General features: G+C 37.7%; 1 protein-coding gene across 2 annotated transcripts; it reads left to right on the top strand.

Moving 5' to 3' along the window:
- The first annotated feature begins 66,998 nt into the window (after positions 1 to 66,998).
- Positions 66,999 to 234,876, top strand: CEP85L (centrosomal protein 85 like). 2 transcript variants are annotated; one of them, XM_046675707.1, is made up of 14 exons: positions 66,999 to 67,121; positions 76,156 to 76,264; positions 96,900 to 97,061; positions 132,714 to 133,501; positions 175,827 to 175,948; positions 183,515 to 183,632; positions 200,205 to 200,384; positions 207,065 to 207,217; positions 209,209 to 209,363; positions 213,981 to 214,098; positions 214,639 to 214,689; positions 225,757 to 225,864; positions 227,827 to 228,058; positions 230,088 to 234,876. In XM_046675707.1, exons 2-14 carry the CDS (start codon positions 76,183 to 76,185, stop codon positions 230,249 to 230,251), a joined length of 2,433 nt encoding a protein of 810 aa, XP_046531663.1. In that variant the 5' UTR covers positions 66,999 to 67,121; positions 76,156 to 76,182; the 3' UTR covers positions 230,252 to 234,876. The 2 variants fall into 2 exon arrangements, with proteins under 2 accessions (XP_046531663.1, XP_046531664.1); XM_046675708.1 differs by lacking the exons at positions 66,999 to 67,121; positions 76,156 to 76,264 and adding an exon at positions 77,346 to 77,802.
- The last annotated feature ends 53,482 nt before the right edge of the window (positions 234,877 to 288,358 follow it).

The raw sequence follows: 288,358 nt of genomic DNA on the forward strand, positions 1-288,358 counted from the left end.
CCTTTTAGCTTTAAAATGCTCTTAATGCCTCCCTTTTCTATCCTGTGATCTTGCTCTTCCATTCCCAGAGCAGGAACATGGAGGGCTGGGTGATGACCCACAGGCTGAAGTGATGAACAGAGGGAACCCCATGGAAATCGACTTTCCATCTTCCACTGCTTCATCTTGAAAGAGAGTGAGTACATTGTTGCTCAATGCTTTTCCCATTGTGTCAATTCTAGATTTCTTTTTTGTTGAAATTGATGGCAAAAATTATTTATGGTTTTACTTTTGAAAAACTCCTAGTGCTTGTAGTATAACCAATGAAAAGTGTTCTTTTGCTTAAAATGCTCACATGGCCAAAAAAAAAATTGTACAGTAACAATAAATGGATTTCTAATTCTTTCAGCTCAGGTTACTCAAAAGCCACTTGGAGAGAACTCGACGGTCTTTTTTTTTTCTTTTAAGTGGAAAATGAATGAATGAATGAATGAGCAAGTGAGTGAGGTAAGCTTGCCAATCCTGCTTTCTTCAAAAGAAATGCATTGCCCGCCACATGGAAAGGAAAGATGGCAGACCACAGTTGCTACAGCTGTAGAAAGATAAAAAATGAATATTAATGATTGATTTCAAATTAGCCAGCTCTCTTTCTTTGGCCTGCAGCTGATGCTGTAAGGGATATTGAGTCTCGAGAGATTATTGGGGTTTAGGTGGCTCTAATTCATCCAATCACCATTCAAAAAAAAAGGCCTTGTTCTGTTCGGTTTCATGAAACTTAATGTTTTTAGCATTCTAATTGTGTTTGTTCGCTCCAGTGATGAAACAGATTTTTTCCCCAGACTGCTTTCCATCTGGTTCTTCTGTAATCATAAACAAACTACATTAGAAGTAGGTTTTTAAAAGCCAAAACTCCCATTTTCTATTCTGTTTTACGTAGGTGAGCACTTGAATGGAATTCTTTTCTGAATTTCTTAGTGCACATTTATTATTGAGGGTGTGTGTGTGTTCTTGAATATATGCATATATCTGTATATATATCTGCGTATACTGGTATACATACACACATTTATGTGGATATATATGTAGGTGTGTGATACATATATACACACATATGTATACTACTTATATGTGTGTATATATGTATAATACCGGTTTATGCAAAAATATACATATATACATGCACACATCTCTAGTTTTTTATTTGCTCTTTAGAGATTTTCTGTTATTGTTTCTGTTATGTTCTTTTAGATCATCACAGTGTGACAACTTGGCCGGCAGCCTCAGGTGTGTGACAAGAAGCTGACATCACCATCCCAGGAATACGGGGTTTGTTTTGCTGATACATCAGGAAGGAAAGAGTTGCGTAAACGTGTCCTGGAGAACTCAGTGAGCCGGGCTGACGCACTGAGATGGTCTGTAGCACACACTGGTGGGTGGGTCCCAGGGAAGCCGGGAAGGGTGGCGCCCTGCAAACCGTCTCTGTTTTGTGGGCCAAGGCAGCGAGGACGTCGGGAATGAGCGGGGCAGCCTGCCATCAGCGGCGACAGTGAAGATAAATTCACCTCGCGCTGGTTCTTTAGAATCAGTTGAGTCTGTTTAGAAAGATGCAGAGGCAAGGAGGTGGAGCGGGCAGGGGAGCTGGGGTGGAGGATGAGCAGCGGCCAGGCTTCTCTCGGTTCCTTATCAATCCGCCCACACTAGCCGAAAGCTCTCCTTCAGGGGAGGATGTCCCGAGGCTGGGCACTGTCCTGTGTTTGTCGGTGAGCAGCCCAGGTCAGGGCTCCACCCTGCCAGTTGGGGAACCCATAAAGATGCCTCTCCTTCTGCTCTAGATGGAGGCCAGGTGCTGCCTTGTCTCTGCCAGCTGCACCCCGGGGCCCTGGAGACTAGCTGCTCCCGGCATTCCCCGGCACTTCTGCTGCCTGGGAAATTCTGCGCTTCAGCGCTCCTAGATAAGTGCCTGGTTAGGTGGACCGTGTGGCAAGCAGGGCTCTGAATGAGCTGGGGAGACCCTTCCGGGTCCTGTTTGTACCCGTATGTTAACCACTAAGATATTACGGAGGCAGGGGGAAAACCAGAGTGGAGAGAACAAAAAGGTGAAGGAGAGAAGAAAAAGCTTCTCTCTTCCCCCATAACACTCTCGGTAAAATCCATGTCCTACCTTTACATTTCTCTGGAATTTAGAACTATGTTAGTGGTCACTAGAAAAAAGAGCAAAGAAAAGTTTGTTCCTAAATGCATACTGAAGCTGTCCTTAGTTTGTAAGGCTCTTTGAGTCTCCCCTTCTGTCTTCTTCAGAACCTGTCTCTATCAAGCATCTTCTCTTCAAATCTTCAACTTCCTCACGTTTCCGGGCTCCTTTTTCCCTAGCCTTAGCCCACGAATACAGGCAAGAATCTCGTAGCCAAAGGAAAGCAAACATTCACTTCAACTTGCGCTACTTCTATCAAGTATTGCTTCTTCCCCATTGCTTCTTCCTTTTTATACAACTCTCAAAATAATGATTTACACCCACTCTCTCTGCTCCTTCACTCGCAATTGCTCAGGGCAGAGCAATCTGTCTTCTGAGCTTATCCAGTTGGACAGGCCCTCACTGTTTATCAAAGCCATTCTAATTTTCCAACCAATGGGCTCTATTCCTCCTTTCTCTAGCTGGACCCCTTTCCTGCACTGACTCCAGAGCGTAAATCATATCCGGGCAGAGATTGTTGCTTGGTTCCCTGCTGTATTCACAGTGTCTGCAGCAGTGCCTGGCATGGAGTAGGTGCTCAACAAATATTAGCTGAATGAATGAACTGATGAGTTTCTTTCTCAAGACTCACTAAGATTCCACTGCTGGGCGTTAGTGACTTGGCACCCTCCTGGTTCTCCTCTCTGACCGTCCATTTTGGCCTCCTTCATGGTCACTTTTACTGTCAACATCCCTGAGTCTTGCTCTTCCCCCGGGTTCCTTCCTCATTGGCATCTCTCCTCATTCTGCACACTCTCTGAGTATTCTCATCAACTTTATGTTTTAACTATGCGTGTATGCTGAGGATTCCTGAATTATATCTTCAGCTGTGACCTCTCCCTTGAATTTCAGGCTCAGATATCCAAATGTCTGCTGGTCATCTTTCCTTTGCATCCTGTAAGTACTTCAAAATCATCATTTCTAACACTGACTCCTCAGTCTCATCCCCAGATCTGCTTCTCCTCTTTGTCTTCATTTGGTAGCACCCCACCTGCCTTGTCACCAAAGCGAGTCTGAACGGGGTCTTTAGTATGAGCCCCTGCTTAAAGTTAAACAGGTCTTGTTTGTATGCGGCCAACTGGAAAGTTGGGTCTGCTTGGGAAACCTGTTTACATAAAGGATTACAAATTCTCTTGGGCAAGGACTCGTCCTAAGGGAGGAGTGGATGGGCAGATCAGGCCGGCTTGGAACTGCTGAGGCAGGGAAACCTGGTGGTCACCTTTGACCCTTTTTCTCCCTTATACAGTCCCTTATCTGTCCTATGCAGGTAAGGAAACTCAGCACCTAATATGGTGTCCTTTAATGTGTCCTGTGCAGTCTTCAACTTATGCCAACTTGCCTCTTAAAAGTTTTAAAAATTTGTCTCCTTGTGCTGATCATTTGCCTGTTTGCGCTCAAATCCATTCCCCACGTCTGTTCTGCTCTACGTTGCAGGGAAGTGCATTTCCCTTTCAGCTGGCTTCCAGGTAGGTTTGGCAGTGAGAGGCACTTTTGGAAGGCTGGGAGGCAGGAGGAGGGGAGAAGCCAGGGTGTTTCTCCCTCTCTTGCGCTGCCTCTGACGGCATCTCCCCCATGACAGCTCTTCCCTGCCTGTCCCAGCGCGCACCAGCAAGCCCCACCATAGCTCTATCTCCCACCAGATGGGCCCAGCTTCTGGCTGTGGTAACTCTACCCCCTCCCTCTGTCCTTCCAGCCTAGGGGCGACAGCGACTTCCTGCTCTGGCTAACCTCCCGATTGCTTTATTGTCCTCTCTTAGGTTTTTTATCAGTTTCATCACTAGATAATTAATTCACTATGTTAGTTTCCCTTTCTTTGAAAGACCCCAGGTAACTTCTATTTTTCTGACTGGGTCCTCCCCTCTTACACTTACCACCAGCCTCCTAACTCCTAATTCACACGCTGGTCATCCTTCTGTATTTCCGTATTGTTGTCTCCTCCATCGTCTTCCTGCCTCCAGTCCTCTCTCCTTTGAGTTACCGTCCTCAAATCTACCATAGTGATGTGTCTGGACCACAAATCTGATCTTGCCACTGCCGTGCTTAAAACCCTTCCATGATTTCACGTACATTCAGGAAAAATTCTAGACCTGTGCTGTCCAATATAGTAGCCACTGGCTATATGTGGCTATTGAGCACTTGAAAGGTGGCCAGTGAAAATTGAGATGTGCTATAAATGTAAAATACTCAGCAAATTTTTAATACTTAGTACAAAAAGAAAGTTTGTAAAATATGTTAATTACTTTTAGTACCGATTACATGTAGAAGTGATAAAACTTTGGATATATTGGGTTTCATAAAATATATGATTAAAATTAATTTTACCTGCCTCTTTTTGCCATTTTTTAATGTGGCCGTGACAAAATTAAAAACTACACATATCTCGTATTCTATTTCTTTTGGGCAGCACTGTTCCAGATGGCTTGAAATGGCCTACAAGGTACCCGGAACTCACCCTTTCCTACCTCTCCAGCCTCACTGCTCACCACACCCTGCTGTTCACTTTAGGTTCTGGAAAATACAGAGTCAGGCGTGTACTAGTCCTGACCCCTCAGGACCCCAGCCCCCAGATCAGTTAGTGTCACACTCTAACCATCAGGGGTCATGATCTCCCCCATCTGCAGCCTAACCCAACCAGGAAGAGGAAAGGAAGGATGAGAAGGGTCCAGGACAGACGACAGGGGTGCTGGGTTGGAGGGTGAAACTTTCCAGGAGAGGCTCAAAAATGTTAGACATTAACAATTCTTGCTCCCTCCTTTCTGAGTCTTTCTGAGTCTTCCCCTGAGGCTTTGATTCTTCCTTTGGATGGTTGTTGATGCTCTTGTCACCCACTCACCCTGGGGCTGGTGCAACATGAGAAGTCGGCTACTCCCTTCTGTTCTCTCCCCTTAAAGCAGGGTTGCAAACCCAAATGCATGGTCCTGCACACTCATCAGTTGCAAACACTACGTAGCAGTCCCTGCTACTAGGAAAGAAGCCTTGCCCAGCGGATGCCCCTATGCCTGTGGCTCCCGCTTAGCAGCCTGCAGTGGAGGTTGACGAAAGATGGGATTCAAGGTTTCAGAGATGTTGATCCTGTCGATACAGAGGCACAGCTAATGCACATCATGCTGTATTTTGGCTCTGGGCTTTTGTTCATATGCTCTCTGTCCCCTCTCTTACTGCTCCCTCTCCCTGCTGACTCCACTTGTTCTAAAAGATGCATTTCAGAAGTTCTTCCAGGAAAGCTTTCTGATCCCTGCATATAACTCCAATGTTGGATTTATCATGGCTCATTTTACTGATCTGTTAATATGTCTCTCCCCCTCATTGGACTGTGAGTGTCTTAATTGCAGCAACTATGTTTTGTTCATCTTTGATTCTAGTGCCTGGCCATACCAGGTAATCAGTTAATATTAAATGAGTAAATGGATTGATGGATGGATGGATGGATGGATGGATGAGTGGGTGGCTGAGTGGATGACAGATGTTTTTCTAAGGTTCCCCACAGTACCTGACACAATGCCTTGCACACATTTTTGGATCAATAAATAATAGCATTTGATTGACTGAAAGTTGGGTTCCAAGATATGCTCATTAAACTAAGCTGTGGAACCAAAATAAAAACCAGATTGGTGGTCTTGCTGCCAGTACTACTGGATGTCAGGAATCTCCTTGGATTTGGATTAAGTATGGGGCCAGCTTAGAGGTAGATCTAGACAAATATGGAAGAGACAGATTGGTAGAGTGAGAAGCTGCCAGGGTTCCAGCAGGACAAACAGCTTACCAGCCAAGAATTCTCTCTATCAGATGTCAGTTTACACATTTCTCAATTAATGATTAAATTCATTACTGTCATTTTAATCTTGAATTTATTACTAGTGTACCTGAAGGTATATTGACTCAAGATTTGGAAAGCCAAGTCATTGTAAATGTCTGACAATTATTTGCCAGGTTTTCTTGAGCAAGTCATTTACTCTCCATGAATCTCTTTGTTCATCTGAAAACTGGGAGAGCTAGTACTCACTCTGCCCATTTCACCAGGTTGTGCTGAGAAGAGCCTTGGAAACTATAAATTGTTAGACAAATGTTGGGTATTACAATTATATCTCTATTATTTCTTAATTCCTTGGGGGATTTAGAAGGAAATAGTGGAGTAAGAACGTAATTTGATGGAAACATTTGCAAATTCAATTATGTCTTATCTCAGGCTACCTGTCCAATAGTTCCTTAACCTTTATTAACCTTAAATGCTATTTTTATTGGATGAAGTTTCAAAATACTTTAGTGATAAACAAATCTCTCTGTACATAGAACCCAAACTTTCCTTTTGTCGTGTGGGCAGTGCCAAGTAAATACTCTATATATTTTAATTCTGTCTCTTTTTTTGTACAAATAAGACTTTGGTACATGGTGAAGCTGAAGATGGAAAAGGAAATACTTTTGCTGACACACAAACTCACATGCATGTGGGTACATGTATGTATGTGTGTGCGTGTGTGTAGACAGGTCATTACTTTATTGAGCAGTTCATTTGTTTACTTCTAGTTCAATATTGTCTTTTTCCATCACTCTTATATTTACTTAATCAAATTTTAAGAATGTTGTTTAAATTATAACTTGTGGTAGGCTGAATAATAGCCCCTAATGATATTACCTCCTGATCCCTGGAACCAGTAAATGTGACTTTATATGGAAAAAGGATTTTTGCAGGTATAATTAAATTAATGATTTTGAGATGGGGAGATTATCTTGGATTTTCCAGGAGGACCCTAAATGCAATCACAAGTGTCCTTATAAAAGAGAGACAGAGGGGAATTTGACATGCAGAAGAGGGGAAGATAATGTGATCATAGCACCAGAGATTGCAGTGGTGTGGCCATAAACCAAGGAATGCTGACAGCCACCAGCAACTGGAAGCGGCAAGAAACAGATTCTCCTCAGAAGCTCCAGAGGGAGTGGCTATGCTGACACTTTGATTTTGGCTCACTGAAACTTATTTTGGATTTCTGGCCTCTAGAACTATGAGAGAATAAGTTTCTATTGTTTGAAGCCACCAAGTTTGTGACAGCAGCCATAGGAAAATAATACTATCTCCTCATGTGATTCAGCTAAAAGGGCACCTAGTTACAAGAACTAGTTATAGATCAGTGATTCCAAGACTCTTCTTCAAGATTTAATAAGAATGTGTTAATTTGGCCCTGTAAGATGACCGGAATGGTGTTAGGTGCAATAAGGAACATTGAAGAAGTAAGAGACACTGCCTCTCCTCCAGAGGGGCTCATCAGCTAATTGAAGAATCAAAACAAATAGACGTAAAACATTTGGCACATAATTCATGACCGTGGCTAATTCGAGGGATAAATTACTCAGGTGGTGTGAACAAAACAAGCAAAGATAAGAGGCAGGAGGACCAAGGTGGGTCATAGGCATGGAGTCTGTCAAACCCTTGGGGTGAAAAGCTCATGATGGCAGAAAGTAGAACTAAGTTCAGTTAGGAAAGGCTCCCTTGAAAAGGGAAAATTAAGCAGCAGAATATCAACTCGATATTAGAGGAAGCAGGGAGCCATTGGCTGTTTGGGGCAGAAGAGTCAAATGATGAAAGCCGAGTCAAAGGAAGCCTCATTTGTTTCTGATGGGGCAAGCTGTACTCTCTAGTTAGCTTTGTCAGTCTCCTTTCTCCTAACAGGTTCAGGATGACATTATATTTTAGAATAATTTTTTCTGAGAAATGATTGGAATAACTGTGATGCTGCAGGGGATAATTAGAAACACTCTGGGATGTCAGAAACAAGAGATACAAATCCTTCTCTCAGATGTACTTCCAATTAGATGTAATTGACATATCCCCAGATCTCACCAGCTAAAAAATAAGGTTCTTCCTTTAATATCCAAATTACAATGAAGCCCCATTTCACGGAGCACAGGAAACCTATTTCCCTGCTGAATTTACCTCTGAAGTGGTATCTGGACACCCTGGAGGAAAGTGTGTAACCTGTTGAATCCTGGCTCTCTGGAGCTCCATGAATCCCCCAGGCCAACCTGCGTCTGGCTTCTCCGGGCTGTTCTGGTTCACCTCTGCCTGTTGCTCTGAGCAAGGACTGTGGTTGCTCCTTTCTGTCCTCACAGCCCAGCAAAGACCAGGCTGTGGTGGAGATAAACAGACACCCAGCATAAAGGATAACAGGCAGTGCTGCTAGAAGGGGTTCCTAAGGGCAATGCATCCAGACCCAGTCTGAGCACGAGTGGTATTAAAGGAAACTTCCATCAGGCTTCAACGTGGAGGAGCGAGATCAACCTCCACCAAAGAGCATGCCCAGGCATCTTCCTTCCTTGGAGTCCAGTCTCAGGAAGAGAAGTTTCTCCCCTCCTCTATCCTGGGCCAACTCATTCCCATACCAGGGTGGCTGACAGTGGGAATATCCATTCCTTTCAGGAAGGCTTAACCCCCACGCATGGATAGGCTTCCTTCAAGGACCAGATGAAGCACTCAAATGGTTGGTTATATGTTTCACAATCGCAAACATCGCTGTGTATAGGACACCAGTTGTCAAGTCTGGAAAGCGCTGGTCCATGCCCGGACCACTCCTTCTCATGGTCTTCCTCAGCTTTCAGCATAAGGTGAAGGGCGGATCAGGCTGCTTCTCTTCCTGCTGTGGCTCAGGTTTGCAGGCTCCTCTTGGTACGTATTTGAATATGAAGACATGCAAGTAACAACAAGAATCTTCAAGGACAGTCAAATCTCAACCCCAAATTTCCCAACACCCTTCTTTAACTCAATAAAGTCAAAGTCTCATGAAATATACATTTAGTTTCTGTTACTATGCAGACATTTAACATCACAAGTTGCAATACCTTCAGTTTAATGATAATTTCACATTTTCCCCAAAACAATGTGTGATGTTTCTGTTCTGTGTGATGGTTAATTTCATGTGTCAGCTTGGCTGGGCTAAGGATGTCCAGATAGCTGGTAAAACATTAGTTGTGGGTGTGTCTGTGAGGGTGTCTCCGGAACAGATCAGCATTTGAATCGGTAGACTGAGTAAAGAAGATTCCTCTCACCAGTGTGGGTGGGCATCACCCAATCTGTTGAGGGCCTGAATGGAATAAAAAGGCAGAGGGAAGGCAAAGTCACTCTCTCTGCTCGAGCAGAGTCAACCATCTTTTGACCTTGGATGCCGGATATCAGCGCTCCCGGCTGTTGGGTTTTCGGACTCAGACCAGGAATTACACCATCGGCCTCTGGATTCCCAGTCCTTTGGATTCAGACTGAATTATACCACCAATTTTCCTGGTTCTTCAGCTTGTGAATGGCAGAAATATAGTGGGACTTCTTGTCTTCTATAACCCTGTGAGCCAACTCTGATAATAAATCTCCTCTTATGTCTATCTATCTATATCCTATTGGTTCTGTTTCTCTGGAGAACCCTGACTAATACACTCCATATTTGTAATAAATAAATGGCCCATTTTACTAATTATTTTCAGTGAAAGGAAATGTGTTACAGAGATAGATAATTGCAAGTAGCTTTAATTAGTGTTCCTCCAGCTTTCAAGAATAAATTAAAACCCTGTCTTCACTGTACTCCATTACATATTTATTGAAATCTAAATGTGATTCAACAGCTGTTCATTCATTCAATAAATATCTTGAAATGCCTGCTCTGTGCCCAGCACTGTTCCAGGTAGCAGTGATCCAGCGGTGAACAGACATCCCTGCTCTCAGGGTGTCTGGTGGTTCTTTCTGGTGAGGGGTAGCAGCGAACAAACAAATAAAACACTTGCTAAAAAGGAATAAAAAGTAGAGTACAGGGATCAAGAGTGACAGTGGGAGTATATTTTCAGAAGGGTAAAAAGGGAAGGTTTTTCTGCTAAGGATGTATTTGAGCAGAGTCGCAAATCAAGGGAAGGGGTATGACAGAGACTGCTAACAACACTCCAGTATCCTTTATCCTCTTGTTGCTTTTAGAACCTTGGAGTTTTCCCTAAACAAATGGATGACATTCGTGCTGACTACATTTCCCAGCTTTCCTTGCAACTATGTGTGCCATGGACTAATTTTGGGCCAATTGGTTGTGAGAAGAAGCGACGTGTACAACTTCTGGGTCATCTCCTTAAAGACGCCTACCTTTCTCCTACCACCTGGGAAATGGTGACAACTGGAGCAAGCTTGGAGACCACATAGTGACATGGCGGAGCTGCCCTGCCATCTCTGTAGTTTTACAAGAGGGAAATACAATTCTATTCTGAATTAAGTAACTATGTTTTGTTACAGTAGCTTATCTTGGAGCTCAGCTAATTCAAAGAACAGGCTGTGTGGATATCTAGGGAAGCACCTTTCTAAGGAGAGAGAATAGTGTCTGCCAAGGCTATAACATAGGAGCTTACTAGGAATGTTCGAGGAACAGCCAAGAGATCAGTGAGGTTGGAGTAGAGTAGTAGGAGATGAGATCAGAAAAGTGTCAGGGGTCAGATCATGTAGTGGCTTGGAACCTTCATTAGGGCCTGGGATTTTATTCCTATGAGCTGTGGACGTACTGTTAGAACAAAGGAATGACATGTAACTTCTGTTTTAAAAAGATCATCCTGGCTATTGTGTTGAGAATAGAAAAGGGAGGCAAGGGTGGAAATGCAGAGAGACCAGCTTGGAGGTTATCACAACAGTCCAGGCAAGATATTATGGTCGCTTGAACTAGAGTACTAATGGTGGAGGCGCTTACAGTGTATTTCTAAAGTACCGATGCTCAGATGTACTGATGGATTGTAAACGAGAGGAAGAGAAAATTAAGGATGACAAGTACAGCAGAAAAGAGTACTGACATGGGAATGAGAACATCATAGATAGAGGTCTGAGGGTGGGGTAGGAAGTGGGACTTATATTTTCTTTGCTCATGAGCTTCATATGACCACCTTGTCTTTGCATAATTGTAATTAATTTTATCTCAGCCTCCACCAATCAGACTCTACAGAATGAACTCCACCCTCTCTCTCTCCTCTATTTGATCTTCCACTAAACATCACTTTGCTCATTCATCCATTTGGGGAGATGTTCAGTGTCAGCAGAAGATAGTGATCTCTGAGTGACATGACTCAATTATCTTCTCTCTCAAAAGCACTTAGGGAAAGATAAAATGAGAACAGGGATATGGAATCAATGTTGAAGATATGCACTGTAACTGGAGAAAGGATGGGCGGTCGAAATACTGATGAAGGTCAGGAGGGAGGAGAAATCCCCAGTCTGGGACTGTGGGAAACAGTGAACGCAGAGCAGTGGCAGACTTTCCGGTATCAATGGCCTCGATGACTGTGAAATGAAACAGAGATGGGGGGCTGGGTGGGGGGGGTGCGTGATGACAGTCCATGCTGGGCAAGAGCAAAGAAGGACTGACCTTGTTTCTCCTTCTTTCTTAAGTGGTACAGTTCTCAGGTGTCCTGTAAATTGCTAGGATTAAGTAATCTTGAGGAAGTAGCCCCAAGAGAATTGTCATACTTTTCAAGATCTGATTATAAATTAGATTTAGGCTTAGTTGTTCTTAAAGGAAAACATGGCATATGTCACCATAATCCTCTGTCCAATGCTGTACAAATGACTTGTAGGAAGCCCTTCTTCACTTCCAGGGGGAAAATGACCCGTGACAGTTTCAAGCCACTTAGGGTCACCCAAAGCCAAACTCCAGGGATAGCTTTGTTTTTTCATTTGCGAAGAGGATGTTTCCAGAATGGGAAGTCATTGAGACTGGAAGAGGATAGCCTTGAAGCCACTCCAGAGACTGCAAAATATCCAGAACCAAATGGGTGTTATAAAGCAAATGAAGAGGGAAATATGTTTTAAAACAGGTGAGTAACAGGTTGAAAGCACTTTTGTGCAAGAAGTACCTTCTTAATCACGATCTCCAATTATGATTTATAGCTAGCAATCAAATTTAACATGAAACTTCATACGAATAGGATCTCAGCATTGTTTACATAGAAGTTTCTATTGGACCAGGCTTCTGGGATACGTAGGAAATATGGTCAAAATGTACATACTTTATAAGTTCAAAAACCATGGCGAACTCTAGTCTGTTACTAACTGGGGTTTTTTTCTAAAAAATAATCAAGGATTCGGAGGCCAAAATGATTGCTTCAAAATATAAGTACACCTGATGTTGACTTCATGTCATTGTCCTCTTCTTCTCCACCACCAACACCATTGTCATCATCATCATCGCCACCACGCACCATCGGTAAACATTTATAAAGTGTCTACAGTGTTTAAAGTACTGAACTGGAAAAAGGGAACTCAAAGAACTACAAAGCAGAGTTATTTCTTTCAAAGAACTTAGGATCCAGTTGGAGAGAGAAGACCCAAATTAACAGATACATACAGAGACAAAGCGTGTACAGGTAAGGAAGAGCTAGGTTATGCTGCAGACACAGATAACTGCCCCATTTTGGGGGATTATAACAACAAAGGTTATTTCTTACTCCTACATAGCCGTCACAGATTGCTCATTGCAGTCACTCAGGAACCCAGGCTAATGAGGGCTCCATACTGATGCTTACTTTTATAGTTATTGAAGCAAGAGAAAGGGAAGGTGATGAACCACTCAATGGTTCTTAGAGCTTCCTCCTAGATGTCACACTTGTCAGTTCTGCTCATGTCATTGTCTAAAGCAAGTATGTGTCCACATCTAACTTCAAGGGGATGAGAAAGCATGATTCTACCATGTGCTAGGAGAGAACTATAAATATTTGGTGGACAACACGAATGTCCATGACAAAATGTACATGTTAAGAGTCAAATAAGTTATATGGACTGAGTCCACATGCTGTAGAAGTTTAGAGGAGGGAGTGAGCAATAAAGTCTAGGATGTTAACTCGTTCATTCATACATTCATTCATCATTTGTTCAATGTGCATTTATAGATCCCTTCCTAGCACCAGATACTCTTCAAAGTAATGATCAATCAGCATTAAACAAAACCAAAACTCTGCCCTCCTGATGATTATCTTCTAGTGGGGGAAGACTTCAGCGAAGCCTTGAAGGATGAGCAGAATTTAGACAATTACATAAAGAAGAGCATCCTAAGCATAGGGAATAGAGTTTGTTTCATATGAAAACGAGAAAAGCATCAGGAATAAAAGAATGGCAAAATCACTTCATGAATACAATTTGTTCAACTTCTATATAATTAAAGACCCTTTGTAAAAACCATGATCACAGAGTTAAAAAAATTAGTTGTTTGGATAACATGGAATTAATGTGGATATTAAAATTAATAATTAAAATTAATTAAGTTTTTTAGTCATTCTATCTTCTTACTAGGTTATGTCATATGTGAAATACAATGACAGATACGTTTCACTGGTAATTTGCTTTTCAACTTGTCTTTATTCCTTGAAATGTCTGATAGTGGGATAATTTGAGTAATGATTATTGAGTATAATTATGACCACTCCCACATTTCTAAGGACCTGGTTATTCCTTCAAGACCCTCAGAAACCTTAAAACTTTTTAGTCTTTTGCATACCTATAAAATATGTCGTCACCTTTGAAAATAAATTTGTTGGGATTCTGAAGGAGGGCAAAGTAAAAGGAACGTATAGCTACTTTCATATAAATAAAACCAGGAAAACAAATAAGATCAAATACTCACATTGAGATCTTTAGTTCATTATTTACCTAACAGCTGTTGATGAGAGCCTCACTAAACTCCAGTCTTAGATAGGTGAAAAACTTAGTTGTTAAAAATATAATCAGGCTACAGATTCGTGATGAAAGATACCATTTAACCTGAACACTATTCATCTATGGGGAGGGGGATGGCAAGATCTTCACTTGTAAATATTTTCAGAGCCTGAAAACTTCCAGATGACTTATGAAACAGACAAAAAGATATCTCAGAGCCATTAAGATGGCTACTATCAAAAAAACAGAAAATAACAAGTGTTGAAGAGGACGTGGATAAATTGGAATTCTTGTGCGCTGTTGGTGGGAATGTAAAATGGTGCAGCCACTATGGAAAATGGTATGTCAGTTTCTCAAAAAATTGAAAATAGAATGACCATGTGATGGAGCAATTTCATTTTGGGGTATATACTCGAAATAATGGAAAACAGAGACTCGAAAGCTATTTGGACGACCATGTTCATGGTAGTATTATTCACAACAGCCAAGTTGTGGAAGCAACCCAAGTGTCCATTGACAGATAAATGGATAAACAAAATGTGGCATATACATACAACAGACTTAAAAAGGAAGGAAATTCTGACACATGCTAAAACATGGATGAACCTAGAGGACATGATGCTAAGTGAAATAAGCCAGTCAAAAAAGATAGATATTGTATAATTCCACTTACAGGAGAAATTAAATTCACAGAGACAGAAAGTAGAAGGGTGGTTGCCAGGGGCTGGAGTGAGGGAAAGAAGAGTTTATTGTTTAATGGGTACAGAGTTTCACTTTTGCAAGATGAAAAGAGTTCTGGAGATGGATGGTGGCAATTTTCACAACACTGTGAATGCACTTGATGCCACTGAACTGTACACTTGAAAATGGTTAAGATGGTAAATTTTATGTCATGTGTATTTTATTGCAATTAAAATTAATTTTAAAAATATACAAAAACAAACAAAAAACAGAAAGAATTTTTAAAACTTCTAGGCTTTGTAAAATCAGTTGCCATTTATTTTTTTCAGTTTGAGGCATCTCATTTTATATTTTGCTTAGAGAGTAATTCCCTAATGTGATGCTTACACATTCCCCACTGTCCAAACCTTGATGGCTCTGCCTGCTGCTACATTCCAAGAGTTCCTGTCCTAATTAACATTTCAGTCTAATAAGATTTTCTGGCTCCTCAAGTGTGATCTATCAATTGTTGACATATCTTGGGATATGGCCAGGCATAACCCAGTTAACTACAGTGGGGCAGGCAGCCTGGGAGGGGCTGGAGAAACAAGCACCAGGGAACAGGTGCCAAGAAAAAATGTAGTCTGCAGAATAGGTAGCAGGGTAGGAATGAATATGGGTGGTCCATCATCCCAAGGTTGTGGGATGTCCCAACACGGAATTCTGGCAGGTGGTGACATTCTGGGATACAAGAAGAACTTAGATAGGCAGAAGATATTGGGGAAGGTTGTTAGTAGTTCATTGTTAGGATTATTCCCACAAGAGAGATTGACAAGAGCATGGCAGCCTTGAGCTTGAAGTGGCTGGAGAATTCTAGCAGGTTGAAATTCTGGCAAGTTGAAAGGCAAAATTCTCAGCACTCAAAATACTGGTTATCAGATCTTGCCACAGAGATAGTCCAGAAATGGCGACTGAGCCTAACTCCTAGATTATGGAGCTAAAGTTTACCCTTGCCTTGTATAAAGTCAGGATTGGCTAGAGGCTGAGCAGAGATTGACTTAGAGTCATGAAGAAGATGGGCTAGCCAACTATGACTATGGGCTAGTCAATGATGACTCATGATAAAGTAAAGTTGAATCATGCGTTCTAAAGACATTGAGCTTTGGGGGTTGTTAGCAGCTTCTCAAATATAAGGAGACTGTTAGTAAAGAGTCTAGCATCCTGAAGATCACAAAGCATGTCAGAATTTATAAACCCACGACTCAAAGAATATTTTTTTTTTTTTTTTTTAAAGATTTTATTTTTTTCCTTTTTCTCCCCAAAGCCCCCCGGTACATAGTTGTGTATTCTTCGTTGTGGGTTCCTCTAGTTGTGGCATGTGGGACGCTGCCTCAGCGTGGTCTGACGAGCAGTGCCATGTCCGCGCCCAGGATTCGAACCGACGAAACACTGGGCCGCCTGCAGCGGAGCGCGCGAACTTAACCACTCGGCCACGGGGCCAGCCCCGACTCAAAGAATATTTTGAGGGAGAAGCACTCTAGACTCTGTGTCTGGGCTGGAAGGAAAAGTCTTGGCAAAACATCCATTCCTAATATTTCTCTGGTGTAATCAACGAACACTATATGACCCTAACTGGCCTCATAGAGAGAAGGATCCTGAGCAGAGAGCAACTATTGACCCTGGTGAGCAGACCCACAATCAGTGAATTTTGTACATTTAATATGTTAATATAATTTTGTAAATACACACATATAACGCATTTCAAGTCCAGATGGGAAGGTACACAAAACCTTGGGCTTCAAAGCAGAGTGAAAGCAGCTATAAACAAGCAAAGGAATCCTCCTGTTGTCCTTCAAGAGCTTTGGTTGAGTGCCTGCTGTGGATGTTGTAGCAGGGTCTCTGAACTTGCTGGTGATGGCATTTTATTGAGGAGGAAACTAAGTCCAGGGAGCGTAAGTTATCTTCTCAAGACCTGTTGTCAAGGAACAGCAGGGCTGAGGTGGAATCTAACCATGAAGAGGATGAAGGAGAATTAGAAGGCCCAGGCCCAGCCCCGTAGGAGCTCACAACAGCACTCACTGCGTGGCAAGAAGCCCTCCTCACCACTATCTGCTCTAGGAAATCTCTGCTCTAGAATTGCATCTGGGGGATCCCCCAGCTCAGCCAGCTCAGAACTTAAGGAGTGACTGCCTTTATTCCTAAAAAAAATCAGGTAACATCACAATGTTAAGGGTGACACAGTTTTGTGATCATTGCTGAGATGGAGGAGGAAGCATCGGCTCTCTAGGGAAGGGGGGCGGTTCTCAGCATCACAGCCACCCAGCCTTAGCCTCTAGCATCCCGCCAGCTACCCTGGCCGCAGTGGCTGGGCAGGTTGGCAGGCGGCATAACTCTTTAAGAGGCCAGACCTCTGCCCGTTCATCCTTTCCCAGACTGAGGATAACGCCAAGTGCCAGGGCCAGCCTTGGAAGAAGAAAGTGGGTATTTAAAATAAACGCTGGACTAAGAAATGCTCTAATTCATGTTGCGCTATAATTGACCAAGAATGCATCAGTATTAATGACTTACTGCTGCTGTAATGCATTACCACAAACTTAGTGCCTTAAAATAACCCATGTTTATTATCTTACAGTTCTGGAGCTTGGAATTCTGAAATGGTTCTTATTTGTGCTAAAATCAAGGTGCCGGCAGGATTGTTTTCCTTTCTGGAGCACCTAGGGGACAATCCATTTTCTTGCTCTTTCCCAGCTTCTAGAGACTGCTGGCATTCCTTGGCTTGTGGCTCCCTTCCACCTTCTAAGCCAGCAGTGGCTGGTGCAGTCTTTCTTGCATGCTGTTTGCTTTATCCTTTAGAGACCTTAGTATGTCAATCAAAGTTTTAAATTCTTGGTCTGATAATTCCAACATCCTTGCCATATCTGGTTCTGGCGATTGCTCTGTCTCCTCAAATTGCGTTTTTTGTCTTTTGGTATGACTGGTCATGTTTTCTTGATAGTTGGATGCGAGGTACCAGGTAAAAGGAACCGCTATGAATGGGCTTTAGCCATGTGGTGACAAGGGGTGGGGGAGGGGAAGCGCTCATGGTCCCATGATTCCATCTCAGTCTTTAGTGAGCCTGTGTCTCTAGACTGTGAATTCGTGAGTGTTTCTCAGGGTTTTTTTTCCTCCCCCTTAGGTGGAACAGGATGGCTAGAATGGTCTGGAGTTGGGTATTTCCCTTCCCCAGGTCAGTTAGGCTCTGGGAATACCCCAGCAGATTAGGCTCTGGTTAACTGGTTTCTCCTGAGGGCAGGCCTTGCTAAGAACAGAATGCTCTGGTGCATTTCAAAATAGTTCCTTTAGGGGCCAGCCCTGTGGCACAGTGGTTAGGTGCGCATGTTCTGCTTTGGTGGCCCAGGGTTCACAGGTTGGCATCCCAGGGTGCGGACATGGCACTGCTTGGCAAGCCATGCTGCGGTAGGCATCCCACATATAAAGTAGAGGAAGATGAGCATGGATGTTAGCTCAGGGCCAGTCTTCCTCAGCAAAAAGAGGAGGATTGGCAGCAGTTAGCTCAGGGCCAATCTTCCTCAAAAGAAAAAAAAACACAAAATAGTTCACCTCTTCCCACACACTGGAAGCATGAGGGGCTCTTTCTCCAATATATAGTGTGAGAACCTGGTGGAGCTCCTGGAGGTCAGTCTCAGAATACTGTGGGAGCCCCCTATGACTGGGTCCCCCTGGAGTTGTTAACTCTCAGCATTGTCTTCTCTGAGCCTCCAGCAACTCGTCAATTACGGTTCAGGTTGTCCTACCTCCTGCACTGGGTCCCATGGCCATTTCCTCTCTTGAGTCTCTGCTTAGGGAGGCCGAGATGCCTTGTATTCACCTGTCTCTCTAATCTTGTGGGCAGTAGCTTGTCCTGTGTCCTCCTCTCTTCTATGGATCCAAGAAGAGTTGTTGATTTTTCAGTCTATTCAGCTATTTCTTGTTGTTAGAACAGAGTGGCAACGTCCAGCTCCCTACAGCAGAACCAGAGACCAGAAGTCATGGAGTCTTTCCTAAATCACATCCCTCTGACTCTGACTCTCCTGCCTCGCTCTTTCACTTACAAGGGCCTTTGTGATTATGTTGGCTCTAACCAGACAATCCAGAATATTCTCCCATTACCAGATCAGCTGACTAGCAACCTTAATTCCTTCTGCAACCTTAATTTCCCCTCGCCACTTAACACAACAAACATATTCACAGGTTCCAGGGACTGGGACACAGACACCTTTGGAGGCCATTACTCTGCCTGCCACAAGATCCTTCCTCAAAACTTTTTTGGGAGGAAGAGGGAGATGGCAGAAAACACTAGGGGATCCTGAGGAGAGGAGCCAGGGAACCTCAAAGCCTCAGAGCAATATCCCCTCTTCCAGAACCCCAAGAGGGCTCCAGAATATACCTTAAAGATCTGTTGTCATTCTTGTCTTTGTCTTTCAGCTCACTCCAGGAGGATTTCAATTTCATCTGTTTGGAGGGGAATGGGTTTCTCATTATATGCAGACAGTATGTGTTTCAGAAAATGGTGGCCCTTTTAGGAAGAGGATCCCTGGGTGTGGTCAAGGTGTTATTAATCTTGTTATGTAGCAGAGGAAAGTGGGTCTCAGAGTGATCCGGGGAATTGCGGTCCATGCCACACAAAATCATGAATATAAATTAGGTGTAGGGCTTTGGACGGGACCCGTACAAATAAATCTTATGCCTCCTTGGCTTTTGGTTAATTCTTCTTTGTATTCAGTACTTCTGAACATTTTTTACCACTTTTTTTGGAGGGAGAGCAGTACCCAAGAGACTATGTTTCAAAAAAAGTTCTTCAGAAACCCTGAGCGAGTCTAACTGTAGAGTCTTCAGGGTCTCTGGCAGCTGGCCTGGCTCTGCCAGGAAGACGTCAGGGCACATGCTACTGTCCAACTTGAGTCCCTTTCTAGCACTGCTTTTCTGATCCACCGAGCAAAGCAGTGTCCCTTGGACTGGTACTTCTCTGACATATAAAGGTAAAGAACGGAAAGTCATTTGCTCTTTGGTGATAGCTTCAGGGGACTTGTTTTTGTTGCTGTTTGTTTAATCCCAGACACTATGCAAAATGCTGAGATCTCCCAGAAGGTGGGTGGAAGCCAATTTCCAGAGAATAAACCAATGCCCTGGGATGCAGCTTGGCCCAAGGGGCAGTAAACTCTGCAGAAACCACTCAGAGGACCATTCATCCATTTTGCTGGCTTTTAAAATGCTGCTTATTTCTGATTCAGGTCACACGAGTCAGAGTGTGACAATTGTCAAGGATGAACTTGGGCTGCGCCTTTAAGCAAACACTGCTAATGTGTTTCTGATTACATTAACAATGCCACGCTCCTGCGTGGGAACTCATCACAGCTGATTATCAAGAGCATATGCTGACATGGAAAGCTCATATGAACACATGTGTATACATTTCTAGCTGTAATTTGGTTCAATACCAGTACGAGTACCATAAAATCTGAATTAGAGGTGAGACGGCTGGCCTAAGACTAGAGCACAGAGGATTTAGATTAGCACTGAAGACTGACTAAGGGGGCAGTTACTGATGCCTGAAATAGCATATTATATTAGGGGAAGTTGTAGCATCTGTTTCCCCAGAGGTTCTTAAAGTAAGACAATGTCTATTCTGTAGAAGAAGGGTCCAGGATCCTGACAGAAAGAAGATGCTTAGTTTGGCTGTCAAGTTCTTCTAAGATCATAGGGAGTCCACTCAGGGTCTTCATTGAAGAGCCTTATCCATAGGTGGCATCTTGATTTCCTTAATGCCTTGCTTGCTAATGCTCTTTCTCTTAGGAGAGTTAGAGATTCCAGAATTTCGGTCAGACTAGCCAGCTTGGAACTTATTACCAACCCCACAGGGCCTTCTTACCACTATGGTGATTATACTTTCAAGGTAAGGCAATTATTTTTATTATTATTGTTGTTACCACTATTATAATTATTATTGTTGCCTACCAGTTTTGAACACTCACTGTATGTTAGGCACTCCGCTAGCTCTTTATTCACATTACCTTATTTCCCCCTCATAACAACATTTGAAGATGAGTATTATTATATCCATTTCACGGATGTTTAAACAGAGCCTTGAAGAGGCGAAGTAGCGTGTTGATCACATAGCAGGATCAGACCCAGGTCTGTCTGACTTTAAGATTCCCCCCAAAATTAAGACTAGAACTACCATGTGATCCAGCTCTGCCACTTCTGGGTACTTATCCAAAGAACGTGAAAATACTAATTTGAAAAGATATTTGCACCCCTCCATTCATTGCAGCATTATTTACAATAGCCAAGACCAGGAAACAACCTAAGTGCCCATCAACAGATGAATGGATAAAGAAGATGTGGCATATGTACACAATGGAATACCACTCAGCCATTAAAAAAGATGAAATCTTGCCATTTGCAACAACGTGGACGGACCTTAAGGGCATTATGCTAAGTGAAAGAAGTCAGATGGAGAAAGTCAAATGCCATGTGATCTCACTCATAAGTGGAGGGTAAAACAACAGCAACAACAAAAACAAACACATAGATATGAAGATTAGATTGGTGGTTACCAGAGGGCATGGGGGCAGGGAGGACAGAGAAAGGCATAAAAGGGCGCATGTGTATAGTGACAGTAATCTGTCTTTGGGTGGTGAACATGCTGTAGTCTACACAGAATTTGAAATATAATGATGTACTTTGAAATTTATATAATGTTATAAACTAGTTACATCAATAAAAAAAGATAGGGGCAAGCCCAGTGGCGCAGCAGTTAAGTTCACACATTCCACTTCATTGGCCCGGGGTTTGCCGGTTCAGATCCCAGGTGCCAACCTACACACTGCTTGTCAAGCCATGCTGTGGCAGGCGTCCCACATAAAATAAAGGAAGATGAGCACGGATGTTAGCTCAGGGCCAGTCTTCCTCAGCAAAAAGAGGAGGATTGGCAGCAGATGTTACCTCAGGGCTAATCTTCCTCAAAATATAAAAAAATAAGAGAAAACAAACTTAAAAAAAATAAAGCCTGCGCTTTTATGTACCACAAGGTGTGGCTAATGTTTTTAAAAGCACATCGGATCACATATAACGTTGGCTCTTGAGTGCAATCTCACTGGGCAGCTATGCTCATCTGTTGGTGCTCAGAGATGCTGGGTTCTCTTTTGGACTTGCCTGCATTTCCACAGACACTTCAGAGATTGACACAGAACAACATATTTTCCATCAACCCCTGAGATTTTAGATGGGATTAGAAAGAGCTTTATGACTGTCAACTGTTTATTTATTTTTAAATTTCTTTTATTTTTTAATTGCAGTAACATTGGATTTTAACATTATATAGCTTTCAGATGTACATCATAATATATTTTGAATTCTGTGTAGATTACATCATGTTCACCACCCAAAAACTAATTATAGTCCATCCCCTCACATGTGAGCCTAATCACCCCTTTTGCCCTCCCCTCCCCTTCCCCTATGGTAACCACCAATCCAATCTCCGTTGCTATGTGTTTGTTTGTCATTGTTTTTATCTTCTGCTCATGAGTGAGATCATACAGTATTGGACTTTCTCCCTCTGACTTATTTCTCTCAGCATAATACCCTCAAGGACCATCCATGTTGTCACAAATGGCCAGATTTTGTCATTTCTTATGGCTGAGTAGTATTCCATTGTGTATATATACCACATCTTCTTTATTCATTTGTCCCTTGATGGGCACCTAGGTTGCTTCCAAGTCTTGACCATTGTGTATAATGCTGCAATGAACGTAGGGGTGCAAGTATCTTTATGCCGTTGTGTTTTCAAGTTCTTTGGATTAATACCCAGCAGTGGCATAGCTGGATCACATGGTAGATCTATTCTTAATTTTCTGAGGATGCTCCCTACTGCTTTCCATAGTGGCTGCACGAGTTTGCACACCCACCAGCAGTATACAAGTGTTCCCTTCTCACCACATCCTCTCCAACACTTACTGTTTCCTGTCTTGTTAATTATAGCCATTCTGACGGAGTCAGGTGATACCTCATTGTAGTTTTGATTTGCATTTCCCTGATAGCTAATGATGTTGAACATCTTTTCATATGCCTGTTGGCCATCTGTATATCTTCTTTGGAGAAATCTCTGTTCAGATCTTTTGCCCATCTTTTAATTGGGTTCTTGAGCTGTATGAGTTCTTTGTATATTTTGGATACTAGCACCTTATCTAATATATGGTTTGCAAATATCTTCTCCCAATTGTTAGGTTGTCTTTTCGTTTTGTTGATGGTTTCCTTTGCTGTGCAGAAGCTTTTTAGTTTGATGGAGTCCCATTTGTTCATTTTGTCTTTTGTTTCCCTTGCCTGGTCAGACATGGGACTTGAAAATATGCTTCTAAGACAGATGTCAAAGAGCATACTGCCTATGTTTTCTTCTAGAAGTTTCATGGTTTCGGGTCTTACATTCAAGTCTTTAATCCATTTTGAGTTGATTTTTGTGCATGGTGTAAGATAATGGTCTACCTTCATTCTTTTGCATGTGGTTGTCCAGTTTTCCCAATAGCATTTATTGAAGAGACTCTCCTTTCCCCCTTGTATGCTCTTGGCTCCCTTGTTGAATATTAGCTGTCCATAGATGTGTGGGTTTACTTCTGGGATCTCGATTCTGTTCCACTGATCTGTGTGTCTGTTTTTGTGCCAGTACCTTGTTGTTTTGGTTACTATGGCTTTGGAGTATATTTTGAAATCAAGGTGTGTGATACCTCCAGCTTTGTTCTTTTTTCTGAGGAATCCTTTGGCTATTCGGGGTCTTTTGTTGTTCCATACAAATTTTAGGATTCTTTGTTCTATTTCTGTGAAAAATGTTATTGGAACTTTGATAGGGATTGCGTTGAATCTATAGATTGCTTTAGGAAGTATGGACATTTTAACGATGTTAATTCTTTCAATCCAAGAGCACAGAATATCTTTCCATTTCTTTGTGTCTTCTTTGATTTCTTTCAACAATGTTTTATAGTTTTTGGTGTACAGATCTTTCACCTCTTTGGTTAAGTTTATTCCTAGGTATTTTATTCTTTTTGTTGCAAGTGTAAATGGGATTGCATTCTTAATTTCTCTTTCTGCTACTTTGTCGTTAGTGTTGACTGTCAACTGTTTAATACTTTGGGGTTCTCATTAGGAAAGTAAAAGTTCTGCTGCTAAAAATGTTTGAAAATATAATACATGCTTTTGAAAATTCTCAAAATTCTTTGAAAATCTATTGAGGATTTGTCTTGAGGGAGGAAAAAAAATGCCTGAAGATTATTCAAAACCAAGCCTGGTGAGGTAGGAGAATAATCAATCCAGTTATAAAGAACAAGGTGTGAATGATAAAATAATGATGTCAACTTTTCTTAGGTGACACTGTGACATATACACAGATTAGGTACACTCTGTATTTCCATCACACCCAACTATGGCTCCCACACTGGTGTTCATCAGAGAGTCTACACCGTGACCTGGCAACATTTTGCCTATTCGATAACTGGTGGCCAAGAAAGGATCAAAATGATGACCTAAAGGAAATGCGTTAATTTACCAGCTGGTGAACTTTGGAGCAAGACAGAGAGTGGAGATGATGACGTTGCATGAAGGGTTTCCCCTCTCGGCAAGATTGCCAAAAATGTGCTCCTCTGCTCTTCTCTCTATTGAGGAGGGTGTGGGAGGAAAGATTCTTTTAATGGTGTCTGTACCAGATACCTCTTCTTTAAATAAGATGTAAGTCAGTGATAAGCATGACCTTCATAAATATTTTTGCGCATATTATAAATGGCAAGAAACATTTAGCCTCATGATGAAAAAAACAGCAAAATATTCTTTTGCTGAGAATTCTGAATTTACTCTACTTAAGGTTTTGATTCTGTGACCAGTAGAGTTTGGGGTTATACGTTGGTTGTTTGCCACCTACAGCTAAATGTAGCCAAAATTGAATTTGTTTCCTGTCCCTATCCTCCTTGCAAATTCTTATCAGATTTGAAGGTTCCCATTGTTGTCAATGTCTCCATTTTTCTGCCAGCCTCCTATGTTCCTAACCATATCAAATCTTTCTCCTCTATCATTTAGTCCAGAAAATCACCAGTTCCACGATTTCTTGCTCTACAGAGCTTCTCAAAGTCACACACTGTCTCCATTCTCATGGGTACAGGCTGGATTGGACCTAAGCATCGTATCTAGACAATGGGAATAACTTCCTCTCCCGCTTTTAGTTCCTTCCTTATGCAAACCACCCAACCAGGCGACAAACATTCTTTTCATCACTTGCCTGACAAAATTAAATCAGGGCTATTCAGCAAGTGTTCTATCAGCTTATTACTTAACTTATTGTCTTGTATGGCCTTACTGTGGCCATCAAACCCTTTACTGTCCCTTCCTTCAGTGGCCTTCCACCTCTGAGGTATCCACAGACTATTTGATCTGGTACATTCTACCAAGTGATGCCATTTCATCTCTTTCCAACACTGTTCAAGATTGTCCTTTGTCATGACATTTTCCTGAGTTTGTTTGGTTTCCATGTTTTCATTCCCACAACTGTCTTCAACATCCTTTTATCCCTTAGGCACAAAATTGTACAATACAACTAAAGGTCAAAATTAAAAACTAATATGCAATTGTGTTTGTATTTCTACCCTCTCCATAAATTGCTCAAGCTTCTTTTGTGCAAGAGTCAGTCTTCATTTTTGATGCCACCCCTAGGCCTTGGGCAGTCCCCACACACAAGACGGGTTTCCATTAGTCCCATTCAGTCCAGGATCATCTTTAAAAATTCCACATTTTCGTTAAAAGCATTGAGGTCAGAAAGTCCTTCCCTGTGCTATGTAACCAAAACTTCTTTGCTGGGTTTAATGTACTCATCGACCAACTTGATCTACTTTGTAAAGACAGTTTTCTCTGTGAAGAAATGGTTGATTCTAAAAGCTGAGTATAAAAATAATTTCTTCTTATTTAAATGTTATTTAAATGTTGTGTAGTTGCAGCACGGTAGACAATGGTGGTAAGGCAGATTCACGGAGAATGGGCCACATTGTTCAGATATTACATTCCCCTATACATTTGGAACTAATTCTGGGCTTTAATTCAATTTCATTTTGTTTCTGTTTATTTATGGGTTAGTATCACATTCTTAGTTATTGAAGCTTTATATTTCAGTATCTGATAGGACTAGCCCCTCTCCCACTACATTTTTCCCCCAGATTTTTCTTCTTGCTTTAGAAGCAGCTTATCCAGCTCAAAACATCATTACAAAGTTTTTTGAGTCTTATGTCAAATTTATAGATTAAATTGGGGAGCGTTGACCTCTTGATAATGTTTTGTGTCTTCGTAATCTAGAGCATAGCAGATTTTTCCATCCAGACTAGTGTTCTTTTTTTGTCTCTTTTGTGTTTCCCCATAGTACTGGTGTCTTTTGTGTTTTTACTAGATCATAATGATAAGTCTTTCTGTCTTTTTTTTTTTTTTTTTTTGGTGAGGAAGATTGGACCTGAGCTAACATTTATTGCCCATCTTCCTCTTTTTGCTTGAGGAAGATTGTCCCTGAGCTAACCTCTGTGCCAGTCTTCCTCTATTTTGCATGTGGGTCACTGCCACAGCAAGGCTTAATGAGTGGTGTAGGTCCTCATCCAGGATCCGAACCCACGAACACTGGACCACAGAAGCAGAGCATGCGAACCCAACTACTATGCCACTGGGCTGGCCCCTTTCTATCACTTTTTTTGTTAAGATTGGCCCTGAGCTAACATTTGTTGCCAATCTTTTTTTTTCTTTTTTCTTCTTATCCTCACAGCCCCCCAGTACATAGTTGTATATTCTAGTTATAGGTCCTTCTGGTTCAGCTATATGAGACACTGCCTCATCATGGCTTGATGAGCAGTGCTAGGTCCATGCCCAGGATCTGAACCAGCAAAGCCCTGGGCTGCTGAGGCAGAGCATACAAACTTAACCACTCTGTTATGGGGCCAGCCCCATATCACTTTTTAAATAATCTCCCACTCAGTTCATTCTCTGTGTTTCAATGTTGCTTTATTTTCCTCTCTCTCTTTTTTGTCTCTCCTTCACAGAGCACACATAGGCACACACACCAACTTCTTCATTCACAGGGTCATCAAGGGCATTTGAAAGAAATTGAACAAAAAGGTCCTGGACCTTCTGCGATGGGTACACAATAAAGTGTCCATTCTCCCTAGAAGAGCATGACAATAGGCTGTCATAGGCTTCATGATGGAGGGACTTTTATCTGTTTTGTTCATTGTGTTTTCAAGTGCCTAGAACAGTACTGGCATATAGTGACTCTCAATAACTAGTTATTGAGTGAATGAACGAAAAACTCAGTGTATGCCTCCCTAAATCCCACTGAAACAACAAGGCCCTAGATTTATGTTTTCTGGCAGGGGAAACTACCTCTGGGTATTTTGTTGTAGAAAATCTGTTTAGAAGAGAAGGAGCATATAGAGAATAATTATCTTCCTGTGTAGGCTATACTGATCTCTTTCTCCACTAGAGTATTAATAATAAATGCCCAAGGCTCTATTGAAAATAAATGACCATATTCCTTTTTGCTTCTTATTAGCCAAAGCCTTCAAATTCACACTTGCACAATGATGGCTGTAAAATGCATCGTGACAGATGGATGCTTCTTGAGCTGTCATAAGGCCCATGGAGAAAATCCAGTCAGCGTGTGGGTTAAGTGGGCAGTGAAGGACGATCATTCTTCGGAACCAAGCTAGAAGGCAAGGCCTCAGCGTTTTCAGGGTTACAGCATTTCCTGGCAGCGTGGGATGCGAAGCGTGTGCAGGAAACACGGTCACACTGTGGTTTTACAGGGAAGCTCAGGTTGCCTCTTATGAATATGCATGACGAGGCTGGATGTGCTCTTGCCACTTGAGTTTTCTTGAGCTCAATTTAACCCCCACAAACCCGCTTCCTGCCTATCATTGAAGACGTTCCTCGAGGAGGTTTGAAAAAGTGAGTTGCTTCTCCAAACTGTGGAGCATTTTCCTTTTTTTCTCTTAAAGATGACAAACGGCACCCTGGATTTATTTTTATTCACCATGAGTCATTTGCTAGTCTTATTTTATAAATAATATTTTCTACATCTTACTCAGAGGCAGATGGGAAAGTTCAAGGAAACACCCTCTGGAAAGAGGAAAAGTACTCCAGTCTGGGTTTGTACGTTGGTGCCATTGCTGGAGTCCCTGATAAGCAGTGCTGCCATGAGGAAATAAACAGATGGCAAATGGTCCTTGCAAAGCAGCAGTTAGAGTAGGTTTTCTTTGTTTTAGAAGTGACTGTTATTCTGCTGTTACTGTGAACTCTATGTACTATACTCCTGAGAATGCAGAAAACAAGCTGGAAACTGTTTCCTAATATTCATAAAACAGGTCACTGGATCTACAGGGTACCGGGCCAGTTGGGAGCTCACACACACGTGGTCGCTCTGCTTATTGCGTGTTGTCTTTGTGAGAGGAAATGGGGGAGGGGAGGGGAGCTGGAGCTCCTCTGAAGCCAAGAGGCAGCGCTCCAGGAACCCACGTGGTGAACAGCGTGTGTTGGGAAATGCTAGCATGTGTCGCTTCTCAACTTGGCATATAGACTCAACTCCTATGTGACATACTTCACGAAGCAGACAGGGACTGTCGGGGTGTTCTCTCTGGACAAACTGTAATGGGTGAGGAAGTGGACAAACGGAGGTTGCTATGCAGTTGTTTTGCTGTTGATATGGGAGCAATGCCAGGCAGCTCTTAGACTCTGGGAACATTTTCATTATTCCAGGGAGGTCCCAGCCTTTCCATACGGGAACCCAGGCTAATGTCTTTTCCTTTAATGACAACAGTTAGGGAGAAAACATACCTTGGTTCTAGATGGGCTGCTCGTTTCTCCACAGTCTGACGATCCCTTCCTGAGATCTGTTACTTACATAATCTCGGTTGTCATAGATGACCAGTTTCTGATGAACTATGTGTTTTCTTTGTTTGTTTTCAATGATAGACATTCTTTTCCTATGTAATATTCATACTTTTAAAATTGCTAAGCACTATTTTGGCATTTAAAATTATGATTGAAGAGCTGATGATTTTGTCTCATTGTTAAATGGTGAAATAATAGGGTCAAAGTGAGGTTAACAGTATTCAGAGTCCCAATTTGACTGGAGTCCTTTCTTCTCCTGAAAAATGGTGGGAGAAAAAGATGGAAGGAAGGAAGTAAGGAATATAGGAGAAAAGAAGAAAGGAAGGAGGGTAAGAGGAAATGTCTATTCAAAGAAAAGTCTTGAATAGGTGAGATTATTGACTAAATCTAGGTTTATATGAGCTAAACCTTTTAATATGCTCTTCCCATGTCTTAGTTTATTGATTCAACAAACACCTTTCAAAAGTGTAGTCTCTAAAAGGCATAGGAACAAAGCAGCATTTTTGGCTACCATTTAATAATAGATTCTTGATTCTATTCCCCAAGAGTAACTCTCTTTTTCACTGTGCACCTCATATTCTGTCCGCACTGCCATTAGAAAAGTTAGAATAGGGGCCGGCCCGGTGGCACAGTGGTTAAGTGTGCATGTTCTGCTTCTCGGTGGCCCAGGGTTTGCCGGTTCGGATCCCAGGTGCAGACGTGGCACCACTTGGCAAAAGCCATGCTGTGGTAGGCGTCCCACGTATAAAGTAGAGGAAGATGGGCACAGATGTTAGCTCAGGGGCAGTCTTCCTCAGCAAAAAAGAGGATTGGCAGCAGATGTTAGCTCAGGGCTAATCTTCCTCAAAAAAAACAAAATTAAAAAAAAAAAAGAAAAGTTAGAGTACCTGTGACTTTCATTAACAGAGTTTTGTTTCATGACAAGTTTATGGGTTCTGCTTTCCCCATGTCCAGGTATCTTTACCCTGTTCAGCTGTCCTGGACCACACAACTTAATCCAAGGCCTTAGACACATCCCGTATTTACAAAGTCATGCGTCTTTGCTTTTCAGTGAAGTCTTTGCAACCGTCCATCCCAGGTCAGGGTTGCTTCGTAGCACCTCCCACATGAACTCCAACTGCTTGTGCACTTACATGTCTCCCCCAAAGGCTGTGAGGAACTTGAGGGCTGGTTCTGAGTCTTATTCATTTTTGAAGTGATGGAACGTAGCACTTATCAAATATTTGTAGAAAGAAATGAAGGCTGTCCAAAACATCTTTGTCTGTGTATTCTGACATTTTGGCCTTTTATTTTTATGGGATTGGATTCTAAGAGTGAGTTTGTTGGTCAAAGTCTCTATATATTTTTAATTTTAATAGATGCTACTAGATTGCTTTCCAAAAAAAGCTAAAGCAACTCTTTCTCCCGTATTTCCACCAGTAACAGATTTTATTGGTCTTTTAAATTTTTGCTGGTTTAATAGCTACAAAGTGATACCCCATTATTTAATTTTTATTTTCATAGTTATTAATCAATTTGAGTATCTTTATATGTGATTGTTGGTTATTTAGATTTGCTGTACTGTGAATTAACTTTTTATATACTTTGTCCGTTTTGACACATAAAAACTTGCAATTATTTCAATATATATAAAACAAAAAGTATAAGTCCTTTTTACCTAAAAATTCCAATCCTAGGGATGCATTCTACAAAAACACTTAGATGTGTAAATGTAAATATGTATAAGCATCCCATTAGAGCATTATTTGTAACAACAAAAAAGGAAGTTTAATGAAAAGAAAGTAGTTTAATAAATTATGGTGTTTTCTTATTATGGAACAGAACGAAGAGTTTAAAAGAATTAGGAAAATCTGCATGTACTGTGTAAAAGGACTTCAGCATATTGTTCAACGAAAGAAGCAAGCTGTAGACTATGTATGCACAGTTCTATCCAAAATTACACATGTATATACGTATATTGTGACTTTCCGTTTCTCATTAACCTTAGGAACTGTCAAAAACTGTTTTTTGACTCATGCTCATCAAGCAGACAGCAATTGTAAAATCTAGGTCAAATTCCAAAAGACGCACTGAATCTTTGTTTTGTTTTATGGAGGTAACATTGGTTTGTAACATTATATAAATTTCAGGCGTACATCACTATATTTTGCCTTCTGTATAGACTACATCACATTCATCACCAAAAGTCTTGTTGCCATTGCACTCAGTTTTTATAATGTGGGAAATATATGACTAGTTCAAGGTGGGAAAGAAAGAAAAAATTCAGTGAGTCAGTTCTTGGGGGTTCAATTAGCTCTGAGGAGACTAACAAGAGGCCCCATTTATTATCTATCAATCCTATATTAGCCATATGTTATGACTTTCTGTATTATTTCAAACATGTTTCATGAACCCTGATACGGATAGCTAAGGAGAGTTCACACTTCAGGGGGTAAGTGTTGTGATTATAGTGAAAATATTTAGTAGAGTCTTTATCTATCTTTACAGATCCTCTCTGTTGTGTTTTCGAACTTACTATGTAATCTGTGCCAAAAGCATGTAACAAAATTTAATTTTACTTGAGATCATCATCTCAACCTGATGAGTCAGCTACTAAGTTCTTCGTTTTGTGCCCTAGATCATTAATATTCTTTCTCATTTAGCTTTCTCATCAGCTTATAGAAAGTAGCCGAAGTTTAGGTCCAAGTGATTATTCATAGGGAATAAAGTTTATTCCTATTTAAAGCAAGGTATGCCTAATTGTTTACATTTTCTTCTCCAAATCACAATTTAACTATGCAGTTTTCACAACTTAGGTGTGTATGCAAATGACCACAAACATCTTTCTGTATGTAAAGCCCTAGAAAGGAGAACTGTATGGACACACATCAAGCTCTTAATAAGACTTATGTGCAGGGACGGAGAATGGGAAAGGGGAAAGGATGCTGGGAGAGTTCGCTTTTATTCTGAGTACTTCTATAATGTTTGAATTTTTTAAAAATCAGACTATTTTCATTTTTTGTACTTTTGCAACATTAAAAAGACAAAGAGAAAATAACTAGTGATTAGCAAAAGATAATATTTCATGCATCTCTTAGAATAATATGCAAAGAAATTACAACTTTTTGGAGTATGAGGATGCCCTTTAATTGTTGAATAATTTTCTGGACAGTTGTATGATAGTAGTTGCACTTTTAGTATCTGTTTAGAAAAGCAATAGTTATCAAAAGGCATTACAAATCCATTAACACTTTTATATCTGAAATATTATCTTGTCCATAGAGTTTCTCTCTAGTATCTCAACTCTCTTGCCCTCATCAGCATGGTAAAACCCCAACTTTGCATGAGTTCATCCTTGTGTTTTCCCTGGCTGCACCCAGGCTATTGAGGCCTCCTGGAGAAATTACAGAATTCTGTTATGGGTGCTAGTCCAACTCTGTGTCATCAAGCACTGGTTCTTCAAGGCTGCACTGCAACCCTCCTGTGTTTCCCAGGAAACTTTTCTCTCACTCACCATGGTAAATATTTCATCCATTCACCATTCTTCTCAAAGACTAGCCTCCAAATAATTCACTTCTCTGGAATTGTTTTGGTTTCAGTTTTCCAGGTTAGACTTTCAGCTTTCGGATGACCAAGAATTTGTCTGTCTTGGTCACAGCTATCTCTCAGGGCCCAGTATGCTGATAGAGGGGACACTCAATAAATATTCAGGAAATGAGTGAATGCGTGTATGAATGAATGAATGATGTTTTATAACAAGTAGATGCGGAGGGATACAACAAGGGTTGCTGTGCAGCCTTGAGGGACCAGTGCTTGATGACATGGAGTTGGAATGGCACCCAACAGAGCTGGTAGAGTCGTGTTATTTCTCCAGGAGACCTCAATAGTGTGGGTGCAGACAGGAAAAACATGAAGATGAACTCATGCAAGGTTGGGGATTTTCCAGACTAATAAGAGGCAAGGGTATTGAGACACTAGAGAGCGTGGTTAAAGGATGGATCATGGGATCTCTGCTGGGTGGGGAAGGAGTGGAGAAACGAGGAGACTAATAGGGAAAGAATAGGATTGGGGTTGTGAAGTGAAAGTCCTGATGGGGTGTGTGAAGAGTAGCTAACTGAGAGCTGGAAGAGGAGGAGATTACGGTTGGAAAGAAAAATTCTTACCTAAAGGTCTCAGAGGTAAAGCAGTCCCAGGTCATGCGGTGGAGGGTGTGGCCGAGGTTGTAGGTGGCTGAATAAACAGAGGGGTCATTAGCTTTGAGAGGTCAAGAAAAGTGACAGGTCTCTAGGGCACTGGATATGTCACCATGTAGATATTCCGGGTGGACAGTAAGTCTGTTTTCTAGGAAGTGTACCACAGTTCTCAGTGACAGGAGTGTGAGACTGTAGACCACACTGATGAAGGGGGATAGAAAGGGATAAAGGAATTAAATGTACGGATTTGTGAAGAAAAGAAGCTAACATGGCATGGTGGTGTTGACTGATGCCTCAAGTTGGGGATAAGAGAATAAAAGAGAAGTGAATCCTGAAGGGTAATGAGAAATTTGTATAATTCTCAGTTGTTTAAAGCAAGAAGTACATAAAACAAAACTTTCAGAAAGTTCAAAGACATGTTTCATTAGTTGAGATAACCGTAAGTTAAAAACTGAAATCATATTAAAATTTTCTGAACCTCTCAGAAAACCTAATGTCTCAAAGGAGTTTGATTCTAGAAGGAAAATGGTAGAAGCCTGCCAATTCCAGTTCTGGTCAGGCATTCTTAGAAGACCTTGGAGTGGGTTTCAGTCTCATAGGGACTCCACTTTCAGAATATCAACAGATCCTGACGAATAAGGCTCTTGAAATATTTCTCTACTGAAATGCGCAGTCTACAGATCAAGATAGTGCTGGAAATACATAAGCTTCACTTCTGGTACTTTGATACCTGGTGAACTCGGACTTTAATACAAAGAAAACTACTATTCCTTCTCCTCTCTAGAAAGTGAAACTAAAAACAACTCCCTTGTCAGAGCATCTGTGTCCTCTGATTAAATTTAAGGCGATGCATCAAGTACGCATTACAGGCAGGACCTGAGTCCTTCCCTTGCAGAGAACAGTTACCTGCAGAGCAGGGACACACACCTAAAGGCTGTGATACTAGAAACAAGGCAGCTCCCGTCGCCCCCCAATTAGCTCCGTGCTGACTGTGGGCAAAGAGCTGAGAGCAGCAGTATGGGGCAGGCTCCTCAGGGAAGGCCTCCCAGGCATTGCATAAATGCACAAGGGGAGAGAAGGAATTCACACAGGGAGGGCAATTATTTATGGCATCGCAAGGGTGAAAGGAGATTTCTCTAAGGTCCAAGTATCTCTGTTACCCTGTGCTGGTATTTGGAGATGTGGAGTCACCATTGCCATTAAACTATTAAAATGCACCAGGGAACTTGGAATCCCTAAGAGCCTGTTGCGAGAAGGGCTGACACAACTCCACTTATGCCTTTGGGACAAGTGTCGTGTCTGATTGATGTCTGGACAAGGACTGAGATTTGGAAAGCTGCGTAATGAGTTCTTGTATTATTTTTGTTCTTTATTTTGTGCAAATCATACTCATCATTCCATTAGTTGCTTTCTCACAACTAAACAAGGTGAAGGTCTGTTAGAGGGACTTGCTAGTTGTCTGGATCCCTAATAGAAACCTTGTAAAACCTCGATTTGTTTCAGAGGTCTACGCAAAGGCCCTTGATGGGTCCATGCTGTGCCTTGTAACTAAACTTTAAACATTTTCTCTTTCATTCTTCTTTTAGCAGAAATTATATCCCTTCCTCCCATCTTTAAATTGCACAAGCGCAAAGGGATGTTCTGTGCCTTTTTAGTGTTATCACACAGCCAGGGGCAAATGATCAGATCAACCGAGAAGGCAAAATCGAATCAGAGGAGGTAGGGTGCTAAAGGTGTGCATCCTCTCCGGATGAAGCAAAGACAGGAGCACCCTTCATTTTCTTTCAGACACAATTTGATCCCATGTGCTTATAAAAGCAGCAGAAAAAATGAGCAAGAGTGGAAAAGGGTGTGTGTGGGTGATGTTGTTACTTAGCAACGGGGAAGCTTCCGGCTGATGTTCTGAATTGAACAAAGGAAAACAGCTAGAACAGCATGGAATAAATGAATGGGGAAAAAATGAAAGGGAGAAGGCAGATGTGATGGTGAGGTGTGATGGCTACAAGGAGAGTGAAAAATCAAACAGTAAAGGAAAAGCATGAAAACGGATGTGGCACCTACTTAAAAACCAGAAGACTGAACAAACATCATTTGGAAGAAAAGCTAACTGAAAGGAAGGTGAAAAGAGCCAGAAGGATGAGAAAACATCTGTAGTGGAAGCTGCCAGGCAAATGGTGGATAAAATGCCTCAGTGTGGAGAGTGCTCGGCTTCAAATGAGGCGCTTTCCCGGTGTTTGATGTCATACCCGGGGGGACTTGAGACAGGGGGAACCCGGAACGAAGTCCAGACCACCCAAGTCTGATCAGACCACTGAGAAGATGAGCCGGGAGGCGGGTTGCTCCAGGGATGTTTGTAAAACATATTATAACAGGCATGAACCCTTAGAAGGACCCGACTATTACATCGGGCCTGACCCCAACGGGAAACCCCAGGAGAACTGGATGTATTTTAGATCAGGCAAGAAAACTTCTGATTCCATCTCTGACTCCTCCAAATAGCTTATTACAGTGCATAGCCCAGAGCAGGTCAATAAATGTTTACTATGGATAGATAGGCCTTGACATTTTCCCAGTGCCTTTGTCATGGCAGTTTCATGACATCTTGTAGGTAAGAGTGTGTTTGTTTATATTACACGACAGGTACACTTCTCTTCTTGGTGGTCTAGTGGTTAAGATTTAGCACTCTCAATGCCGTGGTCCAGGTTCATTCTTGGTCAGGGAACCACATCTGTCTGTCCATTGTCATACTGTGGTTGCTGCATGTTGCTGTGATGCTGAAAGCTATGCCACGGCCACGGGTATTTCAAATACCAGTGGGGTCACCCACAGTGGACAGGTTTCATTTAAGCTTCCAGACTAAGATAGACCAGGAAGAAGAATCTAGCCACCCAATTCTGAAAAAATTGGCCATGAAAACTCTATGAATGGCAGCAGAGCATTGTCTGATATAGCCCCCGAAGATGAGAGGATGGTGCAAAAAGATGGGGCTGGATTCTGTTGTGCTGCACAGAGGGTTGCTAGGAGTCGGAATCAACTCCACGGCACTACCAACAAACACTTCTCTTCTATATTTGTCCCTTAAAAGGGCAACCATGCTTCCTAGCCCATCTACACTTTTTTATCATTTCCTTGTGTAAGTAAAAAAATTTTGAGCACTTCCTCCCAATATATGTACATTTTCAATCATAAACTATATATGTATATTATCTAATGATATGGGGGTCATTAGAATATGATGTACATATTAAGAAAGATGAGATAAAGACAGAGTTAAGTACATATTTTAAATCTGATTTAATTGTTTAAGAATTTTATTTTGTTTATTAATGGAACCATCACCTTCCCATCTTCACCCTTGCCTTCCCCCCAACCCACAGCCTACCTACCCACCACAGGGCATAATACAATAGCATGCGGTAGGAGCTCACTGGGTATTTGCCAGAAAGAGAAGTGGAATGGCAGTTTCTGAGTGCCTGCTCAGGGATGTCACATCACATTTACAGGGATGGATGCGATTACTTATATTATCAACTCCCATACAGGTCTGTATGCTATTTCTGTTTTTCTAATCTAAAATAGGACAGAGTTTTTAAGTTATTACTCTTTAAAAAACACAACTATAACATATAATTTCTTGATTTCTAATTAAGCATGGTTTAGTGACAATAAACTTTTTGGTCCGCTTCTTTCCCAAATCTCACTAAAATGACAGTAAAAGGATAGAACATGAAGAAACAATGGAAATCATGAAAGGCTTGTATCAGTTATCTATTACTGCATAAAAACTACCTCAAATCTTTGTGGCTTCAAATAACATCATTTATTGGTTCACAATTCTAGGATCAGCAATTTGTGCAGGGCTCAGCTGGGACAACTCATCTCTGCTCCACGTGGTGTCAACTAGGCTTACTCCCAGTTGCAATCAATGGGCAGTCAGCTGGGGTTAATGATCAGGGTGTTTCTGTTCTCTGTATCTCTCCAGCAGGCTAGCTCGGGCTTCTGCACATATTGATTCCAAAGAAGGCAAGAGCTGAAGCTGCTAAAGCTTCTTGAGGTCTTGTGAGAAGTCACAGATCATCACTTCTGCAGCATTCTATTGGTCAAAGCAAGGTGCAAGGTGTTCTGGACTGAACTGTGTTCTCCCAAAATTCATACGTTGAAACTCTAATTCCCAATGTGACTGTATTGGAGAGAAGGCCTTTAAGGAAGGAAGTAATTAAGGTTAAATGAGGTCATAAAGGTAGGGCCCTCATCTAATAGGACTAGTGCCTTTATAAGAAGAGGAAGAGACACCAGGGATGCACATGACAGAGAAAGGGCCACAGTGAGAAAGTGGCCGTCTGTAAGCCAAGGAGAGAGGCCTCATCAGAAACCAACTCTGCTAAACCTTGGTCTTGGACTTCCAGCCTCGATGACTGTGAGAAAATAAATTTCTGCCAGTTAAGCCACCCAGTCTATGGTGTTTTGTCATGGCACTCTTAGCAGACTAATATATAAGGCCAGCCCAGATTTAAGGGGTAGAAAATGGACTCCACCTCTTGATGAAAGGAAGTGTAAACAACTTTTGGACCATTTTTAATACACCACACTTGAAAAATGTCAGCTTGTTTTAAAAAGTGAAGGTATATCAAGAGATATACTTGATATCAAAGGCATAGAATTTCCACCAGAAAGTGAAAGCCCTTTTATGTCAAAGCAGAACTATCCATGGAGAGTAAATGTAAAGAAAAATATTAATGCATTTGTTTCCAAGATTAAACATCAGACCTAAATATTGTATTATATTTATTCTTCTCTGACTACTGGATGGAGAAAACATTTCTTATTCTCAATAGATGTTGTACCATGTCAGTGGATGTTATATCATATGGACCTTTCCCCTTCATTCTTCCTAATGGAAATTTCTACTTTATTCAGGTATTCAACCTATCTTCATGTATGGGGTAAACTGATTAGGTTAAGCCACTATGTTAATTCCATACCACTTCCTAGTGATTGGTTCAGGAACCCTATCTTGAAAGGTATTCTGAATGTGCCATTTCCATGGTAACTGTTATTGATGCAGAGATAGCTAACCACTCTGAATGGGGGAACTTGTACTCCATGACTATGAAATGGATTATCTCTCTCCTACCAAACATAAACAATGATGTATCGTGGTCTGGTAGCCACCTTAATAACCATGAGGGGTGCCCACCAGAGGACAAAGCTATCACACAGAGGACAGAACAAGAGAACTGGAAGAAGCAGGGCCAGAGCCTGCATGTACCACTTCTGAAGCTCACCTTTCGTCTAGAAGTCTTATTATGTTATGTGAGAAACATTATGACTCTTCAGGCCAGTTTCTTTCTTTCTTTTTTTTTCTTTTTCACCTGTAGCAATGAAAGAATCCTTCCTGTCTGACGATGCTGTTCTTGTCTAGCCTGAGGGGTCCTTGATGACCTCACATGAGAGAGTCTAGGGAATGATTTTACAAGGCAAGTCAATTCTCCTTACATTCCACTCCCACCATCCTTCAAGATCACCAGACACATAAGCAGATTCAGATCTCCCTATGCCTCAGGAGATCCATTATAAATCCGAATCCAGGACCAGAAGATGTACTTACCAAAGGAAATGAAAGATTGCTAATTTATGTTGGAAAATATGTGTGGAAATGGATTCTGAGGGTACTAGACCAAGGAAGGAAGAACACAATTATAGATCAGACAGAATTTATCAGTAGGGATACAGTTACTGGAGATTCTGGATTCAATGTGCCAGCTCAAACTGTTGGAAGTTGTCTAAATTATCTCTTGACCTACGCTCAACAGTAGCCCATTCCAGATGAACCCGAGGCACTAGAAATTTCTTGTTATGCTATCAGGGCAGAAATCCAAAAGTTTATAGAGTTATGAATATTGGGGTAGATTACACATGTGAACTGCTCACCTATTCCCTGTCTCCTTCCTCTGGAAGGAGTAAGAAATGTCCAGAAAATATTTCCTATACCAGCAACTTGAAAATTGCATAGATGTGGGCAAGACTCAGCTTCTCAAAAAGTGCTTTGTGGTTCTTCTCCATACGCTGGGACAGAAAGAGAATGATCTGTGGGTGAAAAGGGCTCCTGACTTCAATACGGATACTAAGACGGAAGAGGGCAATTAGTGGCACTTAACTGGCAAAGTCAAGGTGTGCATGCTGACCATAATAATAGCAGTAGAGTTGGCATGGCATTCAAAATGATACAACTCTCAAAAATCTTCAGAAGTCTTTTATATACAATGGAGTTATAGAGATCAAAACAGATGACAGCCTACTAGGGATTTAATTCATTGTATAAGGGAAAATACTACAGATTAGTGATTGTAGCTCTGGTGTTGTGTTCTTGAACTCAGTAGTTCTGGAGGTGGCCTTTGACACCTACCCCTCCAGACTTTCCAGTGATTTTGTAAGTGCCTAATTCCCTGTCTTAAAGCTCTTTCTACTTAAAGTATCTAGAGTGGTCCACCACACAGAACACTAACTGATGCATTCCAACAGGACCCTGAATCCTTGCCAGGATTATTTCCCCAGTTTCTGGGTATATTATTGGGATAGATGACCTCAGCAAACGGCAGACTTCCAGCACTGACTCCTGACCTGTTGAGTGGAAGCTAAAAAAGTTACCACGGTAGGAATGGCTTAGTGATAGCTCAGGAGCTCAACTTCCCAGGCAAAATAGTAAATCAAAAAATATTCTCTTATACTTCAATAAAAAAAATTACTGTAATTTGTTTTACTGCATCTCTGGGGAAATCACAGAGATGAGGCTACTGTATTTCCTATCACATCCCCACTTAACTATCCAGTGGCCAGTGCAAAAGACGAATGAGTCTTGCGAACAATAGGGGATTACTGTAGGCTAAGTCAAGTGGTAACTCCAAGTACACATGACCTTCCAAGTGTAGTGACCTTATCACAGCAAACCAACATACACTGTGATGGCATATTAGCTGCAGGTTTCATCTGGAAGCTGTTCCAACAAACAGAGGATGCCAGAAGTAGTTTGATTTCACCAAAAAAGGCAGAAGTATATTTTCAATTCAGGGCTATGTTAACTGTCTATTCTCTGTGCCATAAGTTTGTCTACAATAACTTGATTGTCTCATCATCCTCAGGGATACACTGGAGATAACAGGCTCATGAGCTCTGGAGAGTGGAAGTGGCTGGTATTTTAGATTAAGGCTATGCATGCCAGAAGGTGGGAAATACATCCCATGCTAAGACAGTGAATTTTCTTGGGATCTGTGTTGTATAGCATGTGAATGCATCCTCTTCAATGTCAAGGACAATTTGTTTCCTACCCCTAGAAAAAGGCACTATGATGGATGGTGCTCTGGATTTTAGAAGCAACCTATACCACATTTTGTGTGCCCTCAGCTCTATCCTGAGTGACCTGAAAGGCTGCTGGCTTTGAGTAGGGCTCAGAGGAAGATTCTTCAGCCTGGTCCAGGCTGCAGCTTTTCCACACAGCCTTTTAGGACCCAGTGAGATCAATGGGGCTCAAAAATCAAATAAAGTCTGTGGTGTGGAAAGACTGAATACAAGATTCACAGAAGAAACATCAAGGTTTTAAAACAAAGCTATGCCTTCTTCAATGAGTAACCATCCTTCTTTGGAGGAGTAGTACTTGGCTTGCTGCTGTGCCCTGATAGAAATATGTCATATTTCTGATATGAAATGTAAGCTACCTATCATGACCTGAATGTTATCTGATCTACTCAGCTATAAGGTCAAACATATCCAAGTGGAAATGGTATGTAAATGAGTCCATCTGAGCAGGCCCTGAAAGCTCAAATTTCACATGCTGATGTCTTCCTACTATGGCTAGTCACGCTGCACTGCCACCTCTCCACCGACCAACACTGATGGCTTTACGAATAGCTCTCTATTACCAGTCAACTGAAGAAAAAGATAAACAAAGCATAGTTTACAGATGCCTTTGCATAATAAGCTGGCACCAGCCTCATATGGATTCCTGAGTCCCACTCAGTCCCACCGAAGTGAAAGTGGAGAAGGAAAATTCTCCCAGTAGGTAGAACTTTGAGTGGTATATCATCTTTGCTTTTTCCTGGAAAGAGAGATAAGTTTATGGATAGTAACAAATGGTTTGGTCAGATTGTCATGAACATGAAAAGAATAAGACCAGAGGACTGGTGATAGGCAGCTTTGGGAAGAAGTCTGAGGGTGGGTCTCATAAACTGGGACCATAGTGTGAAGAAATTTGGGATCTATATAAATGTCCACCACATTGGTTGTCAACCCTATGACCATTCTCCTTTCTCGTGAACAAAACTTCAGTTTTGTACAGGTACCCATGCTCCTCCATGTGACTTTATACCCCTACAGATGAATCAATTAACCTAGCCAATCATGGTTATTCTATTCTCCTCATGGGCATTTGGCTTACAAGGGCCATGTGGGCCCATTTTAGCCAATGAGACATTGAAGGATGTGGGGGTAGTTCTGTGCAAGCTTATCTATTAAAAAGAAAATAAGAGGTAGTCCCTTCTTCTGCCTCACTTTGAACTGGGAGCTAGTACTGCAAATGGGGAGAGAGGGTGCAACTTCTGCTTGTGGTGGTTGTAGCAACAACATCTGGTTTCCAAGGACAGCATTGCCAGCCTCATCCATAGTGGGATCCAATGTATGGTGCCAACAGTGTCAACTGTGCAAGCTTTGATATCTGATACTAAGTGGCAGCAGCAGCCGTGTCCTCACAGAATTGGTTTTGTGACATGATTTTTGTTGTATCCCTGGCTGCATGGCTTCTGAGCCTGCTTGCTCTTCTGGACAGTCTTAGAGCTAACCAATATCCTTTCAATAAATCCCTTTTCTGCCCAAACCAGGCAGAGTGTATTTCCATTGTTTGCAGTGAGGCTCCCTGGCTGATAGAGATCTTCCAGTTCAAATTATCTTTGAGATATTGGTCCAAAAGAAAAAATATACATTTTTGCAGCACTAATATTGTTTTCAGAATTGAGTATTTCTTTGTAAGTTTTCGTTTTTGATGTTATTCAAAGTTAGGACAGACAAATGTTCATCCACCTACTAGTAGTATTGTCTGGGTCAACCTCCAGCTGGTACGAATAATTAAGGAGGAAAACATCTCTCTTTGAGAGCATGGAAATTTTTAAAAATGTATTAGTAATGGACTCAATGGAAACTAAATATGAGATTCGGAAATGGAAAGGTTGTGGTGCTAGCCCTCACTTGTTACTGCTCCTGAGGAGCAAATAGGACCAATTTTCACTCTCACAGAGACTTTTAAAATTTATCATCGGACCGTTCTTGTTCATGAACTGAATGTCGTAATTTCAGCTGTTTTTTCCAAGTAACCTCATTAGAGATCTCCGCTTTCCTTCTATCTCAACAGTTGGGGCCACACAATTCTCACCTTCTCAATCTGTGAAGGTATCTGCATTCTCATTTCTTGGGCCCAATTCTAATCAGAGGTAAGAAGAATTTAAAAAGCCTCAGCCTTGCGTTTTGGGCTCCTAGGTGCTGGGCATGCTTTTTGGTACTGAGCATGCCCCAGCATGCCAAAGAGAAAAATTTCAAGCTGCAGTAGAACTTCCTGTCTAATGATTTCTCTCCCTGCCTGCCAGCAAAAATCCCTGATGCCCTCTTCTATCGATATATCTACATTTTGACTCATTTCCTCTGCACTGGCCTAGCTCACTGCCATCTGTGCCCCAAGCCTGGAAGTGTAGTGGGAAGTCTTAATAGATCTGTTAGATTAAAGAAGTTGGGCATTGTTGCTTTTTCTATTTGGGAGATTAATATATTTTTTTTTTTTAAAGATTTTATTTTTTCCTTTTTCTCCCCAAAGCCCCCCGGTACATAGTTGTGTATTCTTTGTTGTGGGTTCTTCTAGTTGTGGCATGTGGGACGCTGCCTCAGCGTGGTCTGATGAGCAGTGCCATGTCCGCGTCCAGGATTCGAACTAACGAAACACTGGGCCGCCTGCAGCGGAGCGCGCGAACTTAACCACTCGGCCACGGGGCCAGCCCCAGGGAGATTAATATTTTTGTTCACTTTAAGTGTATAATTGGTTAATACATTAACGCCTTCCTTAATGAAATAAAACCCAGATGTTTCAAAGCAGTGAGTGAGGGTAAGTCTCTTCTTGGTAGAGGAGCTTGTACTTTATTGTCCCAACTCTCAGCTCTGAACACTCTCCTCAGGAATTATTTTGATGATTGTGAGTATCACTTGCTGGCCTTGGGGGACAAAGCCAGATGCCCTTCTTTCAATGCTCTGTCCCATACATGGGCACATGGCTTTTCCTTGTACACCATTTAGCTCAGCTGAGACAGACTAAATGACCAAATTAAGCTTTACTGAAGGCTAGAATATAACAAAATGGCAATAAGTACTAAGAATACTAAGACCATAAAAGTAAATAATCTAATGTCCATTGCATAACTTTCTCATCTTCGGCTTTTAACCCACCACAGGGCTCTTTCCTTTCCCTCTTGAGCTCTGTTTCTGCAAGTGCATATTTCAAAATATCTGGCCTTATCACCGTTAAGACCCAGAAAGGGATGGGAGTTTCCATCCACCTCAGGCCCATCCCTTGAGCTCTGGGTTTCCAGCTGAGGGCCTCCTTGCTCTCCAGATAACTGATCCTGCTAATAACCACAAGCTTCATGGAGGAAGAAAGGACATCCACAGTGACACAACCTAACCCCACAGCCTGACACTGAGTAGGCATCTCAAGCATTAGTCAGGCCTCTTCCAAGTGCAGGTGACAAAAATTTGTCTTAAACTTGCTTAAGAAAAATATACATTTCTTTGGCTAAGGAGAACCAAAAAGAGAGATCTTGCTTGCTTCCAGGTATGGCTGGATATGGAAGTCCAAATTATGTCATCTGTCTTTTTATCATTCGATAAAGCCTTTTGTTCCTTTCTGTCTCTGTTTCTCTATCTCAGTCTTTCTTTTAAACTGTTCCTCCCTCTTTCCCTTCTTCTTCTTTATTTTCTTTTCTATTGAGTCCATCTTCAAGGAAAATTCCCCACATTTTGGCAAAAATGGCCACTAGCAGCTTGGATTTACTAACTACAGCAATCCCAATGAAAAGAAAAAGATGTAACCTCTTTCTGAATGGTTCCAGTAAAATTTCAAAGATGACTATGATTGGCCTAGTGTGACTCCCTGAACCAATCCTGTAGCTGACAGATGGAGTGCTCTGATTGGCCTGCCTGGATAACGTACCCATTCCTGTGGAAGGGGAGATAGTGCCTTGCGATTGACAGTCCTACGAGGCAGTAGAGAGGTATTTCCTGTAAGGAAAAGCTTCAGAGCATTCAAAAAGTAGCAGATCTGGAAATAATATGGTATTCTCCATATTCATTCTAGAGATATAGGTATACAAGAGCAGGAGATTACTAGAGTTATAGTTAGACATGATAAATTTAATATTGTCTACAAGTCAGACACAGAAGAATTAGAAACCATAAGACTTCTTCAGTCATAAGCAATCTGAGTCATTCCATCACCAAAGATGTAGCAAATGGTCTCAAAAGTATTAGATATGCCTAAATCCTGTATAAGATAAAATGCCAGGGTTGATTCAAGCACACAAGTTGCTTTTAAGTGAACTATATAAATAGGAAGGGAGGGGCCAGGGTGTAAAACTATACCTGGGACAAGAACCACAAATAATTGACTCCATTGAAGGTGGGAAGATAAAGGGTATACCCTTACAAGCAAAACACGGTGTGCATGGACAAGAAGAATGCACCAGTATTGCAGTTAATCTCTTTTTATTACTAAACATTTGAATGAATGAGTTCTATTCATGGTACTTCAAAACCAACACAAATAAAAAAAGATTCTTTTGGTAGTCACATGTTACAATTGTCCTAATCCAGAAACTACAAGGCTGAGTTGGTTTAGTAATGTAGAGACATATTCACAAGCACTGATCACTGTCCATGTTAGTATTATAGCTATTCATTTCTTGGTTTCCCATTCCACAGGAAATCTAGTGAACCAAGACTGCCTTAAAATTTTTTTCTGCCTCATTCTATAATAGAAAGAGCTCCCTATCTCCTCTCATTCCTAATGGAATCACAATTTTGAGACTATTTTCCTCACAGAACAGCTGAGATGACCTATTAACAACTGAAAGGTTGAAGGTTTGAAAACTAGCTAATGTCCATATTGTTAAACTAACTAAGCAAATAGGCCATTAGACTGAGGTGGTTCTAATACCTTAGCAGCCTCCATAAGCAAACCAAAACTCAAGCCTATAAACGCCTCAAGCTTAAGAAATCAAAACCTAAGGAGAACCAATCACAAACAGCCAATTAGGCTTTCCCGAATAAGGCAAACACTTCATCTATAGCCAATCAAGTAATTTCCTTGCTTTGCTCCCTCCTTTTCTCTGTGAAAGTCTTTCCCCAGCTCCTGTTCATGGAGCACCCCTAACTACTTCCACTTCTGGTTTGATGCTGCCCAATTTGAATCAATTTTTTGCTCAAATAAACTCTTAAAATTTGGAGGGGCTGGCCCTGTGGCCAAGTGGTTAAGTTCGCTCTAGTTTTGGGGTTCATCAGTTTGGATCCCTGGCGTGGACATATACACTGCTCATCAAGCCATGCTGTGGTGGCATCCCACATAGAAGAACTAGAAGGACTTACAATTAGCATATACTACGTACTGAGGTTGGAGAGGAAAAAGAAAAAGAGGAAGATTGGCAAGAGATGTTAGCTCAGGGCCAATATCCCTCACCAAAAACAAAACAAACAAACAAACAAAACCTCAAAATTTTTAACAAAATTTTTAACATATTTATCTTTTAACAATATGAACTATAATTTTTCTTGCTAAACAGAACCCTAAAAAGTGTTATACACAAAGCAACATACAGGATACTACCGCATGAAGTTGAAAACCCAGAATTTAACATGAAATATTTTGAGCTTTAAATTTGGACAATTAACTCATAATTTTTTTTAAAAGCTATGTAAGTCATAGACCTAATTTGTCTCCTGAAAACAGAGGCTGAGACAGCAACTTGGCTGCAAGTCATTTGTTAGGGAGTAATTCCAGAAAACAGGAGTAAGGGAGAGAGAGAGTGAGACAAGAAAAGAGAGAAAGTCAATATCCAAGCTTCTGCTGAAGGCACAAGGATTCAGTTTGTCTGGGGCTTCTGGGAAGTGTGAATTTCTTCCAGAATTTTCTATCTGAGGGATGTGAGGATGAAGCATGGCTCCTATGTTGGTTGATGGCTGACATTTGCCCTGGAGACCATTAATATAGCTCACTTCAGGACCCTGTTTATACATATGCCCAATGGCTTCAGGGCTTGGGAGAAGCCCAAGGCAGAAAGGAGAATAATTCTGCACCTGCTTGAGATGGGACCCAGTCAACAGGCAGTGAGCCTGAGCTCTCAGGGAGCTCTCTGCTATGGCTGAAGCTGAAACAGAGATGGGAATAGGGCTCCAAAGTATCTGCTACATCAAACAAACGTATGTGAGGGCAAAAATGGCCTACAGCCTGCCATAGGCCAGATCATTGGTCCATCGGTTTAGAAATTCACAAACTGTGGGGCTGGCCCCGTGGCCCAGTGGTTAACTTTGCACGCTCCACTTCGGGGGCCCAGGGTTTTACGGGTTCAGATCCTGGGTGCAGACATGGCACCACTTGTCAGGACATGCTGAGGCAGCATCCTACATGCCACAACTAGAAAGATCCACAACTAAAATGTGCAAATATGTACTGGGGGGATTTGGGAATTTATAGCATGGTCTAAGTGACTTCTCAGAGATTCTAGGGATAAAGTATAGAATTGTAAAAAGAGTGTCAAATTTTAATTTTTATTTGTGCATTAATTCAACAAATTTAATGAACATTTACCACATGTTAGGAGTTGGAGCTCTATCAACGAAAAAGATAAACAAAGTACTTGCCTCATTATGCTTGCATTCTGATAGGGAGACAGTCAACAAACAATAAGTAAGGTGATTTCAGATCATTCAGTTGTAGGTGCTAGTGGAAAACGAAACACAGTAAGTCTAATAGTGTGAGAAGCATGACTGCTATTTTAGATAGGGTGGCCATGGAAGGCTTCTCTACATGAAGGACCCGTGAGAAGAGACCTGAATGAGAAGCAGTGAGCCAAATGAAGACAGGGAAGGACATCATAGGCAAATGGAATAGCTTATATACGAACCCCGAGGGCAGAACAAACTCTCCTGGTTGGAGAACAACAAGATCAACACAGGTGAAGGCGCCAAGTGAGAGAAGTAGCAAGAGATGAAGTGAAACATGTCGGCAGAGGTCAGGTCAGGCAGGGCCCTGCAGGCTAGGGTAAGGAGGTTAGGCTCCATTCTTAGTGAGACGGGAAGCCACTGGAGAACTGTACTCAGGAGGGATGTGGTCTGATTCTCTGTTTTGGAAGGTCCACTCTGATTGCTGTGTGGAGAGTGCGTACACGCAGTTGTGGAGCTGCGGAACACAACAAAGCCAAGTATTTGTATTTTCCATGAACAAGTGAATCTTTCAGTAATGTTTTGCTTAAAACACATGTCGGTGTCCACGCAAAGACTTACACACGCAAGTGTCCTTATTCGCATTATTCATGACAGTCAAAAAGGGGAAACAACTCTAATGTTCAGTAACTGGTGAGTGGAAAACAAGATGTGTTTATCCTCAGGCATATATCCATACTATGGAAAACTATCTAACAATAAAAAGAACTATTGATACATGCTACAACATGAACATCATGCTGAGTGAAAGAAGCCAGACACAGAGGACCACATACTGAATGATTCTATATATACGAAAGGTCCAGAAAAAGCAGATCTATATATAGAGAAAGCAGATTAGCAATTGCCTGGGGCTGGGAGTGGAGGAGATTAACTGTAAAGGAGCAGGAGGGGTCTTAGTGGAGTGATGGAAATGTTCTAAAGCTCTATGGTGGCGATGCTGCACCACATGGTAAACCTCAAGAAAACCATTGATGGTACACTTAAAACAGGTACATTTTAAGGCATGTAAATTATACCTCAACCAAGTTGTTTCTAATAATATATCGGTATTTCTAAATTTAGAACATGTATCTTCAGAGCGTATAGATCCTCCGTCTCTACAGACCTTGGCCTGGCAGGTTCCCCCACCTTCTCCCTGCTCCCGACAGCACCCAGCTGCCTGGCTTTCCACAGTCATCAGCGGCCCGCTGTGGGAAACGTTGAATGAATGTGTCTTCCTCTCCCAACCTTCTTCCCTCTCTGGAGATCATACACATTCCAAGCTTTCCCCATTCCTCCTATTTCCAGAAATCTCAGGTTGGTTTGTTCCTCTGTAAGAAATCTCTTTATCATCTTCAACCCACTTACTTTTTTCTCTACCTTTTCTAACTTTTGCCAGCTGTCTTAAGAAAACTTCTTTACTACTTTCTTTTATCTTTTTTCTCCTCCCCTCCTCCCTTTTCTACCTTTATTTTCTTCACTGTCACTCATCACTCTTTCTCTATTTGTTCCATTTGTGACCCCTCAAAACAACTATAAAAATCGTGGCCCATAGGTGGGAAAACAGTATTGGGGACACATTAGCATCAAGAGAAAGGAAAGACTAAGTAGTATTTTGCCAAATCAGTCTCTAAACTTGAAAGTACTAAAGAGTCCATCTCAAGAATATCCTCAAAATTTCCTGCTACCTCACTTGTACAGTGAACCTCCTGTCTCTCCACTGCAATCATGGAAAATAAAAATGGTATTAAATCGTATTTTTAAAGTTTTGTATTTTTACATTATTTTTCATTACGAACAAGAATATTTGCAAAAAAGTATTTTATTGACATCAGTGTAAATACTTTTGTGGACTATCTCCGTAAAAGGAGTACTACTTATAATATTATTTCTATAGAAAAAAATGATGTCTGAAGTCCAAGCAATGATTTAGAGTTTATTTTTGGTTTATTAATTGGAGACAGCCATTGCTTAACAGTTTTAAGTACCTGTATATCTTTTTAAGTACTATGTAGTAATTGTTCCACTGGCCAACCTCCTATCTTGTTTTATTACAGTTTTTTTCCTGTTACATTCTTAAAAGCGAAAGGACAGTTAGAGATATAACTAAGCAAAACTAAATTTCCCTGTCAGTAGAATGGAAGACAGATTCTTCATTTTTGGATCTTCCTTTCACATGAAATACATAATGCTGAGAATAATTAACATATGAATAGTCTCTATTGTCAGAGTTCATGTCTTGGTTACGAGGATGTAAAAGAATGAGATTCCAAATTCCTTTAAAATTCAGCTCAACAGAAGCAATCAGGACTGCAGATCATAATGCCCCCTTATGTGAGATGATGAAATCAGGGCTTACTATAATGTCCTGCCTTAAGGGAGATGGATATATACAGACATGCCATGGCAGACTGCATTCAGGGGCGTAAAATAACTGTTCAGCCCTTTTGGAAGATGAGTAGGAAGAAACAATGCTGAGCTTTCATTTCCTGTGCGTTGCTCATAATTTATGAGGTTTCTTTGCAGCTTCAAATATCTTTAAGACTTACATATGCTTATGAAGCCACAATAGTGAAAACTAAGATCACAAACAGCAAAAATTCCATTGAAATGTAGGGTGGAATTTTCTAATGTCGCCTAGAGGGAGAGTATCTCGGCAGAAAGAGTTCTGTTTTATGTTTTGATTTTTAACTGCCAATTTTTAAAAATGCTGCTATAGAAAAGGGTGTGTTTGTTTTAGCTTTGGTCTCCATTTCCTGTGTAAGTGTGTTGGGATGGATGTTAAGTATAGATATGAAATCATTAGGGAAAAACAAGCAAAGAGAAAATATTATTATGAAAAACTAAACAGATTTCCACATAGTTTTTGGAAAGGAAAGTCAGTTTGGCAAGGTGAAAAAGGACTTTATCAAAATAGGTGGCCCTGAGTCCTCTAACTAGCCTCCCTGAAAAAAGGGCCCAGCCTTTTGAAAGATCCTTCCCAAAGATGAGCAGGCCATGGTCCAACAAATGCCTCTCGACCCCACAGGTTGAAGTTGGCAAGAAACAGATGATTAAGTTTAGGGCTTTTACAGAGTTGGCCATGTTTTTGAATCTTGCCCTTTAATTAACTATACACTTTACAAAACTGGGTAGCTGTAGTAGACATAGTTACACCCAGGTGTTAATCACTTATTTCAGTAAGAAGAAACACTGGAATTTATGAAAGGACATTGGTTTGTCACCATATGTTGATGGGAACGTTATGATCTTTGTCAAACCACACTGCAAATGCACCAGGATGCTGCACCGACCTTCCAACATGGCTGCTGGAGTCAGGAAAGGAGATGGAAGATTGGTGGCAGTCTATCGTGGGGAATATTGCTCTCCCTGCCCGCCTGGGCCAAATAACTCCTTGCAATACAGCCAATAAAAGGTTAAAAAGTTAAGTTTTCATATAAATATGTTTACAGTTCATAACCTTCCATATAAACATTTAAAGGGAGAAAAAAAAGCCCTCCAGCTTGGCATGAAAAAGATTATAGATTTCCCCTAAACATTGGTTTGGAAGTCTTCCCAAAAGAAAGCTGTCTGATCAAATTGTTGCAATCTTAAGTGGTAAAAACACAATGCCCTCTATTTAAACGTAGCTGTCAGATTTCCTAACCACAGTATAAGAAGCCTCAGGATCATCTTGTCTGGAATCTTCAGCAAAATACATACCTTTGTGATTTAGGATGGCTCACTCCTTGGAGGCCTCCAGGGAACTCCACAACTTCTCTTAGCCGCAAGCACAGGATTCCAACTGCCTTAATCTTCATGCCTGTACAAACTTGTACTTCTTCAAATTCAGGCCATATCTCCCATTTGGCATTGTTCCAGTTCCCTCGTCCTCACTGTGGTTATTATTACCACTCTGGAAATTTGAGAAAGACATAAACTTCTAGGTCCAAGCTCTAGAAACATTTCCATATTGGAGCTGTGAACTCTAAAAATAACGTTTTAGTACCAAGTACTTGATATGCAAGATCAAAAATTTAGAGCAAGTTGAAAGCACGCGCATCTCTGTGTGTGTGTGTGTGTGTGTGGGGGTGTGTATTTCAGGAGTAGGAGGACTTAACTTTAGGGTATAGAACTATTTGAAGCTGCATTTACCCCTATCTGAAGCACTAACCAACGAAATGTGAACAACTTAGCAAGGGAGGGGACACAGGTTCCTCATGCCATTTGGGTGCCAAATCACTTCTTTTTTCCTTAGTACATGGTGAGGGCACCCCTTCTTTAAAACTTCTTTATGGAATTTAATTGTGGGCTCCTGGAGGGGAAGCCCATGTTTCACACCCAGAAAGCCTGTGTTTCTGAATCCCAGAATCTAGTATAACCCTGGGAGGTAAAGTACTAAAAACATGATTGATGAATAAAACGAATCAACGAATTAGCAACCACGTATTTACAAACTGCTGTGACTATGAAGTGTAAGGCTTTATTTAATAAAGTCGGTTTATCATATTTAGCTTGAATGAACAGCTACTCGGTTTTTGAAACCATCACCCTTTATTTTTCCTTGATTGTTTTGTTTTTCTGAGATTAATAATTTTGAAACGAATATTAATGTAGGTGAAGCACTGTTAACACCATCTAATGATATTTAAGTGCATCACAGGTTTAATTTTAGTAAAATAATAAAATAGATTTGAATTTTAAAGGTACCTATAATAGATTTAATTTTCCTAATCCCGCATCTGAAACATTCTTAGAGTTTTATCCCCTAATATACTGGTGGCATTGCACAAAAATTTCATGGGGGTGTAAATACTATTAAGAGGATAATTGTAAAAATTCATCAGGGAAAAAATAGAACTTCTGATATTTTAAGTTTTCTTGAAGATATTAACATTAGGTCTATTAATTATTAATGATGGACATATTGGGTTTTTTTACTCCAGATCTCTGATAATTAGCATTCAGACTTACCCAGTTCCCTGCTTCCCAATGCTTCTCCCTTTTATGATTCTCAAGAATTCCTGGACACAATAAACTCTAAATTAAAACATAGTATAGTTCCTTGTAAAAGAAAATGTGATTCTGTTTGTTGTAATTGTCTTCCGTCATTTAACTTGTATAAATCCACATCTTTAAATTTTCAAGACTGCATTCAGTGTTTTAAGGTCAAAAACTGCACGTCTCTATTTTGAATTACTGGTAAGTAAGTTTTCCAAGTTGAATTACTTGGCAACCAAGTGAAGGTCCTTTATGGGCTGGACTCAAAAGCTCTTGTTTACTGTCAATCCAGAACTGAGTTCTGAAAGTAAATGTCATACGCACAATAGTCCTGTTGTGGATTCAGAACCAAGTTCCATTTCAGCAGCAGTACCGTGGCGGTAAACTCCTCCTCATCAGGCCCTGTTCTGCTGACATCTGGTTTCAGTAAGGCACTTTAGAGTCACCTCAGAATGTCTTTATTAGCTCGGCTGTAAGCACTTTATTAGTGCTTACAGAAATCCAACTGTTTAGAACTAAATCATTTTCCTGCTCACCTGCTACCCAGCTCTGAGCATGCATGTCAACTTCGCAATTCCACTTGGTATCTGATGCATAAATGCCAGCAGAGGTTGCTCACTGGTGGTATAATTTTGAGAAATTATTTTCTAATTTTTTCTCTATATTTTCCAAAGAGTTGGTGTTATGTTTGTAATAAGAAGAAAATAAACTTTGTTTAGAAAAAAACAAAAGCAGTTCCAAGGGTAGATATCAAGACATTTTGTTTGGAAGGAAAAGATTCTTTTTTTTGGCGGCCGGTGAAACTTCTGATCTAATATTCTGGCACACTGTGAAATTGCTTCAGAAAGAATTTGACATCTTACCAGAAATAAAGAAACATCCTCTTTTTCTACAAGGTTGAAAAGATTGTCCACATCTCTCCCCACTCAGTTCCATTATAGCTCAGAAAATGTTTGATTTGAAAATGTGCAGAGGGGCTGGTAAACCAGCAGCTACAGACCACATCAGGCCCAAATACCTGTTTGGTGATCACATGATCTAAAAATTGAAATGGAATGCCCTTCACATGAATAATTAATTCTCTACAGGCCCACCACATTTTTAAGTAAGCTGCTAGGTACCTGAAGGCATTTGAATTTGACATCCTTGGGCCAGCATTTAGTAAAAAATGGACTGAGAGGTGATGTGGCTGACATATGTTAGGCAAAGCAACAATTGTGCTGGTGTCACCATCTGCTCTTCATTTTGCAAATGGGAAAAACTAATTTTGGAAATAAGAAATTACAGTTAATTCAGTGTCCACAACCACATACTTCTTATAGAACCTTAAAATTTTCTCCCCTGTATCTTCCTCTTTTTTAGTCCATTCTGCACACACTTCCTAGTTAATATTCCTAGAGCCAAATTTTACTCATATATTTATTGTTTATCAATTCATTCTCTCTTTACTGTGTGCCAGGCCCCTTTAGGTGCTAAGGAAACAAAAATGGATATGAAACTCATAGTCTCATATCCCCTGAAGGAGATCAGACCTGTAAATTAAAAGCAACAGGATTATGACAGTTGGTAGGAACTGAGTTCTGTGGAAAGACAGAGAGTGAAGTTTTTTTTTTTTTTTTTTTAAGATTTTATTTTTTCCTTTTTCTCCCCAAAGCCCCCCGGTACATAGTTGTGTATTCTTCGTTGTGGGTTCCTCTAGTTGTAGCATGTGGGACGCTGCCTCAGCGTGGTCTGACGAGCAGTGCCATGTCCGCGCCCAGGATTCGAACCGACGAAACACTGGGCCGCCTGCAGCGGAGCGCGCGAACTTAACCACTCGGCCACGGGGCCAGCCCCCAGAGAGTGAAGATTTTGACTGTGCCCAGGAAAGTTTTCCAAGGGTGACAACTGAGCTATCTCTTGAAAGAGAAGTAGACATTCAGCTGATGATCAAGCCAGAAAAAGGCATTCTAAGCCAAAGGAAAGCAAACCCAAAAGATTCAAAGGAAGGCTTGGGAGATTCAGGGAACGTAATTAGTTTGGTATGACTGGAGCACCAGGGAGTAAAGAATGGGGACAAAGGAAATTTGCATTCTTCATTTATTTTATGATTCATTTGATAAATTGCTTAATGACTTGCTGTGTGCCAAACATTGAGGATACAACAATGATTTATATAGTCACAGCGGTAGTTGCACAGAGATCACAGTCTAATGAGAAATACAGAAAAGTACAGAGGCAATAAAATAGAGTATGGTAAGTGTTCTCATAAAGTCAATAGTGGGGGTCAAGGAAACACTGAAGGATGTGTGGAGGTAGACATGAGGATGGTGGATTCTCTGATGTGCTGCCCAGGTCCCCCTTCGGGAATGACTGTTTTTCCCAGCTTCTGGGAGTGCTTCCAGAAGACAACCCTCAAATTGTAGCATCACTCAAAGTCATATTTCCTTCCAGTGACATCTTGCATCCAATACTTGATCAATGTGTTATATAAAACTTTGGCTCCCTCGCCCGAACTCAGAACCATTCTGAAGCTACAGAACTTCCCATGGGTGGGTTGAGAGGCTTTTGTTTGGGCCTCAGCACAGCTCAACTTCTCCCTCTGCCCAATCCTGCCTCCTTCTGCACCCTTCCATGGGTGTTGACCCACAGGGAACTCTAATAAATGTCCTGAACATGAGTCTCTATTTCAGAGTTTTCTTTCCTGAATGGAATATGAAGTGTCCTTGAACGGCATTCTAAGTAACTTGAATTTTGTGCTGTAATCAGTTGGAGCCAGAGAGGGCTTTTAGCAGGGAAGTAACTTGATCACATGTGTAAGTTGAAAGGGAGCAAAACTGAAGATAGAGAGATTAATTAGAAGGATGTTAAAATAGTCCAAGAAAGAAATGTTTAGAATCTAAATAAAGACCATGACAGCAGAGGGGAGAGAAAGAGGCAGAAGTAAGAGATATTTAAGGGTAATATTGGCAGGATTTGGTGATAAATTATAGGTGGCAGGCAAAGTAAAATCTAGGAGTTGTCCTAGATGTTTGTATTGGGAGGATGAATAAATTTTGGTGCCACTAATCAAGACGGAAATTACAGTGGAAGAAGCAGGATCATTAGTAAATATGACAAGTTCACTTTTGGACTTGTTGAGTTTGAAGTCAGTTCAACGCAGTAAAGTGCAGGTGATGCTCAGCAGATAGTTGAAACGTGTTAGATGAGGAGAGAGGTCAGTGCTGGAGATATAGGTTTGGGGACCATTAGCACATATGTGGTAATTAAATGCATCGATGTATATGAGCTCAGAGTGTCACTGTTCTTTAGAATAGTCAGATCTCCACATTGCTTACCAAAGCAAACCCTAATGCCTCTATCTGGCATTCAGACAAAACAGGGATGGTTCAGCACTGTGGACAGTGGCAGGTTGCCTTGCACATCCCTGCCCCCCTTCTCACCCCACCCCCAATATTGTAGTCCTGTTAGATCAGGACTTGATTATTTTCCCCTGTCTAGCCTTCTTGCTTTACCTCCTTCCATTCTCCTGGGCCATATCATATGCTTAAGGCAACTGTGTTAAAATCTTCTAGTTCGTTTTTATTTTTATCAAATGACAATCTGAGGCCCAAAGAGGCTAAATGATTTGCTCAAAGCCACATTCCTGGTTAGTGACAGAGCCAGGACCCAGATCTCCAGGATCATGGCTTAACGCTCTACTACAATACAACATGGAGTAGAGACTGTACAATTTTCCAAGCAATGTTTCAAGCTGACTAATAATAGTAAAAAACTGCCATAATATTAGCAATAAAATAAAGTAAAAAATAACTCTATTTACCTGATTCTCTGGATCTTAACTTGGCTTAGTCTTCTGCTCAGGGAAATTTTGAAAAATTGGTTTGGTAATTATTTTATCCTTTCTTTTTGAAACCCATTATTGGATGTCCTACATCTGTTCTCAATACATCATCTTTTCTCCCAGCTTGCTCATTCCCTTATCATTTCCCCTGAATTCTGGAAGGTTTTTTGGGTTCATCTTAAAATTCACTGATTTGATTTTCAGCATTTTCCAATTTTGCCCTTTGCTGCTTCCATTGCATTTTTTCCCCAAACTTTCAGCAACCCTATTCTTAACTTCTAAAGCAATCTTTCCTCATCTCAAATTGTTCCCATTTTAAATATGTGATATTTTTTAAAGCAACAGCTTTATTGAGATAAAATTTGCATAGCATAAAATTCACTCTTTTAAAATGTACAATCCAGTGGTTTTTAGCATATTCATAGAGTTGTGCAATCATCACCACTATCTAATTTCAGAACATCTTCATCATCCCCCCAAAACCCTATTTACTTACTAACAATCACTCCTTGTTTCCCTCGCCCTCCATGCCCCTGGCAACCACTAATCTACTGTTTCTATGGATTTTCCTATAGTGGACATTTCATATAAATAGAATCATAAAGTATGTAGTCTTTTGTGTCCGGCTCCTTTCACTTAGCATGTTTTCAATGTTCATCAATGTCATAGCACGGTTCATTACTCCATTCCTTTCTATTGCTGAATAATACTCCAATGTGTGTGTATTATTTCACTTATCCATTCATTGGTTGATGGACATGTGTGTTATTTCCATTTTTTGGCTATTATGAATAACGCTGGTATGCATATATGTGTATAGGGTATTGTGTAAACATATATTTTCATTTCTCTTGGGTATATACCTAAGAGTGGAATTGCTGAGTCACATGGTAACTCTATGATTAACTTTTTGACCAACTGGCAAAATGTTTTCCAAAGTGGCTAGACCATTTCACATTTTCACCCAATGTATAAGCGTTCTAGTTTATCCAAATCCTTATCAATACTCTTTATTTTCTGTTTTTTAAAAATTATAGCCATCCTACTGAGTGTGAAATAGTATCTCATTGTGGTTTTGATTTGCATTTCCCTAATGACTAATAATGCTGAACATCTTTTCATACTCTTATTGGCCATTTGTCTACCTTATTTGGAGAAATATCTATTCAGATCTCTTTAAAATTGGATTGTCTTTTTATTGTTGAGTTTTGAAAGTTCTGGATATAAGTCCCTTATCAGTTACACAATTTACAAATATTTTTTCTCATTCTATGGGCTGTCTCTTCACTTTCTCCCAGTTTCCTTTTAAGTACAAAAGTTTGTAATTTTGATGAAGTCTAATTAATATGTTTTTGCCATTTTTTTGTTTGTGCTTTTGGTGTCATATCTAAGAAACCATTGCCTAATCCCAGGTCATAAATATTTATGCTTATATTTTAAGTGTTATGCTTTTAGCTCTTATAATTAGGTCTACAGTCCACTTTATGTTTATTTTTGCATATGGTGTAATGTTCTTTTGAGTCTTGTTGATAATTCAGTTTCTTTCCAGTACCTGGCATTTAGAGATTTTTCTGAAGTTTTTCTGTTCTGATTTAACTGTTTCATGCATGGGATCATTTAAGTTTATTCCTATGGTTACTCTCTTTTTACAGATTAAAATTGACTCTTTTAATCTAGAAGTTGGTTCATTTGCTTGTTCATTTTTATGATTATGTTCATATCCATGGATAGAGTTCACAGTTTTCAGAATTGCTTGAGAGTCCTGTTCAAATACTAGGTACAGACAATGGAAGAAGGGAAAAGTTAAAATTTACCACAGTTCTACTTTAATAAATTTGATTCCAGGTGTCTCTTGGAATAAGGAAAGAGTTACAGCCAGAGGTGGTAAAGTGAGACTTTACCACTGTACCGCAGAATTCCCTCCTGTTCTTTGGTGGCTCTACTTAGCATGTGAAGTTTAAGCTGGGATGTCATGGGATATTCTGTATGACTTTAGCATTGCACGGACCTCCTACAGATGTTGGTAGGACTGGTATTTGTCCCTCCCTGACTACCCTATACCTCACATTTGTCTCTAGACACAGAAAATTTTAATAGAAATCCCCTAAAGTTTATAGCAAGTACCAATTCATAATTTCTCGATTTTTATATCCCTTTGGATATTCAATAGTAGTTCAAACATGCAAACTCAAATCAATGTCTTACACCAGAACCCTTCTTTCAGCTTCTGATTTGGCTCTGTTTATTACTGATTATTCTTGGCTTCCATCTACTGACCCACATTAGTTTGGCTTCCTATTCTTCTCACCCTTAACGATTATTTTGCTTTTGCTGGTGTTTCCTACGCTTGTACTGCCCCAACCACCTCCACCGCCCCACCCCACCTGAGCTTGGTGACTGATTTCTTGATGCTTAAGAGCACTAGACTAGAATCAGAGACCAGAATGTGCTTCTGCTGGAGGTCTCTAGTATTTCCACATTCCCTCACTTTTCCTGATTCTTACAGTGAACTCCAATTGCACTGAAGGTAACCAAGTCTCTGTAATGTAGAGGTGCCTATCACACACATGCGCCCTCACACACACAGGAACTTCTTAAAGATATTGAAGTACCTTACTCATCTTTATAGTACTCATATTACTTAGCAACATGTATGCATGCAGTAGGTACTCAACAAATAATTAAAGGAAAGAATTCATTCAGTCAAGTAATTAAAAGAATAATATATCAATTTCCTAGTAAGTAAAAAACTTCATTCCTATTTCAAACAGCTTGAAGATAGGTAGTTTTTCACCCATATATTTACTTTGAGGATGGATTTGAAATGGTACAAATGGATATCAGTGCTTTATGCACACCTTCTTAGAGATAATTTAGAGAAATACCATATTCTCAGTAAGTTTTAACAAAAGAGTTGACAGATCAGTGATGAAATTGTATTTTTGTCTTCATTTTACTCATTGAAATTAATATTTTTCTTATAACAGTGTTCTATATATTTTGTTCCAAAAAGGTTTTAAGGTGGCTGACATAAACAATACAACAATACTCAATGTAATAGCAATAGTAAGTTATAGGAAAACAAAAAAAGAAAAAATGAGTGTAGGAAAAAAGATGAAACCAGGAGAGAGTTTTAAGCAAAATGTCTGCTGCAAGTTCACCTGCATGCACTTGCTTGTAGAAGGCCACATATTTGGCTCTGACTTTTCCGAGCAATTTTAAGAAGGCTCATAACCAGTTATTGAGCCAGTGTCTATAGATTCAATAGAATGAATTGCTTGGATGAACACAATTTCTCCAGTTACTGAAACCAGAGAGAAATTTCTCCAAAAGGTTGTCACAGAGACAATACTGTAAGTTATAATGATCACCATCCTTGCAGTCAGCACGGCACAATTTCATTGAAGTCTTTCTTAATGTAGGCTAAGAACACATAGTTCTTTACATGGAAAGTTCAGTGAACTAATTTTAAGTTGTGCAGTGTTCTTAGCACTGACAATAACCCTGCAAATGGTCCTAATGAGAACATTTCCATGGTCAACTTGAAATGCGTAGATGACTCAAATGCAGCTCAACAGCCTTGAAGAAAGTTTCAGATCAGTGGGCATATCGTTGGATAAAGTGCACCAAAAAAGTGAAGAGCCAGAGGTCTTTGGTATCAGTCAGATTTCTTCTGTAATAGTGCTGCATAACAACCAACCACAGATTTTAAAGGCTAAAAACAATAAATGTTTGTTTTTCTTGCTCATGGTTTGGTCAGCTCCACATCTCCTTGTTCTTGAATCATTGGCTAGCCAGTTGATTACAGAAGCAAGGGAAGTAAAGCCAAAGACAAGCATGTTTAAAGGCTCTGCTTGCATCACATTTGCCAACTTCAATTGGCCAAAGCAAGCCATGTGCCCGAGCCCAATCTGAAGTAGGTGGGGAGATGCACTCTGCCTACTCCAGTGGGAGGTCCTGCAAAGCCACTTGACAAATGCTGTGTAATTCTATCTCAGGGTGGGAGTGAAAAACTGGGACCAATCCAACTACCACAAGCAGAATTCTATTTGCTATACCCTTCATGTTTCACTTCCCACTTGGTACCTCTAAGAATCAGACAACTTTGGATTTGGAAGGAAATTTAAAGGTTGTCTAGCAAGGTCCTAAGATCCTTTCATTTTACAGATGACTTACCTGGGGCCCAGAGAAATTATAGGACTTGCCTCTAAGTCAGCTCAAATTCAACTAAGTGTTGTAACTTTAACTTTCCTCGCTCTACTCCACCTTCAAACCCCAGCTCCACATGGAATTATATGAGTTTAGTTCATGAGAGAAATCTATGATTAAGGACCTAAACTTCAATCTCCAGAGGTAAAAGCTTAGGTTGGCTGCAGATATAAAGAGTTTTGGTAGTACACTGAGGAGAGATCTTAAATTCTAGGTTCTGACTTGGAGAAATTAGTTTTTCACTGAGTTTTTCTATCGAAAGTATTCAGACTCTGAGTTGTTATTTAAAAATAGGTAATGTTTCCAGAAGGAAATGTTTAGTTTGTTTCCCAGTTGGTTTCCATTGTCTCCATGTTTCATCTGACAAAGAATCAAATGTAAGGAAGGCAAGGAAGTGGGTAGGTGGACTGAGGATGGAAGATTGCCAGAGATGGAGGAAACATACAAAACAGGGCCTTTTCAAGAAAGGCCTTTGACTTTTGTTTTTCAAGTTTCTCTAATGTCCTCCCTAAGGTAAATCACCAGAGGCTATGTGTTTGGCTTACTCCTCAGAAGCAGAGCTGAGCTGGTAAGCAGACTGAAATGCACTGGCAGAGCGTTTGTTTTGAGAGAAGGGAACAGCTGTTCCTCCCGGAGTCCCCAGCAGACATGAGCCTATCCATTACCTCAGTGTTCCTAGATGGTATTGCTTACAGCCCTTTTTGTGTTCTGTTTACCGTTCCATTTCTGTAGGTCAGTTTGACCGGATATTATGCTTTTTTAGAGACACTTAATAGCCAAGATAGTATTATTAATGTCCTGTCTAAATTTGACTGTTTCTTTAACATTTCATGGTTTTACTTCGGTTTGTTTACTTCTGAGAATCAGCTCTCCTGGCAAGAAACTCGACCCCTGTAGATGATATTATCTTGGAGGAATGTAGGGCTAAGCTCGGGGGTAGTTTTTCTGAGAATCAGTGATCTGACCACACATAATAAACAAAGCCAGATAAGAAGCAGCCATTCAACATGAAAAACAAAGAGTAATGATTTAGCTATACAACTTTAAAATAGAAACACAGGAAAAAATACAAAATGTTTTAAAATAATTATTTCCTACCTTAATATTGCTCTGTTCACTTTATTTTAGTCTCGAACGGAGGGTCCCCAAATTTTCAAGTATGATCCCATTTTTAACATAAAAAATTTCATAGAGCCCCACATAATTGTAATTGTTATTTCAGTAACATGTAATTGAGAAAACACAGAAGGACAAAACACATTGTTATGAATTCAGTAATGCTTTTAATTAAAGTCATATGTATTGAACAAAAGAGCATTTACACTCATTTGAAGAATAGGCATAAATATCAATGCAACCCACCCTACTCAGGATTAGAAAAGCAGACTTAATGGAACTCTCAGTCCCCTTGTAAGAATTTTAAAGCTCGGCAGATGTCCATGGCTCATAGGTTGGAATCTAAATTTTGTCCTCCATCTTTTGTGCCTGTCAGTTTTGGGAGCTGTCCTATTTAATGACATCATTGGTCTCCTGTCTTCACAGGCACAGCATATTCTTATTAGTTGGATCAAACAGGACATAATATAATAAACTGAGCCCTGTTGTTCTAAAAGTCAGAAGACTGGAATTTGCATTTTTTTTTAATCTACTAATGTTTCCTTGAGGAAATCAATATCTTTGAGACTGTTTTACCTTTTGCAAAATTAAGGATGGGAGCTGGGGAGATACTTGCTCTGCCCAACTAACAGATTATTTTAAGGATCAAATTAGATTATGCAGCACTTAGTTAAATAAATAATAAATGGTAGCTGGCCAGTCAGTATTTTAGTAGAATCCTCCCATTTAGAGCCTAATTCTTAGCTTTTGCAGTACTAGAAATGTATAGTTCACGCATAGTGACATTGGCCTGGGTGACTACCATGCTCTCCAGACTCACAGTGGCTTGTGGGACAGGAAGTGGAAGGTCTGTGCAGTGGACTGAGCTGGAAGTGGCGTCCTAGTTTTAAGATTTACCTCTGCGTTTTCAGTGAATCACTTAACTTCTCTGGACCTCAGCTCCTTATGAATAGAGAAATGGACCAAAATCTCAGAGGTGTTCTCTTTTTGCAATGGAGCTCTTTTCTTTCTAAAAATGAAATCTTACTTTGAAACTCCAATTATAAGCCAGATACAAAACAATGCACAGTTTTCACATGCAGTTTAAAATTTTAATTGTTTACAAATGAGGCCCTAGGGGTTCAGCTACTGATTTAGTTCATCCTTAAGATCCAACTCTACACAAAGTTATTTATTAACTTAGAGTGAGAGATGGTCCTGCCCAAAGAATTGCTAGTGGTCATCTTCATGGGATATCTTGCCCGATCGTCTTGTCCACTCAGGAAATTAAACCTTGGATCAGAACTTTGAGCATAAAATAAATCATGCAAGTCCTATATTCTTGAGGAATAGTACCATCAAGCAACAGCGACCCAATTTCATGCCCTTCTTCATGCTAATAATTTTTTTCTCTAAAGAGCCAGGCAGGGAAATCTAGAATCTCCGCACCATCCACCATGGACCAGTGTTGGAAGGAATCATCACCATAATCTTAACCTTTAACTTGTCTTTCATGCCTTCATGTAGATCTCCACACCCCTACTGACGTGACTGTCTTCCTTACATTCAGAACATGGGTCATGGTCTCCACGATGAGAATTTTTCAGGTCATAATATGTTTGAATGCTCTTTACAAAATCCTGGCCAGGTGGTCATCCAGGCTCTACTGTCCACTTCCTATGGTCTTCCTAGCACTGGAGATAGAATGATTTCTCTTTCCTCCAAAGAGTAATTCTTAGACATTTCCTTCATTCATTGACCCAAAATATGACTCTCTATAGTGTCACGTATTGTCAAATGTGTAACTATCTGATGAATGAGTCATATTACAACATGCTCTAGACTACAAGTTCCCCACAAGATTCTGAGCTACTCGAGGACTGAGCCTGGATCTGAAAGATTTGTCTTTGTTTGCTCAGTGACTAACAGTACCTGAGGTACAGAGGACGCTCACCAAATCTTGAATGACTGACTAAATGAATTGAGTGAATGGAGCAAGTCAAGCTAGAAAAGACAGAATTCCATTATTATTTTCAAAAGCAGCAGTTATAAAGTTTATAACTCAGTTTGTCACTGAGCAAATTATACCTTCAGACCCCAACAATACCCCTGCATTCTCATAGCTTCAGAAAGCTTCAGTTTCCAAAACCACACTGGAGTCATTTTCAGGGTGCAGACTGAACTGTCACCCAGTATCTGCCCCTATTTCCAGCCACTGAACCAAGTGAGGGGAGCTGAAGCATGAGGTTGAGAGAGCATGGCAGCTAATGATGGGAACCATAGGGACCAACTACCTGGGTGTTAATCCTGGCCTTTCCATTTGTTAGCTATGTGACTTTGGGCAAGTTACTTACCATCTCTGTATCTATAAAATGCATATTAGCTAAGTGATGATTTAATGAGTTAATGCCCCTAGAGCTCTTAGAACAGAGCCAGACATGCCGTAAACATTCAATAAGTATTGACTCTCATGCATTCATCCTGGTTTGGAGGGAGGAACCTAAGCTCTGAGTTGGGCAAGCCAGGCTTGTAATTCACACTCTGGCCCTTTTTCTTGGGTAATCATTTAATTTCACTAAACTTGTTTCATCTTGTGTAAATGTGGATAATAACATAGCGGTGGGGGAAAAATGCTATTTAAAACCACAGCAGACTACAGGCCTTCTGATTCCTAGGACTCCAAGTTTAGGAAAACACCCTGATAGGCCTGCTTTAGATACGAAGGAGGAAGCCCCAGGCACAGAAATAAATCACTTTGCATGATGAAGAATTTTGAGCATCCAAGAGCCTGAGATGAAAGCACCAACCCCAGGAAGAAAAGAAGTCCAGCAAAATAGCCAAGAGTCTGAGGCTTTATTTGGGGCAATAGTCTTAATATCCAATATTGAGTTGTTTGTCACTTGGCACCACAGTGAATCATTCCTTACCTTTTCACCAGAACATAAATTGATGTTTGTTTTACCAGCAGTCATATGTGGGCAATACTTGGGAGAGTGATGAAATTAAGCTGATGCGTTTATGGTAATGGGTAAGGCAGTCCAGCAGAAGGGAAAGCAAACACAAGAGGGATGTAGAGGATAGATGGAGAATTTGGCCAAGGTAGGAAAACAGAACGTGAGGTGAGGAAGAGAAACCTAGAGATGTGGGGAAGACCAGCAGATTTCTCATCGGTGTGGGAGATGGCAATCAAGTGCTTTTATTTTACCCTGATCTTAAAGAATTTAAAAAACTAGAGTCATTTGAAGAACCTAAGTGTCCTGGTATTTGAGTTATACACTCAGCAGGATTCTTAGGACAGTCAGAGTTAATGGATGTAAACTCCTAGCACAAAGTAATCATTCTATAAATGACAACTATTATCATTAATCCTGTTGTTCATATACCATTCAATGAGTATTTATCTAACCCAAGGAAGCTGGGCGAAGAGCAGCTGGTGTATGAGGGGGGCAGTGGAGCATACAGGTTCATCCAGCTAACCCATGTTGGAGACCTACCTAACATCCCCCCTCCTACCCGCCACATCTCCACCCCTGGCCTCCGTCCCCCTTTCTGGACAAGAAAATACATTCCCTAGAGGAATAACATAGGCTTTCAGGAGAGCCAGGGCTGTGCCCTTTGGGGAGCACAGGCACCTTGTGTGAGCATAAAAGATTTTTCCTAAGTCATGTGCATGCTTAAGAGCATACCTCTAGACCAAAAGTTTTAAAATTATTTCATTAATCTACTTAGTGAAGGTAAGAGTGACAAGCAGTGTTCTAAAAACATGCAGTTATTTTCCCCACGATCCATTTTCCAGTAAGTGACTACCAAGATAGCTGGAGCACAAGAATAGGTAATGGCTTTGTTTTCCCAAGATGCAGTCATTGCGATTATTTTTAGATGAAAGATTTGGAGCCAGAAGCCTAACTCATAATTATGTTGCTAAGATTCTACAACCAGTTGTTTGGTGGAATTAATTCAACCATGACAACTTTAAAGTCACCACATTTTCTGAAAAAATCAGCAGATAAAATTGAAAATAAAATATTTCATGACATGAAGTGCTGTTTCCTGAGATGATCTCACATCTTTCTCCTTTCAAAGCTTGCACGCCCGCTTCCCTTGCGCCCTCTCCTAGTCCCAGCTCTTACCCTGCTCTGCTGATTATTGAAGCCCACAGACAGCGCCTCCTTCAGGAAGCATTCCTAAAGACACCCGCCTGATGATCTCCCCTTCCTCTGAACGCCTGCATTGCTTGTGGACTGTCTACAACCTTCCTTGGAACTTTTCATCCTCTCCCTTGAATTCTAGTTTATTTTTGAATGTATCTCATTATTTCCAAGGCTAGTTGGGTACTATGTAATAATTTTACACTACAAAAACAATATATCAGAGACCAATATTATCAAAAATTTGGGAGAGACAAGAAAGAGAAATATTCACAATCTCATGGTCCTAACACTAATTCCGTACTCATCATTTTATGGTGCTTCCTTCTAAACCTTTTTCTAGCTTATTTTTTCGTTGATTTAATCCTAGTGGATATGCAATTTCGTATTCTGACTGTTTTCAACTAATAATACATCACTAGTATTATGCAAACTGTTATATTGCCTTCATAAATGTTACTTTAAAGGCTGCATAATACAGTACATAATCTACTGTAAAATTTTAGATTGTTTATTGTATTCCACTATCGTACTGCAGTATAAATAATACTGCAGTTGACATTTTTATGCGTATCATTTTTCCAGTGTGTGTATTTATGTGTGTATGTGCACACATATTTTGATTTTTTTTTCTTAGGATGGTGTCCCAAAAGGAAACTTACTGAAACAAAGAGTAAGATTATTTTTATGGTTTTTGACACATATTGCCAAATTGGTTTCCAAAAGAGTTGGGCCAGTTTACATTACCAGAAGTGTGTAAAGATATCAGTTTCTCCAGACTTTCACCAGAATTATTTCCTTAATTATTTAGTCTTCATATCAACCAAATAGGATGACATCAGGTCATAACTTCAGGTGCGCAGAAAAGTACGGAGAAAAATATTAACCTGTGGCCCTGGTTTATCAAATCTTAACACATTTCCATATTTTCATTAGTTTTATAAAAATCAAATATTATATATACAGTTGAAGCCTTTGTGTACCCTCTTCCCAGTTCCACTCCCCTCCCTCATTGCCTCTACAGAGATGACTGAAGTTGGATGTTTATCATTCTTTTGCATTTCATTTCCATATCTTTTATTTGTTAAATCATTGATTACTAATAAAGTAATAGCTAATATTAAAGTGCTCATAGTATAGCTAATATTAAAGTAGTACTCAGGTTCTAGAGTCAGGCAGAACTGGCTTTGTATTCCTGTTCTGCCACTTGTTAACCATGTCTCCTTGGATCTCTCTGTGCCTCAGTTTTCTCATCTATAAGATGGAAATAATAATGGTTCCTACTATTCTTTATTATGTTGTTATTAAGATTAAATGGGACAGTGCAGGTAAAATTCTTAGCACAGTGCTGGGCACTCAATAGGACACATTAATAAATATCAGTTTTGTTTATGCAAATCTTAAACTACAAGAAAATTTTAAGATGACATTTTATGGTAATCATATTTTTCTCAGTTTAGCAATACTCATTCTTTTCTGTGAATATTCTGACATCTCTCACAATAAGTGACATACTCTTTATCATATTTAAGGAAACCAGATTCAGAGAACCCAAGACAGGTGAGAGTTAATGAGGTGGTTATAGACAACATTACAAAGCCCTGGGGCACGGTGGAGCAAGGGACCCTTAATGGCAACTGGAGGAGCAGAGAGCATCACAGGACCCAGGAAAACTGTAAGTTAGGGACACAAGATCATGCAAGGGCTATTTGCTGAAATAAATACTGAAGTATTTTGAAAAGACCAATATAGATCCCACAAACCTAAATCCAGTGTTTATCTTGGTTTTATTCCAATAGCAGAATAATCTGGTTCTTTTTTCTCCCAGAAACCACAGGGTTCAGGTAAGTGCAGTACGGATTACTAGGAGTCTATAAAAACCATCACTTTATAAATGACAGTCTGCCCCTCACCTGGCCGCCTGCCAATTCACCCAGCTACTCCCTGGAGGAACACTCTGAGTCTGGCCTTCTGCCAGTATCTGAAAAGGGATCGAGGCATCTGAGCTTCCCGGTGGCTCTCATTCGAGGTCTCCCTCAGCAGACACCCTCTCCAGGAGGCCGGCAGTCCTCAGCAGAAAGCCACCTTGCAGCCTACAAACTTTACCTCCTAACAGAGGCTGTACCAGTAGGAGATTGCCCACACGTACCAAAACAGTTTAAGGAAATCCATCATAAGCCCCCGGATTAAAAGGCAACAGAAAAACTACACTGCCTGCCCCTGGCTTCTCTTGTAGCAGGTAAGTCCTTACAAGGTGATAGCTACCCGGGCCCTAGGAACACGGGTGTACACCCTCTCATCTGCTAACTGTGCCTCATTTCCTCTAAGAAACTTTAAGCAATCTGTTCTAAAAGATGGCATGTGGAAAGATGAAAATTCTTGAAAAAATTAATATGGTAAAACCGAAACTCAAAGCTGGAGCAAAAGTGGCATTGCTCTTCTATGCTTCGAGTTTCTAGCAACAGCTTCAGGCAGCAGGCTCAGGAGCTGGATGAATTCAGGGGCCATTTTAGAGCAAGCCGGAGTGGGATTAGATGTTCCAGGCTGCACTGTTCTCCTAAGCCTGCCAGGATCTGAAACTTAGCTCTTGGGCCTGGGCCAGAACCAGGCTGACGTTCAAGGGTAAGCTAAGAAGGCAGCCCGGATCAGGTGGGCGACTGCTGTGCAGAATTCTCTGGATAATGCCTCTTTGCTTTGCTCTCCCCCAGCACTGATCAAATGTCCTCACTCCACCCCCAACTTAGTGTCGCTATAGGTCCCTCCTACTGAAATTATATACCTTTTTAAGATTATGAAAATAAATGTTAACTGCTATCTCTGTCTTTAGGTTTCAGTTGAAAACAGTTATCCTTCAGCGATCTTTCACAGTAGAAATAACTTGTCCAATTTTACTAAGGCTAAAGTTTGCTCCATAACTTCATTAGGAAATTATCTGTAATGGAAAAAAAAGCACCTGATTAATTAATATAAATATTTACATAATATCACAATTAGGAAAATGTCATATGAATTCAGGTTTATCATATATATATCTCTTGTAATTTATTATGTCATCATTCATAGTATATGTATGAAGATGTGAATTTAATTTTAGACACTTTGTTCGTTGTTAGTTCATCTCATATTCTCTGTGAGCACTTATGATAATGAATGTATTTGATATTCAGGTGGCTTTTCTCGGCTTTCATTTTGCAGTTCAGTAATTGGTGATTCAAGGTGCATAGAACAGCAAAACATAAATAAATCTCAATTACAAATTCGTTATTTTAGTTTTTTTAAAACTTTTACGTCTTACTGGGTTGTAAGAAAAGTCTTTAAGACATTATTCCTTCCGAATTCAGTTTAAAGTAGTAAGTTAAAAACAGAGTCCCCAAACATAACATTACAAAATATTAGAAATGTTTAAAAATTACCTTGTCTATTATGGCTCAAAGTGGAGAAACAAGTAGATAAACTTTAATTAATTAATTTTAATCAATTTAGTCTAGATATTTCCGAATATAAGGTGATCTCGTTTTTTTTTCAGACATTTTCAAAATGTGTTTGGGACAACTTGATATGTTAAAATTTTGAGACAGAAATCAAATGGTTAAATGTCACACAGCATTTATTAGTTTACTTCTATTTATTAAATTTACTAATTCAGATATGTTGCTTTTCCCCATTCCATATATAACATATTTATAATCACTACAATGTATTATACTACCTTTTAAAGTGACATCTTAAATTTGTCTTTTTTTAAAATACAAATTCCAGATTTTACAGATTGAATTTACGTCAGGCTAAATGATTTCTTCAATTGGTATGTTCTTGATTAAAATAATTAAGAGAGTGACCCATAATATGACAGACTTGTAAGGACTGGAATACAAAGTGACTCCATCTTTTCTGAGAAATAATTTGGGTTAAAACCCAAACAACCCTCACCTTAAGGATAAATAAGTATGTTTGCATAACAGGAAATTCAAAACCTATAAAGGGTTACAGTGAAGCAAGCCAGTCTGTGACACCTGTCCCTAGTTTTTCCTGTCCAACTTAGATGATCAATGAATATTTACTAAATGAATAAGTAATAAATATTTTAATACTATCTTCTATCTGTTTTTTCATATGTATTATTTTACAATCAGAAAAAAAAAACAAAGATAAGAAATTAGTTCCCTGGTAAACCTGAAAACTGCAGCTAGACTTGCATTTCATTTTCTGAATATATTATAATACTTGTTAAAATTCCATTGACATTTTAGTAAGGACAGTCCACTCCTTAAATTAGCCCAGCTCACTCTGGGGATTGTTTTGCTGATACTAACTCTATTTACAGTTACAGAGATTCCTACATTCTTCTGTGGTATAAGCAATATGGGGAAAATCCTTCGGAATAAAACTCACCAAAGTTAGCAGAGTTATTGAATTGAATTCTCTTCTCTTCCCTAGAAGTAAGGAAGCTACTATGAAAACTGCCTTCATGTTTTAAAATTATTTGAGTGGTGAAGTTATAACCAATTATTTGCTCTTAATTAAGTAATTAAAATCCTGTTGACCTCAAGAAACTCAATAAGTTTCACGGTTTGTAGTTCAATCCTGGAAATACTTTGGATAGTGGAAGTTTTCTAACTGGGGCAGCAGCTGCCAGGCCCAGCCCTGTCGCGACTACTGAGGACTTTCTCCCATGAGTTTCACGTGTGCCCAAGTGGTATTCTGAGTACACTTAAACCTGTAGTCCACTCAAACTTGCCTTCTTCTACCGCTCAAGATGCAAGGCACTTATTTATCTACACTAGCGTATGGTTTCAGCCCATATTGCTATGTGTAACCCATCCTTGGTTTACTGTCCTCAGAAACATGTTCATCATGCTCTACAGAACCCCCACTTTACTATTTAAAACAAACAAATAGATGAAAACTCAACTCCTTTATATCTCTCTCTTCACAGATTGTCTCAGTCGGGTTCTCTAGGAAGCAGATGCTAGGAATCAATGAGTCCAAGGGATTTATTGGAAGATAACATCTGTGAAAGATAAAAGGGGCATGGAACAGGATTAAAGAGGACCTGATGAGGTCTTGGTCAACCCAGTTGAGAGCTAGAGAAGAAAAGTTGATGATTAGAAGAGTTCTATGTTGGGAAGAAAGGCAGGCCCCAGTACCTCCGTGCTCAGTCAGTCATTGGCTGTGGCTATCCAGGAACAGTGGGGCCTCCACTCCAAAGCTGAGGCAGAGCCCACAGGTGCTAATGGCTGGAGGCTGTTAGCCAACTGCACTCCTTGCAAGTGAACATCAGGGTCTTTCTTGAACAGAGATCAGAGAGATGCAATTCCAATGCTGCCTCATAGATTAATTCCTCTACTGCCCCACTTCCCACACCCCATGTGTCTAATGTTTACTCCCTGACTCTCTTTATGACTGCTCTTGATTCCATGTGAAACTTCCACTCCCTTATCTCTTCAACCTTCTCCCAACATTTCAGCCCTCTCATGACCACTGTTTTCTCCAGAGAGGCTGGACCCAGTTCCCTACCACTTCATCCATTCCGCAGCCGATATTCTTAAATTCCTTGCCCTTTTTCCCTAAGTGTCTACACTGCAAAACCCTGTTTATCTGTCTACCTTCTTTATTCCTATACTCAAACTGCTGGCTGCAGCTAAAGAAAATCATCCAACACCACAGAATAATGTCATATGGTTTCCAAGCTTAGCTGAACCTTAAACACCATACAGAAATCCTATATTTAGGTACTTCCTTCTCCCATGGCATCTGAAGAAAAATCTTATAATTTTTGTTTTGCAACGTGTTAAAGAGCATGGTGGGAAAAGCATGGGCTTTGGGGTCATATAGCTCAGATTTGAATTCTAGCTCTTTACTGCCTATATGTCTTTAGTTAACTTCTCTGGGTTCTTTTTCTCAATTTTAAAATGGAGCTAAAACTAACTGTTGATGACAGATTGTTTTGAGGATTACAAAAAATACGTAATTGATTTAGTGAGAAGTCTCAAGTCACTGAAAGTATATACACTAAGGTTTTTTCCCCACTAACTGCTACCAACTGTACTCTGTTGAAAACTCCCCTCTCCCCTGAATACATCTCAATCTAATTCCATAACATTTTGGATATTTTAAGTTATTAAAACAATTCTCTTCTCCACTAGTGCAGGTTAGATAGGAGGCCGTGTGTGTGTGTGTGTGTGTGTGTTTGTGAAGATGTGATCTGCTTTCTTGAACTCCACACTTCCCTCCTTCCACTTACCCCTCTGGTGTCTGAAAAGGAAGACAAACATGTCTATACATTGTCAATGTTGCTGTCCCCTTTCATTGTAAATGACCTTGCATCTTTTCTATAGATTGAGTATGACCTGATGGTGATCACAATATGTTCCATTGACAAAGATGTAAGTCCTAAGCAGGTCCAGTAATTATTGATGGTCCCTTGGAAGACTTAATTTTATATTTTGGCTAAATTCAATTCCTCCCACCTTCACCTCCCACCCAAAGGACTGCTCCATGACTCAGTAGTTCATATCTTACCTATTTTCTCATTGGCCATTGCAGCCCAACTCTGGAGACAAATGTACAAGTAGGATTCATTTTCTGTATCTCCCAGGAATCAGGGACTTGAGATAAGGTGTCCTTGCCCTCTTGGCGCGGCCACACCACCTAGCCACCTCTCCCGAATCTTCTTTCCTCTATTTTGATAGTACTGGGTAGGATAGGAAACCCAGTAGCTAAGCAGACATCCACATGGGGAATTCAGGGAATCATAGCCTAGATGAAGGCTTCTATAAACATGGCCCCAAAGAATTTGGTAAATATTTCTCAAGAGTATACTATTTCACCATAATTCCTGGACTAACTAGTAACCTCAAAGGGTCAGGAAAGGAAATCAATCAGTACTTTACTCCATTCTGATAGATGTATACAAAGCATCATCTGTAACTGACCTGGATATACCAATGAATGATATTTTTCCTTGGTGAGGTATAACAGAGCTCCATTTCTAGATCGTATGTTTGTCTTTATCACCAGTATATGGTGCACACATGCATTGTTCTAAGCACTTTACAATTATTAACTCATTTAATCCCCACAACAATCCTATGGGGTAGTTACTATTACAATCCCCAAATGACAAATGAGGAAATTGAGCCACAGACAGCCTAAGTAACCTACATGTTGTCTATAAACCTTTGACTGTATCTGCTAGGAATCCAATTAAGATTTTCAAATCCATCCTCAAAAGAAAGAGTCTCTTAGTTTTCTTTTTTTTTCATTATTATAAATGATATTTGAGATTACAACAACCCATAATAAATTGGGTAACTTGTCATTTTTGTGATCTGGAAGATGTTACATATCATGGTCCTTGTTACACTCTTGATACACCGAAATTATCTGTTCCTTGGAATTTTTTAGACTTCATTCACAAATCTGTTTCTATCAAGTGGTACTTGTTGTTTAGGAACTATTTCAATTGCTATTGGTTGGTTTACTTTTTCTACATTTTGTTGGTTTTGATATTTTATATTTTTGCAAACATTAACCTGTCTTGAGGTTTCCTCATATTCTCAAGATTTTCTTCTAGTTTTAAAATATCACTTTTATCCATTGTTATATCACTCTCCAGTTCTCTGGTTGTTGTTTGCCCAATCTGATAAATTTATATAAGAAAAATACCCATAAGATAGTTCAACTTAATCAGTTCAGATTCATATCCAAAGAATTTAAGATTTATGGATGCAATATTTATGTTTAATTTTTAAATAATGCCTTTTTTTGAAAGCAACATTTTATTTTTAAGTAATTTTTTGAGGTAACATTGGTTTATAGCTTTATATAAATTTCATGTGTACCTCATTATATTTCAGTTTGTGTAGACTATACAGTGTTCATCACCTAAAGTCTAATTGCTATCGTCACCATACACATGTGCCCATTTATTCCTTTTGCTGCCCTCTGTAACCACCAATCTATTCTCCTTATCTATGTGTTTGTTTGTTTATTTCCACACATGAGTGAAATTACATGGTATTTGGCTTTGCCCGTCTGATTCATTTTGCTAAGCATAATGCCCTTAAGGTTCATCCTTGTTGCAAATGGCAAGATTTCATCTTTTTTTATGGCTGAGTAGTATTCCAGTGTATATTTATACCACTTCTTCTTTAACCACTCATCTGTTGATGGGCACTTAGGTTGTTTCCAAGTCTTGTCTATTGTGAATAATGCTGCAATGAATGCAGGGGTGCATATATCTTTTCAAATTAGTGTTTTCGTGTTCTTTGGATAAACACCCAGAAGTTGAATAGCTGGATCATATGGTAGTCCTATTATTGATTTTTTGAGAAATCTCCATACTGTTTTCCATAGTGGCTGCACCAGTTTGCATTCCCACCAGCAATGTATGAGGGTTTCCTTTTCTCTACATCCTCTCCAACACTTGTAATTTCTTGACTTTTTAATAACAGCCATTCTGATGGGTGTGAGGTGATATCTTATTGTAGTTTTGATTTGCATTTCCCTAATAATTAGTGATGTTGAACACCTTTTCATGTGCCTGTTTGCCGTTGTATATCTTCTTTGGAAAAATGTCTGTTCAGATCCTCTGTCCATTTTTTAATTGGGTTGTTTGTTTTTTTGTTGTTGAGTTGTACAAGCTCTTTATATATTTTGGATATTAACCCCTTATCAGATATATTATTTGCAAATATCTTCTCCCAATTTTTAAGTTGTCTTTTCATTTTGTTCATGTTTTCCTTTGCTGTGCAGAAGCTTTATAGTCTGATCATTTTTTCTTTTGTTTCCCTTGCCTGAGGAGACATGATATTCAAAAAGATACTGCTAAGACTGATGTGGAAGAGCATGCTACCTATGCTTTCTTCTAGGAGTTTTATGCTTTCAGGTCTTACATTCAAGTCTTTAATCTATTTTGAGTTAATTTTTGTGTATGGTGTAAGATATAATGGTCTACTTTCATTCTTTTGCATGTGGCTGTTCAGTTTTCCTGACACCGTTTATTGAAGAGATTTTCCTTTCTCCATTGTATGGTCTTGGCTCCTTTGTCAAAAATTAACTGTCCAAAAAAAAAAAAAAATTAGCTGTCCATAGATGTGTGGGTTTATTTCTGTGTGCTTGATTCTGTTTCATTGATATGTGTGTGTGTTTTTGTGCCAGTACCATGTTGTCTTGATTACTACAGTTTTGTAGTATATTTTGAAATCAGGGAGTGTGATACCTGCAGCTTTGTTCTTTTTTCTCAGGATTGCTTTGGCTATTTGGGGCCTGTTGTTGTTCCATATAAATTTTTGGATTCTTTGTTCTATTTCCATGAAAAATGTCATTAGGATTTTGTTAGGGATTACACTGAATCTATAGATTGCTTTAGGAAGTATAGACATTTTAACTATGTTAATTCTTCCAATCCATGAGTATGGAATATCTTTCCATTTCCTTGTGTCTTCTTTGATTTCTTTCAACAATATTTTATAGTTTTCAGTGTATAGGTCTTTCACCTCTTTGGTTAAACTTATTCCTAGGTATCTTTTTGTTGTTTTTGCTGGAATTATAAATGGGATTGTATTCTTGATTTCTCTTTCTGCTAGTTCATTGTTGGTGTATAGAAACGGAACTGATTTTTGTGTGTCGATTTTGTACCCTGCTACCTAACTGTATTCATCTATTATTTCTAATAGTTTTTTTAGGGTTTTCTATATATGAAATCATGTCATCTCCAAATAATGACAGTTTGACTTCTTCCTTTCCAATTTGGCTTACTTTGATTTCTTTTTCTTGCCTAATTGCTCCAGCTAGGACTCTCAATACTATATTAATAAGAGTGGTGAAAGTGGGCATCCTTGTTTTGTTCCTGTTCATAGAGGGATAGCTTTCAGTTTTTCACTGTTAAGTATGATGTTAGCTGAGGGTTTGTCATATATGGCCTTTATTATGCTGAGCTACTTTCCTTCTATACCCATTTTATTCAGAGTTTTTACCATAAACGGATGCCATATCTTTTTGAATGCTTTCTCTGCATCTGTTGAGATGATCATGTGATTTTTATTCTTCATTTTGTTAATGTGGTGTATCATGTTGATTGATTTGTATATGTTGAACCATCCCTGCATCCCTGGAATAAATCCCACTTGGTCATGGTGAATGATCCTTTTAACATTGTTGTATTTGGGAATGCAACATTTTAAAGGAATAGTTTAATACAGTTTGGTATTAAATACGGCATTTTTAGTACTATTTCTCTGTTCTGTGATCTAGTTTATATTTTTTATGCCCCCTCCCAAAGCATTAAGTATCTAAATTTCCCCTAAGCAACCATATTTATACACACACACACAAACATACACAGTCACTATTTTCATTACTTACTTGTGTTATCTCTGCTTATAAAAACAATGACCAAAATACTGAAGTTCAACAATAAATGTCTTTGCTTGTAGGATTCTCCTTATGGTCTTTACATACTTTTACAAGAAAAGAAAAATGCCAATTTACAACATCAGGCTTAGTAATGGTTAGACAGTCCTGAGGGTTTTGATCATGTGCTATGATAAACTTAATCATTCGGAGAACCACGGATACTGGGTGTATCATGGATGGGGTGGAGGGAATCTCAGTTCAGTACATACTTAGAAGCCGAATGATTTTAAAAATGGATGGTTACGGTTTACTTCATACACATAATACTCCCACTTAGTATTTCAATTATTTTAATTGCATTAGATCTCTATCCTCCCAAGTTTAATTAGTAGGAACACAAAAATGTTTATCTTTGGTGCCAACAGCCAAAACAGCAAGATGCTTTTGCTGTTTGCTTTCATTCTGTAATAGGTATTGAAATATTGTACATAGTCTCAGCTTCACATGTACTTTTTGTGTGTGTGTAGTGACATGCCCTTCACATTCACAAAAACATGTAGAAAACCAGAGTGAAGGATTTTTAAAAAACTGTTTAGAATTAAGTGAAAATTGGCAGAGTTTTGGAATAACAAGAGTATGTTTTAAGCTCACAAAGGACCAAGATGTATCTGTAATAGTTCATACATTTCTTAGAACTGTATAAAAAAGATTTATTTCATAAATGCTGTACCTATGAGACTACGGTAACTGTAAATCATGAAAAAAAGGGATACTTTGTTATAGTCCTATAGCTTCTGATAATTCTTTTTGGAATTTATTCTGTCAAGTTTCTTTTTGAACCTATACTATTGAAGTGTAAATCAGAAAAAGGAACCACATTCTTCTTTCATGTTTCTGTCACTTTCTATCTTCAGAAACAGGCGACCTTTGGCCAATTGCTCATGATTTGGAGAAATAAGTGGAGCTGTACGGGAGGGAGACTGAGCAGAACACCGCAATCAGATAAATTACAGCACAGATGTGGTAAGTGATAGACTATACACAAAAATGTAATTTAACCTCTAAAAGTTTTAGGCAGTATTTCCCAACTACAGGATGTTTAAATACAGATGTGAGGCCTTTGTTAACAAACTTCCAAAACAGGAGAAAGCGTCACTGGACTCAAAGCCAGTTGAGGGTAGAGACTTGCTTTTTGGTTTACCTCTGCCTAGAGCAGAGCCCGCCTCCTTCTACAGTGCTCGACCAATATTTACTAAATAAACTATTTGTATCTAAATGTTGGAAGGATTATAATATTGCCAAAGAGAAGTAAGATTTAAAGAGGATGCTGCAGTCTTCGGTCCTTCCTCAGGATACTTGCTCCTGCATTCGGCGTTCCAGGTGAAGAGTGGAAACTGACCAGGCAGAGGAGAAACGTGAAGGTGTAGTTGGTAAAGACACTTACACTCCCAATACATACTTTGGTGCCAATTTGACTCCTTTCTGGCTGCTTATCTGAAACACTGGGCTACTAGATTAAAATTCACGGGCCCTCCATGAATCCTCTGGTACTAATTATCCTTGGGTCTTCTTTGCCGTCTCTGCTTTTTCCTGCGTGCGCACATGCCTGTGTCATAGATACTTTGGTATCTGTCTCCTCCCTTACTGAATTGGAACGACCTCTTTTCTATCCTGCACAGTGATCTATAAACGATGTTGGTGGAATGCACGACGACGACTTTAATCTCAATCCCAAATGAGACTAGGAGTCCTACCCCTCCCGGGTTATACTCTTTATCTCAAACAGTTGTGCTGCGAAGGCAGGTCTTCCACGCCTCCTTCAGAGAGGAGCCCTGGAGGGTTGAAGGATTACCCAGGGTAGCGGGGTACGAAAGATAGGGCCCCGGGCTAAATTATCACCCTCTTCTCACCTCGCCGGGCGCGAGGTTGGAGAAGGAAGGAAGCGGCTGGTTGGCCCAGCCGCCCCAGTCGATACCGGCGAACCGAAACGGCGCAGAGCCCACCAAGGGCAGCCACAGTCCCCGCCCCGTGCCGCGCACGCCTTATATAGGCGCCCAAAGCCCCGCCCCCGGCAGGCCCCGCCCCGGCAGGCCCCGCCCCGCTCCTGCTCCGGCTCCGGCTCGGGCTCGGGCTCAGCGGGCGGAGGGGGCGGAGAGAAGCCGCAGCTGCAACTTCGCCCGGAGCCGCGGAGCCTGGGCTCAGCCAGGGACCGAGCTCCGTCACCGCGGAGCCGCCGCCTCCCCGGCCGGGGCCTCAGCCCAGCCGGCTCAGCCATGGCAGCCGCCGCCGCCGCGGCGAATCTGGCCCCTGCGCTCCCCGCCCGTCGCTGAGCAGCCGTTACCCAGCTCGCCCTCCCGCCCTCCCGCCGGGGCCGCCGCGGCCCAGGCGCCGCACAAGTTTCCGCCGCCGAAGAAGCGGGAGGCGAAGGCGGGGGCGGACGGACGTGGGGAGTCGGGCGCCCCCGGCCTAGCCGGCCCTCCTGCCCGCGATGTGGGGGCGCTTCCTGGCCCCGGAGGCCGGCGGCCGGGACAGCCCCGGCGGAGCCCGAAGCTTCCCGGCTGGTAAGTAACGGGACGGTCCGAGGCTGGGGCGGGGGTCGCGGCCGTCCGCGGCGCCTCGGGCCCCCTCCCGCCGTAGGCCTGGCTTCCCCTGCCCGCCGCCCCGACGCCGCCGCGCGCGCCCGCCCTCCCCGCTTCCTCCCGCTGCCGACACCCGGCCCCCGGGCTGACATCTGGCGGCCGCGTCCCGGGCCCTGGGCGCCCCGGCCCCGCGCCCCGCCTGAAAGCTCCCTGGGCCTCCTCGGCTTGGGCTTTGTTGTCTGTCCTCCTCCCTTCCCCTCGTGGGGTGAGCGACCCCGTGGATAACGGGGTTCCCGGGGACCGGGCGGGAAGGTCGCTGCGGCCGTGCTGCGGCGGCGGCGCGGGGAGGGCGGGCCGTGCTGCGCCCACGCCCGCGGCCGCTCTGGGGCGCGTTCGGCGGCGGCAGGAGGCTGCTGGGGATGCCGTGCCCCCCGGGGGAACCTCAGCCCCTCGCCGCAGCCCGGGGCGCGCCCCCCAGCCCTCTCTGGCACGAGGGAGGACACGTCCTGCAAGAGCCAGTCGACCTTTGAGCAGTCGGGGAGTCGGTCCGTTTGCATCTCCTTGGCCCCTTTCAGGAAAATTTGGGGTTTACCGCGTTGGGTGTGTGAAGGGAGCTGTTTGTATCGGACAGCCATTTCATGCCTGCATCGCTCAGAAGTTGTGTCAGAGCCACCAAATTAGGATAAATCCTCCCCTCATTTGGGATAAAAAATAAGGCTTGGGTTGCCTGTGACAAGTTATCTGACATTGACGATTCCTCCAGACTCTTGAACCTGATTGAACTTTGAACCCCTTTGAGAAGTTGAAAGTGATAGGGACCTTTTATCCAGAACAAATGCCGTATGTACACACACACAATTTTTCCTCCAATTTTAGGTGGTTCTAGGACTCCTATGAAGTAACCCTGTTCCACAAAATCTTTGAGCTCGACTTCTGTAACTGACGTTTTTGTATACATTTACAAAGCCGTTTGCAAAACAAAAAAGCAGAAGCAGCATTTGGACCTGGTTGTGCGCTGGTAGTGTATTCTGCTGTTAAAAAAATATCAGGCACAAACTCAGATTGCTGTTAAAATTTCAAACAATGCAATTCTGTGATAGTTTAGAAATTTGTGATGCGGCTCTTCTTTAGACATGTAATTCAGTTTTGTTGGGGATATAATTGACAAATAGAAATTGTATATATGTTAAAGGTGTACATCTTAATGTTTTGATATATGTATACATTTATGAAATGGTCTCTACAAACTAGTTAACAAATCCATCACTTCACAATTACCATTTTTTCATGTGTGTGATGAGAACACTTAAGATCTTTTTAGCAAATTTCAAGCATACAATACAGTGTTGTTAACTATAGTCACCATACTATACATTAAATCTAGACATACATAAATTTTAAAATCCAGAGTTAGATTCGAAATCATTCTCTTAAATTGGGTCCTGCAGTACTTTTAGAAGTGATAGAGTTTAGTAAAAACCAACATAAGGAGGGAATTACGTTCTCTAAAATGTATAGTATTTGTCCTAAGAAGAGAAGACTGCAGTTGAGAGGTTTCTGATGCTTACTGAGTATCTACAAATCCTGCAATCAAAGTAACTCAGTGAGAAGACGCTTCATTGTCCCTAGTGGCTGGAGGGAGTGGTTTCAGTGATCTGTACTTGTCAAAAGCCATCTGTAATGTCTTTGTAACTGAACCTCTTAAAATTTATTTGTAATAATAACATGTTTGGAGGTATAATATCAGCCAAGCATTGTATCCATTTTTCCATTATTTTCTCTGAGGAAGAAAGCATCATAGTGCTTAGCAGTTGTTAAGTAACTGAAGGAAGCACGTTGAGGTTTTATTGCAGCCTCTAAGCCTTTGCTGTGAGGAAGAATATAGTGGAAGAAGATACTTTATAAATACTACCCAAGTTTAAGGAATTTGGATGGTATATCTTTACAAAGCATATATTTTATCTCAGCTTTGACAGTGATAAACCGTTGGTAAGTCAGGACATGCCTTTCTAATAAAATTTTTTTTCAGCTATGTGCTAAGAGTAGATTACTTTTACAGTAATAGTGATGTAATTATTTGTTATGTTAGTTTATTCTTGAGCAAACAAATATTTAAAATTATTTTTTAGTTAGTTTAAAAAAGTTGTCCTGTAGGTTAGTTTCTTTAGCAAATGAGGAGATGTTGAAGGTCAGCATAATGACCTCTGAGTTGATTCATGTAGGGATTTTTTCCCTTTTTTGAGAGTTTGAAGAAAATTTATATTTTTGAAATATTGTCCTATATATCTTTTGACTAACTTGAATGATTTTAGAGCTTTCCTGAAGACAAAGGGAACCAGTGTTCTGATTGAATTTACCAGCAGTCATTTTGGTCCTGAGGACCAGTGTGAAGGCAGGGACAAGTAAATAATTTCTGGTATTTAAATGAGTTTATCTCAATATGTGGGTTAATTCTAGGTGTCCTAAAACTGGTTTGGTTATACAAATATGTAACTAGACTAAAGGGAAAACCAAAGGTAATATAGAACCAGTGTTCAGAAAAATGGCAGGAAACTTTCTTTTTAAGGTAACAGCAGTAAAAATAAATAGGAACAGTATCAAGTGTGGTTTGGAAAATCCTGAACTTTTGACATTTGCTTTAGTGTTTAATTTTTCTTTTTTGCCCACAGTTTTTCAGCTTTGTAGAGTAACTTTGTTGTAAATGAAAATAAGATGAATGTTTTCTTATATTTCCATACAAAGATCAAAGAGAAGCCCCCCTTTGTTTTTTATTGGTAAGTATGGTTAGAAAGCTAGTTTTAAATAGGACAAGAGTATGTCTTTTGTGCATTTGATGATACCCTATTATTAAAAATGTGTAATAGTTTCAGAGTTGATGAAGGGTAGATGTATTTCCCTTAGGCTTTAAGCATCTAATATGATATAGTGATATTTTGAGTATTTATACCTAGTTATACTGAATTTGTTCCTTTTTATAAATCATACTTTAGAAATATTAATACATTCAACCGTTAAAACATGTGGAGGTAGGATATGACAGTTTTAAAGTGTGCCCAAAAGAAAATGTTATAGAAAACACTTACATGATCTGAAGAAAGGTCTTTGTTCAGTGCCTTGAGCTTTAAATCTGCCTTTTCCTAGTTGATGCATTGACATAAGGTGTTTAGTGACATCATAATGATAGTGGTAGAAACTGGTGTGATTACATCAAGTACTAAGGTTTTCTGCTGCGGCTCTGAATTAGATGGACCTAAAAGTACTATGGTAACAATGAAACATAACTCTTTGGCCTAAACTCAGTTGGACATGTTCTTTTATAATAGGCGTTGGGGAGTGAGAGTGAATGACTACTTTAGTGATGACTTTTGTGAAATGAACTTGATTAGTATTTGGAATTCAGTCATTTCATGGCTTGAATGAAGCTGGTAAATTAATCTGAGGCCAGGCAATAAATGGTGAGTTGACAACCTCTATTGTCATGTTGTGAATATTCCTGTATGTTGAGAACAGAAAGGTTTTACAGAGTCATGATTTTTCTGACTAGATGAAATGTATGTGTTCTCTGAGAAAATGATGAATTCCTGAAGTTTCCTAGATAGTGTTTTACTGAGTGGTAGCTTAATTAGTTCCCTCAAATTGTGCGTTAAAAAAATGAAGAATGTAACCATCTAGGTAACTTCTAAAGCTACAATGAGATACTAATTATTATGACTACTTTAAGGATCTTCATATTTTGCACTGGCTAAATAATATTCTAAAAAGTGGAATTTGTTGTATAAAGGCATTCAAAAGTGGGAATGATCAACATAGAAAGAACATCAAATTACTCTTCATACTAATGTTTTACTTCCGCTTTCTATTTTTCTTTACTTAAAAAAATCCGTTGTTGTTACTTAGCATAGTGCTTGGCACATAATAAGTACTTGGTAAGTGTTTGTGAGTCATTCTTTGAATAAATATTGTGTGGTAGGCATTGCACTAGGCCCCAGGGATACATCACTGAACAAGAAAGATAAGGTCCCAGCTCTAAGGGAGCTTACGTTCTAGTGGAGAGGAACAGTCTGTAAGTAAACTAACAACAAGATAATTCAGCTAGTGTTAAGTACTATGACGAAAAGGAAACTAGGTGAGATGGCAGAGGATGGGCAGAGCTGCTTTGGGTAGGCTGGTTAAGGGAGTTCTCTCTGTTGAGGTAACATTGTGCTGAGACCTGGACGATGAGAAAGAAGGAGCGAGACATGAGTGGAGGTATGCTCAGGCAAAGGGTACAGCAAGAGCTCCAAGGTGAAAGTGAGTTTGGGAAGTTTGAGGAGTTTCAAAAGCCAGTGAGTCTAGAGCATAGCGAGCAGGGATGTGAGGTAAGGGAGGCCTGGTGAAGTAAGGCATTGTGAGAAGTTGGAATTCTGTGCTGCAGGAGGAGAAGGTAGCTATGAAAGGGTAGGGGAGACGATTCTTCATTCTTTGACTCAGCACGCTGAGCGCCTGTGAGGCAGACATTGTTCTGTGTACTGGAGAAACGAAGCAGACTTTCATATCCTTGGTGTTTACAGATCACTGCTGGCTGTTTGGTGGGGGAAGAAATTGTGGAGGGGGAGGAGAAAGAATAGCAGTAGGGAAATGTTAATAGGTCATTGCAGTAATTAGGTGAGAGAGAATGGCTTGGATTACAGTGGTAAGATTGGATTTGGAGAAGAAAAGAGAATGGATTTGGAATATATTTGAGAAATCTGACGGGATTTACTGATGGTTTGAAGGTAGCACATGAGAGAAAGAGGAATCAAAGGTGATAGCGTGGTTTTGGCTTCAGTAATTATAATGGATGGTGGTGCCATTTCCTGAGATGGGTAAGAGTGTGAGGAAGATAAGTGGAATCAAAAGTTCTGTTTTGGACTACCTGGATCATATCCAGAGAACATGAAATCAATAATTCAAAAAGATATATGCACTCCTGTGTTCGTCACAGCATTAGTCATGATAGCCAAGAAGTGGAACCAATCCAAGTGCCCATCAATGGATGAATGGATACAGAAGATGTGGTATATATCTCCAGTGGAATACTACTCAGCCATAAAAAAGGACACAATTGGTGCCATTTGTGACAACATGGATGGACTTTGAGGGTATTATGCTAAGCTAAATAGACAGAGAAAGACAAACACCGTATGATTTAATTTATATGTGGAAGATAAACAAACACATGGATAAGGAGAACAGATGAGTGGTTGCCAGAGGGGAAGAGGAGCTGGGGGGAGGGGAAAGGGATAAAGGGGCACGTATGTATGGTGACAGATAAAAACTGGCTGTTAGTAGTAAACACGATTTAGTCCATACAGAAAAAAATATAGTGATGTACACCTGACATTTACACAATGTTGTAAGCCAATATGACCTCCATAAAATAATTTTTTTAAAAAGTTCTATTTTGGCAGTGTGAAGTTTGAGATGCTGTTTAGTTGTTCAGGTGAGATGTTGGGTATACAAATCTGGAGCTTAGTAGGGAGATGGGGGAGATGGAGATAGGAGTTTGAGAGTTACCTGTGTATAAATGGTGTTTAAGGGTGATCACATGGAGAGTATAGAGAAGCCAGCAGAGATTTAAAATAAGACAGCAGAGGGCCAAGCTTGGGGACATTTAATGTTTTCTGGGCAGTTAGAGGAAGAGGAGCCATCCAGAGAGACTGAGGAGGAGGAGCCATTGAGGTAGGAGTGAAACCAGGAGAGTGCTGTATCCCAGAAGAGAGGAGACTGAAGAAAGGCGTGATCACCGCAGTCTGCTTCCAAGAGGCCTTGAAAGAGGAGCCAGAAGACAGTGGTCAGTGCTGCTGGCCAGTTTCAGTGAGAGACTCTAATCCAGTCAGTTCACTTCATTGCATAGAGAGTGATACAGAAGTGCTCAATCACTGTTTGAAGTGTTTTCTCCTTACCGCTTCTCAAGCTAAGGTTACCAACTGTGTGGGTCTGCGTGGGACTTTCAGCTTTAAAATTAGGGGAAGCATCTCCTGGGATGCCTTCAGTTGAACAGTGGCTGAGCCTTGCCTGGAGGACTCTGCCCAGGGCATCTGAACTGTATAAGTGTTCCTTCCCATCAGAATAGAAGGTTTTCTCAATTAGAGGACCTGACCTTCGTATTTAGTTTTGTTTCATGCTCTGGTCTGAGAATCTGCCTCGAAGTAGTAACTTGACCTTTATTTTTGTTTCTTTTCTCCTGTGATAAATTGTTCTAAGACTTCATTAGGTAGTGCTAAATTAGTTCAAGTTGTTGATGAGATTTTAAATTACTTCTAAAGAGAGTGAGTAAGATCAGGAACTTTGTTTTTATACCCTCTTTACATAGTAAGTATCAAGTAAATAAACTTGAAACTTTATTGATGCTACTTTTCAGTATAGCATCAGAGTTCTGAAATGAACTGTAGTTTTTAGTTATCCTTCTGGAAAAGAATGAGGTCAAAGATTTGGACTCAATTTCATGTAAAGTTTAAAGGTTTCTACAAGGGGGTTATATTACTCTTGTAGCGGCAGAGATTGTGTGTTTATCGACCATAAGAAATATATATTGCCTTGCCATGACATTACTGAAGCTTTTTCATTAATGCCGAGGCATTTCTCTCATTTTAGGAATAGTGTGCTAAAAAGTTTGATTAGAAATTAAGTTCTTTAATTTGGGGGAGATATTTATAAATTTTCTCAAAACTTTATTTTGGAATGTTTTAAACTAACCTCACCCTGACCCAACCTCATTTAAAGCTTTTACTTGTTATACTAGAAGGGAAAGTAAGGAAATTCAGAATCACATCTGAAAAAGAGTTTTATACCTTTTCGTGGTAATGTTTTCAAAGTTATTTACAGTAGTTAATGAATGAACTTCCAGATTTCTTTTTTTTTCCTCCCCAAAGCCCCCCGGTACATAGTTGTATATTGTAGTTGTAGGTTCTTCTAGTTCCTTTATATGGGACGCCGCCTCAATATGGCTTGATGAGTGGTGCCAGGTCTGCACCCAGGATCCGAACCAGCAAAACCGTGGGGTTTTCACACGCTGAAGTGGGGCATGTGAACTTAACCACTCAGCCATGGGGCTGGCCCCTAGGTTTCCTTTTTTTGTATTTAGAAAGCAAAGAATACTAGCTGTTGTTTACTTAAAATTCAGATTAAATTCTTAAATGCAAGAAAGCCAGTTAACTTAGATTGAGCTGGATTTTTTCCCCCAGTTTGATTGAGATATAGTTGATATATAACATTATATTAGTTTTTTATATTATATTTACAGTATACAGTATAATGATTTGATATATGTATATATTGGGAAATGATTACCACAATAAGTTTAGTTAACATCCATCACTGCACAGTTATAGTTTTTTTCTTGTAATGAGAACTTTTAAGATTTACTCTCTTAGCAACTTTCAAAAAATACAATATAGTGTTGTTAACTATAGTCACTATGCTGTCCATTACATCCCCGGAACTTATTTATCTAGTAACTGGAAGTTTGTGCTCTGTGACTACCTTCATCCATTTCCCCCACCCTACTCCTGCCCTTGGAACCACCAGTCTGTTCTCTGTTCCTTCTAGTTAGGTTTTGTTAGATTCCACATATAAGGGAGAGTACAGTATTTGCCTTTCTCTGTCTGGCCTATTTCACTTAGCATAATGCTTTCAAGGCCCATCCGTCTTGTCACAAATGGCAGGATTTCCTTTTTTATGGATGAATGGTATTCTGTTGTATTTAAACACCACGTTTTCTTTATCCATTCATCTGTTGATGGAAAATTAGGTTGTTTCCATGTCTTGGCTATTGTAAATAATGCAGCAGTGAACATGGGGGTGCACATGTCTCTTTGAGACAGTGATTTCATTTTCTTTGGATATATACCCAGAAGTGGAATTGCTGGATCATATGGTAGTTCTATTTTTAGTTTCTTGAGAAATCTTCATACTGTTTGCCATAGTGACTGCACCAATCTACATTCCCACCAACAGTGCACAAGGGTTCCCTTTTTCCCACATTCTCGACAGCATTTGTTATTTCATGTCTTTTTGATGACAGCCATTCTAATAGGTGTGAGGTGATATCTCATTGTGGTTTTGATTTGAATTTCCCTAATGGTTAGTGATGTTGAGCACCTTTTCATGTACTGGTTGGCCAGTTGTACGTTTTCTTTGGAAAAATATCTGTTCAGTTTCTCTGCCCATTTTTTAGTCAGATTGTTTTTTTGCTATTGAGTTGTGTGAGTTCTTTATGTATATTGGATATTAACTCCTTATCTGATACATGGTTTGCAAAGATTTCTCCCGCTTGGTAGGTTGCCTTTTCATTTTGTTGATGATTTCCTTTGCTCTGCAGAAGCTCTTTACTTTGATATAGTCTTGCTTGTTTATTTTTGCTTTGTTGCCTTTGCTTTTGGTGTCAAATCCAAAAAGTCTTTGCCAAGACCAATGTCAAGGAGCTTACTCCTCGTGTTTTCTTCTAGGAATTTTATGATTTCAGGTCTTGTGTTCCAGTTTTTAACCCATTTTGAGTTGATTTTTGTGCATGGTATAAGGTAGGGGTCCAGTTTCATTCTTTTGCATGTGGCTGTCTAGTTTTCCCCACACCATTTATTGAAGAGACTGTCCTTTCCCCACTGTATATTTTTGGCTCCTTTGTAGTAAATTAATTGACCATATATGTATGATTTTGTTTGTAGGCCCTTATTCTGTTCCGTTGGTCTATGTGTCTGTTTTTATGCCTGGCACTTTTTTTATATCTTTACATGTTAATTCATTCAATTATCATGACAATTGTATAAGATAGGTACCATATTTTTTTTCTCCTTTACATATGAAGAGACTGGGACACAGATTGGCGAAGTGAGTTACTCAAGGTCTACTTCTAAGAAGAGGTGGTACAGAACTTGAATTCAGGCAGCCTGGTTTCACAGTCCACATTCTTTTCCACTAAGCTATACTATTAATTTTGTAATAAAAGAAAAAAACTAAAACTATTAGTCATTTACCCTGGAGATAAACAGTGCTAAAATGGAGCGGAGCACATAACGTAAGTGGGATAAGGAACATAAATATTGCTATATTAAGTTTCTTCCATATTAGGTAGTTATTTACCAGTGTAGTATAGTATTTTCTGGGTTTTTTCCTGCTTACTATTAATTTGAATATTTTTTGTGTGTTTCAATGTTTCATGTAATTTTTTGTGACTTTTTTGCATTTTTTACCCTATTGGAGATTGTTTCCCCATGTTTATTAGGAATTTTGGCCATCAGCCCCTCAAACCATTTATAACTATTAATAATATTTTTAGCTGCTTTGGAAAATATTTACTGACCTTTAAATAGATACTTAAATGCAAGCTGGCTCAAGGGATGGTTTAAAATCTCCTGGATTTTAAAACAGGCAACAACCACCAAAAAAACTCTTTTAATCCTTCTTCTAAAGGGAAGAATATTTTTTAGATCTAATTATAAGACTTCCAAAATTTTAATTTTGTACCATGAACCTTTATTGGGTACCTACTGATAATAGTGACTACATTTATTGAGAGGCTGCCTAACTGTGCAGTTCTGTGTTAGAGACTAAAAAAACCCAAAAGCCTTTAACCGTTACCAGTTTGGTGAGGGAGAAGAAAGTCAGATACATACAGGTTAATATAATTTAGTAAATATTGTTATGGAATTTTGACTGTGATATTTTGGAAGAGCACAAAGTAGTAGTTATTTAGTACCACCTGGAGAAATCAGAGAAAACATTTAGAGCCAGTTAATTCTGACCTGGGACTCTTAAAGGAGATAGGGAAGGGAATTGCTTGGAGTCATGAAAGAACCTGACTGGTTTAGAGGCCGTGACTAGGTATGTGTGTCTAGGGTGTTTGTAAGGGGACCTGGGAGAGGGGGCAGGGGCAGCAAAGTATTAGAAAATGAGGTTGCCACTGGGTGAGGAACTTTGGCAAACTTTAGGAGTTTGAGTTTTATTTGATATGCAGTAAGGACCCCACAGACCTATGTAAGCAGGAGAATGGCAAATATATTTGATTTTAAGATGGTGATTCTGACAGGGTAGAGGCTGGCTTGGGTGAAGTTAGTCCAGCAGGAGGTCCTTGCAGCAGTCCAGCCAAAATGTATGATCTGTGACAGTGGGCATGGTGAAGCGAGATCTAATTGAGCTAATACTTCTGAAGTGGACTGAAGGGTTTCAGAAACTGATTAGATGTATGGGTTAAGGAAAAGAGATTGTTGTTGTTGTATTCCCTGGATTTGTTCCTTTTTAGCTTTGTTGTACATTGATTTCTATTGACAGTAGAATTGGGGCAGTTGAAGGCCACTCTTCTGAACTTTGTGCGAAAGTACTTTGTACTTATTAACATTGCAGAGATGTTAAAATGTGAGATATGTGCATCTCATGTCATATAAGGGCAAACGAGCTTTGATATTTTCTGTTCTGTTCTATTTTATTTTAAAAGATTGGTCTCAGTCCACTGAATGGGAGATAACCTGCATTTTTAAAAACACTGCAGTGTTTATTCATGATTTGTAGTATATATTCAGCTTTTTATGTAAAAGTCTAAGTCTGCTTTGTCAGTGGTGTTATTTTTATTTTCTTCTGGCTTAGAGGTGTCATTTAAAAAATTCAGTAAGATTACTTGTTCTTCTAAGTGCAGTTACAGATATATTAACATACTGTGGAAGACTTGATGTATGCATTTTTGCTTTCAGTTGAAAAAAAAGCTTCAGAAAGAAAGTAAAATATGATAGGTTACTTCTTCATTTGCTGTTGATCTTTCTATATTTCCAGTATGAGAAAGAAATTTTTAATGTTATCCCTGGGGATTCACTATTCTATTTAAAAGAACTGAAATTGGTATTAAAAAATGAAACAGTCTGTCTTCCAAAGAGAAATTCCAATATGTGGTGTCTTGGGATCTTTGCTACTTTTTGTTCTTGAGAGCAATGATTTTATACATTCAGTTGCTTTAACGTGAAAGGACTTAGGTAAGACTTTATTGTTATTGATCACTGAGCCTTATTTTAAGTTTTTTTTTTTTTTTTAAAGTGCGTAGCACTTCTCTGGAATTGAGTGGCTTCCATTTCAGCAGCATGGTCTAACTATTGTGTGAGAGAATTTTCCTTAGTATATCACCTAGTGAGTATATTTCACATCTGGTTCTTACTGCTGTGTGATTCTGGATTGACTTGTTAGAGGCAAGACATGTCATTCTTCTCAGACTGAATTTATTCAATCTAAAAGATCAGAATGTCTTTTATTCATGACATTTGTTGATTATCTTCAGCGTTCTAAGCACATAAAATACTTTGGATATTTTAAAAAAGGAAGTATTTATATTTAAAGGTTAAGACAAATGGGAGTTCAGGATGGAGGAGATCAACTTGGATAGATAAGTCTATCATTTTATTATGTTTCTGTCATTTTGGGAAACCTGAATGAATTGCTTTGCTTTTTTTAAAAGGAAAGTTTAGCAAAAATAAGATCACTGTGGTACCTTCATAAGCAAATTAAAATATCTTACTGATTTAAAAGAATAACATACTATTCTGAGTAGAACATGTTTCTCCATTGATTGATCCAGTGATTTGTTATGTGATTGGACTTGATATCTGCTTCCTTCCTTTAGAGCTCTTTTGATGAGGATACTTTCGTAGAAAAAGGACCCTGCTGGTCTTTTGTCAACTTATATGAGTTGTATGTTTCCCCAGTAGAATGTCCCACAGCTTTAAAGAGCTTTGTAATTTTTTTCATCTAATGACAAAGTTAATTGTGGTATTATTGAAATGGACTTGTAGCTGTCAACCAAAACAAAGAGCCAGTCTGTCTAAGTTTTTTATTTTGAATTTGAAGAATTTTTTTTCCTTCAAGTTTATAGATCTAATTCATTTTGTGTACATTAACAGCCAGTTTTGTACTTTTGAACATTTAAAAAGTTATGGCAGTTTGATTTATATGTTAGATTGTATCCATTTTGTTCCAAATTAGGCCAAATAAGTTTATGTACTCATTCCAGGAAAAAATATCTCTGAAGACTTTCATTTTTAGTTATTTAGCACCGGTATAGGATAATTAAGAGGTGCTTAAATGATAAGTACATTATGGGGTAGTGGTAGGAGCTAAGCATTTAAAAAAATAAACTTTTTTTCCTAATTATTAAAATAAACTATAATAATTACAAGAAAAATAAAAGCATAAAGGTCAAAGAAATGTTCAATAATCCTGCCATCCAGAGAAAACTACTAGTAGTGTTTTGTTGCATTCCTTTGCAATTGCTCTGTGCATTCTTTCTGTGTATATTTGAATCTTTACTGTATGCTGGTTGCAGCACTGAGTAAGATTTGGAACACATGGTCTTTGCCCCCGATGAGCATTTCTACAGTCTAGGAGGAGGACAAATACCTGGACAGGTAACTTCAGATTTATGTGGTGGGTGCTAAGCTAGAGATGGGCAAAAAAGAGTTTAGAGAATTCCTAGACAACTTGAAATCTGAGGTTATTTGTGAATTTCTCATTTATTAAATTTTGTCTTGTTAGATTGACAATATAAGCATTTTATACTTTTAGATCTTTTTCTTTATTTTAATGGCTAAGATTCTGTTCCCTTCTCCCTTTTGGGTTTATTTATAGTTGTTCCTTATTAGAAATAATGCGTAAGGAACATTCTATAACTCCACTCCCCTAAATTTTGGATTATTTCTTTTTTTTTCTTTAGCTTTATGGAGGTATAATTGACAAATGAGATTGTAATGCATTAAAGTATAGACATGATGATTTTATATACATATACATTGTGAAACGATTCTCACCAGAGTTAGTTAACACATCTATCACCTTACATATTTACTTTTTTTTTTAAGGTGAGAATACTTAAGTTCTACTGTCAGCAAATTTCAAGTATACAAAACAGTGTTAACTATAGTCGTCTTATTCTACATTAGATTCTCAGACTCACTGATCTTATAAGTGAAAGTTTGTGCCCTAGCAGCTTCTCCCTATTTCCCCTACTCCCCAGACCCTGGCAACCACTATTCTTCTCCCTTTGAGTTCATCTTTTGTTTTTTAATTCCATATATGTTATATATACATTACAGTATTTGTCTTTGTCTTTGTCTTATTTCACTTAACATAATGCCCTTCAGGTTCATCTGTGTTGTTGCAAATGGCAGGATTTCCTTTTTTTATGGCTGAATAATATTCTGATTTATGTATATATCATATCTTCTTTATCCATCCATTGATGAATACTTAGGTTGTTTCTATACTTTGGCTGTTGTAAATAATGCTTCAGTGAACGTGGAAGTACAGATATTCTCTTCGAGATAGTTATTTTGTTTCTTTTGGATATATACCCAGAAGGTGAATTGCTGGATCGTATTGTAGTTCTATTTTTAGTTTCTTGAGGAACCTCCATACTGTTTTCCACAGTGACTGTACCAGTTTACATTCCCACCAGCAGTGCACAAGTGTTCCCTTTCTCCTCACTAGCATTTGTTATTGGTTATCTTTTTGATAACAGCTATCCTAACAGGTGTGAGGTGATATCTCATTGTGGTTTTGATTTGAATTATCATGATATTAGTGCTGTTGAGCACCTTTTATGTACCTCATGGCCATTTGTATGTCTTCCTTGGAAAAATGTCTGTTCAGGTCCTTTGCCCGTTTTTTAATTAAAATTTTTTTTTTAAGTTGAGTTGTATGAATTTCTTATATTTGGGATGTTAACTCCTTATCAGATATATGATTTGCCATTTCATAGTCTTTTCATTTTTTTGATGGTTTCTTTTGCTGTGCAGAAGCTTTTTAGTTTGAGGTAGCTTTTTCTTTTGTTGTCTTTGTTTTTGGTGTCAAATCCAAAAAAATCATTGCCAAGACCAATATCAAAGAGCTTACCCGCTTCATTTTCTTCTAGGAGTTTTATGGTTTGAGGTCTTATGTTCAAGTCTTTGATCCATTTTGAGTTGATTTTCATGTATAGTGTAAGATGGGGGTCCAGTTTCATTCTTTTGCATGTGGTTGTATAGTTTTCCCAACACCATTGAGACTGTCCTTTCTCCATTGTATATTCTTGGCTCTTTTGTAGTAAATCAGTCGACCATATATGCATGGGTTTATTTCTGGGCCCCTATTCTGTTCCATTGATCTATGTCTCTGTTTTTATACCAATCCTATATTGTTTTGATTACTATAACTTTATAGTATAGTTTGAAGTCAGGAAGTTTGATGCCTCTAGCTTTGTTCTTTCTCAGGTTTGCTTTGGCTCTTTGGGATCTTTTGTGGTTCTGTATAAAGTTTAGGATTTTTTTTTCTGTTTCTGTGAAAAATGTCATTTGAATTTTGGCAGGGATTACATTGAATCTGTAGATTCTTTTGTCTAATATGGCTATTTTAGCAATATTAATTCTTCCAGTCATTGAGCATGGAATATCTTTCCATTTATTTTTGTCGTCTTCCGTTTCTTTCATCAGTGCATTACAGTTTTTGATGTACACATCTTTTACCTCCTTGTTTTAATTTATTCCTAAGTATTTTAGTTCTTTTTGATGCAATTGTAAGTGGGATTATTTTCTTAACCTCTCTTTCCAATAGTTTGTTGTTGGTGTATAGAAGCACAACTGATTTTTTTTTTTTTTTTAAGGAAGATCGACACTGAGCTAACATCTATGCCCATCTTACTCTATTTTATATGCGGGATGCCTGCCACAGCATGGCTTGATAAGCAGTGCATAGGTCTGTGCCCAGGATCTGAACTGGCAAACCCTGGGCCACCAAAGTGGAGTGCGTGAACCCAACCACTATACCACTGGGCCAGCACCAAAACACAACTGATTTTTGTATGTTGCTTTTGTATCCAGCTTTGCTGAATTTGTTGATTAGTTCTAATGGGGTTTTGGTAGAGTCTTTAGGGTTTTCTATATGTATCATGTCATCTGCGAATAGAAACAGTTTTACTTCTTCCTTTCCAATTTGGATGCCTTTTATTTATTTTTCTTACCTAATTGCTCTGGCTAGGACTTCAAGTACTATGTTAAGTAAAAGTGGTACGAGTAGGCATCTTTCTCTTGTATCTGACCTTAGAGTAAAAGCTTTCAATTTTTCACTGCTGAGTATGATACTAACTGTGGGCTTGTCGTATATGGCCTTTATTGTGTTGAGGTATGTTCCCTCTGTACCCAGTTTGTTGACAGTTCTTGTCTTGAAAGGATGTTGAATTTTGTCAGATAATTTTTTGGCATCTGTTGAGATGCTCATATAATTTTTATCCTTTATTCTGTTAATGATTTTATTTGTATATGTTGAACCATTCTTGCATCCCTAGAATAAATCCCACTTGATTGTAGTGTATGATTCTTTTATCGTGCTATTGAATTTGGTTTGTTAGTATTTTGTTAAGGATTTCTGCATCTGTCTTTATCAGGGATATTGACTTGTAGTTTTCTTGTCTTGTAGTGTGCTTATCTGGCTTTGATATCAAGGTAATGATGGCCTCTTAAAAGGAGTTTGGAAGTGTTCTCTCCTCTACTATTTTTGAAGTAGTTTGAGAAGGATTGAAATTAATTCTTTTTTAAGTGTTTGGTAGAATTCTCCAGTGAAGCCATCTAGTCCTGAACATTTCTTTTTTGGGAGATTTTTGGTTATTGATTCAATGTCCTTGCTAGTGATTGGCTTGCTTAGATTTTCCATATCTTCATGATTCAGTCTTGGTAGGTTGTATGTTTCTAGGAATTTATCTTTTTCTTCTAAGTTGTCCAATTTGTTGACGTACAGTTGTTCATAAAAGTTTCTTATGATCCTTTGTATTTCTCTGTGATCAGTTGGAATGTCTCCTTTTTCATTTATGATTTTACTTACTTGAAATTTCTCTCCCTTTTTTTTTAATTGTCAGGCATGTCAATTTTGTTTATCTTTTCAAAACACCAGTTCTTTGTTTTGTTGATCTTTTCTATTTCCTTTCAGTATTTCTTTCATTTATTTCCACCCTGATCCTTTTTATTTCCTTTCTTCTAACTTTGGGCTTAGTTTGTTCTTCTTTTTATAGTTTCTTAAGGTGTAAAGTTAGATGGTTTATTTGAGCTCTTTCTTTTTCTTTTTCTTAATGTTAGCGTTTACCACTATAAACTTGCATCTTAGAACTGCTTTCACATCCTTTAAGTTTTGGTATTTTGTGTTTTCATTGTCATTTGTCTCAAGATATTTTTTGATTTCCCTTTTGATTTCTTCTTTGATCCACTGGTTGTTTAGGAGCATGTTGTTTAATTTCCATGTTTGTGAATTTTCCAGTTTTCTTCTTGTAATTGATTTCTAGTTTCATACCATTGTGGTATGAATTGAGTTTACATATCTTGACTACAGCTGGTTCCTAATCTCAGAATCAAATGTTAATGTAATCTGCAAATCAATATAAATAATTTCCAGTGTTTTTCCCTATAAGATGATAGTATATAATAATAATATCATCATCATCATCACTAGTGATAGAGTAAATGGTCCTGTAATGTATTTGTTCTTTTAGTAAAACATTATAGTCAATGTTAACCTTTAAGGATAGAGCTCCCTGAAAGCTCCTTTTCTGGATATGTAAATGTACAACCTCTTCTCCAACCATGGAATCATACTATATATGCAGCTATGTAAAATGCTTCTCTCCCACACATACTTAATTTTTTGGATGCCATTACATGTTAAAAAAATAGGTTAGTAAAAAATTATTCTTAGCACTTAAATATTAACTAATTTACAGATATCTATTTTGTTTCTAGGCATTTATTTATTTTAAGCAGTGCTGTCAAGAATGTCCTTGTGTTTATATATTTTTATACTTCTCTGATTACTTTTTTAGGATAAATTCCTAGTAGGTCTCATCTATGTTAAATTTAGGTACCTGTTCCCAGATGCCCTAATTTAGAAAGTTTGTGTCAGTTTATTTGCCCACAAAACTAGATGAATATTCCCTGCACTTTGACATCAATTTTTCAAATATTTGCCAATAATATTTAATATGATGTAATTTAAGAAGTCTGAAAACTTTGTTTTTTTCATTTCTTTCATTATTACTGAGATTGGATGTCTTTTCATATCTTTATCATTTACATGTACTCCCAGCCTATTTATGCTATTTTCTGGGTATTGCTAAAAAAATATTTCTCCAACTGATAGGTTTGTACTTGGGAGAGAAAGTAGCGGGCCTGTTTCCCTTTTTGATAACAGTTTAGACAAGACTTTGAGTTCATTTAGGTGGAATGTTAAGCTGATTGAAGAAAACATTTTGGTGTAGACTATAGATGGATCAGAGTTAGAGCAGGCCTGGTGATGGAGTACCTTAACTGGGTGCTTTAATATAATGCGTCTTTAATCAGATAAATTAAGATAAATCTCATTCTGAGAGAGGTCTAGAATCTACAGAGATTTAAGTGGTTGTTGTGGACCAGAGAAGACAAAAGTGTCCCTTTGGCTAATTTTTTAAAATCTTGAGTTAATTTAAATGTATATGGACTTTAAGGCTACTTATATACTTCATATATTTATAAAACCCAAAGAAATTTAACTTATAAAGTATATGTAAATAAAACCTCAAAATAATATTAATGTGGCATAATATTTTATTAAAACTAAATCTTTAATGTTGGGATTAATATGGTAGAAAATAGCTTCAGGTCTGGTTTTATTAATGTTTTTGTATTTTGTTTTAGTATTAATACAGAGAATGATTATTCTTAAAAGTGTGGTAAAAATCATGTAATTAATTTTACGGACATGTTTGTCATTTGCTGATCCTTAGTTTAAACTACTAGAAGGCACTCCTCGCATGCCAATTTCAGTAGTGTGTCACATGATAATGCTATAAAAATGTCTTGTTTCACATCATGATGTTTAGTGCCCAATATGTCATTTGCCCTTTACTTAAAGGTAGCTGCAATTACAAACATAAAACACAAATGGGGGCATTGAAATTATATGAGGATAAATCTGTTTTAAGGTAGCTATACAGACAGACACAGTGGCATTCAAATTAGGTGGAAATAATCTGCTTTAAGGTAGCTATTCAGATAATCTCTAACGCGCTTACTAATTTTTTAAGGATGTCATTGAAATGAAGGCCCAAAATGCTTGTAGAGAACTTCTGCAGGCTCCAATTTGAGAATGACTGTGTTAGCCATAAAAAAGATATGTGCTTCTATTGGTTTTATATAAAATTCAGTAGATTTAAAATTGCTCTTTCAAATTTCTGTAAAGATTTCTAAATGCTTATTCTTTTTTTCTGCACCTAACTTTCATGAACTAGTAATAAATAGTTCACAGACCAACACTGGTCCACTTTGAGTGGCATTGTAATAGATAATAAGAGAATGAAGTGAGCAAAAAAGGTAAAATGCTGGATAAATCAGAAAAAGACAAAAATTAAGTCAAAATGGACAAGATAAATGAAAATAAAGATTGAGAGACTGTTGAAAAGTAATAAACTAGCTAAAAAATAAGGATTTAATATAACTCAAAAGGGAAAATTGAGCAAAGAGCCAGGAAGATGCTGTGGTGTTAGACTTTTATCAAAAGATAACTGAAGAAATAAAATCAATTAAAATAATGCAAAATAATTTTGAATTTTAAGTGATAAAGGTATAGTAGAAAAAAATAGAATTTTTTCATCCTCCATAAGCACATTCTTCTTATATTACCATGCAATATGATACAATTAGACTTTCCTGAGCCCCACTTCCAAGCTAATGCCTGTGTATGGGATCTCAGATGCCTACCCATCAAATATTCCAGAGCAGGGTGCTGACATTTCCAGATAGGTAGATGATAGATTTGACATTTTAAATAGGACGGCAGTACATGTTTAAAGTTCAGTACTCAAAGTAGAAAACAGAATCTTTCAGCCAGAGGAAGCTGCTAAATCAGCATCGAATTGATATGTGAGCAATAGATGTTTATTTGTTGAATCTTAGATATCATTGATCTGTTATAATTTTTTTTGTGTAGAAAACTTTTTATGCTTTATACGTATTTTTCACAAGGGCGAAAAAGGATATCTTCTGCCTACTCATAGACATTATAATGTGTTAACTTTTGCATATTTTCCTTTGTAGGCCCAGATTATTCTTCATCAGCATGGTTACCTGGTAATGAACCCTTGTGGCAGGCCACAAGTGTTCCATCTAACCATCGAAATAACCATATCAGGAGACATAGTATAGCTTCTGACAGTGGCGACACCGGCATTGGAACTTCCTGTTCTGACAGCGTGGAAGGTGAGCTAAGATTCTTAATGTTTAGACATGACTCTTTGGAGAGTGGTTGTGATTGTGAACATTCAAGGGATGTGTTTTATTGTTCCAAACTAAGAAACTATAAAGTAATATTTAAATATTTGATAATGTTCTGTGTTGTTGTATATCAAAGGAAATTGTCCTAGGGTCATATTAGTTTTTCCTTCATTCACTTTAACTAAACTTTTTATTTTGAGATAGTTGTAGATCATCATGCAATTTTAAGAAATAGTCCAGAGATTTTACATACCCTTTATTCAGTCTTTCCCCACCCCACCACATGATAGTATCTTGGAACACTATAGTTGGGTATCATGACGAGGGTATTGGCATTGATAGAGTCAAAATACAGAACATTTCTGCCATTATAATATACCTCATGTTGCCTACAGCGTCTTCCCTCCAAACTCTGGGAAACCACTAATCTATTCTCCGTTTCTATAATTTTGTCATTTCAGGGAAGCTATATATAAATGGATTCATATGATATGTAACCCTTTGGAACTGTTTTCTTTCCTCTGGAGAGTCATCCAGGTTGTTGTATGTATCAATAGTTCATTCCTTTTTATTGCTGAGTAGTATTCAGCAATTTAGTGTTAGACCATATTTGCTTAACTATTCACCCATTGAAAGACATCTGGGTTGTTTCTGGTTTTTGACTATGAGGAGTAAAGCTGTTATAAACATTTGTGTACAGATTTTGGTGTGAACATAATGTCTTCATTTCTCTGCAGTAAATGCTCAGGAGCACAACTGCTGGTTGTAGGGTAGTTTCTTATTTAGTTTTTAAAGATACTGTAACACTGTTTTCCAGAGTGGCTATTCCATTTCCATCAGCATTGGAAATGGATTGGTATGAGGGATCCACTTTTCTCTTCATCTCTGCCAGAATTTTGGTGGTTCTAAAATTTTAGCCTTTCTGATAGGAATGTAGTGATAGCTCATTGTGGTTTTATTTTTCATCTCCTTACATAATAATGTTAAACATTTTTTCACGTTATTTGCCATCTGTCTGTTCTCTTCAGTGAAATGTCTCTTCATGTTTTTTGCCCATGTTTTAATTGAATTATTTCCTTTCTTGCTGTTGAGTTTTGAGAGTTCTTTATATATTTTAGATACTATTCCTTTGTTGGCCATGTGGTTTGCAAATATTTTCTTCCACTCTGTAGCTTGTCTTTTCATCCTCTAACAGTGTCTTTTGCAGAGGAAGTTTTAACATTTGATAAGGTCCAGTGTATCAGTTTTTCTCTACATGGATTCTGCTTTTGAGGTCAAGTCTAAGAACTCTTTGCCTGGTCCCAGATCTTCAAGATTTTCCCTCATTTTTTTTCTAGAATTTTTATCATTTTATGTTTACATTGAAGTCCATGATCTATTTTGAGTTAATTTTTTATAAAGCATCTGTGTTTGGGTGTCCTCAAGATCATTGTTAGGCTCAATGATTTGCTAGAAGGAATCATGGAACTCAGAAAAGCTATTATTCTAATGGTTATGGTTTGTTACAGCCAAAGGTTACAGATTTAAATCAGCAATAGAAAAAGCAGCAAAGGACAGGGTCCGGGAGACACCAGGCCCGAACTTCCAGTTGTCCTCTCCCAGTGGAGTTGTGTGAACAGTGCTTAACTCCCAGCAATGATGTGTGACAGCACATTTGAAGTATTGCTAGGCAGACTAGGTACCCATGCCTTGGTGTCCAGGATTTTTATTGTGGGTTGGTTACGTTGGCATGCTTGACTGCCTCCGTGGATGACCTTAGTCTCCAGCCTTTGATAGGTCAAGGTGATAACACGTGGTTCAAGGCCCACCGTAAGTCATGTTATTGACATAGACTACCTGGAGTGACCCAGGGTCCCCAGGTAAACAAACTCTCATTAGGCAGGATTTTCCAGGATGTAGAGGGTACTTCCTACATGCTCTAGGGGAAAACCTTTCTTTAAATATGCAGGAGGTGAAATACCCAGACATGCTGAGTTAATCCTTTCTGCACAGTGTGAGACATAGATTGAGGTTAATTTTTTTTTTTTTGCTTAATAAATCTTGAAATCAGGTAAGGTAATTATTCTCACTTTATCCTTTTTTTTCAAAATTGTTTCGGCTATTCTAGTTCCTTTGCTTTTCTATATGTTTTAGAATAATTTTGTCTATATCTACAAAAAATCTTGCTGGGAATTTAATAGCAATTGTGTTGTCTGTGTATCAGTTTGGGGAGAATTGACGTCTTTTTTCTGTTGAGTCTTCCAATTCTTTAACGTGGTATGTTTCTCCATCTCCATTTATTTAGGTTTTAATTTCATTCTCCACTGTTGTGTGGTTTTCAGCATACATGCCCTGTATATGTTTTGTTAGATTTATAACTATTTCTTTTTTTTTGGAGTGGCTGTAAATGGTATTATATTTCCAGTTTTGTTGTCAGTGTGTTAACTGTTGTTATGTAGAAATATAATTGATTTTTGTATATTTATCTTGTATCTTGGTACATTGCTAAACTCACTTTTTAGTTCTAGGAGGTTTTTTTGGGTACATTTCATGGGATTTTTTGTGGAGACAATCATGTCATCTGTAAATAGGGATGGTTTTCCTTTCTGATCTGTATGACTTTTGTTTCCTTTGCTTTATTTATTGCAGTGGCTAGAACATCCAACACACTGTTGATTATGAGTAGTAAGCATGGCCATCTTTGCCTTTTTCCTGATCTTATAAATAAAGCATTCATTCAGTATTCACGGTTAAATAGCTGTATAACAGCTATTAGCTGTAGGTTTTTTCTAGATGCCTTTTATCAGTTTGAGGAAGTTCCCCTCTATTCCTGGTTTGCTGAGAGTTTTTTTAATAATGAATAAGTGTTGGATTTTGCAAATGCTTTTTCTTCATCAGTTGATGTATGATATTCTTCTTTAGTTTGTTGATATGGTGTTAAAGTCCATTGCTTGATCTTAAAATACTGAACTAGCTTTCCATCCATAGAATAAAATTTACTTGGTTATGGTGTATAATTCTTTTTATATATTGCTGAATTCTATTTACTATTTTATTAAGGAAACTTTTTTGTGTATTCATAAGGGATATTGGTCTATAGTTTTTTTTTTGTTTGTTTCAATATCAGGATAATACTCTTGTTTCAATATCAGGATGATACTCTTTTTATAAAATGAGTTGGGAAGTGTCCCCTCCTATTTGCTGGAAGAGATTACGTAGAATGGTGTTAATTCTTCTTTAAATGTTTGGTAAAATTCTTCAGTGAAACCATGTGGGCCTAGAGATTTGTTTTTTCATTGTTTTAAAATCATGAATTCAATTTTCTTAATAGTTATAGGGCTAGTCTAATGATCTCTTTCAAACTGATTGAGTTGTGATAGTTTGTTTCTTTGGGGAAGCGGTCCATGTTGTCTAGTTTATGTGTATAGAATTGTTCATAGAGTTCTCTTATTATCCCTTTGATATCTGCAATCTCTATAGTGATATCCGCTGTTCCATTTCTGGTGTCGGTAATTGGTGGTGTCTTCCTTTTTTATTTTTTAGTTTTGGTACTAGTTTGTCAATTTTATTGATCTTTTCAAAGAATCAGCTCTTTGTTTCATTAATTTTTTCTTTTATTTTCTGTTTTCAATTTTAGTGATTTGTTCTTTATTATTTCCTTCTTTTTTTTTAAAAAAAGATTTTATTTTTCCTTTTTCTCCCCAAAGCCCCCAAGTACATAGTTGTGTATTGTCAGTTGTGGGTCCTTCTAGTTGTGGCATGTGGGACACCGCCTCAGCATGGCTTGATGAGCAGTGCCATGTCTGCGTCCAGGATTCAAACTGGCAAAACCCTGGGCTGCCAAAGCAGAGCATGTGAACTTACCCATTCTGCCATTATTATTTCCTTCTTTCTGCTTTGGGTTTATTTTGCTCTTTTTGTAAGTTCTTAAGGTGGGAGATTAGGTTATTGATTTGCAACTTTTCCTCTTTTAAGACATATGCATTTAGTGCTATAAATTTCCCTCAGCACCACTTTAGCTGTGTCTCACAGATTTTGGTATTTTGTGTTTCCATTTTCATTCAGTTCAGTGTGTTTTCTTAATTTACCTTGAGACTTCCTCTTTGACTCCAGGATTATTTAGAGTGTGTTCTTAGTTTCAAAGCGTTTGGATATTTTCTTGCTTTCTGCTTTTAATTTCTAGTTTGATGCCATTGTGGTCAGAAACATGCTCTATGATTTCAGTTCTTTTAAATTTTTTGATTTGTTTTGGGTCCTGACATATGGTCTGTTTGGTTCTCTGGATACTTAAAAAGGTCATGTATTTTGCTATTGTTGAGTCAGGTGTTCTGTAAATGTTAATTCGATCCTGTTGGTTGATGATGTTGTTGAGTTTTTCTGTATCTTTGATGATTTTCTTCTAGTTATTCAATCAGTTGTTGAGAAAGGAGTTCCAAAAAGTCTCAACTATAATTGTGTATTTCTGTATTTCTTTTTTTTCTATAAATTTCTCTTTCATATATTACAACTCTCTTGTTTGGTGCATACACATTTAGGATTGCTATGTATTCTTGGTGGATTGGCCCTTTTATCATTATATAGTGTCCCTCTCTATTGCTGGTAATTTTCTTTGTTCTGAAGTCTACTTTATCTGACATTAACACAGCCATCCTGTTTTCCTTTGATTAATGTTTAAATGGTATATGTTTTCTATTCTTTTACTTTCAACCTATCAGTATCATTATATTTGAAGTAAGTTACTTGTAATTGCATATAATTGGGTCATGGTTTTTAATCCACTCTGCCAGTTTCTTTTAATTGGTATATGTAGGTCATTTACGTTTAATGTAATTCATGTTGTATCAATACTTAATTTTTCTGTTCTCTTTGTTTCTGTTTTCATTTTCCTGCCTTCCTGTGGGATAAACGTTTTTAAAATTCCATTTGGATTATCTATAGTATTTTTAAGTATATCTGTTTGTTTAGCTCTTCCAGTAGTTGCTCTAGGTGTTACATTACATATGTCATGTATATATGTAATATACATGCCATATATAACATTTTAACAGTTTGAGTGGAGTATACAAACCTTACCTCCCTTATTTGTAATAAAATTGTTTCAGAAAATATCTAACATTTTAACAGTTTGAGTGGAGTATACAAACCTTACCTCCCTTATTTGTAATAAAATTGTTTCAGATATTTTCTCTACATATATTTATAACCACATCAGACAGTGTCATAATTTTTACTTTAACTGTCAAACATAATTTAGAAAACTCAAGTGGAGACAGAAAACCTGTTGTATGTTACTCATATTTTTGCTTCCTGCATTCGTTCTTTTCTTTCTTCCTTCATTGTGTTACAAGGTTCCTTATATTGTTGTTTCCTTTTGGTTTAGAGCACTTTAGCTATTCTTTTAGGATACATATGCTAGTGACAAATTAGTTTTCTTTCAACTTAGATTTCCCCTTGATTCCTGAAGGATAATTTCATTTGGTATACAATTCTAGTTTGACAGTTCTTTTCTTTCAGTACTTCGAAAGTATTGTGCCACTTTTTTCTTGCCTCCCTGGTTTCTGAAAACAAATCTGCTGTCATTTTTCTCTGGCTACTTTCAAGAGTTTTTTCTTTGTCTTCATTTTCAGAAATTGAATATCACCTGTCTGTGAGTGTGTTTTTTTGGGTTTGTACAGACTCTTGAATCTGTAAATGGAAGTTTTTAGCCATTATTTTCTTTGAGTACTTTTTCAGCCTCTTTTTCCTACTAGGACTCTGATGGCATAAATTCTAAAACCTGTTGTTCTACAGGTCTCTCGTGCTCTCTTCCTTTTGTTTTTTTTTCCGCCTATTTTTTGTTTGTTGTTCAGATTGGGTAATGTTTATTGTTCTGTCTTCCATTTCACTGATATTTTTCTTTGGTCTGCTCCATTCTCCTGTTGAGCCTATCCACTGAGCTTTTTAATTCTATTATTGTATTTTTCAGTTCCAAATTTTTGTTTTGGTTTTTCTTTATATTTTCTGTTTCTTTGCTGAGACTTTTTATTATTTTTTGCTGATGCTTTTCTGTTTTGTCATTGGTTCCAGGCATGTCTTTAATTGTTCAGCAAAGTAATTTTATGATGATTTTTAAAAAGTCTTTGTCAGAGAATTCTAACGTTTCTGTTATCTTGGTGGTGACATCTTTGTCTTTTTTTCATTCAGTTTGAGAACTTACTGGTTCTTTGTATGGCAGATGATTTTCATTTGAAACTTGGATAATTTTGTATTGTGAGATTCTGGATTTATTTATTAAGTAATAAATGTTTACTTATACTTATAAATTACAATTTTATAAATATAAGCTATAGCATTTATTTACATATAAGTAAACATAATATAAAATTATTATAAATATTTGTTTGTTTATGTACTTAAACCTTTTCTGTTAGCTGGCTTTTTTAGATACCACTCTGGCATGTGAGGGGGAAGGGACACTCTCTTCTTACTGCCAGGTGGAGTCAGAAGTCCAGCTTCCCTCTCTGACCTCTGTTGATAGCAGAGGAGTTTGGTGGGAGGGGAGTGCCTTGTTATTGCTGGTCATGGATGGAAGTCCAGGTTTTCCATGTGATCACCACTGATGCCACTGTGGCCTCGTTATTGCTGGGTGATGGTGAATGTCCTAACTCTGTATAGGCTCTTCTGTTATAACGTAAGTGTGTGTGTATGGAGGAGGTAGGGCTCTATACTGCTGGACAGGGATGAAAATCCTGTCTCCCTACTTGGCCTTCTTTGATCCTACCCTGATGGGGATATTAGAGTACTTTGTTGTAGCTTGGCAAAGTTGGAAGTCTAGGTTTCCCACTTGGCTTTGTTGATGTGGGTGGAGGTAGGGCCACAGTTTTTTTTGTGGTGTTTGGCTGGAGAAGAGTGGTTACTGTCTAAAAACTTTCTGTCTTGTTGGCTTCCTCTTTCCTGGAAGAACAGGTGTTTTGGGGGAGTTTTTGGGGCCCACTGGTTCTTTTGGGTTTCTGGCTTTTTCACCTTCGAGTCTGGGAGATACGAGGCAAAAAGAAAACATAGAATATTCAGTTGCATAGAATATTGATTTTATTATGGTCTTATATCCGACAGCAGTTGACTCTCTAAAACATATAACTCAAGGAAAGGTAGGAAATATATACAAGGTGAAGTGGCAGACGAACAGGAATGTGTATTACAAAAAAAAAATCTATTTGTAAGATATTCTTTTGTTAAATTAAAAGATGAAAATAACTTAAATATATAGTTCTTATGTTTCTTTAGCTTTCTTTTTTACTTTCTCTAAATTTTATATCCTGTTTTCACAGCCTTATTTAGTTTGTGAATGAATATTCTTCGAGCTATTGATTTTATTGTAAATTTGGTTAAATGTTCTCATTCATATTTGGCCCCTTGGAATAAAGTTGACAGAGTATGTTGACAGTTGTAACGGTGAGTTTTCTACTTGATTGATCTGAAATAACATCTTAGTATATTATTCTATGTGCCTTACTATTGAAATTAATTTCAGAGTCCCTCAAGAATAAGTTGATACACAAAAGAAAAAAGTTGAGTTCAGGAAGGAAATAAAAGTCAAACAAACTAAATTTTGTCTAAATGTAAAAATTTGTTATATTTTTTTAAAAACTGCTTTTAAAGGCATTACTTTCAGTGGGAAGCTGGTGATATTCCAGAAATATTAAATAAAATGTCCCATTATAGACTTTTTTTTTCAAGCTTTCAGGCATTCTAATGGAATATTTTCTTAAGCTATAGATAATAAATAGGGTTATTTTCTTTGGTAACAATTAGTCATAGTGTTAGAATTGGGTGGGACTTTAGAGGCAATTAATCAGACCATTATATAAATGAGTAAACTAGTTCCCAAAAGGTGAAACTACTACTCTTACTAATATGGTAGTTAAGAGCTTAAAGCTTTGTTTAAACCTGTTATCATTTAATTATCTGTACAACCTTGAATAATTTCTCACTTCTTTGAGCCTGAGTTTTTTCATCTCTAAATCGGAGATAACTTTGTTATATACTATGAGGATTTAATTATATGATTTTTAAATTGTTTAGTGCAGTTCTTTGCATTATCATCATTGTTTAAAAAATGATTTCTGTTCTTCTTCCTTGCTTTCTTACTTTTTTCGTGTGTCTCTTTCCTCAAATTCCCCCTCCCTAGGACGGTTCCCCAGCCGACTTACGTAAAACAATGATACTTCTACTTCCACCCTCACAGTTTTATACCTCCTGTTTTGTTTTGGGTTTGTTTATAATTCGTATCGTAGAATAGGGTTAGCCTGCTTTTGTACCTGATATTTCCAAGATTAGAGCCTCTTTAATGTTCCCCAGACAGATGAACTCTCTGTGCTACATTCCCAAGACTGGTATTTTATGCCGTCTCGTGTCCTAATTCAATAATTAACACTCCTCATTTTCCAGCTTCTGGAATTTTGTTGTAATTTCTTTTGCTGATGGTCCTGTATTGTTCATTGCTGTGAGTTTCTACCTTGTTACTTTTGTGTCATTTCATTGAGTCTTGGAAGGGAGAAAATATAACTTTGTGCGTTCAGGCAATGATCTTGAACCAGAAATTCTGTAATGTAGACATAAATGAAAAAAAATGAAGAGAAGAAAAAAATGATCGTAAAACTTTTCCTTAATGTCAACTACTAATATGTATTTATTTACTCTTTTCCCCCCGGATTTTAAAAAGTAGTAAGTAAATGCACATTTAAAAAAGCATAATGATGAACATAATTTTAAGAGTAAATTGATATTTCAGACATTATTAAATTTATGGTCTTTGAAAAATTTGAACCTGTATAGAATGAAATAGAGCAAAAAAGTGAAGTCTTTTATTTCTTCTTCTCCAGTCTTCACTTTTTGAGGTCAAAAATGTTATTATTATGTTGCATGTTCTTTTAGACCTTTTGCTGTGCATTTATTCACATACACACAGGCTTTTAAAAAACTAGGTCATCGCATATGTGTTTTGTGATTTGCTTTCCCTTTTTTTTTTACTTATCTATATTAGATTTCTTTAAAAAATAATTTTCATTTTGAAATAATTCACAGGACCTAATCCACATCACCTGAGTCTCCTAGAATTATTCTATTCTCCAAGGAGATTTAAGCATTGAGATAAGCATGGGACTGGGTTTGACCTCCATGGGCATTTAAGAGTAAAGCAGGCTTCCATGGGGACCTATTTTTTCCTGTATTGGAAGAAACACAGAGAATGAATAAAATTCCTCCTAACATGATGAGCCAAACGATAAATCAGAGACTAAAACTAAAGCCTACAATTTCTATTCCACCAATTGGCCAAAAAAAATCATATATATATATAGCATTTCTATAGCAAACATATCAACATAAGTACTTTTTTAAAACACATGCATATTTGGAAATTTGATGCATAATAGGAAGACAGCATTTCAAAACAGTAATGAAAGATTAGGCCCCAAAAAAGTGATATTAGATCCTGATCTCAAACTGTAAGAAAGTTAAATTTGAAGTGAATTAAAGAGCTAATGGTTTCTTTAAGAAATCATAGGGACCGGCCCTGTGGCTAAGTGGTTAAGTTCGCGTGCTCCGCTTCAGCAGCCCGAAGGTTCACTAGTTCGGATCCTGGGCGAGGACATGGCACATGCTGAGGTGGCATCCCACATGGCACAGCCAGAGGGACCTACAACTAGAATATGCAGCTATGTACTGGGGGGCTTTGGGGAGAAGAAGAGGAAAGAAAGAAAAATCGTAAAAGTGCTAGGAGATAGATTAATTTTATATTCTCACGTTAGAAATATTCTTCTTAGGCCACAAAACACAGATTTGATTTAATAAACAAAAATTTTTGAATGCTGATGAAAGATACTAGATAAGAAAAGGGACATGTTAGGAATAAATATTTGTAGTAAAACTAATAAGGAAATAATATTCATTTTATTTAAAGAGCTCCTACAAATAAGGGAAATTCCCAAAAACAGGTATTTATCTGTAAAATTTAGAATATTTCACAATTTAGAAAATTTTATAGATAAAAGATATAAACAATTTGTGCAAAAAGTGAAAATTGCCAGTAAGCATCTGAAAGATAATCAAATTCAGTCATAGTGAAATGAAAATCTAGATGATGAGATGCTGCTTTTCACCAATGAGATTGCCCCCTTTCTCCAAAAAATAGACTGTAATATCCAGAATCTGAGCAAAGATGGCAAAAGTTGTACTCTGAAAACCAGTGCACATATTCACCTTTGATAGAGGGCAGTTTGGCCGTGATAACTAACAACTGGATAGCTTAGTTATTATGTTCTAGGCACGTTACACGTGTTAACTCATTTAATCCTCATAAGCATGCTCTGATGGGGAAAGTGAGACACCAAGAGGTCAAATTACTTACCTCTCAATAACTTATGTAAGGTATATATATCCTTGATTCAGCACACACGCTGTTGAACAAAGATAAAATGTATAAGAATATTCGCTGTAATACTGAAAAATTAGAAACAACTTTGTGTCTATCAATAGAGAAATGGTTAAATATTTCACTGTGTATCCAGTTAAAATAATTAGATAGCAATATATGTTCCAACCTAGAAAGAAATTCAAGTAAATTTCAAGGTTAAGACAACAAATTGAACACTCTCTTCTAATTTTGTTCCTTTCTGAGATCTCACTAACTCAGGGAAAAAAATTAAAAAAGAAAAACAACCTATGATGACAAGAACAAAAGGAAAAAAAGAGTATACTTTTGGGAGCTGTAAGTCAGAAGAGTAAGTAAGAAATTTTCTTAGCAGGTCCCCAAGAGCTGAATCCTAAACCAGCAACAGAGGAATTCAGGAACAAGCTGTCAATTTATATTATTAAACATTCTCAAAAAGGCTCCAGAACTGGTAGGCCCAGGCTTGCCAGGTTTCTCCATGGTATAGTAACTGCTTTTCTCCTTTCTGTATTCTATTCTTTGGATGCAAGTCAGCTGGGGAGGATTAAACTCCTGGAAGAGGAAGTATCTGAATTTAAAATTTGGAATTTTTCTTTAAGATATATTTGTCCCTTCTCTCCCATTTATTTTTTCAATCACTTATTTATATCACTATGGGCTCATGTATATACATACTTACTTTTTAAATTAAACTTCAGACTTTATATTAGAACTTCACCAGTTTTTCCATAATGTTCTCCTTCTGTTCCTAGTTCCTATTTAGGATACCACGTTACATTTAGTTGTAATGTCTTCTTAATCTTCTCTGATCTGTCACAGTTTCTCTCTCTTTTCTTGTTTTTCATAACCTTAACAGTTTCTTTTTTTGTGTGTGAGAAGTATTGACCCTGAGCTAACATTTGTTGCCAATCTTCCTCTTTTTTGCTTGAGGAAGATTGTCCCTGAGCTAACATCCACGCCAGTCTTCCTCTGTTTTGTATGTGGGATGCTGCCACAGCATGGCTTGAGGAGCAAGTGGTGTATAGGTCTGTGCCCAGGATCTGAAACTGAGAACCCCGGGCCATCAAAGCAGAGGGTGTGAACCTAACCACTACACCACTGGGCCAGCCCCCACCTTAACAGTTTTGAGGAGGACTGATTAGGCGTTTTATAGAATGTCTCTCAAATTGGATTTATCTGATGTTTTCTTGTGATTAGATGGAGGCTATACTTTCTGCAAAGAATACTACGGAGGTGAAAGTGCTCTTATTGTATCAGGATACATGATAGTCAGAAGACATCACTGGTGACATTAACCTTGACCCCTTGTTGAGATATGTTTGCCAGGTTTCTCCACTAAAAGACTATTATTTCCCTCCCATATTCTGTTTTTTGGAAGCAAGTCACTTAAGTCCAGTCTAAACTCACAATGGGGCTGGAGGTACTGAGTTCAACATCCTGGAGGGAAAATACCTACATATATTATTTGTAATTCTTTTATAAGAAAGACTCATCTCCCTCATTTATTTAATCACTTATTTATATCATTATGGACTTTGTATATTTATTTTATCTTTTAGGTTTTGGTCCAATAATAATTTATTGCTCTGGTTATTCCAGTTTTGGCCATTGGAAACTCTTTCAGGTTGCCTGTGACACTTTGTGCCCCCTACCACATCCTTTTATTTTTTGAGCACTTCCTTACTTTTGGATACTAAGATATTCCATGCTTATCTTATATTTTCCCTACCTTAGCCCTAGAATCAGCCATTTCTCCAAAGAACTCTGGTTCCTTTTATTGAATAAGGGTATTTAGAAATCAAGATCTGGGTGCTAGGAATGCTTATTAGTGCTGGGATGTCATTGCTCCTAGACCCTCTCAGAGGACAGAGCTAGGTTATGTAGGTATGTATAATATCCTGTGTATACATACCTATAGTTTTGTCTGTGTCTATTCATCAGTATCTGTATTAAGCTAAACAGGAGTTCATACTGATGTTTCCAACTCTAATCCAGTACAGCAGAGTTCATTTTAGCCTTTTTACCTTGCATATCTTTCCTTCTTTCTCCAAAGGTGAGATACGTCCCACCATCTACTGTCCGTTGACTTATTGGTTCAGCTCCCGGTAGACAAGTAAAGCAGGTTCAGGACTGTTAACTCCTACTCCCCTGTATTAGTGTCCTAGGGATGCCATAGCAAATTACCGCAAACTGGGTGGCTTAAAACAATAGAACTATATTTTCTCACAGGTCTGGAGAGTGCAAGTCCAAAATCAAGGTGTCAACAGGGTCATGCTCCCTTTAAAGTCTCTAGGGAAGAACTTTTCTTCTTTGCCTCCTTTAGCTTCTGGTGGTTACCGGAAGTCCCTGGCATTCCTTGGTTTATGATGTCATAGTTCTCATCTTTGCCTCCTTCCCTTGGCTGCCTTCGCTGGGTTTCCGCTGTATCTTCAGGTCTCTCTCTCACCTTATAATATCACTGGTCCTTGGTTTTAGGGCCCACCCTAATCCAGAATGACCTCATCTTAACTTGATTACATCTGCAAAGACCCTAATTCCAAATAAGATCACATTCATAGGTACCAGGAGTTAAGATTTTCATGTGTCTTTATGGGGGACAGAATTCAATCCACAACACTGCGATAGACTATGGAGTTAAACAGAAAGGCATAAAATAATTGCTGGAGAGCAATTTGAACTAAGTTGAGTTGGAAATAAAGCAGGAGAACTGCTTTGTTGTTTTTTTTCATAAATGTATTATTAGCTATTTGGTCTCATCAGTGAACTTTAAAAATTTTTTTGAGGAGAGAATGATGTGGGAAGATAACAAATCTGAGGATTTAAAAGTTGCAGAGTGTTTGTTCTGGGATTTTCTGCTCAAAAGTTTACGTGAGATCCAGAGACAAATTCTTTAGCTTTTCAGAGCTTTGGCTTAAAAACACAGTGATCTTTTTATATGCAGTTACTTCAACCTGCATAGCGTATTATGGTATTAATCTGGGTGCAGCTGGGGATTTTCCGTCCTTATTTTGGCCAAAGAGAGCTTTAACCTCCCATACCCCCCCGCCCCCGCCCCCAAACCAGGCCCTACAATGTCAGGGCTGGGGTGCTGCCTTTTCGTGATGACTGGCTGAAGAACTGAAAATATCTCATTGAGAATATGGCTGTAAGAGTATCTTTTTTTCATAATCTCCAGAAACTCTTTGATACAGCTGTGTATTATTATATAGTTACTTATCTTTTCTATTTAGAACACTGCCTTTTCTCTTTATTCTTTGAATTAATTTAAAACTAATTTATTTGTGTTAATAGTTGCAAATATCACTGCTTTTCTCACTGAATAATTCATCAGGTATTAAATACAAGTTTCTATAATCTTTTGGGGTGAAGAACATGATTTCCACTTGAATTGGGCTGATGTGAAGATGTTAAATTTTTTGGCTTTCCATTAGTTCTTGCCATTGCCACCAAGTTGAACTCTGACAGTTTTTTATTAATACATGAAACAGTGAGTGATTTTACACTATAGAAAATATTCTGATGGACAAAGAATCCATTGAGTTTAATGCATAATCATAGTAGATTGTGTTATTTAGAGGCTATTCTATACGGATAAAACAGTATCACAGTTTGAAGATTAATGGGCGCATAGGACAAGTGTTCTAGGAAAGGATAAGGAGTAGAAGGAATGGTGGATGAAAATAAAATGAAGGAGTAGGCCTCGGGAAGACTGACAACCAATAACAGAAACTTGGAACTTCTGTGGAAAATGCATCAGAATGGTGGTTTGAGTTGACTGGTGGTGGTAATGAATGATCTTGTTTGCATTTATTATTGAATAGAGAGGTGAAGAGTACTCCTGTTAAAAAAAAGTGGTTATTTAAAAATTTTATCTGAGGGGGCTGGCCCCGTGGCTGAGTGGTTAAGTTCGCGTGCTCCGCTGCAAGTGGCCCAGGGTTTTGTAGGTTCGAATCCTGGGCACGGACATGGCACTGTTCATCGAGCCATGCTGAGGTGGCATCCCACATGCCACAACTAGAAGGACCCACAACTAAGAATATACAACTGTGTGCCTGGGAGCTTTGGGGAGAAAAAGGAAAAAAAAATCTTTAAAAAAAAAAAAGTTAAAAAAAATTTTTATCTGAATATAGGAAATAGTTTAGCAGGCATATTAAAGACTATTTATTTAGAAGGAAAGCTTGATGTGTTGGCTGATGTAATACTTGATTCCAAGTAGTGCGTATTTTCCTTCCTGAAGTCTTCATGATTTCCTCTTTGTGGGAGTTGTTCATTTGTTCTTTACCTTCTCTGCTCTTTGGTAAGTGTCCTGAGTCTTCTAATTTATAATCTTTGTTTTTCATTGTGGGATTTGCTTCATGGCATATTTGTTTAATGTAAAAGGCTCAGAGAAATAACCATTGTGGAGGATTACTAAATATTGAAAATAGCCTTCATTAGAACATAAATGTTTGATATTTATAACAATGTCAGCTTTCAAACATGTTCTATATTAGATTATTTCATATCAGTGTCACATAGCTGTGTCTTACATACTTTGGTCTTTGATTATATAAATCTTTTTGTCATCCAATAACCATAGGTCTATACAATGTTTATTTTTCTCATTTATAAAATTAAACAAATCTATCTTTACTAAATTCCAAACATTATAGAATAACTTAAAAAGTGTTCATCTCCTTTGTACTACAACCCCTAGCTGAGAATTACCATGGCATGTAATTTTATTAATTTCTAAATAATATTCGTGAAATTTGGACCAGTGTTACTAAATGTGGTTTGAGTTCGTTTTAGAGTATTTATCTACAGAATAATTTACTTAGCTGCCTTTATTACTGTTGCTGTTTGTCTTGCAGCTGGGTATTACTTCTTGATTTACAAGGCTGCGGCATGAAGTGCTGCGTTATTCTGGTTTGTTGTGATAGTTTTTAGGTGAATCCACGTGTAAATGAATGTGCGAGGGCATTTGAATTCTTAAAAAACTGATTCTTGTGAAAACCTCAAGGTGCATATTAAATAACTACATGATTTACTTAGTACAAGAGGTTGACTATTTAAAAAACTCCTGATTTAACTCTCCTTACAAGTCACTTACTGTACTTGGTACAATGTACATACTTAGATCTGTAAATTACTGTCAATTCCTTTCTGGAGATATTTGAGGTAGTTCGTGGAAAACAATAGCATAGAGCTGTGTGGTCCAGTATGGTAGCCACCAGCAACATGTGGCTATTCAGTGCTTGAACTGTGCCTCGTCCGATGGAGATGTAGAATGCACACTGGATTTCGAATACTTTGTATGAAAAAAGAAATGTAAAATATCAGTACTTTTTAATATTTATTACATGATAATATCTTGCATATAGTGGGTTAAATAAAAGTCATTATTAAATGAATTTTATCTTTTCATTTTTACTTTTGATGTAGTTACTACATACCTTAAAATTAAAAACGTAACTTGCATTATATTTCTCTTGGACATACTGGTATTGATACTGTATAATTTGTAAAGGGTTTACTTTCAGAGATTTTATGAGTATGTGTGTGTTCTTATATATTTCCCAGTGGAAACAATATTGGCTTCTCAAAATAGCTCCTGTCAGCCCACTTAATATTTAATGTAATAGAAATTTATATCAATAGCATTATGTATATGATAAATTATATTCTGCTGTCAGTCTGGGGATGTCAAGAGCACAGCCCTTTCATCATTTTAACAGTGCTAAGAGCTTCCAGTGGGATTGCCTTGGTTCCCCTGGCAAAGAGAAAGTTAAGGTGGATATGGTAGGACATTAAGGTGTGGGGAGATTTTAGATTGGAGAATTCCTGAAATTCCCAAGAGTTCTGGTGCTCAGTTGGGGAATGGCCCTCAGTAGTTAGGAGGGAAGGGGGAACATTCCTCCAAAGTCTCAGAGCGTAGTTTGCTGCTAGGCCAGTAGGTACCCACGTGAAGGCGAAAAGTGGAAGAGTATGATTGCACCAGTCTTTCATATGTGAAGTTTGGCTGGGAATTGAGTGTTTAAGGGGAAAGCGCCTTTCTTGCTACAAGCTCTTAAAGTTTGGTCACTCTTTGCAAATGATAACATTGCTTATGTTATATAACTCAGATATTTAACTGTAATAGTAAATTTTAAGTTCTTATTTACCTTGGTGATTATTTCTCTTTGTTTACAAGACAATTATGGTTGAATAGGTGTACCTCTATATACTAAACGTAAATTTAATTTTGGGTGTATAGATCAAAGTACATGGAATAGTTTTTATTTAAATTGCATGATACCTTACTTTAAGTAAACAGTACATCTGTGAAGTAAGTTGTCAGACCTAAAACAAACTGGATGGTACCATCTAGTCAGACCCCACAACACCCCCCCCCCACCCCCCTACAGCCAGCCCTTTCACCCTTTAGTATTGTTTGGTTATAACTGATGTTCCAAGTGATGCTCATTGGCTACTGCTAAATACCCTAAAGTATCCTGTGAATCATCTGAAAAGTAACTTGCATTCTTCTGTATTTTACTGTTGTGTTTTAATTCTCTAAAAACTTAAAATCCACACAAGAATATAGAGTTACTGAGTACAGAATATAATATATATGAATTACAAATATCCAGTTTTATAAATGACTATTTCATATATATAGAGAGAGAGGTACCTTCCCTTTGTTCATTCATTTATTTGCTTACTAAATATTTATTGGATATTTACTGTGTTTCAAGAACTGCAGAATTACAGAGATCAAAGTGGAAGTGAGGGCTGCATCAGAGTCTCAGCAGGGAAGGGACGCTGACACAGAAGAATATGCTCAAATTACCATTGAATGATTTGCTTTTAGCTATGGTATTTTGAGGTTTCAAATAATGCTAACTAAGGGTGTGAGATTTTTATATTTAACAAGAAGTTGAGACACTAATTTAAGATTAGCGGCCCTACTTTTTAGCTGTGGTAATTTGTTCATGGGGTGTCAAATTCCAGTTTGGTAAGAAATAGATCTATGACATGAGGATAGATGCATCGGAAGACTACTAAATTGTAACATAAGCCACACCAGCAGATCACTAGCTTCTTCCTAGGTTTTCTTTGCTGAGACCTGGAGGCCATGTGAATAGCTGCCATTGCCCCAAAAGTGAGTCTGAGAGGGCGTTGTTTCTGAAGCATGCAGCTCTCACTGTGTCGTGCATGACCTATATGTGGTACCAGCGTTGAGTGATTAAGGGAGAAGCAAGGGGAAGCTGGGAGTATAGGACCCCAGGCAAGAAAGAACTTAATTGTTGCTTAGGCGTGGCTCTGACGCAGTGCAGTCTTCCTCTCCCAGATCATGTGGCACATGAGAGGCAGGCTCAAAGGCCGTTATTTTATCTTTTTAAATCTGAATTCTTAAATGTAGCTTCTAACAGTCCATTTGGGGCTAATTTTCAAGCATATTTATATATTTTACTAAAAAAAGGTAGAGATAGAGTTAAATAATTTTCTTATTTGATAATTCCCATCTGCTAATTTATATTGGAGATATTTTTCTTATCTAATTAACCTCATTTATTTCAAATAGGAGGGACCGATAAAAATGGACTTCAGTTTAATCATATTTTCATTAGTTAGTTGTTTTTACTAAGAAATCATTGGGCTGTTGAATAATGTAAATTTTGAGGTCATCCTGTGAATATATAAGAAAGGAAGAAAAATTAGAAGAGTTACGTAACCTTTTGGTGCATTGTCTTTATCTCATGAAGACCCTGAGGACTTGTAAGGTCAGGACTTGCTCAATCATTTATTTATTAATGTTTATTGAGTGTCTGCTAAGTGTCAGGTACTGTACCAGAGGTTAGAATTAAATATTTCCCTGTTCATTGAATACATAAAGTCTGGTGGCGAAGACATACAGGAATAGTTATCATAAAATATGATGAGCAGTGTGATAGCCGAAGTACACAGGGTAGAGGACATCCCCAGATCCACTGGGTTAGGGGAAGGACCCCCTAAAAAGTGATGTGTCAGCTGAGGCCCAAAAAGGTGAGTAGGAACCAGCAGGGCAAAAGCAAGGAGGAGAGTAGTCTAGTCTGAGAGAACAGCACGGTCAAAGCCTGGGCAGTGAAAGAACGCTCTGAGGGTGGCTCAGAGGAGAGCAAAACTGGAGGCCAGGTGACCATTTGCGTTGCAGGTAGGAGCCCATGGTGGCTTGTTCATAAAAAGAGACAGTGGGAAAGGAGAAAATAAGATGATTCAGAAGATATTTAGGAGATGAAAACCATACATTCTTTCTTTTTAAACAGCTTTATTGAAATGTAATTCGCATACCTTACAGTTTACCCATTTAAAGTATACAGTGCAGTGGATTTTAGTATACATATTCAGAGTTGTATATCTCTTGCCAGTATCAATTTTAGGACATTTTCATTACCCCAAAAAGAAACCCCACTCCCCTTAGCCATCATCCCCTAACACCCCTACTCCCCCAGTCCTAGGCAACCGCTAGTTTTGGAGGACATATAAAAATGTCCCAGGGCTTTCTTTTCTTTGCTCGTGTGTTTTATTACAGTGATTAGGTTTTATTGGTTTGCTTTGCCAAATGGTTTCTTTAAAACACCTCATTTTAATGTAAAATATTCTCTTGTTCTTACTTAGTTTTTTCTTTTTTTCCCCCTTTTTTAACAGAAAATTTCAAACATACCAAAGTAGAAAGAAGGTGAAAGGGTGAGCCCCCATATACACAACTCAAATTTATACAATTATAAATGATAACAGATGGCAGTCTTATTTAGCTATTACTTCTCTGCTCACCTCTACACCCTTGGTAATATTTTTAAGCTAATTGAGAGCTCCCTCTTAACCTTTAATTATAATAATAATTATTGAGCATTTACTGTGTACAAGGCATCATGATAAAAGGCTTACATGATTGTTTCAGTTAATTCAAAAATTACGTTAGGTACAATTATATATTCATTTTATAGATGAAGTAAATGGTATTTAGACCATTCTCTAACTTGTTATCCTTTTTAAATTTTTTTGGCAGTCAGTTCATTGGGTGCATAGTGCTGTGTTTTTTGCAACTTCATACCTTTGGAACTTTCAGGACTCTGATAATGGATGCTCCAATAACAGGACTTCCAGATGTTACAGCCGATTAGTCTTGGTCAGTTAGTTGGTCAGTTAGTCTTAACGTTAATAAAAATATCTACCATAAATTTTTGCATTATGAGGTTTTATACTTTATACATGATTTTTTTAAAAAAGTTTCATTATAGAATCCTTCTGAGGTAAAATAAAATTACCTTCTTTTTACTGATGAAAAAATAAGGCTTGGAGGACATTAGTAAAAGCATATCCAGGGTTATTCAAGGGGTGGAGCTGAGATTCTTTCAGTCTGACTCCGGAGCCCTGCTCTAAACCCCACTGTGTTAGGCGCGTGTACTTGGGAGGACCTGAGGGGGGAGAGGTCCAAGCTATGTAGTGCGGGGCAGTATAGGTAACACTACACTGAGAAACAGGAGACCCGGACTCTGTTTTGAGATCTGTACTCGGTCAAGTAATTTAACCCTTATGGACTTTAGTTCTTCATTTGCATATGGCAGTAGGTTAAAGGTTATGCACTGAATACTTTTGATTTGTGGAATCAAATAATTTCAAGGCAGTATTCAAAACAATTATGGTTCACATTCTTCTGCAAACCAAATAACCCTTTCCTTTGTCACCCCATTTCTACTTAATTTTGTTAATCTACATTATTGCTTAAAATGAAACATTTGAATTTTAAAATCTTAAACATGGGGTATGATAGCATTACAGCTCTAGTAAGTTTGTAGAAATTAAAATTGTTTGTCAGAGGTATATTTTATATCTTTATGGACCTCATTTTTACTTTCAGTGTTGTTTATTCATGCATCCATCCATCCATCCATTCATCGATCTATCCATTCATTCATCCATCCCCTCAGTTTTTTCCTATCAGTTTGCTGCTTGGCCTAGTACAATGTGAATGCCCGAACCTGACCAGGCTGAGCAGAGTTTAGTCCATTTTAGAAACATATGATGAACCTGTGTACTTCTGACCTAGGAGGCTCTTCAGTCACACAGCCATGGGTTTAGGGAAGAGATTAATGACTCCATATCTCTCCAGACTTGCAGATGGATAGAGGACCAAATAATAATTTCTTGTCTGTTCTGTCATAAAGTAATAGCTTTGTTTCTGAGAAAATTTACATTTTCAAAAGTCACATCCCGTAATTTAAGAGATTGAGTTATAATTTGATTTGCAAAAATTTTTACAGGAGAGAAATAACACTTATAGCTCTTTGCAAGTAAACTGCCTGATGAGACTTAATGGTAAATTGAAACTATTCGGAGATATCCAGAAAATGGTACAGTTGAATGAAATTTTAAAAGACGTTCCAGAAAAAATCGTATTTAAGTTTTTGTGTAAATAAAAAAAGGAGCTATTTTTACTGACCGACTTTTACAATAAGTTTGCTTTCAATTGTTGATCTCTTTAAGGTGTACCTTGGATTACCCTTTAATTAAGTTGCCAGTAATCTGGTTTGCCGTCAGAAATGCCCTTTTTTTTTTAAACGAGCTTTTCGTTGTGTTTTATATAAGCTTATAGAAAGAAGTTTCTTAGTTTGTTGTGAATGTTTGCTAAGCCACAATGTACAAAAAGGGCTCAAGAGCTAATTTGTCAACGATAGACTTCTGTGATTATTTTAAACTAATAATTTTATAACTTTTCACTCATTTTCTGTCTTAATAGGATTTGAAGTAGCCTCACAAAATATAATTTAGAAAAAATATATAATAAGAAAACAAAGTGGTGGTAATGATTAGGCAGTAACAAAATGAGAACTAAGATTTGCGCAGAATTGCATGCTATTGGTATCATGTACAATTGCTAAAACAATAGCCACGTTTGGCTATAGGGACACAGAAATTTCTCACTATTCTTAAGATATAAGAATAAAAGCAAGCAGTTCAAGAAAGCATGCTTTTCATGATACTGTTATCATGACATACAGTTCTCCTAATATTCTTGACAGTTATTTTTGTATAATTCTGTTTTGTAGTCCTTCTCGAACTCTGTGCAGATACCATAATGCTAAAATAAGATTTAATATTTTAGGTATATTGTCTGTAAACATTTAGCTGGATTAAAAAAATTATTTAGACATTTATTGTCTTTTGAGTGGATTTTCACTTACTGCGATGGTTATATTTTGATGCATTTTTAAATCATGTCGTATACTTTCTATTTTGCTTTTCTCAAGTTTTTTTCTGTCTTTCTTGCCTTGTTTTGATGACTTTTTTCTTCATGCCATTTTCTTTCTAGTCTCTTAGAAGTTATACATTACCTGTCTTTTTTAAAAATAGTTTTATTTGAGATATAATTTTTACATTCCATATAATTCGCCCATTTAAAGTATATAACAATGCTTTTTAAATATTCTCAGAATTGTGCAACTGTTACCACAATCTAATTTTAGAACCTTTTTAGCCTTCCTAAATGAAATCCATTAGCTGTCACTCCCCATCTTCCTTCCCAGCGTTAAGCAACCTCTAATCTTTCTATGTCTGTAGATTTCTTTGGTCTGGCCTTTTCATATACATGGAATCATCTAATATGTGGTCCTTTTTGACTGACTGAGTTCCACTTAACAAGTTTTCAAGATTCATGTTGTATCATGTATCAGTACTTCATTTCTTTTTATTGCCATATAACATTCTGTATGGATAATACCACGTCTTATTTATCTGTTCGTCAGTTGCTGGACATTTGGGTTGTTTTCAACCTTTTCGCTATTAAGAACAATGCCTCTATAGTGGGCTGGCCCCATGGCCAAGTGGTTAAGTTCACACACTCTGCTTCAGTGGCCCAGAGTTTTGCTGGTTCGGATCCTCGGTGTGGACTTAGCACCTCATCAAGCCATGGTGAGGCAGTGTCCCACATAGCAGGACCAGAAGGACCTACAATTAGAATATACAGCTATGTACTGGGGGACTTTAGGGAGCAGAAGGAAAAAAAAAAAAGAAGATTGGCAACAGATGTTACCTCAGGTGCCAATCTTCATAAAAAAAGATGAATGCCTTATGAATATGTCTTCATTTCTCTTAGGTACATACCTAGGAGTGGAATTGTTGGGTTGTATGGTAACTTAATGTCTCACCTTTTGAGGAACTGCCAAACTGTTTCCTAAGTAGTGGTACCATTTTACATTCCCACCATCATTAGATAAAGTTCCAATTTCTTCACATCTTTGCCAACGCTTACTGTCGTTTTGATGATAGCCATCCTAGTGGGTTTGAAGTGGTATCTCATTATGGTTTTAATTTGCATTTCCTTGATGAGTAAGTAATGTCCATCATCTTTGCATATGCTTTAAAGAGGCCATTTGTATATCTTCTTTGGAGAAACATATATTGAGATTTTGCATCCGTTTTTAAATTGGATCATTTGTGTTTTTATTGTTGAGTTGTAAGTGTTCTTTATATAATCTAGATATGAGTCCCTATCAGATACATGTTTTGCAAAAATGTTCTCCCATTCTGTGGGTAATCTTTTTACCTTCTTTTTTTTAAATTGAAGTATAGTTGACATGCAATTATGTTAGTTTCAGATCTATGACATAGTGATTGGACATGTATATACATTACTAAATAATCACCATGGCAAGTCTAGTAACCATCTGTCACCATACAAAGTTATTACGGTATTATTGACTATATTCTCTTTGCTGTACATGACTTCCCTGTGGCTTATTTATTTTATGGCTAGAAGTCTGTACCTCTTAATTCCCTTCACCTATTTCTCCCATCTCCCCACCCCCTTACTGCCCTTCCTTCTGGTGACCACCATTTTGTTCTTTGTATCTATGAGTTTGTTTCTGTTTTGTTTTGTTTGTTTGTTTTGTTTTTTAGATACCACATGTAAGTGAAGTCACATGGTATTTGTCTTTCTCTGTGTTATCATAATTCCTTCTAGGTCCATCCATGTTATTGCAAATGGCAAGATTTCATTCTTTTTTATGACAGTAATATTTCATTGTGTATATACCATATCTTTATCCATTTGTCTATTGATGGACACTTAGATTGCTTGCATATCTTGGCTATTGAAAACAATGCTGCAGTGAACATAGGGGTGCATATATCTTTTCAAATTAGTGTTTTCCTTGTATAAATACCCAGAAGTGGAATTGCTGGATTGTATGGTAGTTCTATTTTTAATTATTTGAGGAACCTCCATACTATTTTCCATAGTGGCTGTACCAGTTTACATTCCCACCAACAGTGTGCGAGGGTTCCCTTTTCTCCACATCCTCACCAAAACTTGTTACTTCCTATCTTTTTGATAATAGCCATTTGACAGATGTGAGGTGGTATCTCATGGTTTTGATTTGTGTTTCTCTGATGATTAGTGATGTTGACCATCTTTGCATGTATCATTGGCCATTTGCATATCTTTGAAAAAATATCTGTTCAGATCCTCTGCCCCTTTTTTAAGTGGATTGTTTTTTGATAGTGAGTTATGTGAGTTCTTTATATATTCTGGATATTAACCCCTTATCGGATATATCATTTGCAAATATCTTCTTCCATTCATTAGGTTGCCGTTTCATTTGTTAATGTTTCCTTTGCTGTGCAAAAACTTTTTGGTTTGAAGTAGTCTCATTTGTTTATTTTTGCTATTGTTGCCTTTACCTGAGGAGACAGATCCAAAATAATATGGCTGAGACTGATATCAAAGAGCTGATTACGTATGTTTTCTTTTAGGCGTTTTATCATTTCAGGTATTATGTTCAAATCTTTGACCTATTTTGAATTGATTTTTATATATGGTGTAAGAAAGTGGTTTCATTCTTTTATATGTAGCTGTCCAGTTTTCCCAGTAGCATTTATTGAAGAGACTGTCTTTTCCCCATTGTATATTCTTGCTTCTTTTGCCATAGATTAATTTACTATATAAATGTGGGCTTATTTTTGGTCTCTCTGTTCTGTTCTATTGATCTTTGTGTCTGTTTTTGTGCCAGTAGCACACAGTTTTGATTACTGTAGCTTTGTAGTATAGTTTGAAATCAGGAAGTTTGATGCCTCTAGCTTTGTTGTTCTTTCTCAGGTTTGCTTTGGGTATTTGCGATCTTTTGTGTTTCTATACAAAATTACAAACTTTAGGATTTTTTTTTTCTATTTCTGTGAAAAATGCCATTTGCGTTTTGATAGGGATTGTACTGAATCTTAGATTGCTTTGGGTATGGACATTTTAACAATATTAATTCTTCCAATCCATGAGTATAGTATATCTTTCCATTTATTTGCATATCTTCAGTTTCTTAATCAACGTCTTATAGTGTTCAGAGTATAGGTCTTTCACCTCCTTGGTTAAATTTATTCCTAGATATTTAATTCTTTTTGAACCAATTGTAAGTGGAATTGTTTTCTTAGTTTCTCTTTTTTATTGTTCATTATCAGTGTATAGAAACACATCAGGTTTCTGTATATTGATTTTGTATCCTGCAACTTTACTGAATTTGCTGACTAGTTCTAATATTTTTTTGATGAAATCTTCAGGTTTTATATATATGATATCTTGTCACCTTCAAATAGTGACAGTTTTACTTATTCCTTTCCAATTAAGATGCCTTTTATTTCTTTTTCTGGTCTGATTGCTGTGGCTAATACTTCCAATACTTTGTTGAATAAAAGTGACAAGGCTGAGCATCCTTGTCTTGTTCCTGATCTTAGAGGAAATGCTTTCAGCTTTTCGCTGTTGAGTATGTTGTTAGCTGTAGGTTTGTCACATGTGGCCTTTATTATTTTCCCTCGGTATCCACTTTGTTGAGAGTTTTTATCATAAATGGATGTTGAATTTTGTCAAATACTTTTTCTGCATCTTTTGAGATGATCATATGATTTTTATCCTTCATTTTTGTTAATGTGGTGTATTGTAGCATGTTGTTTGATTTGCAGGTACTGAACCATCTGTGCATCCCTGGGATAAATCCCACTTGATTGTGATATATGATCTTTTTAACACATTGTTGAATTCAGTTTGCTGATACTTTGTTGAGGATTTTTGTGTCTATATTCTTCAGGGATATTGGCCTGTAAATTTTTTTGTAGTGTCTTTGTCTGGTTTTGGTATCAAGGTAATGGTGGCCTTGTAGAATGGGTTTGGAAGCATTTCTTCCTCTTCAGTTTTTTCTAATAGTTTGAGATGCATAGGTATTAACTCTTCTTTAAATGTTTGGCAGAATTCACCTGTGAAGCGTTTTGGCCCTGGACATTTGTTTGTTGGGAGTTTTTTGATTACTGGTTCAATTTTATTACTAGTAATTGGTCTGTTCAGATTTTTATGTTATCTTGATTCAGTCTTGGAAGATTGTATGTTTCTAGGAATTTATCCATTTCTTTTAGGTTGTTCAATTTGTTGGTATATAGTTGTTTGTAGTAATATTTTAATGATTCTGTGTATTTCTGTGGTGTCAGTTGTAACATCTCTTTCATTTCTGATTTTATTTGAGCCTTTTTTTCTTTATGAATCTGGCTAAAGGTTTATTAATTTTGTTTATCTTTTCAAAGAATCAGCTCTTAGTTTCATTGATCTTTTCTATTTTTTTCTTTTAGTCTCTATTTCATTTATTTTCACTCTGATCTTTATTCTTTCTTTCCTTCTGCTCACTTTGGGCTTTGTTTGTTCTTCTTTTTCTAGTTCCTTTAGGTGTAAGGTTAGATTATTTATTTGAGATTTTTATTGTTTCTGGAGGTAGGCCTGTATTGCTATAAACATAGAACTCTTAGAACTGCTCTGAGAACTCTTAGAACCCTCTTAGAACTGCTTTTTCTGTGTCCCATAAATTTTGGAACATTGTGTTTCCATTTTCATTTGTCTCAAGGTATTTTTTGATTTTATCTTTGATTTCTTCATTGACCCATTGGTTGTTTAGTAGCATGTTGTTTAGCTTCCATGTGTTTGTTTTTTCCAGTTTGCTTCTTGTAATTGATTTCTAGTTCCATACCATTGTTGTTGGAAAAGATTCTTAATATGATTTCAGCCTTTTAAATTTATCGATACTTGTTTTGTGACCTAATGTGATCTCTCCTGGAGAATGTTCCATGTGCACTTGAAATGAGTGTGTTTTGTGCTGTTTTTTGGATGGAATGGCCTGTTTATCTCTCTTAAGTCCATCTGGTCTAATGTGTCATTTAAGACCAACATTTCCTTGTTTATTTTCTGTCTGGATGCTTTATATCCATTGATCTAAGTGGTGTGTTAAAGTCTGCTACTATTACTTTTTCTCCCTTTATGTCAGTTAATATTTGTTTAATGTATTTAGGTGCTTCTGGGTTGAGCTCATAGAAATTTACAAATGTTACATTCTCTTGTTGGATTGACCCTTTTATTATTATGTAATGCCCTTCTTTGTCTCTTGTTACAGTCTTTGTTTTAAAGTCTTTTTTTCTGTCTGGTTTAAGTATTGCTATCCCAGATTTCTTTTTGTTTCCATTTGCATGGAGTATGTTTTTCCATGCTTTCACTTTCAGTCTTTGTTTGTCTTTAGATCTGAAGTGAGTCTCTTGTAGGCAGCATATCTATGAGTCTTGTTTTTATAATCCATTTAGCAACCCTGTCTTTTGATTGGGGCATTTAGTCCATTTACGTTTAAAGTAATTATTGATAGGTATGTGCTTATTGCCATTTTGTTAATCATTTTCTTGTTTTTGTAGTTCTTCTCTTTTCCTTTCTTCTTCTCTTGCTCTCTTCCCTTGTGATTTGATGACTTTCTTTAATGTTATGTTTGTATTTGTTTCCATGTTTTTTGTGTGTGTATCTATCATAGGTTTTTGGTTTTTGGTTACGATGAAGTTCATATGTAACAACCTACGTGGAGAGCAGTCTATTTTAAGTTGATGGTCTCTTAAGTTCGAGCATGTTCTAAAAGCAGTACATTTTTACTTATCCCTCCCACATTTTATGTTTTTGGTATCATATTTTACATCTTTTTATTTTGTGTATCCCTTAAGTAATTGTTGTAGATATAGATGATTTTACCACTTTTGTCTTTTAACCTTCAAACTAACTGTATAGATGATTGATCCTCTACCTTTGCTATATATTTGCCATTACCAGTGAGATTTTTTCCTTCATAATTTTCTTATTTTTAGTTATGATATTTTCTGTTTAAAGAAGTCCCTGTAGCATTTCTTGTAAGGGTGATTTAATGGTGATAAACTCCTTTAGCTTTTGCTTGTCTGGGAAGCTCTTTAGCCCTCCTTCAATTCTGAATGATAACCTTTCTAGGTAGAGTATTCTTGGTTGTAAGTTTTTTCCTTTCAACACTTTGAATATATCATGCCACTCCCTTCTGGCCTGTAAAGTTTCTGCTGAAAAATTAACTTGTAGTGTTATGGGAGTTCCCTTGTATGTAACTAGTTTTTCTTTTGCTTTGTTTAGGGTTCCCTCTTTATCTTTGACTTTTGACATTTTAATTATAGTATGTCTTGGTATGAGTCTCTTTGGGTTCATCTTATTTGGGACTCTCTGTGCTTCCTGGACTTGAATGTCTGTTTCCTTTACCAGGTTGGGGAAATTTTCAGTCATTATTTCTTCAAGTAGGTTTTCTGCCCCTTTCTCTCTCTCTCTTCTTTCTGGGACCCCATAATGCAAATATTAGTAAGCTCACTGTTGTCCTAGAGGTCCCTTAAGCTATCCTCATTTTTTTTTATCCTTTTTCTTTTTGCTGTTCTGGTTGGGTGATTTTCACTACCCTGTCTTTCAGGTTGTGGATGTGTTCTTCTGCATTATCTGATTTGCTGTTGATATCCTTTAGTGTATTTTTCATTTCAGTTATTATATTCTTCAGCTCTGGTTCTTCTTTATATTTTCTGTCTCTTTGTTGAAGTTCTCACTGTATTCATTCATTCCTCTCCCAAGTTCAGTGAGCATCTTTATGATCATTACTTTGAGCTCTTTAGTGAGGTCAGTCTACTGATAGTAGATTGCTTATCTCTGTTTTGTTTAGTTCTTTTTCTCAGATTTTGTCTTCTTTTGTTTAGAACATGTTCTTTTGTCTCCTCACTTTACCTAAGTCTCTGTGTTTCTTTCTGTGTATTAGGTAGATCAGCTGTGTCTCCTGGTCTTTTGAGAAGGGGTCCTATGGAGCTTAGGAGCACAATTTTCCCTAGTCACCAGAGCTAGGTACTTCAAGTGTGTCCCCTTTATAGGCTGTGTTCACTCTCCGGTTGTGCCTCGGCCATGATTGCTACAGGTGCACTGGTGTGTAGGGCTGGCCACATGGGTTGGGAGCTGCTTTGGAGGGGCTCTGGTGCTGACTGGGGCTGCCTGCCGAGGTAGAGCTGGGTGACAGCCACCTTGGAGGGGTGTTGGCCAGGGCAGGTCTGCAGAGGAGCACAAAGGTGGGGCAAGTGGTGCTTGCAAGTTAGATGGAGAGTGTTAGAAATGGCATCTGTCAAGGCCAGGCCAACTAAGTAGGAGCATTAAAAAGAAATGGCACCCATCAGCACCTCTGTCCCCAGAGACAGTTCCAACAGATCCCTGCTCCTCCAGCATATACCCTAAAATTAGTGAGTAAATCTTCTTCACATACAACCCAGGCACTTTTCACACTGCTGCCTCTGTGCTCGGACTCAGAGCAAGTTTGTGTGTGCGCCCTTTAAGAAGGGAGTCTCAGTTTCCTGTAGCTCTCCAGCTCTCCCATATGTAGGCCCTGCTGGTTTTAAAAATCAGTCTTTATGGAGGTTCCTCTTGCCAATGTGGAGCTCAGGCCCCTTGCTTATCTGGGAGGACCTCCATGGTTGTGATATCCCTTCTGCTTGTGGGTATCCGCGCTGCCCCTCCTACATGTCTTGGTGTGGCTCTTTGTTTATGTTCTTGGTTGTGGAAAATCTGTTCTGCTAGTCTTCAGGTCATTCTCAGCGATCATTGTTTTCTATGTAGTAGTTTTGGTGTGTTGGTGGGAGGAAGTGAGCTAAGGATCTTCTTACTCCACCATCTTGATCCAACTGGCATCTTTTGCTTTCTTGATGGTACCGTTTTCAGCAAAAATTTTTAGAATTTTAATGAATTCCAACTTATCTTTATTTTTTTTATTGTTGTTGCTTTGGCTCTTGGTGTTATATCTAAGAAACCACTTCCTGAGTTCAGATCATGAAGATTCACACCTATGGTTTCTTCTAAGAGCTTTATAGTTTAGCTGTTACATTTAGGCCTGTGATTCATTCTGAGTTAATACTGTGGATGGTATAAACTAAGGCTCTTACTTTCTTCTTTGGCCTGTGGCTGTCCAGTTGTACCAGCTCTACCGATTCTTTTACTGTTAATGTAGAAATTGTGACATGCATTCCTAACGTGACTAGCTACAGTAGTAATTAGAATCTTTTTCCTCCTCTCACAAATGTAAGGACCTTAAAGCACTGGAATGCTCATTCACCCCTGTTTTGAGTTATATGTTCTAGTTGCCAATATTTTGGTGCTCTGTCTCTTATTTAACCCACAAGTATTGTTTTAGGCAATCATTGTTGTTCATTTGTCTGATTTAATAGAAGTTTACTTAAAAAAAAAGACAATTCATTTGTTTTTACAACTCAGGACTCATTTTTCTTCTTCCTGAAAGAAATAAAAAGAATTTTAGTAGTTCTTTTAGTGAGTCTGTTGATGGTAAGCTCTGTTTTTGCTTAGCTGAAAATATATTTTGCTCTCAAACTTGAAAGATAGCTTACCTTTCCAAACAAGTCTTAGGTACCAGTCTTAACTCTTTGAAGATATTATTTCGCTGTGTTCTGGTTTTCATTATTACTGTTGAGAAATTGGCTGTCATGCTGAGAGTTCTTTTATGAATAGTCTGCCTTTTCTCTCTGGCTCACTTCCTCATTATCTGATGTTTTGTAGTTTCCTTATGATAAACTTTAGTCCTGCTCTGCAGCTATGTGTGTAATGGTGAAGTTGTAAACCCTGAGAGGAAGGGCTATATTTATATTTTTATTGCAAATAATATATTTGCGTTGTCTTTTCTACTTAGCACAGTGCCTTGTATATAATACATTCCTAGCAGATTCTTTGATTGAATTATTGTTGGCTTTCTTTACATAGCTCCTTTCCTATCAAAGTGTAGTTTAGAATATTTTTAAAAATTTACCTAAAAATAATAGGGAATACTTAGAAATGTTCATTTGTAAACAGAAAAAAAAAAAGAGATGGGTTACATGTGGCATAAAAATGTTTTCTTTTCCCCTCAGATGCTATGATCATGGCATTAGCAGGAAAGGAAAAAAGTATCATGGTGTTGTATAAAAACTTGATCATTGCCTTTGAGCTAGGGTTAACATTTTTATATAAAATATTTGTTATAATATTTCATGTTGATTGATACATGTGTTAAGTTGTTACCATTTAAATCAGAAAATTTGATACAGGGTTATATAATTTCCTGATTACTTTTTTCTTACCATAAAGACTCATGATTTATTTTTATAATATAGATCTAGAAGGCGTGGTCTTTTTTTCTTTTTTTTAAGGATTGGCACCTGGGCTAACAACTGATGCCAATCTTTCTTTTTTTTTTTCCTGCTTTAATCTCCCCAAGCCCACCCTGTACACAGTTGTATATCTTAGTTGCAGGTCAATCTTTTTTTAATTTAATTCCTTTTTACTATCAGAAAGATAGAGCAGAGAGAGAGACTATCCCTATATATATAACAGAAGATAGGATAGATGTGTTCATCTATTGCCAGATAAGAATAACATGACAGTGAAACAGAAGGTTGGGATTATGTTCAGAATTCAGATGTGTTATCTTAAATATAAGTGACTTGCATTATCAGGTTACAATAATGTCCTCCTCTTATATTTTTCCCTTACAAGCTGAAATCTGTCCGAAGCCGTTTGCTCTTCTCTGCTCTCTGTGAATGTTATAAATCCTGTCCTCTGGTTTTTATAGAGACTACCTTGTGCTGGTTTCGCATTTCACTGTTGTAGCTTAAATATGGGCTAGATGTCATCGTAATGACTTCCTTTGGGATTTGTGGCTACAATTAGGTAGTGTAATAAAGCACATTAGGATTGCATTGCGTCTACCTCTAATTGTGTCTCATTAGCACAAAATAATATTTTTAAAGTGTTAAAATTGTTAAAATTAATATTTCCTGTACTCATCTCTTAAGAGATAATAGTGCCTTTTTTCAAATATTCATACCATCAGATATTTAACTTCTTATTTATTGGTGTTGTGTTTGCTTTTGTATGTATGTCTACATGTGTGCGACTAGCCTAAGCTTTATTCCTTAGTCTTGACAGTAATGCTTTCTGAGTGTCATAGTAAATCAATTTTTACACTAGAACTTAGATGTTGGTGCTGGTTGAAGTTGGGATATTTAAGCTTGAAGGCTTCAGAACTGGAATCAGACTCAGGTGGAATGATGTCGTAGTGAAGAGAATAGCAGAATTACTTATTAAAAAGTGGTATTTCCTGGACACCTCTCTGCTTATCTGATTCAGAATCTCTTGGAGTAGGGCTTCAGATCCCAGGTAGCTTGTATCCTATGCTAAAGTTTGAGAACTTTGGCTAAGTGATACGTAGGAGTAAATTGTCTTGTTGGTGTGATGTTCAGTGAACAGCATATGTCAGTTGCTTTCAGATTTGTAGGAGTAGATACCATTCTGATGTGGAATTGTCTTTCATCACCAATTGTTGATTTTTCTTGTACCTGGGAAGTAGTGAGCTAGCGAAGGTAGCCAGGAAAGTAGCACATTATCAGATGTAAGGAGCAGCAGGACTGGTGATCTCTGGTCTCAGAGGTTCCAACTGTGACATGGAAAGTGAGACAGTCACTTGATGTTTTATTCATACTGTAGTAACTGTTCTTTGAGATATTTCAGACTCTTTGAGGTCACAAAACAAAACACCTTTGCAGAAGCTTGACAAAATAGTTAAGTTATGCTCCTTGAAGAGAAATTAAAATAAGATGTTGTGTAATGTAAAAAATGAAAGCATCTTTCTCCTTTTCTCCTCTTTCCACTATGCAGGGGTTACCTTTGTTTATTAAGTTTTGGATATATTCTTCTCATGAATATATATGTATGTACATGCACATTTGTACATGTTTACATATATTCACTTGTATGTTTGCATATTTTAAATATTGATATATACAGGTTGCCCCTCTTCTTCCAAAGGCTGTAACAATTTATGTGCCCATCATTGTAGGATATTAGCAACGTTTAATAGTTTTATGAATATAATAAGGAATGCATTTTTACTGTTGGTGAGTTTGAGCATCTGTTTTTTTTACATGTATTTTTTATTTGTGTTTCTGTTTGGTGATTTACTTACTGATTTTCTTTGCCTATTTTAAAATTGGATTGTTAGTTTTTTTATTTGTTGGAGTTCTTTGTATAGTATGGATATTTAGCCTTTTGTCTGCTATACTGAAAATAACATTTACTTTTAGCTTTTTAATGGTTGAATAATAATTAACATTTTGCTTTGTGCTAGGAATTCTTCTGAGTACTTTATGTGTATTATTTCATTTAATCCTGAGTGTTGTCATCTCCATTTATGAACGAGATGATTGTGATGCAAGGAGATTGAATAACTTGTTTGAGCACACATGACTACTAAGTGGTAGAGCCAGGAGTTGAATCTAAAAAGGCTGATTTCAGGGGCTGGCCCCGTGGCTGAGTAGTTAAGCTCACGCACTCCGCTGTAGGCGGCCCAGTGCTTCGTCGGTTCGAGTCCTGGGCATGGACATGGCACTGCTCATCAAACCACGCTGAGGCAGCGTCCCACATGCCACAACTAGAAGGACCCACAACAAAGAATATACAACTATGTACCGGGGGGCTTTGGGGAGAAAAAGGAAAAAAAATAAGATCTTAAAAAGGCTGATTTCAAAACCATTACACATAACCTTAACATTATATCTTTACTTACAAATTTTTTTAAATTTAAAAAACCGAAAATTTCAAATTTTATGTAAAACTCATTTTTTGTCTTAAAAAATATATTTGTAAGAGGCTATGATGATTTTAATGCAAATATTCCTTTAGGAATAATAACACAAACCTATATATATATATATGTATATATATATGTAAAAATAGACACAATAGTATGTTAATACAAATATTCCATAGACTTTTGGGGAACATTTGTTGTATTTCTATTTAGAACTGACCTTCAGTAGCATATTCCCCTCTATTTCCTTCTTCTGCTGATTACCATCATAGTCAGTCTTTCTGCTGCCCATCAGTTTGCTTTAATCCATCCTCATTACTGCTGTTGGAGTCACCATCTTAAGTACAGTGTTGATCACGTCACTCACGCCTTTGTTTGGAAGCTTTCAGTGATATCATATCTCTTGCTGAGTGGAGGCCAGGCTCTCTCCTTAGCAGGGGATTTGAAGACTCGTACAGCTCTGGTTCACCTTTACCTGTCAAGAATTATCTTGAGCAACTTTTCTTGATCCTTATTCCATACTGTGGATAAACGAGATAATTTGTTTTTCTTCTTTTGGAGCCACATTCTCCTGGCTTCACACTTGGATCAGTTAGTGTTCTTAATCAGCAGAAGCAGCTGACTGGCTGACTGAGCAGATGAGGAATTTAAGGGTGTTTGGTACCTCACAGAAGTTTTAGGGAGGGCTGGAGAACCAGGCGCCCAGGCAGTCAGTATGCCTCAAAACACCCCTGAGAACTGTCATTCTCCTGCCCCACCCAACAGTGGGGGAAACCACCAGTGCTGCCCAGCTGCTGCCCTCCTGGGCCAGAACTTGCTTTGGCTGCCTCTGCTGCTGCCATCTGGGGAGGCTGATGCCCCTGCTGTTGCCCATACCAGCCAAAGATGGTGGTTCCACACGGAACCCATTTTCTCACGTGACTCACTTCCAAACTGAGATCTCGTGCAGGTGTTTCTGAATGTCTGCATCATAGTTGCAGGGCATGTTGGGAATTTGAGGCCTAAAATTTATTTTGGGAGGTTAGGTTTGATACTTTTCCTGCATACAGAAAGGTTCTGCAGAAGCCGATAGAAAGCTTGAATGTGATGAATGTCCGCTGTAATACTTTTGCTCAAATTCCTCCATCTGTAATGTTTTTCCCTGTTCATCTCCAGGTAAATAAATTTTGTGCAAAGACCTACTGGAATTTCATTTTTTAAATTAGTTTGCCTGGATCTTCCCATCTGAATTTTCTTATGACTTTCTCAACATTTCTTCTCCCATTGTTTTATTTCTTTAAAACAATACAAAGCTCAAAAGTAATATTTAAATGAGTCAAACAGTATGCACAGATATAGAATAAACTGTGAAAGTTGCTTTTCATCACTTACCTTCTCTCCCCCCACACTTCAAATTGCTGTCCTCTTTCTAGATAACCTCTGATAAAAATTATAATCTTTGATTTTAATTTGGCACATTTGATGATAATTTGGCACTTGATGGTAAGTTCATTGAGTATAGAGGCCCTTATTTATCCATTGAGCTTTCCTAGAGCCTACTAAAACTGTTCCTGTGTGTAGAATAATATTATGTGAAGTCCTGACCTGAGGCAATAGCTATGTAATCTTTTGGAAATAAAAATTTATAACTTGGGGATTTAATGAATATGCAGAGAAAGATAGGAATCAAAATAGACTCCAGGAGTTCTAGCTTGGGGAATACATCATTGGTGATGCCATTAAGGAGACCAGGAATGTGGGAACTACTCTGTATCCACAAATATATTGCTAGAATCCTGTCTGATTGTTTTCCATTATTACAGGAGCTCCTTTACCCATATTTCTGATTTGAGTTAGAGTTTGGGGAGATGCTAAAATGTTCAGATTTGGCATAGATTTCCACAATTTAGGAAAGACACTGAAAAATACCAGTTTCTGATAAAGTTGTGTTTCAGGCTTCAATGCTAAATTATGAGTAAGACCTTTCAGTAGGGAGATGGATTTTTCTTTTAAAGGCACAATACTTACATTGAATATAAACCTGTTTCCAGTCATTTTTCATTTGTAAGTAGGTGGTAAATGGACATGTACTTTATGTATCCATTTTTAGAAAATAATGTTTGAAAGTATGTTTGATTTGTTTCAGATAAAGGAATACTTATAATAATAATAAGTCCGTTATTTTGAAAAACTTGTCCTGGGAACCCACATTCAGATTTTTGTTTTGGCTTTTTTGTGTTTTGCCTCATTTTTTCCCCTATTAATTTCAACTAATTTAGCACTCTTTTTTCTTTCCAGATCATTCAACTTCAAGTGGCACATTATCTTTTAAGCCTAGTCGATCGTTAGTTACTCTTCCTACTGCCCATGTCATGCCGTCTAACTCCAGTGCTTCGGTTTCCAAACATAGAGAATCATTGACATCAGATGGCTCAAAATGGAGTACAAGCCTCATGCAAACCTTGGGGAACCACAGTAGAGGAGAGCAGGACTCTTCACTAGACATGAAGGACTTCCGGCCCCTCCGGAAATGGTCATCTTTATCCAAACTCACTGCCCCGGATAACTACAGCCAGAGTGGTGGTGTAAACACTGAAGAGTCAAGGAGTGGTTTGGAAAAGACAGGGAGAGGCAAGGCTTTAACATCACAACTAAGGACAATTGGGCCTAGCTGCTTACATGATAGTATGGAGATGCTTAAGCTAGAGGACAAGGAAATAAGTAAAAAACGATCTTCAACTCTGGACTGCAAATATAAATTTGAGAGCTGTAACAAAGAGGACTTTAGAGCTGCTTCCTCCACTCTTCGGAGACAGACCTTAGACATGACTTATAGTGCCTTACCTGAAAGCAAGCCTATTATGACAAGCTCAGAGACTTTTGAACCTCCAAAATACTTAATGCTTGGTCAGCAGGCAGTAGGGGGAGTTCCCATTCAGCCTTCTGTGAGGACACAGATGTGGCTTACAGAGCAGTTGAGGACGAATCCTTTGGAAGGTAGAACTACAGAGGACTCTTATAGCTTAGCTCCTTGGCAACAGCAGCATATCGAAGAGTTTCGACCAGAAAGTGAATCACCAATGCAGGTAAGGCTCAAAATCTCGTGTTTGCTTCCCTCCAGTGGATGTTGTGAGTATGACAACACACTTGCAGTGCACATGACAGCGTGTCCACAGTCACAGATTGTTTTGCTTTTCCTTTCTCTTGCAAATTAGTAAGCATAAATATTGTAAACTTGGAAAGTGTTGCATCAATAAACAAAACTTAAAAAGCGTTTGAGACTGATTAGAATGAAAAGCTTAAAATCTTGTATCTAACTTGGTATTTACTTTCCTTCTCATTTGTTAAATGGGCATAAAAAGAAACAAGGGAAAACATTTTCTCTAAGGAAACTTAAAGCAGAAACAAAGGAGCTGGCGTGGTGTAACAGCAAGAGCATGGCCTGGGAGGGTGGGGCCTTGGATTTTGTTTCTGGTTCTATCAGATTCAGAAGCTGGATGCTTCTCTACCTATTACTTAGTATTTAAGATCTCTGGGCCTCAGTTTCTTCATCTATAAAATGAAAAGGCAGAGCGAAAGAGGCATCTATGAAGTTTTGGTCATAGTTGATACATATTTAGGTTTATAAAACAGGTGTGCTTAGTTTTTAAAAAGTTAAATCAGGTGTCAAGCTTTACTTATCAGTTTAAGGAAAGCACTTTATGATTATGAGTAAACATTTTACGTTACTATTCATTACTACTACTAATAAAAATAAGAAAAATTAAAGAAATATATTCTATGAAAGGTTAAGGAGATCGCTTACCTAGGACCCTCACAAATCTGAGGACAGCCCCAAAACACACACACAGCCCAATGTGCTACATTCACAGGAGAGCCCTCAACACATCCATGTGCCTTCTTTACTCTTGTTATGGATATAGTTCTTATAATCTTGGTTATGTATATTTAAGCCACGTAACCAAACAGAAGCCTCATGACTAGTCTGAATTATAAATCAGAAAAGAGCAAATTAACCAGATTTATTTGTGATTTATTGATTCAAGTCTTTAAAAGATAGGAAACCTGATTTTTCAAATACTATCATATTTTAGTTCTCAAATGCTTATGGTTATAGGAGAACAGGGATCAGGCAGTTGTTTCTCCAGCTGGTGTCTTTACTCAGAGTTAGAGTTGTCCAGAGGGGCCAAGTATTCTACGCCAACCTGAAGTAGGTGTGATAGAAAGATACGTAACTGAGAAAATTGGGTGAGTTTAAAGGAGCAAGTACTGGTTCACTCCTGCTTTCATTCTCCCTGGAGGAACCCCTGCTGTAAACAAAGTTTTCCCCAGCTTGAGGCAATGCGGGGAGGGTAGGGAGCTTGGAGATGCAGCGTGCAGCACAGCTTCTCTTTAAGTCGTCTTCCCAGTGCCTGGTAGAGGAAGGCTACAAGGGACAAAGTTTGCATGTACCCTGGAAAGCTCTACTTTTCCATTAACCTTATTTGGGATGGTCTCTTTATAGTTCTTTTAAGTTTTCGAGTAGAAAGATGAAACCCGATAAAGAAAACTTAGACACTTCAACTACAATATGTAAATGACTGCTTCCCTTCTGATTCTCTTCTTGGACTACTACAGAAAAAAATTCTTAAATACATTCTCCTTGGCACCTCCAAGTACTATCTTTATTTTTAAAGCTCTCATCTTAGTTGTTTTTTTAAAGCTTTTTTAAACATTGACTTCCTTTTAGTCTAATTTTTGCATAAAAGGAAGAGCTTTAATAAGGACCAGCCCATCTGATAAATTGTGATTTTCAAGCACAACTGCTAAACTCTTGCCATGAAAAAAATGACTCTTTACAGCTAGGAAAAGGAATTGGCTGAGAGTCACGGTCTAACACCACCCTAGATTTATACAACTTTGTAGCTCTCAGAGTGTTTGATCTCAGTCGAGCCTCACAGCGTCCTTACCCCACTTTTCTCCCTGAAGAGGTTAATATTGTAACATGGAAGTTTTGCCCTTCTTAGGACTCGGTCCGGAATAATGATTGAGCCAGCCTCACAGTCTCATGTGCATGGTGTTCTTGATTCCCGTGGTTTCCTAAGTCAGTTGAGTGCAGAGAGAACTGGAGGCCTTTTCCTTTGTGAGTGGAGAAGCCATCTGTGCCCTCAGTTGGTTAGGATACAGGCCTCCATGTGCAGTGTCCACCACTGTCCTTGGTTCTTTCCTCTGTATTCCCTCACCCCTCTCTGCCCACCCTCCCCTCATACTGTCTGACCCCACAAGGACTATGACAGAAGGTAAAAACCAACAGCACAGTCACGTCATCTCTTTGGAAAGAATGGATCCCTTTCCAGATCCCTCTTAGATTTCTTTTTTGGGAGCAGGGGGAGCGGTGGGGAGGGCCTCGAGGGTGTGTGCTTCTACACACAGCAGTGCCCACTGGGTTCCTAGAGCTCACAGGGTCTCCCAGACGGTAGTGAGGACGTGGTCTCTTTACCGACGAAGTGGTGGTTCCTCTTTTCTCGTATATTCCCTAGGATGTTTCTAAGTTCTGGGTTGCACTCATTAAAGAGGAAGATAAAATTGTGTGCCTTTTTAAATCATGGAAGGGCCTGATCAGTCAAGATATTGGCACCTAATGATTTCGACATATTTTACTGGAGAATTTCTCTTAGATAAATCAAAAATATAAATAAAAAATTTGATAAAAATGACTTAAAGTTAAATGACTTGGTGTTTGTCTAAAATAAGAATGAAAAAAATTTAACGTTAGAGCATTTTACGTGTTCGTTTACATCCTCTGGAAAGAAAGTTTTCTTATTTTTAGTCTTATTTTTGCACCTCATTTTGTCTTTAATTTCTTTGTTTAAAATAATATAACTGTGCAGTGAAAGATGTGGACATTGTTAACACTCTCCATAGAAAGGATATGACATTATGGCACATTCACTAGGTAGCTAAAAAGCATATAATTTATTTTTGTATACGTGCTTTAATAAGCAAAATTAGTAATATGTTTGACTTCTTTTCATCTGTCAACTTTTCTATATAGTATAGGCAGATAATTTTTAGACATTTAAAGTGTGCTGTTATTTAGCAGAAGATTGAAACCTTTTTGAAATTTTATCGATTTCCTGTGTTGCCAGAGACTCAAAAATAATCAAAAGATAAGTAATTTTTAAGTAGTGGGAAGTTCATTATTTTATGTAGGTCTGCCCTCTTGTGTCTGTATAGGAAATCTTGATCTTATTTTGTTTGGGGTAAGTCATCAAAAGCAACCTACAAAATCAACCTACAAAACTACTTATAATTACACTTTTTATGGTCGTATCAATCATGAGTGTATTATAGAGTGATTTCACTGAGTTCAAGAAAGTTCATTTTACTAGAGGTGATTTGCATTCAGTAAACATTTTGAACCAACTAAAATATAAAAGACAGCATTAAACGTTTAAAAATTAGTTTGTTTTTAGTACCCTATAAATTAAGATGGGAATTTATTCTGCAGTTGAAAGTATTTGAGCATTTGGTAAAATTTTTTAAATACATTGTTTTATTACATCTTGCTCTTTACACAACATGATAAACAGAATAAATAAATTCCATTTAAAGAATAGGTTTTTGTTTTACATTATAATCTGTTACAGTATTCTGTAATCCTCAAGTATAAGCTTTTAATTTCTATTAAAGGCAGAATTAAAAACAAAAAATTCTTTATTCTGTTTTACTTAGGAAAAACCCCATACTTCACAGTTTATAGTTTAAGTTGATGTTGTAATGAACAATGTAATAAAAGGAATAGAACTTATCATTTTAAGTTTTCCACTTATTTTTAAGATCAGTGCAGCTAATTATAGAACTTGGTTACTTTTTGCATGGATAATTACTGACATCAGTGAGGTGAATGTATCGCTGTTATTTATAAGCTTTCTAGTTGATATTAGGGATCTCCAACCCGTGGATGAGTCTTCCTTCAAGACATCCCCTGACAGTGCGAGACCCCTTGTTCCTCTATTCTTCAGATATCAGTGAACTAACACTGTCTCCCTCCTCATCTCCATCACCTTTCAGGATTCAGAAAAATTTAACAGCAATGTCTCCTTCACCTTTCCATTAGCAGCATTTGTGTTACAAACCAAGGTCTATATTGACTTCTCAAATTCTTTTAGTAGCCATATTTTAGCAAATCATGTGGTAAATTACACATTCTCTACTCCTTTAAGAATTGCTGGGGCCGGCCCCGTGGCCGAGTGGTTAAGTTGGCGCAGTCTGCTGCAGGCGGCCCAGTGTTTCGTTGGTTCGAATCCTGGGCGCGGACATGGCACTGCTCATCAAACCACGCGGAGGCAGGATCCCACATGCCGCAACTAGAAGGACCCACAACGAAGAATATACAACTATGTACTGGGGGGCTTTGAGGAGAAAAAGGAAAAAAATAAAATCTTTAAAAAAAAAGAATTGCTATATTAGTAATATGTTGTGAACTGAAGTTAAAATTACTGGATTATGCAGTACAGATATAAACCATTTTAGAATTAATTTTAAACTGGGTCAATTTAAATTACCAAATATTCTTGAGTGTATTTTCCAACACCAATTTTTACTTCTATTGTTTTCTGAGTTGTTGGAAGATATTTTTAAATGAAGTTGAAAATGTATTCAGCAGGAACATTATTATAGGTTAGCATTGCTGGGTCTATAGTGGAGTGGCCTACCAAGTAGCTGTTTACCATCTGGTTGATAAATTAAGGAAAATAGTTTTATTGTAGCATTAACCATAGTGGGACAAAAAGTTCATTTCAAAGTGTAATCAAAGAATTAATTAATTTTGGAGAGAGAATTAAAAATTTTATTTTTTAATGCTTGAAATAATATATTTTTTATTCTTTATTCTTTTCCTTGCCTACATTGAATATGAGATTAGAAGACAACCTATAAAATCATTCTAAAATCTTAAGATTTCGTGATTCCAAAGATATGGTATGGCGAGATATGTACTCTAACTCAGATAATCAACTACTGCACTTTAAATGAACGTTAGACTCTATTCTACCTGTGTATTAGTAATTATGGCTAATCACACTGTCAGATGTTAAATTAACCAACAGTTCTTATCTATAGGTCATAGTGTACTAGCGAGAACAGATTTATGGTTTACCTACATGTGCTAGAATTCTGTAATTCTTTGAAAATATTAGTTCAGAGAAATTTTATTTATGTAAGAGTATAGCCTTACTTTTTTCTACTTGATTATCATAAACTTTAAAAAATGGTAGTGTCGGGGCCGGCCCGGTGGCGCAGCGGTTAAGTTCGCACGTTCTGATTTGGCGGCCTGGGGTTCGCCGGTTCAGATCCCAGGTGCGGACATGGCACTGCTTGGCAAGCCATGCTGTGGTAGGCGTCCCACATATAAAGTAGAGGAAGATGGGCATGGATGTTAGCTCAGGGCCAGTCTTCCTCAGTGAAAAGAGGAGGATTGGCAGCAGATGTTAGCTCAGGGCTAATCTTCCTCAAAAAAAAAAAAGTGTCATATATATAGAAAAAATACAATTTCTATTTTAGAATGTAGGTTCTGATAGAGTTACTACAAAGACTTTTCTATGATAGTAATAAAGATAACAAATGTGAGCAGTCAGTGGACTATTTCAAATGATGACACTTCATTTGAATGATTATTTTGGTACTTGGTGAAGACCTGAAAAATACTTAATAAACATCAAAGAGGCTTTTACAGTACAATATAAATTATATTTAGCCCAAAGGGTGAAGCTAATGCTTTCTATATGAAGTGAACTTGTTAGCAGTGCAGTTTCAAAACTAAACCTCTAGTTCATCCTCAGAAAAGATTTGGGATAGAAACTTACAAGCTCTGTTGAGGAAATCAACAGTTACATTATGCATACTTAGAGTCATTTTAAAGTTAACTTTTGAAAATAAGGCCCTTTTCATGTTTACAAGATCTGGCAGATGAATACATTTGCTAAGAATTTGTTTTGTTCTGAATCTTGACCTTTTCACAAAGAAATTCTTCTACTTAGGAAGTGGTCTGTTATATGGTATTGTTTTCCCCTCTTCATGGGATGACAGATTTGAAGCTGATGGTGATAAGTTGCAGCACTGGACATTGCAGCTGAACATCAGAGAAGCATCACGATTATGCAGATCAGCAAGAGACAGATTAAGATGAGACAGAAATTGATAAATAGGTTCTGGAGATTTTGACGTGCTTGTTGAGGCATTTCAATGGTTGAAGCTCTTCTTATAGCAGAGCGAGTGAGGTATTGGACTTTCTCCATGATGCCAGGAAGGCAGGAAGTCTAAGTCTTAAATGGCAAAGGAAAGATAAAAAGCTGACAGCCAAATGTGCGATCACTGTCTTCTTTTAGGTAGCCTGGAATGTAAAATAGTAAAGGGATTAGGATCATATGTGTAACCTATTTTCTGAACACGTAAAACACAAGCTTGTATTAATTTATCTTCCTCAACATTATTGTATTTATGACAGCAAACGTCTCTCTAGCCTGTGTGTGTACACGCGCACACACGTTTCTCTGTCTCTCTGAGTGTCTGTCTTTTTTGGTTGGTCACAATGATGTCTCATTTGTCTTGTATTTGGAGTGTAGTAACTTCAATCTTTGCCTCCTCCTCTTAAAATGACTAGAAGTATAATTTGGTTTAGGGTGCACCTTGTTTTGGGCTGTTTCCTTGGGCAAAAATTCTTACGTATAGTTTCATTAAGACTGTTTCTCTGTGAGTGTAACTGTGGTGAATGTTAGTGTATTAATAGCTCCAGAGCAAATCTCATAAAAAGAAACACATGCGATAATTTTTTGTCTGGATATTAACTTTAGTCGAAAATAAAATAGTTAAAGGGAAGTGTTTTAGCAGAACAATGGATTCAGATCATTCCTTTTTATGATTTTATAGCTTTGTAGAATATGCTATTTTAAGTAATGTTTTAACAAGACAATATTAAGTACCGAAGACTGTCGGGCTCAGAGGCATAGTAATAGAATGATCATTATCTCGCTGTTTACCACGGACAGTTCCTGTTCACAAATGTCCTGTACTTAAGAGCAGTGGTTTCCATTTGCTTTCTTTCTGAGCTCCCACAGGCTATTCTACCTAAGTAATTAATTAGTTACTCCCTAATTAATTATTGTGCTAATTAATAAAACAAAATAATACTTGAAACAACACATTATTCTAGAAAAACTAGGTATAGATTAAAAAGTAACTGTAAATTAACTGTTGAGATAGCTGTAATAGCTGTTGAGACAGTTGTAATAGCTGTTAACTTTTGGGAATATTTTGTTGTCAATCAGGATACATCTACATACATTTTGAAATAAGAAAAATGAGAAATGGAATTTAAAAAATAACTGCCATTGTCCAGAGATAATGGCTGTTAACATTTGTTGATATATCATTGTTAATCAGAATATTACTACATTACTCCAGTGGCCAGATTTCATTTTCTCCCTCGTGTCTATACATTGCCTGAAAATCCATGTCAACCTGACAGCTCCATTTCTGAGAGCAACTAGTGCTGAAGAGAGCAGAGGGGAGAACTGAAAAAATGGGAAAGAGGAAGATACTATATACCAGGCATGAGCAGTTAGAACTTTTCATTTATTGTTACAAAGAAACCGTGTGATATATGGTGGTTAGATTCTGTACTGTCAGTAATTCAACTTGGCTCTGTTATGTTTTGAATTAAATGCTAGACTGGTCTTTCATTTGGCTGGAGACTCTGGCCTCCTCCATAGTGTTTGTCTGTAGTGAGGAGATCCAAACAGCCAGCTTACATCACACTTCACTCTCTTAAAGAATTGGTAACAACCTGTGTTTCTCCAGTGTATATTCTTTAGCATAGATGTATCTCTAGCATATATTCTTCATTGTCCAACACAAGTGGCTGTTACTTAATTTATCTATAACACACCCTCCTTAGAAAATGGCAGCTTAAACTTGGTGAGTATTTAATTACTTTTGTTTCAATTCCTTCAATAAAATGCTATAGAAATACAGGGGTTATCTTTGTTAAGAAAATGCATTCTTTAAGTTGTTTCTGCTTATACTTGCTTATCGTAGATACAGTGAATTTGTACTATTGGGTAATTGTGGGGAAGATTTCCTTTATTACTTTATATATCTAACTAGTTGCTTTATATAAGGATATGTAACAGTTAAGAAAGGAATAAGAATTAGTATTGGTAATTCCTCTTTGAACTTACGTTTTTGTGAAGTTTTAGGACTTTATATGGTCTAAAAGGTCTGAATTTAAAAATGATTTTGAGATAAAACATGGAGAAGGAGGAAGCTGGCCAGTTGTTCATCATGAAGCATATACAAGAGTCGTTCCCTACCCTGATACTGATGAGTGGTACTTCAGTCACATGAAACATGTCACCTTTCCATAAATACTTAATTCCCTTTTATGATTCTGTCTTTTGCACATGTTGTTCTGGCTCTGCCTAGGATGTCTCCCTTCCACCCCCCTCTACTGTTGATTCTTTGCCAGGCAAACTTCAGTTGATCGTTAAGGCCCAGTTTGAGTAACGCTTCCTAATGAAACCTTCCACAAGTAACACAATGAGTAACATCGAGGCAGAATTGGTTATCACCTCCGCTGGTTTTCAGTAGATCTTTAGTATTACCTATATCAGGATAGCTTTGCTATAATTTTGATTTATGTGTCTTTGCCCCCAAGTCGACTTCTAGTTCGTGAGTATGGGGAACCACATGTTTATTTTATATTCTAGTACTTAGTACACAATTTGTACCATTTGAATAAATCGGTAAGTTGAATAAGGGATTTCTATGATTTACTTTAATATTTTTAATAAAATTATTAATGATTAAAGATAGTGCCTTAACAGATTAACCAGTTAGAATAACAGAATTTGATATTGAACACATAATCTCCAATATTCTTCTCAAGTGTCTTCTTATTATGGATGAGGATAATGAGGTTCAGAGGATTTACCTTAGAGGATTACAGCTTAAATTGTTGTTAATGATTAACAACATTAACCTGAACTAGGCTTTGTACAAATGAGTATTTGGTATTTGTGAAATGCGAAGATATATACCCAAAAGAGAGGAGCTCTCTCCTGATGGAAGCGTAATGAGTGTACTTTAAAGATGATCTCATACTACTTCAACAGCCAACTATTATTGAAAAAGGATAGTTTGTTCCTGGAAACAGGTTGAGTATAAAGGAGACAACCAAAGATAGTGTCTTGTTTCTTGTCAAACTTAGAAATACGTTATAATTATAAAGTGATTTTTAGTCTCTTTATAATCTTGTGCTAAAACCAAAACCAAGTCTGCTTTACATGCTGAAATGTTAGCTACATGCATTCAAGTTTTTGGGACCAATTTATTTTACAGTAGTACAATCTGAAATGTGTTGAGTCCTAATGCTGCTGAATTTCCAAAATCTGCATGACAATTAAGCCAGAATTCATCCATACAAGATGGGGCTTCCTCTCATATGTTGAGAATTGAAAAACTGTGTGTAGGAACAGCACAGTGCTATTTTTGGAGTTGTCTGTGACCTTCACTGCATCAGAATTTATGGCATGGTCGTCAGGTGTTTATCATTCTTTTCTTTGCACTCACAACCATCTGATGAGTTTAGAATGCCTGCAGTCTTTTCCCCGCCTTTCTTAGAGCCAAGCTGTAAATAAAGTAGTATTTGGTGGAGAGCATAGAAAAATTTCACTTTATTTTCATTTTATCTGATCTTTTTAGAGCATTCTTTTAGTATAATCAGAAATAGATTATGTTGGGATGTTCTGAACTTGAATCTGGCCAAAACAGCTATAAAGATGGAAATTAGCCCTGCTTTCCTTTTTTTAAAGGATGACAATATGCGTAAATTAGGTGTTTGGGACAGGAGGAGTAAGGACACTTGAAGAATTAACTCATCATCGAGCCTTAGAATCAGAATATTGAAAATATGAACGATTCTTTGATAGGAGTTTGGTTGTAGAAATGCCCGATCCCCCTCTCCTGAGTTACATTAAGAGGCAGAAATGTCTCCACGGGGTATTTTGTATGTCTGTGGGACCTATGACTATTCTCATTTTTGGAGGAATGGGAAGACTATTTACTATTCTTTGTAGGGATTATAAAGCCTTTGGTTGTCCAATTTTCCTTTTTTGCTCAAAAGGGTGAAATTGGAAAGTAAATATAGTCAAGTTCAAGATAGTATTCTGTTTTTTGAAGTGGAAGGAGGAGAGAGACAGTGCAGGCAACTCTAATCCTTCAACAAATATCATGTGCCATGTTGAGCAAGGTTTGGGTGAAAGGCACGGTATCGGCTTCTGCAGGAATCCTGTCGGCAGTGAGTCTGTTTCTTAACGTAATGTCAGATGCATTCTTGTGCAAAAGGAACTTCAGTAGACTTTTGAAAACTTTTGGAGATCTGCTTTATGATTTGCTAGTCAGTTGTTACCTTAATGATATATATAATGAGCAGTATTTTCTGCCTATATTTTAAACACGTTTAGTGCTTTGCAGAACTTTCTGAATTTCAGGTTTTTTTGGGTACTCCCTCTGCTGAAATCATGAATTCCTGAGATTCTTGATCTATAGCTGTGGAATTCAGAATTTTGCTTTCCTTTCATTTTTGTCTACTTATTTATTCTTTTAGTAAAACATGGGCATATTTTGCTAGTAAATTTAAATAATACACATCCAAGATTATAGGCTGACATAACTTTTAGAATTTTTGTTCCATTTAATTGGTTCAGAAGGTTGGAATTCTCTATAGATCTGAGTTTACAGGACTTGTCTGTATTAGGGTTACTTTGAGGTTTTATTTTTTCCTACTGTTTGCTATTCTTTGCACAGATAATCCAGAAGTGATTGTGTATGCACTCTTTTTGACTTGTTGAATTAAATCAGGACAATTCATCACTAGATTTATCATCAATCTGTTGGCATGCAAAACTTCACTTTGGTGGAATCATTTTCCTTTTGAAATTGCCTAATGCTTCAGTTGGAAGTTCTGTTTGAAGTTATTCTGCGGCAGCAACACTCCAGTGCATTGTTGGTCTGCAATGGCTATTTGAAAGAATCTTCAAGCTGCTTCTGCTTGGTTATGAAAAGAGTTGTCTAAACATAAGAATCAATATTCTAAACCCCCAAATTGACCCATAATGAAATGTTTCCCTTGTTTTAAAGCTCTGCCTGGAGGAAAATGCATTAAACAACAGCATAGAGAGGTTTTTCTCTTTGAAATCGGCAGGTTGCTGTTGCTGTTTTGTCTGTAGGCTTATCTTCATTATCTGTTTATGTTAAAATTAACTTATTTGCAATTAAAATATTCCTTTAACTCTGTAGCAGTTGAGACTTCAGATTCTTCTTTTGGGAAACGAGCATGTGGGGAAGGAGTGTAGGGGAAGTTTTAAGGACAAATGAATGCCAATTAAATATACCCCCATGAATGTGAGTGAATTGGTCTTTTTTTTTGAAAGGCCTGAAGGTGGAGTTCGTTTTAAAAACACTAGAGGTCCTCAGTGAACTACAAGTATACTGGGGTGGCGCTGTTTGCAGCCAAGCCTCATTTTCATGTGTCTATTTGATGATATATGCTTCAGAGTTCTGGAGGGTAAGAACAATGATATACTATTTCTGGAAGTGGTCAAAGAGACTACGGATGATCTCATTGAGGTCACTGTAAGAAGAATTACTTTCTTGATTTCTTAACCGTTAGGTTTACTCCTTTGCTGGTATGATCAGCACTATGTTAATTCGCAATGTAGATGAAAGTTAGTGATTTTCATAGCACAAATAACAAAGCAAGTTTCCTGTTTTCAGGCACCTCAGAACAAATGGGGTTGAATATTTTAAACGGTAGAACGTGAGGAGGTCAGAAATGAAATTGAGGAAAGCTAAGGATTTAGTATGGAACTGGAATGAAGTATGAAAGTGGTTTTTGTGAAAAGTTTTGAGGAGAAATTAACCTGGATTTTTGGTATCAAGGCTAAATAGAGAAAAGGCATGAATATTTTAGCAATGAAACAAATTAAATAAAAGGAAACTTTAATTTGATTGATTGTGGCGTGTTACTGTTTCTAAAGTCTGTGCAGTTATTTTGAGTTTTGCCTTCCAGGATTTATTGCTTAGTAACTACAGGCATCTATAACTTTCTTATATCCCTGGCTTTGAAATGATCAGGAGAACATTATAAAGGCTATTAAGAACGTGATGCCTCATACGTAAAGTAACTTTAAATGAAATGGTGTGATTTTAAAAGAGTTCGCATCTTCTAACTTTGCCTTTTAGCATACCATTAAGAGTATTTGAGGACTTTCCATTTATTTTGCTTTGCCAATGTCATGATTTATTTTTAAGCCATGTTGATCAGTGGATGGGATGTGCATATGTGGAGTCATAAAACCTCAGCTCCTGCCAAGCCTCCACCATTTCCTAGCTCTGTGACCTTGGGCCATTCCCCTTTTCCCATCTGTTTCCTCAGGTGTAAAATAGAGATGTGGTGTTAAACATATAGGAGTTAAAAGCATCAAATGAAATATTTGTATACACCGGTGCATTTAGAAAATTGTTTAAGAATAAAGGAGGAAGTTTTAATTAACCATCTTTATTTCTAGGATTGGTAATAAACATTAACTAATTTAAAGAGGTAATCTAGTCTTTACATTGAATTTTTACTTAAAATTTTAATATATTATGTAGTTTGGTACATTACATAATATATTACATGTTACATTTAATACATTAAAATTTTTCTCTTTTTGAACTATTTTGTTTCTACAGATATTCTCCTATCTCCAATTAATTAGTGAGATTAAGAAACAATATGTATAAATATATAGCCAAATGTAATTTTTTTCTGGAATATTATTTTCCTTTATGTCCACTAAAATACTTTTAAATGATTTTGATATTTCAGTTTTAGGAAATGATTATGTCGTGCCTCCTCCTAGTAAAGCAAAGTACTCTAGCACTTTCATATGTTTTTAAAAGGTAATCAATTTTCATAATTAAAACATCTTTCACATTTCTTCCATTTTATTTCATCTGACACTTTTTTTTAACACTTAACTTTAAACCACGTCTTTATAAACAAAGACTACTTAAATTTTACCATATGATAAAGATGAACTTGTTGGGACATAGTGTCTGACATTAGTGCATTATGTTTGAAATTCGAACAGCACTCACTATAACTATGTAATTTCTATTAACCTAGACACGCTCTTTATCTAAGGATAACTTCGATAGTGGAATTTCTGCTCTTTCTAGAAATTATCATCTTTTTGGAGCAATTTGTGATGTGCTGAAATTTTGGTACTGTAAAAGAACTCATGAACATCCCATTTGAATTGTGAGAATGTAATTTGGTAGGTATTTTAGTAAAAATGCACAAATATCCATATAAAACACTCACACTGACTTTTGTGTAATATCAAAGGAAAAACATTTTATGAATATAAAGATATTGAGAGGCAGTTAGGGTGCCTCAGTGGTAGAGAAAAATTAGAAATGTTTTCACATCCCTTAAGGAAAGCTGCTTATGGAATTACAAAGTTCTTATCCATAAAAAGCAGCAGGGTTAACATTTGTCATAGGACCTTAGGGTTCTAGAGGTAAATTTTATTTTAACATATAGATATGAAGATAAAAATAATGAAATAAAATCAATGTGATATTCTTTATGCCCTGATTGAGATTTAAGAATAAAGACACATTTCATATATTAAAATTGAGGATTGTAATAACATCAAAGAGTAGAGTAGAATTCAAACAGAAGTTATAAAATTTGTTGTGGCATCTCCATTCCTGGGCTTTTTTTTTTTCTTTTTTTCTTTTCCCCCTCTTCTAAATGCAAGAGAAGAAACTGAAGAACAGTGGAGGATAGTAACTTGATAAAAGTATATTCATGAATAGGCAGAGTAAACATTCATTTTGTCAAATTTACTCAAATCAGATATTTAGGAATGTGTATGCTGCCAAAATAATGTCTCTATTTTTAAAGTGCTGAATTACTGTTTTGTAACTTTAGAATTTTACATGTGTTTTTGACAAGCGTTTTAAAATTTCTGAACTTATTATTTATGATATAGTGTTCAATTTAATATAAGTAAATAATTTTATTAAAAGCTTGGTTTTTTATTTTTTACAAGTGTTTGGTGAAAGTTGACTGGACTTTATAAATAGAGAGGGGAAAAAAGTCTTCAAAAGCATTTTAAAAGTAGCTTGTGTTATATATTCTTAAACTCTTAATATTCACTGTAAGGAATCATAACAGTAATATCCGAATAGTCATGCCAATAATGTACATGCTGTACAATCACACAACTGTTCATAGTATTGCAGATGTAAATAGCTCAGTCCTCATTTCTCAGCAGAGTAACAAATAACACAAATGCAGCTACTGTTTTTGCATGGAGCAATCAAATCACCACTACCACCAAATATGTAAAATAGTTGAGATATTTTAATTGGCAGAAATTCACTTTTGAAAAGCAAAATAAAAGTGAAATTTAAATTAAAATGACAAGCCAATAACAAGGACCAAAGATGAATGCAACTCTTTTTTCAAAGTTGTCTTATTCTTACTGTCACTGACCGGATAAGCATTTATTTAGAAATTAAGTTTTTTGTCATATCAGACACTTGTCTAACTTCGAACTGAACTTTACAAAGTATGATTAACTCTTTTTAAAAGGTACAGTAATTTTGAATTGTAGAAAGTAAGAATTACTAAAATCAGTGAAATGTATTTCTTACCTTGGCTGTTGTGCTGATCACAATCTAGAGTACTGTCCGTTGTGTGAAGTCTTATCTGCGTTTAGCTGGGAAGTTTTCGGACTCTGTTACCAGATCTGTGGGAACAATTGAAGTAGGTGGAGGAGAAAAAGTGTTCTGGGGAGGTCTTGTGATGTCACACAGGAATTCTGAAGTTAGGATTGGTTAGCCCTGCTCTTATCACAACCAAACTTTTTAAAATGTCGTTTATCTTAATTTAGGTATGGAAAGGTCATTAACACTTTGTGCTTCATTTTTTGTTTTTAATTTTAAAAAGTATATGCAAGATAAATGAAAAGAACTAAGTAAATTTGGGGTGGTAGAAAGCTCTTTTTAAAGATTCATGCATCTTCATGCTTAGAAGTACTTGTATAGTATACTGGCGGCAATAATGCTGAAGAAGCAAAGCTGTTAGAGGAATTTTAACAGAGTGAGAATAATAATACTGGCTTAAGCCAAACAACTTTCCTTGAGTTGTTATTACTGCTGTTACTTTAATATGCAGCTTCATAAAGTTAGCTTCTAGCAAGACAATAATTAAACATTTTCACAGAATCAAATTTTGTACCTTTTTCTATCTTCTTTTGTTTTCTCTCCTCATGTCTTTGTGTATATGGGGGAGGGAGTGTGTGAGATGACCAGGCTAATAGCTGATTTTGGATTTAAAAAATTTGCTTTATCTTACGAAGTAAGAACTAATAAATACTTAATTCACTTGTATTTTCTTTAATTAGGGCTTTGACAATATGTTTATGAACAGCAATTCTCGTATTTAAACTGATACATGGCACTCTGAGAAAAGTTTCAATTTACAAATTTAAGTATTTAGGATTTTTTTTAACAGCTGCATTGAATTACCGTAAAATCTTACTAAAATTTTTATAAGCTGACACAGTATCAAGAGTAACTTGCTAGCAACAAAGAAATAATCAGATTCCTCATCAGTGGCATCCTAGTTAATGATACTTTATTGACAATAGGTGTGCGTGTTGGAAATTTATGTTTTGTAATATTTCTAGAAGGATTGTACCTCACTTAATGCAGCAGCTGTTTTCCTGAAAATTACTATATAAATTAAATTTTAGTAAACGGAATGATATTTTTGAATTTCCTAGAACAGTTTATTTTATAGTAGAACTGGGAAGAGAATTCTTTTGAAAAGCCAGGCATCATTTTCCTGTTTTTTTCTAATTTTTTGTTAATATATTAGATTTACTTAAATCACCACACCTGCAAATTCTAATTCTTAAATCTCTTTTGTAATTCTGGAGGGAACTGTTGGTTAATTTTTTCATGTTTTTATACTTATCGCAGCGTGAACTCAGCCTGCTTCGCTTTCTCATGGGTAACTGAAATGTGCTGCAGCAGCTGCTTATGTGTCCTTAAATGGAGATGATTTTGGCTTCTTCCAAAGAAAGATAAAATCCTTCTCTAGAGCAAATCTCTTGTTATTTAATGAATCAGCTAAAACTAACAGAAAAATAATATTTCAGCAAACACCCTCTGTGAACATTGCTAAGGGAAAATTTACAACTTAAAAGTAAAACGCCAAGTTAAAGAAATTGCGTGAATAATGTTTGATATTTTGCTCAGTACTCTACAAACATTATTTCTTTCAATCCTTATGTAATAAGGATCTCTTATTATTATCATCAATTGCCGTTGATGGCTGCAGTACAAAACCTAGGTTTGAAATACGAGCCTAAAGTGGTTTATAGTAATTTGTGAAAGATGACACAGTTGCTAAAGGACAGACTGGGGGTTCAAATCCGCATCTGTTTAGTTACAATTGCTGATAGATTGGCGTGTTGTGGGAGAAAAAAAAAATCATAATTTGGATATAGATTTCATAGGATAGCATACATCAACTAAGAAATTTTGAGATGGAGATAGATGAATTACTGAAAACTTACTATTTTTAGAGTCTGCTTTAAATTTGTCTGCCAGTTAGACATTGATTTGAAAATGAAGTTTAGCGATTAGATCATTGTAATGTGAGCACCTCTAGTTCTAAGAAAATAGAATTAGTAATTCTTAGTTGGATAAACTAAGAAACTGCCATAACCTGAAGAAAATATGCCCTAGATATCTCACATGTTGGCACATTTGCTTTAAAAGCATACATAGGCTCCACACACACACGCACCCTTAGAAGGATCTAACGAACCGTATCAGAGTTGGAAAGTAGAGACAACATTCAGCCTTTTCAGATTCATACAAGATTGGGAGCTTCTGTGTTTACACTTTTCCTTTTTGTTAGCTGCTGCTACTGCTTTTTATTATTATTAGTCCAAATGAGCTCTAGGAAGTGTTATGTTGTAGCTTTAGCCTGATTGTCCAAACTGAAAGTTGTTTAATAGGAGCACTGGTGAACTACAGTATCATCAGTAGAATGTTCCTCAAGAATTCCACGACGGGGCTGGAAGATGTCTTAAAGGGGCTTTGCCAGAATCTTCATTTGAAGTCAGACTATAGGTTGAATCTATTTTTGGTCACGTGACCCTACACAAACAACTTCCGAAAGCTGCCTCCGCTCTGGAATGGGTTTGTTGTGAGGGTTTAGTGGGATGAAGGATGTGCAGTGACCGTTAGAGATCCTGCAACACAGTGTCCATTTCGTGTTAGTATTTATTTTTTCTTTTCCTTTAGAAGATGATTCTTAACCTGCAGTCCATGGGTAGCGTTCAGTAGTCTTTGAACTTGGGTAGGAAAAAAATTACATCTTTATTGTTACTAAACTCTGAATGAGATTTAGCATTTTTTCAGTTTTTTATTTTTATTTTTTTTATCTTTTTCCTTTTTCTCCCCAAAGTCCCCTGGTACATAGTTGTATATTCTTCGCTGTGGGTCTTTCTAGTTGTGGCATGTGGGACGCTGCCTCAGCATGGTTTGATGAGTAGTGCCATGTCCGCGCCCAGGATTCGAACCAACGAAACACTGGGCCACCTGCAGCAGAGCACGCGAACTTAACCACTCGGTCACGGGGCCAGCCCCCTCCCCAATGGTTTTGACTGTAGACCGAAGACTGAAGAAGTGTCAGCAGTGCATTTGACTGTCACGGTAGCAATCTCAGATCAGTTCATGTACTATTGTTGTTGCACGTGGCTTGAAATACTGGTTACAGTCATTAATACTTTGAAATTACCATAATTACACCTGCTTGTAAATATTATTTAATGCATTAATAAAGAAGCACAGATACTATATCACAAATTTGTAGTAATTATTTCAGTATAGTTCATTTCCTTTCTAATTCTATGCATCTTATTTATTTTGTTTGAAAAGTCTTATTTTAGAATAGTTCTAAATTTACAGGATTATTGCAAATATAGTACAGAGAGTTCCTGTATACCCCACACCTGGTCTCCCCTTTTGTTAACATCCTACATTAGTATGATGTGCCTATTTGTCACAACAATTGCACCACTGTTGGTACATTTTTTTAAACCCCATCCTTTGTTTATATTATTTTATATTTATATATAAATAGATACTTATATATTTGTATTATATCATATTGTATTATATAAAGTCCATCCTTTATTCAGATTTCCTCAGTTTTCCCTGGTTTCCTTTTTCTGTTCCAGGACCCTATCCAGGATCCCAGAATGTATTTAGTAGTCATGTCTCCTTTGGTCCCCTTGCTTGTGACAGTTTCTCAGACATTCCTTCTTCTGATTACCCTGACCATTTTAAAGAGTGCTGGTCAGATGTTTTGTAGAGTGTTCCCCAGTTGGGTTCTATCTGATGTTTTCCTCATGGTTAAACTGGTTAATATGTTTTTGAGAGGAAGACCAGAGAGGTAAAGTGCCGTTTTCATCACATACCAAGGGAACGTACTGTCAACGTGCCTTATCACTGTTGTTGTTGACCTTGGTCACCTGGCTGAAGTGATGTTCATCACGTTTCTCCACTGTGAGTTACTCTTTTTCCCCCCTTCCTTACTTTACTCACCATAAAAAAGTCACTATGCACAGCCCACGCTTACTCTTCATTACCTTAATAGTGGAGTGTCTCCAAAAATTATTTGGAATCCTGTGTATTTTATGCACAGGAAAATATTCTGAGAGCAGAGCTGTAGGTTTATGGCACTCTGCCAAAAAAGTCCACAGCACAAAAAAGTTAAGAATTCCTGTGGATGTTTAGTGGATGTTTCTGTAGTGGTATGGGGCAGGCCTTGATTGAAAGAGGAAGACTGAGTTCTCCAACTGTTTCTAAAATCCACACCTCTTGTTTGCTTTTTTAGGCCCTGTCTTTCTAGCTTAGCCTCTTATCACCTTCCTTTGTATCCTGTGCTCTGGCAGTGTTCAGCTGCCAGTGGCCCTCTGAACAGGCTATTGTTCTATTTTAAGCCTGCCTTCTTTTTGTAGGAATGTCCTCCTTACCAACCTTTATTCCCAGCAAAGTACTGTTTCATTTTACATCTTCTGTTCAGCCCTCCTTGCCTTATGTGAAACAATTCTGCATATACCTCTATTATTATGTTTGTATTGTGTTCATTAGAATATCTGTCTAGACTAGACTGCAGCTCCTTGAGAGATCCAATAACGCATATTTATACCACTATTTATTCTGTATAGCACTATTATCTAGTAGAGAACCTGGCTCGTAGTAATTCTTAAATACTGATTGAATGAACAGTTGGATGAGGGAATAAAGTGGGGATTGGGGAAGACTGCAGGGTTGTAGTGAATGAGTGATCTTGCAGAATTAGGAACAATTAAAAAATCCTCAATTTTAAAACTCATTGTGGGGGAGGAGGAGAAGGATATGAATGATTTGGAGATTTGGGATAAGAGTAGAATAACTGAGAAAGTAATTTTCTTTCCTGTCTTTTAAAATGTCATAAATATATTTGGAGGGTAAGAGTCAAGGAAGGTCATACTATCTATATAAGACCGCACTTCCTAAATTGAGCCTTAAAAAAATTTTTTTTTAAATTTCGTTTTCTTTCCTCATTGGAGTAATAATAATCCATGGTACTTTATATACTCTTAACATTGCACAGCCTGCTTTTATGTAGTTACTTAGTTTTTATTTTGTTTTAATTGTAGTTATTTTTTTAGATTTTTAGTAATAAGCACCTCTATGATTACCACCTAAAACAAAAGCCAGGGTGTTAGTAATAATTTATATCTAACCACATGGTCTTGCCATGTTCTTCTATACTCCCCACCCAAGCAAATGATTATTCTGAATCCTGGGTTCATTTCTTTGCATTTTTTATAGTTTTGTGGCATTTTAATGTATTCCTTAAAAGTATTTCTTATTTCACTTAACTTTGTGTAAAGAAAATCATGATGTATGTTATCTTTTACACTGAATATTTAAACTCCAGTTTGTAGTGGTGTGTTGGAGGCAAAAGAAGTTTCAACATAGACCAGTTTCTGGAAACCTTTGACAAAAAGTTAAAGTGGTGATGAAATTAAAACGTTTTAATATTCAAATACACAATACAGTAAAATGCAAGCTTTGAATAAGTTTTTGTGATACACACAGTATTTTGAAGATGGTGTGCTTTTTCAGATTAGACCCCCCCCAACTCCCAGGAGGAAGACTCTACCTAACTCTTGAGGGTACTTTTCTATTAGAAGTTTGAGAATTACTGCCTTAAATGTTAAAGCTACCTAAGGAAGGATTAATTGAAAAAACTCTGGAGCAAAAATGAGAATGAGAATAGTCTGAGACTGAAGGGATGGAGAAGTGCCTAAGGCGATAGAGAAGAGAGAATAGGAGTTATTTATCAATTGGGGGAAAAAAAGACCAATACTACCGTGACCTACAAGTCTTAAGGCTTTTTGGGGGAGGGACATTCACTTTTAGAATTGAGTTGCCACGTATTTGAAGGCCCAGACATCTTATTTTTTCGTAAATGTCTGAGCTCTGGACAGACTCTCTTTTCCTTGTTAAGTATCCTAAGTAGCAATGGGGAAGAGTTTGACATCAGGAGAGGCCAGTTTAAAGTAAGGGCTCAGGTAGGTTGGCACAATATTTACAAAACTTATGAAATACACTCTGAGCGATAGAAATACTATAGCATGTTCTGTGGCTTCAAGGAACTTGTCTGTCAGTACACATGTAACATGCAAGTGAAATATTTATCATTTGGAAGTTAACCCACTGTGCAAGATAACACCAGGAGGACAAGGAAATTCAGGATTGAGAGTCAAATTAGCATATACAGTAGGAAGCAATATGATTTTTAAGAGAACTGCATATTTGATACAAAGGAAGCTGACAGAACCAAAGCCAAAGTGAGAAATGGAAACACACGTACCACAAAACAAATTTAACAACAAAACACAGCCCTCAGGTCTCCAGATACTTGCTTCAGAACTCTGTAGACTATGGTGCTACTCCATTGTTAAGAAGATTTTAATTCAGTTCAGTGAGTTTGTAGTTTTCCCCACACGTTAAATTCATTATCTTTGTGTTTGGCACCATAGCACCTGAGCCCCTTGCATGCCCAATCTTTAGGGTGGCACCATCATTTATTTGTCATCCAAAATGGAAATTTGAGGCTCATCCTTGTTTCTGTCTTCTACCAGACTCCTCATTCACTAAGAAATCAAGTGCAGATTACTAAATATAAATCTGCGTTCCCATAGCCTTATCAGCGCTCCTCTGAACATTTTTAGAAGCCTATTAACTGGTCTTTCTGTCTTCTGTCTTGACCCTCTCCTATTCAGTCTTTACCCTGATATCCATGTTTCTTTCTCAAGTACAAATTTGACTGTCACTCACATAGTGAGAACTTTGCCTTGTATCATCATTTCCCTCAAGGTTAAAAACCCACACTTTACAGCATTACATACAAAGGTCCTTCTTGATCTGGCATCGATTCCCACCATAACGGCTTTCACAACTCTGCCGTTGTATGTGCTATTTCTTCTATCTGGAAGCTATTTGTTAACTTTCTTGTTCCTCTGGAATGCCTTCATAGTTCAAAAATAGGTCGGGAGGAGCCTGTTTGTTCTTAATTTTTAATTGCATAAGTATCTCTTATAATTCAGGTAAGTCAGGTAAATCAGAAGTTGAAAGGGGACTTTATATATTTTATAGGTATATTTGTTTTCTTTACCATAAACTTCATGAATAGAAGTTGATTTATTTTTCTATACTCTTCACACTGCTTACCTCTTGGAAGTTAAAGTATATTTAGAATATTAGTTTGTTGTTACGACTAAGCTCTTAAAAGGATAAGTTGAAGGAAGGGGTAAGTGAAGATAAAGACCCTCTGAGGTTTTAGGCGAACTGATTTCTTTGTCCCTAATAATTGCTTCTGAAAATTTGCGATTTTACTTGCTTTTAATTTTTTTAACTTTTCACACTTTGACGTATGTGTGTAACATACTGATTTGTGGAGTGGTTGTGTGTTGGTCATGGCTATTAATGAGGAGTTGAAGAATTTGAACTGTCGTTCTAGTCTTTTTCTCTTACTACTTTTATGTATGATTTTCAGAAATTGAATCTTTCTATACTCGTTTTCTCACAGATAAAGTTGGGCATATTGAATTAATTTCTAGTGTGTCTTTGAAGCTCAGATGTTCTATGATTAAACTAGCTTCGAAACTGTGGTTATTTTTAAAAGCAGCCATTGATCTTAGTTAGCTCTGTTAAAATAATTAAACATGTAAATTTCACATCAGTTCCTAATTCATTCATTTAGTCATACTACTGGTTTACTGGTTACCACACACTGTAATAGTTAAGACATACAGTAAAAAACATCTTTGTTTTTATGCATCTTACATTTTTAAAAACTCTTTAAAAAACCCCACGAAATCAATACATGTTCATTGGAGAATAATTTTTACTTATTAATATGTTTGGGTATTTTTATGTGTTTATATATTAAAATATATATTATAAATTTTAATGACTTATTTTTAACATATAAGTGCACCATAATTTATTGGATTAGTCTCTTATTGAATATTAGGTGATTTTTAATTTTTGCCATTATAAACCATAAACAAATAATGCTGGTGAACATCTGTATAAATAAATCTGATATCCTCCTTTATCTTTTTCAGTCTCTTTCTCTGTGAACTTGTTGTAACTAAACGTTAGTTTATTCAAGGATGATCAAGCTCTTAAATGAATTTCATTTGTGTTTGAAACCAATTTAATAATTTTGAAGGTTAGGTAGTTGACAGCATTTCCTTTTAATTAGACAAACTTCTTTGAGAAGATGATCTAAGGATAGAATTTTTTGGTGAGGATTAGACTCTAGAACTGGTAAACATTCAGAATGATGTGACTGGACCAACCTAGCAACTAAAGGAGTCACACTTGTAGTTTGGTTCAGGTGACCCCTTGACTTGCACTGCTGCACTAAGGATGGGAGAGATAAGCAGAGCTTAATTTAGGTCTGAGCTTTTATAGAAAGACTCTGATAATATCAGCATTTAAGATAAGTCCTTGGTTGCCTCAGGTGAGAACCTCTGAAACTGAAGCTTCTGTCCTTCAGTTACTTAGCCCTCTTTAAGTTCATAGGATATAAATGCAGTTGACCCTTATTTTTCAGCATAGATCATTCTTGAAAAGGTTATGTAAAATGGATTTTGATATGTGGAATTCATGTTTATAAAGCAAGAGATGTAAAGTGTCCCAGTAGAAAAGATTAATAATCCCAATTTCCTAATACATACATAGCAATTTAATGTACTGAGAGTTGTATATCATTTTGATATATCTCAGTGTATCTGTACTTCCTCCTTAACCCATCTTCAAATTGAAAGCTTATACAGCATAGCAAAAGGACATGAACATCTGCTGTTTTCATTTGCCCTTTAGTTAACTGGTCAAAGGTGGTGAGTGGGTGCCAGGACCAGCCCCAGCATTAGGATCAAGAAGATTCTTTTGGCCTAGTTGTTTATTGGGCTGCCCTGATAATGTTTATTCATTTTTATAGGTTTATTGCTTAGTTGGGGCCATGGGTATCTGAAGAGTTGATTGTTGACTTAAGCATTAATATCTTGATTTTTTAATCTAACTTGAAAATATCTAAAATTCAATATTTAGATAATTATGAATCTGTGTAATGAATGTTAGAGAATGCAGGAGCGCTCTTGAGACTTGACACCTCCAAAATGGAATGCAATGGCCACTGAAGACTATTTTTCAAATTTATCTCTAAAATGCAAACTAAAGTTAAATTAGTTATGTAGATTACTGAGAGATTCTCGGAGTCTGCAAGAAGTAAGGCTAGACCTCAAGGACCAGAAAGCATGATTTTTATTTGAATGTAAGTTTGTGGACTGATCTTTAAACTATAATTTTTAAGGTATATACATTTCTTTCCATTATGTGTATTACTGCTATGAAAATCATAATAGAGATTTTAAGTAATGATAGTTTGGGAGATGGTAGCGTTTTGTAGATTGTAAATTTTTACATTGCTCAATATTTAGCAAAGATTGTCAGGTTCTGTGCTGAGTAGCAGGGATTATAAAGGAATAAAGTCCTGTTTATCATGATACAGACTAAACTGGGAAAGAAGCCACTCATAATTCAATCATAATACTCTAATTGCAATATCTGTGCTGTTGGAAAAACTGTTGGAATTTTCTGAAGGCTGAGAAATATACTTTAAAGCTTGTGGTGACTTGTGCTCTTTTTGCTGATTGTGTGCTGTGGGCTAGGTGTGAACTAGGCTCAGGATTAGAAAATCTCTTAATATTTCTCGTTCTTATACTTTTTAAGAAAAATATATGAAGGGGTGTTGGAATTGAACACAATGAATTTGCTCCTGTTTCATGTTCTAAGATGTAGAGGGCTCTCTAAACTCTTCTCAACAGTTTTACCCTGGGAAGATTTTTCCATTGTTGACTCTTGAAACAATTTTTTTTAAATGGTATTTTTAACATAGAGAAGAAGAAAACCTTTAATGGCCCATAACTGCACTGTCAGTAAAGAAAAAAGTATATGGATGTAAAGAAAATCAAATAATCCCAACTGGTGGAAAGTAAGAGAGCCTCCTCCTTCCCCCACAAGATCACCTTTTATATCCTTTTAGGAAAATCCCTTTATACAGCTTTAAATAATGTGGGCAGTACTTTGGTCTCAAAACACATATATTATTATATATTTTTCTTTCATCTCTTGATAGTAAAATATGATAAAAGAGTTGATAAAACATATTTTGGTAATCTGCTTTTAAAAATGAATGAAATGTGTCAGCACTTGTGCTATAGTTCTGTTTCAGTAGATTCTGCTTCTATAGTCTGGTCCATCTGTTATCCATACCCTTCGGCAGGATTCCAGATAGACCCATATTATATTAAATATTTCATTTTGATAAACTTCTCTCCATTTCCATTTCATACCTATCCCTTTCATGAGTTGTTAATCATACCCTTATATTTTTGTTTTTCCAGTTTGGTTGCCAGTAGAAGCCTTCAGGTTTGTTAATTACAATTAACAAATTAAATTCGTTAAATTCTACTGTTAATATATTTCATCTTAAGTTTAAAAGAAGTAAATTATAACAACAAAGGGTTTGGAAACGGTTAAATTCTGTTTTATAAGTAAAATTCATGATTAAATTTGAAGACTCAAGCTTCATTTTTTTTTTTTTTTTTTTACTTAATCTTCTAATTGATTTGCTCCTCAATCTTGGATATACCGTTACCCCCCTTCACTTTTGCATTATTACTGTAATGAGTCTTGTTTCACAGATGGATCATTCCTTTGTTGGCATTTTTTAAAAACACAGTAATGCTGATACAGATTGGACATAAACCAGATTGATTTTTGAGAGGAAAAATGTCCCTTCCTCCAAAATAAAAGAGTTAAATTAATAGTAATTTAGTTGTTTAGCAGGGTGGAAATCAGTAATACTTTTAGGATTCTCTTTATTTTCATGACATGTACTTTTAGATATAAAATATAGGTATATAGTCCTCTCATTAGTTTCTTTTTATTATTTTTTCCAGGGGCTTTTCTTTTTAAAGTAACTTGATGTGTTTGCATTGTTATTTCAGTAGAGCGTATTGGCATGGCAGGGATGGCATTATACAGTCAGTGGTGCACACAAACTGAAGAAATAGTGAGAGCATTGTAAACACAGCTCCTTCTATAACGTAAATGTCAAGAGTCAACATGTACACTTCAGTTCATAATTGGTCTCTCAGAGGAAGAAGTTACGTGTAGAATATTTTTATATGATTTTTTAATTTTAATGTTGTTAGAGAAAATATGTAGTGATACACTCCATAAATAATTACATGGGCTTAGTTAAGATATAAATTTTTTAATTTTAATTCTCAATTCTCTTAGTAATAATACAGTATGTAAGTTATAGATTTTATTTTAATGCACAGTTCTTTTGGTAAACATGTAATCCATGCTTTTCCTTCTCTTGGTGAATAAAAAAAAGCTCTTTAAATTCTACGTAATTTGTAGTTAATTTTCATCTTCATTATTGAGCTTTGTCAATTTACTTTTGGGTTAGGAATCATGATTCTTTTACCAAAAAGTACTTGTAGAGTATCTCTTCAGATAGACTGTTCCAGGAAACAGAGGAAGATTTGCTGTGTTGCTTGACATGTTGTGAGTGGTGAATGAGCGAAGGAACAAAGGCAAATGAAGGAGAGATAACAGACTTGAAGAACTGCCGAGGCTGTGTTCCAGTTAAGTGCACTAGCTCTAGATTATCTAAATTTAACAGTATTTGTCTAGGCTGAGGCCAAAGAATTTTGAGCTATTTTCAGCTGCAGTAGAGTAAGCTTATTTTAGAAGTGTGTTTGACCATTAAGTGACATATTTTGGCAAGTTTTCACAGCATCTGGGTCTCATCTAAGTAGCATGTATTTGGGATTGTAGATGCCTGTAATCCCCATCCAGTTATGAGAGTGGAGTTTGCTCTTTACAGTAAGAGGTGCTTGTATGTGTGTTCTGGGTCTATAAATCTGGGTGGTTGGGGTCTAGACACAGAAGAGTTAGGATTCGTCTTTGGCTAGTAAAACGCTGTTTTCATCTCGAAACCACCATTGCAACAATGTATCTGATGCATTTTTAAGTAAAACATCTAAATGAGGAAGCCGCTTCCCTCCCTGAGTTTAACTACCAAAAATGTATGAAAAATATTTACTTGTAAATTACAAGTGTCCTTGTTTCACCTGTACAGATTTTGAAATGTTTGTTGCTTTAATGACATCCTTTCTGCTCCATACTTCACATTAACTCACACAGTTACATGCCTTTATACTTATCTTGTAGATTTCATGTTCATGTCTAGTTAAAGTTGTATTATTATTCATAAGCTATATATGTAAATTATATATTATAAGTTTAAGTTATCATGTTCTCCTTGATTATTTATACTGGCTACAGTCAAGTAGAAACATGACCAACTACTTGAAATTCTAAGTAGAACAGCATAACAACAGTAATTTTCTATTTTATTAATATGTGAATTTTGATGCATTTTTTTCCTAGAAATATTCAAAGATCTCTTCAGTGTGTCTTATTTAGCTTCTGTCAAAACAGTACCTGTGTTTTCTGGAATATGGTCAACATGTTTATTTACTATCAATATATAATTGCCACAAAATGGTATGCCTCTCATGGCCAGTTATGATTTTATTGACTAGAAACTTAATTGTTTTCTAACTACTTGGGATAAAAATGGGTTACTAATGGGTTGTATTATGAAGCAGGATTGTCCTCTGTCTTAACAGAAGCCTTCTTTGTTCTCTTGAAGTATTGACAGCTCTTAAGGTTGTTGTAGGGGAGGAAAAATAATGTTTCCTCTACCCTTCTGAGCTCTTGGCTGAGACCCCTGTAATAAAAGACAGATTAGCAAGAGAAACACAGAAGCTTATTAACGTGTATACTTCATGTATACATGGCAGATGGATACCCAGAGCAAAATGAGGAACTCAAAGAGGTGGCTTTAGAATTCAGGATTAAATTCCATTTTAATAGGGAAAGGGGAAGGAGGATGTAGACCTCTAAGGGGAAAGTGAATGGTTTTTAGGACAGATGAATGGGCCCCTAGAATAATAGATGGGAGATATGATAGTCTGTGAGAAAGTTTGCCTGGGTGCTGCATCTGCTGCTAGCCCCTCTTCTGTGTTAACAGTCAGTCCTTTCTGGTTGATGAAACTCCAAGTGAGGGAATTTATGACAGTTGAGTTACTTTTGGAGAATCTGTCTTTAGGCAAATGAATAGAGTTGAGAAACCCTCTTCCTGCATTTGCTGTTTTTCAAGTGCTTACAGCTCAAAATAATCAATATGTCAAAGTGGCGTATTTTGGGGTGATGTGTTCTGCTACTTTTGATTATCAACTCTGTTCTTGCGTTCTTGGTATACAGTGTTTACTTCTTCTGGTCTTTTATCTCTTGATTATTTTCAGTTGTAGAATAGCACCGAAGTGGTGAAGAGACAGGAAGTTATACCCAGGATAGTGCATTATATCATCTACAGTGCACCTTTGAGTACTTAAGTATTCTCCCCTCACAGACAAGGCCTACTTTTCCCTTCAGTCCTACTTTAAAATAGAGAGAGAAATAAAGTGTAGGTATTCCCTGTGCTTATTATGTATTTTGTTTTTGTTGAAGTCTATAATATATACAATAAAGTGCATAACTGTGTTAGTCTTGAGTGTAATAATAGCTCCATTCTCTTTAATAATGTGTGTATTCTTAGAACCACCACTCAGGTCAAGATATTAAAAAGTTTCCAATGCCCAATAAATTTAATTTGTGCCTCGTCACTGTCTATATGGCAACACCCCACCCCCCACCCATTTCCACTGTTCTGACTTTTATTATCGTTGAATATGTGTGTTTCTGTATCTGGATTCTTTTGCTTAGCATAATGTCTCTGAATTTCATCTATGTTGTTGAGTATAATAATAGCTCTGTTTTTTTGCTGTTTAGTATTCTGTTGTACATATACCACAATTATCCATTCCTTTGTTGATTCACATCTGGGTTGTTTTAAATTTATGATGACAAGTTGTTTCTGCTTCTAGTGTTGTTGGATGGGATATATGTAAATACTTACCTGTAATTACTTTTAGAAAAATACATTTTATTGAGATATTATTTACAAACAAAATACACCCATCTTTTTTTAAATAGGCACAATTATTGTGGTACATCTTATTTACAGTGAAATTCAACCTTTGAAAATGTACCATTTGAGTTCTGAAAAATGTATGTAGAGATGTATACCACAGCAGTCACGTTGTATAAGATTTTTATCACTCCCAAAAGTTTCCTTTTTCTCTTTGGTAGTCAACCTGTTACCCTAGCCCTGGCAACCGCTGATCTGATTCCTGTCTCTATAGTTTTGCTCTTTCCAGATGTCGTATAAATAGAATCAGACATTATGTAACCTTTTTGAGTATAGCTTCTTGCACTTAGCATGCTTTGGAGATTCACCCATGTTGTATGTATCAATTGTTGGTTTTTTTGCTGAGTAGCATTGCATTTTATGGATGTAGTGTGGTTTATCCATTTATCAGTTAATGGACATATGGATTTTTTCCCGTTTTCGCTGATTATGAATAAACATTTGCCTACAGGTCTTTGTACACGTGTATTTTCACTTCCTTTGATTAAATACCAAATTCAGTTCCCCGTTTAATTAGTTTTGCCCCCTTTTTTGAAAATTGGTTGATCAAGTGAAATAAGTCAGAGAAAGACAAATACAGTATGATGTCCTTTCATGTGGAACCTAAAAAAGCCAAACTCATAGAAAGAGACTAGAGTGGTGGTTACCAGAGGCTGGGGGTGAGGAGATGGGGAGATGTTGGTCAAAGTGTACAAACTTGAAGTTATAAGGTGATTAAATTCTGGGAATCTAACGTGCAGCATGGTGATTATAGTTAACAATACCGTATTATATACTTGAAAGTTGCTAGAGAGTAGATCTTAAATGTTCTCACCACACACACACGCACACACACAAAGATGACTGATTGTGGCATGATGATGTTAGCTAACTCTACTGTGGTAATCATTTTGCAGTACGTAAGTGTATCAGATCAACTCATTGTATATCTTAAACTTATACAGTGTTATGTATCAATTATATCTCTATAAAGTTGGGGAAAAAAGGACAGTGAGGGGAATTTTTGTGGTGATGGACATGTTTCATATTTTGACTCTATCCATGTCAGTATCCTGGTGGTGATATCATAATACAGTTTTGCGAGACTTTACTCTTAGAGAAGCTAGCCAGAATATACACAAGATCTCACTGCATTATTTCTTACAACTGCCTGTGAATCTACAATGATGTCAAAATAAAATGTTTAATTTAAAAAAAAGATCAGTTGACTATATATGTGTGGGTCTATTTGTGGATCTTTATTCTGTTCCATTGGTCTATCTTTATGTCAACACCACAGTCTCACGAATACTGTAATGACTTGTTAGTTTTTAAAGTTAATCTATTAATGTGGTGAGTTGCATTGATTTTCCAATGTTAAACTCAACTTGCCTTCCTGGGGTAAACCTCAGGCCATATTATCCTATACATATCTTTCTGTCTAAATTTGATTTTATTTGATTTTGTTAAGGATTTTTATATCTGTGTTCATGAGGGATTATGGTCTGCAGTTTTCATTTTCCTACTGTTTTGTCTCGGTTTGGTATCAGAGTAATGCTGACTTCATAAAGTGAGTTGGGAAATGTTCCCTTTTCTGAGTTTATGGAACATTGGTGTTAACTCTTTAGACATTTGGTGGAGTTCTACAGTGAAACTATTTGGGCCTAGAGATTTCTTTTCCAGGAGTTTTTGTTTAAACTACAAATTCAATTACTCTAATACTTATAGGGCTATTCAAATAATCTGTTTCATGTTGGATGAATTTTGGTAGTGTATACTTTTGAGACATTGTTTCATTTCATCTAGAGAGTTCAATTTCTTCTTTTCTAATATAACTATTTAGTGCTATAAATTTCCCTGTCATTACTACTTTAGCTGCATCCCACACATTTTGATATATTTTCGGTTTCATTCAGTCAACCCATGTATTATTTAGAAGTATATTATTTAATTTCAGTGATATCAAAAGTGGTGGTATTGTTTTAATTTGAATTTCTGCATCTGCTCCAAAGTGTATTATTGTTTTAAATACTGTTGATTTCTAATATGCTTTATTATTATTCAAGCCCTGCTTTATTACCTTTTGCAAAAATTTTTTCTTTCACTGTTTTGTCTTGTCTTTAAATTTAAATAGAAACTACTTATGAAATCAGTACCTCATTTAAAGAGAAGGCTTATTTTTTCCAGTCTCTCCTATGATTATTCAGATATTCTATTTCAAGAGTTAATTTTGGTAATTGTTATTTTTTTAGAAAGTTGTCCATTTTATCTAAAATTTTGGATTTATTGATATGCTGTATATGGTAATACAATTTTAAAGTGTTCTTTGCATAACTTTTTAAATATATATAGTTTCACATATATACATACACCTATATGTATGTATATATAGGTAACTATATATGTATGTATATATAGGTATGTGTGTATATATGGAGAGAGAATGTCTCTTTTGCACCTACTTAACTTTGATGTTGGGAAAGCAGCCATGGACAGTATATAAAAGAATGTACTTGGCTGTATTGCAATGAAACTTTACTTATGGACCCTGATTTTTAAATTTCATGTATCATAAAATAGTTTTCTTTGGATTATTTTCAACCATTTAAAGATATAAAATCCATTTTTAGTTTGCAGGCCATACAAAAATAGAACTGGATTTGCCAACCCCTGTTCTACCTGATTTTTCTATTTCAGAAAGACATACTAAAGTCTTCACTCTGATTGTGGATTCATTTGTTTCTCCATTTACTTTTAATAGTTTTTCATCATATGAAGTATATTATTAAATGTATAAACATTTGTGACTATTTTATCTTCTTGGTGAATTTCACCTTTTACAACATAAAACTTTCCTATTTTCATTTAATGCTTTTTCTTTTGGCCTGAATTTTATGATATCCAAGAATGATACTGCCGCTCCTACTTCTCTTTTGTTCATTAGCCAACATTGTGCAAGAGCATAGTTTGCAAAGCACATTAACTCGTAATCCACAATAAAACAAAAGAAAACATTAACTTTTATATTGGGCTTGATTTTCGGTAACTTTTAGTGTGATGGTTTTAAGGCAATCGCACTTGGCTACTTTCCTTTTTCCACATACATTAATGTTCCGAAGCTAAGCTAGTGCTGTCTAGAGCTGTAAAGTGTGCATTTATGTATACTCAAGGTTCCTATTGTGTTATCAGAGGGAAAAGGCTCCCCCCAAAACCCCCCATCCCCCAGCTGCTTTTGGGTACACTGCTGGAACCTAATAGATAATTGATGCTAGTAAGATTTTGTAAGTTCTCTTCAGCCTATCAAGTGTGTGGTTAGGAGAAGACAATTTTTGTTTGATAAGTAAAGGGGAGGAAATCTTTAACATTTGCTGACACATTAAATTGACAGTTTTTGAAGAATAACCACTGAGAATGAAATGTGGAAATGTGAGGAAGAACCAGTTTGAACATAGTCTATTTCCCTTTTCACTCTTCAACCTTTGTGTTAGAATTTACAAAAGATAAATAGTTTCAGGGTAGATAACTGATTTTTCCCACATGTAGTACAAAACAATCCTATGCTGTTTCTGTCAGATTCTCTTTTAGCTTTGTCAAGACTGAAGCCTGAACTGCTATAAATTATAATAATAATAAATTTTCATCAGTTGTTCCTTTTGTATGTATCTTTAGTAGTGTAGCATTGTTTATGTTGTTGGTAAAATCATAAAGGTTTGATGGCTGTCTTGCTATTTGAGATTTTATAGTATGATTTAAAATAAAATCTTGACAGTTACTTCAAATTACATTCTGTAAATATTTAATATAGCATACACTGTGGCCTCATTATAAAGGCCTTGGAAGGTAAAATGACTCATAATTGTCATTTGTAGTGATAGGAAGAGTTAAACAGGTTTTAAAAGTTGTTTTTAAGTCCTCCTGCAGCATTTGGTTGTATGTCAGGTTTCGTTGTCCTTTTTAAACCACTTTTATGAATCAGATTTGAAGTTTAGTAAGGAAGCGATCATGCTACTGATGTGGTAAGTCATTGTATGTTGCATCTTAATTACAGAGAAAGGCTTCCTTTTCCCGTATTCCTGTTTGCTCAGTTTCATAGTTGAATTTTTATTTATTTTGTTTTCTAAAGGGTTTAGATCAAGGAGGCTACAGATCAGGAGAATAAATCTCATATTTTGTTTTACATATATTCATGAAAGTGTCTGACAGGCGCTTTAGTGTCCGGATGGCCAATGGTTCACATGCTGTAGACCAAGTGCTATTGTCATTTGCTTTTCTCTTACAGACGTACTTTTCCTGTGTTTATTCCTTCTGTTTCTTGATGTCAAGATGTGTTAGAAAAAGAAGAAAAGGCTTTTCCCTAGGAACTTGTCAGCCATGGGAAATATTTTAGTAGATGACTTATAAAAAGTAGAATAGTTAATGTCTTCTTGAAGAGATTGTCGTCTCTTGCCTAGGCACTTGTCTTATTGAAGTAGGCACAAGATGTTTAACACATGGCTTCAGATATTGTGGTGTAGGTCATTGCTGATGGTGGGAATCAGAAATGGAGGAACCTTTTTTGGATTTCTGGAGGAGGGCACCAAGGATCCTTAAGCTACCTCAGAAGTTTTTTGTTAGGCATGATAACAATATACAAAAACCACTATTTAAAATATCCATCAACTGGTATCAGGATATAATTAATATATAACACAGTATACAAATAAAATATATATTCACTTTTAGTCTCTAAATAAATGAAATATTTAGTATTATAAATCATAGCAAAAATCATTCACCAGATCATTCTGATAATTTCCAAATCTTATGTTGAGTTTTGGAATTGTTGATAATGGTCTTTTGTTTTGCTCAACTTTTACTAGTTTTAATGAATTCCTGTTTGAGCTCAGTTTGACAAAATAAATTTCATTAGTTGACTTACCCATTAAATTGATAGTTGTTAAGTAATGTGGAGTTGCAATAAGTAGAGACTGTCTCTTAATATCAACAGTTTTGTTTATGGTGCTGAGTCATCTGTTAGCTTCTAAGAGCAATTACTGTGAAGAATTTTTCCTAGCCCTTGTGATGAAAGGAAATTTGGAATACCTTCTTAGTTAATTATAAGGTCATAGTAGAAGCAGTATCAACGTGGTGCTTAAGAACACGTTCTCTTTTCTTGGGCTGCCTACGTTTGAATCCTAGCTCTTCCAGCTAAATATGAGCTGGTAGATTGTGTTAAGATGAGAGAATTTTGGGGGGCTGACTAGTGTGGGAACAGCCAATCAGAAAGGATGCCATTTGTGGATGGAGCAGGGTCTTGAAGACCCCTTTTCAGCTAGGAAGTAACTATTTGTTGGATGATAGTGAGTTCTGAGGAGTTGCCTGGGTAGTAAAGAGAACATTCATGGGTTTTGGGCAGCAGCTAGTTACCAATTACAGTGAAAGTACTTCGGTACTATAATAACTAATGTATTTGTCCTGGTGCGTACTGGCTGAATAACATTTCAGGCAAGAGAAGGAATGAAATTCAGAGACAAGATCTGACTCAGCTGCCCCTGTAACACCATGTGTCACTTCTGCTCCACACATCTGTCCATCTGATGAAGTTTTTATTCTTCTTAGTCTGTTCATCTTATTGTCTTTCTCCTCCCTGAAACATCCTGTCCTGGTATTGACAGTCAATTTAAAGGGTTAATCTAGGACTAGTTAATAGCACACAATTAGTGGTTTATTCTGAAGTAGGTCTTGTCAGTGACATTTTGGAAAACAAAGGATAAAAATGTCGCTGCACATGTGAATTCTCCTAAAGTTGCTTTGTGGTGTTTATATAGCATCATTTAGCTTGCCAAGGAATTTATCTTCTTATTTGATTTACCAATTATGTTAGTTTCCTAGAGCTGCTGTAACAAAGGACACAAACCAGGTAGCTTAAACAACAGAAATTTATTGTTTCACAGTTCTGGAGGTTAGAAGTCCAAAATAAAGCTGTTGGCAGAGCTAGTTCCTTCTGAGGGCTGTGAAGGAGAATCTGTTCCGGGCTGAGTTTCTGGAGGTTTGCTGGCAATCTTTTGTGTTCCTTGGCTTGTAGATGCGTCACTTCAATCTCTGCTTTCACGTTCACATGGTGTTGTCTCTCTCTGTCTTCACATAGTCTGCCCTCTGTGTGTGTCTCTGTCCACATTTCCCCTTTATGTAGGACACCAGTCATATTGGATTAGGGCCCATTAATGACTTCATCTTAACTCGACTATATCTGTAAAGGCCCTATTTCCAAATAAGGTTAGATTCTGAGGTACTGGGGGGTTAGGACTTCAACATATCTTTTTTTTTTTTTTTTAAATAATTGAGGTCATAATGGTTTATAACATTATGAAATTTCAAGTGTACATTATTATTTATCAGTTTCTGTATTGACTGCATTGTGCTCACCACCAATAGTCTAATTTTTATCTGTCATGTGTGCCCCTTCACCCCTTTTGCCCACCCCCCAACTACCTTCTCCTCTTGGTAACCCCTAAACTGATCTTTGTCTGTGTATTTGTTTATCTTCCACATATGAGTGAGATCACGTGGTCTTTGTCTTTCTTGGTGGCTTATTTCACTTAACATCATACCCTCAAGGTCCATCCATGTCATTGCAAATAGGACGATTTTGTCTTTTTTTTTTTTATGGCTGAGTAGTATTTCATTGTGTATTTATACCACATCTTCTTTATCCATTTATCGGTTGATGGGCACTTGGGTTCCTTCCACGTCTTGGCTTGCTGCACTGAACATAGGGCTGTATAAATCTCTTTGGATTCTTGATTTCAAATTCTTTGTGTTATACCCAGAAGTGGGACAGCTGGGTTGTATGGTATTTCTATTTTTAATTTTTCAAGAACTCTCCATACTGTTTTCCGTAGTGGCTGCAGCAGTTTGCGTTCCCACCAGCAGTGTATGTGTGTTCCCTTTTCTCCACATCCTCTCCAACATTTATTATTTTTTGTCTTGGTAATTACAGCCATTCTGACTGGTGTAAGGTGATATCTCATGGTAGTTTTGATTTGCATTTCCCTAGTAACTAGTGATGTTGAAGATCTTTTCCTGTGCCTGTTGGCCATCTGTATATCTTCTTTGGAAAAAGTGTCAGTTCATATCCTCTGCCCATTTTTTGATTGGGTTGTTTTTCTGTTGTTGAGTTGTATGAATTCTTTATGTATTTTAGATATTAACCCCTTGCTGGATATATGATTTGCAAATATTCTTTCCCAGTTGATGGGGTATCTTTTCATTTTGTTCATGGTTTTCTTTGCCTTGCAAAAGCTTTTTAGTCTGATATAGTCCCACTTGTTAAGTTTTTCTTTTTGTTTCCCTTGCCTGAGTAGACATGGTATTTGAAAAACTGCTGCTATGACTAATGTCAAAGAATGTAGTGCCTATATTTTCTTCTAGGATTTTTATGGTTTCAGGTCTTACATTCAAGTCTTTAATCCATTTTGAGTTAATTTTTGTGTATGGTTCAAGATAATGGTCTACTTTCATCCTTTTGCGTGTGGCTGTCCAGTTTCCCCAATACCATTTATTGAAGAGACTTTCCTTTCTCCGTTGTATCTTCTTAGCTCCTTTGTTGAAGGTTAACTGTCCATAGATGTGTGGTTTTATTTCTGGGCCTTTGATTCTGTTCCGTTGATCTGTGTGTCTGTGCCAGTACAATGCTGTTTTGATTACTATAGCTTTGTAGTACATTTTGAAGTTAAGTATTATGAAGCCTCCAGCTTTGTTCTTTTTCCTCAGGATTACTTTAGCTGTTCAGGGTCTTTTGTTGTCTCATGTGAATTTTAAGATTCTTTATTCTGTTTCCATGAAGAGTGTCACTGGGATTCTGATTGGGATTGCATTGAATCTGTAGATTGCTTTAGGTAATATGGATGTTTTAACTATGTTTACTCTCCCAATCCATGAGCATGGAGTATCTTTCCGTTCCTCTATATCTTCAATTTGTTTCAGTAAGGTCTTATAGTTTTCAGCATACAGGTCTTTTATCTCTTTGGTTAAATTGATTCCTGGATATTTAGTTCTTTTTGTTGCAATATTAAATGAGATTGTATTCTTGAGTTCTCTTTCTGCTAGTTCATTATTAGAGTATAGGAATGTGACTGATTTTTTTAAGTTGATTTTGTACCCTGCAACTTTGCTCTAGTTGTTGATTATTTCTAATAGTTTTCTGATGGGTTCTTTAGGGTTTTCTATATATAGAATCATGTCATCTGCACACAGGGAAAGTTTCCCTTCTTCCTTTCCAAATGGATTCTTTTTATTTCTTTTTCTTGCCTAATTGCTCTGGCCAAAACCTCCAATACTATGTTGGATAGGAGTGACGAGAGTGCACACCCTTATCTTGTTCCTGTTCTTAGAGGGATGACTTTTAGATTTTCACCATTAAGTATGATGTTGGCTGTGGGTTCATCATATGTGGCCTTTATTATGTTGAGGTGTTTTCCTTCTATATCTATTTTATTGAGAGTTTTTAGCATTAATAGATGTTGCATCTTGTCAAATACTTTGCATCTATTGAGATGATCATATGATTTTTATTCCTCATTCTGTTAATGTGGTGTATCACATTGATTGATTTGCAGATGTTGCACCATCCCTGCATCCCTGGGATAAGTTCTACTTGATCTTGGTGTATGATCCTTGTAATGTATGGCTGTATTAGGTTTGCCAGTATTCTGTTGAGGATTTTTGCATCAGTGTTCATCAGCAGTATTGGCCTGTAATTTTCCTTCTTTGGTTATCCTTTTCTGGTTTTCATATCAGGCTAATGTTGGCCTGATAGAATGAGTTAGGAAGTGTTCCATCTTCTTCAATTTTTTGAAATAGTTTGAGAAAGATAGATATTAAATCTTCTTTGAATGTTTGGTAGAATTCTCCAGAGAAGCCATCTGGTCCTAGACTTTTGTTTTTTGGGAGGTTTTTGATTACTGTTTCAATCTCTTTATTTGTGATTGGTCTATTCAGATTCTCTATTTCTTCTTGATTCAGTTTTAGGAGGTTGTATGAGTCTAAGAATTTATCCATTTTTTCTAGGTTATCCAATTGTGGACATATAGTTTTTCATAGTGTTCTCTTAATAATCCTTTGTATTTATGTGGTATCTGTTGTAATTTCTCCTCTTTCCTTTCTAATTTTATTTGTTTGAACCTTCTCTCTTTTTTTCTTGGTGAGTCTGGCAAAGGGTTTATCAATTTTATCTTCTCAAAGAACCAGCTCTTCGTTTCATTGATCCTTTCTACCGTTTTTTTTTCAGTCTCTCTTTCGTTTATTTCTGCTCTAATTTTTATTATTTTCCTCCTGCTGACTTGGGGCTTTATTTTTCTTTTTCTAGTTCTGTTAGATGTAGATTAAGATTACTTATTTGAGATTTTTCTTGTTTGTTAAGATGGGCCTGTATTGCTACAAATTTCCCTCTTATAACTGCTTGTTCTGCGTCCCCTAAGAGTTGGTATGTTTGTTGTATTTTTGTTTTCATTTACCTCCAGGTATTTTTTAATTTCTCCTTTGAATTCTTCATTCATTCAATGTGGTTGTTCAGTGCATGTTGTTTAGTCTCCACAACTTTGCCCGTTTTTTTCTTGTAGTTGATTTCTAGTTTCATAGCATTGTGGTTGGAAAAGATGCTTGATATGATTTCAGTCTTCTTAAATTTATTGAGGCTTGCCTTTGTTCCCAACATATATATGGTCTCTCTTTGAGAATATTCCATGTGTACTTTAGAAGAACATTTATTCTGCTGTTTTTGGATGGAATGCTCTCTATATGTCTATTAAGTCCACCTGATCAAATGTATCATTTAAATCCACTATTTCCTTGTGCGCTTTCTGTCTGGATGATCTATCTGTTGATGTAAGTGGGGTGTTGAGGTCCCCTACTGTTATTGTGTTGCTGTTAATTTCTCCCTTTAGGTCTGTTATTAGTTGCTTTATATACTCCTGTGTTAGGTGCATATATATTCATAAGTGTTATGTCCTCTTGGTGGAAAGTCCATTTTATCATTATATACTGCCCCTTTTTGTCTTTTACTGTCTTTTTTTATCTTGAAGTCTGTTTTGTCTGATACAAGGATAGCAACACCTGCTTTCTTTTGTTTGCCATTTGCTTGGAGTATCGTCTTCTATCCCTTCACTCTGAGCCCATTGGTCTTTAGAGCTGAGATGTGTGTTGCCTGGAGGCAGCATATTGTTGGGTCTTGTTTTTTAATCCATCCAGCCACTCTGTGTCTTTTGATGGGAGAACTCAATCCATTTACATTTAGAGTGATTATTGATATATGAGGGCTTAATACTGCCATTTTATCTCTAGTTTTCTGGTTGTTCTATGTTTCTGTTGTTTCTCTTCCTTTGTATTTCTGACTGCCATTTCATTTTAGAAATTTTCTGTGGTGAGTTTCTCGGTTTTCTCTTTTTTTTTTAAGTGCAGCTCTGCTCTGATTTTTTTGTTTAGTGGTTACCTTAAGGTTGTATAAAAGATCTCATAGATGAGAGAGTCAGTTTTCTGATAGCCTCTTATCTCCATTAGCCTAAGCAGCTTCCGTCCCTTTCCTCTTCCCCTTCTGAATTATTATTGTTAAAAATTATTCTGTTCTGTGTTGTGAGTTTGTGACTAAGTTGAAGTGTTTATGGTTACTTTTGATTCTTTCCTTCCCTTTATCTTTCAAGTTATAGTTAAGTATTTGCTTCTTTGTTATGAAAGAGAGTGGCAGTTTTCTGATTTTGTCTATTTATCTCCTTGCTCAAAGCTTTGTAGACCTTTGCCTTTTTATGCCAGCTGTGAGGGCATCCTTGATCATTTCTTATAGGGGAGGTCTAGTGGCAATGAATTCTCTGAACTTTGGTTTATCTGGGAAAGCTTTCATTTCTTCATTGTATGTGAATGATAGTTTTGCTGGGTAGCATATTCTTGGCTGAAAGTTTTTGTCTTTCAGTATTTTCAGTATATCATTCCATTCTCTCCTAGCATGTAAGGTTTCTGCTGAGAAATCTGCTGAAAGCCTGATAGGGTTTACTTTGTAGTTTATTTTCTTCTGCCTTGCTGCTCTTAATATTTTTTCTTTGTTGTTGACTTTTGCCAGTTTACTATTATATGCCTTGCAGAAGGTCTTTCAGCATTGATATAATTAGGAGTTCTGTTGGCTTCATGTATCTGTAAGTTCCACAGGTTTGGGAATTTCTCAGGTATTATTTCTTGAAACAAGCTCTTTGCTCCTTTCTTCCTTCCTTCTCCCTCTGGAATACCTATAATGCTATGTTGCCATTCCTAATTGAGTTGGATATTTCTCAAAGAAGTCCTTCATTTTTTAAAAATCTTAGTTCTTTCTCCTCCTATGCTTGAAGCGATTCTATATTTCTATCCTCTAAATCACTAATTCTTTCCTCCATAACATCAGCTTTATTTTTAAAAGATTCTACAATATGTTTTTATTTCATTAATCATGTTCTTCATATCCAGGATTTCTGCTCTTTTTTTTTGTTTATAGTTTCAATCTCTTTGGTGAAGTATTCCTTCTTCTCATTAATTTTATTCCAGAGCTCCTTGAACTGTCTTTCTGAGTTTTCTTGTAACTTGTTGAGTTTCTTTATGACAGCCATTTTGAATTCTCTGGCATTTAGAGTATAAATTTCTGTGACTTCAGGGTTGGTTTCTGGAGAATTGTAACTTTCCTTCTACTCTGAATTGTTGCTGTAGTTTCTCATGGTATTTTATGAACTAATCCTTTCCCTGGGCATTTATGGTAGTATCAGGTCGCAGATTCCACTTGCTACTGCTGAGGGGAAGCAGGAGCTGTGTTTTTGATCCTACCTTGTCTGCTGGGAGTTGTGGGGTATTATGAACACTTACATCAGCGAGGGAGGTGTTCACCTGGGCACATAGATCTGCTGTTGCCTCTTCTTAAGGTTGCGCTAGTGGGTCTTCCTCATGGGGTCTGAGCCTGGGCCACTCCTTGGGACCACAGCAGCACTGTGGGCTCTCCCACCAGACGGGAAAGTGATCACGTGGGGCTCAGGGCTGCTGGGGCGTGTTCCCACCTTTGGGGCCACAGTGGTAGTATGGGCATTCACACCAGCCGGGAAATCATTCACCTGGGCACTAGATCTGCCACCACCTCTTCTTACGGTAACACCAGCCGCTGTGCTTGGTGGGCAGGGCTTCCCCATGAGGTCCAAGCCTGGGCCACTCCTTGGGACCACAGCAGCACTGTGGGCTCTCCCACCAGAAAGGAAAGTGATCACATGGGCTTAGGGCTGCTCCTCCCTGATCCCACAGTTACACCCAGATGCACTCCTACCTTTGGGGCCACAGCGGTACTATGGGGATTCATGCCAGCTGGGAAATCATTTGCCTGGGCACACAGATCCACCACCACCTCTTCCTACAGTCATACTGGCTGCTATGTTTGGTAAGCGAGGCCTCCCAATGGGGTCCTAGCCTGGGCCACTCCCTGGGACTGCCACGGCACTGTGGGCACTCCCACTGGACAGGAAGGTGATCACACGGGCTCAGGGCAGCCATCACGTGTTCACACAGTTGTGACAAGGCGAGCTCCCAACCTCAGGGCTGCAGTGGTATTATGGGCACTCATGCCAGCTGGGAGAGCAGTTGCGCACATGCACAGGGCTGCTGGAGAGTGCTCACCTATCTCTACCACCTCCCCAAGGGTAGTCCATCCACCTTCAGATGTATAGCTGCATGGATCTCCAGGCATCCTGTTGTGCTGTGTGGGTATCCTCCATTGATCAATCAATGTCCATTTAGTTGTAGTTTGAAGAGGGAGAGAGAAAGGGAACAGCTCACTCTGCCATATTGCTGACATTACTCTCAATATATATTTTTGAGGGGAATGTAATTCAACCCACAACACCAGTATTAAATATTAAATTTTTGTTTCAATGATAGAAATTTGAGGATATCTGCCATATTGGTTTTTATTGTTGTTGATTTGTTTTAAGTATCTAAGATTTGTCTTAAATTCTAAGCAGATTTTTTTCTAAATGGCATCATTTACATTGGAGACCAGTAATCGTCCAGATTATCTGCTTAATAGTCATGTTTTCAATGGATATAGTTACTACTTTAAAAATATTTTTGCTTTTGAAATTTTAGTGGAATTAAATGATGATTCAATGAATGACAATTTGAAGTCTGAATGCTGCAGATACTGTTTTTATTTCCTTGTGGCAACTCTTCTGGTGATGTTTGTCTAGACTAGCCATGGTACATTTTTTTATTGTATGCCTTCCTTAGGCAGTGATGAATCTCTTATTTTCAGAAAACTTCCACAAGATAATGAGAACAAGATATAATATATAGTATTATAATAAGTCAGATTAAATATTCTCTTGTCACCAATTCTTCATTAGACTTGTACATTTACTTTGTAACTTCTTGAAATTCTTCAACTTTTGTTGTATTCACAAGTGTGATTTCACATAATCTTAAAAATATCAAATGGAAAGTTCTCTATTTTTTCATGAAAATCATTGGAAAATATTAGATAGCATATAAATATTCCCTTTAGACACTTTTAGTATACTAATAGTGTAAACATGTTTGTGCAGGTTTTGACTGGATCATCTCGTCAGAGTTACTCACCTTCTGGCTATCAGGATTTCAGTAAGTGGGAATCAGTGCTGAAAATAAAAGAAGGACTACTGAGGCAGAAAGAAATTGTAATTGATCGGTGAGTCTGTTTTTTTTAAATTACTAAATATGTCAGGTATACAGAAATGTAAATTGATAAAACCAAATACTTTTGTGTTTGCTACTTTAGAGTTTAAGAAATAGAACCTTACAGATATGTTGATATCTCTTGTCTCTTGCTCCCTGATCCCAGTCCCTTTAAGAACCACCATCAGAGCCAGCCCTGATGGCCTAGTGATTAAAGTTCAGTGCTCTCACTGCCTCTGTGGCCCAGGTTCATTTCCAGGTTGCAGAACCACACCACCCGTCTGTCAATTGCCATGCTGTGGTGGCAGCTTATATAGAAGAACTAAAGGACTTACAACTAGGATATACAGCCATCCCCTGGGGCTTTGGGGAGAAAAAAAAAAAAGAGGAAGATCTGCAACAGATGTTAGGTCAGGGCAAATCTTTCTCTGCCAAAAAAAAATTAAAGAAGCACTGTCAAAACTGAGGGTTGGTCTGTGGTCTGTCTGTCTATATATCTGTCTGTCTGTCTGTCTGTCTGTTTTCTACCATCCTCCCATTCACATTAATGTTACTCATTATTTGGAAACTCCTCTCCATCTTCTTTGTATGTGTAGCAAGTTTGCTGCAATGCTAATGAACTATTAAAGCTAAAGATAGTGTCTTTGTGTTTTACACTTGGGTACTATCAAACTGAAAGCTACTTTTAAAGCAGTAATTTCCTTAACTAATATATGTTAGATCTGAAGGCACAGGAACTATGAAACTCATGGATGTTTAAAATTCAATGACTTGGAGATAATAATTGTGGAAATTTTTGAGGACATTCCAAAAATTTTGCATGTTTGAGTACCAAAGCTTTGAAAAAAATTCTTTTTTTTTTATTCAGGTTATGAAAGTTAACATCCTTGTGAAATTACAGTTTTACAGTTGTACATCATTATTAGTCATGTTGTAGGTACACCACTTCATCCCTAGTGCCCTCCCCCCACCCCCCTTTCCCCTGGCAACCACCGATCAGTTATCTTTGCCCATATGTTAACTACCGCCTATGAGTGGAGTCATACAGAGTTCGTCTTTCTCTGTCTGGCTTATTTCATTCAACATAATACCCTCAAGGTCTATCCATATTGTGAATGGGACAACTTTGTCCTTTTTTATGGCTGAGTAGTATTCCATTGTATATATATATATATACCACATCTTCTTTATCCAATCCTCAGTTGCTGGGCACTTAGGTTGGTTCCATGACTTGGCTATTGTGAATAATGCTGTGATGAACATAGGGGTGCATGGAACTTTGGGAATTGCTGATTTTGAAAAAAATTCTTTTGGAATTGATGATTTTGAAAAAAATTCTTTTATACTTAAATCTCCTGATTATTCTCAGAAATAAACCTTAATATTACTTAATTATATTATCTATGATGAGTATTCATAGTACACATTTATGTCTACTTTTGTGATAATTAAACGTGTATCGTGGTAATTGGGAAATCATTTGGGGAGGGGTTTTTTTCTTAATCAATGCTAGTTACTGCTTATTTTCATGTCCTTAAATGGGATAAAGTATTAGACATTTTATCCTTAAAATTAAATTCTAATTCAAACCTTTAAGTGTATTTAATAATTGAAATTTCTAAAGATTTTGCTTAGAAATTTGCCAGTATCATGCAAGATCTACTCGAGTGTAAAATGGAGCATAGATTTCTGCACTTTGTTCTTCTCCACTGTGTTCCCAGCATCTTGAACAGAGCCTGGCACATAGTATATGCTTGATGCTTGATACTTCCATGCTTAATAAATGAATGAAGATTGCAGAAGATAGTTTTAATTGATTTTGGGGGAAAAAAACCTCCTTAAATATATTAGATATTTCTAGTGCAAGTGAATTTTGTATATGAATAATTACAGACCCAGCTGGATAGGTATTTTGAAGACTTGTAATTTAATTCATTGTACATACTTGAAATTAATACTTTTTAAAAACAGACTAAAATTCAGACTTTAATTAATATGGATATGCTTTCCTTCAATCAGAATCAATTGGTTTTTATTACTTTTTGAACATCATTATAATTACCATTCCACTGAGTGTAAGTTAATAGGTGTCTTAGTCCATTTGGGTTGCTATAACAAAATGCCACAGACTGAGTGGCTTAGAAACAACAGGAAGTCCAATGTCAAGACACCAGCAGATTCAGTGTCTGGTGAGAGCCAGCTTTCTGGTTCCTAGATGGCCGTCTTCTTGCTGTAACCTCACATGGTGTAAGGGGCAAGGGAGCTCCCTGGGGCCTCTTTTATAAGGACACTAATCCCTCTCATGACCTAATCACCTCCCAAAAGCCCCCAGCTCCTTATACTATCACATTCAGCATTAGGATTTAATATGTCAATTTTGAGGGGATACAAACATTCAGTCTGTGGCAGTAAAAAATGCAGATAATTATTGACATAATCTGTTAAAAATATTTTTCTCAATTTTGTATATTGTAGAAGGATACTAAGGAAATAATCCAAAATAATTCAAGTTGCTCAGCTGGCCAGTTCTTCATCTAGTCTCATTCGTGTGTTTGTGGTAGCTGCATTGTCAGGTAGGAGTTGACTGGCCTAAGATAGCCTCAGTGGGATGGCTTATCTTTGCTGCATGTGCTCTCTTGTCCTCCGGGAGGCTAGGCTGAGTTTGTCCATATGATGGCTGGGGGGAGTTTGAAGAGAAGATGAAGCATATAAGGTTTCTTGAGGCTTAGGCTCAGAACTGGCACAACATCACTTCCACTACATCCTTATGGTCATAAGGCCGGTAGACTTCACCTCTGGACACTAGGAACAGCAAAATCACGTTGAAAAGGAGCATAAATAGAGGGAGGGGAATAATTGTGGGTAGTTTGTAAACAATCCACCACACCTAGTGTCTTAAATAATCTTTGGGCTTTTTTTTAACTAGTTTATTATAAAATTTTTGATAATGCATTTGATATTGTATAAAACAGAGGAAGAAAAAGTAGCAACTTTTATTTCTAAAGCAACATAATCGGCATTTAAAAGTAAAAATGTTCGTATATAAAACTCTCTATAAAAGATATAGTGCTAAAAATTAGAACCAACTATACAGCATATCTTTTTTCCAGGTACTCAATTAAACTAATGGTCTTTAAAATGGTGATAACACATGCAGAGGCTATTTCAGAGAGAGGATTGATGGGATTTACGTCCAGCTGGATGCAACTGAGAGTAAAGATGCTGAACTTTCTCCTTTGGAGTAATACCTGGATATTATTTTTGAAAATACCAAGTTACCCACAATTGCAAGAGAAAAATGTGTTTTCTCACAATGCGTATAACTTTTGTAGTAGATGACTCTGGATAATTAGGTCAAAGCAGGTCAAATGTTAGGGAAAAATAACTGCTGTATTAACTGTTCCTGAGTGTGCTCCATCTCATGAGAAAAAGCATATAGATGAGTTTCCAGAACAACTCAGGAAAAAAGCAGGAAACCTGGTTTCTAATTCTTTATGTTTGGCACTGACCGTTTAGGTGATTCTGAGTAAGATGCTTGACCACATTAATCTACTCACCTGCCTAGGTACAAGAGTTTCACCACTGAAACAAAAATGGACTTTTTTGAAGATCACTGTTCTGGGCTACTTCCCTCCCCCTTCCACCTAGTTTTATAGCGTGATGATTAAATGGATGAATGTATGTAAAAAGCCCTAATACTGCGTGATGCATAGTAGCCATCAGCAAATAGTAGCCACGTATGTTATATATTATATATATACATGTTTTGTATAATGTATTTGTGTGCTTCTTCCATGGAAGAGACTGTTTCTTGCACGTTATATTACTTATAGTGGTATTCACCAAATACTCATTCAGAGGAAATAGCCTTATTTTAGTAGAAAAGAGGTTAAGGTTGCTGGTTAACCTGTGTTGTTGCTAATACTAACCGTTCTTACAATGTTTTGCACTTTGAAGTTGCTCAGTTGTTTTGTCACTGAATTGATCAGATAAGTCAGTGCTTTTGAGACTGGTCCAGAGAGGAAACCTTTATACCTTCGGAAGTGACACCTGAGTTAATGCTGCAGTGTAGAGAATTCTCATGTTGTCATTACTCGCAATTTACAGTATATATGTATCCCATTGAACTACATATGGAAGTAAAATCACGTTATGTTTGTGCTAGGTAAGCTTTTTAAAATCAGTGGTGAATTCTTTGGTATAGTGTGGGTACTTTTTTATTGAATTCATAATGTCCTTCTAATTCATCTGCTTTATAAGCTAGGGTTTGTGATTAGATTTCTTAAAGCAAGGCCTACCTGTAGATATCATGGTTATTATAAGTTATTAAAACTTCACTTCCACACATTTGATAACTAATGTGAGATTTTGTTCATAGCAATTTCTAGCACGTCTTTTACTTTGAGGTAGACCCCATAACGCAAGAGTCATGGTTATTTTCCATTACTAGTGTTGAAGTGAGATTTGATTATATTTATCAGCTGCTCTGAGCATTTAAATACAGAATAATAGTTCATTTCTAAGCTATTATGGTTGTTTATACCTTGGTATCTAGTATTATAGAAGCAATTTCTAAATCTAGTATTCTCTTTCAATCCCAACTACTGTATTGCAATTTAATTTTGAAAGTAAATAATAAAAATAAGAGCAGAAATTGAATATATAGTTCTACTAATCAGGAAAAAAGAAAGGCTCAAATTAAAATATTAGGAATAAAAGTTATATTATAGGTGGATATTTTAAATCATTGTTATAAACATGTCAATAAATCTGAAAGCATGGAAGCAAATGAATAATTTTTACGGAATGTCAAAATTAGCTCAAAGAGAAATGGAAAAGTTGCATAAACTATTAACATTAAAGAAATATAATCAGATATTAACTAGACTCATTGTGGTCATTATTTCCCAGTATGTACAAATGTTGAATCATTATGTTGTACACTTGAAACTAAGACATTATATATTGATTATATCTCAATTTTTAAAAAAACCAAAATATAATCAGCAATCATGTCTTCTAGACCAAAATGGTTTTAGAAATGAGATTTGCCAAACTATGTTATTATACTTAGAGTGGTTTTCCTGTAGGTTGCATATAGTTGGGTCTACTCCATCCATTCTAACAATGTCTACCTTTTAATTTGGGCCATTTACATTTTGTGATCATTGATATGGTTGCATTTAAATCTGCCATCTTTGTTTTCTAATTGTACCATCTGTTCTTTGTTCCTCTTTGCCTTCTCTTAAATTAGTGGAATATTTTTTATAATTCGCTTTATCTCCTTTGTTGGCTTATTAGCTCTTATTAACTCTTTGTTGTTATTAGAGTTTATACCATACATCCTCAAAGTGTAGCTAACAGTCTACCTTCCAGCAATACTATACTGCTATACTGCTTCATGTATAAGAATCTTCCAAAAATAGGCTTCCGTTTTTCCTTTCCCAGCCTATAAGCTGTTTTGTCATATATTTTTCTACTACAAAGATCATAAACCCCACAATACATAAATTTTTTTTTTTTTGCTTTACGCGGTCTATTATCTTTTAAAGAGATTTAAATAATAACAATATTTTAAGTATTTGCCTATTTGGTTATCATTTCTGATGCTCTTCCTTTGTGTAGATCCAGGTTTTCATTTGGTATCATTTTTATTTTACTAGAAGATACTCCTTTATCGTTTCTTGTAGTTCAAGTCTGTTGGTGATGAATTCTTTCACCTTTTAAGTTTCTGAAAAAGTTTATTTCACCTCTGTCTTTGATATTTTCCTTGGATAAAGTATTCTAGGTTGATAGTTTTTGTTTTGTTTTTAATTTACCTTTGGTAGAAAATTCTAGTTTGATAGCTCTCAAGTTTTAATACTTTTAGAGTAATACTTTAAAGTGCTTCACTGTCTTGTTTGCGTTAATTCAGGCGAGAAATCTGCTATCCTCTTTACTTTTGTCTCCCTGGATGAATTTATCTTTTTTCTTCTGACTACTTGTAAGATTTTCTCTTTATCACTGATTTTTAAGCCATTTGATTAAGATGTTTCTTAGTTTAGTTTTCTTCACATGACTTATGCTTGGGGTTCTCTGGTCCTCTTGGATCTGTGGGTGTATAGTTCTCATCAAATTTGGAAGAATTTTGGCCAGTTTTCTGGAAACGTTTTTTCTGCCCCAGCTTCCACTTTCCTCCCTCTCCTTTAGGGATTCTAATCACACTTATATTTGGCCTCTTAAAGAAATCCCACAACTCACTGATGCTCTGAGCTTTTGTTCATTAGTACTTTTTCTCCTGTTTCTTTCCCCAGATAGTTTCTATTGCTTTGTCTTCAAATTCACTAATCTTTTTTCCTGCAAATTCTAGTCTGCCGTTAATCCCATTTAGAGTAATGTCTGTGTCTTCTGTGTCTCTGTTCAACATATTCTGTCTTTTTTGTAGGGTTTTTTTTGTTTTTTGGTGAGAAAGATTGTCCCTGAGCTAATATCTGTTGACAATCCTCCTCTTTTTGCTCAAGGAAGACTAGCCCTGAGCTAACATCTGTGTCAATCTTCCTCTATTTTGTATGTAGGACACCACTACAGCATGGCTTGACGAGCGACATGTAGGTCTGCGCCTGGGATCTGAACCCGCAAACCTCAGGCCACTGAAGTGGAACTACGCCGCCAGGCTGGCCCCTCTAGTTGTTTTTTAACATATGAAAACAGTTATAATAACTGATTTAGTGTCCTTGCCTATTAATTCTATCATCTGTGTCAATTCTGGCTCTCTTTCAGTGGATTGGTTTTTATTATCATTCCTAAAAGCTCTCTCTCCATCATGACCTTAATATGAGACTTGTTATTAAATTTTTAAAGATCATTGATAATACATATAAAGCTCTTAGCATGATGCCTAGCACATAACAGTTTTCAAATATGTAAGGATACGTATTCACAAAAGTTAAGTAAGTTGAGTAAAGTAAGCTATGAGCTGCTGAGGAAGGAATTGAACTTCAGTGTGTCTGGTTCCAACATGAGGTTATACTAAAACGAAATGTCAGTGCTATCCAAAGATGCAGATCTGTGACCAGGTGAGTCCTGGATCATTGGTGGTGTTTGTGTAGACTGTGCAACCTGGGATGTTGTAGAGAAGATGCAAGCGCAGAACAGCCGTTGGGCTAGATGATATTTATAAAAATACCTTTCACCCCAGACAATGAGATTCTCAAAAGCTTCAGTAGCTAGCAAGTGTTGAACAAAATTTGGATGAATGAAAATAATGATTTTAAGGTAAAAGCATTCCTGACTGAGGATGTAACATTTATTATGTTAGGTAACAAGAAGAAAGAAAGCAAAGCGTGACTTTGTTAGAATCTAAGAAGAGTGTTCAAGAAGGTTGTATTCTATAAATTGCCAGAAGTACTCTACAGTATAAATAAATCAGTTGTCTTCCACATACCTCATGGTACTGTGGTTTAAAAAATTCCCTATTCTGAATTTTAAAATTGATAATAATTTTATGTCAAATTATTAGAATCCTGAAAGTTCTGCTTTTAACTATCCCTTAGAAGAGTATGTATTTTTTTGTAATGTGACCTCAATTTATGTTTTGCAGACAGAAGCAACAAATTACCCACCTACATGAGAGGATAAGGGATAATGAGTTACGGGCGCAACACGCCATGTTAGGACATTATGTGAGTTGTGAGGATTCCTACGTGGCTAGTTTGCAGGTAAGATTACAGAGAATTTTGTAATTGTCGTTTTATTAGTAAAGCATGTGTTAATTTTATACGTGGCTTGTAAAATTAGGACTTCTTTTGAATTAATGATTCATTCACATGGATATGTGTAAAAGATCTATCAAGTACTGTCTACCATATGTCCAGTTCACACCCCCTCGGCACACACATACAGGAACTATTATCAGTTTCTAGTGTATCCTTCCAGAGTTGATGTATACCACTAGCACATATGAATGTCTTTTATCCCCCAACCTTCGCAAAAAATATCAAAATATATACACTATCCAGCACCTTGCTTTTTTCCCTTATATTGTATAAAATACAGTGATTTTTTTCCATATCATTACATAGACAGCATCCCTTTCCTTTGCTTTTATAGCTGCTTGATTTTCCATTTTATGGACAAAGTATAATTTATTCAACCTGTCCCTACTCATCAAAATTTGGATTGTTTCTAGTCTGGACTATTATAAATTATGTTGTGAAGAATAACCTTTTATCAAACATTGTTTTGCTCATTTGTAAGTTGAGTCCTCAGAAATGAAATTTCTAGGTGTTGTATGAGTTGGTAATTTTTACTGATACTGTCAAATTGCTATCCAGGAGAGCTTGTTGCAGTCTTTAGCTCCTGTCAGCAGTGTATACGACTCTCCCCTCTCCCACCTCCCCACTCCTAGCCATGTTAACAGTATGTTTTGAAACTTTGAGATTTTTGTCCTTCTAGTAGGCTTGTATAAAGGATGAGGTGGGGGAGTTATCTCCATATTGTTTTTCCAAAGATTTTTTTATATTAAAATACATATAACATAAAATTTAGCTTCTTAACCATTTTTAACTGTATAAGTCAGGGGTAGTAAATACTTTCATAATATTGTGTAACCATCACCACCATTCATCTTAGAACTCTTTTCATCATATAAAACTGAAATTCTATACCCATTGAACAATAACTCCCCATTCTCCTTCTCTGGCAACCACCATTCCACTTTCTATCTCTATGATTTTCATTACTCTGTCTCCTGTTAAGTGGAATCATACAGGATTTGTCTTTTTATGACTGGCTCATTTCACTTAGTTTAGTGTCCTGAAGATTCATCTATGCTGTAGCATGTGTCAGAATTTCCTTCCTTTTCAAGGCTGAAGAATATTCCATTGTATGTATATCACATTTTGCTTATTCATTCACCTGTTGCTGGACACTTGGGTTGCTTCCGTATTTTATCTATAACGAATAATGTGGCTGTGAACATTTTTTATATTATTTATTTCAACATGGGCGTACAAATATCTCTTCAAGACCCTGCTTTCAGTTCTTTTGAGTAGATACCCAGAAGTAGAATTGCTGGATTATACAGTAATTCTGTTTTTAGTGTTTTGAGGAACTGCCCTACTGTTTTCCACAGTGGCTGTACCATTTTACGTTCCCACCAACAGTGTACAAGGGTTCCATTTTTTCCACATAGTTGCCAACACTTCTTATTTTCTGTGTTTTGATGGTAGCCATCCTAATGGATGTGAGGTGGTATCTCATTGTAGTTTTGATTTGCATTTCCCTAATGATTAGTGAGGTTGAGCATCTTTTCATATGCTTATTGGCCATTTATATATCTTCTTTGGAGAAGTGTCCATACAGGTCTTCTGCCCATTTTTGAATCAGGTTTTTTTTTGTTATTGAGTTGTTGAAGTTATCTATATATTCTGGATATTAATCCTTTATCAGATATGTGATTTGCATATAATTTTTCCCATTCTGTGACAATGCCCAGTTGATAGTATCTTTTCGTACACGAAATTTTTAAATTTTCATAAAGTCCAGTTTGTCTATTTTTTCTTTTGTCGCTTGTGCCTTTGGTGTCGTATCCAAGAAATCATTGCCAAATCCAGTGTCATGAAAGTTTATTCTGTGTTTTCTTCTAAGAGTTTTATAGTTTTAAGCTCTTATGTTTAGAGTCTTTGATCCATTTTGAATTAATTTTTGTATATGGTGTTAGGTAAAGGTCCAACTTCATTATTTTGCATGTGGATAATCCAGTTTTCCCAGCACCATTTATTGAAAAGACTGTCTTTTCTTCATTGAATGGTTGGTACCTTGTCCAGAATCATTTGACTCTATCCACAAGGGTTTATTTCTTTGTTCTATTCCATTGGTCTATATATGTCTCTCTTTATGCCAGTATCACATTGTTTTGATTACTGTAGCTTTTTAGTAAGTGTTGAAATCAGGAAGTATAAGTCCTCCAGCTTTGTTCTTCTTTTTCAAAATTGTTTTGGCTATTAGAGATCCCTTGAGATTCCATGTGAGTTTTAGGATGAGTTTTTCTAATTCTGCAAAAAATGTCATTGGGATTTTGATAGGGATTGCATTGAATCTGTAGATCGGTTTGGGTAGTATTGACATTAACAATATTAGATTTTCCAGTCCATGAACATGGGATGTGTTTTCATTTATTCGTCGTCTTTAATTTCTTTCAGCAATGCTTTGTAGTTTTCATTGTGCAAGTCTTTCACCTCCATGGTTAAGTTAATTCCTAAGTATTTTCTTCTTTTTGAGACTGTTACAAATGGAATTGTTTTCATAATTTTCTTTTTTAGACTGTTCAGTGTTAGCGTATAGAAATACAACTAATTTTTGTGTGTTGTATCCTGATAACTTTGCTGAATTCATTCATTAGCTCTAACAGTTTTTTTTTTTTTGCGGTATCTTTAGGGTTTTCTATATGTAGGATTGTATGATCTGTGAACAGAGATAATTTTACTTCTTTTCCAATTTGGATGCCTTTTATTTCTTTTTCTTGCCTAATTGCTCTGGCTGGGACTTCCAATACTCTGTTGAATAGAAATGGTGAAAGTAGAAATCCTTTTCTTGTTCCTGATCTTAGAGGAAAAGCTTTTTAGTCTTTCACCATTGAGTATGATGTATGCTGTGGGTTTTTTCTATATAGCTTTCATTATATTGAGATAGTTTCCTTGTATTCATAGTTTTTTGACTGTTTTTATCATAAAGAGTGTTAAATTTTGTCATAATGCTTTTTCAGCATCAGTTGAGATTATTGTATTTTTTCTGTCCTCCCCCCCTTCATTCTGTTAATGTGGTGTATTACATTGATTGATTTTTGTATGTTAAACCATCCTTGCACTCCAGGAGTAAATCCCACTTGGTCATGGAGTATAATCTTTTTACTATACTGCTGAATTCAGTTTGCTGATATTTTGTTTAGGATTTTTACATCAGTGTTCTTAAGGGATTATTGGTCTGTAGTTTTCTTGTAGTGTCTTGTCTGGCTTTAGTATCAGAATAATGCTGGCCTCATAGGATGTGTTCCTTCCTTTTCCAGTTTTTGAAACATTTCAAAAGGGTTAGTATTAGGTCTTCTTTAAATGTTCAGTAGAATTCACCAGTGATGCCATCAGGTTCAGGGCTATGGTTTTTCTTTCTTGGGAGATTTTTTGATTATTGATTAAATCTCTTTACTAGTTATAGGTCTACTCAGATTTTCTGTTTTTTCCTGTTTCAGTCTTAGTGGGTTTTGTGTTTCTAGGAATGTGTGCATTTCATCTAGTTTATCCAATTTGTTGCTGTACAGTTAATTGTTCATAGTACTCTTTCTATAATCTTTTTTATTTTTGTAGAATTGATAGTTAATGTCCCCATTTTCATTTCTGGTTTTAGTAATTTGAATCTTTTTTTCTTAGTCTATCTGGCTAAAAGGTTTGTCAATTTTGTTATCTTTTCAAAGAACCAATTTTTGGTTCATTTATTTTTCTCTGGTTTTTCTGTTTGCCATTTCATTTATCTCTGCTCTAATCTTTATTATTTCCTTCCTTCCAACAGCTTTGGATTTAGTTTGTTCTTCATTTTCTAATTCTTTGAGTTGTGAAGTTAGGTTGTTGATTTAAGATCTTTCTTGTTTTCACCATATGGTTTTAATATGTATTTCTTCTAAGAGTGATGTTGAACTTCTTTTCATGTATTTGAGACCCATTCATATTGCTTTTTCTGTTAATTGTCTTTTATTATCCTTTGGTTATCTTTTTCTGTTATGGTTTGGTTTTTTGCTTACTGATTTTACAAATCCTTTATGTATAAGAGACCCATTCATATTGCTTTTTCTGTTAATTGTCTTTTATTATCCTTTGGTTATCTTTTTCTGTTATGGTTTGGTTTTTTGCTTACTGATTTTACAAATCCTTTATGTATAAAAAGAAGTCAGCTTTTTTGTCTGTAATTTGATTTGAAACTACGTTTTCTGAATTTGTCATAATGTTTTCTTTATATTTATATCATTCTATTTCTTTTTCTTCTTTTTCTACCATGAGGATTCCCTAATTGTAATGAGTATTTTATAAATAAGTCCCATTTTTACAAATGAACGCATTTAACAAAACAATTATTAAACGTCCACTGTGCTAAATTCTGAGGTCACAAAATGGAAAAATAGTTCCTGCGTTCATGGATCTTAAACTATAGAGGGAGAGACCACATGAGTAAACATGTTTATCCATTCCTTCAAAATTTGTTTGTGTTTACTATGGGTAAGGCAGTGTCTAGGCACTAGGAATAGAAATGTAAATGAGGCTGGTTTTGCCCTTGAGGGTACAGTCTAAGGGCAACACAGACATAGGGTCTTTGAGGTCTTATAATAAAATTTATATGGCTGGAATGGCTACTTTTCCCAATTATTACTCTTCTTTTAAAGAATTTTTCTTAAAACTTTTTTGTATATTTTCTCTGTAAACTTTATAATTGGCTTATTTCCAAAAGAAAAAAATACTATTGGCATTTTTATTAGAATCAAAAGTGAGGACTAATAACTTTATGGTGGTGTATACTTCTATTTCTGAAAATTTATTTTGTCATCTACATTATTCCTAGAATTTTTAAAAATTATTTTAAGTGGAATTTTTTCCTCCATTATATTTTCAAACTTGTTTATAAATATTAAAGGTATTGGTATAATACATCAAGAAATACTGAAAAACAGGTAACAATCAGATTTGCTTGAGGCAGAGGCATTTAACATAGAAATTCCATCTTGCTTTTCATACTTTAGTTACTAATACATCAAAATACCTCATTATTCTGTAGTCTCATCTGTGAGTTCTGTCACATGATAACAAGGCTCCATGATACTGAGATTAATAGTGTCCAGTTATTTGAAAATGGTATTTCTAGGCTATATAAGTAGTATAATTTACTTTGATAACAGTATTTTGATAGAACCATGCAGTTTATCCTTGTAACTTTGTTATTCTGAGTAAAGATTTACTTGAATGATGCAATTACTATTATATTACCAAAAGCGTTTAAAACTTAATGTATATCTGCAAGCTGAAGAAAATGTCTTTTGACACAGTGTCAGGCCAGTAGAGGGCTCTCCAAGTCAGGCTGCAAGAACAGGTAAAAATATTTGGAAGGATATGGGCAAGGGGGCTACTAAAAATATTGAAAGATTTTGAATTATGTGGAGAATTAAAATGTTGTTAAGAAATTCAACTTTAAGAGATAAGGGAAATTAATAAAAGAGACTACAAGGAAAACTCTAAGTACTAAATGGATATGATAAATATATGATAAACTTTTTTCCAGTGGATAGATATAGAGAGCTGGTAAAATGGCAAAAGTTAGAAGAAACAACAAATATGATAATAAAATGTTTCTTTAGCAAAAGAATTTTTACCTTGGATCTATGAACAACATTATTTTTTATGCACAACATTTTATATATGCACATTTTTGGGTCTATAGCTTGTTTATCCTAATTCAATGGTATATTAAACAAAGGAAATTATACTTTTCATAGTTTATATCCTAGGTTAATAAACTTTCGATGTAAAAACAACATTCCTTTATGAATTTATAGATGAAAAACATATTCATGAGTAGTAGCTTGTTTGCCTGTTAAAAACTTTGAGGGGGCCGGCCCGGTGGCGCAGTGGTTAAGTTCGCACGTTCTGCTTCTCGGCGGCCTGGGGTTCGCCGGTTTAGATCTCGGGTGCGGACACGGCACCGCTTGGCACGCCATGCTGTGGTAGGCATCCCACGTATAAAGTAGAGGAAGATGGGCACGATGTTAGCTCAGGGCCAGGCTTCCTCAGCAAAAAAGGAGGACTGGCAGTAGTTAGCTCCAGGTTAATCTTTCTTTAAAAAAAAATAAAAGCTTTGAATAACCTTATAGTCAAAATGACCTGAAAACTAGACATCATTAAGTCTTATAGGTAGAAAAGGAGAACCAGGTCTTCATCCTAAAATGCAAACTTCCTAGATTGTTTCAGTGGTAGAAGTGATAGAAGCAAAGAGTGATCTGTACTTACAATGCCTTATACAGTGATGCACCACATAACAATGTTTCACTCGACAATAGACCACATAACAACAGTGGTCCCATAAGATTAGTACCTTACAGCCTAGGTGTGTAGTAGGCTCTACCATCTAGGTTTGTGTAAGTGCCCTCTCTGATGTTCGCACAGTGACTAACTACCTAATGACACATTTCTTGGAATGTATCTCCATGATTAAGCCTTGCATGACTGTACCAAAATTTCAACCTGTGGACAAAACAAATGTGAAGGACTGTATTTCCTTTTGTTAAAAACTGAAGGGGCCAGCTTGGTGGCGCAGCGGTTAAGTGTGCACGTTCCACTTTGACAGCTCGGGGTTCGCTGGTTCAGATCCTGGGTGCAGACATGGCACCGCTTGGCAAGCTATGCTGTGGCAGGCATCCCACATAAAAAGTAGAGGAAGATGGGCATGGATGTTAACTCAGGGCCAGTCTTCCTCAGCAAAAAGAGGAGGATTGGCAGCAGATGGTAGCTCTGGGCTAATCTTCCTCAGAAAAAAAAAAAAGAAAAAAAAGCTGAAGAAGAAAGAGGTCTCTTCTTTCCAAATACATCTATACCTTGGAAAGACCAACTGAATAATAATGCTTATTCTTATTAAGCATCATTGACGCATCATTCCTTGTTTCCATTTTATTTTTTTTTGTTAGTGTCATTTTTTTCTATTTATTTTTTCTTCAGCTGTATTTTGTACTACCAAGTCCTTTGATTCTAATGAGTATTTTATAAATGAGTCTCACCTTTACAAATGAGTTCATTCAACAGAACATAAACATCTAATATGTTTTAACACATTTGGGGCCACAAAAGTGAAGAACACTTTCTGTCTTCACAGATCTCAAAGCCCACAGAGGGATAATATTAAAAAAAAATGTGTTTATCCATATCTTCAACAATTATTTATGTTTACTATGTGTAAGGCACTGTTTAGGCTCTAGTAATGTAAATGTGAATGAAATTGCTTTTTCCTTCAAGGAGGGGACAATATAATGAGGAACACAGATAAACAACAGACAGTTGCAGTTATATTGGAGGTACCCAAAAGGAATATGTATGAAGTGCCGTGGGAACCCCTACTAAGAGCATAGAAACTAGTCTTCCAAAGGTGGGGTCATGCTTCCCATAGGAAAGGATATCTAATCTGAGAACCTGATGAACTAAAAGAATTTAGTTCATGAAGGAGGTGGAGGAATAATATTTGAGGCATAGTATACTGACACGAAGAGGCCCGAAATCAAGAGAGGAGATGCTGCATTTGGAAAACTACAGATTATTCTGTATGAATGAAGTGTAAAATGAGAGAAGGGTAATGGTAAGAGATGTGGTTGAAGAGGTAAGCAGAGGTCAAGTTGTGTCAAAGGCTTGAGAAGTAAGGGGTCGACGTGTCTCAGGTTTAGGGACAGTTCTGGTCAATGCCTGTTGTACTAGCCTAATTATTAATAACACCCTCTTTCACTCTCCAAGGTATCCTAGTTTAGTTACTACAGTGGCGTAATAGAGACTGGATTTAAGATGGATAGTATTGGAAGCAGGGAAACCAGTCAGAAGGCAGTTCTCACTAGTCTAAAAGTTACGTGAACACCGGAATTTTGAAACAATGTTGGTCAGGACAAGAGGAAAAGTATGTAGCAAACATCTGTGCAACCAAGCGAGGGCTAGATTTGGTGTCTTGAATGTGGTGAGAGAGAATGATTGCCTAGTTTCAGATGGGGAAATTGATTTGTTTATGTTGTTGGTGGCCAGACTAGAGACTACTACAGCAGGAATAGGTTTAGAGGGGAAAAATAACGAGTCCAGCTTATGTATTGTAGATTTAGGACTGAGATGAGGAATGAGGCTGATATGCGTGGATACAGGTCTGAGGGAGGGATTAGAGATTTATGAATTGTCGTCTAGCTGGGTGGTTGTTGAAGCCTCAGGCATGATCGGATGTGCAGCGAGTGAAGACAGTGGAATCCAGAAGTGAAGACAGGGAACGGCAGTACTTTAGAAGGGAATAGAAGAACACAACTTGCGAAGAGGCATGAGGGGTGGGTATTGTCAGAGAAATGAAGGCAAGAAAGGCTTTCTCCACAGAGTGAGTGGTTGTGTGACACTCAGAGAAAGTAGATAAAGGCTGAAAAGACCTAATTAAATGTAGAAATTAAAGCATTCCAGCTTCAGACTTTCCTTTTTGTGTCTTCATAATTTCATCTAGAGGTTCAACTACATTCTGTCGTGCTACAAAACACATTTCTGTAGTGCAAATGCACTTATACACAGATGGCAGATAGGAGAATGATGTCAGTAGAGTTTTCAAGTGTCATTGATTTGTGTGTGTGTGTGCGTGTGCATGCGTTTCCCCAGGCAAGGAGAGTTAGAATAGTGAGAGTAAAATTAGAATCTCTGGCAGGCTGCAAAAAGACCTAGGCTCGCCTACTGCATTGGCAGCAGACCCTATTTAAGCTTCATTTCACGAAAATTACAAGAGTCCTCCTACTTTCTTGAGAGATGCCTGCCCTCTTTTAGTGGTTTCCAGTTCATGGCAGGTTGTGTTGCCTCCTGCCCACCTGAATGGTAGTCCCTGTATTGCAGAGTTCTACCTCCATTGTCTCAACACCCATCAGACCTGCTCTAATTGAAGTGACACCAGCATTTTGACTGTAGGTATGGATGTGGTCTTTAATATCCGCTGTGGCTGCCTACCCAGAATGTTCAACTTACCTCACCAGTCACTGTTTTCGTTAGTGTTCTGGTTTGAAGTTGCATAGGTTTTAAGTAGACTATTCTTATTCTTAACCTTTCCCATAAGCATTTTTATTTTTAGTGCATGATTTGCTAGGAATGTGTATATTTCATTGTAATAGAAACACCTATATGAATTTTTTTGTAAAATTAATAACTTTTATTTATCAGAGCAGTTTTAGGTTCACAGCAAAATTGAGAAGAAAGTACAGAGAGTTCCCGTATATCCTATGTCCCCACACACCCACAACCTCCTCCATCTGACTTATTTTACTTAACACAATCCCCTCAAGGTCCTTCCATGTTGTTGTAAATGGCATGATTTCATCTCTTTTTTTCCTTTCTTTCTTTTTTTTTTTTTGCTGAGGAATATTCACCTGAGCTACCATTGTTGCCAATCTTCCTCTTTTTGTATGTGAGCCACTGCCACAGAATGGCCACTGATGAGTGGTGTAGGTCCACACCCAGGAACGGAACCTGCACCACCCAAGTGGTGCAGGCCAAACTCAACCACTAGGCCACCAGGGCTGGCCCAAGATTTCATCTTTTTCATGGCTAAGTCGCGTTCTGTTATGAATATATACCACATCGTCTTTATCCATTTGTCCGTTGATGGGCACCTAGGTTGCTTCCAAGTCTTGGCTATTGTGAATAATGCTGTGATAAACGTAGGGATGCATATATCTTTTTGAATTAGTGTTTTTGTGTTGTTTGGATAAATACCCAGAAGTGGTATACCTGGATCGTATGGTACTACTTACTATTCTTAATTTTTTGAGAAGTCTCCATACTGTTTTCCATAGTAGCTGCACCAGTTTGCACTCCTGCCAGCAGTGTATGAGAGTTCCTTTTTCTCCACATCCTCTCCAACACTTGTTATTTTTTGTCTTTTTAATAGCCATTTGATGGGCATGAGGTGATATCTTGTTGTAGTTTTGACTTGCTTTTCCCTAATAATTAGTGATGTTGAACATGTTCATGTGCCTGTTGGCCATCTTATATCTTCTTTGGAAAAATGTTCAGATCTTCTGCCCTTTTCCTTTTTGGCTGGGGAAGATTCGCCCTGAGCTAATATCTGTTGCCAAGCTTCCTCTTTTTGCTTCAGGAAGATTCGCCCTGAGCTGATATCTGTGCCAGTCTTCCTCTATGTTATTTGTGGGTTGCCACCACAGCATGGCTGCCAACAAGTGGTGTGGGTGTGCGCTTGGGAACCAGACTGTGGCTGCAGAAACAGAGTGTGCTAAACTTAACCACTAGGCAATTGGGCCAGCCTCTCTGCCTATTTTTTAATTGGGTTGTTTGGTTTTTTGTGTTTGACTTATATGAGTTCTTTATGTATTTTGGATATTAAACCCTTATCAGATATATGATTTACAAATATCTTCTCCAAATTTTTAGTCTTTTCTTTTTGTTGATGGTTTCCTTTGCCTTGCAGAAACTTTTAGTCTGATGTAGTCCCATTTGTTTATTTTTTTCTTTGTTTCCCTTGCCTGATGAGACATGATATTCAAAAAGATACTGCTAAGGCCAGTGTTAAAGCGCATACTGCCTATGTTTTCTTCTAGAAGTTTTATGGTTTCAGGTTTTACATTCAAGTTTTGATCCATTTAGAGTTAATTTTTCTGTATGGTATAAGATAAGGGTCTACTTTAATTCTTTTGCATGTGACTGTCCAGTTTTCCCAACCCCATTTGTTGAAGGGACCTTCCTTTCTCCATTGTGTGTTCTTGGCTCCATTGTCAAAAATTAGCTCTCTGTAGATGTGTGAGTTTATTTCTGGGCTCTTGATTCTGATCCACTGATCTGTGTGTCTGTTTTTGTGCTAGAACCGTGCTGTTTTGATTACTATAGCTTTATAGTGTAGTTTGAGTTCAAGGAGTGTGATACCTCCAGCTTTGTTCTTTTTTCACAATTCCTTTAGCTATTTGTGGTCTATTGTTCCACATAAATTTTAGGATTCTTTGTTCTATTTCTGTGAAAAATGTCATTGGGACTGTTATAGGGATTGCATTGACTCTGTAGATAGCTCTAGGAAATATGGACATTTTAACTGTTAATTCTTCCAATTCATAAGCACAGAATATCTTCCCATTTCTTTGTGTCTTCTTCAGTTTCTTTCAACAATGTTTTATAGTTTTTACCTCTTTGGTTAAATTTCTTCCTAGGTGTTGTATTCTTTTTGTTGCAGTTGTAAATGGGATTGTATTCTTGATTTCTTTCTGCTAATTTGTTGTTAATGTGTAGAAACACTGTTGATTTTCATGTGTTCATTTTGTGCTCTGCAACTTTACTGTATTTGTTTATTATTTCTAATAGTTTTTTTTGGTGGGTTCTTTAGGGTTTTACATGATTGATTTTAGCTCTTTCATCTTGTCTACTATATGCACTCAATGATGTAAATTTTCCTCTAAACACTGCTTTCACTACATCCCACAAATTTTGATAACATGTATTTTCATTTAGTTCAAAATTTTTTAAAATTTCTCTTGAGATTTCTTTTTTGACCTATATATTACTTAGAAATATAGTGTTTATTCTCTAAGCATTTTGGGGTTTTCCAGCTACTTTTCTCTTGATATCTAGTTTAATTCCATTATGGTCTGAAAGTATGCATTGTGTGATATCTCTTCTTTTAAATGTGTTAAGTTGTGTTTTATGGCCTAGATGTGGTCTGTCTTGGTGAATGTTCCATATGAGCTTGAGAAGAATGTGCAATCTGCTGTTGTTGGATGAAGTAGTCTTATAGATACCAGTTATATCCAGTTGATTGATGGTGCTTTTGAACTCAGCTTTGTCTTTACTGATTTTCTGCTTGATGGATCTGTCCATTTCTGATAGAGGGTTGTTAAAGACTCCAACTATTATAGTGGTTTCATCTGTTTCTCCTTGCAGTTCCATCAGTTTTTGCCTCACATATTTTGATGCTCTGTTGTTGGCACATACACATTAATGTCTCTTGGAGTAATGACCCTATTATCATTATGTAATGCTCCTCTTGATCCCTGATAACTTTACTTGCTCTAAAGTCTGGTTTGTCTGAAATTAATATAGCTACTCTAGCTTTCTTTTCATTAATGTTAGCATGATGTATCTTTTTCCATCATCCCTTTTACTTTTCATGTATATGTGTCTTTATATTTAGAGTGAGTTTCTTGTAAACAACATATAGTTGGATCTTGTTTTTGGATTCACTCTGACAATCTGTGTCTTTTGTTTAGTGTATTTAGACCATTCACATTTGAAGTGAATATTGATATAGTTGGATTGATATCTACCATGTTTGCTACTGTTTGGTTGCCCTTGTTCTTTGTTCCTATTTGTCTTCCACACTTCCTCTGCCTTTTGCAGTTTTAATTGAGTATTTTATATGATTCCATTTTCTTTCCTTTCTTAGCATCTATACTTTTTGCTGCTTTTAGTGATTGCCCTAGAGTTTACAATGTACATTTACAACCAATCCAAGTCTACTTGCAGATAACACTGTACTTTTCATGAGTAGTGCAAGTACCTTATGATAACTAAGTATTCCTAAATCTTCCGTCCTCTGCCTTGTGTCGTTGTCATTCATTTCACTTGTGCATAAGCAAACACACATAAACATACTTGAATACGTTGTTGCCCCTATTTTTTTACCCAACTGTTATCTGTTAGATCGATTAAGAAAATGAAAGCTTTCATTTTACCTTCACTTATGCCGTCTCTGATGCTCTTCCTTTCTGTGCTTAGATCCAAGTTTCTGACCTTTATCCTTTCCTTTCTCTCTGAAGAACTTCTTTTAACATTTCTTGCAAGCCAAGTCTCTTGCCGACCAATTCCCTCAATTTTTATTTGTCTGAGAAAGTATTTCTTTTTCACTTTTGAAGGATAGTTTCACTGGGTACATACTTCTAGGTTGGTGGATTTTTTTCTCTTAACTTTAAATATTGCTTGCATGGTTTCTGAGAAGTCAGATATAACTTTTATCTTTGCCTGTCTTTTTATAGGTAAGATGTTTTTTCCCTCTTGTTTCTTTCAAGATTTTTTTAATCTTTGATTTTTAGAAATTTAAATATGATACAACTATGTGTAGTTTTTTGGCATTTATTCTGCTTGATTTTCTCTGAGCTTCCTGAATCTGAGGTGTGGGGTCTGACAATTTGGGGAAATTCTCAATCATTTTTTCAAATATTGCTTCTGTTCCTTTCTCTCTTTCTTTTCTTTGTGTTGTTCCCATTATATGTATGTTACTTTTTGTAGTTATTTCACAGTTCTTGGATATTTTGTTCTATTTTTCTCCAGACTGTTTTCTCTTTGCTCTTCAGTTTTGGAAGTTTCTGATGTCATATCCTCAAGCTCAGAGATTGTTTCTGAGCTGTGTCCAGTCTACTGGTGAGCTCACCAGACGTTCTTCATTTCTGTTACAGTGTTTTTGATCTCTAGAGTTTCTTTTTACTTCCTTTTTAGAATTTCCGTCTCTGTGCGTACGTTTTTTATCTGTTCTTATGTCTTGTCTACTTTACCATTAAGCCCTTAGTGTGTAAATCATAATTTTCAAAACTTTCTTGTCTGATAATTCCAACATTCCTGATGTATCTGACTCTGGTTCTGATGCTTGTTTGGTCTCTCTAGACTATGTTTTTGCCTTTTAGTATGCCTTGTAACTTTTGTTTGAAAGGTGGATCTGAGTAGTGGGAAATGTGGTAAATAGACCTTTAGTAATGTAGTGGCAAGGTGTGGGGGGAGGAACAACGTTCTGTAGTCCTCTGATTAGATGTTAGTCTTTTAGTGAGCCTGTGCTCTTGGCCTGTGAACTTCACTAGTGCTTCTCAGTATTATCTTTCCCACTCTTCGGTGAGAGACAATGGCTAAAGGTAACTGGAATTGGGTATTGCTCGTCCCCCTTGTGGCAGGCTAGAGGTAGCTGGAGTTAGGTATTTCTTTCCTAGGTAGGTTAGTTCCCTTCTAGGTAGGTTAGTTTCTGGCAAAATAGTTTCTCCTGAGGGCAGGTCTTATTAAGAAGAACAGATTGTTCTGGCATACATCAAAATGGTTTCTTTTCTCCTCCCGCTGTTGGAAGTAAGAGGGGATTTTTTTTCTCTGACACTGAAGATGTTAGACTCCTGAAGGAAACCCCCCCCAAAAAATCTGAGGGTCCCCTATGACTGGGTCCTGCTGGAGTTTTTGACACTCAGACTTATGCACTCTGAACCCCCAGCAGTTCATCAGTTGCCCCTCTAGTTTTCCTGCTCCAGCACTGGTTCCCATAGAGGATTCTGTTCCAGTGTTATTCTCTCTATTTGCCTGTTTCTCTGATTCAGGGGGCAGCAGTTTGCCTGTGACCTCACTTCTCTGACAGATCTGAGAAGAGCTGTGGATTTTTCAGTGTGTTCAGCTTTTTACTTGTTAGTAAAATAGACAGAGTGGCAATTTCTGAGCTTATTACATGCCAGACTGGAAACCATAAGTCTGTACTAACTTTTTACAGTTTCCTAATCTAGCCTAGCCATTTTCCTCAGTTCTAGACCCACCTCTCTAACTGCCTGATGTTCTTCTCTGCTTGTATTTCAACTGGCATCTTAATGTCAATAGGCTCTAGTTGTAATTAAGTACATCTGCTTGGACTTGTTCTCCTATAGGATCTCCTTACCTCTGCTCACAGTATACTCTTCCCTGTTACTTAGACGCGAAATCTTAAACCTTCATTATCTTTAACATTTCTTGTCCATTCACATCTTGAAATACAATTCTCTCTAAATCCTCTCAATTCTGTTTCCAGAAGTTTCTTCATTCTGTTCTGAGTGCTCTAAATAGGTTAGAATAATTTCTTAAAGTGATATATTCATATCCATTTTCAATATCCTTTAACTTATCCCCTCCATTGCTTCCAGTTGTTATAGCGCTCTTGTCCTTTTTTCCTCTTTTCTCTTTAATCAGAAGTTATTGAGAGTGTGCACTGGGCCAAATGCCAGGGAATACAGAGATTTACAGAACAGTGCACAGTCTCTTAAGTCACGGTACTTTCTTGTGAAGCTGTCGCTGGCTTCCCATTTCCTATGAATGAAGGTTGTACTCTGAACTTGTGATTCTACGGTAGAAACCCTCTTAGATTTTTCAAGTTTTCCATTATATTCCCCAGTCTTGATACTTATACTTTAAACAAACATGGGTATTCTCTGCATATATCCCATCTCTTATGTTTTTAAAATATTCTTTCTGGAATGCTTTTCTTCCTTTCTCTGTTCCTGCCAGAATTCTCCTTATTTTCAAAATCTGTCTCAAAAGCCACCTTCTCCATAAAACCTTTTTCGTCAGTCTCCCAATGCCGTCTTCATTTATCCTCCCACCTCCCAACACTTTGTACTTAAGATAGCTTTTCTTTGGATACCATATTGTGTCCTGTACATAATTATCTAAGGGTTTCTCTTATGCCTCTGGTTAGTTTCTAAAGAGCAGTGCCTGTGTCTGTCTTCTTTGAAATACCCTGCACATGATAAGTGCTATTAATATAATTTTTGAATTGCATCTCTGCCTTTTGAGAAAGTATGAGTTCTTCAAGGCCTACTTCAAGTTCACTTCTATAAAGCCTTCCCATTGCTACTACGTATACAGCCATCTTAGCACATAGACAGTTTCTGTTGTCTTTTTGTGTGTGACACTTCATTAAACTGGTGGGGCCTTGTGTCATTAACTGTTGAATCCACAGTACACAATGTCTAGCATATTTGTTGAATAAATGGAAAAATAATCTGTTTTTTGCTTTCACATTACTTTGTTGGTATCTCTTGTAGCATTTATCACATTCTAATTTGTTTGAGGAAACATTTGTGTTTCCTGTCTTCTTTTTCTAGGTTGTTACGCTGCAAGGGGAAGGGGAGGGGAAAAATTCTTTCTAAATTTCCTACAAAGCCTTGCTCATAGAAACCATAATACATTTACTCATTCAGCAATTATATTTTGAAAAGCATTTGTTTTGTGCCAGTCACTGTTCTAGGAAATAGGGATGTGAGAGCAACTAAGATGGACAAAAATCCCTGATTTCATAGACCTCACTTTCTAGTTGGGGAAACACTCCGTTAATATTCATTGAATTTAATATTAGCTGGAAATGGTCACCTGTGAGGAAATTTTTCTCTAATTTTTATTTATCTCCCTAGAACTTTCACTTCTATATAAGGTACTCTTTATATCTCTAATTATACTTTTTAACCAAATAACTGCCTTTTATTAAGCTTCTGCTGTGTACTAAGAACTTTACACACTTCACTCTTCAAAGAAACACTGCAGGGTAGACTTTATTCTTTCTGTTTTATAGAGGAGAAGCTGAGGCTGGGTGACGGTAAGTAATTTGAGGTAGTCGTGGCGCGTAGCTGGGAGTCAGGAGAGCTGGGATGCATGCCAGGTGTGTCTGCTGCTAATGCCTGTGTGCACTCTTGGACTGTGCCTCATTTCCAGTTTCTTTCCATTTGTTCAAGACAAGGAAACTTGTAAGTTCCTACTTGTTTTTTTTTTCTTTCCCAATAGCCACAATATGAGAACACTTCACTGCAGAGTTCATTTTCAGATCAGTCAGTGTCCCCTTCCCAGCAAGAGGAACTTGAGCAAAAGCTTGCATCTACTGAGAAAGAGGTTTTACAGCTCAATCAGTTTCTCAAACAAAGAATAAGCCAGTTTAGTGAAGAGAAGAAGAAACTGGAGGAAAAGGTAGGTATTTTTAATAAAGTTGAATCGGGTCAACAACATTCCTTCAACATATAATTGTTTGTCTGTCATCCACTCTCTGCCCGGTGTCATACAGGTTATACATTTATATTGAAGTGATTAGTTTTGTAGCAACTTTTGAGAAACCCTGTGCTGTCTACAAAAATCCAGGGATTTTCTTGAAGGACAAAAACAGCACTGTAGGGGCCAGCCTGGTGGTGCAGTGGTTAAGTTCGCACGTTCTGCTTCGGCTGCCTGGGGTTCATGGGTTCGGATCCTGGGTACGGATATGGCACCGCTTGGCAAGCCATGCTGTGGTAGGCATCCCACATATAAAGTAGAGGAAGATGGGCACGGATGTTAGCTCAGGGCCAGTCTTCCTCAGCAAAAAGAGGAGGATTGGCAGCAGATACTAGCTCAGGGCTAATCTTCCTCAAAAAAAAAAAGATACCGCTATATATTATATCTTTCTAACTAATAGTGAAACCTTTTTTAAGTTGGTGTCTATACTGAGATGTGACACCAATAACTGTTCTCCTTTTCCTTCTTGGTTCCTTTCTCTTTGTCATGTTGAGCATGAAGGATTGGAAAGTGAAATAAGAGTGATCTGTCTTTCATAAGCATGTGACTTCAAGTTATTTAAGCTGAAGCCCCTGATTTAGAATAAGTAGCTAAAAGCCAATTGCTTACATACACAATGTATCTGTACATTTATTTGACCTTTCTGCCTCTATTACAGTATTTTCACCTCATTCCATTATAGTATCATTAAAGATCAAGTAGGATGCATGCAAGCCCTAATATACTGAAGAGGCACAGATCCTTAAGCTGCTACTTAGTGGCAGAACTGATTTTAGATTTCTCTCTGGATATATCCAACTTATCATTCTATTAACTGAACCTTCCATTCAAGTGATCTGGAGCAGGTCACCATGATTTCTTCAGGGAGGTTTTGCAGCTATATAGAGAACTCAATTGACATTTTTGTTTGAGGGGAGGGGGTGTGTGTGTGTATATATATATATACACACATGTGAGTTTTCCACTTCCAAAAGTGGAAGTGAGTTGTCACTTCCAAGAAGTGACAAAAATTTCTCTTGGTTTCTCTTTCTCAGCTGTATGATTTATTTTGTCTTGGCTAACTTGGAAGTATCTTAAGTACCTGTTTCTTGTTTCTTTTATGTATTTTTAGGGCTTTATACAATACCGAAATCTGGAGAGAGCTAAGGAAATATTCATTGGTCATACACATGTGAGAGGGATTCAAATATTTTTTCACCTGAGACTTGTTAACTAAAAGATTGTGTGAAAGTTATGATGATACAGTGGATACAATTTTTAAAATATATTTTTGTTTTATCTAAATTTTTCCTCATCTTTTATTACTTTCAGTGTGCAGTGCTTAATAAAATCGGTTTATACACTACCTACCTATTTGATGGCTCCTACTTGGATGTCTTATAACTATTTGAAACTTTTCATGTCTAAAACACAGTTCTTAATTTGCCTTACGACTGTCCTGTTCTTCTCAAATGAAACAAAATTTTCTTCAGTGTTCATTACTATATATTCAGTTACTTAGGCTAGAAAATTTACTAAGTCTAATGAAGCTTGTCTCCTAAATATATATAGAATCTGTCCAGCACTACCAGCTGGGTCCAAGTTATCATGTCTTGGCAAAGCTTTTGTAATAGCTGCTTCACTGGTGTCTCTGAATTTGTTCTTGCCCTGCTTATCTGCTCACCCTTGCCCTCTGCTTCTTTGTTATTGTTGTAATTCTGTGTTTTATTTATTATATTTTTTAAATTAAAGAATAGTTTATATACGGTCAGATGTACAGATCTTGAGTATTCAGTTTTATGAGTATTGCTGGTAATATATACACATAGAACCACTGTCTAAAATGAGACACAAAACATTTCAGTCACCCAAGAAGTTCCCTTGTGCTTCTTTCTAGTCAGGCTCCTTCGCCTCCATGACATACTTTCTTATCGCTATAGTTTTGAGTCTTCTTAGACATCACATAAATGGAGTCATAGAGTATATATACTTTTGTGTCTGTTTCTTTCACTCAGTGTCTTTGAGATTTATTTATACTGTTGGCTGTATTGGTAGTTTGTCCCTATCTATTGCTGAGCTGCATTCTATTATATAGATATACCACTGTGTATCTAGTCTCCTGTTCAGGGACATTTGGATTATTTTCAGTTTGGGGAAATTATGAATAAAGCTACTGTGAACATTATTGTACCAGACTTTTTGTATGCATGTGTTTTTATTTCTCTTGGGTAGATTTCTAAGAGTGGAGTTTCTGGGTCATGTACTTCGTTGGGTAGGTATTTAACTTGGAAGAAACTACTCAAGTTCTCCCAAGTATTTGTACTATTTAATCTTCCACTACCACGTATGAGAGTTCCAGTTGCTCCACAGCCTCTCAGATCCATTCTTGATAATGTGGAGGACTGAACGTTTTAAAATGAAGATCCAGTCATTTCACTGACTTGGTTAAAACCCGTTAATGCCATCTCATCTTTAAAATAAGAATCAAATTCTTCCCGTGACCTGAAAGACCCTGCCTCTTTATACAGCTTAAGCTGTAGCAGTCACCGGTACACTGTCTCTTGGGACCGTGTCTTACAGTTGCTTAAATAGGTCAGGCTTTGTTGCTGATATCAGGATCTTTACACAAAGTCTCCCCTTTGCCTGGTGAATACTTAGCTCTCTTCTCCCACTCCCTGGTCACCTATTTGTTTCGTCAAGCCTCAGCTTAGATGTCTTTCCCCTCCAATGTCTCCTGTTATGTCTAGAGCATTTTGTTCTTCTTTTTTCCAGTACTTAACACAATTTTGAATAATCGTTCTTTTTTTGAGGAAACTTGGCCCTGAGCTAACATCTGTAGCCAATCTTCCTCTTTTTGCTTGAGGAAGAGTCCCTGAGCTAACACCTGTGCCAGTCCTCCTCTATTTTGTATGTGGGATGCCGCCACAGCATGGCTTGATGAGTGGTGTGTAGGTCCACACCTGGGATCGAAACCTGCAAAACCTGGGCTGCCGAAGTGGAGCGCAAGAACTTAACCACTACACCACCGGGCCGGCTCCCCTGAATAATCATTATTTTTTAATATTTCTCTGTAAGCTCCATGAAGGCAGGGACATATCTTAATGTGTCACTGTAACATATGTAGCACCAGCCTTGGTGCCTGGCATATTGAATGAATGAATGCTTTCAAGTGATTTTTGCCAAGAGGGAAGAACAGGGAGTGAGGTAACCCCAACAAAGGACTGGGGAAAGAATGATGAGAGAGAGAGATCAAAGATAGAGTGGGTGTGTGATGGAGCAAGTTCATAAGAGGAATAGAGAAAGGTTGATAGGAGACACCAAGATGGAAGAGTTCGTCTTGGAAGAGAAGAGGAATAGCCTCTCTGTGGCGTGAGGCAGTTAGGAATGGAAATGTCTGTATCAGGGGCACTTGAGGAGGGGGCTGAATGTGGAGGGTAGAGTTTGTGGTGGATGACTTGAGTTCTTGAGGGGAGTGTAGAAGCTAGAAAACAGACTCACTGATGATGCATCAACTCACCCGCACTCTGGGCCCACCTGAGGTTGGATTGTGTTGTTTCCTTCTGCATTTACTCCCTGTGGCCCTGATCAAGACTAATTCGATGACAGAAAAACATTTAATGTGATCATAATAATAAAAGTTACTCTTTGATGAACTTTTTCTTATGTGCGCCAGACAGCGTGTTATTGTGCATTAAATGCCTTTTCTCATTTAATCCTAATCTTCACAAAAACCCTATGAGGTCTATACTTTACCCTGATTTTTAAAAATGGGATAACTGAAGCTTTGAGAAAATTTGAGTAATCTGTCCAGTTGCATGTAGATAGAAATTGTTGAAAAGCTAGGAGTAGAATTCAAGACAGTTTAACTCTACAGCTGATGCTTTGGGCTAATAATAATGATTTATAAAAAATTTTAGAGGAAAAAAATTTCCTCAATAATCTATTTTGTTCAAACAATGATATTTAAAATAAAAATAAATTTGTTTGTAAACCTCTTCTAAAACAGGTCCTCCTATTGCCTTCTAGGAATGATCTCAATATTGCATAATATCTCCTTGAAAGGAAAAATTTAACCTTTTATAAACAGAACAGGGAAAATTTATTAGTGATGCCTCATTCACGTGGAGCTCATGACTGCAGTTCAGACCTCAGTAACCTCTGTTAATCCGAGACCACAGAGAACATTGAAGTTAAAAAAAATGAAAAAAACAAAAACAAAATACGATGAGCTTTCATCAGTGAGCAGGGCTGAAAAAACCCAGGATCCAGTGATTATGTGCGATCAACTTGTGGTCAACAAATAGCAGAGATGGTATCCAATAGGAGAGTGTTGGCAGAGATTTGTGATAAGGGCAGCAAGCCTGAAATAATAGCAAAGACAACAGTTGACCAACCAAAGAAAAAGAAGAAAAGTAGGGCATCTTTGCTAGTAGAAGACTGCATGACTGCACTGTTCCAATGGCTGCTTTTTGAGAATATCATTGTGTCGCATTTAAGACACTTATACAGTTAAGTGTAAATTAGGGAGTGTTTAGTAAAAATAGGCTATATATGTTTACTTCTGTAACTTACAGGGTCATTTGCTAAGGCAAGAGTAGGCTTTGTTGATGGAGCATCTGTTGATGTGGAATCTATTTGCTAGAGAATTTGTGGGAATCTGATTATGAGTATTGTGGAAGAGTTGAAAGAACACTGGCTTTCAGTCACACAGTGTGTGTTTAAATCCCAACTCTCTCTGTGTTACTGGTAGTTGAGCCACTTAAGATCTCTGGACCTCATATTAGAAAAGGGAATTTTATTATGTGGTCTTTCAGGCCACCACCAATGCCAACATTCTGTGAGTTCTGGTAAATCACACATTAAATTGTCACACCAGCAACTTGCCTTTAATCCTGAGAAAGCCCAATAAATAATAGGATTTGTCTGTTTTCCTGTGTTGCTCCTTTCCCAAGGTAATAAATGGATCCTAATGTTATTGATGAAATGAATAGATGAAATGAGATGTGATTTTTTTTTCAAATTGAAGTCGTTTTAATAAAAGTTGTTATACATTGGACCTGAAAGAAAATAGATAAGGCATAAAAGAAACTAGATTGTGGGCGTTAGCTTTAATAAAATTTGAAAGAGTAATCCATTATACTACTAATTACTGGCACTTATTTCCCTGGTGAATATGGGAATAAGCTGTAAAAATATATTAGAACCCTGTAAGTTTCTAGAAGAAGGTTAAATATTTGGAGACTGGTAGTTTAACCTAAATATGAGTCTAGAGTTTACTTTTTTTTTAGATTGGCACCTGAGCTAACAACTGTTGCCAATCTTTTTTTTTTTTTCCTGCTTTTTTCTCCCCAAATCCCCCCAGTACATAGTTGTATATTTTAGTTGTGGGTCCTTCTAGTTGTGGCATGTGGGATGCCTCCTCACCGTGGCCCAACGAGTGGTACCACGTCTGTGCCCAGGATCCAAACCAGTGAAACCCTGGGCCCCTGAAGCGGAGCACATGAACCCAACCACTTGGCCACGGGGCCGGCCCCTGGAGTTTACTTTTTAGACAACTGCTTGTATACAGAGATTGTTTTTAATTGATTTTAAGTATGAAAGAGCTTCGAATGTAAGATATGAAATTTAAAGATAGTATATTTCCAGTGGAAAGGTGAAAAAAATTAGTACATAAAAATATGAGCTTCAGCCTATGCAAATTAGGATTTACTAGGATCATGTATGGTGTGTGTCCTATAGTAGGTGCTCAACTAACATATTTCATCAATACTAAGATCACATTAGTGCTAAGGGACACCTTTATTTTATGTAACTTTTAGAGAGAAAATATGCTTCAAGTCCACTTAGGACACAATGCCTTAACAGTAGTCTTTCCTGAGGTATAGATTGGTCTCACTAGTCCTTTTCAGGTCCTAAGTATTTGGTAATTTTGCTAAGTTCCACTGGCTTTGATTGAGTTACTTTAGTACATGATAAGTAATTCCTTTGCAAGTCTGGTAGTAACAAAACAGCTTTAATTGCTTGTAGGTTATCTTCCTTTCTTTATTGACATGAAACATTTCGATATAAATTTGAAAAAAATAAGAAATTAGAGTCATTCCTTCAGAGATGAATACTTGCTTCACTGATTTCAAAATTATACTCCACAGCTCTGTTTCTGTGTCTTTCTAGGTACCCAGTAACTTTTTTAATGCCTAATTATAACGGAACATTTTTAAAGGTATTTTAAGCATCATTTAAACTCAATACATAGTTTCAACATATTCATGACACTATTGAAATACCAAAGATATGAATGGGCTTAACCAACTTTGCACATGTGCAGGCAATAAAAACTACATCATTACTGCTACCTGGCTGACTGCAATTTATAGAATGCTATCACTTGTAAAAGCAAACAAAGTTCAAAAACTCTTGATTTCAGTAATGTAAAAATTTGAAAAAAATATGAATCTTGGAATTGATGAAATCGGGTAAATCTTACGTGAGTTGGTGGTGGTCTTAACTATAACCTGGAACTGTTATTGCCTAAGAATTACCTAAGATTAGGATGCTCAAGATTAGAGTGTTGGTTTCGATTATTAATGACAAAACCACTGAAGAGTCATAATCTTTTTCTTTAGCTTAAAACCAGAGATAGATACATCAGTAGCCTGAAAAAAAAATGCCAGAAGGAATCTGAACAAAACAAAGAAAAGCAGAGAAGAATTGAGACCTTGGAAAAGTATCTGGCTGATCTTCCAACTCTAGATGATGTACAAAGTCAGAGTCTACAGGTAACATTAAATAAAATGCTCATTTTTAAATGACGTGAAAACATTTATTTTTAAGTTGACATTTTAGAAGTTTTGTAATTTTTATAATGTAAAATTTTAGTTATATATTTGGCTAATTATAAGTTAAATCCATTAAAATTGCTGTTTTTAAGATTAATTAGAAACTTTGTTCATCTAAGCATGAATAGGTCTTTCTTATTGTTAATTAATATGTGGTTACCTTCCTATTGGACTTGTACCTTAACTCTCTCATTTAGTGTTCTACTCCAAAAGGCAGTTTCTAAGCCGGTCTGACACCCGCCCCATACACACACATGCATGCACCACAGTTCTGACTTTTCCCCATATTTTCTGGGATCCACCAAGAGTAAACAAGACCATTTTTGACTATCTTTCCAGATATCTGATTTGTTTTCTTTATTCTCTTAATCTCTCCATAAATTCTTTCTTATACTTTAATCCGTGACTTCCATTTACTCCTCTGACTTCTCTTCTGACCATTTTCCTTTCTTAACGATACCTTGTCCAAAGTCTTTCTACTGACTCTGTCCTCTTGAAACCTTACTTATAAATCTGTTAAACCCACTCTTAAGTCTTTTTTCAAAGTGTTTCTAATCATGGAATTTTTCAGCCTCAGCACTATTGACATTTGAGGGTGGATAATTTTTTGTTGTGAGATTCTTTCCTGCGGATAGAAAGATGCTTAACGGCATTCTCTGGCTTCTGTCTACTGGATGCCAAGAGCATTGCTCTGTCACTTTCCCCCCAAACCAAAAATGTCTATAGACATTTCCAAATGTCCCCTGGGCAGGGGCAGATTGCTGCCTGTTGAGAATCATCAGTCTAATCTGTACAGTGTCATTATTCTGCAGACTCTAGAACTGTAATGCATTCTCTGTTTATATTAATTTATACATTGTAAAACTAAGAAAGGGTAATGTCAGGAACAAACTAAAGAAGGAACGCAGGAGTTTGCATGAGCAGGAACAGAAAGGATTATAGATTAAAAACGTGCTTTCATAACACCTTACACTCATTAGGATGGCTAATGTCAAAAAAAACAAAGGAACGAGCATTGGTGACAATGTGGAGAAATTAGAATCCTTGTGCATTGTTGGTGGGAATGTAAAATGGTGAAGCCACTATGGAAAACCATATGATGGTTCCTCAAAAAATTAAAAATATAATTACTCTATGATCTGTCCGTTCCACTTCTGGGTATATACCCGAAATAATTGAAAGCAGGGTCTCAAACAGACGTTTTGTACATGGCACATGGTCGTAACGGCATTATTTGCAGTAACCAAAAGGAGAAGGCAACCCAGGTGCATCAGTGGATGAATGGATAAACAAAATGTGGCATATACATACAATTCAGCCTTAAAAAGGAAGGAAATTCTGACACATGCTACAATACAGCATGGATGAATCTAAGCTCATTTTGTTAAATGAAATAAGCCATTCACAAAAGAGTAAATACTGTATAAGGTACCTAGAGTAATCAATTTATGGAGACAGAAAGTCAAAGAGTGGTTGCCAGGGGCTGAGGGGAGAGACAGTTGGGAATTGCTAATGGGTATAGGGATTGTTTTGCAAGATAAACGAATGCTGGTGATTAGTTGTACAACAGTGTGAATGTTCTTAACACTACTGAACTGTATACTTAAAAATGATTGAGAGTAAATTTTATGTTATGTGTACTTTACCACAATTAAAAATAAAATTTAAAAAATACCCCCAGATCGAGATCATTCACCTTTCTTTCTCTGTCTTCTGGAAATTTCTGACCCCATTCTCCTCTTCTCCGTAATCCCGTTCTCCCAAATTTCCTTTACACAAAGGAGGAGATAAAGTGTTAAGTACTCTAGATGAAATGAAGATAGTGTGATTTTAAGCATGAATCTGTTAATCCTTGAGAACACAGTAACAGTTTCTAGTAGAAACACATTTAATATTCCACGTGTTATGAACTTTGAAAAATTTCTCCTTAGCTGCAGATTCTAGAGGAAAAAAATAAGAATTTGCAAGAGGCTTTGATAGATACAGAAAAAAAGCTTGAAGAGACCAAAAAGCAATATCAAGAGAAAGAGGCACAGTTAATATGCCAGAAGAAGAAAGAGAAGGAGTTGGTAACTACAGTTCAGAGGTAAGAAAACCTTCAGTAATTCAGTTATTTTTAAGTTATTTATGTTTTTATAAGGCATTTTACTTAAAATATGTTAATTTATAATTATTACTCTATTCTTCTCAAAGATGTACTGTTAAGAACCAAAAGTACTATGTCACTGAAACAGATTGTCTCAGTTGTGATTTAACATTGACATCTTGCCAGAGGTTTTAGATGATAATAGTAAAAAAAAAAAAATGCGAACACCAATTGAAAACTAAAAGCATTAACACAAACTCTTTGTCTGATAACTTTGTCAAAAAGTAAGTAAAAATTCTAAATAACAAAAAGAGAGGCCACCAAATACTCAGATGGCACTCCTTAATGAGGTGTGTCTAAGTGAAGTTACTGGCGCCCATGTGACCCCACCGCAGAGAAACACAGGGCTGTTTTGCCGTGTACCCTCCAAGTTTCCGCACGTATCTTGCCTCATAGACTCTTTTCTTTTAAATTAGTTTAGAAAAAACAGTTAGAATTACAGTGAATGTCATTTGTTAGTATATTTAGCTAATGTATTTAAGCTGGGAAATTAATATTGGATTCTTGAAAAACCTAGAGAACTATGTTATATATGCATCTACATGTACTCAGTTTTATAAAACTTAAACTTTAATAGATTATCAACCATAAATAGATAAAACTAGAATAAGACAACAAAGCAGCAAAAAAAGCTAAATTTAAGAAATACACTCTTAATGCTTATATATATCAATTATATGTGTCAGTGTATTCTCAGCTTTTTAATCAAAATCTATCTGATAATTCCATGTTAATATTGCTGTAGTACCACTTTGAGTCTTAAATATGCCTAGTCTACTTTTTTTCTTGGATTTCAGCGTGGAAAAACTCTGATTTCTGGGACAATTCATTCTTCAGTGTTTCTGATCTCAGCTCCAAAAACTTCATATACTTTTGACTTTGCCTTTATTTTTCTCCTGTTTTCTTGCTCTTTAATTTCCCTTTTTATGTCTCCATATCTTATATCCTATTCTCTAGTCTCAAAACAGCTTCCTGACCTCCATATTCAACCATATAGCTTTTTCTGTCATCTTAGTGGTAAAATGAAAAGAGGTAATGTATCTGTTCTGTTTTATAGGGCATTATGATCATAAACTCAAGCTGTGTTGTTTTATAAATAGAATTAGGAACACCTGAAAATAATTCGAACGTTTGTTTTGGTCCCCTGTGTGCTTTTATATATTTAATATGATTTTATACTTTCACTTTTATTTAGATTTTCTCTTTTATTAGGTTTTTGGAGAACATTGAGCTTAGTATTCTTTTTTTCTTCTTGTTTTAAGTAATTTTTTTTGGCTTATAATGGTTTATAACATTGTGTAATTTGGGGTGTGCATTATTGTTTATCAGTTTCTGAATACACTTCATCGTGCTCACTCCCGGTAGTCTAATCTTTATCTATCACCATACGTATGTGCACCTTTGTCCCTTTCGCCCAACCTCCAATCCCCTTTCCCTCTGCTAACCACTAATCTGTTCTCTTTATCCATGTATTTGTTACCTTCCGTATATGAGTGAAATCATGCAATATTTGTCTTTCTCTGTCTGGCTTATTTCACTTAACATCATACCCTCAAGGTCCATCCATGTTGTTGCAAGTGTGATAACTTTGTCTTTTTTATGGCTGAGTAGTATTACATTGTATATATATACCACATCTTTTTTATCCATTCATCTGTAGAAGGGCACTTGGGTTGCTTCCACATCTTGGCTATTGTGATTAATGCTGCAGTGAACATAGAGGTGCATAAATCTCTTTGGATCATTGCATAAATTATAGAAAAGTTCTTTTGATTAATACCTGGTAGTGGGATAACTGGATCATATGGTAGTTCTATTTTTAATTTTTTGAGAAATCTCCCTGTTTTCCATAGTGGCTGCACAAATTTGCGTTCCCACCAGCAGCGTATGAGCATTCTCTTTTCTCCACATCCCCTCCAACATTTGTTGTTGTTTGTCTTGGTGATTATAACCATTCTGAGTGGTGTAAGGTGATATCTCATTGTAGTTTCGATTTGCATTTCCCTAATAATTAGTGATGTTGAGCATCGTTTATGTGTCTGTTGGCCATCTGTATATCTTCCTTGGAAAAATGTCTGTTCATGTCCTCTGCCCATTTTTTGATTGGGTGGTTGGTTTTTTGTTGTTGTTGAGTTGTATGAGTTCTCTATATATTTTGGAAATCAATCCCTTGTCTGATAAGTGATTTGCGAATATTTTCTCCAGTTGGTGAATTGTCTGTTTTGTTCATGGTTTTCTTTGCTTTGAAACTTTTTAGTCTGATGTAGTCCCATTTGTTAAGTTTTTCTTTTGTTTCCCTTGCCCGAGTAGATATGGTATTCAAAAAGATATTGCTAAAACCAGTGTCAAAGACTGTACTGCCTATATTTTCTTCTAGGAGTTTTGTGGTTTCAAGTCTTATATTCAATTGTTTAATCCATTTTGAGTTAATTTTTGTGTATGGTGCAAGATAATGGTCTACTTTCATTCTTTTGCATGTGGCTGTCCAGTTTTCCCAACACTATTTATTGAAGAGACTTTCTTTTCTCCGTTGTACGTTCTTGGCTCCTTGGTCAAAGATTAACTGTCCATAGATGCGTGGTTTTATTTCTGAGCTTTCAGTTCTGATCCATTAATCTGTTTGTCTCTTTTGGGGCCAGTACCACATTGTTTTGATTACTATAGCTTTGTAGTATGTTTTGAAGTCAGGAATTGTGATGCCTCCAGCTTTGTTCTTTTTTCTGAGTGTTGCTTTGGCTATTCAGGGTCTTTTGTTGTTCCATATAAATTTTTGGGTTCTTTGCTCTATTTCCGTGAAGAATGTCATGGGAATTCTGATTAGGATTGCATTGAATCTATGGATTGCTTTGAGTTGTATGGACATTTTAACTATGTTTATTCTTCCGATCCATGAACATGGAATATCTTTCCATTTCTTTATGTCGTCTTCAATTTCTTTCAATGATATCATATAGTTTTCAGTGTACAGGTCTCTCACCTCATTGGTTAAATTTATTCCTCAATATTTTATTCTTTTTGTTGCGGTTATAAATGGATTGTCTTCTTGAAAAGAGTAGTTTTCCATTAGAAATGAAGATGTAAATAAAATATGTAGGTGGATCCCTATTAATGTCATCCTTGGCACCTTTGCTATTTCAGAGATTTATTACTTTTCTAAGTGAGCATGCTTCGAATGAAGCATCTCAATTCTCATAAATTGAGGATGTATACATGAAATAAGACCTTATTTGGTGTTTTTCCATGACGGTATATTTTTCCTTCCTCATAGTTGGCTCATTTTCTTTGTTTTTTTTTTAATATGAAAGACTTTAATAATTTTAATGTAATTTATTTCTCTTGGAATGTTATTGAATACACAAGGAGTAGTGTCTTTGACACTGATTTGGGAAGGAACTTATTCTGAGATAGAAATAATGTATTTTCCCCTTTTAGACTGAAAAAATAAATACTTTCATGACAAGTAACCATATATTTCGAAGCAGTGGACTACATTCATAATACATAAAAACTTCTCTGGTGCCATTATTTATTAACAATCTGAAGCCCTCATTGTACTTTAGGACTGTCAATTCTTTGTCCATAATCTACATATGGCATTTCTTCTTTTTTTTGGAAGAGAGAGAAAGCACAGGATACTCCTAATACTTGGAAGAAGAAAAATAATTATTTATATAATGTTATAAACCGATGTTACTGTAATAAAAAAAATATTTTCACTAATAAAGAAAAATAATTTTAAAATAATGAAAATGTCAAAACTCAGATTATAAGAAGTCTATTTCTTTTAGTACTCTGCAACTCTTGAGTATAATTACAAGCTGAAGTTGAATTCTTCCTAGTGTCTTGCCGTTAGGTTTTGGTTTTGGTCATGATTGTTAATAGTATAAGTTTCTTTAACCCAAACATGACTCTTCTTCCTTTCTCAAGGCTAAGACCGTCTTTCTCCTTTATCCTCTTATTCTTAATGTATCGGAGTGGCTTTCTTTCCTGATTTCCTCTTCTAAAATACTGCTCTCTGCCGGGGCTAGCCTAAGAAACTGTTAGGTTAAGTAATAAATATGTTAGATTGCTGCTCTTATTAATGAAGGAGCAATGTAATTCTGCTGGTTTAGGCAACAACGGTTTTTACAAACTTTTGCTGAGCTCAGAATGAAGGACAAAGACCTCCATCTGTGTTCTTAGGTTCCCTACCGCAATCATTCTAATCAGGGAACTGTGCTTTTGGGGTGAGGGAAAGAACAGGGCTTGGCTTGCCGAGCTCAGATGAGGGTCATGAGAGACTTCACTAGGGCCTAAGGATGTCACATACTAAGCAACTCTTGACTCTAGTCTCATACTTGCCATTTCTGAAAAGACAATCAGCCTCCATTTTATTTCTTACTCGTATGAAATGTAAGTACTCAGACTTATTCATATACTGTCTGTAGGTCTTGATTATTGCTTGATTAAAAAATACTATAGACCCTAAAAAGGAACTTCATTTATATTGAAGTCGTCTACCAAAATTAGCACACAGAACTTATTTTCTTCATATAATTGTCTTCCTAAAACAAACAGTTTGCAGCAAAAAGTAGAAAGATGCCTTGAAGATGGAATCCGCCTTCCCATGTTAGATGCAAAACAGCTTCAGAATGAGAATGATAACTTGCGAGAGCAAAATGAGAATGCTAGTAAGGTCAGTCCATATCTTTGTTTATAAACATGAAGTCTATACTATGTGGATATGTGTATATAGATATATAATTTATAGTTCTTTTATTCAATTTATATTTTTGCTGGTATTTAATAGCTTATGGAATTTTTAGTTTGAATGTTTTTATTTGGAAGTAGCCATTTAAGTAAATTTAAATAATTTAAATTTAAATAAAAGCCAAACTCAGGAAATTATATTACTTGTTAGCAAAAACAAAAGGATATTTTTTTCCTTCCTAACTTATTCAAAGGCTGTCTCACAGTTATTTTTATAAATTGCATAAATTATAGAAAAGTTTTATCGAGAACTGGTGAAGTACTTTTGCAGTTTTATATATGTGTGATCCAAATCATAGGCTATTTAAAGGATACTTGGTATGGATACATTTGTGAAAAATAAAATCACACCCTGATTTTTTTAATAATAAATTAATAATTTCCTGTGCTTTGCTTTTTATTCTTGAAATATTGGTACTTTTAAAAAAACAATTTGATTCAAACCGGTCTATTTCCTGTGTTTTAGATCATAGACAGCCAACAAGATGAGATTGACAGAATGATTTTAGAAATTCAGGTAAGGAATGTTTTGTGCTGATTTTAATTTAGCTGTATGCTGATTTATATGCTTAATGGTTACATAACCTAAAAAATAGTAAAGCGTATATATATTTTTTTGTATGAAAAGATTAATAGCACTTGAAATGAAGTTGCAAATTTTTTAATATTAATCTTTCAGTTTTTTAGAACGAAAATGCTATTTGGTAAATCAACTCTTAAAAAAGTTGTGAAAGTTGTTCTCTATTCGTCACCGTTCCTCTTTTTAATGGGCTGTAGTCTATCTCTACTACTGAGATCACATTTGGTTAAGGCCATCAGTGATCTACTAATTAAAGACAATGCACTGTTCCTAGTCCATTGTGACTGGGCATGGAGCCCTCTCCCTCCTAATAATTCCAAATATCTGGGCCCAGACAAAATACTCATTAATTCTGTTGTCTTATCCTTTGAAGCAGTAACTGTCTTTTTGGGGGCAGGAGGTGGGTTCTTAGCCGTTCTGGCCATCTAGGTCCATAGGTTTAGTATATAATTTGCTCACAGAGACAGACAGCAAGTGTTGATAACTGGCCAACTTGGCTATACATATCAAGATATTATTTTAATAGAAAATTATAGATGAAAACAAATATACCTCAGATAATGAGAAAATTTTTTGCTTAACATTACTTGTTTAAATAAACTTGTTATTTTTTTGTCCCTCACAGTTGAAGAAGCTAAGTGTTTTGTTTATTTGTTGTTTGGTGGTTTGTGTATACTCTGTAAAAACCTGAAAATATTGCCTGTTCTGAAAAAATGAATGTGAATTATTTCTCTAGCATTGGAAACCACAGAGAGAATCCTAAAGAGAAGACTTTGGGTTGAAAAAGTATTCTCATTCCTTTGTACTACAGTTGATGGGCATGTTATCAAGTTGATACACATAATATAGCAGTTCCCTTCAATCACTAGTTCTTTAAAGCTGCCTAGTTTCTCCCAACTGCTTGCATAAAGAATGGCCAACCTTACTCCTGTGTAGAGTATGATGGCCTTCCCATATGCTATAGCTCTGTTTTTTTAATTTCTTCAAGTTCTTTTGCATAGACAAAATAACACAAAATATAATTAATGATGGCAGAGAGCTTCCCAACCTTTTTAAAACATGAGTTATGCGTTTAAGCTATCAGTATAATAGTTATTGTAAGATTTCACTGCCATTATAGTTTGAGTGTTTTGTTCCTCCATAGTTCCGGGAAGTAGTTCCATTTTAGAGTGTTTAGTAGACAAAGAAAACTCAGTATTATTAGAATTTCATGTTTCACTGCTTCTTCTATGTCCCTGCAAACTGTTGAGAAGACCAAATTTGTTAAAAGTTCATTAGGCTGGTTTGAAATATTGCATTGCCTTGGGTACAAGCAGGTTATTCTTACAGTTTAAATTTTATGACAAAAGAGAAAAATAAAATCTTTTGCTGTGTTCATTTTATGTCCAATTTACAGGAGATAAAGATAAGGCAGCATTACAGAGAGAAAATGCTATATTTAAAGTACCGCTGTAGCTTACCACCTTGCAGTAGAAGTCGTGTACTAACTGGTTTAGGTCAGTGGCAGGTTTATTGCTTCACAACGATGGAAGTTGAGGAGAAATCAGTCTTCTACTCATTATATTGTATTTGTTGAATATAGAAAAAGTAGTAATTCATATAAAACTGTATGCTGATTTTCATATTGAGTTCAGTGCTATAGAAATACAGATTTATCTACTGTTTTGTTCAGTTGTCAAGATGATATTGTTAACTGGCGTGAATACCTTGTGTATTCATTAATCATTTAGAAATATTGCCTTTCTTTATATCCATGAAACCAGTATAGCTGAACTGGCTGCTTCTCCTACAGGTTTTTCTTCTGTCGATATACAATATAGAAAGATGTTTCGCAGTACAGTGTTCCCCATCATTTCTATAAACATGGCTGCAGTCAGAATGTGCATGAGTTCTTCATTGGGCATTACCCTCCTTCCTACCTATTCCTCAAAAGCGCATTTCACTTACGTAAGCGTGTTTCCAGTGAGCTGTTATCACTGTAATCTTTTGGTGGAAGAGATACAGATTAAAAAGTTTGTTATGTTTACTTGTTTTCTCTAACATTAAAATGTTTCCTCAGGGAAAGATCTTATGGATTTAAGTGGTCTTTCTGAATTGACAGCTGTCTATGAATTGTCATAGTCTCGCAAAAGACAGAATGATGCTTTAAAGGTCATTAAGACTGTTCACTCTTAAAGGCATGTTTGGAACCACCAATCTCAAAACTGTGACAGTCTGTCCTATTTAGAACACTTCAAGAATAAACGTTCCCACAGCGTCAGAAGGTCTTATTCCAGTTTTGAGCAAATCTCTCTTTAAGCCTTCATCCAGCAGGTTTTCTCAGTGGAAATGGTGGGAAAATGGGTCATAGCCAGTAAAATGTTTCATAGGTAGAATATAACTTTTCTTTAACCTTAATAAATATTGATTGATATAATGTTCCCCATTATTATTGTGATGTTTATCTCCTGTTTTTGTGTTATCCTAGTTTTGTGATGTGTCCTCACGTGAAGTTCTTTCTTCCTAAAGTTTTTAAATTTTTACGGAGTTTTACCTATGTGAAGTTGCTTTATAATGCATGAAAAACTAAAAATATTCTTATCAGGAATTAATACTAATTTTTGAAAAACCTACAGCCAAAAAAGTCTCCTATCAAATGAAAAGTAGCTTTTTAAAAAGTACGCTTTCTGTGCAGAGTTTGTACTTAGAATGAGAACAGTCTTTAAGGTACCTATAGGCCTGTTGTATGCACATTATAGTTGTTGCTTATTTAAAATGTTAGAAAAAATATGTAAAAGGTGGATTTAACTTTTGAAAAATCAGTTCTTTGAGATTTGAGGTGGGGGCGTTGCAGGAAAGGAGTCACTTACTTGAATCATGAAAGAATGTTCTTGAGCCTATATGTGCTATTGAGTGGTCACCAAACCTATATGAATATTCAGATTATTTGGAATGGGCTTTTTAAAATACAGGTTTCTGGGGCCCATTGTGAACCTAATGAATCAGTATCTCTGAGGTGAAGCTTGAAATATGTATTATTAACAAGTTCCCCAGGCAATTATTACTGAGAGCCTGGCAATGGTCCTAGTCCTAGAGTCATGAGGAAATGTAACAATCCTCAGCATGCTCATTGGACCAGAAATGGAATCCACTGGGAAGACTGAGGTTTAAGTGAAAAAAAGAAAAATGTGTAGTTCCAAGATACCTGGGTGTTCTTCCACATTTGAACTGTTTTGGTAGCTCTTGCATATAAGCCTGAGAGCAGATCAGGAGCTGGAAGAAAAGGAACCCAGGCAGGTTGTTTTTTCTTTATGTCATGCTGATTTTTTAATAACAGCTTTATTGAGATATAACTCACATGGCCTACAATTTACCCATTTTAAGTGTACAATTCGGTAATTTTTAGTATGCTCACAGGTATATGAAACCAAGATCACAGTCAATTTTAGAACATTTTTATTGCCTCAAAAAGAAACCCCTTGCCCTTGAGCTATCACTCCCTTAAACCCCATCCCCTCCCCTGCCAGGAAGCAATAACTAATCTACTTCCTGTCTTTATAGATTTGCCTTTTCTAGACATTTCATATGAACGTAACATGTGGTCTTTTGTTTTTCTTTTCATGCCCACACCAATGTTAAGCTCCATTAATTGCCAGCTGATCACTCCGTTTTCAGCAATGCTGTGTGGCATAAATTGCTTCACAGGCTGACCCATTCTGGCTCCTTCAAAGGAGATTTGTTCTCTTCCCAAGAGTGCTCTTCCCCGTTGTCACCTTCACTGTTTCTCTCTGGGAATGTAGCTACCTGTTCTTTAGCCTATGCCTTCAATGAATGTAACGGTATCCTCCCAGCTGCCTCTCACCACAACCTCCACTCTTTTTGAAGTGCCCTTAGGCTTGAACTTTTGCAACACTGTTGCAAATGAATTCAGTTCCTTTAGGGAGACATTTGGAGCGCTCTGTTCTGTGGCTGGCTTCTCCCCAGGCAGAATCTCTGAGCCAGGTCAGTGCGGACCAGAGCAATGTCAAGCTTCTCTCTAAGTGAGTGTCTAGGATGTGAGCAGAAGCTCTAGATCTTGGCTTGCCTCTCGCAGTGTGGAACCCCTGCCCCAGAAGCCAGGGCACGGGCAGTCAGGGCCCCAGTATTTCAGTGGTGCTGCACCCAAGGTAAAGCTTCATCTTAGGAGGGAGCGTGAGCAGAAGAAGGGAGCCCCCACCTTTTGGGTGTATTTACCTGGAACTTAGCTTCAGCTACAGGTAGCTGAGGGCAGAGTGAGAAATGCTGATGTCCTGCCCTTCCTAGGAAGATAGCTCTCCGAGTGGGAGCTGAGGGGAGAGGGGTCCTGTGTTACGGGCTGTGCCAGTCTGGAGTAGAATTCCCATCTCGCTGAGCTGTGAGTGTGTAGGGATGGAGTGGATTTTCTTTCAAATACCACAGATTTTTGCTGTTCTTACTAAGTTTTAGTAGATTTTCTTGAATTTATGTTTCTTCATTTGCTATATGCCCTCAGGACCATTTCCAGAAACTGTAAATGTGTTCTTTTATAATTTGCACTGGGGCGCGAGCCTGAGGAGCTCCTCATGCTGTCATGCTGGGAGTGGAACTCTCAAGCAGATTGTTTTTAAAGTTATATCAGGGAGCAGGATGATAGTTAGCTTAAGGAATTTGAGTTGTACACTGTCTTTGATTCTTAGAAACCTAAAAAATGGCAATTTTTATGGTTTTTGCAATTCCTTATTTATTTCTCTTAGTTTTTATAAATATTTTGAAAATTCTCCCTTTTATCAGTATGGAGGAGTGAGGAACAGGGATTTAATATTTGTTCACACTTAGGCCAAAGTGAGAAATGGGGCCTCTATTGCCACATGCAGAGGTATCAGTGATGTGATGATGCTGATGCTAATGTTACATGTTAGGGGAAGTGTGCTTTCTGGTCTATATTTATCTCTAAACCTTAATAGTAATCTTAAAAGGTAAGAAAGAGTGTCTTCCTTTTGTACATGAAGTTGCTGAGATTTAAAAAGGTGTGCCCAGGGTCTCTGCTGAGATTCTAGTTCATGTCTGACTGACCTCAGAGTTTGTGCTCTTGCCATTACTCCTAGCTGCCTCAAAGTGAAAATCCCAAAAGAAAGACCAAATGCACAAGAAAAGTGTTGGTCTCATCTCTGTCTTGTATAAGCCTTAGGAGAGGGATTTGTCTTAAGGGTCTTTTCCTGGAATGAAAGATACTTAAACTGGAGCACAGTGGAAAACTAGCTTTCTGTGGGAAGCACCTGTGTTCAGTTGCCTAGAAGTAGAATTTGGAAATTTTGCTTTTAAGGTGAAATTTTTTAGTAGATTACACTCTACAATATGGTGGTGTTGTTAGCTCCTTGAGATCAAAGAAAATGCCCGGTTTTGTTTTCTGCTACATTTATTCCGAGAGCTTTATAATGGATGCTCTAGAGTCTGAACAATCCTTATCTAATTCAGGTCTTAGCACAGTGCCATGTGCATAAAAGACAGTCCCAAACTATTTTTGAATGAGTGAACATAACCTTTTTCTTAAATAAAAACTAAATGAGGTATTGAGTGGTTAGTTTTTCATTTATTTGTTAGTTTAGCTCATTCAGTAACTGTTAACTGAGTTTCTGCCACAGGCCAGGCACTTTTCTAGGGGATAGCTGGTGAACAAAACAAAAAACCTTTGCCCACAAGAAAATTCATCCACGTTGCTGAATTTGGAATGGGCCAATTTTTTTTTCAGCTTTATTGAGGTATAACTGACAAAATTGTAAGATATTTAATAAAGTTTATATCATGGTGATTTGATAAAAGAAATGGGCTCTTTTTGATATTTAGTGTAAGAAGAAAGGAATTAGTGTTTGTTGCATAAATATTTTGCACCAGGTAGAGGTCATTTAGGCTTTTGGATTGTAAGCAACAGAACCAATGCAATTTAGCCTAAGCAAAAAAGCCGTAGCATCTACTGTATTTTAAGAATGCAGAGATATCTATGGAAGCCATAGAAGGGAATGAAGCTCGGCTTCAGGAAGGAAAAGGCATTGTTCCTTCTCTCATTGCAGTGGGTTTCATTATTTTCTCTCTCTCCAGACTGACTTCCTTTCCTTTCTCAGCCAATATGGCAGAATATGGCTGCCCCACAGCTCCTAAATTCTCTAGTGCATTTCCAGCCACCTGCAGAGACTAACGCATAGACTCTAGGTCTTAGTTCCTCAGGTTTGGTCAAGTGTTCAGTCAGCCTGTACCAGTGAGCTATGACCTGAGAGTACAGATGTCCAGTACAAGTATGACTACTTATGATTCATGGAATTTGTGAATAGGCAGACACCCAAAAATGTGGTCTACATACACACTGTGTAATTTTCCTAATACCTTACAAGGTAGGAAATTCTTTCTAATGAATTTGGAGCCTAGAAAGATTAAATAACTTACCCATGATTGCACAGCACGTAAGCTGTGGACCCAGAACTTAATTATCTCTGACTCTAAAATCTTCTGCTGTTACCATTAACTCTCTACTTTCTTTTTTTAAAACTTATTTATTTTTATTTAGATATAATTGACATATAACACTAGTTTCAGGTGTACAACATAATGATTTGATATTTTTATATATTGTAAAATGATCACCATAATAAGTATAGTTTACATCCAACACCACATGGCTTATAAATTCTTTTTTAATTGTGATGAGAACTTTTAAGATCTACTGTCTTAGTAACTTGCAAATATACAATGCAGTATTATTAACTGTAGTCACCATGCTGTACATTACATCTCCAGGACTTAACTTGATAACTGGAAGTTTATACCTCTTCACCTCCTTCACCCATTTTGTTCCCCAACCCCCACCCGCTTGCCTCTGGCAACCACCAATCTGTTCTGTGTTATCTATGAGTTCAGTTTTCTGTTTGTTTAGATTTCACATATAGGTGAGATCATATGGTATTGTCTTTCTCTGTCTGACTTATCTCACTTAGCAGAATACCCTCAAGCTCTATCCATGTTGTCGCAAATGGCTAGAGCTCTTTCTTTTTTTGTGGCTGAGTAATACTCTACTGTATAAATCACATTTTCTTTATCCTTTCATCCATCTCTGGACACTTACGTTGTTTCCATGTCTTGGCTATTGTGAATAATGCTACAATGAACGTGGGGGTGCAGATATCTTTTTGAGTTAGTGTTTTGGTTTTCTTTGGATAAATAACCAGAAATGGAATTGCTGGATCATATGGTGGTGCTATTTTTAATTTTCTGAGGAACCTCCATACTGTTTTCCATAGTGGCTGCACCAATTTACAATTCCACCAACAGTGCACAAGGGTTCCCTTTTCTCCACATCCTTACCAACACTTATTATCTCTTGTCTTTTTTATCATAGCCATTCTAATGGGTGTGAGGTGATATCTCATTGTGATTTTGATTTGCATTTTCATGATGATCAGTGATGTTCCCATCTGTATATTTTCTTTGAAAAATATGTATTCAGAACCTCTGCCCATTTTTTAACAGGATGGATTTTTTTGTTTGTTTTTGCTAAGAATTGTATGAGTTCTCTATTTTGGATACTAACCATTTATCAGATATATGATTTGCAAATATTTTTTCCCATTTGGTGGGTTGCCTTTTCATTTTGTTGATAGTTTTCTTTGCTGTGCAGAAGCTTTTTAGTTTGATGTAGTTGCCCTACTTTTTATATTTTTAATGCCATAATTTTTCTTTTTTTATCTTGTGTATCTACTAACAAAGTGTTGTAGTCATTTATAAGTGATTAACCCACCACCTTTATAACATTATTCTGAGTTTTGCTATATTTTTACCTTTACCAGTGAGATTTATAATACTTTCATGTTTTCCTGTTACTAATTAGTGCCCTTTCTATTCAACTTAAAGAAGTGCCTTTAACATTTCTTGTAAGGCTACCTATCTAGTGGTGATGAACTCCATCAGCTTTTGCTTGTCTGGGAAACTATTTGTTCTTCAATTCTGAAGGACAGCTTTGCCAGGTAGAGCAAACCTGGTTGGCAGTTCTTTTGTTTCATCACTTTGAATATATCATGCCACACTCTTCTGGTCTGCAAAGTTTCTACTCCAGAATCTGCTGATAATCTTATGGGAGTTCTCTTGTATGTAATAAGTTGTTTTTGTCTTGCTGCTTTTAAGATTTTCTCCTTGTCTTTAACTTTTGACAATTTAATTATAATGTGTCTTGGTATGGGTCTCTTTGGGTTCGTCTTATTTGTAATTCTCTTGGTTTCCTGGATCTGGATGTCTGTTTCCATCCCCAAGTTTGGGAATTTTTCAGCCATTATTGCTTCAAGTTAAGTTTTATGTCATTTTCTCTCTCTTATCCTTCTGGGACCCCTATAATGAGAATATTGTTCCATGTGATGTTGTCCCTTAAGGTATGTTCACTCTTTTTCATTCTGTTTTCTCTTTGCTGCTCTGATTGGATTAATTCCACTGCGCTGTCTTCAAGTTCGCCGATCCTTTCTTCCACTTCATCTGCTCTGATATTGAACCCCTCAAATATATATTTTCAGTTCAGTTATTGTATTCTTCAGCTCTGTGACTTCTGATTGGCACTTTCTTATATTTTCTCTCTCTTTGTTAAAATTCTCACATTGTTCATGCATTGTTCTCCTGATCCAGGAGAACATCTTTCTGACTGTTATTTTCAACTCTTTATTAGGTAAATCACTTATCTCTGTTTCATTAAGTTCTTTTGCTGAGATTTTATCTTGTTCTTTCACTTGGAACATATTCTTTTATTTCTTCGTTTTCCTTGACTCTCTGTGTTAATTTCTATGCATTAGATAAAACAGCCACCTCTCCCAGTCTTGAAGGAATGACCTTGTGTAGGAGATAAACTTTCTTTTAGCTAGTTGTTTTTTTTTTTGAGGAGGAGGAGGATTAGCCCTGAACTAACTACTGCCAGTCCTCCTCTTTCTTTTGCTGAGGAAGCCTGGCCCTGAGCTAACATCCATGCCCATCTTCCTCCACTTTGTATGTGGGACACCCACCGCAGCATGGCATGCCAAGCAGTGCCATGTCCACACCCGGGATCCAAACCAGCGAACCCCAGGCCACTGAGAAGCGGAACGTGTGCACTTAACCACTGCACCACCGGGTTGGCCCCTTAACTAGTTTTTTAAAAGGTATTGAGAGAAAATGTCAAATTTCATTCAGAGAGTGCATTTCCCTTATTAATGCTTCCTAGATGCCATTATTATCTTAGCTTGTTAAGTATCCTAGGAATTGTACAGCATTTGGTCCTTTTAGGGTAAGCATTTCTGTGAACTCTTTCCCTTATTAAAAGGCTACTTGATAAGTGCCCTTGAACCAAACCAACATAACACATTAAGCTTGCTCTATTTCCCAAGTGCAATTTTCCTTCTTATGACAAAGAGCACTAACTGCCAAACATTTCCAGTTTATTCTGATGGAGAAGATTGTTTCTTCACCGATTTAGTCTTACGTAGGAATATATTAGATTTACTAGCTAATTATTAGTCACATTCAACATGACTCTGAATTGGTAAAAATATAAAACACTATGATCTTCTAAAGAGTTATAGCATTATGAAAATGCTTCTCTTGAGTTCAGTTTTCATTGTTAAAAAGTGAAATTTAGAGTAGTTTATGGTGCCTTTCTTCTACAAGTCTTATAAAATAAATAGACACAATTCTTAAGAAAATTTAGAGTGAATTCTGGATTCCAGCAAAATAATCCTGTCATGCCAGTAAGCATCGATCTTCAGCTAGCTAAATAAATCCCCATATATCATTCAGTCATATAAGTTTTTAGTCAGTCAAATGCAGTTACAAAGAAATTTCAGTATCCAAAAATACACATACTCCGCCCATGTGACATTGTGCTGTGGGAGTCATTTTTGTGGAATATAAAACGAGTTTTCCCTGGAAGGAAATGTGCTTGTTATAGAGCATAATTCACTTGTATCCAACTTTTAAGTTCTTAAATGTAATATTTTTTTCAGAGTTTAGCAGACAAATGAAAGTAAAAAGCATCAAGGTTGAATATCTGAGACTGAGAAAACTGCTTTATATTTGCAAGAGTCTCATGTCACCCCCCCTTAGCTGTCACCCATGGTGACAGCTCCCCTGTCTTACTCCGTCCAGAGACAATGTGAGGAAACTCTTCATAGTGAAGCGTGCTGTTTAGATGGTCAGTGTTCTGAAGTGTTTTCAGAGTTGAGACTAAATACAGTCCTGAGGAAAAAATGAAATCTTTTCTCTGGGCATGTGTTTATTGATCTTGTGGTTTAACAGAAGGAAAATGTTGACAGAAACACCTGGAAATCACTGATAACCACAAGGTTTATGACAAATTTTTCTTTGGTCTATAGCTAAAAATTAGGCTTAAAGGCCAAAGTGACCCGAGTACTCTGAAAATATCCTATACTGCTTTGGTGTACTCAGGATTTTCTTAGAATAGTATCATGCCTGGCCAATTTGTGATTTCATAATGGGAGTTAACAAAGAGATTGGGTTATCGAGTCCCATAATAGACCTTTGGCCTGAACTCAACATTGTATTCACAGCTTGGAATACTGTGCCCTGAGAGAAGGTTGTTTAGCTGTGTTTCAAATCACAGAAATAGGGATAGTCTTATGATCTTGTGTCTTATTAATCATAAGAAAAATGTCAAAAAAAAAGTGTATAGGTTTGCTAATAGACTCCCAATTTATAAACAAAGGTCAATTAATAAAATCAGAACTGTTTGTAATATAGCATTAAGCAGCAATTTTAGATTTAACATATTTTATCCAGATTAAAAACTTTCTTGGTAAAGGTGGTATTATTATTATTATTATTTTCCTTTACTGTCATCCACTCTAGAATTAATTTGGATTGATTTAAAGTGAAGACTTCAGCCCCTTCCAAGGGACTGGGGAGGATGGAGGATCTAAAGTGTTTAGAGCCAGTGTTCCTGGTTACCTGCCTGGCTGCATTTTGCTTTAAGCATTAACATGGTTTGCTTTCCAATTTTCTTTGTTCTAGTCTATGCAAGGCAAACTGTCTAAAGAAAAATTGACCACTCAAAAGATGATGGAAGAACTGGAAAAGAAAGAAAGAAACCTACAGAGATTAACAAAAACATTGCTTGATGTGAGTAGAAGATATTAAAATTGCTTTGAAAGGATGATTCCATACCTATTTAAACTAAAGCAAATCTTATTTTGGGCATATTCATAGAACATTAATTGACGACTTGATTTTGCTGTGCTGGTTAATTAAATACATTAGATTAGGCTAACTAAACTTATAATCGAAAAGACAAACTTTTATTTTCTTATATCTTAGAATACAGTTTTGCAGACTTAACTACAGCAAACTCAAATGTCCTAGAGAGATTAGGTCCTGAAGGCTTTGAATAAGGCATAAATTGAATAGAAAGAAAATTATCCTTGTAAATCCTTAGGGAAGGTGCAATTTTGATACTTCATCATTGGAACAGATCACACTTTCTTCATTTAATTATGAGATGAAATACTTGGCTTGCATTTAAGGACATGTTATTAAAAAAATACTTATTTTCGTTTTTTAACTGTCATCATGACATTTTGCCCCTCAATACTTAAGAATGCATCTCCAAAAATTGGGGACATTTTCCTGTATAACCATACCACCATTGTCAATGTGCAATAAAAATAATATTCCTTGATACTCGATAATACCTACTCTCCAGTAAAATTTCCCCACTTCTTCCCCAAATGTTTTTTATAGTGACTGTTGAAATCAGTATTCGATCAAGGACCATGAGTTGCATTTCATTTTGTCATATAAATCTGAGGTCCCTTTGTTCTCCCATGTTAGAGACTTTTTGACGAAACTGGGCCTGTTGTCTTACAGACTTATAGATTGTCAGACCATTTAAATTTGTCTAATTGCTTCTTTGTGGTGTCATTTATCTTGTTCTCTACCCCATCTGTTTCTTGTAAACTAGAAGTTAGAGCTAAAGTTATCATTACGCTCAGATCAAACATTTTTTGGCACGAATGCTTGGTGTTATTGACATCATCAAATTATATATGTTTGGTTATCCCACTGTAAGTGACACAAATATTGATCTCACTGGGTTTAAGACGGTGACACACTGATTCTTTCATTGTTACGTTATAGCCTCTGCAAACAGCAAGTCATCTGAGCGGTGATATGTAGGCGACTGTGTGAATATGCAGTTTGCCAGCACCCTTTACCTTGATGGGTTTAGTATCCACTGATGATCACTGTCTGAATCATTAGAGGATTAAACAAATGGGGTTTTTTTCCTGATTACATAATTTCATTTACATTTATTAGCTGCTATTCATCTATAAAAAAGATCTTTTCCTCAGCAATGTGCAGGCCATTTTGTTATTCTGAAATACAGTCCCAACTGGAAAGCTAATTAAACTTACCTTTAATTAGCAATTTCAGGATGAGGGGGAGAAGGTGACAATTTTGGGGATGAGGTGAAGGTATCTCTTTCTGAGGGTAATAAATAATGAGTTCATATTGATACTTCCAATTCAAATTTAATAATTCAGAGTTGTTTTTTCTTCTTTGATTTTATACTTGTATTTCTTTTTCTCTTACACTGAAAATTTTGGTTTCAAAATTAACATAATAACATATATACTTTTTTTCCCAATAGACAAAAAATGCTTTCAAAGTAACAATCACTCTTGCTACTAACAATAAAACTACAGGATGAGGTTTAAAGTTTCTTCATAGTTCTTTTTGTTCTTGGGATAAATATCATTATTGAAAAATATGTACACAGCCAAGATGCTCATGATGTGAGGGCGTGAGACTCCTAGAAACTAAGACAGTTTGGGTTTATGTTTCCTCTCAGGTTTACCCTAGGGCATCACATGGCGTGGAGGAACCATTTCCACTACTTAAATTATTTCTCTCTCTTTTTTTTCCTACTGTGTCTATGCAGTTAAATTTGGTTAATGTGAAAATGATACGACTCCACTGTGTTGTGTATAGACTTGAGGCAAAATGTTAATGTGTTAACGTTAACTTTTGAGTACCACTCCTCTGTTCTGACCCCCTGATTTTTGTTTTCTTTATCCACTGCAGAACCAAAGACAAACAGAAGAGTCGTGCTGTTTATTGGATCAGGGCCAGGAAGCCGACCAGTCCAGGCAGCAGGCACTTCTTTCCAAATGGCCACTCTTTGATTTGAGTGTGATTGATCAGCTGTTCAAGGAAATGTCCTATTGTCTGTTTGACTTAAAGGCGTTGTGTAGTATTCTTAATCAGCGTGCTCAGGGCAAGGAGCCTAATCTTTCATTATTACTGGGAATCAGATGTAAGTGGCTGATGGCTTGTCCTTATTGTGTTGCTTAATAATTAGGAACCTGTCTCCATGAATCAGGGACTTCTGATTGCCTTTTCCCCGTTTGTTTTTAATCCCCTTTCCTACTTAGATTTATAAATCTCTGCTTGAGTCTGTGGGTCTCTGAATACCTGTTATTACTTCATTATTAGAACTTAATTATACTTGCAGAAGTGAGCAGGGTCATAGCTGATGGACTGCCTCCGGCTGTGCCTGCGTGGATGAGCTGTGCTGAATCTGTGAATATGTGACTAGAGTGTAGTTAGGTGTGATTTCCTGATTGCTCTTCTAGAAGTAATGGTTCTCTTGGCTTTCATGTGGTAATTGTATAAATTAATGACCCAGCCACCTGTCCACTGGTAAAATATTTGAGAAAAAATACTCACTTGCTTTCCTGTGCAGTGTTTGTTCTATGGCAATTGCTTAATGTAACTGCCAATGCTGTCACATGAGCCAGTTTTCATGGCCCATAGATCTGTTGCCCTTGTCATACGTGCCTGCTGGCTTTGTCCTTCTGAGTATCAACCCACCGATTCTGCCTCAGTTCTGCTTCTTCCACACACAGTTGTGAGAGCTGCCACAGGAATGTCCTAATTTCCCTTCCCTCAGCTACTTTTGTAGGAATACTCATCTCTGCACATGGATCTGAATTGTAATATTGACATGTTGGTCTCTTTTTACTACAGAAGAAATGGACTTTAGTCAGGAGATATGCAGTAAGACCACAAGGTTTATGCACCAACATGTTCTATTGGGTAATTGTCTAATAATATGGTTAATATGTGACTAGAGTGAGGACTAGTTTTGTTTCCAGTTTCATCAAAAAGATTCCACCATCTTGCATCATAATAGTTATTTTAGCAAACCAAATACTACTCTTGATCAAACTCTATCACTTGTTAAGTGAAACATGTAACTGTGCTCGGAGATGTCAGGAGAATTTCCCTTTCCACTTCATAGCTGTGTGTACACATATATGAGTGTGGACATGTAACAAATATTTCAAAGTTTAAGTATATTCACTCACTTAGGAAATATTTATTTCCTGGCCTTCGATAGTCCAGGCACTAAGGTGCTGATAATGCAGATAAATTGAACACAGCCTTTGCCTGCACATTAACCAAATTGTTTGAGCATTGCAATAAGTACTGTAATGGAGATGTGGAAAGAAGACAGCAGGAACACAAGGGAAACACCACCCAAATCTACCTAGGAAGGGCTGTGAGGCTCCATGGAGGAACTGGGCTTGGGCTTGAATCCTAGAGGAGGAGGAGAAGTGTGCCAGGTGAACATGGGTGGTTTAGTTAGCAGTGACCTCTTGGATCAAGAAGCAAAAGCTCACACACAAAAACTCATTTTCTCCGCCATTTTAGAGCTGGTCACCCATTCAGTTATTTTGTAACCTTCTGCATTTGCCCTATCCTATATAGTATTTGTTAACTTTTTCAGTAAGAGGAGAAGAGAGCTATTTGAATATGAATAAAAGGAAGATTCACGACCCTTTCCACATTCACCTCCCAACGTATGCTCCTTCCAGTCTTTAAAGTCTAACCCCAGAATGCTTACCTTATAGTTGGACATTGTGAAAACTTGACCACCCAGCTAATTTGTCAAAAACCAGTAGTTCTTTGAATCCTTATCTCATCACTTCATCAATTTTCTGTTGATACGGGTCACCCTACCCTTCTTAAAACTCTCTGCTACCATGGTTTCCATGCTGACACTCTCTAGGTTCTGCTTCTACCTTTGTGACTGCTCAGTCTCAATCTTCTGTGAAATTCTCTGCCAGTTAAATATTGATGTCTCTCAGAAGCCTTAGCAAAATTTTAAGAGGACCAGGTAGATAAAATCTATTTAATATTATATGATTCATGCTTTAAACCTGACCCTGACTGGTATTCAGTGTACAGCGTTGTATTTCCACTGATAATTAAGTTGAAAATCCTAAAATGCCTTTGTTCAAAAAAAGGTGAGACATTCTCTCCATATTTTATTTCCACAGCAATGAACTGTTCAGTTGAAGAGACTGAGAATGACCACAGCCCAGAAACACTCACTAAAAAACTGTCAGATGTATGCCAGTTACGGAGGGACATTGATGAATTAAGGACTACAATATCAGACCGCTATGCTCAGGACATGGGAGACAGCTGCGTTACCCAATGATGGAGTGTTGATCCCGCAGCAATAATGACCCGTTGCTAAATGCTGCTGTGTTATAGTTCTTCCTGTTTCTTTTTAGGAGCCACGATGGAAAGTTGCTAGTGACGTATGACTTGCACATGGGATTTTTTTTTCTGTACATTTGTTTTGTTAGGGGAGAAAGGGAATGGGATATTTCAAAGGGGCTTGTCTAATTAGGCCAAAAAATTGAATTACCATTTGAAACGTGATAGAGTGTATAAGAAAAAAAAAATTCAGTATTCTCAAACTACTGACTGTAGGACCAAGCTGTGAAGAATCCCCTTCAGATAAAGGGGTAGGATTTCTTTTTATCCTGTAGTTTGTGTGTGTGTGCGTGTGTTTATTCACAAAATTATAAGGATTTCTAGGATCAAAGCACAGCTTCTGAGAAAGGCACACGCTGTTTATTCTTGTATTTCTTTGCTTTCATGTAGAAGCTTGTGTTGTACTTGGGGTTTTCAAGGGCTGGCTGAAGAAGAGTTCCAACAGCAGGCAGGTGTGCTAATAGAGGTACAGCAGGCAAGACCATTTGTGTTTTGAAGAACCACTGTGCTGAGATGATGAGGTGTGGGATTGGGCTGATTTTAGGACTGTGGATAGGGCAGCTGTTTCTCCAGAGTGATTGTGAATTGCCTTAGAGGTGTGGAGTTTGGATGTGATGATGTCTTTTATATATTATAAAACAATTTAACACAATTTGAACTAATTTTAACGTGTCCCTTACTATTTACAACTTTTTGCTTATATATATCAATGTAAACAAAGCCATGTGTAATTCATGCAAACCTTCTAAGGTCTCCAGTCATTGTTGTAAAAGAAAAATTGACAAAGTGACTCTGGAACAATAGCTTATTTATCCAGATCTCAAACGTTTACGTGTTAACAGTTTTGTGTTTGTTTTAAAGTTGAAACTACTTTAAGAAAAGTATTCTTAAATCTGTATTCTTTATATCTGAATTATCACTAGCATAAAACAAAATCTAAGCCAGGTGATATTTTGATTCCTTTTATTAGGTGAAGTACACTACAAACAGGGTTTTTTATAGAATACAAGCTTGGCCAGGGTAGTTCTCCTGGAGTACAGAGTATCACTACGAAATGCAACTGATTCTTAAGTAGACGTACAATCGTTTCAACTTCAAATGAGTATTTCCTTGTTTTAGTTGGTATTTTGGAAGGACTTATATTTTTATTGCCTCAGGAGCATTCATTACATTCTTTTGAGTGTACTTAGTTATGGTAATCATTGTCCTTTACAGATTGGTTTGTTTTCTTGATGCAACCAAGTCTCATTTAGGTCAAGATTGAATAAGAGGTAGAAGGAATAGGGAGTGTGAATCAAGCAGGATATTATTGTTTTGGGCAAGAGAAGATCACATGTCTGTTTTCTTGCCAGGCTTATATACTGGTATAAAGGCTGCTCTTAGAAAAGATTTTTCTTAAAGATTTTCCACAGTGAAAACATGTGGGATAAGGCCTTCAAGGAAACTACCCAGGAAGACATTCACTTCAGAACTGGGCTTGTGTACAGCACTTGCTAAGTTATTCCGTAGTTCTCTTTCAGCAGTCGGTTAGAATACATCGTAAGGACATGAAACTTTGCTTCTGCTCAGTGCCTGAGTCCTCCCTGCTCCTCCTACTTCTGAGGATCTGGGCACTAAGAAATCAGTGCATTGTAGTGATTCCGCATCTCAAGGGCCCTCACCTCATCAGGAGGGACTTGATCACTGGTAGGAATTTGGCTTTCTAATGAGTTCATTTGTTTTTTAATGTCGATGGTTTGAAGACAATCAAGGAGCAGTAAATTTGTACCAAAAATCTGATGCAAAGAATTCTGCCTTGTAAAAATTAATTATCTGTAAAAATGGCCCTTTACAGTGAAGTAGATAATAGCATCTAAAAGAGATAAGCCATAAGGGCAACGCACATTTTTACATTCTCTTTGAATAGACTCTCCTCCCCAAATGCCAACCTCCCCAATTTTGGAAATAAAGGCACCCTAAAATGATGGTACTAATGGGCAAATAATCACTGATTTGGATCACTACGTTCTTACTTAAATGTCTCCTAGGTTGTTAGTATATGTTTTGGGGTTTTATGGTTATTATTGTTGCTTTAAAGAAACTTTTGGTCATTTGTTTTAATCAACTGTAAGTACAGTTTTGTTTTCTGAGTTAGTTGGGATAAAATTTGATTTTTTAATGTTAGTTTTCAAAAACTTACAGAATTTGACCTAATTCAAGTATCTTGAGGTAAAAATTTTTTAACTTAGGAAATTAACAAACTACTGCTCATGTATTTCAGTTGCTGCAATGTATACTCCCATAAAAAAGAGAATTAAGGTGTGATAGTTTAAGTATAACCGTGAATTACAAAATGTGATCTCTTGGAGTCTGGAGTTTGTGAAAGGACCTAGCCTTGGAGGGTTGTCCATTTCTAGGGGAAATGAAACTAGTAGTATTCTAATTTGTCAGTATTGAATTTTGATTTTTCAGAAAATGCCCCCTCCCAAGACAACCTCTTGTGTTAGGACATAATAATGTTGGTATCTCATTGAAAACAAAGATTTTACTGCTAGGCCAAATAAGATGGGCAAATATAGACACTGTAGTGTGTTGTCCTAGTTTGAACTAGTTTGTTCTTGAAAGTTATTACAGTGATATATGTCCAAGATGAAAATTAACTGAAATTTTAAAATAAATCTATTTGAAAATTTCCTTAGAGATGAAAACTCTTTGATTATGCTTTTGTGAATAAAATCCTTGTCTTCTTAGGAAGTACCTCATGCAGCATTAGCGTTGATTAGTGGTCTTCTGGGTTTTGAAGTTGAGCTTATTTGGCCTCAGTCACATTCAAGCAGGGATAAAGTAACAGTTGTCTCAATGAAAGACCCAAATCACCTGTGCAGATAAAATTAACTGAATCAGAGGCACAATAGTGGTCTTTTCATGTGATGTTAGAAAACAATGATGACTTTTATTAAACTGTTAGTAAATTTTCAGTGGCCTCTAATTTTCAAAAGCTTAAGTATTGACTGGGTAAGTCATGCCTGAATTTTGTTTTCCATTTTTTAAAATAAGTGTGGCCCCTTTTTCTGTTTGAAATAGGATTCAACATTTAATGTTAACAGTATTTTATTTTAGTGAAGTTTATTTTGGTCATGACAATTTATTAGACTTCTTTCAGTAGCTTGTTAGAGACAATCTCGAGGGCTGGAAAGTGTTGCTAATATAGATATTGTACATTTCTGACTTAGTGATGAGCTTATAAGTTAATTTTGTCATAGTTCAAGACTTACCAATAGGAATCTGTTAAAGGGTATTTTTAAAGGAACTTCTTTATTGTGAAAATGTTCTTTCAATGCCAGTAATAGTTCGTTGAATATCATAGCAGCTGAGAACTTGGACTGTATTTTTGTATAGCATAGTTCAGCTCAAGCGTATCTTTAGTTTGGATTATCAGCATTCTCTTATGTAGACTTCTATCATTGTAGATATGTAATTACAGTAATAAGCAATTCTCATAACCATGCTCACTCAGACTGTGTCATTTGAAACTGCCAGTAGCTATAGCTCTTAGAGACAAAGTTAATTCATTTCATTTCCATTTTTGACAGTTCTTTTCAGTGTTCACAAAACAAGAAAAGCTATTTCCTATTTGGTATAAAGAATATAATTTCCAGCTTCACCCGAGAATGCCATGGTGGTATATTGCTGTATGACAGTGTTATGCATTTAATCATGAGGGGGGAAAGATTTTGGATTTTTGGATTTTTTCTTATTTAAAAGAAGTATTGAGTATATTAAGAATGTAGTTTCAAATCAATAAGTCATTAACAACACTGTTTGAGCTGCACACAGAGAGAACCTTCTGTGCCTTTTTGCCTGCAGTAAGCGTTCATTTCTATTTTACAGGAGCTGTAAGAATGTTGATGATTATTATTGCACCTTGTTCTTCTGTATATAGACTTGATTAAGTATTGTTTTTTTTAAGCAAGGAGCAGTTCTTCATTACTGGGTAGAGACCCTAGTAAACATGAGAGGAGCTATCATATGTCCTTGGAGCCCAGCCTCTTGCCCAGAGAGTGAGCGGGGCACTCCTCTGGAATGTCGTCATTTGTGTGTATGTGTGTACATATGTGTATAAATAGTTATTTAAATACGTAAATATAAAATCCGGCATCACATTGGTGTGATGACAAGAAGTAGTCAGGTGCTAGGTGGTTACATTAAAAGCACAGCAGAGAGTATAATCAGTCACCACGACTGGTGGTTTTGTAAACTAGGTTCAGTTTTTGAACCACCCAGAATACCTCATGTGTAAATACAGCGGTCATGACTCAATTGAAATACCGTTATTGTGAAAAGAATGTGAAGCCACTGGTTGGCTTATGCCTTCTGATCTATCATTCTTGCCTCTTTTTTTGTAAAGGGGTTGGTTTTTTGGTTTTGTTTTTTAATAGGATTTACAGCTAGAATTTTGAATGCCAAAGTTCTATTTATTAAATAAAAAGTTTTCAGTGTTAATGGCTAAGTATTTTTCCACTGGACTATTGTTTGTTGATGTTGGAATTTGTATTTACAGAGAAATAAATTTTTTATAAAAAAGATTTATGTCTTCCAAGTGCCTCACGTTAATATAAGAATGTATTTTAAATTTCAGACTCTCGTGAATTCTCAGTGATGAGAATATGCTGACTTGATACTTAGGTAAAAGCTTTCTATAAATACACAAGAGAATCTTTGACTACAACATGGAGACTTCTGCTTTAAGTCTGACTTAGAATGTCTTTCGAGTTACTGAAAAGCTTTTTCTCCGGGTCTTCTCATGAAGGGCACTGAGATTTTCCTTTGGCAGGTGCTGTAAATGCAAAGCATGCCTGTATCCATTTCAGCTAATAGAGTTCTGTCCACCTTTAGAATTTCTAAAATCCCCATTTAAATCAAGAGTCTTCTTTCTACTTTTCCAACAGACAAAATCCGATTTCAGTTTTCCATAATGCTGAAAGATTGGGCTGGCAAGTCAAATCTTTTTCATTTTGCACCTTCTAATTGAAGATTGAAACCTTATTGAAACAAATACAATACAGCATTGTTAAAAGGTTGCTTATGCAGAGGCCTTGACATCTCAGCTTTGATGGTTTGCCAGCCTGGGCCCAGAGATGCCCTGGGGATGGCACCCTGGGTCCTGTTCCAACCCAAATAGGCTATAGCCTCAAGGTCTCCAGGAAGTTGGTTAAATATTTGGATTACCGGTATCTGTTTCCAGTCCAGCTAACTTGGCATTGCTCTTTCAAGAGTCTTTAATGAGGCACCTAATTCAGTTAACAGAAAGACCACTTTGAAAATCATGCATCACAGACAGCTTAGCTTTGCAAGCATATGTCTGAGAGATACAGCAGAATGGGTAAAATCCTAGAAATTTCTAAGGTGATTAGTGAAGAGATTTCTCCTTCAAAATGAAAGATATGGTTATTTTTGATCTGGTTAACAAACTTGATGGGAGAGTGAATAAAGAGCTTTCGATAGGGTCCATCCCAGGGATTTGGCCAAAGTTTGAGCTGATTTTTATGCCAACTTCCCCGACAAAGCAGAATCGTTCTGTGTAGAAATGCAGATTCAGTTAGACAGAGGTGTGAGACGTTAGTAACGGCACACAGTGGCAGCGTGTGGGTCCAGTTGAGCGAACACTTAATGAATAGCACTCTAGTATGTCAGTGAAGACATCCTCCTTGATTTAGAGGATATTCCAGTTTGAGGACTCAAATTATGATACAGTGTTTCTAAAATATTTGAATAAAACTGCCGTCCCTGACAAAACTTTGGTGTGATCACAAAAAGAAAAATCCTTCCATTTTAGCCAACTTGTTTTTACTTAAACACACTCTCACTTCGCAGTCTCTATTGACTCCCTCATAACAGAAATTTTAGGTTAAACAGATACCTACCCTGTAACCCAGAAATTTCACAGTAGATGTTTGAGATAAATATAAACCTACACCTAGCAAGAGTCTTGTAGGTGAGTGTTCATAGCAGTTTTATTCATAGTAACCCCAAGCTGGAAATGGTCCAGGGATCTGTCAGTCAGAGTTCTCTCCCCAGAGTTGAACAGCAGCATTCTTTTACAGTCTTGGGTTCTAATTGATTGTCACTTAATATTCCGTATACTTTTGGAAAATGGAGTAAAGTTTAATAAACAACAAGGCAGTGGAGAGTCAGAGTTGGAACGCAGACCTCCTGTTGACTTTTGTTTATACTTCTCTCTGGAGTATTGTCCTTTGTCATGCTGCCACATATATTCCGTGAGTGTCCACAATTCATGTGAAGTACTTGGTCTCACCCTTCCTTTGTGCCACTGCTTGTGTTTGGGGACTGGTCTCCCACCAGACTTTGAGCTCTTTTAAAACAGGCTACTTGTCTTATTAAACTTTGTGTTTAGTGAGCAGCTAGGTGATAATACCCTCCAGAGATGTGCACATATCTGTCCTTAGCCCCAGGAAGGAAGAACTCCATTTCCAAGGAGAAAATGTGGTCTTTAAAGCATAGGTCACCCTATCAGGGTGTGGAGCTCTTAATGGAAGGGGGATAAGGTGGTAATAAATCCTACTTAGGCAGGTTCCATTTTCCCCCATCTCTTAGATCTCTTGTTAATCTCTCCTGTGACTACTCTTTCTGCTCTTCTGTGGGTCCAGGCCACAGGATTGGACGCAGGTCTTTCCCAGCCTCGGTGCTCCTGGAGCATAGCAGTCTCATGAGGCTTCAGGCCAGCTGTGTAGGTTTTGTAAGGGCAAATCCAAGGTTTAGCTTAAAACAGCCACAAATTATCAACTGAAAAAATGAATGCAGTTGCATCTAACTTTAAGTTTGAGAATACATATATATACACCAATCTGGAGAATAATAATTTAAACAGAAATAGTACAGCTGGCATCCTTCTAAACAAGGAAGCAAGGTAATTTAATTTACATTTTTTATTCCTATACTGATCATTTAGTCGTAAAACAAGTGCTTAAAGTTGTTTAGCAGTCCACGATGACTAAAAAAACTGCACAGGAGGTGTGTCTTCTGAATGTATCATCATCATCAACCAACGTTTGAGCACATGCCAACCACACACAAGGACCTTGCATAGATTCTCCCATTTATTCCCCTATATAGTACTCTACGAAATAGGTGCTGTTGCTATCCCTACGTCAGACAAAGAGGTTGAGGCACAGAGAAGTTTAATGTCTTACCCAAGTTGGAACAGCTTATAAGAGGCAGTGCTACAATAAGAGCCAGGCCTCTGACTCCAAAGCCTGACTGAACCGCTCACCAGCCCTCCTCCTACCGCAGTTTTGTGGTCGAAATTAAACAACTCCTCCTCCTTAAATCTGCTTCCTCATTGGGCTTCTCCATTCCATAAGTTTCACCTTCATTCCAAGAATCCTTTCTGGTAGTTTCTTGCCCACAATTCACATTCATATTCCTGTTGCTTCTGTCACCAATTACCACAAACTTGTTAGTTTATAACAACACAATTATCTGACAATTCTGGAGGTCAGAAATCCAAAGGGGGTCTCACTGGGCTAAAATTGAGGTGTTGCCAGGTCTGTGTTCCTTCCTGGAGGCTCTATGGGAGAATGTCTTTCTTTGCTTTTTCCAGCTTCTACAGGTTATTACATCCCTTGGTCCCATTATTCTCTCTTCAAAACCACCAATGCCAGGCCGAGTCGCTCATACATTGTCTTTGGTTCTCTTCTGCCTCCCTCTTTCACTTTTAAGAACCCCTATGATTACGCTGGGCCTACCAAGATAATCCAGGAAAATCTCCGTATTCTAAGGCCAGCTGATTAGCCATCTTAGCTCTATCTGCAACCTTAATTCCTCTTTGCTATGTAATCTAACATATTCATAGGTTCCAGGGATTATGTCATAGACATCTTTGGGGCCATTATTCTACCTTCCACACCAGCTCCTAAACAAATTAGATGTCAAATCTTGAAGATTTTACCTTCCCTGGTTCTTTCACATTTGTCTTAGGTAGTTCATTTCCATTTCCCTTGTTGCATCTGATTGGGCCCAAACGGCTGTAAAACAGATGTCAGATACTTGAGCTTAAAAGAAATTAAATTGGAGCCTCCAAAGTCACCTTTTATGCAATATCATTACCGATTCAGGTATTTGTTTCACTCAAGAAAAGACGTGTAAGACTCCTGACTTGACTTCTTTAAAAAAAAAAAAGCAGCATTGTCTTTTCAGAGAATTTCTGAATTCTTATAGCATTGATGTTTGTCAATGTCTTATGGAATGTGCCACAATCCAGGTTATTTGACTCTTTTCTCATAATTAGACTCAGGTTAAACATTTTTGGCAAAAATGCTACAAGGGTGATGAGTATTTCTCCTTCATCACATTTGGAAGTTCATAACAGTGTGTACCATTATTGGTGATGCTAATTTAGATCATGTGGTTGTGCTAAATGATTACCTTCAATTTAAACATACAAATGGAGGGCAGTTGAAAAGGCCTGGGTCCGTATAAGGTGGGGAGTTGGAACAAAGACGTTTACCTAAAGCCAGGATCCCCAAAAGATCATATATTAAATTAAAGGAAGAAATGGGAGGAATATCTGCCCTCTAGTGAAAGGAAATTGGTTTTCAAGCACTCAGCTCCAGGCAGGGGGATAAAAAAATGTCCCCTTAAGAATTTGCAACCATAACCCTACATTCATGTAGAGTGAGGTTTGAATTTATGCTACATGTATGGACCAAGAAATCCTATCACCAGAAGTTGACTTAGAGTTCTGGCTTAGTGGCTCCCTGGAATCCTAGATGAAAGAAAATAAATCTTCTCTGGAGGGAAGCATTTTGAATTGAGTCCTCACAGAATTCCCATGGATTTGTCCCTCTGAACATGAGCTCAAAATCCAAAATTTTTAAACATGAGGAAAAAATAAAGTCAGCAGAACCAATAAATAGCAGAGTTAGCCCATAAATGTTTCAGATAATGGAATTATATACTAAAATAGAAATTACTGTATGATTTAAATGTATATAAAGTTTAAAACCTTGCAACACTCATCTCTAAGATAGTGACTAGAGGAGGCACAAAGGAGCTTCTGGGTTTTAGGAGATGTTCTGTTTTTTGATCTTGGTGATGTTTACACAAACGTGCTCACTTTGTGAAAATTCATCAAGCTGTGTCCTTATAATTTGTGTATTTTTCTATATGTATGTATAATTCAATTAAAAACTTATTCTAAAAAGTGAACCCAGAACTTTGGGGGGGAAATCAAATAGAATTTTTATAAATGAAAAATATAACTTAAAAATAGAACAATTAAATAGCATATTAGATACAAACAAAGAGAGACTTAATGAACTGGAATGTAGTCAAGAAGAAATCGCCCAGAAAAGGAGATTTAGAAACCTGAAGGATATAATGAGATGGTCTAATAAAAAATTTAATTAGAGTTTTCAAAAGGAGAGAATTGAGAAATGGAGAATACAAAATATTTAAAGAGACCATATTTATTTTCCAGGATTAGGAAGTTTTCAAGACAAAGAAAAACATAAATTTGGAAAGTCATGAAGTTCAGTGAAACTTAAGCCAGAAGAATGGAAAAAAAAATTCTGCCTGGACACATTCTAGTAAAACTCAGAATCTTAAAGGTAAAAAGAAGGTTTTAAAGGAGGTAGAGAATAAAAGATAGAATAAATTCAAAGAAACAATTAGAGCAGCAGAATTCTCATAAACAATAACAAAAGAGAGAAGACAGTAGAATGATATATTCCGAAGGCTGAAACAAAGTAACTGTCAACATAGAATCATATAAATTATCATTCACAATTGAGAGTTAAGTAAAGACATTTTTTCATAGAAACAAAACTTGGAAAGAGTTTAACATCAATGGCTCTCAATAAAAGAATTCCAAAAGGGTAAATTTCAGGAAGAAACATGAAATTCAGAAAGGAAGATCAAGAAACAAGAAGGAACAGTGAACAAAAATGTTGGTATACAAACACTGTATGAAACAATAGAAGAAATATGTACTTTTTGGCCTTTATTAGGTTGATGCAGTTTCATCTATTAGTTTGTTGAATGTTTTTATCTTGAAAGGGAGTTGAATTTTGTCTAACTTTGTCGAATTTTTTCTGCATTGGTTGGGATGATCATGTGGGGTTTTTCCTTTGATCTGTTAACATGGTGTATGACATGGATGGATTTTTGTATGTTGGATCATCCTTACCTTCCAGGAACAAATCCCGCTTGGTCCTGGTGTATAATCCTTTTAATATGCCATTGAATTAGGCTTATGAGTATTTTGTTGAGGTCCCTTCTTTGTTTTTTACTAGTTTTACTATAATGCACCTAGGAATGGTTTTGTTTATATTTTTCCTGCATAGGTTTGAAAGGCTCTTTGAATCTGTAGGTTGATGTCTTTCATTACTTTTTGGGAAATTCTCAGCTGTTATTCCTATACATATTGTTTCTGACCCACTTTCTCTCTTCCTTCCATCTGTCACTCCAGTAGCGTGTGTCTTATCTTTTCGCTCCTATATTTCTTATGTTCTTTATTACTCTTTTGTTCCTCTTTTCTTCCTTCTGAATATTCTCTTCTGATATATCCTCCAATTCACTATTTTTATTTTTAGCTATATTATCTGTGAAATCCATCCATTGCATTCTCAATATCAAGTATTGTTGTATCTTTTTTTTAGGATTATGATCTTTTATATTTTTATCTTTTGCTGAAGATATCAAGAGCATCATATCCTCATGATTATTTTGTACATTTTCTTAAAAAGGTGGTAATTCTAAAAGTACTGTTATGTAGTAGCCAAGAAATTGTTAATAATTACATTGCATTCAGATTTCTCAGGAACCCAAGCAGAGACCCTCTGCCTGAGTGTTAACCTCACATGTTTTCTTGGACATTTCAGAGCTGTGGTTGCACATCTGTCTGTTGACATCAACATTATGACAACCATGCATTTATACAACAGGATGCTAGCCTTTGTCCACAATTTTTTGTTGTTGTTGTTCAATTTCATAAGCATTTTTTGTATTTTTTTTTCTGTTTTTTGGTGAGGAAGATTGTCCCTGAGCTAAGATCAGTGTCAATCTTCCTCTATTTTGTATGTGGAACGCTGCCACATCATGGTTTGATGAGTGTTGTGTAGGTCCATGCCTGGTATCTGAACCTGTGAACCCTGGGCTGCCAAAGCAGAGTGTGCGAACTTAACTACGCTACACCACCAGGCTGGTCCCTATTTTTTTCTCTAAAAAAATTATTTTTATTGTGGTAACCTTGGTTTATAACATTATCTAAATTTGAGGTGTACATCATTATATTTCAGTTTCTATGTAGATTACATGATTTTCACCAGCCAAAGACTTACTAGCATCCATCACCATACACATGTGCCTGGTCACCCCTTTCACCCTTTTTCCTCCCCACTCCACTCTGGTAACCACCAATCTAATCTCTGTATCTACCAGCTTGTTTTTTTGTTGTTTTTATCTTCTGTTTATGAGTGAGATCATACAGTATTTGACTTTGTCTGTATGACTTATTTCACTTAGCATAATAGCCTCAAGGTCCATCCATATCATCACAAATGGCAAGATTTTGTCTTTTTTATAGTTTAGTATTCCATTGTGTATATATACCACATCTTCATCCATAGATCCTTTGATGGGCACTCAGGTTGTTTCCAAGTCTTGGCTATTGCAAATAATGAACATAGAAGTGCATATATCTTTATGCGTTCATGTTTTCATGTTCTTTGTATAAATGCCCAGCAGTAGAATAGTGGGATGATATGGTAGTTCTTAGTTTTTTGAGGAATCTCCATACTGTTTTCCATGGTTGCACCAGTTTGCATTTCCACCAGCAGAGTATGAGAATTCCCCTTTCTTCACATCCTCTCCAACACATTTCTTGTCTTGTTAATTATAGTTGTTCTGACAGGCATGAGGTGATATCTCACTCATGTTTTGATTTGCATTTCCCTAATAGTGATGTTGAACATCTTTTCATGTGCCTGTTGGCCATCTGTATATCTTCTTTGGAAAAATGTTTGTTCAGATCTTTTGCCCATTTTTCAACTGGGTTGTGTTTTCTTCATGAGACATATCAGTTCTTTATATATTTTAGATATTAACCTCTTATCAGATATATGGTTTGCAAATTTCTTCTCCTAATTGTTAGGTTGTCTTTTCATTTTGTTGTTGATTTCTTTGGCTGTACAGAAGCTTTTTTGTTTGATGTAGTACAATTTGTTTATTTTTTCTATTGTTTCCCTTGCCTGGTCAGACATGGTATTTGAAAATATGGTGCTAAGACCAACGTCAAAGAGCATACTGCCTATATTCTCTTCTAGAGGTTTCATGGTTTCAGGTCCCATATTCAAGTCTTTAATTCATTTTGAGTTAATTTTTGTGTATGGTGTAAGATAATGGTCTATTTTCATTCTTTTGCATGTGGCTGCCCAGTTTTCCCAGTACCACTTGTTGAAGAGACTCTCCTTTCCCCATTGTATGTTCTTGGCTCCCTTGTCAAATGTTAGCTGTCCATAGATGTGTAGGTTTATTTCTTGGCTCTTGGTTCTGTCCCATTTATCTGTGTGTCTGTTTTTATGCCAGTACCATGCTGTTTTGGTTACTATAGCTTTGTAGTATATTTTGAAACCAGAGAGTGTGATACCTCCAGCTTTGTTCTTTTTTCTCAGGATTGCTTTGGCTATTCAGGGTCTTTTCTTGTTCCATGTAAATTTCAGGAGACTTTGTTCTACTTCTGTGAAAAATGTCATTTCAACTTTGATAGGGAATGTATCAAATCTGTAGATTGCTTTAGGAAGTATGGACATTTTTGTATGTTAATTCTTCCAATCCAAGACCATGGAATAACTTTGCACTTCTTTGTGTCTTCTTCAATTTCTTTCAACAATGTTTTATAGTTTTCAGTATAAGGATCTTTCACTTTCTTGGTTGAGTTTATTCCTAGGTATTTTATTCTTTTTCTGCAATTGTAAGTGGGATTGTATTCTTAATTTCTCTTTCTGCTACTTTGTTGTTAGTGTATAGAAACACAACTGATTTTTCTTCATTGATTTTGTATCCTGCAACTTTATCATACTCATTTATTATTTCTAAAATATTTTGGTGGATTCTTTAGGGTTTTCTATATATAAAATCATGTCATCTGCAAATAGTGACAGTTTCACTTCTTCCTTTCTAATTTGGATGCCTTTTATTTCCTTTTCTTGCTTGATTACTCTGGCCAGGACTTCCAATACTATATTAAATAAGAGTGGTGAAAGGGGGCATCCTTGTCTGGTTCCTGTTCTTAAAGGGATAGCTTTCAGTTTTTCTCCTTTGAGAATTATATCAGCTGTGGATTTGTCATATATGGCCTTTATTATGTTGATCTACTTTCTTCTATACCTCTTTTATTCAGAGTTTTTATCATAAAGGGATATTGTATCTTGTCAAATGCCTTCTCTGCATTTATTGAGATGATCATGTGATTTTTATTCTTCATTCTGTTAATGTGGTGTATCACGTTGATTGATTTGTGGATGTTCAATAATCCCTGCATCCCTGGAATAAATCCCACTTTATCATGGTGTATGAGCTTTTTGATGTATTGTTGTATTTGATTTGCTAGTATTTTGTTGAGGATTTTTCCATCAATGTTCATCAGTGATATTGGCCTATAATTTTCTTTTTTGTGTTTTCCTTGTCTGGTTTTGATATCAGGGTAATGTTGGCCTCATAGAATGAGTTAAGAATCTTCCCCTCCTCCTCAATTTTTTGAAAGAATTTGAGAAGAATAAGGATTAAGCCTTCATTGAATTATTGGTAGAAATCAACAAGGATGCCATCTGGTCCTGGACTTTTGTTTTTTGGGAGGTTTTTGATTACTGTTTCAATCTTACTGGTAGTTGATCTGTTCAAATTCTCTATTTCTTCTTGATTCATTTTTGCAAGGTTGCATGATTCCAAGAATTTATGCATTTCTTCTAGATTATCTAATTTGTTGGTGTATAGCTTTTTGTAGTATTTTCTTACAATCTTTTGTATTTCTGAGCTGTCCATTGTAATTTCTCCTCTTATTTCTGATTTTATTTGTTTGAGCCTTCTCTATTTTTTTTCTGGTGAGACTAGCTAAAGGTTTATCAATTATTTTTTATTTTTTCAAAGAACCAGCTCTTTGTTTCATTGATTTTTTTCAGTCTCTGTTTCAGTTTTTCCACTCTGATTTTTATTATATCCTTCTTTCTACTGATTTGGGGCTTTGTTTGTTCTTCTTTTTCTAGTTACTTTAGGTGCACTGTTAGATTGTTGTGTGTGTCTGTTTGTAAAGATTGGCACTGAGCTAATATCTATTGCCAATCTCATTTTTTTTGTCTTCCCCCCAAAGCACCCCAGTATGTAGTTGTATATTCTAGTTGTAGGTCCTTCTGTGTCTGCTATGTGGGATGCCACCTCAGCATAGCTTGATGAGCAGTGCTAGGTCCAGACCCAGGACCTGAACCTGCCAAACCCTGGGCCGCTGAAGCAGAGCACGTGAACTTAACCACTAGGCCATGGGGCCAAGTTTGTATTGCTATAAACGTCCCTCTTAGAACTGCTTTGGCTGTATCCCATAAATTTGGCATGTTATATTTTCAAATTCATTTGTCTCCAGGTAGTTTTTTGATTTCTCCTTTGATTTCTTTGTTAACCCAATAGTCATTCAGTGGCATTTTGTTTAATCTCCACATTCTTGTGGCTTTTCCAGTTTTCTTCCTGTAGTTGATATCTAGTTTCATACCGCCATGGTCAGAAAAGATGCTTAGTATTATTTCAGTTTTCTTAAATTTGTGGAGACTTGTTTTTCGGCCTAATATGTGATCTATCCTGGAGAATGTTTCATGTGCATTTGAAAAGAATGTGTGTTCTCTGGTTTTTGCATGGAATGTTCTATATATATCTACTAAGTCCATCTGATCTAACATGTCAGTTAAGGCCAGTGTTTCCTTATTGATCTTCTGTTTATATGATCTATCCATTGGTCTAAGTGGAGTGTTAAAGTCCCGCACTATTATTGTGTTACTCTCTGTTTCTCCTTTTATGTTTGTTAATAGTTGCTTTATATATTTAGGTGCTCCTATGTTGGGTGCATAGATATTTACAAGTGTTATATCCTCTTGTTGGGTTGTTCCCTTTACCATTATGTAGTGCCCTTCTTTGTCTTTTGTTACAGTTTTTGTTTTAAAGTCTATTTCATCTGCTCTAAGTATTGCTACCCCAGCTTTCTTTTCATTGCCATTTGCATGCCGTATCTTTCTTTATGCCTTCACTTTCAGTTTGTGAGTTTCTTTAGGTCTGAAGTGTGTCTCTTGTGTGCCATATATATATTGGTCTTTTTTTTAATCCAATCAACCAGCCTGTGTCTTTTGATTGGAGCATTTAGTCCATTGACATTTAAAGCAGCTATTGATTAGTATGTACTTATTGTCATTTTGTTACTTTTTCTCTGAGTGTTTCAGTAGTTCCTCTCTGTTTCTTTCTTCTTCTCTTGCTCTCTTCCCTTGTGGTTTGATGCCTTTCTTTAGTATTGTGTTTAAGTTCTTTTCTCTTAATTTTTGTGTGTTTATTATAGGTTTCTGGTTTCTGATTACCATGAGGTTCATATACAATAACCTATGTATATAGCAATCTATATTAAGTTGAAGTTCTCTTAGGTTTGACATCTTGCTAGAAACTCTACTCTTTTACTCCCCTCCTCCCATATTTTACGTTTTTGATATTATATTTAACCTCTTTTTTTATGTATGTTTATCTGTTAACCTCTTATCATGGAAATAGATAAGTTTAGTACTTTTGTCTTTTGTCCTTCATGTTAGTTTCATAGGTGGTTGATCTACTACCTTTACTGTATATATATTTACCTTTACCAGTGATTTTATTATTTTTTTGGTAATTTTCTTATTCCTACTTGTGGTCTTTTCTTTTCCACTTAAATAAGTCCCTTTATCATTTCTTGTAAGGCTGGTTTTTTGGCGATAAACTCTTTTAGTGTTTGCTTGTCTGGAAAACTCTTTATTTCTCCTTCCATGCTGAATGATAATCTTGCTGGGTAGAGTATTCTTAGCTGTAGCTTTTTCCTTTCAACACTTTAAATATATCATGCCACTCCATTCTAGCCTCTAAGGTTTCTGCTGAGAAGTCAGCTGATAGGCTTATGGGGCTTCCTTTGTATATAACCTGTTGCCTTTCTCTTGTGGCTTTTAGGATTCTCTCTTTGTCTTTAACTCTTGACATCTTAATTATAATGTGTCTTTGTGTGAGCCTCTTTGGGTTCACCTTGTTTGGTGCTCTCTGTGCTTCTTGTACCTGGATGTGTTTCCCCCCTTAGGTTAGGAAAGTTTTCAGCTATTATTTCTTCAAATAGATTCTCTGCTCCTTTGTCTCTCTCTTCTCCTTCTGGGACACCTATAATATGGATGTTAGTGTGCTTGATGTTGTCCCAGAGTTCCCTTAGACTGTCCTTGTTCTTTTTCATTCTTTTTTCTTTTATCTCTTCAGCTTGGGTGATTCCCTCTAGTCTTTTGTCCAGCTTGCTGATCTCTTCTTCTGTATCATCTACTCTGCTACTGAGTCCCTCTAGTGAATTTTTCATTTCCATTATTGTATTCTTCATTTCTGATTGGTTCTTTTTTACATTTTCTAATTCTTTGTTGAAGTTCTCACTGTAGTCATGTGTTCTCCCTAGATCAGTGAGTGTCCTTATGACTATTAGTTTGTACTCTTTATCAGGTAGATTGTTTATCTCTGTTTCATTTAGTTATTTTTCTGAGAATTTGTCCTGTTCCCTTGTCTGGAACATATTTCTTTGTCTCCTCATTTTTGCCTATTTCTATGTGCTTATATCTATGTATGTATTAGGTTGGTCAGCTCTTTCTCCCAATCTTAGAGAAGTGGCCTTATAGAAGAGATTGTTTATGAGGCACAGTAATGTGCTCCCTCTTGTCACCAGTTGCAAATGTTCCGGGAGTGTCTTCTGTGTGGTCTACATGTGTCCTGTTATGGTGGGGTTGCTTTTGCTGCAGGGGCCTGGAGAGGCTAAGCTGTGCCCCTGGCCAGCTGGTTGTAATGCTCAGCTGTGTGTGCCTGCTACAGCCCCTTCAGTCACTTTATTGGTTGGGGGGAGCCCTGGCACAGTTGGCTGCAAGGTCCAATAGCACATCCCTGTTGAGTTTTTCTGTTAGTATGTAGGCCCCTAACAGAGGCTCGCAATTGCTGTACACACAATCAGGGGCTCACAATTGCTGTAGGCCTCAGCCTGCAAGGCTGTTGTCGTCTCTGTTAGTGCAGCTGGGTGGGGCTAGCCCCAGGTGTAGCAATACACAATTGTTTCAGGCATTGGAAGTTGGGGCTTATCCCCTATGTGGTGGTTTGAGAAACACAAGTCTGCTGCAGCTGGCAAACCCCACTGCCCATAGGCCCACACACACCATCAATGCAGTCCTGCCCCATGAACACACCCTGCCCCACTGAAATGAACCCACTCATCCTACTGCAGCGGCCCCACAGATCCCACATATGTAGGCCCACAGTTTCCCAAGGTCTTGCTGATGGATGGGGCCAGTCCCTAGGGTGAACTGCCTGCCCTGGCTGAGCTGGATTAAATTGGTGTCCCAGTGAGTATGTACCCAATGAGGGGTAAAGCCCTGCGCTAACAGGCCAGGGGAAGAACTCCAATGACATTTGCCAGTGTCTGTGTCAGCATACTTGTACTATGTCAGAATAATGGCTGCTGCTAATGTTTCAGTCCCTGAGGTGGTAGTCCCAACCACCTCCTGCCTCCCTGAGATGCACCTAGAGCCTATCAAGTGAGTCTCTTTTCACCAAAGAACTGTGCACCTTTCTTTCTGGTGATTTTGTGTTGCTTTCCAAAATGGGCGAATTTGTGTGGGGCTCATTTAAGAGCAGGCTTTTCTTTTCCTTATGTTTGATAGCTTTCCTGGGGGTATTCCCCATTGTTGTTAATAGCTAGCAAAGCCAGATATTATGACACTTGTCTCAGTTTTGCTGAGTTCAAAAGCTGCTTATTGTGGCAAAACTCTCCTGGTCAGATCCCCTGCTCTTCCAGGGAAGGTTTCATACCTTAAGATTGCTCCTGGCCATGAAGCACCACAGCTGGAATGTGGCTTTTTCCTCCCCAGGAAGATATTTCTGCCTCTTCCACTTTGGTCAGTGTCGACCCTTGTTGTGGGAGTCTTTTAGCCAGTTTCCAGGTCTCTCTCGGGGGTAATGTTCCAAGGGTAGTTGTAAATTTTTTGTGTCCATGGGAAGAGGTTAGTTCAGAGTGCTTCTATGTCACCATCTTTCCGTAAATCCCCTCAAGTATTGTATTTTTGGTTCTAGAATTTTCATTTGGTTCTCCTTTAGAATTTTCAGCTCTCTGCTAACTATCTCAATTTTGTCTTTTATTTCTTGAACATATTAGGCATAAATATTTTAAAGCCCATTATCTGTATCCCCAGTTAGTCTGTGTCTACTGTTCTGTTGTCTCTCTTCATTTTTTATGTCTTATTTCCACGTATGCCTGGTCATTGTTTAACTTTGAGCTAAATATTGCATGTGAAAATATTATATACATAATTTGAGGCTCTTGATAATGTTATATTACTCCAGACAGGATTTAAATTTGCTTCTGGTAGGGCTAGGGACACTAATCACCTTAATCATGTCAGGGATTCAGATAATTTAGAGCAAGAATTTGAACCCTTGGGGGAGCCACTCTACATCTGGCTCCACTAGCAGAGTCCCAACCCAAAGCCAACGGCACTTACCAGGGGCTCCATTCCTAAGAGGGCTATAGGATTAGTGCTATGACCCACAGGCCAAATCTAGCCCACCACCTGGTTTTGTAAATAAAGTTTTATTGGAACACACTCATGCTCATTTATTTACTGGTTGCCTGAGGCTACTTTTGTGCTACAATGGCAGAACTGAGGAGTTGTTAGAGACTATATGACCCTCCAAGCCAAAATTATTTCTTATTTGGTCTTTTATAGGAAAATTTTACTGACCCATGTCCTAGGTCCGTAAGTGTGAGGAAAGCTCTGTCCAGCTTCTCAGCCTCTGAGCTATCTTTTCTAGAAGTGGCAGATCACCCTAAAGGAAAAATAGCCCCAAAGTCCAGAGTAACCTCTTTTAGTTCTTTTCTTCTACTGGATCTTGGACCTGTAATTATATTATTGCATCATTAGCTGTTGATGTCTTCAAGTAGACTTTTCCCAGCATTTACTAGTTGTTGTCTCTGGAAGAGTTGATCTGAATTTCCTAGTTTGACGTTACTGGAAGCAGAAATCTTATGTTTTTTATAAGACATTTTTACAACCAGTTTTTAAATAAATTCAGCCTGACAGTGGGTACTCCACCACTCCCTTTTGTTTGTTAAAGATATTGTTTGCCAGGGATATTGTCCTTTGTTACCTTTGTTCTTCTCTAGTTATTTGCTACAGTGATGTAGGATGCAGTTATTCTAGAGTTGGCTTTTGTACATATAAGAACTATCACCACACAAAAATGACTTTTTTCCTAGACTATTTCAATAATACATTTGCTTCACTAAGTTCCTTCCCCTTCTAATCTATTCTTTATATTTGCTTCTGAATATTCTTCACAATGGCTAATCAGGCTCTCAAAAACCTTCAATGATTCCCCATTGTCCACTAAAGAAATCCTTAACCTGGCATTCCAAGTCCTCTTTTTTATTCTTATCCTATTTTTTAAGTTTTCTCCCTCACTATTCTGATACACATACATTGGTGAAAGTGGACACTCAGTTCTGCTCAAAAAATACCAACTTATTTCCAGCCAACTTAATACTTCTTTCTCCTTTAGAATAAACTTCCTCACATTCTACTTTTCAAAATTCAACTGAGATGAGATTTGTTTATATTTCCCTGTTTAGGTTTGATAAGGCTCTTTGAATGTGTGGGTTGATGTCTTTCATTACTTTTGGAAAATTCTCAGCCATTATTCCTTTACATGTTGTTTCTGCCCTGCCTTCTCTCTTCCCCTCATCTGTGACTCCAGTTGTGTGTATCTTCTTTTTTATCCCCTAGGTTTCTTATGTTCTTTACTACTCTTTTGTTCCTCTTTTCTTCATTCTGAATATTCTCTTCTGATGTACCTTCCAATTCACTCTTTCTCTTTTTAGCTATATTAAATTATCTGTGAAATCCATCCATTGACTTCTTATCCTTGTATGTCTCACAGTGATTTGCACCTAGTGCACATTCAATAAACGTATGTTTTTCACTGGACATTAATTTAGTTATAAAATATTTGCTTTGAGTAATTTCTCTTTCTCAATACTTCTGTTAGAGAAACAAAGATAAACTTTGTGTTTGTGTTTGTTCCTCTTTTTGCTTGAGGAAGATTGTCCCTGATCTAACATCTGAGCCAATCTTCCTCTGTTTTGAGTGGGATGCTGCCACAGTGTGGCTTGACAAGCAGTGCTAAATCCACACCTGGGATCTGAACCTGAGAACCCCAGGCCGCCGAAGCAGAGCATGCAAACTTAACCACTATGCCACCAGGCCAGCCCCATAAACTTTTTTTTATTGGAGTATTGTCAGTCTTTTATTATTTCTTCCACAAGTGCTTGAATCATTAATGAAGTAATTGCTAAAATTAATGGAATTATTTCTAACATTGGAGTGGCTAGAGAATAGTCATTAAATAAAGGCTACCTTCAGATATGGTATTGACAGATTTCTTATAACTGTTATAGACTGTTGATAACAGTTGAATAATTTGAATCCACTAATTTCTATTTTAATTCAAGTAGCAAGATAAACCATATGATCAGTATCTAAAATCTTAATATTTTAAACATTTAGACCCCTTATTAATTCTAATCTCAAGTCTCTGGGTAATTTTATGAAAGAATCTTCAAGAATACACACAAGTTAGTTAATTTAGGAGTCCAGAGGAAGACGTCTCCTTGAAAGGATATGGGTTTTAAAACTTTCTGAGGTAAACTGAAATGTCCAATTTTCTTATGTGTGTAATGTGGGGTAATTATCTTATTGATCCTTCCCATTAATATAACCTTTGTGTAGTATTGAATCTGTGATAAAAAATAAATTCTATTTGTATCTTTGAACAGTTGCCCTCAATAGTTAAGTTATGTTGGCAAGTGGTGGGCAGTATAGAAAGCAATAACTAAAAGGTCAGATACTCCTGGGGTAGAGCTAGAAAAAGTGCCCAGATTAAATATTGTAGTGGAGAATGAAGAGTGGTATAATGGAATGCTGACTATCATGAGGACACCAAGGATTGGTGAGTCTTCCTATTGGGATAGGAAGTGTTTTTATCTGGCTTTTGAGTTCAGAATGAACGGGATAATAGCTTTTATGTGCAAGCAACAAAGGATGCAGCAAAATGTATAAGGATTTAAGACTCAATGCTAATATTTGCCCATCAATGAGTCTAGGGCAGGAGGGGACGAAAAGAATGGATCTGGAGAAGAAAGAATGAAAAATTTCTCTATAGTACTCAGGAAGGCTACGTTATTAATAGAAGGAATGCTTATTTCCATTTGATATGAATAAAGAGATATTTGGGGAATTGCTTATTCCAAACATCTACCAACGTTCTGCAACTTTTGTGTTAAACATTTTATTCACCCTGCAATTCTCTTTTAATAGATTTTATTTTTAAAGCACTTTTAGGTTTACAGAAAAATTGCACAGGAAACTTATCCGCTCTCTCTCCACCTCTGCTTGCAGTTTCCCCTATTATTAACATCTTGCATTAGTGTAGTACGTTTGCTATAATTGATGAACTAATATTGATGCATCATTATTAACTAAAGTCCATAGTTTATATTAGGGTTCACTTTTGTTATAACAGCTCCATGGTTTTGACAATACTTGTGTCATGTATCCACCATTGCAGTATTACACAGACTAGTTTGACTGCCCTAAATTCTTTGTGCTCCACCTATTCCTCCTCTTAAACCCCTGCAAACCACTGACCTTTTTACTGTCTCTATAGTATTGCCTTTTCCAAAATATTATATAGTTGGAATCATAGAGTATGTAACATTTTCAGATTGGCTTCCGGTACTTAGCAATATGCATGTAAGATTCCTCCATATCTTTCCATGGCTTAATAGCTTATTTCTTCTTATACATTGACCATTCCATTGTATGGATATATCACAGTTTATCCATTCCCTTATTGAAGGACATTTGGTAGTTTCTCGGTTTTGGCAATTATGAATAAAGCTGCTATAAACCTTCGTGTGCAGGTTTTTGTGTGGACATAAGTTTTCAACTCCTTTGGGAAACACCTAGGAGCACAATTCTGGGTGACATGGTAAGACCATGTTTAGCTTTATAAAACACCACCAAACTGTCTTCCAAAATGACTTATCATTTTGCATTTCAACCAGCAGTGAATGAGACTTCCTACTGCTCCACATTCTTGTCAGCTTTTGGTGTTGTCAGTGTTTTGGATTTTAACCATTCTGATAGGTGTGGAGTAGCATCTCATTATTGTTTTAGTTTGCATTTCCCTAATGATATATGCTGTTGAGCGTCTTTTCATGCACTTATTTGCCATCTGTATATCTTCTTTGCACGTTTTTAAATTGGGTTGTTTGATTTCTTATTGTTGAGTTTAAGAATTCTTTGTATATTTTGGATACAAGTCCTTTATCAGATATGTGTTTTGCAAATATTTTCTCCCAGTCTATGGCTTATCTTTGCATTCTCTCATCAGTGTCTTTCTCAAAACAGAAATTTAATTATAATGAAGTCCATGTTTCCATTTTTTCTTTGGTGGGTTATGCTTTTGATGGGTTATCTAAAAAGTCATCATCAAAACCAAGATTGTATAGATTTTCTCCTATATTATCTTCTAGAAGCTTTATAGTTTTGCATTTTACATTTAGGTCTATGATCCATTTTGAGTTAATTTTTGTGAAAGCTTTAAGGTCTGCATTCATTTTTTTGCATGTGAATGTCGTGCTGTTCGAGCACCATTTGTGGAAAGGACTATCCTTTCTCCATTAAATTGCCTTTTCTCTTTGTCAAAGATCAGTTGACTATATATGTGTGGTTTGCAATTCTCTTTTAAAATAAAGCTCCTGCTGGCAAACATAACATGTTGAAAGTTATTAATATTTTAGTGTGAAAGAATTATTCAAAATCTTCTATTGACAGCAGAGACTGGGTTAGAGAATACTGGCTGTTGAGGTAGTCATAATAGGTTGGCAGAAATCGACAGCTAAAATACACCAAAGACATATTGTCGAATGTATTCTTAATTTTGCCTGGGGCCTGAGTGTGTGTGGGTGAAGGGGTCACCTGCAGCCAGAACTTTGGTCTAGGTGGGTCCTCATCCACTATGTAAAGGATTGGACTGGAGGGTCCGTTCCCTTTCCTGCTCCTTCAGTTACTCTGTGACACGTAAATTGTGAAATTATTATTCAAATATTGCATTGTCATCAATGATTAATTATTTTTAGAATTACCATGCTGTCAGTCTCAGCTTTGATGTGGTAATTCACAAGGGAAGCCAAATGAATTCACATTTTCTATGGCTATAGCCCAGTTTTTCCTTAGCTCTGGAGCAGAGCTGGTCTGAAAACTTTCCAAGAAGAAGTTATCAGAAATGAGGACACTATAGAAAAACAGTGCATTTGATGACCCTGAACTGTCCTTCCTTCTATGCAGGGATTAATGCTTTCATACAAGAGTGCTATTCCAGGAATATATAAATTCACTTAAATTTAATCTAATGGCTAGATTCAATTTTCAGTAAAAATTGAAGCCTTCTTTTCAACTTGAACATGGTGGAGTATTTTGTTTCATAAATCTGTTAAAGGGTAATTTTCAAAAGCACTAACATGACTCATATGAATATAAAATGAACGTGTCGCAGATTTTGTTTTACTCACTAATTAAATGAGGGAACTGGAAAAGCTATTACAAATGATTCAAAAGAGAATCCAAAGAACAAACACAGTTATAAATCAGGAATATTGAAATGAATTTGTAAGTGGTTGCAAAATGCATTTCCATCCTGGGGAAAGGAAGTCAATTGAACCTCCAGTAGTCAGAATTTATTGCATACTGACAGACAAGAATTGTCGATAGACAATTATTTTGCCTTATTATCAGTTATCTACAACTTATAAGAGTTGTAAAATAGCTTCAAGGCAATAGCAGGCTTAAATAAGATAACCTGGAAGAATGTGCTCGAAACAATGCATAGTTTTCTATTGATGATAGTAACCATTTTTGCTTATCTCAAATTTCCTTACAAATTTTTCTGTGCTTCTATTTTTCTTAGATTATGGGCCATTTGTATCATTTCAGAGATTGAGGCTTATGGGTATAGGTGACTTTTATAAATTCTCCCCCAATCCAGTCCAGACAATGTGATGTTTCCTCTCTAGGCTGCCTTAGAGAAAGCAACAAAGGCCTGAAGGAGACAGGGATGGATTTGTAAAGTACAGCCACAAATATGCTGTATTAAAATATGTTTATTTAGAAAATATATCTTTACTTCACTTGGCTTTCATTTTCTATTTTTTGGAAGCACACTTCCTCTATTTTTCTCTCCTTATTATTGACTAAATAATTTTGTAGCTTATGACCCACTTTTTTGAGCTTGTATATCTGAAACTTAGACAATGAGTGTGTTGGAGTTCTCTACACTTTGACGAGGTAATGCTTTCTATTATCAATATATTAATTAGTATTTGTTGTTTCCTCTAGATTCTTTCTTCACACAGATCTAAATATTTAGAGAGAGTATTCCTAAAGAAGCCCACAGAAAGGGGTCAGCAATAATTTTGAATAAATTTGCTCCTTTTAATTTCCCAGAGTCCCAGAGGGTATTGTCCGCAAGAAGGAGGTTGCTGGTGGGGATGGGAGACAGATTCAAATCATGATATTCTAGAGGGAACTTGCTGAAAGGAACACCCAAAGGTGGATTTGTAGGGGAGAGCTGTTTATAACTACTTTCCTGCCTATGCCAGGAATGTTGGCAACAGCTGGTCTGAAGCTCATACAAGATCTGTCAGTGGATTCCAACCCCACGCAAGGTAATCTTTGACCTTGAATGACCCCATCTAGTGAAAAGGCATCTTTTTAAAATAAATCAAAAATCTCCTGTCTGCTGTCTACCAACCCATGGTGCAAGAAATCCTCTTTTTGCCTTGATAATTTTTCATATCTAGAATATTGGGAGTAGAAAATAGAGCCCAGAGAGGTATAGCCCCTGTACCGTATTGAATAGTGTCCCCCACACTCATGTCCACCCAGAACCTCAGACCTTATTTGGAAGTAGGGTCTTTCAGATGTAATTAGTTAAGAAAAGATCATACTAGACTATGGTGGAAACTGATCCAATGCCTGATGGACTCTTTCTTATTAAGAGAGAAGACAGAGACACAGACACAGACACAGAAACAGAGGGGAAAACATCATGTAAGTCAGGGACAGAGATTGAAATGATGCATCTCCAAGCCAAGGAGCACAAAAGATTGCTGATGACCACCCGGAGCCAGGAAGAGGCAAGCAAGGATTCTTCCCAGAAACCTTCAGAGAGAGCGTGGCCCTGTCAACACTTGGTTTTGGACTTCAAACCTCTAGAACTGGAGAGAGTACATTTCTGTTGTTTCCAGCTACCCTGTTGGGGGGCTTGGTATGGTAGCCCTGGGAAACCAATGCAGCCGCCTTCAGCAAAATGGAGGTGGAGGCGTAATTCGGCTTCTTTGTCCCTGATACCTCCCCTCTCCCTCTTGCTCACATACTCTTTAATGGGTTTTCATTCCAATGCTTTAAATGGCACCCTGGGAGACGTGTTTCCAAGGAATGAAGGCCTATGGTGTCTTGTCAGACACTGCAGCACCTGGCCTGGGAAAAGCTGAAGGGCACGTGGAATCTTCCCAGAGCTTTAGAAGAACAGCCTTTCTCTCTAGAGTAAGGGCTTTTGTATGAGCAGACACCACAGTTCCCCTCTTCCCTCCAAGCAAGCCCCAGGGAGCAGACGGCCGCACTGTTGCACAGACAGCCCTCATGCACAGGGCTTGCCTAGGCCTGTCCTCCTCTCAGATCGGAGGCTCCATGACACTCAGAGACACCCTGACATTTGCTCATTTGCCACATTCTTTTGTTGTCACTCACTCTGCTGCCCATGGATTTTTTACGTATATTTCCCAGGTCACAGGCTGTGCAGACTCACAGCTGTAAGGTACAGTGCAATCAACACACAGACGAACTTGCTGCTGAAGTTTTATTCGGTACATTATCAACCAACATCCAGGCTCCGAATCTTTGCATAGAATGGGGTTGACGAATATTGCCTCCTCACCTTGCCTTCAGGGAGCACAAGGAAAAGTGCAACTCAGCTCATCTCACCAGCTTAGGGTACAAATATGGTTATATTTTCCCTAGGAATGGCTAAATTTTAGCAGAGCATAGCATCTTTCTTTTGAGCTCTCCTCCTCCTTTGGATTGATCTAGAAATATGTGAGAAGTTCTGCCTTTGTATCAAGCAGGACGCTGGCAGGTTGGTCAGGTGTGGAGGGGTTTGCAGCTACAGGCACATGCTCTGCCAGACTCTTGCTCCCTCACACCCCCACGGGCCCTGTGTAGAGATGAGCCACAGGCCATTGGCCCTGCTACTGCAGGTGAATCCCCCTTTGGGGGTCTGTGGTCTCCTTTCTGACCAGCGCACTTTGGTCTGAGCCATTCTGGTCCACTCCATCTGTTAGAAAATACCCTGGGATGTTAGGAGAGGGGTGTGGAACAAGGCTTTCCCTTCCAGAAAGGTACAAATTAACATGACACTTCCCAGAGCTCCAAGGGCAGAGGGGACTTTTTCTAAGTCACAGAAAGTAAAAAGGTCCAGTTTTCCCTGTTCTCAGGGTAACGGGTACTTACTCAATTTCTGAAATAAAGATGATTTACTGTTTCCTCTTTTAACTAAAAAAGAAGGAAACATTTTTAAAAATCTCACCTCACTTCATTTCATAACAAAGAGTGACCATACTTATTCGATTGCCCTCAACAAATCTTTTATTTTATTTAAAACACACTTTTAAATTTATGAAAATAGTATGTGCTTATTGTAGAATATTTGAAAATAGAGCATTTATTTGCAAAGTGAAAAAGCCAGGTGATACTTAGTCTGACTTCCAAACTACTATCAGGACAGCATCTCTCACTTTTCTGTTTGGGCTGAGCCCAAAGAGGGGAAAACATCCCAAATCTTAAAATGTTCAAACTTGGAAAGAAACCCTGCTCTCGTCTGCAAGGAGAAAATTAACCCATAATAGCTCTCCTGATGGTAAGAGAGAGAGTAGAGAAGCAGAAACTCAGGAGGCATGTGGCTCGTGCAATCACCAACCAAAGAGAAAAGTCATAAGACTTGCATAGAATAATAATTGTAAAACTCCAGGTGGTGGAGATCTTTGATTATGGCAGCACCCTCATCAATTTCAACCTCCAAATGATTCTTCTCGATAAGGATTCAGTGACCATGCAGAATTATTACCCATTTACCTCATCCATTTCTTCCTTTTTGTGGAAAAAGGACTTGGCGATCACAGTTAAATGTCACTGAACAAGCAGAATTTGACAAGAGAATAGGCAAATCTGCTTTAGGATTATTGCTGACGCTGCTCGTGGAAATGTATGATCTACTCCATGCTTTTATGAACAGCTTTTTTTAAGTCCAATTGAGGGACAGGTCCGTCATCTGTAACTTTTTGTCACATTGCTGCAAGTCACCAGTTCATCAGTTCTAGTTATGCTAAGCCGATACCTGGCATTGGGATGTGGATGATTCATAATTGAATCTCAAAATGCCTGCGTGTCTGAGAGTCTAGCTAATGGGAATGTGGAGGCCTAAAATACCACTGGTGCAAACATATGTAACCATCCACCATTGGGTTCACAAGGCAGGCTACAATTAAATTGATAATTACAGCTAAACTAATATCAATTTACAATTAAAAGGCAAGAATAGTGACATTGAAAACAACAATAAGCAGCTTAAGAAAACACTGACATACGATAAAAAGTATTTTCCTAGAAGTGTAGGAATTCAAACTATGTGTGTGTCTTGTTCATTATATCTTCTCTTATTACAATGTAGCCTCCTTGAGAGCACGGAGTTTTCACCTGTTTACTTGTTTTGCTCAGATGTACCCCGGGTGCCTTGATCGGTGCCTGGTGCGCAGACAATGCTCACTAGTAGTTAATGAGCGAATGAATGAATGTGATTTACACAATCACCAATCACTCTGAGAAGGCCAGATCTCCCAGGAGGAACTCCCACCACTCAGCATCACTTATTAGAATATAAAAATTTAAGTCTATAGAATTATACTTTATCTCCCTACAAAGTTAACTCTCAGCCCATGAGGACTCTCCCTACCGGTGTGCGACTGTGAGCCCTGCTTTGGAAATCGCAGATCCAGACTACACAGCCTACTGCTGTGCTTAAGTCCTTGCTACTCAAAGTCGGGCCAGGAACCACCTATATCCATATTACAGGGAGCATGTTAGAAACGCAGAATCTCAGGTACCTCTCAGACCCTCTAAACCAGAATCTACATTTAAGATTCCCCAGGTGATCCATATGCGTATTTGAGAAGCTCTGCTTTAAGTTTTGCGTCAGTACAGCATGGTGACTATAGTTAAAAATACCGTATTGTATACTTGGAAGTTGCTAAGAGAGTAGATCTTAAATGTTCTCATCACACACACACAAAAGTAACTACGTGAGGTGATGGATGTGTTAACTAACCTTATTGTGGCAATCATTTTGCAATGTATGCATATGTCAAAGTATTGTGAGTGTCTTAAACTTACACAGTGTTCTGTCAATTATATCTCAGTAAAGCTGGGGGGAAAATACTGCAGTCACCGCCATAACAACAGTCAGCTCCGAGCCCTGGGCGCTGCACCCAACCAACTCCAAACGGAGGCGAATGTAGACAACTAAGTGATCAGAGTGGGTCTGGAGGTTGGTCCATCAGTCAAGAAGCATTTATTGGGCAGCTCCTACTACTGGTCACTCTAGGTGCCAGACCATTAGTCCTCTATGTCTCCCTGCATTACTACACAAAATTCTCACTACTAGTCACTCAGAGTGTTCGAGTTGTTAGGCACCTTAGAGAAGACACAGTCCAAACTCGTTATTTGGCCGATGAGAAAAGTAAGATTGTGTGAAGCCAAAGGACACACAGAACAAACTAAAATCCAAGTTTCTGTTTACATCACACTTTATTCTTCCTCCATATATAAAAGCCAGGAGAGAGATCGTTAGATTTGATCCCTGTACATATGAGCTGACACCTGAGGTGGGGAGAGCTTGTCTCCAGAAGGCCCCAGGGGAAGTGACATGGGTCACTTGGGAATGACCTTCTTACGTTCACTTTCTGTTGTGGATGAGATAGCATTTGAAGAGAGAGTTGAAAGACAGGTCAGATTTTGACAGGAGGAAATGGGTGGAAGGGAGACTATTCCAGTCATCAAGATTTTCTCGGAGATGAGCAACAGAGTCATGTGTGAAGACAGCTCATGGTTCAGTTTGGCAGGAGGGGAAGAGGTTAGAGTGTGGAGTTCAGGTCACATCTTGGAGAATGTTAACTCTAAGCTAGGGATAGGAAATCACTGCGTTTGTAAATAATCTTTAAATCCCTCCCAAATTGTTTTTCCCAAAGCCAAACTTTGTCTTACATCTTTGGCTCACAGATTGACAAGGAGAATTGCTTTTTTCTTGTATGTGTAATTGGTTTCTCTCTTCCAATTACTCTTCCACACGTCTACCAGCCGTTTTTAAACTCCACTTGGTTATGCTGCCTTCTGCTCAAAACATTTTGAGAACCTAAAATAGAGGACAAAGGTAAAACTGCTTAGCTTGGCGTTTAGTGCTGTCTGCAGTCTGACTCTGACTTTCCTCTCCAGTTTTATTCCCTATGACCTGCTCTAGATCTTTCTGCTCTAGCCAAGCTGGAGAATTCACCGCTTTGCAATAAGTTGAGTGCATGTCTTCCTTACGGCCGTGACCCCAGCTGGACCATCATTTCCCTTCTCTCTAGGTCCATGAATCTCTTCTTTCTTCTGCGTCCAACCCCTCCCGTATTTCCCTGACTCAGCCCACTGTGACCATCAGCTCTCTCTCTCTTTCCAAAATTCTTTGCAATTTTCTCTACCATTCAAATAGCAACTTACTCATTCTTTCATTCATCTGGAATGTTTTGGATGCCTGCTATGTGTTAGGTCCCAGGAAGACAAATGTCTCAGTCTCAGCCCTGACAGAGCTGACAATCTAGTGGGGAAATAGACAGTCACAGCCATAACCGAATGTGATAGACGAAACCACAGCAGTAAGAGTGAGTACTGTGAAAGCACCTAGCACAAATTGGTAGGGGGAAGGGAAGGAGTGAGGGAAAGAGAAAGGGAGGAAGGAAGGGGAGGGAGAAGGGAGAGAGAGAGAATGTGAAGGCCTTTTGGTAGTAGTGATTTCTCAGTTTAGCTTTGAAGGATGAGTAGTAGTAACAGAGGGAGGATGGGAAAGAGGAAGGATCGGTACCTGACAAGCCTTGGAGGAGAGAGAGCAGCAAATTTGAAGAAGCGCGTGAGCTAACTTAGTGGGTACTTGTTGCTGACAATGCTCATGGAAATGTATGATTTGCTCCATGCTTTTGTGAACAATTTTTCTTTAATCCAGTTGAGGGGCTGGTGCATTCTCTGTGACTTTTTTGTCACATTACTGCAGGTCACCAGTTAATAAGTTCTAGTTACACTAAGCTGGAAATTGGAAGAATATTTCAAAAATCAGCAAATATTAAAATTCTTCCATGAAACAAGCTCTTTTATTTATTTTATTTTATTTTGTGTGTGTGAGAGGAAGATTGGCCCTGAGCTAACATCTGTTGTCAATCCTCCTCTGTTTTGGATGTGGGACACTGCCTCCACATGGCTTGATGAGCAGTGCATAGGTCTGCACCCAGGATCTGAACCCATGAACCCCAGGCTGCGTGAACTTAACCACTATGCCACAGGGCTGGCCCCAAAACAAGCTTTTTTAAGACATAGGCTGTCTCTTTTCTTCACTAAACTGCAGATGATTATGATGATGAATTACTGCTGCCTTTTTGCTCCTCTTCAATCAGTAACTGAATCTATTATAATAAAACTACATTCTTTGGCAAATATTTATAGAGTAGCTCTATCAGATTCCTCTTAACGTGCCACTTCCGATCCTCTCTTCCTTACCTGTCTGTGCATGAGCTCTTCTAACTTTCCCCCGTATGCAACTAGCCCACAGAGCTCACTGCTTTTCTGTTGCCAATGAGATGTGGGACTCTGGGGGTCCCTGTGCAGCCCCTATGCATGCTCATCTCAGAAACGCAAGGGAGACCAGTGGGAGATGGGGGCTGTGGAGGAATTCTCTCTTCTTCCCCCGGAGGATTATTCTGAGATGCAGTTTCTATGCTTACCAGAGGATGGATGATCTCATGAGATCGAGCAAACATTTGCCCTCAGAACTCCTCACCCTCACCTTTGCTTTGCTGGAATATTCTTCAACAGCAAAGTAATTGAACTTGAAACCTTTGTCTGAGGCTCTGCTTTCTGGGAACTCCAGATTAAGATAAGCACTTACTGTGTGCCAGGCACCCTCGGGATGCAGGGAACAAAGACTACTGAAGTTCATCACCCAAAGGCTGTTTTCGTGATCTTCATGAGGAATGTCAAAACACAAATTGTGTCTACACAGACATTTTATTTTTAAAAATATTTCTTTCCAGTGGTTTCTGATGGAAGAAAAAAATTTTAAAAAGTACTAGAACAGGACATTAGATAAACTATATGATGTCTAATTAGGGGTTTTGGACCTCTGTAATAAAGGAGAAATAGAAAACAAAGACAGTGGCTTCATAGAAGAATCCTAGGTATTATGTCCATAAGTTTTTCCAGAATGTATTTTATTTCTCATTTTTTCTTTCAGGTACAGATATTTCTTTATGGATTCCCATCCCAAACCTCAACTCTTTGTTCCTTAATAATCAATGATTTCTTCTCTTAAAATGCCTATGTTTAAACAACACGTGTGTGTTCCCATCAAGGTGTAACCTGCACAGAGGTACGACCAGCACATGAAGATGTCTGATGATTAGGGCATGCTTTAGGAAGACTGAGCACCCCTTCAAAGTTAACTCTCAAAACTAAATGTCATTTTTACATTAAAATGCTTGGTGGCTTAGATTTTGCAATTCCCATGCTAATGGCATATTTATTTTCCTTTAAGCATGGGAAATTGACAAAGAAGCAACCGTTCTCATTACTGAAGGCTTGGAAAATATGTCAAAGGGAAGATGGTTAACTTTCATTTTATTAGTCATTTTAAAGTATTCCACAACGAAGAGTAGATGCCATTGCTTTGAGTATTCCCGAAGGATCTTCCAAGCCAACATATTTTGATCTCTAGAATGTTTTAAAAATGCATCTCACTCCCCCTGCCCCCACCTCCACCACCCCCAAGTTTCTCCCCTTATGCAAGAACTTTTTCCACATCCTCCTTGGCAAGTCTCTTCCTGAAAACGGCCAGGCTCTTCCTGAACATGGCCAGTCACATGGAGCTCAATGTCAGTGCCTCATTTTCCTAGGGATTTCATCAACCTGGGGTCCATTTGTCACCATGAAAAAGAACACCATGGAAATGCTGCTTGACTTAACTGGGCTACTTTTGGTGGAGCAGCCCCTGGTGACATTGCAAATAATTGCCACCACCATCTACTCATGCGCTTACAGAGGCAGGTGAAAAGTCCAAAGATAAGAGGTGTTTATGCAATCAGATTTCCTTAATTGTTTCTCAGGCAAATGTGGCATTGATCTACTAAAAAATTTGATTGGCTCTTCTTTAGATAAAATAACCAGTGTTAATTTTTTCTCCCTAGCTTCAGATTGGCTGTTTTTTGGTTTTTTCCTGAGGAAGATTTGCCCTGAGCTGACGTCTGTGCCAATCCTCCTCTATTTTTTAGTATATGGGCCGCCAGCACAGCATGGCCTCTAACAGAGCAGTGTAGGTCCATGCTCGGGAACCCACTCAGGCCGCCAAAGTGGAATGTGCAGAATTTAACCACTAGACTTCAGGGGCTGGCCCCAGATTGACTGGCTTTTGCTGTGTGGGGACTGGAATTGGCCACCCCAAAATATGTCTCTTTGGCATGATGATTCTTTGAGGCTAGTTACTTTGCAGACAGGAAAGCAACTGAAAAGTAGACTTTACGTACCCTTTGTAAAAGACATTTACATTGTAAAGGAACTTTACATCCGTAAAGATATCTCCCTCTCTGTACCAAGAAGAGGAGATGACCTTCTCTCTAGAAACTCGTAATCAATGCCAAAGGCAAGGAGTTAAATCTGCATTTTGTTTGCTGTACTTGCGTGGTAATCTCCCATGATCGACTCCCCTCCACCCCCAACATCCTCCTTTGTCTTTAGATATTTAAGTGGTGGTTTCGGCCATTTTGGTGAGTTGCTCAGCTTGCCTGACCTCTCCCATGTATACATGTTATAAAGCTCTGTTTAATTTTCTCTTGCTATTCTGTCTCGTGTGAATTTAATTCGTTCTCCAGCCAGACGAACCCGCATTAGGTAGAGGAAAAGTCTTCCTTCCTACAGCTGCCAGCTTTAAATTCTGACTTTTGTCAAAAAACTCGATCATCCTTCAAACAGATGTGCTTCCACCTCTCAGAAAATAGCAAGAGGCTCTAGTTATAAAGGGAAGGATTTGAAAAGACTAAATCATGGTTACTACCTTACAGTAGGATTTAGCATTTAATACACTAATTTTTGGCAAGAGTTTGGCTGGTTTCTTTCCTTCCCAGAACTGTTATTCGCTGTGCCTGCTTTATTCTTAGCTGCCTTTTCAAAGCAGAGGCCCCACTGGGTTTTGCATCAGTTGGAAGGCAGGGGTCCTATTCTTTCCGCTTCTTGAACTGAACTGGAATTTGTGGTTGGTACCAGGAAATGTGTCTTCTGCCTTTTTTTTCCTTTCTGGGAAGTATAGCAATGAATGGCAAATTAAAGTCTTGGGTGCTTTTAATACCACATGAACAGTTCCTGCAGAAGCACTATAGCTTTGTAGAAAATTATTGGAGATTCATTGTCCCTAAATGGCATATTTTTACACAACACCAACTTCAAGACAAACTTGCCTAAAGGGCCTCATTTTTAGGTGGTTGGGATGATTGGGGAACAGCTGTCTCATTTTTACCTAATAAGGATTGGAGGCCCTTTAGGAAATTTCTGCTTATGGACCGGGGATTGCTTTTGAAATTACTTCTGTTGCCCCGAGAACTATAAGTTCTAGGATGACCCCATGTATCATTTGAACCTTCCTTTTCCTAAAGACCTCCACATTTGCACACTTTGTATCACAAGTCAACCTTTGAGACCTAACCGTCACCTAGTTCCCTCCAGGGACGGGAGCTCTAGTAAAGGGCAGGACACTTGGCAGGACCAGGACCTGCCCAGATTGCCACCCTTTCCTGCCTTTGTGCTCTTGACACCTGTTTCTCCTGTGGTAAACACTTGAACCCTGTCTTTCAACTAATGCAAATCCTATTCTTTCATCAAGACTCTTAGTAGGAGTCTTGTTTCCACATAGGAAGAGATTTGTCTCCTCTTCTCACCAGGGTAAGCATTAGGATTGGAAATTTTGCCTCCTTGCATCTTATTCTCTCCTTCCTCAAGGGAGAATGAGGGGACAGTCTGGCCAGAACTTGACATCTATTGAGTCTGAGCCAGGTCTGCTGGTGGGAGAGTAACTGGGCCCCAGAAGCAAGATTCGGGCTTCACCTATTTGTCTTCTTTCACTCCCACTTTTCAGGTGCAAGGAGTCTCTCCTCTCCCCTTTACTTCTGGATCCAAGCACAGGGGTTTTCCTCTGCTTTCTGTCCTCACACAGTAAGCACACTCAGATGGGGCCAAGGTCCATGGCAATGGTCCTTCTTTTTGTAGTGATTGGGATAACAGCATTCAAAATCTGCTCTTCAAATGCACTTAATTGCCAGAGACAAGGTGGACATGGTTACTAAGATGGACAGCTGGGCTGAAGTAGTCATCAGAATGATCTGACCTACAGAAATCTTTGGCATTAGCAATTGATTGAGGAGTCCTTAGAATGGAAGTAGATGGGCATCCTACTAAAGTCTTATTTGATTGAAGTAGAAAAGCTGTCGGTCTGGTAAACAGAAGTCTGACTTGACTCACCATAGTAGAGAGTCACATTCTCTCAACCAATTCCCAGACTCGATCCTCTTGACGGATGCAGAGCCCTTTGAATGAAGGATCTCCTGAAGGAAAGATCCTTGAATGCTGAATTCCCTAGAGGGAAAACCCTGCTGCACAGGCAAAGTTTATACTATAATATTCCTCCTAGCCTTCCCCAAAGGGCCCTGTGGGCATTTCCCAGGGTGACTGTGCACTGGGGAAAGGAGAATGATCAGATATTGTGACTCTGGCTCTGAATTGACACTATTTTCTGGAGACACAAAATGCTACTGTGGTCCACCAGTGAGAATAGGGTTAAATGATGTCAAGTGATAAATGAAATTTTGGCTCATGTCAATCTGGCAGCATAACCAGTAAGTTCCTGAACCCACCTGTGACTAATTCCCCAATTCTAGGTTGCTTTGTTGGAATAGACTTACTCAGCAACTGGCAGAAGATCCGAATTTGTTCTGTGACCTGTGAAGTGAGAGCTGTTATGGTAGGAGAGGGTAAATGGATGCCACTAAAACTACCTCTACCTACCAAATTAGTAAACCAACAGTAACTCTGCATTCTTACAGGGACTGCAGAGATTAGTGCCACCATCAAGGATCTAGAAGGTTTAGATGGTGATTCTACCAAATCTCCATTTGCGATTTAGCTGATGAAGAAGACAGATGGATCATGGAGAATGATGGTTGACTATCATAAACTTAATCTGATGGTGACTCAAATTATAGTTGCTGTTCCAGATGTGGCTTCATTGCTAGAGCAAATCAACATATCCCCTGGCACCTGGTATGCAGCTATTGATCTGGTGAATGTTTCTCCCTCTATACCTATATTAGTAAAGACCATCAGAATAGTTCGCCTTCAACTGGCAGGGCTGGCAGTATACTTTCGCTATCTTACCTCCAGGCATATCAACACTCAAGCCTGAAGCCAAAATCTGCTCCACAGGGACCTTGATCACTGCTACTTTCTATAGGACATCATGCTAGTCCATTACGTTAATGATATTATGCTGATAGGACTTGGTGAGCAGGCTGCAGCAACTGCTTTAAACACCTTGGTTAGGTATATATGTGACAAAGGGTAGGAAATAAATCCCACAGAATTCAAGAGTGCTGCATGATCTGGCGGATCTGATGGTGTTGGAAGTGCCTGTAGCAGACAGGGATGTTTTAGGAGTTTTGGGAGGCCCTTATGGGTGAATTAACAGTGCAGACCTTTACGATTTGGAGCAAAGTTATGACATGCTCTGCAGATAACTATTTTTATCTTGAGAAACAGTTCTTGGCTTGCCTATGGGCACTAGAAGAGACTGGCTACTTGACCACCAAATTACTATGAGACCTGAGTTGCCTATCATGAACTGAACTTTTTCCAACCCACCAAGCCATAAAGTTTGACATGGATAGCAGCACTCCATCATCAGATGAAAGTGTTATATACGAGACTGGGCTCAGGCAGGTCCTGACAATTAATTTGCATGATCAACTAACCCGGTGGTCCATGGTCTCTACTCCTGCTACGTAGCTGTCTCAATCTCAACCTTCAACCATGGCCTCTTAGGGAGTTCCCTATGACCAAAAAGACTGAGAAAGAAAAAAATCTGTGCTTGGTGTCCACATGTTTCTGCATGATATTGTGGCTATATTCAAAGTCATGGCTGTAGCACTACAGACCCACTATGGGATGGTAATAGAAAATCATCTTGGTGACCAGAATTGTGAACAGTGTACCTGGTTCTTCATTTTGGCTAGAAGGAGAGATAGCCAGAATTTCAGTCCTACACTGATTCACCTTGGTGGCTACTGATTGTCTAGATTTTCAGGGAATTGCAAGCAGCAGTATTGCAAGATGGGTAACAAGGAGGTCTGTGGAAGAGGGATGTGGATAGACCTCTGTAAATGGGCAGAGGATGTGAAGATACTTGCAATCTCCCTAATCTAGTATCAACTAAAATTTCCTTCTGTTTCCTGGTTCTACCTTTAGAAGCACCTAGTAAAGCTTTACCTCTTTTTTCCTATCCTATCTTGATAGCCTGGCCTCTGAGACTTCAACTTTTCACCTAAGGAAATTGTAATTGTTTTTCTTATTTTTCTCTTTGATTCTGTTTAAGATCCAACCTGCTTTTTACATTGGTCTTCTTTCTCTTTGAGTCTGAACAAAATCACTTCCTAGGGACAGAGCTGTGTAGCACATGCTTTCAAAACATCCTCTTTGGACTTTGAGATGTAATGGCACCACTGGGCTTTTTCACTACCTCAGCTCAAACAGTTGGTTGTACCCTCTGTCATAAAGGGCCCATTCTTCCTTATCCATGTTTTGATCAAATATACCTTTCCTGACCGCAGGAATTTTACAATCATGTTTAGGGCTTACCTGGTTAATTCAGAGCCAAATTGAAGCAACATGGTAGAGATAATTCTAGATGCCTGTGGTCAAGCAATTTCAGCCTACTCCCTTAAACTTTCGTCTTCCTCCCTGGTTATAGTTCAAAGTAAAGTGAAGTGGGACAGAATTTGGTTCTGACATTGGAATGCAAAAGTCTCCAGTAGCAGTCCCAACAACTATAACACCACTACTTTGATCCTCTCTTGCCCATATAGGTATCAGCTCTTTTATAACTGTACTCATGATTGACAAATGAATTTTAAAAAGAATTTTATGAAGAGTTATTCTTTCTATTTATGCCTATCTTCAGAGGTTCTGATGGCCCTGAGACAAGCCTTAGCAAGATCCAGTGGGGGCTTTGTCCTCTGAGGTCCCTAAAGAAGTGAAGCCACCACTCTGGTCTAAGCTCCCAGAAAGACCCTCTCTCAAATGCAGAAGTAAATCTCTCTCCATACGCAAAAACTTCTCACCCTGTTTTAGGTTCTAGAAAACATATTTTGATCCCAAAATGAATCCTTTTCTTTCTAAACACAAACTTGGCCCTGTGCCTTAGGTTATCAGGCAAAGCTGTAATTAATATCAAACACTAAAGCTTGCGGGGTCATGCCAGTTAGCTGCCAAAACCCCAAGAGCACCAGCTTCAGGAGGCACTCCAAGATGCTGGGCTCCCCATATGGTTCTTTGCCCTCCAAATGCTACTTTCTCTGTCTAGGTATAAGTTTTCCTTGCCAACATGCCCTGTGTTGGTACCTGGGGTGCTAATCACTCACTGACACTATTTCTGGATTCTTAGCCAATTGAACACAGGCAAAAGGAAGTCAAATGCACCTTGCAGCAGCGTTTCAGCCTTGCTGGCTTGGTGGCTTATGATCAGCAATGTTAGATGGTGGATTTTAGGCTGAAATGGAGGCCAGCATTTCCTCCTTTCCTCCCAGTCTGGGCCTTGATCCTTAGCCATAGGGAGAGTTGTTTCTGCAGAGCATGAAGTTTTCCCAACCACCCATACAGAGAATCACGACTGTTTAATAACCCAGTGTCTGGCAGAATAGAGAGGTCCAGTTAAAAGAGAGACTGGCGTGTTGTCCACCTTCCAATGCTGTGTCTCTTCTCCACCCTAGTCAGCTTGGTAAGTGTATGTCAGATTATTCTGTCTTGGTGGGCAGATCTGCTTCTATTCCAATGAAGAAGTATGAGGAAAGAGGCAGAGAGAAGATCAAGGAGTATTCAACCCAATATTGCTCCTTCATCCCTATGGAAATGTGGAAGGGAAGGTAAGTGTTCCCCCAACAGATTCCAACTGAGATGAGGACACTGCTCTTGCTTTGACGAAGGCATGTTTTAAGAAGTTACTGTAAGTGGATTTGTGATATATTAGAAAAATATTTTTAGAACTTCGAAAGCTTAGTTTTAGCTTTAAATTACTTTGCAAATAGCCAGTGGATTAACCGTTTCTTTTTGCTTGTTATAAAGCAGGGTAGGGTATTTCTCTTGCCTGGTTCCCCTGAACCCAGAGAACGGGAAATCTGGTTTACACAGAAACAACTTTGACTCTCAAGGTCAAACAGCATACTGATGAGCTAGAATTTTATTTCTTGAATCTGCTTACTCTGCCTCACATCAAACAGCGTTGCCCATATGCCTTTCTCACAAAGAAAGCTGTGGGGTATTGCGTAAAACTGCTGAATCATCGTCATGGTATGGCTGAATGCATAGTCTTCAGGAGACAGCCCTTCTCTCAACAAGGATTTCCTGAAAAATTTTTTACTGTATTCCACATGACACTGGCGTAAGTCCAGTAATGATAGACATTGCCTTGTCCTTATCTTTCATGAACTTAAAAGAGTCAAGAAAATACAATATTTGGTCTTTTAAATACAATCTCATAAATATACACAAAATTCTGGTTTACAAATACACTAAGACCTCTTTCAAAGAACATTTTGTAGTCTACAGATCTGGTCACAATATGCATCATATTGCAAACCCCCCATGCATCTCTGTCACTGTATCCCACGAAGAACCAACAATGCTCTACATATAAATGTCATATTATATGGAATTTTACCAGAGTTACTCAAGATAAAAAGTGCTTGTTGGTCATACAAGAAAGGGAATACAGGGGCTGGCCCTGTGGCTGAGTAAGTTCTCATGCTCTGCCCAGGGTTTTGCCGGTTTGGATCCTAGGCACATACATGGTACCACTCATCAAGCCATGTGGAGGTGGCGTCCCATATAGCACAGCTGGAAGGACCTACAACTAGAATATACTACTATGTACTGGGGGACTTTGGGGTAAAAAAAAGAAGATTGGCAACAGATGTTAGCTCATGTGCCAATCTTAAAAAAAAAAAAAGAAAGGGAATATATTGGCTCAGGTAACTGGAAAGTCCAAGGGGCATCTGGCTTCAAGCAAATTTTAAATAATGTCATCAGGGCTTTGCTTCCACCTATGTATCACAGCATGTGGGAAAGATGGCCACTGGTAGACCCAATCCTACATATTCTGCTTCTAATCCCAGGCAGCATCCACTGATTACATTTTAAGGAGGACTCTGTGCCACTTTGGCTTGTATGTTCATGCCAGAACCAGTCACTGTGGCCAGTGATATGGAGTACCATGATTGGTTTGACTCAAGTCATGAGCCCACCCTTGAGGCCAGGGAGGGCTGCGGTCTTTGGACTCAGCCCACCCTTTGGCCCAACTATGTGGAATAAGAAAGAGGTAATTCCACAGAGAAAGGAGTGATACAAGATGAAGGGAAAAAGAATGCTGAACAGCAAAAAACAAAACATGTCTAGAGCAATCAACTCTACAGAAGAAGCCCTTTGGATTCGCTTACACTTTGAAATGACAAGATTCTTAAGGTGTTAGGTAGTAGTGTGCTGGTAAATGTTTGAAACAACTGGAGGTCTGGGGAAAAAAACCCTAATTTGTACCATTTGCCAAATTCCATGATGTAAATACTCCAGCAAGGCCAATTTCAAGCTACCAACCTCACATTACAGCCCATGGAGCTAGGAAGAGATGAGCAGTAGAATACCATTGTGTACTATTTCTACCAGACAGATACAATACATGTGAATCAGCCTAAGAGCATAGGTAATAGGAAAACGTAGTAGAATAAGTAGGAAGTGGTGAATATTTATTATGTTTGGTTTTGATATAATGTATTTAATTACAAGTTTATAGCACACTGTTTTTAATAACGGTGTTAATAACCTAGCTCGTATTGCTTAGCCCTTCTGATTTCAAACCTGCACTCACCAATCGCACCCTACCTTGGATAATTTACAGATTTACCCATCTGGGCTCAAAAGGCCTCCATGAAGAACTTGATTATCCAAGTTCTTTTTTTGATATGACAAAGTGCTTTTCCCCTCTTTCTACTTTCAAATACAAAGTAAAGAAGTGTGTTCTGAACTCATAACAACTTGCTTTCTTTGCCTACCAGTAAGTTTAGCTACACTGAAATAGGATAGAAAATTTGTTCATCATTTTGTTATCTTCTTTTAGATAAACTTAAAAAAGTCCATACAAAATCTATTCCCACAGAGAGTAGATCAAACACAAACGACATCACATTAAATGATTAAAATACAGTCTTAGAGGAACAAAAAAATAATACAGTCTCATCACTAGTTAAAGCCAAGAACTCAATACAGGAATGTCGATAAAATAAACATCAATCAACTTGCTGCAGAACAGCTCTTCAAACTCAAGGTAAGAAGGCGCAAAAGTTCAAAGTCTCGTTGACAAGCAACTCTTATTCTTTTTCCAGCGAGGAGGCCAGAAAAAGATCAGAAAGATTTCGTTTTGTGTTTGATCTGCCTTTGAGGTACCTTGTTCTGCAAATTATCGTGGCCCAAATGGACAGACTGGAAGTACTCAGAGGACAATTGAACGTGCTCAGAGAAAGAGGAGCCTAGTATTGTCAAGTGAGTTGTTTATGACCAACAGGTGTTGGAATGAGGGTGCAGGGAAACTAATGTGAAGTGAGAGAGACCTCTGTTCTAGAAGAGAATGCTCCTCTCGAGTTACAAGTTACACCAAGTCATTTTCGCAGGCAAACTAGAAAGTGTGGGGCTTCTCTCTGTCCATAACCAGTCGTTTCTTTAGGGAGAAAATTTATCAATCACCATCTCTCTTTAGGAGTCAAGTGCTATTATCTGAAACACTTTTTCTCTAGGCAGCAGAATAATGCCAAAGGCAACAGAAATATTTCTCTGGAATTAATTTTCACTGTGGTCACTTATGATTATAGACTGGTGTTTAATCCAATTTTCCTACAAGTTGTGTGGGTTTGACTTTCCCTAATGTTCTGTTTATAGCTGCTCAGTGTGTTGCTTGGAAAATGATGATGAGGTTATAAAGATAGCTTGGTGACTTCACCCAAGACAGGAGGAAACAAAGCAGTGGCTCATGAATTAGCAAATCCTTTTTAAATGCGGATGCCCTTTTAGGAATGGGTGACAATGGCAAGCCCACAGAAACAAGCTTCGCCCCTCATCACAGGCGACAATTAGCTTGTTCAGATGAATGGGTCTGTGTTGATGTGTTATAAATACTCTTGAGCTCTGTAAACTCCCTCAAAATGTATAAAAATTCCCCATAGTACATTAGGTCTTTGTCCTGGGCTGTAAGAAATCCCTGGGAACTTAGGGTACCATGAAAAGGAAAAGATGACTGTTTCTGAGACCAGAAATTCATCCGTGTACATCCAGTGCATCCTTATGCAAAAGAATGTGTCTGGATGGAAGTTCTGTTTTATTTCTCAGCTCTGAGTGATGTATTGTTAAACAGAATTCCGCTGAAGTCTGCAAGATGTCAGTTCTGGAAACACTGTGAGGTTGAGGACAGGATGCCTCTTGCCAACTTTAGGTAGCGGTTTTACTGTCTGATGAGCTCGGAAATGGCCTTCACGGTCTCTGGGCATCAAAAGGGTGCAGTCCAGATGAAGCAAGGAAAGAAGTGGGGCCATGTGAGGAAAGAGGGCAGGGCTGCCATTTGATAGAGGGGCTTCAGACTCCATGAGTTCAAGGGCATGGACAAAGATCTAAGCAGAACGGAGGAAGTAGGGTGACATCAAACTGTGCAAGGGGGGCACCCAAGATGGATGCCTGAATTCAGCTCTGTCATCTTGTTTTCTGTTCTCACAGGTCATAGAGACTAATGCTCAAGTGAGCTTGTTCCCTTCTTTCTTCTCCTTTCTCGCTCAGGTTGGCTTAAGGAGGACAGTCTGGGGAGGTCTCTTATCAGAGGCCCCTGGACAGCCAGTCACAAGAATTAGGCAGTGAACATGTGCATGTCAGGAAGCCATTTGTGTAAGAATAGGGTCTGACTTTGTCTTAGGAATGATGGGAGCATATGTAGAGCTTTTAGAAAGGATGAACTTAGAGGCTATAAGGTGCCATACTCAGGATGCTGAGTGACACCACTATGGGGTTGGTGGTTTGGCCGTGACCAGGTCTGCTACAGGCATGATGACTCAGCAATAAATAGAAAACACAAGTGCATACATATGATGCAGCAAGAATTTTTCATGAGTTAATAGAGTGAATCCTTGACTATTGGCAGCGTAAAAGGCTAGGCTCTTGTGACCTAATGAAGTCCTTTCTCCACAGATGCTGACGTTCACACAGATCTTCAGGTGGACTTCTGTGAGGAATGAGTGAGACACCAGGAACCACTTTCACTCACTTGTAACCATTAATTCATAGATTCAACAAATATTTGTAAGCACCTGCTGTGTATCAGGCACTGTTCTAGGCACCAGGAATATAGAAGTAAATAAAACAAGCAAAAATCTCTGCCCTCTGTGAGCTTATATTTGGCAGGGAGAGAGAGACAATAAACAAAGTAAGCAAGTCTAGTTCAGAGATAAGCAATTAAGATCTTTTTGTTCAGGGATACATGTACACGTGGTAAAACCATAAAGAAGAGCAAGAGGCTGCTAGACATAAAATTGCTGGGCTGGTAGTAAATTGAAGTGAAAGTGACTGTCTGGAGGTCACTCTCAAGCTTTCTCAGGTAGAGACCAGCCCATTGTGGTCTAGCCAAGCTCACAGGCATTTCCATTGTGTACAGTGCTTAGCACCTTATCAGCCCAGAGAAGGACGGTGACAGGATTTTGGTAATTGGCAAACACTCCTAGTTAGACAATTTGTGTGAGCAGGAGTTGAGAATAGACTAATGTCTTCGAATAGTCCAGTGGTCCAACCTCTGACCAGAACGCCCTTGATAGAATGTCCTGTTCCCATGAACCATTTTCCTATGGGGGTGTTCAGGGGACCCATGTCCTGGGCACTGTGGCTTTTACCACCCATTCTCTGAATCCTTGCTTGAAGTCACCAGGTGCTATAAGAGGTTTTTAGAACCGTGTCCCCACAAACAAACAAGCTAAAGCTGACACTTTGATCATGTCGTTTGCATCCTCTCCTTATTATGAAAATTCACCAATCTACTACTGGAATTATTTTTAACATGGTGATTTATTAGCTGTATTCCTTTATTTTTATTTTGTATTGGACCATAGCTAGTCAGAATTGGTTTAAGCTTATTTCTGGTTCATGATACTCTTAACATGGCTCCATGAATGGCCTCTTTTATTTACTTCTTTTTGGTTGGTTTCCTTTAATAACACATTAGCAAATGAAACTACATTACAAAGCTTCTGCACAGCAAGAGAAATGATCAACAAAATGAAAAGGTGACGTACTGAATGGGAGAAAATATTTGCAAACCACACATCTGCTAAGGAGTTAATATCCAAAATACATAAGGAACTCATACAACACAAGAGCAAAAAAACTAATAATCTGATTTAAAAATGGACTAAGGCCTAAATAGATATTTTTCCAAAGAATATATTCAAATGACAAACAGGCACATGAAAAGTGCTCAACATCAGTAATTAAAAGGGAAATGCAAAACGGGGGCTGGCCCCGTGGCCGAGTGGTTAAGTTTGCGTGCTCCACTGCGGGTGGCCCAGTGTTTCATTGGTTCGGGTCCTGGGCGCGGACATGGCACTGCTAATCCGGCCACGCTGGGGCAGCGTCCCACATGCCACAACTAGAAGGACCCACAACGAAGAATATACAACTATGTACTGGGGGGCTTTGGGGAGAAAAAGGAAAAAAATAAAAAAGAAATCTTTAAAAAAAAGAAGGGAAATGCAAATCAAAATCACAATGAGGTATCACCTTAGACCTGTTACAATGGCTATTATCAAAAAGACAAGAGATAACAAGTGGTGAGGATGTGGAGAAAAGGGAACCCTTGTACAGTGTTGGTGGGAATGTAAATTGGTGCAGCCACTAAGGAAAACAATATGGAGATTCCTCAAAAAATTAAAAAGAAAACTATCATATGATCCAACAATTTCACCTCTCAGTATTTATCCAAAGGAAATGAAAACACTAACTGGGAAAGATATCTGCACTCCATGTTCATTGCAGAATTATTCACAATAGCCAAGACATAGAAACAACCTAAGTGTCCATAGATGGATGAATGGATAAAGAAGATGTGGTATATAAACACAATGGAATATTATTCAGCCATAAAAAAGAAGGACATTCTGCTATTTGAGACAAGGAACTTGAGGGCATTATACTAAGTGAAATAAGCCAGACAGAGAAAGGCAAATACTGTATGATCTAACTTATATGTGCAATTAAAAAAAAAAAACCAAATTCATAGAAACTGAGAAGAGATTGGTAGTTGCCGGGGCCAGGGAGTAGGGGGTGGGGGAAATGGGTGGAGATGGTCAAAAAGTACAAACTTTCAGTTATAAGATAAACAAGTTCTGAGGATGTATTGTACAGCATGGTGACAGTAGTTAAGAGTACTGTGTTGTATATTTGAAAGTTGCTATGAAAGTAAATCTTAAAAGTTCTCATCACAAGAAAAAAAAATGTGCAATTATGTGATGTGATGGATGTTAACATGGTAATCATTTTGCAGTATATACATATATCAAATCATTATGTTGTGTCCCGTAAACTTACACAATGTTGTGTGTCAATTATATCTCAATAAAACTGGAAAAAATAATGTCACTCATTCATGTACCATTCGGTCAAACAAAAAAGCTAGAATCGAGATGATAACCTACATATGTCCTTTTTGGTCCTCCCCCACTGCTCCCCTTTGCCACCCCCCACATGAGGTAATGATCCTGAATCAATGTTTGTCTTTCCCTTGTTTTATTTATTTATTTATTTATTTATTATTTTTTTTAAAGATTGGCACCTGAGCTAACAACTGTTGCCAATATATTTTTTTTCTGCTTTTTTTCTTCCCAAATCCCACCAGTACATAGTTCTATATTTCAGTTGTGGATCCTTCTAGTTGTGGCATGTGGGATGCCACCTCAGCGTGGCCTGACGAGTTGTGCCACGTCCGCACCCAGGATCCAAACCAGTGAAACCCTGGACCGTTGAAATGGAGTGTGCAAACTTAACCACTCGACCACAGGGCTGGCCCCTCCCTTGTTTTCTTTTTTATTAGAATTAGTTTTGACTTTACAAAAATGAGTAGGACCTACTTTTTTTCCACTTAATGTTATATTGCTTAGATTCATTCATAATGTTGTGTGTCACTGTAATTCCTACATTTTGACTGCTGCCTCATATTCTGCTATGTGAGCTTACCACTATTTATTCACCCATCTCCTGACATGGGCTCTCAGGTTGTTTATATGTTTTGTTATTATGAGCAATGGTGTTAAGTATATCTCTCCTGTGGAACTGCTGCTCACAGGGGTGTGAATGTTCAACTTTATAATACCAAGCTCTTTTCCAAGTAGTTTTAATCCTTTTCATTCCCATTAGCAATGTATAAGAGATCCTGTGGAGTCACATTCTCCTAAATACTTGATATTGTCAATCTTGAAAGTTTTTTGCTGTTTGAAAGAATATAACATGCTATCTTACTGTGTTCTTGATTTGCATTTCCTCCATCACTAATGAATATCATTTCAAATAGTTATTTGGCATGTATATTTCCTCTTCTATAAAATGCACGAATGGAAGAATGTTTGGAAAAAGATGAAATTAGAACCTTTCCACATAGATACAAATCAACTTCAGATAGATTAAGGACTTTAATATAAAGAAGGAAAGTTTATGTTCATGTTATAATGTATAAGTGAATATGTTTTAGATCTTGGTGTGGGGGTGGCTTTCCTAAAAAGACATGAAAATTATATCTGTAGGATATTGAGAAGTTTTATTCATATTAAAGTTGAGAAGTTTTATTCATCAAAAGATACATTGAAGACAGTGAAAAGATAAGTTATGAACTGGAAGAAAATATTTACAATACACACCACCAACAAAAGATTGGTATTAAAATAATATTTGTATTAACACCACCTCTAAACCATTAAGAAGGACATAAAAAACCAATAGAAAAATAGGCAAAAGGAGTGCACAAGTATTTCTTTTATTTCTCATCTACTTTAAAATTTGGGTCCAGTAAGGTGAAATGATTAAGAGTATGAATTCTGGCTTTTTATAAAAAGCCTGGGTTCAAATTCTTGCCTTGATACTTACGGTGTGATCTCTGGTAAGTGTCCTTAAACTTTCTAAGTCTCGATATCCTCAACTGTAAAATGTTATTGTATCAACTGATGAATGGATAAACACAATGTGGGACAGCCATACAATGGAAAATTACTCAGCCATAAAAATGATGAAGTATTGACACATGCTACAACGTGGATGAACTTTGAAAACATTGTGCTCAGAGAAAGAAACCAGACACAAAAAACCAGATTGTATGATTCCATTTATATGAAATGTCCAGAACAGGCAAATCCATAGAGACAGAAAGTAGACTAGTGGTTACCAGGGACCGGAGAGAGAGATCAATGGGGAGCGACTGCTCAGGGGTATGAAGTTTTCTTTTTGTGATGACAGTATTTTGAAATTAGATAGTGGTGATGGTTGCACAACTTTGTGAATATACTAAAAACCAGTGAATTGTACAACTTAAAATGGTGAATTGATGGTATGTGAATTATATCTCAACTTAAAAAAAAGAAAAAACGTTATTGTAAGTGATAACACACATAAATGTCTCAGCATATTGCCTACCACGTAATAATCATGCAAATATTGCAGGTAGTTTTAAAGCCTGCTATTCCATTTTCTTTTGTTTTACTTTTCCCCTAGCTATAAATATCTCTCTCCAGAATGTATGTTAGTTGACTCAGGTTTCATATAGCATTGCGAAAGATCAGAAATGATTTTCAAAATAGGATCAAAGAATTACAATGATTGCTCATGTGAATAATCGCTACCATTTATTGACTGCTTACCAGATACCAATCCTAATACTAGATGCTCTCTGAAAAATTTTCTCGTTAAATTTGTAGAACAATCCTATGAGTTATCCCCAATGTAATAACATTTGAGAAAACTGAGGCTCTCTTGGGCAAGATCAAACAACCAGTTGATCTGGGAATAAAACCAAGAACTTTAAAACCCCTAAGTCCACTTCTTTCTGCTATACTGCATTACACAAAGGTATACATTGCTGCAGGGAAAGGCAGAAGAATGTCAAAGAATGTTATGGAGTAATTTACTCCAATCCAACAATATGTTCGTATCATTTAAAAATAAAGCTTTCTATATAGCAACAGGAATTTTTTCTTTGAACGCTAAAGGTTTTATTTTATAAATAGACTGCTACTGATGGTGATGGTTTTGCTTCTGAAATTCTCCAAATCTCCTTTCATATACAACACAGAACATGGATGAACTTATAGCATGGAAGAGGAAGTCATTTAAATGTCAGTTCTGTGAATGTCATTTTAATCAAAGCATTTCAAATCCCCTTATCATGATTCTTCACAGCATCTCTCATAATTAGGAAGAGCTCTGAGCCAGTACTATGGTGTTGGAAAAATTTGTAATTGACAGCGTATAACTGAAATGTCATCAATAAAAATAGCAGACTGTAAACACATTGAGAAACGTAGCCTTCTAGCAAGTCGGCTTCTATGAACAAACCTCCATAGAAGTTTTATTTTTACCCCGGGTTTATTTGATCAACTGGCGACCACAGGACTTTGAGCTAGGGCTGAAGACATCACAAGAATAGTTTCTTTCCTAAGAGGGTTCTTCTCATCATCGTACCAAATTCTCAGACAGTTCTTCATGAGAAGTATGGTGCTTGAAGTCACGAAGCTTTCAGAAGAAGCCCCAAAATGAAGCCAAGGGTGTTTGAGTGGAAAGCAAAATTTCCTCTTTTAACTTTGGCAAACTGTGTTTCATATATAAAAGGCAGTGTTTCATCGAGGAGAGCTCCTTTTCAAGTATAGTAGAAAGCAGACATTCCACATCGCCACGTGGGTCTCCTGCTTTAAGGAGAAGCTAACCTTTGCTGGTGCCTTCTGTGGAGGGGACACTATAATATTTACCTTCCACATGCCATCTCATTCATCCCGCATCACTGCTCCTCTCTTACAGCCAGGAAATTGAAGCTTAACGCTGTTAAGTAATCTACACAGCTAGTAGGTTGAGGGGTCAAGACTAGAACTGATTTGTCTGGTCCCCAAATCTAGGCTGTCTTCACAACATGGTGTTGCCTCCCAGGGAAATACAGTGGCTAAGCAAGGAAGAATATTATGAACATAAGAATGACTTAATTCTTGTTATATAGTGCACTCTAAAATGAGAGTTTAAAAACATGTACTGAAGAATTATTCTTTTCTAAAATTAAAGATATTCCTATTTGTAGAGTTTAGTAATCCTGATTGTTATGAGAAAAAAATCTTACTCCTCGTTCTTTACGTTTCCAGGGAAAAAATGTGGGATCGTTTTCCTATCTGGTTCTCATTCTCCCCAAAGGGGAGAGAGTGACCATCGGGAGATGGCTGAGAGCATCACATCCAGCGATGCACCCCCAAGAGCCCGTTGAATGTGACGCAGGCACTTCCTCGTCTCAGGGATCCTCTACCTGGAACATGCTTTCTCTAGAAGCCTGTGTATCCAGTTCGCTCACCTCCAGGTCTTTGCTCATATTGCCTTCTCAGTAAGGGCTACCTGGACCATCCTGTTCAAAATCAGAGACTGCTCACCGCCCCCCACTCCCCAATCTTGCTGTCCTCCACTGTTTTGTTTTCCATAGCACTTACTATTTTCTAACATATATATCTATTGATTATATTTGTTGCTTATTTTATGTCTCACCAACTGGAATATAAGCTCTTTGTGTGTTTAGTTTATTGATGTATTCCACGTGCCTGGGACATACTTGCTTAATGAATGAACAAATGCATGAACGTGAAACTATAGATTTCTGTACTTTTTCTATTTCCTTCCATTTCTACTTGCAAACTAATCGATTATTTACTGAGTTTTGTTTTTTGTAAATCCATGCTACAAACAGCAAGGAACAGGCAATACACACAAACCTTCAACTCTTTTCAAGCACTTTCCCCAGCGCTGCCAACTGAGTAGGTATGTTATTGCAGACAGATGTTTGGTCTACAAATGTCTCCAGCTTTCCAGCCTATGATATCTATTTCCTTCTCTTTATACTATAGTTAAATCAGGAAAGAGAAACAATTTTAAGTTTTCCTATGAAAAAATGCTCAGTTATGCCTTATATTTGGTGATGCCTGCATAGGCGAAAGCCAGAAAAGAGAAACAGATCTAGAAAGGATCTTGGAGAAATGATCACCTGGTGCAGTCCTCTTTTTAGTCCTAAAGTTTTTTCAAACCCATCCCAAAGGAAATAAGAACCACATCTTCCTTAAGGTTATCTCGACAAAGAAGCTCTATCGTCCTCTTCAGTAGCTGATTCCTGGATCCTCCGTTCACCTCTAATTTTGGATGTCCGTGTTCAGTGGTTCTAAACTCCTCATGCTGCATTTTAAATCTATTTCATCTGTCCTTTGTTCATAGACATAGAGTGTATTGTTGATGCTTAGCATTTGTGTACGCCTACGCTTAATATTTCCATTAAAACAACAACAGACAGTTGGCCTAATAATCCCAGTGCCTTCGAATGTATTGATTTTTCCCTTTTATTTTCACATAGGTAAGAAAGATGTTGCCAAGGTTCCTTCTTCCTTTTTCCAGATGAGGAAACACAACTTTAGAGAGGTTAAATGATTCACCTAAGGTGCCACAGCTATTGAATTGCTGTACCATGTTTCAAACTTCGTTGGCCTGACTCCAAGTGCAGGGCTCCTGCTCACTACAGCAGCGATTTCCAGCCCAACTCCACTCCTGTTATCCCCTCACTGTTCCAGAAGTGCCAAGTGAACCTGTGACTGGTCAGGTAGAACATACTTCCCAGCCTCCCTTGCAATGAGGGCAGTAGGGGTGTGGGCCCTCCCTTGTGTGGTCCTTTCCAGGAGACTGGGATGGTGATGCCAGGACAACTCTGGAATACTAGAATATTTGTCAGCCTGGGTCCCTGAATACCTGCTCTGGACTGTTGCATGAGGGAACAAAAAAACAAAAAAACCCTTGTCCTTTAAGTCACTGAATCTTTTGGGAGTGTTTGTTACTTCAGCTTTGCTTTCCCTGATTTATCCAACCCAGACTGCCATTTTGCGTGAAACCTTTCAGTGTTGGGAAATTTACTACTTGTCAATGCGGTAAAAGTTAATTCTTTTTTTTACGTAGCATCAAAATATTTTTTCCTATTTCTCCTAGTTTTTCCCTTTGGAGGAACCAGAGTTTCAGTGCACTTCTTCAGAATAAGACTGGAAATATTTGACCACAGCTTAAGGGCAACCAAGTCATCTTTTGTTCAGAGCTTGCATATAAGCGATTGTGTTTTACAAACACAAAATAATCACTAAAACTAGAAGGTACCTCTCTCCTAAAATGTCCTATATTGTATGGCATTTGGTATCACTTTTTCCTGCTGCTGCTTTTTTAAGGCCGCCGAGAGCGAGGCCATGGAGAAATTCTTCTAAGAGAATTTTGGTTCAGTTCTCTCCCCAATTTAACCTGACTGTCCAAACAGACTCAGAGAAATCTGATGAAATGGCGGTATTCGGGGGTCATAGGGGATCTAAGCTGACTTTATATTATAGCTACATTCTTGCAGAGAGAGAGAAAGGAAGAGAGGAAGGGAGAGCGAGCACAGGACCCCTGGTGTCAATGCAGAAAATGAAAGCTTTACGAAAATCTGTGAGGAGAGGAGCGGTGTGGGACTAAAAAGGCAGCGAATGATTGAAAGCTCTAGAGTCACTTTCCAAGAAGGCGTTAAATGCTTTCCTTGTTCCCTGTCATCCTTGATCCCACTCTGGGGAGTCCAGGACTCTCAGCAGGACCCTTTTCACCAGCGAGATCACTTTTCCTCTTTCAATTTGCCCAACGCAACTTCTTACCAGGACTCTCCCATGTCCCCACGTGGTCAATATTTGGCTAATCGTTCATTTTCTCCCAATTTTAAGCACTTCAATTAGACACCTTTAAAGTGATCTGATACAATTGTGTCCCCTGACTGGCCCAGTCAACTTAGAGAGGTTCTCCCTTGCTTGATTCCTATCCTGAAAGGAGTACTAAGGTCCAATGATGATTTGAGGTTCTTCAAACATAAGATATTAAAATAGGGACTAGTCTTCAGTCTCAAAAGTCCATCCTAACTTGACAGGCAGGCGAGCTCCACTGAAATGCTTTGGTTCCTAAAAGCAGACGTCATTTTTAATGTTGACATAGTAGGGATTTCAACCAGTGAAACAGCCTGAACTGTCAATGCAAATCATCTTTGTAAGACTCTTTATGGAAAAAGATGGGGGCGGGGAGCAGGAGAGACAGCGAAGAGAGTGAGCTGGGCTGACCCACCTGCTGATCTCGCCAGAAACCATCAGCAGAAAGTCTTAGGTTGGAAATACTGGACAGGGCTTATGACTCTGTGGCTGAGAAGGATGATTGTCTTCTTGCTTAATGTCATTCATCTTCCAACTCCATGAACTCACTTTGTTCATCCTGCCCCGACTGGCTTTCTTTCTGACTAATTCCTTCCTTGTCTGGATGCTCCAAAAGACACAGCAACAACTGAGACAGCTGAGGCTTCTCTGTCCACTGGAATTGTCTGGCTCCAAACAAGAGTGCATTTCCTGGGCACAGCATTGTCCGTGTCCCATAATGGTCTCTCCTGCTTTCACTAATGGCAATAAAAGGGCCCTTTGTGACTGGAAAGTGTGTGTGCACGCACACACACACACACACACACACACGTATATACACTTGAAAGAAAAGCTAGGACATGTTTCCCACCAAAAACCCAGGGCTAAGCTACAACACATTCGTTTACTCAAAAGGTCAGTAATCAAAAGCAAAATGTTGTCACTGGCCTCTGCTGTGTCTGAAGTCATCTTCAAAGATGATATTGACTTCCTTCCATGAGCCAGGCATCCCCGCTCCTTCCCCCTGCCCTGCCTGTGTGAGATCTAAAATAATCTATTGGTCTTCATTAAGATGCTAACAGAGGTCAGGAGGCGGTAGGGAGAGGATGCAGAGTTTGATCTTCTCTCAGAAAATCACAGTCTGTCCCCAAGTATACATCCCTTTCCTTGTAAAGCACAGCTCTGGGGGCAGGCAGCCTTCTCAGATGTGGGCAGTACACCTCTCAAGGGATGCAGGGCTCTCTTTGAAGGACTTTGCTCCTTTTAGAGTCACTCAGGGAACAGATTGGAATTGACTTCTGCATCCTCCTTAGCATTCTCTTCAACAACCAGTCCTCCCCTGCTCTAACTTAGCCTCTAATTTTAGGCCTATGTAGAAAATTCCTTTTAACTCATGTTAGACCTACTCTTGCTGTGAAAGCTTTCCCCCAATAGTATACACCTCCAATATTTACTTTGAAAACTTCCTACCGACTTCTCCCATTTGTGCTCTCAAAAGAAAGTTCCCATTTGCCTTTCAGTGTCTAATTTTTCTTTTCTTGAAAAAAAAAAAAAAGATATCATTAAATGGAGTGAATGCTATAGCCTGTAGCCTGAAATGCTGGGCCTAGAGCTTAACTGTCAGTTCTACCTCTTATTATTTGAATAACCCCGTAAGTCATTTAACTTCTGAGAGAACCAGGTTCTTTATTCAAATATCTCAGTAATGGTACTCAACCTCTGGGTTCAACTGGATATGTCCAAGGAAGAAAGCTGTGATGGATATTGGGGGTGTGAAGTAGGATAATGTAGGGGCAACAACCTGGCCCACGGGAAGCACTCAATATGTTTCTTAAATCTTAAGGGAAAAAAAGAGGAAAATATGTTCTGGGGTCCATCTCTAGTTCTCCACAAGATTCTGAGATAATCTTTCATGGAATCCTGGAGCAAGGAAGGACATTGGACTTACCTGGTAGAATACTATCATTTACAAGAAAGAACACTGAGCTCCTGAGAGGTTGACTGATTTGATTACCAAATAGTTCCCACAGAGGTTGCAGGTGTGCCTCGGGTCCCTGAGACCACGGTCAACAGTCTCTGCCCAATGCTGCCTCTACCTTAACCAGAAAGTTTTTCTCTACCAGATTTATTTTTCTCTAATCCAACTTACTTTTTTTGAATCTAGTACTTTACTCTCCCAATTCCTTTTACACTTTCTTAAATGTTACAAGGAGCCAAATCTGTTTTCTTTCTAAACTTCTTGAAAGATACTAAAATGGGAAACAGTTGAATTTGATGGTTTAACTGCACCATCTCAACATTCCTCTTTATGAGAGTGTTCACGCATGCGCCCATCAAACGCATATATAGCATGATGGCCATTTAACACATCCTCTTAAGAAAGGTTGCCAAACTACAGCTTGTGGGCCAAATCTGGCTTGCCATCTACTTTTGTAAATAAAGTTTTAGTGGAAAACAGCCATGCTAATTCATTTGTGTATTGTCCGTGGCTGCTATCTGGTAACAATGACAGAATCCAATAGTCATGACAGAGACTGTGTGGCCCACAAGCCTAAAATATTGACTCTCTGGCTCTTTACAGAAAAAGCTTGCCAACCTCTGCTCTTAGCATCAACTTCAGCTTTCTTCAAATTCCCTTTACGTATGTCTGCCAAGAAACTATTTTCCACAAAAGCCTGGATTTATTTTCCCAGGACATTTTAAAAGCTTTTTATTATTGATTTTTACCTATATAAAAAGTATGGTAGAAATTTGAAAAATACAAAAACACACAAAGAACATAACAATCAGCTGTAACGTTAGCAGGCAGAAATACCTACTGCTCGTCTTGGAGCCTTTGTCTCAGCTCAGGCAGCTGAGGAGGGCCAGGCCATCCCTGGGCATGAGAGCGTCCTCAGAGTCTAGAGTAAGCAATGCAGTTTGCAGCTGAGTGTCAAGGTAGGGAATGGAGATAGCGAATTGTTCTGCATGATATTCTGGGGAATTTAAAAATTCTCCATCATGTTAAAAAATGTTTTTTTAATTTTGATTATTTTAAGCTTCCAGGTAGGAGGATGCAGAAGAGAAAGAAAAGACATAAGATGGATGATCCATAAAATAGAGAGGCCAAGGGACTTTTAAGGAGAGAACTAAAGATTATTCAGCTTTGAAGTTGTATGGGTTGCTATGATGTAAACTTCCCATCGTCTTCCCCAAACCTTCAGTAAAATTGCCTTCACATCCAAAGATCCTGGGTGAGTAGTTGGTTTGGCAACTCTCAGAAGTGGCAGAAATTGATGCCCAGTTTCACATGGCGTGGACCAGGTTCCTCACGTGCCGGAGTGACTCCAAAACAAAAGTCTAGTCGAAGCAGGCGGTCAGCTCAAGATGCACCTCCTTTAACCTAATTCCCTGAGAAATTCAGATTGCCCTTGGCAAGGGCATTGGACTGTCTATAAATGGTAGAGTTGGGATATTTGATTGTCTAGATCAAAAGGCACAAGAAGAGCCTAGTTTATATGTGGAATATTAAGAAAAAATATGTGCATACCCCTAGAGCATACGTGCATATGTGTAGAAAACCCTTGTACACAGACAGTTTCTTTATATCCTCCCCTCCATATAATGAAACAACTAAGTTGAAATTACAGCTGGTTATTTCTGGAAACGTGTACAGGATGGTACAAGTTGTTTAGTTGTTTTCTCCAGGACAGGAAGTGGGAATGTTTTCACCAGGAAGGAGTGGTGACAAACTACATTAGTCTCCATCCATACTCTAAAAGGCCGGTAGCAGAAACCTGCCCTGGAGAAGATGTTCTTCCCCCTGGAAAATCACCACAGCATGATCCGCCTCCTCTATCACCTTATTTTTTGAGGAAGATCAGCCCTGAGCTAACTACTGCCAATCCTCCTCTTTTTGCTGAGGAAGACTGGCCCTGAGCTAACATCCATGCCCATCTTCCTCTACTTTATACGTGGGACACCTGCCACAGCATGACTTGACAGGCAGGGCCATGTCTGCACCCAGGATCCAAACCCGTGAACCCCGGGCCCCCGAAGCGGAAGGTGCGAACTAAACCACTGTGCCACCCGCCAGCCCCTCTATCACCTTTTTAAGGCCTGCCGTGCTCATGGGGGCACAGTTCACCTAGGTGGCATCACATACAATGTAGACCACACCACACAACTTACTTCATGGGCAAGGACAAATGCCTCAGTCTGCCAATGAAAAATGGTTCCTGAGGAGCACGGTGGAGGGTGTCAAATAAAAATAGCAAGTAATAGGATATATTGGAATATATGAGGAAGCCAGCTAATTTGGCCTGACCTTGTCTTTCCAAAAGGGCCTGACCTTGACTGTTTAGCATGCGTTGTATATCTGCTTTAGAGATTCCCTATGGCAAGAGCAAAAGGCCCTTGAGATAAAGGTGCAACTTCCCTCCCCCTCCTAACGTTGGCATCTCCTTAAGGATTAAGCATCTTTCCTTAGGCTAGGAACTGATTGTTGCGCTCACCTGTGACCACCCAGCTTGAGACAATAGACTTACCTCCTGCTGTGTCCTTGGAGATAGCAGACCCACTACCTGCTGTGTCCATCAAGTGCTGTGCTGACAGGGCAATCTTGTGACTATTGTGGGAGAGACATTTCAATCATGTGAAACACCCTCTTTGAGGGTATATAACCACCCTATGTACCCCCACTTCTTTGGAGTGCTCTGTTCCTTTGTGGAAAGACCTCCCGGGTTGTAATCCTAAAATTTAAGCTTAAAATAAAGTCACCCAAATTTTCATTTATAGATTGGTTATGGATTATTTTCATCGACAAGGGGAATAACCTCTTTTATAACCCTAGATTTTTTTCTTTTTCCTTCAGTGCCAAAACACACACACTGGTACGTCACAATTAACGAAGTTTTAATAGATGATCCTTATATAATGTTTGTTTAAATTTCAATACTTGGTTCAAATTATATATTTGCAGACTTTCCATGTTTTTGAAATATCCTAAAAGCATTTCTTTTGTGATTCTCAATGGCTAAAACTGGACAGAAATCACACATTTTCAGGCCAGTCTGAAATGAAAAAGGAATAGGTGGCCTCTCTTGTGATACGATCTGAGGGATATCTTCACCAATGTTCTCTGCACAGGCTTGTGACCCATTGATGTATTTCTACCAAATGAGATGAATTCTCTGAGTTGATTTCCCTGTCACAGTCTCCTGGGAAGGAAGAAGCGCTTAGGAAAAGTTCCTGGTGCCCCTCTAAAGCTCGCCGGTAGCTCTCCATCCTCTCAGGTGGAGGCAAAGCCCTTTCCCAGGCTGCCTGGTCTTTCACTGCCTGGCCCCCACAGCAGGTGGCCCAGTTCTTCAGGAGCCGTGGAGAACCCACTGAAGGGCACACTTTTAAGCTAATGTCAGTGCCTGGCACCTGTCCCTCCCTCCCTGACAGCAAAGCCACCTCCTCTGCCACCAGGAGATTAACTGCAGCTCAACAGAGCACAGCGGGGCACGGATGTGTGTGTCTTTACTCATCCGGTCTCTGTTTGTTTCCTCTTCCTTTCTGGTCGCATGGCAACCCAGCACATCATACCTTCCACCCCCCGACACCCACGATTTTCTCTTCATCCCAGCTATTAATGGCCACCTTCCCCTACACAGCCTGGCCTTCAGCCATGAGGCTTTCCGTGGGTCCCCAGAAGAGCTCTGCGTTTTCTGGCCTCGGTGTATTTGTGCATGTTTTCTTTGCCTGGAATGTCCATCCCACCCTTATCTGCCTGTAAAGCTCATACTCAACCCTAAAGACTCCACTCAAGCACTGCCTCTGGCCTTCCTAGGTATAGAAAATTATGTCTGCTTCTGTGTCTTCATTAGAACCTGAGGAAACTCTGACAGCATTTACAGTGTTGTAAGTTTTTCTTGTTTATTTGTCTCCTGCTCTAGATTGAGTCATCCAAAACAAAGACCATATCATCTCTATACACCCAGAACCTATAATACTGCCTGGTCTTTATACACCCAGAACCTATAATAC

Source organism: Equus quagga, chromosome 11 (assembly GCF_021613505.1).
Source record: "Equus quagga isolate Etosha38 chromosome 11, UCLA_HA_Equagga_1.0, whole genome shotgun sequence".
Lineage (NCBI taxonomy): Eukaryota > Metazoa > Chordata > Mammalia > Perissodactyla > Equidae > Equus > Equus quagga.

Bases quoted from the DNA above. Each gene is read 5' to 3' on its own strand.
- CEP85L (XM_046675707.1), top strand. From the start codon at position 76,183: ATGATTTGGAGAAATAAGTGGAGCTGTACGGGAGGGAGACTGAGCAGA. The intron at 76,265-96,899 runs GTAAGTGATAGA...TTTCCTTTGTAG, and splicing joins TAAATTACAGCACAGATGTG to GCCCAGATTATTCTTCATCA. The intron at 97,062-132,713 runs GTGAGCTAAGAT...TTTTCTTTCCAG, and splicing joins CTGTTCTGACAGCGTGGAAG to ATCATTCAACTTCAAGTGGC.